Raw genomic sequence first — 243,793 nt, forward strand, 5'->3', positions numbered from 1 at the left:
CAGTGATTCTGCGGTGTCGAAAACCTCCGGACTGCAGTGGCTTAGGAAGTACGCTCGCTTCCGATTGTCCGAGACTCCTTGGAGTTCGTTCGCTTCGAGGAAGCACTCGAAACGAGCCATGTACGACCCCCATTTCTCCTTGGCTGGGTCAAATGGCGCTGGCGGTGTGTAGCTGGACATCGCTGCTTTCCGCCCCTTACTGTCTGGGTTCGTGAATTCCTGGTTAATTCAGCTCTTTCGTGTGATCTCGCTGCCTCGAGATCCCACCTTCGTTGCCAGTGTTAGATTCGGGCAATAACGAGGCAGGAGATCAGATGAGTGACAACAGCTCTTTAGTTTATAGTGAACCCAGCAAACACATGCGGCAAAACCCCTCTTTATATACAGTTCAGGCTGAGGCTTCAACCAATCAGCAACGTGCTATTTCCCGCCCAAGTTTCCCTCCAAATCTTTTAAAGATACATTACACTCAGTGTGTGTATACAGTACATGAGCTGCACCTGTGACATCCAGTCCCCTGAAAAATGCCCAAGAAGAAGTTTCACAGCCTCTTCCAATAAAAAGCCAATCTTGAAGTGCCCTCAAGATATGGATGTGATCTAGTGCTGGGCAGCTCTTCAGATTTGATTCTTAAAAGATGTTTCAGAGCATGGACTGGGGAACGCATGATTTTTCTCGGATACTCTTTAAATCAGCCTAGTCTTTTTCAAGATCACATGGCAGCTTGTTGTGACTCTGGCTCCCAAGTCTGTCCTCATGGAGGAAGATGACTCTGAAAGTGAAGGGGAGGAGCTGAGAAGGCCTCCCTCTCCAGGACCCTCCTTTCTGGCAACACCTCAGGTTCCAGCTGAAGGCCAGGAGGAAGGCATGTCAGAGCACCCACTTATAGGGAGTGATGAAGATCAATCTTGGATTGATTCCAGGCAGTGTCGGAGGGAGAGGCTTGCGCAGCAAAGAAAGAGGTGTGGAAGGGCCAGAGATTGCTGAGTCACTGAGCCATGTCCCACAGGGAATAAAAGTGGGTGGGGTTGCTCTGCAGGCTCTGTGATGGACAAAAACTGCATATCGTGAGCTTGGGATGGGATATTTTTCGGAATTAAGGCTTGGACTTTGTGAATTACTATTCTTTGAACTTTTGGTTGCCCCAGCAACTGACTACAGATACGCAGACTCCTGTTTCTAGAGATGATAAGAAACTTAGCAGGCATTTGGAAAGTAGAACTTCTATCTGCTAAAGGGATTACTGGTAGACGTCGTTTTGCTTGTGTGTCTTCCTATGTGAGGTGGGGGGGACAAAACACAGCTAGAAATAACATTACAGGATGAATCTCCTTGTGTCCTGAGATGTTTGCTCAAAGCAAGCAGTGCATTATCGTACTCATTCCCATGCAAATAACAGGGTGTTCTCCTTAAAGATACGATACGGTTCAAAAGTACATTTCTTACTTAAATAAAACTATTATTCCTCCCCCTTCCTTGAGAATGAAGTTCACTGCAACAGTTGATTCTGCAATTGTGTGCATTTTCATGCCATTTTCAGGATTGGATTTCCAACCTACTTTTCTTCCTCTCATTCTCAAAACCTCAGTCCTCCTCCAGCTGGTCTACTTGGAGATTTCCTAGTTGGTGAAACCCTGCCCAACTTTCTCCAAGCATGCCAATTGATGGTGTCATCCCAAGAACTTGCAACCCCAAGCCGAAGCTTGGTAGACTATCTTTCCCCAGGATGGAGAAGCTGCCATTCACCTTTATTCCTGGACCTGTTTAATACTGCCTGTATAGTTGCAAAGTTATGGTTTTTCTAATGAAAGTAATAAAATTGTTGTTGTTGGATCATAGTTAGAGATTTGTATGTTTCCTATTAAGTTGGTAGAGGAAAGGGGGAAGTTAAGCTCTTAGAACCCCCCCCCAAACCCAGTGGCCACTGATTTATATTAAATGAATTGGATAGAAACTGGATCTTGTCTGTGCAATGCCATGGGAATTCAGCATTCTTAAAACGGGAGTTACTCATCTACTAAAGATTTTCCTACTCATTTACTAAATGATAATAAGGCAGCAGTTTTAGTAAGGCCTCTAAGAATCTTGCAAACAGCTTTGCAGGGACAGCTGGGTGATCATTTCTGGAGCCTTGGCCAAAAAGATGTCCTTTGCGTCTAGATCAATATTTTGTCTAGCATTGGTCAACCTCTTTTTCTCTCCCAAAAAACACACAACCTTACTGCAATCCTGTTGACCAGGTACTGTACAGCCGTGGGTGCTTTCCAGAGGTTTTAATACCTAACCGTTGACCATATAGTCTTAGGTCTGTAGCAACTGTAATTCAAGTCATTTGTTGGGCTTTAAATCAGGGGTGTCAAACTCAAGGCCTGCAAGACACATCTGGCATGAGAGGTGCTTAGATGTGGCCTGTGGGCCTGCCCTGGAAACAGCAAAGGACCAGCCTGTGCTGCCTCTGCCAGTGAAAATGGAGCCTGGGAGGGCTGTGTACGGCCTCCTCGAGCTCTATTTTCACTGGCAGAAGGTTGTCGGAGGCCGTTGAGGCAGAAAACGAAACCTCGATGAGTGACGTGGAGCTGGCCATGCCCACCCTGGCCACAGCCCTCCCCCCGGAGGTTAAACACAACCCTGATGCAGCTCTCAACGATATCAAGTTTGACACCCCTGCTTTAGATTACGCTTGTGAGTAGCCATGTGCACGACACAGCACATTGTGGGTGTAATTGCGTACTGTAATGGAATATAATACTGTGAAACTGGTATGATGGATGTAAATGATCTAATTCAAGTTCTGCTGAAAATTGGACATAATAAATTTGTTTTATATTGCCATTACTTCATCAATTTGTTGTTAAATGTATTCTCACATTTATTTTTGAAAAAGTGGGCCAGGCAACCTTATTACCCACCCCAAGAGAAAGGTCGATCGATGTTTATTGTTGACAAAATTTCACGCGCTATTTTCTCACACAAGAGCCCTCACAGGGGGTAAACACTCATTAGTAAAATGCTTGCTTGATGAGAATTATTTCTATGAACTTGAGTCTCTGCCAGCGTGAACTCATTAATCAAGTATAAACTCTTTCTTTCCTGTGCCAACTTATAGTAGCTCTATAAAGTACTTACAAAATTAATTATCATGAAACTAGGAATAACCTTTTGTTCAACATTGTTGGTAGAAATATTGAGGTATTGTGGCAAGGCTGCAATTATGGATCGACATACTGGGAGAGAGCACGAAAGGTTTGTGCCAAAGTTAAGCCAGGCCCCATAGCCGTTTAGCATAATTTGTGAACTCAATCACTTACCTTCACCACTGACTTGCCATCAAGGAGCAAGTTAGACAAGAAGGTACTTGAAAGCAATGCAGAAACAACGATTTCAAATCAATTTTCTGCTAAGCTGCATTTTGCAGTGTTGGTTCATTTCTGTATAAATTGTGCCCCCATGCCCAGGACTCTGTATTGATAGCATTAGTATTTATTCAAAATTCAGCTTCTAAAGATTTTTTGTATTGATCCCTATAAAATATCAACGATAAGGTATAAATTCAGAGTTTTATCCTTCTGAGGCCATGATGTAAAGGATCTTGGTATAGCTAGCAATGATTTGTAGGCCACCATGTTTGCCTTCTTCAAAGGTGGCTTCTGATAAACCTCCTTTAAAAAATATGTCAAATGAAGGTCTGCATTTGAAAAGGTCAAAAGTTTATTTCTCTCTCTCCATATTCTATGCATGCATAAAGCACTGTGGATCTGAATCGTGTAACCTGTATGTGCCACACAGACGTACATAAAGTGCTATGAACATAATTATTGTACTATACTGTATAACTGATAGTATTGTATTGTACTATAGTATTGTACATGGGTGAAATGTAAAATTTGTTACTACTGTTCTGTGGCCGTGGCTTGGTGGGGGTGGGGATGGTAATGTGACTAGGTGGGCGTGGCCAACTTTTTTTTTTTTTACTTTTAAAAGCATTTTTTTCTATAATCTCTTCGGCCAAAGACGCTGTAAAAAAATTCTTTTAAAAGCCTCTGATGATCATGCAGCTCAGCCGGGATCGCCAGAGGAGCCTTTTAAAAGCATTTTTACAGCCTCTTCAGCCAAAGAGGTTGTAGAAAAATGCTTTTAAAGGGTACTGACGATCCCAGCTGAGCCGCGCGATCAACAGAGGCTTTTTTTTTACTTTTAAAAGCATTTTTTCAGCCGAAGAAAAAAATGCTTTTAAAAGTTTTTTTTAAAAAACCCTCTGATGATCGCACGGCTCAGCTGGGCATGGGGTGAGGGCAGGGATTTTTGCTACCGGTTCTCCGAACCACCCACTGCCATCTCTACTGGATCGGGTGATCTGGTCCAAACTGGGAGCATTTTACCCCTGGTATTGTACTATACTATATAGCTCATATTACAATATTACTTCAAAATACTTTTAAAGGTAAGATTTAAACCAGGGGTGTCAAGCTCAAGGCCCACAGGCCAGATCCAGCCTGCAGGGTGCTTAGATCTGGCCTGTGGGGCTGGCCTGGAAACAGCAAAGGACCCTCCCCCACATGGCCCTCCCGAGCTCCGTTTTTGCTGGCGGAGGGTTGCAGGAAGCTGTAGCAGCCGAAAACTGAGCTCAGGAGCCCATTTTCACTGGCAGAGTGCTCAGGTGTCCCGACACTAGTGATATCAAGCTGGCCATGCCCACCATGGTCCCCCTGTCCCCACCCCTGAGGTCAAACACAATCCTGATGCAGCCCTCAATGAAATCGAATTTGACACCCCTGATTTAAATCATTAATTGAAGATTTCAGCAGAAGGAGAGTTCCATCCTTGGGGGAGAAAAAAAAACCTTTCATATATTGACAATTCTTCTTAGAGACGTTTTTGTCATTTGTGAACAGTACCACAGGATCTAAGATTAGCCAACCTGAAAACACGAAGGGTTTTTTAAAAACCCTCTGATGATCGCACGGCTCAGCTGGGCATGAGGTGAGGGCAGGGATTTTTGCTACCGGTTCTCCGAACCACCCACTGCCATCTCTACTGGATCGGGTGATCTGGTCCAAACTGGGAGCATTTTACCCCTGGTATTGTACTATACTATATAGCTCATATTACAATATTACTTCAAAATACTTTTAAAGGTAAGATTTAAACCAGGGGTGTCAAGCTCAAGGCCCACAGGCCAGATCCAGCCTTCAGGGTGCTTAGATCTGGCCTGTGGGGCTGGCCTGGAAACAGCAAAGGACCCTCCCCCGCATGGCCCTCCCGAGCTCCGTTTTTGCTGGCAGAGGGTTGCAGGATGCTGTCGCAGCTGAAAAAGGAGCTCAGGAGCCCATTTTCACTGGCAGAGTGCTCAGGTGTCCCGACACTAGTGATATCAAGCTGGCCACACCCACCCTGGCCATGGTCCCCCTGTCCCCACCCCTGAGGTCAAACACAATCCTGATGCAGCCCTCAATGAAATCAAATTTGACACCCCTGATTTAAATCATTAATTGAAGATTTCAGCAGAAGGAGAGTTCCATCCTTGGGGGAGAAAAAAAACACCTTTCATATATTGACAATTCTTCTTAGAGACGTTTTTGTCGTTTGTGAACAGTACCATAGGATCTAAGATTAGCCAACTTGAAAATATGAAGTTGGTTTTTTAAAAAAAAACACCCCAATCCACACTATGCAATATTCATTTGCCCGTTCATCAATCACCTATCCACAGAAAGGCTGTTTTCACAGGAGATCTGATTCCTTGGAGATTCCTTGGGTATTTTCATATATACCGAGGCTGCAAGTAGCTGTTTCTTTCAGATGTTCACCCAAGCCTGGGGGGGTGGGGCAAGGGGGGGTTTTACTTGCCTTTACTACCGGTTCACAATGGGATCGCGTGCACGCTTCTGCGCATGCACAGTTAGTCGATGACGATGTCCAGGTGGATGGGCAGAGCCTCCTATCGGTTTTACTACTGGTAAAATAGTAAAATAAAATTAAAATTAAACTGTATCTTTTTGGCTGGCTTAATGGGAAGCCTGAAAAAAGTTGGGTTGCTTTACAAAGTAGTGGAGAAGGGATGTGCTCCCGCTTCTCTCTGATCCAAAGGACTTCTTCCAAATCATCTTCAAATATATCTAAAATTCTATCACGTTGGGAAATAGAAACATTTTTAAATGCCTGATTTTTAGAAGAGCAAAACGTATTTCCATCTTCTCTAGAATCAGTGATGGGACATGCATTCCAACAATACTGCAAATAAAGTTTTTTATTTTTAAAAAAGGTTTATATCCCTAGACCAGAGCCATTTCCTGTATGGAAATTATTTATTAGGTTTCATCTCATCTAGAGGATATGTCACATGGACTGTACAGGTAGTCCTTGACATACGGCCACAATTGGACCCAGAGTTTCCTCTGCTAAGCAAGACACTTGTTACGTGAGTCATCCCCGATTTTATGATTATTTTTTTTTGGCCAGGTTGTTATGTGAATCACTGCAATTGATTGAAAAAAGATCAATGTTAAGGGAATCTGGCTTCCCCTCTTGACTTTACTTGTTGGAAGCTAGGCTAGGAAGGTTGCAAATGGTGATCACATAACTCCAGGATGTGGCAACCATTGTAAATATATTCCAGTTGCCACCATCCAAATTTTGATCATGTGACCGTGAGGATGCTGCGATGGTTATTAAGTGCAAGGACCAGACATTAATCCCATTTTTCAGTGCCGTCATAACTTTTGAACAGTCGCTAAATGAATACTCGCAAGTCAAGGACTCCCTCTAATATTTTCTTCGGTAGTTTTTTTGGCATCACCTCATCCACAAGATTTTCTGCAGCTTTATCACTGTGCTGTGTCTGTCTTCAAATGCCCTCAATTTCATTGAGGGCTGCATCAGGATTGTGTTTGACCTCAGAGGGCTGGGCATGGCGAGCTCAACATCACTCATGTCAGGGGAGGCCTCTGGTGGCTCAACAGGCTAATGCAGTCTGTTATTAACAGCAGCTGCTTGCAATTATTGCAGGTTCAAGTCCCACCAGGCCCAAGGTTGACTCAGCCTTCCATCCTTTATAAAGTAGGTAAAATGAGGACTCAGATTGTTGGGGACAATAAGTTGACTTTGTATATAATATACAAATGGATGAAGACTATTGCTTGACATAGTGTAAGCTGCCCTGAGTCTTTGGAGAAGGGCGGGATATAAATGCAAATTTTAAAAAAAGCGCTCTGCCAGCAAAAACGCTCTCCTGAGCTCCATTTTCACTAGCAGAGGCACCGCAGGCCAGTCCTTTGCTGTTTCCAGGGTGGCCTCACAGGCCAGATCTAAGCACTCCGCATACCGGATCTGGGCCCCGGGCCTTGAGTTTGACAGTCCTGCCCTAGAATGTACACAGGGAGTTTTGTACATAACACACAGAGAGAGTTATTTCCCAAGATCTAATTTCAGAATGAAAAGGCACACAGGAAGAGAGTACATAAAAAAGACCAGTTAGAGATTACTTAATTTAATTCATATATTCTTGAGAGCTGCTTTGGTGTTGCGGTTAAACAGCCCCCCACCCCCGATTAAAAACTGGGAGGCTGTGAATTCTAGTTCCATCTTAGGCGCAAAGCCAGCTGGCTGGCTTTGGATGATCTTGGGCCAGTCATTCTCTCTCAGCCCTCAAACCATTTCTGAAAAAGGCCCCCCACCCCCCAAAAAAATTGCAGGGAGTAGTCCAAGAGCGAAGTCATGTATAACACCCAAAACAACTCTCTGTGAAATCTCTTACTGAAAAAGACCAACATGATAATCACATTGAAGTCATAGTAACCTACAGCATTGCTTAATTAGATGCCATGAAATCTTATGCATAATCCTTTTTGGAAATTTTATAGCAGGGAAATTACATCTCACCTACCAGCATGGGCATAATTTCCATTGAGGCAAATAAGAATAAAACATACAGCTACCTGGAGGCAGGAAACAGGCGGCTAAAGAATTATTACACTCTGGATGCAAAGCAGCTTTCGTTCGGTTCTTCCTTTCACATGCAAAAAAAAAACCAACCCAATAATATTCATTCTAGTGACATCATTTGGGCCGAAGAAATGAAACATTCCAAATAGTTGCCATAAGTTCTGGTGAAGTAAGGAAGGGTATACGTTGCAAATGAAATACTAGGAAGGGAAAAGAAAACCTGCCAAAATGAGAATGTGCACATTATACCTGCTCTGCTCTGACACTCCTAGGTATTAGAAAATCCTTGCATGAGAATAGACTCTATGGAAGTAAAAAAAGTTTCTCCATTGCTGGAAAAGCAAATGCCATTGTAGTGTGAAATCCTTTGGAGGATTTCAAAGCATTTCAGAGCATTCCGTTCTTGTCAATCACATCTCAATTAAACTTCCTCTTTATTTCTATAATATATCAGTACTACAAATTTGGGATGTGGTGATATTTTGCCTTTTATTTTTTAACTTCTATTAAAAGAAAAGACTTAGTCCCACCATATAGCTGTTGATCCAATGAGCCTTCCTTCCTTCCTTCCTTCCTTCCTTCCTTCCTTCCTTCCTTCCTTCCTTCCTTCCTTCCTTCCTTCCTTCCTCAATCTGTGTCCTCAGGGTCACCTGAGTGGTGCAAATGGGTGTGGAGCCTTCTTGGAACTGCTGAAAGGACTGTGTTGTAGACTGGAGATAGATGATGTCTTTGCACTACTCAGGTGACCCTGAGGAAACAGATCAACCTCCAGGTGACCTCAGCGACTTGCTAAAAGAATGCCAATGACCAGCTGTCTGCAAGGAGTATAAGTCTTTCCATTCCCCACCATTCAGTCAGTGCAGAAGAAGCTTCTTGGATGAGAAGAGAAATGTCTTCAAAGAAAAAAAAAACCCAGAAAGTCCAGTTACTTCTTGAAATAGCACCTTTGGGTCACAAAGTAGTTCTAGAAAACAAGATTTTTTTTTAAAAAAAACCAAGTATCATTCCTAAAGGGGAAATTTATACTGACCTCCTACACAGGTCTGCCCTATGGGTCGGAAGCTGTACTACGTAGTGGAGGAATGGTACCAAGAGAGATAGAATAGAATAGAATAGAATAGAATAGAATAGAATTTTATTGGCCAAGTGTGATTGGACACACAAGGAATTTGTCTTGGTGCAGATGCTCTCAGTGTACATAAAAGAAAAGATACGTTCATCAAGGTACAACATTTACAACACAATTGATGATCAATATATCAATATAAATCATAAGGATTGCCAGCAACAAGTTATAGTCATACAGTCATAAGTGGAAAGAGATTGGTGATGGGAACTATGAAACGATTAATAGTAGTGCAGATTCAGTAAATAGTCTGACAGTGTTGAGGGAATTATTTGTTTAGCAGAGTGATGGCCTTCGGGGAAAAACTGCCATTATCTATATGATATACTATATATATCATATATATCTATGATATCTATAGACATATATATCTATGATATCTATACTGCCATTCAGTTATTTAGTTTTAGTGTTTTTTATTGCTTTCTAATGGATCATCTATAAGGGACGCGGTGGCTCAGGGGCTACTAGGATGTTGAGCTTGTCGATCGAAAGGTCGGCAGCTCAGCGGTTCGAATCCCTAGTGCTGCTGTGTAACGGAATGAGCTCGCATTACTTGTCCCAGCTTCTGCCAACCTAGCAGTTTCGAAAACACGTAAAAATGCAAGTACAAAAAATAAGGACCACCTTTGGTGGGAAGGTAACAGTGTTCCGTGCACCTTTGGCGTTGAGTCATGCTGGCCACATGACCACAGAGACATCTTCGGACAGCGCTGGCTCTTCGGCTTTGAAACGGAGATGAGCATCGCCCCCTAGAGTCAGCAACGACTAGCACGTATGTGCGAGGGGAACCTTTACCTTACCTTAATGGATCATCTAGAAGATCATCACAAGATCTTCTAGATAGAACTCGTAAATACTAAAATAAATAAATCAAGTGAGCAAAGAACAAGTGGAAGATAAACCCATATCTAAAGAACAGAACAGAATAATAGAGTTGGAAGGGACCTTGGAGATCTTCTAGTCCAATTCCCTGCACAAGTAGGAGACCTGCTGTTCCAGACAAGTGGCTGTCCAGTCTCTTCTTAAAAGCCTGCAATGATGAAGCACCCACAACTTCTGAAGGCAAACCATTCCACTGATTAATTGTTCTGATTGCTAGGCAATTTCTCCTTAACTCTAGGTTGCTTCTCTCCTTGATTAGTTTCCATTCATTGCTTCTTGTCCGGTCTTCTAGTGCTTTGGAAAATAGGTTGACTCCCTCCAAAAAGAGGGGTGAAATGCTACCAGATCAGACCGGATTGGGCAAGTAGGTAGCGGAGATTGGTTCTAGCAATCGATGGCTGGCCACGCCCCCAAACCACTCCACGGCCCGCAGTCCAACCTTCGCAAGTTGGATACTGGAACACCGGGAAGGCAGCTCGCCACCTGCTCGCCTTTAGGTCAGGGGCCGGGGCCCATTCCCCGAGGCTACGGAGCAACCGCCTGCCCCAACCAGGTCAGGGAATGCACCATTCCCCGACTCTGGCCTTTCCCCGGAGCCGCCGCCTGCTCTTCCTTTGCCCACTTGCTGCCCACTTGCCGCCTGTTCACCCTTCGCCTTTGGTCAGGGCCCAGGGTTACCTCATTCCCCTGAGACCCTGGAACCACCCCCTGCTCGCCGCCTGCCTCAACCGGGTTGGGATGTTGTGGAAAGATGAGACACAAGCCAGCTCTTCTGGGAAGGAAAGGTTTATTTATGCGCAGGTTCAGGGAACAGAACAAAGCTGAGGGTCTGAACAAAGTCAGGGGATTTCCAATGTGGCTTATATACTGTTCTGCCACGTATAAGCTGCGTATACATTGTTTAGCATGTTACATTCCATATATGGCTATAATTCCAAGAATTAGACATTGGGGAACTGATACCAGACATAAGGGAGGAAACACAACATGTTCATAACGATATCAGGATGCTGTTATTGCTTGACAAGAGGATATGGTTATCTAAGCTCAGCATATTTATGGGTGCAGCTTGGCCTTACTATGGTCATATATCAAGCTGAGAAAGCGGTTTCCTTAATATAGCTGACAAGGCACTTCCTTATGCAGGGGAGTATGCTTGACCAAAGATTTTCCCAGGGCTTGAGGCCTGTTATGTGTACTTTTGTTCTGAACGGGTTTTGTAGGCCACCTTATTCCCCCCTTTGTTACTCATCTCAATTCTCGAGAAGAGTAACATATTCAGGTTCCTCGGGTTCTTCGGCGACCATACGTTCCAACTGCCACATAGCCATGACCTGGGCTGTAGCCTTTCTTTCAGCTAATAAGGATATAGTATTAGAAATAGTTCGCACAAAGATGGGCATTACACACGGTATGAGTACACAGCCAGCAGCAATCAGGCCGATGAGAGCCACAATTGCCTGTAAGCCTGGCAGTTTGGGAAACCAGGTACCAAAGACCTCTTGCAGGTTGAAGCCTTTTTTCCATACCTGGTCAGGATTATGCGTGAGCTGCCGGATTTCAGTGGTCAACTGTTTTATCACTTTTCCTGTTTCATCTATTTGCAGACAACAATTAGAAAGGTTAAATTTACCACATACACCACCCTCCCGGGCTAGGATATAGTCGAGGGCAAGTCTGTTTTGATATACTGCAGTTCGCAGCCGGTCAGTAGTATCTGATAGTATGCTTAGGGCATTGCTGATCCTTACACCTGCCATGTCAAGGATTGCTTGCAGCCTTATGAGGCGATTGAGTAAATAGACCGGAGTTCGATACCCCCATGAGCCATCTTCGGCCCAAGTTGCTCTTCCATAGGTACATACAATTCTTTCATTGGTCCACCTTTGTTCTGTGTCTGTGTCAAGTGCTTCATATTCTGCCAGATTTTTACATGGAAAGGTAGAAAATGGTGAAGAGGAATCAGCAGTGTCATACTTAATGGACCTCTTTTGCCTGTGTCCCAATTGTTCATATACTGGTACGCCCAATACCTGCCTTGATTGAATAGGTAAGAGGAAAAAGGAAGGTTTAATCCAGCCCAGGATGCAGGAGCCTGACCAATCATAGGGCAATTGCTCATATGCCAGCCTTCCACAGATCCAATACATGTTTTCTGGGGCTACCCACACCTGGTTGGGATCAGACGCATTGAGATAGGGTAAGAAGGTAACATCAAATTTATCAGGCTGTGAGGTGTTACCTGGTGACTGCCAGATAGTATAGGTTTCATCCCAGGAGCCTAGACATATCAGGTTACCTACTTCGTTGGATCCATTGCGAGCGAAACAGTTGCGTCCTACCAGGTTTGTGGTAAGTGTCCAAATAATGTCTTGCCCTGTTTGTCTAGCCGAGATATTACCCGGCCCCTGACCAAAGGCAATGGGCGAGCAGGTGGCGAGCAGGCAGTGAGTTGGCGGCAGCTCCGGAGAAAGGCCGGAGTTGGGGAATGGTGCATTCCCCATCCCCGTTGAGGCAGGTGGCGGCTCCAGGGCCTAGGTGAAGGGAGAACAGGTGGCGAGGGAAAGGGAAAAGGCAGAATAGAAATTATTTTTTTTCCCTACTGGGTTCTGTGGGCGTGGCTTGGTGAGGGGGTTGTGACTGAGTGGGCATGGCTGTGAGTGACATTGAGTTGGCCACGCCCACTCAGTCACAGGACACACACACCCACCAAGCCACACCAACAGAACAGGTAGCAAAAAATTTTAGATTTCACCCCTGGGGCAGCCCCTCAAATATTAGAACACTGCTGTCATGTCTTCCTATCCTTCTTTTCACTAGAATAGGCAGACTCAATTCCTGCAACCGTTCTTCCTATGTTTTAGACTCCAGCTCCCTAATCATCTTTGTTGCTCTTTTCTGCACTCTTTCCAGAGTACGTAAAGTGTACCTATCTTCTTTTTTGAGCTCTTCTTGAATAAGCTTTCCTTTTCTCCATTTTGCACATACGAAGATTAGCAGCAGCTAAAACCTTGATTGCCACTGTGCATGCGCGAACCTCAACCGAGCGTGTGTTAGCCCTGCATTAACTGAATTTTGGCTTGCATTAAATGTGACCTCCATCAATTTATAATTCACACTAAATAAAACATTGCACTTTCAAACTTGCATTAATCATGACACATCTGTACCAAATTTTAGCTGAAACCAATCCATCCATCTGATACCAAGAAATCTGAAAATAGGCGTGACAGACTAGGAGTAGTGGGATGCAATAGTGTACAAGATTGAAGAATTTTTCTCCCTGTCCTTGAATATTGTTTAATTTTTTTAAAAAAATAGAGTCAAAACTATAGACTACCAGACAGTTGCTTTGAATAAATTTGAGTGGAAACTTCAAATCTGAATACAGTCTCAAGGATAGATGGAATGCTTTGACCAGAAAAGAGAGCAGGTCTATTTGATATAAATCATATAGTTACATTTATTTCTTAATAAGCAAAGGGTGTAATTACTTTTGTAATCCTGGGCCTTTTAAGATTGCAGAAATTAGAAATTAGATAGCAGTTTGGCATGTACTTTGTTTTTAAGACCTCTAATCTACTTTTAAACTCCTTTCCAAAACTTTTCCACCTTCATATTCCGAGATTGAAAAGAGTGGGGATTGAGCTTTTCTTTCCATAAATCTCACATTTAGCCTCAGCCATGCATTAGCACTTCATGCCACATAAATTTCCACCTGGAGAACTCCCACCGCATGATGTCATCTGCAGTGACCTTTGAAGCAACTTTTTGCTTATAGCAAAGGTGAAGATCCAACTGGATAGAAAACATTTGTAAAACCAAACCCTCATCGCAATTCTTCGTTGTGGTGATAGTGCTTTCTCAGGGTCTTTCAGCTGCCCAGATATGTTTACAATGCACACTCTTAACCAGTGGTGGGATTCAAGTAATTTAACAACCGGTTTTCTGCCCTAATTATTTCTTCCAACAACCAGTTTGCCAAACTGCTCAGAAAGCTAACAACCGGTTCTCCCGAAGTGGTGAGAACTGGCTGAATCCCACCACTGCTCTTAACCTCCTTACCATCTGGGATAGTATCTTCCAGCTTTTGAAGATACTTCATGAACAACAGACACAGTCAAATAAATCAGAATCAAATCCCTGGAAGAGACTGAATCAGTGGTGGGATTCGCACCACTTTGGGAGAACCGGTTGTTAACTTTCTGAGCAGTTTGGTGAACTGGTTGCTGGAAGAAATCATTAGGGCAGAGAACCAGTTGTTAAATTATTTGAATCCCACCACTGGACTCAATCTTAGATAATCTGCTTCAAGACTGATCTGTAGATCAAATGATCATATTCTCTAATGCAGTCATTCTTAACCAGTGATCTCTGGGTGAGATGTGATATCTCCTACCTATGCCTCGGGGGTGGGGGGGAGAGAGAGGTGCAACCAGTCTCTAGTTAAGGCCACTGATACAGTTTGTCTTATTAATCAAGCCTTAGAGGGGATACAAGTTCTATATACTTTGAAATAATAAATATATTAAAATTCCCCTCTAGATATATGTATCCTTTGTGCTGCCATTGCCTAGCACACCTGGGTGGAGGGACATAGAGTAGGATTTGGGATTGACAGGTGAGCATGTGTGTTGTGACAAATCTATGCTTGACTTTGTCGGATTCTGTCTTCTTTAATTAAGATAAACCTGTAAACAGCTTGTACAATGTCAACATAAGAAGATATTTTCTTTTCTTTTGACCAAGAGGCTACTCAATGAAATGTAACTACAGATGTCTTTCACTAATGAATTTGAGTTACTATTATCACCATTGTCCTGGTTTTGAGATGAATTTTCTTTGTTGTTTGCGTTTTAGCACTATAGTTACTGTCAATAGTATGACTGCAAATTGTTACAAACTTAAAAAAAAATCCTTACTATAACTGCTTAGTAAAACTAGCAGGAATGTGCTGAAATTTGGATACCCAAATGCTTCAGAACGGGCATGGATGCTCATGCAGGATCAGAAGCCCATGATCAAACCTGAGATATTTCCACTTAGACTATTTCAATCCCAATATGAAGCCAAATTAAATAATACATGCAAGCAAGGATGACCTGACTGAACATAGGGATTTTAGTAGAAGCTAAAGCATGCCATAACTGACACCATCCAATAACAGAGGAAAGAATGCAGGTGGTCCTTGACTTACAACAGTTCATTTAGTGACCGTTCGAAGATACATCACTGGAAAAAAGTGACATGATCCTTTTTCACAGGACCATTACAGCATCTCCATAGTCACATGATCAAAAGTCAGGCGCTTGGCAACTGGCTCATATTTCTGATGGTTGCAGGTCTTGTGATCATCTCTGGTGAGCTTTGGACAAGCCAAGTCAATAGGGAAGCCAAACTCTCTTAACAACTGTGTTACTCACTTACCAACTGCAGGGATTCACATTAACAACTGTGGCAAGAAAACTGAAAATTCATTTAACAAATGCTTCACTTAGAAACAGATATTTTGGGCTCAATTGTGCTCATAAATTAAGGGCTACCTGTATTCCAGACTGAATGCCATTAGATAAAGATTATTCTGATGATAACCTGCAGATCACAACTCAGCCTAAAATCTCTGTTGATGATCTAGCTCTATATTAGGAACATTGATCCCTAGAAACAACAATACTGTAATAACAGAATTGTAATAAAATTACAATTATAATGATAAAATTATAAATAGATGTAAATAATACATGTGAGGTGCGTTGGGTCTGTGAAATCACTGCACATGTTAACACAATGGATGATGATCATGAAGGGCCAGAAGAGAGTTTGAAGTGATCTTTGAGAAAGATAAGTGTGTATGATGGAGAGGGAATTTCACAAATCAGAGATTTAAATTTGTGGGTTCTTTTAAAAAAGAACAATATAAAGGTAGTTCTTGACTTACGACCACAACTGAGTCCAAAATTTCCATTGCTAAGTAAGACGTTAAGTCAATTTTGGTCCATTTTACAACTTTTCTTGCCGCAGTTGTTAAGTGAATCACTGCAGTTGTTAAGTTAGTAACGAAGTTGTTGAGTGAATCAGGTTTCTCCATTGACTTTGCTGGTCAGAAGGTTTCAAAAGGTGATTACATGACCCCGGGACATTGCAACTGTCATAAGTACATGTCAGTTGCCAAGCTTCCGAATTTTGATCACATGACCAGATGGATGCTGCAATGGTAGTAAGTGTGAAAAATGGTCAGAAGTCACTTTTTTCAATGCCACTGGAACTTTGAATGGTCACTAAATGAATGGTTGTAAGTCAAGGACTACCTGTAATAGTTCTTACTAAATTTTCTGGCGGTCCAATCCTAGGCGACATTGGTGGAGGAGAATGTGAGCCGACTGTTGTAGTCTGTCAGCAGCCAACGCAGCTAGCAGCGGAATCGGACAGCGATGTGGCTGAGGTGAGGCCAGAGCCATCGGGAAGTGAGGTGCGGACTCCCGAGCCTCCAGAGACTGATAGTAGTGAGGCAGAGGAACAGGAGGAGCCTGTTCCTAATGCACACATGAGAAGAGCTGCCAGAAGGCAAGAGCAGCTCAAGCAGAGAGGACAACTCGGGAGTAGGGCCAAGAGATGATTGGCCCCTCCCGTAAGGCTTAAAACAGACCAGCACCGGTGTTTCAGCTTTGCCAGAAAACAACACTGTAGCTGTGTCTTCTGCTCTGTCTTCTGCTTCGTGTACATCTTTGTTTTTGTGGCTTCTGGACGTTTGGCAGTTTGCCTAATTGGACTAAGGTTTGTGAGATAACTGAGGAATTTGTGTTGGGAGGCATTTGTTTTACTTTGAGTTGAACGACGCTGGGAATGAAGTAATTCCCAGCTGTTCGAGTAAAGTTTGTTTTTCCACGGACTAAGTTTATTACTACCTACTTGGACCTGGGTCACAACACCAACTAAATGCTGTGTTTCCTCCTTACAACACGTCTCAAACTCAGAAAACTGGTTTCTGTAGAGCTCCAAGGCTATGTATTCAATCTAAAAGGGACTTGTTCCCATGTCAATAAATCTCCATATATTTAACTCCTGTCTTCGCTTTATGATAGTATACATGGGTCTTATCTCACAGGAGAGATAGTAATAATACGTGATCCAAAATAGCCCACAACATTTATAGCAGAATGGGAAACTGGAGCCCAGATCTTGGTTCTAATTACTCCGTGGGGCTCTCTCTATAGGAAATATATTACACGTGATCATATTGTCTCCTGCTGTTGAACGCTGAATAATGGGCACTAAAGGAAAGATGATGTTGTGGCTGCTTTAAGAGCTGAATTCTCTGTCCTGTTCAGAGTGGAACAAAAAATAAAGGGTGGCATTCTGAAATGCCTGTGATAAGCACAGGAACAGCAACGCAGGAACGCTGTGAAGTGACCTTTTAAACTGTATCCTGTAATAACAGAGATTATGTCCTCAGTGCAAATATATCACAACACTGAGAAGCTCCAGAAAGGTGTTTGCCTAGTTGTTACAGGGGAGGTTGTTGGTTTTTTTTAAAGGTTCCTGCTGACACTTAAAAGTTTGAAGCATCTCTGTCTATTAATGTAAAAATTTGGAATATCACGCCCTCATCCACTGAGGTTCCTGCTAGACTACCACCATGGTTTTGCTCTGCCGGAAACTTAAAAAAAACAAAAACAACAGGGGGCAATTGTAAAGGGACACCTTATCTGTAGCTTTCAACATGAACAGATGAGAATTCTTGAGTAGTCGGAAGGATGGTTTGATCTAACAAGGCAGTTCATGGCTGTTTAAGGAACATCAACAGCATGTTTATCCGTCTAGCACAGGGGTCTCCAACCTTGGCAACTTTAAGCCTGGAGGACTTCAACTCCCAGAATGCCCCAGCCAGCTTTGCTTAAAGTTGCGGGGTTGGGCACATGTTTTCCTTATTAGAGCTTTAAGATTGTAAATAGGAGACCACTGGTGTCCTAATCAGTTCCTGATAGGACAAAGAGTTGACCTAAAAACATACTGAATATTTATGGTTGTTAAGTCAGGGGCTCTTCAACTGGGGAGGTCAGGACACCCAGGGGGCCATGAACAGCTTAGAGAGAGAGAGAGAGAGAGAGAGAGACTAACATTTAAAGAGAAAAAAACAGATTGGGAGAAGCGGCAGCACTGTCCAAATTTTAGGGTTTTCAGTGGGAACAGCAGCATCACAAAGACTAAGGAACCCATCATACTTATGGTAAATAAAAGTATCGCCATTAAAATGGTGCATTTATTTGTTTCCCAGTTCAAGCACCAATATGCTCCTTAGCTTTATTTGTTGGAGAGGAGGGTGTGGTAACACAAGTTCATTTAGTGTTTCAGTAGGATGGGCCTCTGCAGAATTTGAAAACTATTTCACTAGATATTTCTAAGCAATGGCCCAAGGGGGCAATTCCTGAATTGTAGGAGAGAGAATTTATAATATTCATTGCTATATGAAGAGGCATACTTAACTCACATGGTATTACATACCCCTTTTGTGGATAGTTTATTAAATTCAAATAGTATTGTGTAGTCTGTGTTTATTTAATATATTTGTTAGACTGTATCACCCAAAAGTTTTCGCCAACAGTTCAAGGTGGTGTAAATGAGAACCACCTCCCATTTTATCCCCACAAGAACAAGTAAATTGGTCTAAGGGAAAGTGATCCAAAATCACCCTGGGTGTTTTCATGGTCGAGTTTTCCGGCTCTGATCATCCCCTGCACCCAGACCTAGTCAGGATATGTTTGGTGTGCCTATGCGATGAAGTTATGCGTAGCTATGGCAAAAAATTATTCTGCATTCTCATTTAACTTGAGGGAAAGATTGATGACCGTCTTCTGTGTTTTATAGCACCATTATCCCTGCCTAAAAAGGCGCAGTGGTTTAGTGGCTTAATGATGCTGGAGATGGTCTTTGCTCCAGCAGTTCGAGTCTTAGCACCGTGTAGCAGGGTGAGCTCCCATTACTCGCCTCAGCTTCTTCCCACCCTTCCCAGCAGTTTGAAAGCATGTTATATGTGAGTAAATAGGTACCGCTTTGTTGGGGAGATGAGCTGCCACTTCGTGCAGATGGTTGGAGTCCTGACAGTGCTGAACTTTCCCCAGTTGCAATGCCTGTTTGTGAGGTGGCTTTGGTGGAAAGAGCGGGCCTCAGATGACGCTGCAGGAAAAGCTGCTTGTCTTTCTTTCTGCTGTGGCACCACCTTGGGAAGTGTGCGAGCATGAACGGAACAGGGCTAGTAAACAGGCAGCCAAGCTACTACTCTGCATTAACACTCTTGGCTAATGTAACATTATCATGTGCTAAATAAATTAATAAATATCCCTGCCTCTGCCTCTTCCATTTTCAGTTAAACCTCAAGAGACTTTCAGACTGAGAAGCAAGAGCCTTCAAGGATACCAAAAGCGACAGAAAAAGGGACAGCAGAAGGCAACACTTCCCCAACCAAAATGCACTAATCAGGAGCTTTGGAAACTTGCAGGAAAATTTTGTCCTGGAGGAAAATTATGTTTTCTTTTTATCTGTTTTTCTTTGATTTGGTGAGTAAGAATTTGCTTTCAGAATTTCTTTCAAAGAAAAAAAAAATAGCAGAATTGTCACCTGGGGCGGGGAGTGAGGAATAAGGCATCAAAAAAATCATGGTGGTGATTGTGAACAAAAGATGAAGTTCCATCTCCTTGTGCAATTAGTCCAGTGGTGGGTTTCAAAAATTTTTACAACTGGTTCTGTGGGTGTGGCTTGGTGGGCGTGGCAAGGGAAGGATACTGTAAAATCTCCATTCCTTCCCCACTCCAGGGGGAGATTACTGCAAAATCCCCATTTCCTCCTGATCAGCTAGGATGGGAGGCAGAGAATAGATGGGGGCGGGGCCAGTCAGAATTTTTACTACCGGTTCTCCGAACAACTCAAAATTTCTGCTACTCGTTCTCCAGAACTGGTCAGAACCTGCTGAAACCAACCTCTGAGGTAGTCATCGACTTACAGCTTTCAAGAGAAGAGGCAATAAGAATCCTTGAAACTTTTTCTCAAATGGGGTGTTTTGCCTGTGTTTACGTTAAATTTTGTGAATTCTTTTCTGTCTTGTCCCCCATTGCTAGTTTATAGTTTTGCATTTCAGGAAAAAGGGAAGAAAGGTTAAAGATCATTTTCCCCACTAAAAATGTTTTCCGATACCCGTGTTCTGTCTTCAGTTCCAGGAGATATTTTCGGCTTAATGTTGGCAAGTTCCATTCCATTTCAACTCATTCCTATGTGTAATTAACAACATATCCAAATCCTTCGTTATCGTCGAGCTCCCTTTTCACTTTTAAGTATTACACTGGGCAAAAACAGAATGATGTCTCATGCAGTGGTTTTCCAGTAATCTGTTATATCAATCATAGCTATCATAGCTATCTACCTTCAGGATATTAAAGGAATAGCATCTTTTGTCTTTTTAATCTTCTTCAAGAGAGGCATGCTTCTCCCACCACAGAGGGCTAGAAGAAACAGCCTGCACCTCTTTGAAACAAGTAGATACAAAAAGAAGTAATTACCTCCAAGGGGGAAATGGCCCATCGGGGATAACAGATACCGTGAAAACTAAAAATACATGATGACATATGGAAAGCAGACTGCAGCATCTGAAACTGACTGTTTAAGCTATCTTAAGCCTTGTTTTTGCTGCAGTAAACTCACAATTTCCCCAATAGAAATTGTACGCCAGTATGGTTCCCTAGATCAAGGCTGGGGGGAAAAAGGCTCCATATCAGCATTCCTTTGGTAGCTCTATTTTACATTCAGGAGGAATGTAAAGCACCATTTTACCCCTTAGCAGTGGGCAAATCAGACATCTCTCTTCCCAAATGGGTACTGAATTTATGTAATCGTTTCAAGTTAGACTAGACTTGGAAACTAATGGTATACAGTATAAATCAGTACTATTTATATTGTAAAGCTATACAGTGGTACATCACTGCTTTGAAACTCATCAAACTTGGTACTCAATGTCCCAAAGGTGCTTTTTCAAGAGATGCTCAATGCATTTTGATGGGGAAATTTTGTCCCAGTACTCATCGTTTGTTTGGTACTCAATGCTAGAACTTGTTGGTGTTGGTTGCCTTGTGACTCACTACATTATTCCTTTTGGGAAAAATTTGGTACTTGTCATTTTTGGTAATCCTCACACACCGCAGAACCAATTAAAGATGCATACCAAGGTACCACTGTATAGTAGTAACAGAATCTTGCAAGGCTGAATGTGGTCCTCCCCTTTTATCTTATCATGAATTAGGGAGGTACTTGACTGAGATGTTTACACCAGGGGTGAAATCTACTTACCTTCCCTACGGCTCTGTAGTCCACACACCTTTCTGTGCATGCACAGAAGGTAAAAACCACATTACTTCCTGGTTAAAACCAGGAAGTAATGACACCCAGGCAGTGGGTGTCGCCATTAGTTTGGCGATTGCTACTGGATCACCAAACCACAGGCCATGATCGCTACCAGATCATGAGATTGGGAGCATTTCACCCCTGGTTTACACGTATTACTTTGTTGGTCCAGACTCTGGGTCCTTTTATCTGACTCTTGTCTAGGTAGCAGCTCTTTCTCCTTTCTCCTTCATGATCCTTCCTTCTGCCCTCTACAACTTATCTACCTTTGTGACATAACCTCCGATTTCCCTCCCCAAATCTGACATAGCTCTGCAGAACCCAAAGGTATTGTGCCTCCCTAGTAGAGATGGATTTGATGAGTTGTTCAAGTTCACTTACCCTGGGGAGGAAAAAAAAAGCTTTTCCATCAGTGGAAACAATTTTCCATTCAGAAATTTATCACTGTTGTTGGAAATATGGCCTTGATACTTATTTTTAATTAATTTAAATTAACTATTTACTCCAATAAGTAAATTACCTCATTTTACATGAAATGCTCCTAAAGCTTTCAGACAAGAGCATCTGATGCATAGCCATGTTTTCCAAGCAACTCTTCTTTACAATAGTACTTTTGCTTAAATCTAGAATCCCGGACAGAGCAAGACATTGGAATTAATGGCCAAATTATCTATGTTCTCCTTTAGAATTCCAAAAATTACTACTAATTCCATTTTCCATGGTTACCCATCTTTTTTTTTTTTGTTTACATTTATATCCCGCCCTTCTCCGAAGACTCAGGGTTGGCTTACAGTGTGTAAGGCAATAGTCTCATTCTATTTGTATATTTACAAAGTCAACTTATCTTCAAAAGTATTTTTCCCTACCATGGATATATAGGTTTGCACAGTGGTGGGTTTAAAATTTTTTTACTACCAGTTGTGTGGGTGTGGCTTGGTGAGCATAGCAGGGGAAGTTTACTGCAAAATCCCCATTTCCTCCCGATCAGCTGGGACTCGGGAGGCAGAGAATAGATGGGGGCGGGGCCAGTCAGAATTTTTACTACTGGTTCTCCGAACTACTCAAAATTTCTGCTACCGGTTCTCCAGAACTGGTCAGAACCTGCTGAAATCCACCTCTGGGTTTGCAGCTTTAAAAGATGTAACTACTGTCTTGGATTACACCAGGATTTGAGTGTTCCACTCAGTTGGTTTATTCAGCAGACAGCTAACAACTTAGATATTTTGCTGTTCGGAAATTTCTCCAGTAAAAAGGAAATAATTGCAATAATCCATATAGTGATCCTGTCTGAATGTAATTACTACACTAATAGACTTAATTTCTACTGAAACTGGAACACTAATTGAAAAATAATTTATCACAGGGTCTTTGAGTTTCACTTCACCTTGATGAGTCCACTGTTATAAATGGATAAAATTGCTTATCGGCAATTACTGTGCCCATATTTAATGAACTTGTTCAGGTAGGACTGTTGAAAATATTTGTTCTAAAAATTCAGTAGTAGGTAAAGCTCTCATCCATATTTTTTATCAATTATGCTAGGAACATTCTTTTTAAAAATATAAGCTTTCATCTTTTAGCAACAAACATGGGGAACATCAAGGAATATTGCAAAGAACAGAGATCTTATTTCAAAGTTTGTTTTATATTGCAGCATTATTCGCCTGGGAAAATGTACGGCGTATGTATGTATGGTGTCAAGAGTAAACATATCATAAATGCATTTACAAATGCACACATGGACATTTTCACAAAATAACAAAGGCTATCCAGATGAATCTTTGCATATAGACAATTTATAGCATGTCAGTGCGATGCTAATTCTCAAGTAGAGCCATCTTAATTTGCTCTTTGAAAATAGGACAAGGAAAATAAATAATTTGGCTATCTGATAAAGATGTATGATTCACAAAGTTCTAATCTATGTTGCATACTTCCTGCTGGTTAGGAGACTTAGTTTGCATTTGGGTTTGATACAAAGCTAAACAATTTGCCCACTAAAAGGTCCATAAAATTGTATCCAGAAGAAACAGGCTGAGTCAATATATCAAGCTAAGTTTGATGTTGGTTTCATATATAAAGTAATCATTGTTTTTGATCAATCATGGTTTATGACTTAGCGAGGTAACTTAATTTACCATGTCTCATGATGAAGACAATGTATCTCTAAAATGACTACTTTTTAAGACTCAAATTAAAATCACAACACTTTCTAGAATCTAGTTGATTCTGTTCAGAGATCCTTTGAAACAACCAGTCTCTTTTGCACAATATATAGCTCTCCCTTTTCAGCTTGTTAGGCTGAATAAGTTGATGTTCCTGAAGATTTGGGCATCAGATATTGGGCTGAGCAAAAACTCTGAAGTTTCAGAAATCAATTTGCGCTCCTTTGGATTTAATTTAGATATGATTCTAAACTGTGGATCAAGAAATATTCAAATAAAGATTGCATAATAGGCAATTTGCTAGTAATGATAATTTGAAATCAATTTAACTAACTGATAGTGAGTTGGAATGAATGACATTGACCTTACAAATCAAAGTTCTAGGAAGGAACATGGAATATTACCTTGTGCTAACTTAAGACCTCAAGTCCATCTAACTTGGCATTTAAATAATGGCTGGTTGTAACTCCACAAGTTTCATGTAAGAGACGGTGACCTTAATCCTGCATGGAGCTGCTACCAACAAACCAGGTTTGTTTTCAACCCAAAGCTGAAATTTTACCTCTAAACGAATTCCTTTCTTTATACTTTCATTTGGCTTAAAACTATGGTTAAACTTCAAGGCTATTGGATCCAGTTGAGACAGCCAAGGGACAGAAAACAAAGGCACACTGCCTACTCTAAGCAACACTTTGCCTGCATTCTTGCTCCTACATGATGGAGAAATTGTACTGAGATATCTTGGGCGGATATCTAGAGTTGGTGGAAAGAGATCAATAACCCTTTGCTTTGGTACTGCTTAACAATTTGAGAAAATTGGTATAAGTTTAGAAAGAGGTAAAATTCAGTATTCAGATGTTATGATTAAAGGAACATTTAACACTGATTTCCAATGAAAAGTTATTAGTTTATTGTGGTACTTATTATGCATAGAACACATTTATAAACTTGATTTCCTGAAGACAGAAAAAAACAAGTTATAAACCCATGGGCACACGGCTTATCATCTAAAAGGCTTACAGTAAACAGTTATTCCAGCCTTCTTTATCTGTTATTATTTGTAGCAATTCTTATTTATTTGTCCATATTCTGTTTCCATGAATTCATGAAATTTCATGAACTTCAGTTTGTTATTTAAAATTGATTCAACACACTGCAGTATAAATCTCAATTGTTTTTTGTACAGTTTCAAGTCTTAACAGAATAGAGTGTTAAACTCCATGATCTTTGAAATCTTTTTCACACATATTGTTTTCCTCACAGACATCTCAAGGGTGATTCACATTAACTTGTCTTGGATCACTTAGGAAACTAGTTTTTGAATGTTGTGCACTTCAAGCAGAGTTGAAAGCCAATTATTCTGTGTTTAATTATGATAACTCTTTTCTGTTCATATTTTTCAGTGTGGAGCAAACCAACCAGTTGTTCTGAACTCTCTACTTCTCCAGATGGTTTGGATAATTCCCCAGTCCTCCAGCATGTGCAACTCACCAGAAAGAGGTAATCCTACCATAGTGATAGTGTTTGGAAATCATGGCCAGCAAGGGCAATATGGAGAAAAGGCACAGTCTTGTTATATAGATATTTGAGATGTGGAGCTAACTGTACAACCTGTTTGAAGAACTCCTAATAATAACTATTTATTCATTGCATCAAGCCAAATTTGCATAGTCAGACACGTGCTGATGTCTCCATTCCCAAAATGGACTATTAAACCTTACCATTTCCATCTCTTTCCCCCTCAATCCGATGATGCTACTACAGTGGCTACCGTAGTATTCAGAATAAAGGACCCCACAGTAGGGACAGCAAAAAGTTGGAACAGCATCAGATATCGGTCAGGACTGCAGGTAGATAGGGACCCCTCAAAACTAGGAAGAATTTTGATATAAAATAATATTGTATCATCACTTCCAAAAACATATTATTTCAGGTGAGAAACGATTTTAATACTTCAAAGTTGTACAGTCATAACCTGCTACAACAATGTGCCAAAGCACAAATTGTTCTATGTTCCACACAAAGAATTCTGATGTTTCTGGTAACTAGTCAAGTTGACATAATATTTGGCCATTGTGCTTGATTTTCTTGGCACCAATATCTGAGAGTGTCTTCATTACCATGACCAGCAGCCTTGAAATACCCAGCAGTGCTTTTATCCATACAATAGTCCCCTTAGAATTCCTTCTTCAACATAGATTGTCTTCATGTAACTCCAGACAACAAATTCCTTCTGCCTGAAGACAGTCATGTCATAACCTGAAAACTATGATGAGTATGACCAGCAAGGAAATGCTAATAGTTTGTCTGCTACCTCCTGATGTCCTCCGGGCATGCAGTACCGCAAAAACAGCATTTGTGTGATTTGTGGGTACATCTACATTGCAGATCATCCCTTCACAGCAGGAAATGCATTCCTGTAAATTGTAATAGATAATGTTATTACATGGAAGCCATAGTGCTTCTTGATTAAAGGAATCAATCAATAAATCTGCATCAATTTGCACATGGAAATTATACCCCTCTTGGAAGAAAAGAGATGCTCTCTTTTTAGAGGCAACACATGCTCCATTTTAAAATACAATCTTCAACTAACAGAAAACATCACCTTATGAAATGCAATATATCTACCGTCCAGGTCTGTGTAAATTATTAATAATGTATTAAATAGCTGCTGCTAGATTTCTTGGGAATCTTTTCAAAGAGTAATACAACTCTTAAAATCTACATAGCAGTTTTGCCAACCAATCGGAATTAAAGCACGTGTTATATGCAGCATATTATATTGTAATAAAACTTTTAAAATCTACATAACAATTTTGCTAATCGACTAGAATTAAAACACAGGTTATATGCAGCATATCCTACTGCTGTATTATCTAACGGCGCCTTTACCACAGAAAAGAAATGTGTATTTAAAGAGATTGCAAGTTTTGAAAGAAAGAGAATTGTCACTCACCTTCACTATTCAAAGAAATAAAGGAGGCAGAAGCTACGAGGACACTTACAACTAAAATATGCAATAAACTGTAAAATCCTTCATATACTGACACTTCAATTTTATTGTGATCCTGATTCTCAGATTGTTAAGTTCGGGAAGTAACGAGGCTGGAGACCAGGGTAGTGACAACAGCTCTTTAATATATGGTGAACCCAGCGGCTAAGCTGGGGAAAAACCTCTCCTTATATACAGTTCTACTGGCGGCTTCGTCCAATCAGCAACGTGCTGATTTCCCGCCCAAATATTTAAAGGTACATACATGAATACATAACACTCCTCCCCTCCCAGAAAACACTTTGCTCCTATTTACATATTATTTACATGTTATTTTTCGACGTAGTCACGCAAATAACCTGGGCGTCTCCTAATTCTTTCAGACCTGCGTGGTTCAGTTCTGGGTGGTGTTTTGAGCTGGTCGGAGGGGCTTTTTTCTCCTCTCAGCTCTTTCTCTAGGCCATCGGGCCCTGGATTACTTTCAGACTCTTTTTCTTGGCCATCCGGCCTTGGATTACTTTTGTACTTTTCCCTGCCGTTTCCCTCGGGAACCTGATGGCGTCGCTGGACCTCCGGGACCTCAGCTAAGTCTTGCGCCTCCCCCGGGTCATGGTCAGCTGTGGGTTCAAATAAGGAGTGGTCATAATCTGTTTCATTTGGCTTGGGTTGTTCAGTTATTCGTTTCCTTATCTGATCTATGTGGCGCCTCCATACTCGGTTGTCTTGTAACTCGACCACGTATGATTTTGGGCCGGTTGCTTTTATGATTTGTCCTGCGAGCCAACTTGGGCCATCCCCATAGTTGCGGGCCCACACTCGGTCGCCTATGCCCAATTCCCGTGTTTTGTCTATTTCCCCCTTGTAACCCTCTGGTGTGTAATGGGGATTCAAACGGTCAAGTGGGCACCGGAGTTTCCGTCCCATCAATAATTCGGCAGGGCTTCTGCCGGTAGCAGTGCTTGGGGTTCTATGCTGAACGGCCAGGAAGAAATCTATCTTTGTTTGCCAGTCACCTGGCTTGAGCCTGGACAATGCCTCCTTAGCGCTCCGGACGGAACGCTCTGCAAGGCCATTCGACGCAGGGTGGAAAGGCGCAGAGAGGGCATGTCGGATGCCCTCCTCTGCCAAGTATTCTTCGAACTGGGCTGCCGTGAATTGCGGGCCGTTGTCGGACACCAGAGTGTCAGGCAACCCGTGGGTTGCGAATAGGTGGCGCAGGGCTGCGATTACTGCCTCGGCCGTGGTGGATTTCATGAGTATGATCTCCAACCATTTAGAGAATGCGTCGACAACCACTAGGAAAGTTTGGCCATGGAAAGGGCCAGCAAAATCAATGTGGATTCTTGACCAGGGCCCTTGGGGTTTTTCCCATTCCCTGACTGGGGCCGTTGGGGGTAGAGGTCTGGACTCTTGGCAAGCCTGGCACTTCCCTACCCTCTCAGCAATCTCTGAGTCCATGAGTGGCCACCACACATAGCTTCTTGCTAGCCCCTTCATCCTTACGATCCCTGGGTGACCCTCGTGGAGGAGGTCCAGTACCTTTCCCCTTAATTTATCCGGAATTACCACACGATCGCCCCATAACAGGCACCCCTTGAGCCGAGAGCTCATCACGCTTTTAACAAATTCCTTAAAGCGTCAGCCGGGCGCAGCGGGCCACCCTCTTTGTACCCAACCGAGTACAGTCCTTAACATAATGTCCCGGTATGATGCCCGAGCCACTTCCTTAGATGTGACTGGGCCAGAGTCCAAAGAGTCAATAAGCAGGATGGGCGTCCCCGGAGTGGGGTCTTCGATCGCCCCTGGTAGTGGGCATCTGCTTAACGCGTCCGCATGCCCCACTTCTTTTCCTGGTCGATGCTGCAGCTTGTAAGAATAAGCGGCTAAGAAAATGGTCCATCGAGTCAAACGTGGCGAAAGTGCCACAGGTGTTGGGCGGTCGCCAGCCAGTATCCCTAACAGCGGTCTGTGGTCAGTCACAATTTCAAAATCTCGCCCAAAAACATATTCGTGGAATTTTTTCACCCCTGAAACAATTGCTAGCGCTTCCTTATCTAATTGGCTATAGTTCCTCTCTGGGGAGGACATCGTTCTAGAGTAGAAGGCTATAGGGGCTTCTGTGCCATTTGGAAGTCTGTGGCTGAGTACAGCACCTACCCCGTAAGGGGAGGCATCGCAAACCAGCACTAGGGGCAATGAGTTATGATATTGGATGAGCAGGCTATCGCTTGAGAGCAGGTTTTTACTGCTCGAAAGCCCTATTTTCCGACTTTCCCCAAGACCAAACAGTATTTTTCCTAAAGCTTATGCAGCGGTTCAGCGACAGTCGCTTTGTTTTTTAAAAAAACCGCGTAAAAATTCACTAGCCCAAGGAATGCCTGTAGCTCTGCTTTGTTTTTGGGCGCTGGAGCCTTTTTTATTGCCTTGACCTTGCTCTCAGTGGGGTGGATTCCCTTCTTGTCTATCCGGTAGCCCAAGAATCGACGGACTCTACCCCTATCTGGCATTTGTTCACTTTAACCTTCAGTCCGGCTGACCGGAAAATGCCCAGAACTTTTCTTAAACGCTCCCCCAATTCCTCTACGTTTTCTGCTGATATTAAGACATCATCGAAGTAGGGAACTACCCCTGGGAGCCCTTGCAGAAGTCGTTCCATTAAGTTTTGGAACAGCCCCGGTGCCACACTCACCCCAAATTGTAATCGGGTGCACTTGAATGCACCCCTGTGAGTTACAATCGTTTGGGCTTCGGCCGTGTTGTCGTCTACGGGCAGTTGTTGGTAGGCTTGGGCCAAGTCTAACTTTGCAAAGACCTGCCCTTGCCCCAAAGAGTGCAGCAAGTGTTGCACTACGGGAACCGGGTAAGCGCTTTTCTGTAAGGCTTTGTTTAGCGTCGCCTTGTAGTCAGCGCAAATTCTAATTGACCCATCTGGTTTTATTGGGGTGACGATTGGCGTCTCCCACTTTGCGTGATCGACTGGCACCAAAATCCCCTGATTTATGAGCTTATCCAGCTCCTTGTCAATTTTCGGTTTCAGGGCAAAAGGGACTCTCCTTGCCTTTAACCTAATGGGGGCTACCTGGGGGTCTAAGTTGAAGGAAATAGGGGTCCCCTTGTACTTGCCCAGGCAGTCCTTGAAGACATCTTCGAACTCGTTCAAGAGAATGTCTTTCAGGTTACAGTCACTTCTGTAGATGCCAGTCACTCCCATGCCCAGGGCACGAAACCAGTCTAGTCCCAACAGACTGGGCAGGGTCCCTTCGACGATCGTGATGGGCAGGGTCTTCTTGTGTGGTCCGTACTCGACTCGGACGGAGGTGGTCCCTCGAACAGGAATGCGATTCCCTTGAGGGGCTTCCGGTTTGGCTCCGCTGTGTTAATGGCGGGCGATTTCAGTCCGCCCGTTCTTTGTGATTCTGTGAGAGCTGTTTAGACAGTGCTAATCTTCTGTCAACAGCTCGTAAATCTCTGCCCTCGGGCAAAGAGGGGGAGATGAGCATTTGAACTGAAGTTTGAGCCCCCAAGAAAAGCCCCAGAATGATTTCTGGTGGTTTGATGGGAACGCTCCTTCGATAGTTCAATAAAAGCTCCAGAGTCCAGAACGCCTCTGCAAAAGCAGAGCAAAATGCAGCGTCCATCTCCGTGACTGAAGAGGATTACTGATAAATTGTCAACACGGAAAGAATCGAAAGCAGGAGGGCTGGCATTTGTTTGTAAGATGATTTTAACTCCCTGACAGAGAAGTTATTTGAAGAGTGGAGATGAAGAAAGATGGCGTTTTGTGTTTTGAAAGTGAAAGCTAAGGAAATGCTGATTACAATTGCTGGTGTGGAACCTCTAAGAAGAAAATAACAAGATTTTTTTCTAAATGGAATTCTTTTTAAAAAAAAAATTCTATTTCTTTTTTTATTATCTTTTTTTTACAGTGTTTAAGAAGAAAAATTTATTGGGTTTTTTTTTCTTTTTATTCCCTCCCCCTTTTTTTTTTTTTTTCTTCTTCTTCTTGATATTACTTAGTTTAAAAATGGCTTTTAAGCAAAGAGATTTAACCACTTCTAAATTATTGGAAATATCTTCACTTCAGGTACGGAAATTGAGAGAGGATATTAAAGAAAGTCTAAGGAATTTTTTACAGGAGCTTATGGAGGCTCATCTTTCAGAAATAGATCAAAATTTAATGAAATGGAGAAAGAAATACTGGATTTTAAAGATTTGGTGGAAGAGCAGAGTAAGGAGATGAAAAATTAAAGGAATCAATTACTCCATTATTGTTATCTAGTACACAGACAGAAGAAAGACTGAATGAATTTAACCAAATTAATTTAGATTTGCAAAGGAAAATAGATGAAGTTCAAATTAATTTGAATTTAGAAAATAAAATAGATGATATTCAGGTTAAGGCTGATAAGGCAGAGGAAGAAAGGGTTATATTACAATATAATTTAATGGAATATGCTATAAGGGTAAGGGTTTAAGAGAATCTAAAGAGGAAAATTTGAAAGAGATTTTTATTCAGGCCTTTGCCCAGATAGAGGAATGGAACCAGAAGATTTTGAAGTTAATATTGAAAAATTTATCGTGTTAATTCCTGGTGGGCAAGGCAGAAGTGTTTACCGAGAGATGTGGTTATTTATTTTACAAATAAGAGGATTAGGTATGGAATTTTGCAAGCATTTTATAAAAATAAATTTCAAATATTAGGACAAGATATAATAATGATGAAGGAAATTCCTCCTAAAATGTTAAGAAAGAGAAAAGAATCTGCCTTTCTGGTGGATGAGCTTAAGAAACATCACATATATTTTAGCTGGGAGGTTCCAGCAGGTTTAACACTGAATTATAAAGGAAGAAAAGTATTTTCTCAATACAATTTGTAAAGCACGAGATTTTTATACTAATGTATTAAAGATTGGGAATTCTTTGTTAACAGATGTTAAGTTGAATGGTGAATAGATGGTTGAAAATGTGTAAGATAGAAGAAGGAGGAGAATGTTTAATTTTATTAAATATGATTATGGTTAATTTTTGTAAATGATTTATTGTGGATATAAATGTGTAATTTTAGGGGTACTATATGATATATTAAAGGTATAAAGGAATAGGAAGATGGAATATTGTTTAATTTTGGAGGATAGATAGTAAAATTTAGGAACTTGGATTAAATATTATATTTAAGAGATGGATGTAATGTTAATTAGAATGTAATTGTTATAATAGATATATTTTGGATGTTATAGGTGTAATTTTAACAATGTTATTTGACATAAGTAAGGTAAAGTGAAGATTTTAATTATTACAATTGACACTTTGGATATTTGTAATATTATTTGTTGTATATATAAATGTTAAAGATGTGAAAAGATGGACTATTGCTTACCCCTGAAGGTTGGACAGAAAAATTAAAGAAACTAAGTTGGAAATATGAACTATTTTGAGAGACTGCTAAGGAAGAAAGACATTTTAGAAGAAACCTTGGTGAATATTGGAAGATGGAACGTTGTTTTGATATTGATTGATGAAGGTTGGATATTAAAAACTACGACTTTATTCAAGAATAAACACTAACTCAATTGGAAACTTTGAGAATTCTAGGAGTGGAATGGTCTGATATATAATGGAGTGGAAGAAAAGTATCTTCTTTGTCTTTGGAAGGAGTGGAGGTTTTAAGGAACGACTATGGATTATGATTTGTGCTAGATTTTAATTTTGTTGTTAGTTTTATACCCTGTACTCGGTTCTCGGAAGTCCTGGGGGTGGGGAGGAAGGGGAAGGGAGGGGGAGGGGGTAGAAAATGGATTGATAGTTAATGTACAAAGATGATTGAAGATGTATAATTAATGTAAGATCGGACCTGCCTGGTTACTACTTTAGAATGAAGGGAAAGAAGGAGTAGAAGAGAGAAGGAGGAAAGAGAAGAGGAGGAGGAGGAAAGGAAGGAAGGAAGAGGGGAAGAGGGAGAAGAAAGGAGTAGGGAGGAAAGAGGAGAGGATGTAGATAAGAGAGGGGGAGGGTGGTTATGGGAAGTAGAAGAAGGAAAAGAAGGAGAGTAAAAGGAAAAGGAAGGGGGTGGTGACCGGGCAAATCCGATTAATTGTATATGAGGGTACATTAAATATGTTATTGGATATGTTATTGGATAAGAATGTCAAAATAAAACTTTTTAAGACAAAAAAAAAGGAATGCGATTCCCTTGGTAGTCGTGGACTCGTAGCCGTTGTGCTTGCAGGTGGCGCTTCGCGACTGACGGCAGTGACTTCGCCAAAGTGTCCCAGGACATGATGGTGATCGCTGATCCCGTGTCTACTTCGAGCCGGCACCGTACTCCGTCTATTTTGGGTTTGGTGAAGATCTTCTTCTCCACTCGGGTTGGTGTGACCTATAACCACAGTCGTTTGGTTTGAATCCGCGCCTTTTTTGTTTGAGCCAATCGCGGGTCGCCTTGCCGATCCCGCACTCTGATTGGCCGATTTGAATTTTCGGCGGGAAGGTTGGGCCGCTCGACAAACTTGAGCCAGGTGCCCTTTCTTTCCGCACCGCCGACATGTTGCGTCCTTAAACTTGCAGCGTTGGCGCTGGTGTTGACCTCCGCAGCTTCCGCATTCATCTCGGTCCTCTTTGTCGCGTTTTTCGGTTCGGCAGACCCCTTCCTCATCTTCCCCGTCGGATTCGGTCTGAACCTCCTCCTGGTGCACTGGGGTTGGCTTTGTGCTCGCCTTTGGTGGGAGAGGCTTTTGCAGTGTCTCCGCCGCTTGGGTGGACATTTCATGTGCTCTGGCTTCGTCCAGAGCGTTGGCCAACGTTAGGTTGCTCTTTGCTAGTAGTCGTCGCCTCAAACGGATGTCACTGACCCCTCGGATGAGTTGCTCGAGGAGCACCTCGTCTAGGTCGCGGTATCCGCAGTCCTTGGACGCTTTCCTTAGGGCGGCCATGTAGTCACCTATGGATTCGCCCTCCATCTGTCTTCGCTCTCCGAATTCAAACCGCCGCACGTATTTGGACGGCGTTGGCGCGAAATGGTTTTTTAGTAAGGTCTGCAGAGTTGGCCATGATACCGACTGTATCGGCGTTGGCTCTGCCAGGGCTTCCGCGATATCAATGACCTCCGGACCACAGTGGCTTAAGAAATAAGCCCTTTTGCGGTTATCTGGAACTCCTTGCAGTTCGTTGGCTTCTAGAAAGCTTTCGAAACGGGTCATATACGTTCCCCATTTCTCTTTAGCCGGGTCAAACGGTGCGGGCGGAGTGTAACTGGCCATCTCCGCTTTTCTGCCCTGTGTTTGCTGGGTTCTGTTCTTTCGTGCTTCAGCCCGGTTCTGGTTCTCCTTAGCCTCGAGATCCCATCCTCGTCGCCAATGTTAAGTTCGGGAAGTAACGAGGCTGGAGACCAGGGTAGTGACAACAGCTCTTTAATATATGGTGAACCCAGCGGCTAAGCTGGGGAAAAACCTCTCCTTATATACAGTTCTACTGGCGGCTTCGTCCAATCAGCAACGTGCTGATTTCCCGCCCAAATATTTAAAGGTACATACATGAATACATAACACAGATCAAGAAAAAAAAATACAGGAGAATAACAGAAAAGATTGGAACACTCACAATTTGGCAAATTGCTATATGTTTGTTATTGCACAAAAATGAATAAGCAACAGTTGTCTGTTGCCAAGAAAAAAAATCTGAAGTGGAAACAAATTTCAATGCCGCAGCCTAACCAACACGATGCAACATAATTCAGTACTACTATTAACATGCTGCATGCTTCCCAGTCATAATACAGAAGTCTGCCTTCCTTTGTGTACAGAAAAAATACCTGCATTTTTGAGCAGCAATGAGGAATGTCCTAGTGCACACATTAATTTTATTAGTTTTACATCAAGAAGATAATGAAAGTAACCATAATTATCATGTTCTGAAAGACAATTTAATCAAGAATGACATTCCAAAAGTGGGCAGTGAGGTCTTTGATCCACTGTTAGAGCAGTGCCTAAACACAGCATCTTCCCAATTATACCGTATACTGCATGGGTGCTGATATTAGCTAGTGCCCTCGCTCGGGAGGAGTCCATAGATTGTACAGTTCAAAACATATTTAGGCATATGTAAATAGTCTCTTAGCAAACTAATCATAGAGCTGCCAGAAACAGCACAAAGACTGAGAATCCGCATTATCAGAGCTGTACTTAAAAAAAAAATCTAAATTCTATATAGATGAAAATCTGAACCTTGAATTATTTATAATTCAGCAAAGCATATATTCAGCGTAATAAATCCTGCTTTTACTGATTATGAAGAACTCATGATAGCCATGTTGAACATTGAAGCCTCATTTTGTGCTATGAATCTTAATAACTGTTATTCATCCCTGCCTTGCTTCTGAGGCTGTTTTAAGCAAAGCCTATATTTCACTATGTGTACCACTGCAAATTTCGGGACTAGAATTGTGAAAGAAAGAGGGGGGGGAAGGAGAAAAGAAAGTAAAGAGCTTCAGGGTATTAAAGTGTACGTTTTTATGTTTGCTTTGCACTTGTATGGAATCATAAAATACAATCTGCCATTCTTCTGCAGGTTGAAGCATAATGAAATTGAGGGAAAACTCTCCTTCCTTCCATCTAAAGTTGTAATTTTGTGTGACATAAAGTAATTCTACATGACAGCCTAAGCTGCTTGTCTACCAGAATGCTCCCAGAGGTTTCTTAAGTCCTTCAACAATGTTAGCCTGAATTGCAGTGGCTTAGTCCTGAGTTGGGCTGAGTCAAGCAAGGCCCCTCAGTGGTCATTTTTCTGCTCTTTGTTCTTATTGGTTGGCTTCCACCTGGACCATCCCACCTGTTGTCTCTTTTAAGGCAGCGATCCCTAAACTTTCCAGCTTGTGGACCAGCAGTGGTGGCGGCAGGAGAGGAAGAGGGGACACTTTAGTGCTTGCCCGCTGCTTGCATGGCCCGGTTCCAAACAGACTATGGCCCAGTACCAGGCCGCAGCCTAGGGCTTCAAGCAGGGGTGAAATCCAGCAGGTTCTGACAGGTTCTGGAGAATCGGTAGTTGAAATTTCTAGTAGTTAGGAGAACCGGCAAATACCACCTCTGGCTGGCCCCAGAGTGGGGAGGGAATGGAGATTTTGCAGTATCCCTCCCCTGGAGTGGGGTAGGAATGGAGATTTTGTAGTATCCTTTTGCTGCCATGCCCACCAAGCACACCACGTCCACCAAACCACGCCCACAGAACCGGTAATAAAAAAATTTGGATTTCACCACTGGGTTGAAGACCCCTGCTTTAAGGGATTATTTCTTGCTCACTGGTCTCCATGCCTTTCCTTGACATTTCCAGAAATCTGTGTCAATAACTACATTCATGTCTCCTTCCCAAATTATTTCCTTTGACACTGAATCAGACCTTTCCTCCCCCCATTTTATGGTACCATTGTGACTCCCATGCTACAATGGTTAAGGCAATAAAGAATAGGTGGTTCTTTGTGATCCTATGTTCTTCTATAGGTCCATAGAAATGTTACATCGAGATAGTTCAGCCTCATGGAAATACAATACAATACAGGTAGTCCTTGGCTTACAACAGTTCATATAGTGACCGTTCAAAATTACAACAGCACTGAAAAAAAGTGACATGACCAATTTTTCACATTTACAACCATTGTGACATCCCCACGGTCACATGATCAAAATTCAGACTCTTAGCAACTGATTAATATTTATGACCGTTGCAATGTCCTGGGGTCATGTGTTCCCTTTTTGCAACCTTCTGACCAGCAAAGTCAATGGGGAAGTCAGATTCACTTAATAATTGTGTTACTAATTTAACAACTGCAGTGATTCACTTAACAAGTATGGCAAGAAAGATAGTAAAATGGCAGAAAACCCACTTAACCAATATCTCACTTAGCAACAGAAACTTTGGGCTCAATTATGGTCATTAAGTCAAGGACTGTCAAAGTATTTCTTAAATATATTTTAAAAGACAAGGAAGGGAAGCTTTGCAGTACAATATGCAGAGGAAAAAATCAAAGATAACGTGCTTCCTCAATGCAACATGAACTCACAATTGAAGGCATACATGAACTTTTAGCAGAGAGGTTAGTTCACTGACATAACTTTCCATCACTGGGTTGCTGCTAGATTATTTAAAAAATGCAGACACCAGAAGTCCAGGAAAGAACTTCATAAGGCAATGATCAGTCATTGGAGAAGCAGGGTGTGTTAGACACTTAAACCATTGGACCTGCTACTAGACCTGCAATAGAGGCCATCCCCTCTGAAGGGCCTAAGACAGAGGTGGGTTTTAGCAGGTTCTGACCAGTTTTGGAAAACCAGTTGCAGAAATTTTGAGTAGTTCGGAGAACCGGTAGCAAAAATTCTGACTGGCCCCACCCCCAACTATTCTCTGCCTCCCGAGTCCCAGCTGATCGGGAGGAAATGTGGATTTTGTAGTAACCTTCCCTTGGATTGGGGAGGGAATGGAGATTTTACAGTATCCTTCCCCTGGAGTGGGATGGGAATGGAGATTTTACAGTATCTTTCCCCTGCCACACCCACCAAGCCACGCCCACCAAGCCATACCCACAGAACTAGAAGTAAAAAATTTGAAACCCACCACTTGCCTAAGATGGTTGCAGTTGGAAAACAGTAGCTCTGAATCAGTGTTGGAAAACACAGGTGTGGGAAGCATTTGCACTGGGCTGTGAGTGGGGCAAGATTGATATTGTCCATTCCTGCTCTTAAAGAGTAGTAGATGGCCTATACTGGGTCAGGAGAGCTGTTTTGGTATGATGGTTAAGGGGTTGATCTAAAAACCAGGAGACTGTGAGTTCTAGATCCACCTAGGCATGAAAAGGCAGCTGGTGACCATGGGCCAGTCACTTTGGCTCAGCCTAACGTACCTCACAGGGATTGTTTTTGCATAGAAAATAGAGTAGGAAAGAGCATTAGGTGTATTTACCATCTTGAGTTATATGTGAAAAAAAGATGGGATACATTTTTTTCCCCAAAAAAGTGTGGACTGTCCAGAGTTTTCAAATTCATACTACTATGAAGCAAGTTGCCTTAGGTAACAATTATTGAAATATTTCTTTTAATGGCTTCTCAACAGATAAATTAAGCAGATAGGGAAAAAAATGGTGGATTTTTTTTTCATATTAACGGGTTGGATTTCATGACTGTGATTGGTATGTGATAGTGCTAAAGCATACGACCTCATTTGAAATAATATTATTGCATATGCTTCTGATAAAGGTAAACATTTCTGCTTCTCATCCATCTCCTAAAACAATATAGGACCCTGGTTTCTGCAAAATATAAATTCAACAAACTTTAAGTTTCCAAAATGGAAATTATATTATTTTGTTCAAGGCAATGATAAAGGGAAAGGGGAGAGTAAGCTATTGATTTTTTTTTCTTAAAACAAATTAAGCAAATCTTTGATTTATGATATTTCTCAGAAAGTGGATAAACATTTTGGACTTATTCATAAATCATTTAAAATTATTTCAAATTAGGTAAGTTCCAATTTCATACCAGAATATGAGATAGACTTCTTTTTACAATGTAAAATTACTACAGCTCACAGAATTAGATTACTAATCTTACCTCACCTTTTTCTCTTCAAGAAATTGTGACTAAAATTAATCTATGACATTAGAGAAGGTTAATGATGGATTCCAGAAAATCTATGCAAAAATATTTACCATATGGCACAATAGTGAGTTCTTTTCTGCTCTATTGGTGGTTTATAGATTTTTATCTACTAGTTTAAATAAAAGTTATTCTACAATATTTCCAACCAGGGGAGGAATCCTTTTATGTTAGAATTGAAAAATAGGGATATAAGATTTTAAGTGAGGGTCAAGGCCTTCAATTGTGTCTATCACATTAAGCTATAGAAAATGGTTTTAAAAAATGGGAATTTCAGATTGTATTAATGAGAAACTTATATACAGGTCAGGAAGCCATAGTATGAACATTAACAGTGTGAAACGGACTGGTTCCTGGTTGGCAAACGAGTGTAATAAGATTGCGTATTCTCCTCTTATTTATTTAAACTATATTAAGGGAAGTTGGAGTGGAAAAAGATGAGCATGGTTTTAAAACCGGAGGAAGAAAAATTAATAACCTGCATGACATACCTTGATAGCTGAAAGTGCAAAGAATCTGCAAGCTGTAGCAGTAAAAGTTAAGGAGCAAAGTGGAAACAATAGGACTAAATGAAGTATAAAGAAGACCAATCTAATGACAACAGGTAGAACAAGCAGCCTTAGAATTGGCAATGAAGATACTGAAGTAGTGAATAGCTTCTGTCTTCTAGGATCAATCTTCGGCCGAATACGTTGTAAAAAAAATGCTTTTAAAAGTAAAAAAAAGGCTCCGACGATCACACAGCTCAGCTGAGATTGTCAGAGCCTCTTTTTTTTACTTTTAAAAGCATTTTTTTAAAAGAAGCGGTAAGCCGGTGACTGGGTGACAGGGCAATTGGGTGGGCATGGGCGGAAGGGGGGGGGTCAGGGATTTTTGCTACTGGTTCTCTGAACCACCTGCTGCCATCGCTACCGGATCAGCCGATCTGGTCCAAACCAGGAGCATCTTACATGTAGCTTGCATCTATCTTCCTTTCTCTTTTTCCTCATTCTACTTTAAATCCTACTGATGTCTAGCCACTCCATTGCACCTGCTAAATGAGCTGCAGTTTATAAAAGCCTATGCCTTTTAATAAATTTGGTAGTGTGAAAAGGTGCTCCCTGACTCCTGAATTTTGGTTGCCATAGTCTAACATGACTTTCTGCACATAATGCCTGCTTATTATATTTTAGGGATTAAAATTTGGTATGTTTCCAGTAATGTTGCTAAGAAAGTTCCCTGTTATCTTCACCATCTACAATACCACAAAATTCTCTTATCTACTGAAATCTTGTTAGCAATTTTACAGTTCTAATGGCATAAGCACTAAGCAAGTGTTCTAAAACCAAAGACAATAAGGGAAAAAAAAGTAGAATTAAGGCATTCTCAATTTGTGTAGTAAATTTAAAATTGAGAGAAACATGCTATAGAGTTGTGATCTGGGAGTTAAATAAAAGCAACTAAATACAAACCAAATTTATTTAAGAAATGACTTCAGAAATGTCTAAGAAATTATACTAATTTTTAAATCTGTATTTAAATAAAAATGCTGCTTCATTTTCTCTATTTTGAACGAAAGCAATTAGTTAAAAATAGAAGAAAAAACTATGATCTATGAGAGAGAGAGAGAGAGAGAGAGAGAGAGAGAGAGAGAGATTGAGTGAGGGAGAGAGAGATGATAGGGAGGGAGAGGGGAGAGAGAGATTGGGAGGGGTTGAATAGGTTGTAAAAAAATGCTTTTAAAACTAAAAAAAAAGTGCATGCCGCAGCTGATCACCCCTCCCCCCCGTGCGCTGTTCTACTTACCCCATGTCTCCTTTTGGCGTGCACTGCACTGCGTGTAAATGCACATCGCATTTGGTGCGTGGTGTGCACTGCGCATGAGCACGCAAAACATGCATGTGCAGCCAGTGCACTAGTAGTAAACCGGTTCAGATTTCACCACTGACATGTACCATATAAAATTTAACGATCTGTAATATGTTAAAAACCCATCATGTTTGCTGACACCTTGAGCCATTCTGAATACTTTTGATGTATATGAATTCAGCTATGACTTGCTCAATTCAGCTAGTATAGTTTGTTCGTTTTTCCAAATTGGTTACTTTGCAATCTATAATGGAGGATCACAGGAGATTGAAATGCTCTGACATTATTAGTTTTGAGTTCCGATATCATATCTGTGTCCATTAATTTTTCTGTGCAAAGCTTATCCCCATTGTCTTACACTGAATCCTGAGGGACATTGCTGGTAGATCAAGGCATATGTCACATTAGAAGTACACTTCTAATCTTGTGTGTGAAGTTGTTGGTGCCTGAGGTGGTGCTATTGATGTAAATGTGGTAGCAAAATAGGTATCTGAATTTATTACAAGATCTGGTTCCCATGTTAGCATCATTGTTCTGTCATTTCTTATTCCTCATGAAAATCTGCTTCAGTTTGGATTCTTATGCAAGTAGGGGCCTGCCACCCAGTGCTGGAAAAGTGCCGTTTCATCAGGTATCAGCTAAGGGAGGGTAAGTTTTGTGCCTTCATGTTAGTCTTGACTCCTGGCAAATCCCTGGACAAGTTCTTGTCATTTTCTTGGTAACAGTTTTTTAAAAAATAATTTGCTATTGCTTTCTGTTTGGGATTGAGAAGTAGTTACTGGCCCAAAAGACACCGAACTGGCTTTGAGCCTTAGTTGGGATTAGAACACACATCTCTCACTGATGATGTTATCTAGTTGGGTAATGAAATGTCTGCAAGAAAACAACCAAGCTCAGAGAACAGCAAAGACATCACATCTCCAGGTTTCTAACTTGGTACCTTAACCAAACTGGCTCTCAATATGGATAGTACCTCGTTAATAATGCATTAGAGTGGTTTTTGTTGAGTAGTTTTAATTTATAATATGTATTTCTGGGCTTTTCCTTCCCTCTCTTAAGACTTTTGATACCATATTACATTATTATCACATTTCTAAGTATACATATATTTTGTTGGTCTGTTTGAGATAAACAATGTTATGTATCTACGTACTGAAAGGAAGGCACAATGTTCATCCTGATGGCTAATATTTCACCCTAATAATTTACTCAATGAGTAAAATGCCTTTAGTTTAAACAGTCATCTTTGAACTACATGAGAACCAATATTCTAAATGAATACCGGTTCTTGGTTTCTTCATTTCAAGAAACCAAGAAATGAAGCAGCTTTAATTCCATATGTGGAAAGCGATCCATTCCTAGCCCCTCTTACACTAAGAGCTATTTTGTGGCAGATAAAAACTCCCGAGACTGTTCTTGGAGAGAGAGAGAGAGAGAAAGATAAATGCAGGAAGAAACCCCAGACTCATCTGGATCCATCATGAGTCTCAGGCAGAAACTCAACCTTGTCTTTTGCCGCCTGTCAATATTACCGAGTATTCCATGGGGAGATTCCATCTACAGCACAGAGAGGGCTCTCTTTGTTCTAAGGGTTAGCTTTATATCAAAATGTAATGCTTACTGTATGACTAGTTTCTCTGTGGTGATGGCAGCCAACAAAATGGCATTCTTCCCTGGCAGCACATTTCTTGGTGACAGAGAGGCTCCTTCCATGACTAGTGAAGTGATGGACCGTTAAACAGTACTGAGTGTCTAAACAAGAGGGGGGGGGCAAAAAAGAACATCAGCATTCTTTTACAATTATATTTTATAAGCTCAGACATGCTGACTTAGCTTTTTCACTAAAAATCGAAAGCCTACTAACTCTGAGTACGTGCCCTAAAATTATTGACACATAAACCAAGTTTTTTTTCTTGACTGGAACATTTCATATATTATTTTCCTGTATTCCCTAACCTCGGGGTATACATTTCCTGATCCTTTTCCTTTTTGAAAATGATGACTGTCCACACATCAACATATGGCCTGACTTTCCATTGGCTGCAGATTTTTTTCCAAATTGTGGAAATTATGTGCAACCACCCACCGTATTACTGATGGGGATTCTACCACATGAAGGCCCCAAGGGATTTTTTCCCTAATGGTTGGAAAATATGTATCATCCTTCCTTCCTACATTCTCTTAGCAAAAATCTTTCCCACCCAGAAGGAAAAGCAGCTGTGTTGCAGCTCCATACAGTGGGCAGATGGTGGAGAAGAAACCAATAGTCCTAATACCTGGGAATTCCGGAATTGAACTTCTTAAGTCTGTTGGGCTTCAGGTTGGGAAGTTTATATTATATCAGTGTCAGAATTCATATATTAAATTTATATCCTGCTGACAGGATGGGCAGCACATCAATCAATCAATTTCTAGGGGTCCTTGATGTTCTCTGAGCTTGGTTGTTTTCTTGCAGACATTTCATTATCCAAGCAGATAACATCATCAGTGCTAGTAAGGAGTAGTGTTTGCTCTCAGCTTATATTCTAGTGGCCTGCCCTGTCAGTATTGATGGGAGTGGTTTTGAAGGTTCTTTGGTTGGGCTGTTTCCTGTTAGCTAAATTGGCAGTTCCTTGGTTGGGATATTGTTTATTTGACTGCTTGTCTGATGTTCATCTTCGAGTTAATCTATGTTCATCTGGGTGCCAATTGCTGGTGGGGAAATGTTTTGGTCCTCACCCCCACCGACAGGGCAAGCCACTAGAACACAGGTATCAAACTTGCCATCACATGATGTATTGCTATGTTTTTTTTCCCTTTGCAGAGCTGGGGTGGGCATGGCCTGCGCGTGACGCATCCGGTCCACGGCCCACCAGTTTGACACCCCTGCACTAGAATATAAACTGAGAGCAAATCCCAGTCCTTACTAGCACTGATGATGTTACCTAGTTTGGATAATGAAATATCTGCAAGAAAACAACCTAGCAAGAAAACAATCAAGAGCACCAAGAATCTCTCATTTCAATCCTGAGCTACAAATATTCTTTATTGGTAAATACATTTCTGTTTAATATTGGCTTGCTCTGGATCGTATGAGAAAGGATTCTCGTCTTGTTTGTTCAATCCCTGTGCAACTGAAAAAAACAAGAGGAGAAAGGGAACAGTCATATGAGATAGATGCTGGCTGTTAAACTTTATATTGACACCTCAAAAGGCTACTATAGATAAGCATACAGTCAGCTATAAATCTGACAGGTGGAAGTACACATAGACTTCACCTTTATTGTTAATCTCATGTAATATTGTCGTGAATCCAGGAAAGCAGCTATAGATTCCAGAAGTCATTAGTTCTCTGAACTGCTAAATCCTGCTAACCACCTGATGCCCTTAATATGACTGAGTTAATTGGAAAAGTTAAAATAAATGCTTTCCATATACTTACTCTGAGGACACCACTTATCTTCAGCCCATCTGTTACAGTTGAAATTGTCAATAACATTGTCACATGTAAAGCACTTGAAGCTGCTTGGAAATGGAGTAGCTTTAAAATTAAATGAAAGGAGGGAAATGTTAAATACTTTATTCTGATGACTCTAAATTCTCCTATTCCCCTCAATTAGTCCCCAAACAGGAGGGAATTATTTTACAATATACTATCTTCAATTAACATTTTTTTTCCTAACACAAGGATAAGCATATTAGAGCTAAACCCCATTAAGTTCACTTGGATTTACTCCCCAGGTGATTAAGCAAAAAATAGTCTTTTAAAAGGTGCAAAATCTGCTTCGCTCGATTTTAACTTTACATCGTATTAGAAGACTGGTTCAAATGAACCTAGAACAGATCCACAACATTAATGTCGTCCAGATGTGTGAACTTCAATTCCCAGAATTCCTGATAGGAAAGCCACAACTGAACGTTCTGGGATGTGAAGACTGCACCTCTGGAGAGTATCCAAACTGGGAAAGGTTGACCTAGGAATGTCTATGGAGATTCTCAATCATCCAGGTCATGGTTATCCCAAAGATGCTTTTCCAAAAGGCAACTGGACTTGCTTTTTTCCCTTGGAAAAAGGGAAAAAACTAAGAAAGTCCAGTTGCCTTTTGGAAAAGCCTCTTTGGGTTGACCTAAAAGTAAATATGTGCCATGCCCAAATGTTCTATTGATATACAACATTAACAAGCTCCAAGCATCTGATGCAAGGGGAGAGCAGCTAAGTCCAATATTTGCTTAGTCCAGGGGTCTCCAACCTTGGCAACTTTAAGCCTGGCGGACTTCAACTCCCAGCAAAGCTGGCTGGGGGATTCTGGGAGTTGAAGTCCTCCAGGCTTAAAGTTGCCAAGGTTGGAGACCTCTGGCTTAGTCCAGGGGGCCCTTTAAGGGAAACTTTAAGATGTATGGACTTCAACTCCCAGAATTCTCCAGCCATCTTGGTGTCTTAAAGTTGCCAATATTGGGAAGGCTATCATTGGGCTATCCTGGCTTACTCCATTGTGGGACATCTTCATTCCCTTTGACAGTAAATTATGAGATATGTTGCTCTTCGCAACTTCCTATATAGCACTGGTTAAATCTAGTTATGGTTATGGTTCCAGGGTCCATAGGCCAAGGAAACTCACCTTGTAACTTCAATCCAATTGCTCGCTCTCTGCTCAACCTACCTTTCAACTCTGTTATTGGGGGAGGGAGGGGGAATAGATCTGGCTCTCCACCTAAACACTGATTCATACCAAATAAAAATACTAACACTGCTGCCACATTTGCCAGTAAACAGATCAGATGCCTGAACACTTCACTGAAGTAGCATGCACTGGGCTTTTTTGATGTGCCTTCCATAAAACAGGACAAACAACATCAAAAACTGCAGTGCTGAAGAATTGCTGCAGAACCTTTGCAAACTGTGCACACAGCAAAAGTATTAGAAGCACATAGGGAAGGCAATAAAAAGGTATTATAACTTAATCAGATAAACACCCAGGTGCACATTTTAGGCTGTTAATCAGGCATTCCACCTAATAATTAACTATCACCGAAGACAGTCAAATGAGTGTTTTGCTTTTAGGCCCATGCACAATTGCAATATAAATTAACCTTTTAAAAAGGTGTGAAGGGCTTAACATAAAATGGCTGGAAATGTTTGGAAAGGAGTTATTTACCGATGCCAAAGAACTGGAACGGTCTACTTACGGTCCACTGGAAGTCTCACGTTATAGAAGTTGATGTTCTTGGCTAAAATCCAGTTGCCTGAAACTAGGAGGATCTGAACAAAAGCTACGGCCAGCATATGACAGAATAATGGCATACCGTCAATGTACCTCAGAGCTTAATGCTCTCATACCTATAAGGGAGGGGAGGGGTGGGGAGGGGAAGGGGAGTGAGAAAAGGAGAAAAATGCCACTTGGTTATAAAAAGAGCAAGAGAACCAAGTCTATTTAGCAAAATCTCTATAATATTAGCCTCATAACACTAATGATGGAATGAAGATTATTAGGGGGAAAAATCAGCACTGCAAAGTTAAGCTGTTCCTGCCTCCTGCAGGAGACGTTTGGGCTATACAGGAGAGCAACATAACCCTGGCAGGAGAGGCAACAGAGGAAATAAAAAATAAAAAAAAAGACCCACCACCTGGGTTCTAAGCTTGAATGGATCAAATTAAGAGATTTAGAAAGTACGAGACAGAGTTCACAGGCAATTTATCCGTCATTAGGTAATGTCTCTAAATTAAGTAACAGTCTTGACATGTTTATGAACAGGTAATTGTCCCAAAATGAATACTTGGATCATCGTTGTGAATAGTAGATATTATCACCATTTTCCCCATAGATGTTGCTTCTGGGCTTCTGATGAAATTGAAAGCTTAGAACACATCTCACTGAGATGTAGATTTTAAAAGCAACTACACCGTCAACTAATTCAGCCCCTGAACTGGCTGTCTAACCAGGCCAATGGTATTTAGAATTTTTTCTTAAAAAGAAACAATCTGAAACCATCTATAGGATAGCTAAATCCCAGAAGTAATGAAATAATGAGATTGTATTCTATTCTCAGGGGACGCAGTGGCTCAGTGGCTAAGACACTCAGCTTTTCGATCGAAAGGTCGGGAGTTCAGCAATTCGAATCCCTAGTGCTGCGTAATGGGGTGAGATCCCATTACTTGTCCCAGCTTCTGCCAACCTAGCAGTTTGAAAGCACGTAAAAAATGCAAGTAGAGAAACAGGGACCACCTTTGGTGGGAAGGTAACAGCGTTCCATGTGGTTTTGGTGTTTAGTCATGCCGGCCACATGACCACGGAGACGTCTTTGGACAGCACTGGCTCTTCAGCTTTGAAATGGAGATGAACACATGTTTCCAACATTATTGGTTCTTGAATATTCTGTGCCCATTTTATCATACAATCCTTTATTAAATCTCTTTCAGAATCTATTTCTATCAACACAGTATACAATCTCTTTATATGCCCTTGGGTTTGATTTCTAATTTGTTTAACCAAATTTTCTTCATTTTGAATAATACCAATTTTCTGATCTTCTTTCCATCTAGCCTTTAACTGTCCATATTGAAACCAAGTATAATTCCTCCCTTCTTCTTTTAATGTATCCAAAGATTTTAGTTGTAGATTTCCCCTCTCATTATATAAAAGATCTTTATAAGTAATCATTTCTTGTTCCTGTTCTATATTTATATTCTCTACTGCATGCCGAGGACTTGCCCATATAGGAATTTTATAATTTAACTTATAATAATATTTTTTCCAGACACGCAGAAGAGAAATTCTCAACACATGATTCTTAAAAGCTTTATCTACTTTCTTATCATACAATAAATATGCATGCCAACCATATAATAAATCATAACCTTCTATATTCAAAATCCTTTCCTCCGTCAAATTAAACCAATCACTTATTACCGAAAGAACAACTGCTTCATAATACAGTTTTAAATTAGGCATTTTAATCCTCCTCTTTCCGTGTATCTTGCATTATTTTCATTTTGACTCTCGCTTTTTCCTTCCCATATAAATTTATTAATTCCAATCTGCCATTCATCCAAATTTTGTCTTTCTTAATTATTGGTATCATCTGAAACAAGAACAAGAATTTAGGCAAAACATTCATTTTATAGCTGCTATTCTCCTAACAAAGATAATTGTAATTTTTCCAAGTATTCATTTCCTTCTGAATTTTTTCCATAACACATCATAATTATTCTTATACAATTTCCATTTGATGAAGTAAGAAAGACTCCTAAATATTTAACCTTTTTTACAATTTCAAATCCTGTTATTTCCTCTAGTTTTTCTTTCTGGTTCTTAATCATATTTTTGGTTAACACTTTTGTTTTATTTTGATTCACTTTAAACCCTGAGACCCTTCCATATTGATTAATTACTTCCAACAAATATACACTGAATTTATAGGCTGAGTCAACATAACAACCAAATCATCTGCGAATGCTCTGACTTTATATTCATATCTTCTAATTCTAATACCCTCTATCTCCCTTAACTCTCTTATCTTATCCAATAAAGGTTCCAAAGATAAAATAAACAATAAAGGTGATAAAGGACACCCCTGCCTTGTTCCTTTCGCAATTTTAAAACTATCTGTCAAACTACCATTAATTATTATCTGAGCTGTTTGCTCTCCATAAATTGCCCTAAGTATTCTTATAAAACCATTTCCAAATTGCATTTTGTCTGTTAATTTAAATAAAAATTCCCAATGCAAACGATCAAAAGCTTTCTCTGCATCCAAAAATATAAACGCTGCCGGAATCTGATTTTTCTTTTCCAAATATTCCAATAAATTCACTATCTGCCTAACATTATTCCTCATTTGTCTCCCTTTTATAAAACCAGACTGGTCAGTATGAATCCTTTGTTGTACAATTTCCATTAACCTATTTGCCATTATTTTTGCAAAATCTTATAATCATTATTCAAGAGTGAAATCGGTCTATAATTCCCAGGCTTAGTACAATCCTGATCCTCTTTTGGTATCAATGAAATAAAAGTAGTCCTCCATGATGGTGGTACTCCTCCTCCCATCAATATCTGATTAAATAACTCCATAAGTGGACCAACTATCTCATCCTGTAACTTTTTATAATATATTGCTGTAAGTCCATCTGTGCCCGGGGATTTCCCTATTTTTAATTGCTTTATTACCAAAATAATTTCCTCAGAAGTTATAGGCCGATTCAACTCTTCCCTTTGTTCATTAGTTAAACCTTTAACCTTATATTCTTTCAAATATTTATCAATATCCATATTCAATATTGTATCTCTGGCATATAAATTTGTATAATATTCCAAGAAAGCTTTTTTAATTTTATCCTGTTGAAATCTCACTTTACCCTTATATTCAATTCTTTCAATAGTACGTGCTTTCTGTCTTTTCCTTAACATATAAGCCAACCACCTCCCTGATTTATTGGCATTACAAAAAGTATTATGTTTAGCATATTGTATATTGGTTGCCACCTGATCTGCCATTAACATATTAAATTGACTCTGTAATATCTTTATCGCCTCATTAATTTTTAAATCATGTGGATTATATACCAGTAATTGTTGTTTCCTCTGAATTTCCTCTTCTAAATCCCTACACTGTTTTTGTAATTTTCTCCTCTGTCTACTAATAATATATATCAAATTACCTCTCATAAAGGCCTTGCTAGCGTCCCACACCATTTCTATCGAAGTTCCCATATTCAAATTATAATCAAAAAATTCTTTCATTTGTTTTTTACATTGATTTACATTATCCTCATATCTAAACAAATTTTCATTCATTCTCCATGATCTTCTTCCACCTTCATATTGCAACTCCATCCATTTGGGTTAGAAATGTTAAATTTATGCAAGTGCAGAATTTAAGGGAAAATTTTTATAAGATGTTTTATAGATGGCATTTAGATCCTAAGAAATTATCATGTATGTATCCAGATATGCAAGCGAAATGTTGGAGATGTAATTGTGATGATGCTACATATTTTCATATATGGTGGACTTGTAAGAAAATTAAGTCTTTCTGGATAAGAATTTGATGGATTATGCAGAATGTTCTGAAGAAGAAGATAAAGTTCCTACCACAATTTTTCCTTTTGGGAATAACAACGGACTGTACAGTGATTGAGACTAAGTTGATTTTGAACTTAATAACAGCAGCAAGACTGTTGATTGGACAATATTGGAAGAAAAAGAAATTACCCACAATAGAAGAATGGATATTGAAAGTTTCCAATTTGGCTGAGATGGCTAAAATCTCAGCCTTCTTGAAAGACAATACTCAAGAAAAATATTTAAAAGAATGGAAGAATTGAATTGATTATATCAGGGGTGTCCAAAGTTTTTTTGGTGAGGGCCAAATACAGAAAAATAAGCAAAGGCCCGGGCCACACCATTGAACGGGGGGGGGAGGGCTAATTTTTTTCGTACCAGTTCTGTGGGCGTGGCTTATTTTGGGGTGTGGCTGAGGAACTCTGGGAATTGAAGTCCACAAGTCTTAAAGAGACCAAGTTTGGACACCCCTGATCTTGGCTTTTGTTTTGTATTTGGTATGAACTTGAAACTCCCTTCATTATTCCCTGCCCAAGGGGTGGAGGCGCGAGGAGCCTCGCCAGGTGGCCCGAGGAAGGCGAGGGTAGAACTGCTGGGGTCGGGCACGGCCAGCAGCCTCTTTCCCACTCGCCGCCGCCTCCTCCGCCCCCTCCCTTCATTATTCCCTGCCCAAGGGGTGGAGGCGCGAGGAGCCTCGCCAGGCGGCCCGAGGAAGGTGAGGGTAGAACTGCTGGGGTCGGGCACGGCCAGCAGCCTCTTTCCCGCTCGCCGCCTCCTCACCTGTTTCTCGATGGCTGTCACTGCCGCCACGCGTGTCCGACATGGGGAGGCGCGAGGAGCCTCGCCAGGCGGCCCGAGGAAGGCGAGGGTAGAACTGCTGGGGTCGGGCACGGCCAGCAGCCTCTTTCCCACTCGCCGCCGCCTCCTCCGCCCCCTCCCTTCATTATTCCCTGCCCAAGGGGTGGAGGCGCGAGGAGCCTCGCCAGGCGGCCCGAGGAAGGCGAGGGTAGAACTGCTGGGGTCGGGCACGGCCAGCAGCCTCTTTCCCGCTCGCCGCCTCACCTGTTTCTCGATGGCTGTCACTGCCGCCACGCGTGTCCGACATGGGGAGGCGCGAGGAGCCTCGCCAGGCGGCCCGAGGAAGGCGAGGGTAGAACTGCTGGGGTCGGGCACGGCCAGCAGCCTCTTTCCCGCTCGCCGCCTCCTCACCTGTTTCTCGATGGCTGTCACTGCCACCACGCGTGTCCGACATGAGGAGGTGCGAGGAGCCTCGCCAGGCGGCCTGAGGAAGGCAAGGGTAGAACTGCTGGGGTCAGGCACGGCCAGCAGCCTCTTTCCCGCTCGCCGCCTCCTCCGCCCCCTCCCTTCATTATTCCCCGCCCATGGGGAGGAGCCGCGAGCCTCGCAGCGAACCACCGGGCAAGTACCGGGAGGCGGCCGAAAAGGGCCATATTCAATTATACTTTCAGAATTTGCTGCGGGCCAATAAAAACTGACCCGCGGGCCGCAGTTGGCCCGCGGGCCGTAGTTTGGACACCCCTGGATTATATTCAAATTAGATATCAGATTAAGAAATTTCAGATTGCCTTTGAATGAAGGATGTTGTTTTTGATTTTAATGGAAGAAGTCAGGTTATGTGAGAGAGAAGGATTATAATTGTGTTAGATTTTAAAAATTTAATGTATGACTGTTTGTTTATTGAACTATACCTTGTGTTTGCTCCGGGAAGTCGGGGGGGGAGGGGGGTTTTGGAGGGAGGGGGGAAGGAGGGGGAGGGGGGAGGGGAGGGGAAAATTTAATTATTGTTGTAAAACTTTTTCAATAAAAAAAAAAAAAGCAATGGAGATGTACATCACCCCCTAGAGTCAGGAATGACTAGCACATATATGCGAAGGGAACCTTTACCTTTACCTTATTCTATTCTCAAACTGTATTTAGTTGTTCTAAGTTTTATGTTCTGATCTAGGACTCTAGGAAGTTGTTCATTCCTACTCAAGTCAACTCCTTTTACCCTTCATTAATTTGTCTAAAATAGTAGGATACTGTGGTATTTAACTTCCACCAGTCAGAATAATAGAGTTGGAAGTGACCTTGGAACAGCAGTAAAATCCACTTACCTTCACTACCGGTTCGGGAACGGGAGCATGCAGAAGCGCACATGTGCTATGCATGTCTCTTCTGTGCATGCGCAGAGCCTTCTGCGGATTCGCAGAGGGTAAAAAATGGGACGTAATGATGTCCCGGCGGATGGACAGAGCCTCCCGCCGCCAGTGCTACCAGTTCACACAAGCCAGATAGATCCAGCCGGATTTCACCGCTGCCTTGGAGGTCTTCTAGCCCAACCCCTTGCTCAAACAGGAAACTCTATACCATTTCAGACAAAAGGTTGTCCAATCTCTTCACAAAATCCTCCAGTGTTAGAGCATCCACAACTTCTGAAGGCAAACTGTTCCACTAATTAATTGTTCTCACCGTCAGGAAATCACATGTCACTGAGTCATGTGATCAACTTTAGAGACCTTTTGACAAGCAAAGTCAACGGGGAAGCCAGATTCTCTTAACAACCGTACTACTACCTTAACAACTGCAGGGATTCAAATTGAATTAAAACATTTCCAGGAAATGTCGATCTAGCTTCTCCGTATCACATCCAGCTACCAGGGAACATGAGCATTCTTCTTAGGGAAAATTCTCCTCCAATTTTGGCTGCTACAAAGCAACCTCCTACATCTCCAAAGACCCTTGGTGCTAAAAGGAAAACCAATCATTTTGTGAAACTGTATTATTCTGTGGCACCTGCCACCAGAATTCAGAAGATATGGCTGAGAATTTCCACCAGGCACACTTCTGGCACAGCTGCATCATTAAAGGTCCTTGTATATAAATAGTAGTTTCATGGGAAGAGTACTGTTTCTAGAATACAACGCTGCCATCTTAAAGCTCTTTTTGTATCTGTTTTGTCACCAAGCAGATAGGGATTGGCTGGGGTTTTTTTTTCTGCTTTGCTGTGCTGAGATTCTTTTGCTTCCAAGTTAGCACAAGGCTGTTTGAAAGAGGCACAAGGCAATTAAATACTTCACAGAGATTTTTGCCTGCAGAACACTGTCAATTATTTCAGTTTAGTAATGTTTGGATGGCTAAGCAATAAACTCAGATGGGAACAGTAGGTTGCCTATGCTGCTAAAAATCCCTGCATTTCCCCCCCAGTTTTGTCTTAAACTGTATCACATTGTATGGTATTCTTCAAGCATCCCATTAGCTAAAGAGTTCACAATCTAATGTAACTCATACATGTTTCAACTTCTGTTTACTTTGTGAGCATTCATTGTTTGTCCACCACAGGAACACAACTTCCATTTATTGTATATCAAACATGAACGGGTGCCTCTAATAGCCTATTATACACAGCAAAAACACAAAACTGCACCTGTACCACATAAGTTTCTTTCTAAATGTTAATGCTTAAATATGAATTGCTTGAGACAAAGCAAGAACACATTACACTAGTAATATAATATAGCATGCCAACCAGTCAAAATATGAATTCAGAACTTTTGCAGTCCTCCCTGTCATTTCCTGCTGATCTGATCTATGATGCCAGAATACTTCAAAACCAAAATTAAACTCCAGACCATGTGCAAGACTCAAACATGATGCTTCCTGAGTTAATTTGAGGCTTCTTGGCCCATATTAAAACAATAGATCAGTTTGGATCTCTGGATGGTAAGAAATCTGTACTTTTTTCTGCAACTTGAAAGACAATGAAAGGGACAAATGAAAGGGGGGAAAAGGGGGGGGAGGAGATGGCCTTGGGCAATGCCAATCTGTGAATTTCAGTTCCTCATTTTTTTACAAGAATATCAAATTTGGTTCTTTGAATTTGTTTTCTTTTTCAAGTTTCCATTGGAATTTGTACATATTCATAATTATTTTGATGTATAATTCTCAAAATATTTTCCATTACTGCATTTAAATGTTGTATCTTTGATAAATGTATTTTTTTCTTTTCTTTTATGTACACTGAGAGCATATGCACCAAAACAAATTCCTTGTGTGTCCAATCACACTTGGCCAATAAAATTCTATTCTATTCTATTCTATTCTATTCTATTCTATTCTATTCTATTCTATTCTATTCTATTCTATTCTTAATGTACACAGATGTTTTTGTGATATAATGCAGAGATTTGTATGTGTGTATTACTTTTAAGAATTATGCACTACTGTACAAACTTCCATGAACACCCACCCACCCACCCACCAACACACACAAATATCCAGTGGTGGGATTCAAGTAATTTAACAACCGGTTCTCTGCCCTAATAATTTCTTCCAACAACCAGTTTTCCAAAATGCTCAGAAAGTTAACAACCGGTTCTCCCGAAGTGGTGCGAACTGGCTGAATCCCATCACTGCAAATATCTATATATTTAAGCTGCATTGCAGAATCTGGAGGACTCTGTATAGTGTATTGTTTTATGTGTTGTTTTGAAAATGAAAAATCAGATCAATCCACACTCAAATCGAAACTAAAGTATTTGAGTCCCCCCTCGTTTAATTCTGACCACAAATTACACCAGAGAGAATGTGACCTGTGAATTTATGCTTAACAAATCAGATCAGGTATGTATCATAAACCAGTTTCCTTAACTAGAACTGTGATAATTGTTTAATCTCATCCTGATTGTGATCAGTCAAAGCCAGAGAGATTCCCTCAAGGCACAAATTCCCTTTCTCTCGTTGAACTGAAAATGCTAACCTTAGGGGTGCAAATAGGAAGCTGATAGGTTATCTGCTTGTTACTGTAGTTAGGGAGCAGAAAAGTTATCCTGGAGAAGACGAGATGAATTTCTTTTCTTCCTCTCAAGAAGGGCATAATACAGGAAGGAAAGTGTTAACTCTATGGTATGCAGCTCTGCAAGGGCAGCCCCCCTCTCCAGGATACTTATTAAGAGCAATTAGAGACTGAGTAGGCCATTTCCTCTTTGCTGCCCTTCCTCACATCTGAGTAACATCCCTCCTACTGATACCTAAACATGCTACACGTCCTAAATTCTCAAAAGGACTTGCTAGATCATTTGTCTACTTGTAGGCTATTTTAAAAGGACCAACTTATAGACTTCAGCCCATATATAATATGCCCACAGAGACAGTCATCCCGTGAGCACATGTCCAATCACTGTCATAATGGCCTATAGTGGTTCTCACTACAGCTGTTTGAGAACATCCAGAGCCAACCAATTAGGGAGCAAGGAAACTGGCCCCCAGCAAAAGTCCCCCCCCCATCTTGCTAGGCTAAATTGCGTGAAGGAGGAAAAAAAATAGAAAACCAGTCTGACTGGCTGGGGGGGCGGGGGACACCTCAGAAACCAGAACAAGCAAGCAGGGAAGTATACTTTACAGTTGGAAGTGAGACTAGCCAAGAAGCCAGTGACAGTTTGGGTGGGACTCCCTATCAATGGGAAAGCTGTCAATCCCTAGTCCCTGCAAGGTTAGCATTTCAGTTTGCATGTGAAAAGAAAATTGTGGAGCTCTTGGTGCTCTCTTGAGTTTGGTTGTTTTCTTGCAAACATTTCATTATCTGTACAGTGGACTGTAACAGTCACTATGTAGGTCAAACCAACAGAAGACTAGCAGAGGGCACCCATAAACTCCAACCAGCAGTCAGAATACTACTTTATTGCAGAAGGCATGGCCGTAGTCATAGTTTTAACTGGGAGATTGAGCATCCTTAGACCAAGCTAAGTCCAAAAGCATTAGAGAATTGCTGGAGGCCTGGTACTCGGATAAATCATCAGGCACACAGAGGTAAACAACATTTGCACACCATTCAAAAGAGACAATCAAAAAAATAAAAAATAAACAAAAAGACCAAAAGATCTCCTTACCAGTAATTAATTCCCAGATAAGTAGTGATTAACACCAGGATCAATACCAGACCAAAAATCAAGCAATAACAATACCCCAATAAAGGAATTACCTGTTTAGACAAACAATCAAATAGTAAATAATCTATTCAAGGGACTATCAAGAAAAAATTCCTCTTCCCAACACTGACAGGGCAAGCCACAATATATAAACAGCAAACCCCCAATACTTTCTAGCACTGAAGCTGTTACCTTGTTGGGTAATGAAACATCTGCAAAAAAGTACCAAACTCAAAGAGCAGCAAGGACTACACAATTGACCCTATAGTTAACCTTGAACTACAAATATTATCTTCTATTAAAAAGAAAATTGGTTTAGCTGCCCCAGGAGAAGAATGTTATGTGATTGTTGGGGCATGGGGTTGATTTGGGAATGGTACCTAAGCCCTTTATTGAAAGCCCTTAATGAATCCTTGGAATATGTAAAAATGGTAGAGGGTTGTTTTTTTAGTAAACCAGTTTAAACACTTGTCCACCTGAGTTTGTGGTGATAACAATGATGATGATGAAAACTCCATGACCTATATGCAGTTTCTTGATCTTCAAGTTTTAAAAATGACATGGTTGCTTGCTTATGTACATATACCACACCCAGACAATTTTCTAGGGACTTCTTTCAAAACTGTATGCTTTTGCTCATTATAAAGTTTTTGTTAAATACCAGAATGTGAACAGCTATTTATCCTTGTCACACAGAGTTCTCCATTTAACATCTTCCAGCCCCAGGTTATATATTAAAAGAGAGATAGGTTAATAAATTCTATGGGCAAATAATGCTTCTGCATTTCAAATATTTACCTTGCAAATATTGAAAAGTGAACCAGTCTGGATGTTTCTAAAGATTTTTACTCAACATTCATAGCTTTATTAATTACTTTTTGTATGATGAATTGTGTCCAACAACCTGTGAAATAATTCTACAAGAAAATCACTTAAACGAATGTACTGTTAGTTTTTTAAATTATTTCTGAAATCTAGCATTTATTTGAAACCAAAAATTGAAACATTTCAATTAGTTCCATCTGCTAAATGAAATTTTAAAAAGAAAAGTCAGTAGAGCGACTAACTGTGAAATATACCTTTTTTTTTTCATGAAGAGAATATACAGTAAAGAAACTAATTGAATGTGTTTTTAGTTATTGCTCGTGATATTTTATTACAATAATCCAAATTATATCCTGGTGGGGGGGAAATCAATAACACTATATTACCCCAGTGATTAATTTATTCTGGCATGACACTTTATGAGCAAAAGTAGTATCAAATATATGAAAAGAGAACTGAACTGGAATCAGCATTCATATACAGAAAACCATTCAATCTGTAACTCTTTGTGTTGTTTTTCTATCTACTGCTTTGGATTGCAATGTTTTATAGGTCACCTGCAGAGTTCTTGGAATGCAGGAGGCAGGTAACATCAGCTAAATTAATAATAATGATGATGATGATGATGATGATGATGATGAAGAAGAAGAAGAAGAAGAAGAAGAAGAAGAGGAGGAGGAGGAGGAGGAGGAGGAGGAGGAGGAGGAGGAGGAGGAGGAGGAGGAGGAGGAGGAGGAGGAGGAGGAGGAGGAGGAAGAAGAAGAAGAAGAAGAAGAAGAAGAAGAAGAAGAAGAAGAAGAAGAAGAAGAAGAAGAAGAAGAAGAAGAAGAAGAAGAAGAAGAAGAAGAAACTGTTTCAGATTTAATATGTGAGTGTAGCAAAATTGCACAAACTGATTACAAAACTAGACATGATTGAGTTGCTAAATTAATCCACTGGTCATTATGTAAAAAATACAACTTACCTGTATCCAAAAAATCATGGGAACATAAAGTGGAAAAAGTTGTCGGAAATGAAAAGGTGAAGATCTTGTGGGACTTTCGAATACAGACAGATCGTCATTTGGAACACAACACACCAAATATCACAGTTGTCGAAAACCGCAACGTACAATTTATTGATATTGAGTTGAAGAAAAGGAACTGGAAAAAATCATGAAATATCGTGACCTGCAAGAAAGCTTTTGACCCAAGGCATCATTCAAACACACTATCCGCCTCTTCTTCCTCCTCCCCCTCTTTCTGAAGGAGAATGCTCCATCTTGGGTGGGGGGGAGAGGGGGAATGCAAACCCAAAAAACTAATTCTCTCACAACTCTCACAATATTACAGAATTACTACAAATATCTTAAATGTTTCAAGTCTTCATAAAACTGAAGCTATCTGCAAACATGGTAATGTTTTTCTTGCGAAGTAATGTAAATTAAAGTATAGAGAAAGATTTCCATAAGCAATCATTGATGCAAAACCTATGGTTCAGGTCCAGATACATCCTACCGCTATCCTTTTCTTCCCTCCCCCCGCCCCCCCCTCCCGACTCTTTCAGAGGCTGAAGCCATAAATGTTGACCTTTTGTGCATTTGGGACCATGTAAGGAACATACTATACCATATCATACCTTTACTTCAATCTTGCGCTAGATAGACAGATAGACAAATAAATAGAGACAAACAGACAGAGCAATAGCAATAGCACTACGACTTATATACTGCTTCCAGTACTTTACAGCCCTTGCTAAGCAGTTTGCAGAGTCAGCACATTGCCACCAAAATCTGAGTCCTCATAGATTAGAAGGGCAAGCAGGCAGGCAGGCAGTCTATGATAGATAGACTGATTTTACAGGTAGGCCTGTTCAAAGCTATGATGACACTGAAAAAGTAACGTTACAAGTGTTCCTCACGCTTACAACCATCACAGCAACCCGCAGTCATGTGACTAGCATTTGTGTGCTTTTCAGCCATCTTCTGATAATCAGAGTCCCCAAAGAAGGCACCAGTAAAATTGCACGCCATGTTCACATGACATCTTGCTTAACAACCGCATTGTTTAGTGACAGAATAGTTGGTCCCTACTGTGGTCATTTAAGTGAGGATTCCTTCTGACTCCACAGTCTCAAACTGCTGTGTATTTATACCCATCCTACATAATATTAATGTATTCTCATAGTTTGTTTTATGGAATGAATGCCCAACGGATGAATAAAGCACAGAATGCAAAGACATCTTGGCCAACCCAAACGTTTTTCCAATCTATCCTACGTACACTGTACTATGATGCCACTGATTAACAGAAGGTCATAAGATCAACAGGTAAAATTCTCCAACAGGTCTCCCTGCATGGGAACACAAAGTGAAAACAAATGTCTCTCCCCCTGTTTGCTATTCCATTGGAGGTGACTGGAAAAGCAAGCACCTGCTCTTCAGAAAGCCTCCTTTGTTCTCGCTGCTTTGCAGCCTCCTCTCTCAAGCATTTCTTTCTTCAAGGTAGATTTATTTTTCATGGTTTTCCTCAGCCCCAGCCTTTTATTCCTCCTCCCTTACTTATTTACTGATTATTCTCCTTCACGGTGGTGGAAAACTGCATTATGCTTTGACAGCTGTGGTCATAATACTATGGTATAAATAATACCAATATCCCCCTTTCTAACATGACACCCATTTCTGAATGGAACTCAACCTTGACATTTCATTAATGGCTTCTTTTGCGGTGATGGGGAAAGTCTCCTCTCATGGGTGATGTTCATCATCTCTCAGGGAAATCCAAGTCAACAGCTACAGGTCAAATACATTTCTCCCCCTCCCTTTCTCTCAAGATTTACCACTTATCTGGGACCACAGAAGCAACTGCTCCAATACAGGAAGGCACAGAGAAAGAATCACAAGTGCCACCAAAAGCTTCCACCAACCAGCAATGCCACAATTTGATGGAAACTCCATTCCAGAGTCACTGTTCCCCCATTTTTTATGCTTTCTTTCCAATGACCCCTGCCTACTAAAGACCCCCCACCCACAGCTTCCCATCAGGAAACCAGGACAACTGGAAAACATAGTAGGTGCTTATATAAATGAATGGGTTGCCTCCCAATGTGGAATTTTATTCCCACCATTCCTTTTACTGAGCTATAAATCAGGAAAAAGAAGGAAGGAAGGAAGGAAGGAAGGAAGGAAGGAAGGAAGGAAGGAAGGAAGGAAGGAAGGAAGGAAGGAAATGAGAAAGGAAGGGAGGGAGGGAGGAAGGAAGGGAAAAAAAAGAAAGAAAGAAAGAAAGAAAGAAAGAAAGGAAGGAAGGAAGGAAGGAAGAAAGGAAGGAAGGAAGGAAGGAGAGCAAGCAAGCCGGGAGAATTTTACTGTGTCTGAAAGCAATTAATTTCCATATTGTTCTGTTCACAGTATAATTAATGTCCCAACTGGAGTGACTGTTACCTGCAGCAATCATCCAACCTTGGATTTAAAAGGAGTTGGCAAATTAATGTCTAAAGATAAACTGGCAGAAAAGACACTACAATCAGTAGCAATCTTGATTGACCTTACTGGTTTATTCATTGCAGGAATCTGTGTTTCTGTATTTTTGTTCTAGCCTTTGGCTAATATGGAATAAGCTAGATAAGATAACATCATCCCAATATATCATGATGCTGGGTTACGACCTTTGGTATTTTTGTGCCTTCCAGTCAGTCTCAATTCCTGATGACTACAGGGGCAAGTCCATGCAGTTTGCTTGGCAACATTTTTGGAATCACTCTTCAATTCTGGATGCCAAGAGTTTCTGCTGAGTTGTTTTCCTTGATATTCTGCACTATTAAAAAAATACAGGTGGTCCTTGGCTTACAATCACAACTGAACCCAAAATTTCTGTTGCTAAGCAAGACAGCTGTTAAGTGAGTTCTATCCCATTTCACAACCTTTCTTGCCACAGTTCTTAAGTAAATCACTGCAGTTATTACATTAATAACATGATTGTTAAGTGAATCTGGCTTCCCACATTGACTTTTCTTGTCAGAAGGTCGCAAAAGGGGACCACATGACCCTGGGACATTGCAACCATTGTATAAATACATGCCAGTTGCCACGTGTCTGAATTTTGATCGCCTGACCATGGGGATGCTGCAACGGTTTTAAGGGTGAAAAACAGTCATAAGTCATTTTTTTCAGTGTCATTGTAACTTTGAACAGTCACTGAACAAATAGTTGTAAGTCGAGGACTACCTGTAAATGCCATGGAATATTGATGTTTTACAGGAAGGAGATTTTGCTTTTCTGCTCCTAGCTTTTTCCTTTGGATAACTTCCCCCCTGTGTTCTTCCTCCACCATCACTGAGCAATACCAAACAAGTCCTAAAATTCTTGCCACGCAATCTTTTGACTCTTCCGTGGCTTTTGAAGAGAGTTTCAGTGCCCCCTGGAACCAATGAATTAAACAATATTTGTAAAAATCTCTGGTTCTCAAAAGATCACTATTATTTGTAATAATCTTACATACATGTCGACCAATATGTTTACATTGCCTCCAAACAAATTTAATTAATTTCCTGATTTGATTCACATCCTGCCTCCCTTTCAGGAGCATTTTCCATTTTCTTCTTCCCATTTTTTCCAAGACAAAGATTCTGTTAGGTAGGTCGGGCTCCATGAGAGTAACTAGGCCCAAGTCATTCACCCTATAAACTTCTGTGGCTGAAGGCAATTTTAACCTGGTTCTCCCTGATAGCCATCCAATATTTTAACTGCTATACACATTAATCTAAATTCTTTGCACACATGTGACATGACAGATATTTTCTGGCATCTACAATTGGCTTTTTGAGATATAGGTGCAGCAGTAGGGCCATAAAATCATAACTCTAAAATTGGAACATACTCTGCTGATTACCATCTGCTTCTGAACGCATTTAAGGGAAACTGATTATTCAGATAAAATTTTATTTGCCCTGTTTTACACCAAGTGTTAAAAATTAAGAGCTTCCCTCTTCTAAGTTGCTTCCTATTATTCTGGAAGAAAAATACTATATTATAACAACTCCACATCTTCTTCTCTTTCTATAGCAGTCACCTTTTATCCCAGAAATAAATCCCAGAAATATTTGTGTTATGTATCTTTAAATATTTAGGCGGGAAACAAGCACGTTGCTGATTGGTTAAAGCCGCCGGTAGAACTGTATATAAGGAGAGGTTTTTCCCCAGCCTGGTTGCTGGGTTCACCATATATTAAAGAGCTGTTGTCACTACCCTGGTCTCCAGCCTCGTTACTTCCCGAACTTAACACTGGCGACGAGGGTGGGATCTCGAGGCTAAGGAGAACCAGAACCGAGCTGAAGCACGGAAGAACCGAACCCAGCAAACACAGGGCAGAAACGCGGAGATGGCCAATTACACTCCGCCCGCGCCGTTTGACCCAGCTAGAGAGAAATGGGGAACGTACATGACCCGTTTCGAAAGCTTTCTAGAAGCAAACGAACTGCAAGGAGTTCCAGACAACCGCAAAAGGGCATACTTCTTGAGCCACTGCGGTCCCGAGGTCATCGACATCGCGGAAGCCCTGGCAGAGCCAACGCCGGTACAATCGGTATCGTGGCAAACTCTGCAAACCCTGCTAAAAAACCATTTCGCGCCAACGCCGTCCAAATACGTGCGGCGTTTTGAATTTGGAGAGCGCCGACAGCTAGAGGGCGAATCCATCGGCGACTACATGGCCGCCCTGCGGAAAGCCTCCAAAGACTGTGGGTACCGAGACCTGGACGAGGCGCTGCTGGAGCAACTCATCCGGGGGGTCAGAGACATGCGTTTGCGGAGGCGGCTGCTATCAAAAAGCAATCTAACGCTGGCAAACGCCCTGGACGAAGCCAGAGCGCATGAAATGTCCACCCAAGCGGCGGAGACCCTGCAAAAGCCACTCACACCGAAGGCGAGCACAAAGTCAACCCCGGTGCACCAAGAAGAGATCCAAACCGAATCCGACGGTGAGGATGAGGAAGGGGTTTGTCGAACCGAGAAACGCGGCAAAGAAGACCGGGACGAATGCGGAAGTTGCGGAGGTCAACACCAGCGTCAACACTGCAAGTTCAAGGACGCTACATGTCGGCGGTGCGAGAAGAAGGGGCACCTAGCTCAAGTCTGTCGAGCTCCCCAACCTTCCCGCCGAAAATTCAAATCGGCCAATCAGAGCGCGGGATCGGCAAGGCGACCCGTGATTGGCTCAAACAAAAAAGGCGCGAACTCGAATCAAACGACGGTGATCATAGGCCGCGCCACAACCCGGGTGGAGAAGAAAATCTTCACCAAGCCCAAAATAGAAGGAGTGCCGTGCCGACTAGAAGTGGACACCGGGTCAGCGATCACCATCATGTCCTGGGACACTTTGGCGAAGGCGTTGCCATCGGTCGCGAAGCGCCACCTGCAAACACAACGACTACGAGTCCACGACTACCAAGGGAATCACATCCCTGTTCGAGGGACCACATCTGTCCGAGTCGAGTACGGACCACACAAGAAGACCCTGCCCATCACGATCGTCGAAAGGACCCTGCCTAGTTTGTTGGGACTAGACTGGTTTCGTGCACTGGGCATGGGAGTGACTGGCATCTACAGAAGTGACTGTAACCTGAAAGACACACTCATGAACGAGTTCGAAGATGTCTTCAAGGACTGCCTGGGCAAGTACAAGGGGACCCCTATTTCCTTCAACTTAGACCCCCAGGTAGCCCCCATTAGGTTAAAGGCAAGGAGAGTCCCTTTTGCCCTGAAACCTAAGATTGACAAGGAGCTAGATAAGCTCATAAATCAGGGGATTCTGGTGCCAGTTGATCACGCAAAGTGGGAGACACCAATCGTCACCCCAGTCAAACCAGATGGGTCAGTTAGAATCTGCGCTGACTACAAGGCGACATTAAACAAAGCCTTACAGAAAAGCGCTTACCCGGTTCCCGTGGTGCAACACTTGCTGCACTCGTTGGGGCAAGGGCAAGTCTTTGCAAAGTTAGACTTGGCTCAAGCCTATCAACAACTGCCCGTGAGACGCCAACACAGCGAAGCCCAAACGATTGTAACACACAGAGGTGCTTTCAAGTGTACCCGATTACAATTTGGGGTGAGTGTGGCACCGGGCTGTTCCAAAATTTAATGGAACGACTTCTGCAAGGGCTCCCAGGGTAGTCCCTACTTGATGATGTATTGATATCAGCCGAAAATTTAGAGGAATTGGGGAGCGTTTGAGAAAAGTTCTGGGCATTTTCGGTCAGCGGACTAAAGGTTAAAGTGAACAAATGCCAGATAGGGGTAGAATCCGAGTTCTTGGGCTACCGAATAGACAAGAAAGGAATTCACCCCACTGAGAGCAAGGTCAAGGCAATCAGAAAGGCTCCAGCGCCCAAAAACAAAACAGAGCTACAGGCATTCCTGGGGCTAGTGAATTTTACGGTCTTTTAAAAACAAAGCGACCGTTGCTGAACCGCTGCATAAGCTTCTGGGAAAAATACTGTTTGGTCTTGGGGAAAGTCGGAAGCTAGGGCTTTCAAGCAGTAAAAACCTACTCTCAGCGATAGCCTGCTCATCCAGTATCATAGCTCATTGCCATTAGTACTGGTTTGCGATGCCTCCCTTACGGGTGGGGCTGTGCTCAGCCACAGACTTCCAAACGGCACAGAAGCCCCTATAGCCTTCTACTCCAGAACGATGTCCTCCCAGAGAGGAACTATAGCCAGTTGGATAAGGAAGCGCTAGCAATTGTGTCAGGGTAAAAAGTTTCACGAATATGTTTTGGGAGAGACTTTGAAATTGTGACTGACCACAGACCGCTGTTAGATACTGGCTGGCGATCACCAACGCCTGTGGCACTTTCGCCACGATTGACCCGATGGACTATCTTCTTAGCCGCTTATTCCTACAAGCTGCAGCATCGACCAGGAAAAGAAGTGGGGCATGCGGACGCTTAAGCAGATGCCCACTACCAGGGCGATCAAGACCCCACTCCGGGACGCCCATCCTGCTAATTGACTCTTGACTCTGGCCCAGTCACATCTAAGGAAGTGGCTCGGCATCATACCGACATTACTTTGAGGACTGTACTCGGTTGGGTACAAAGAGGGTGGCCCGCTGCGCCGGGCGAGCGTTTTAAGGAATTTGTAAAAAAACGGGGGGAACTCTCGGCTCAAGGGGGGTGCCTGCTATGGGGCGATCGAGTGGTGATTCCAGAGAAATTGAGGGAAAGGGTATTGGACCTCCTCCACGAGGGTCACCCAGGGATCGTAAGGATGAAGGGGCTAGCAAGAAGCTATGTTTGGTGGCCGCTCATGGACTCAGAAATTGCTGAGAGGGTAGGAAAATGCCAGGCTTGCCAAGAGTCCAGACCTCTACCCCCAACGGCCCCAGTCAGGGAATGGGAAAAACCCCAAGGGCCCTGGTCAAGAATCCACATTGATTTTGCTGGCCCTTTCCACGGCCAAACCTTCCTAGTGGTTGTCGACGCGTTCTCTAAATGGTTGGAGATCATTCTCATGAAATCCATGACAGCCGAGGCAGTAATCGCAGCCCTGCGCCACCTATTCGCAACCCACGGGTTGCCTGACACGCTAGTATCCGACAACGGCCCGCAATTCACGGCAACCCAGTTTGAGGAATACTTGGCAGAGGAGGGCATCCGACATGCCTCTCTGCGCCTTTCCACCCTGCGTCGAATGGCCTTGCAGAGCGTTCCGTCCGGAGCGCTAAGGAGGCATTGTCCAGACTCAAGCCAGGCGACTGGCAAACAAAGATAGATTTCTTTCTGGCCGTTCAGCATAGAACCCCCAGCACTGCTACAGGCAGAAGCCCAGCCGAATTATTGATGGGACGGAAGCTCCGGTGCCCACTTGACCGTTTGAATCCCCATTACACACCAGAGGGTTACAAGGGGGAACTGGAAAAAACTAGAGAAATGGGCATAGGCGACCGAGTGTGGGCCCGCAACTATGGGGACGGCCCAAGTTGGCTAGCAGGGCAAATCATAAAAGCAACCGGCCCAAAATCATACTTAGTTGAGTTAAAAGACAACCGAGTATGGAGGCGCCACATAGATCAGATAAGGAAACGAATAGCCGAACAACCCGAGCTAAGTGAGACAGATCTTGACCACTCATTATTTGAACCCACAGCTGACCATAACCCGGGGGAGGCGCAAGACTTAGCTGAGTTCCCGGAGGTCCAGCGACGCCATCAGGTTCCCGATGGAAACAGCAGGGAAAACTCTGCAAGTAATCCAAGGCCGGAGGGCCTAGAAAAAGAGTCTGCAAGTAATCCAGGGCCGGATGGCCTAGAGAAAGAGCTGGGAGGAGCAAACAGCCCCTCCGACCAGCTCAACCCACTCCCAAGGACTGAACCGCGCAGGTCCGAAAGAATCAGGAGACGCCCAGGTTATTTGCGTGACTACGTCGAAAAATAACATGTAAATAATATGTAAATAGAGGTAAAGTGTTTTCTGGGAGGGGAGGAGTGTTATGTATCTTTAAATATTTAGGCGGGAAACAAGCACGTTGCTGATTGGTTAAAGCCGCCGGTAGAACTGTATATAAGGAGAGGTTTTTCCCCAGCCTGGTTGCTGGGTTCACCATATATTAAAGAGCTGTTGTCACTACCCTGGTCTCCAGCCTCGTTACTTCCCGAACTTAACAATTTGTGTATTCATTTATTTTATTTTTTTTAATTATTTTTGTCCCACGGGAACCAATCTAAAAAAGGAAAGAACATAAAGAATTCTACAACCACCACTAATAAAAACGGGATAAAGCAATAAATAATAAGTCTAACATAAAACAAGGCAATATAAGTGCAATAACTGAAAAATAAATTTTTAAAGGTTTAATCAGTGGTTATTCTGGTTAAAGAAGCATTTCTTCAATCCATTTATTATTAAAGAGAGAGGCAGTTTTGTCTAGTGGTTAAGGCACCAGGCTAGAAAGTGAGAGACTATGAATTCTAGTTCTGCCTTAGCCATGAAAGCCGACTGGGTGATTTTAGGAGAGTCAGTGTCTCTCAAGCTCTACAAACTCACCTCACAGAGTTTTTGTTGTGGGGAAAATAGGATGAGGAAGGTATGTTGGATATGTTTACCACCTTAAATAAAATTAAAATTCTCATGTCTGTAATTTTTAGCTGGGTGAACAGTATATAGGACAACAATTTTTGAATCAAGGTTCCACAAATGGGATTACAAAATACATCCAAAATCTAGGAGCTATGACTCTCATGAGATTGAAATTTGGGAAATTTGTGGATGCACCCAAAGGTTCAGTAGATGGGTCCCACTCTAGCCCTCCAGAGACCTGCTCCCTTCTCTCTCCCTCTCCCTCCCACCTTTTCCCCCCTCTCTTTGTGATTCTGTTTTTCTACTTATGTAAGGAGATATCTCTGAAACAATGACCCAACAGGTCACAGATTATCCAGTTGTCATTTAAAATTAAATAATTGGAAGGCCAATAGAGGCAGTTTGGTGTAGAAGTTAAGACATTAAGTTAGAAACCAGGAGACTGTGAGTTCTAGTTCTGAATTAAGCAAAAAGCCAGCTGGGTGACCTTGGGCCTGTCACTCTCTCTCAGCCCTAGGAAGCAGGCAAAGGCAAATCACTTCTGAAATTTTGCAATGAAAATTGTAGGGACTAATCCAGACAGTTACCAGGAGTCACCACTGATTTGAAGATGTGCAAACACATACACACACACCAACCAAATTTCCCTCAGAATATTAAACAAGATAATCCTGCACTGCCTTAATATGTTATTATAGGCAGAAAATCTTTGGCTTGTATTAATGTGCATTTTTGTACTTTTCTGTAGCTTTTGACTCACAGACACCCAAAACAGTAAAATATAATTTCGTCATAGATCTAAGGTTTATTATTTCACTTGTTTAAAACTCAGTTTGTTGATATTTCAATATTGCACAATTCTCTGATTGCTGCTTAGAGAAATTGGGATAATTTAGGTTTGTATACGAGATGACATAACATGACTACTATGTACCAATATAATCATACTCCAGATTCTCCCATGCTCGTAAAATCTTTTATTCCAAGAGTTAGCCTGAAGCAAACTTTTATGGGTGAGTTATAGCATTCACTCTTCAAAACAAGGAGGGGTATATAATGGGTCTCCCTACTGACAAACTATCTTAATTACTACTGTATTTTTTTTAAAAAAAGACTTAGTCAGAAAAGCTTTACATTCAACCTTTAAAAGATTAAATCAGCAAGAATTCCTTAGGTATGAAACTATAGCACAAATATTCAAAGAGAAGTCTGCACTGTGGCTATAAATCAGATCCCTTTGATCCTTGCCTAACCATAATTATTCAGTGGCTCTAGTTCTTACACTATTGTAAACTGGAATAATTTGGTAAAGGTAGGCTGTTGACTTGTGGCAAACAAGAGCCTAGTATTCCTTCTAAGTATAAAACCTCCTTACAACTTAAAAAAAAAATTCTCCCAATAATCAATGAAAGAAATTATGATATTCAAATTCAATCAAGAAAAAATAACTGTATTTAAATAGCATTTTTCAGCAAACAGAATAATCAGGGTTCATGGGAAGGTATTCTCTGCCCACTGTAATCATGATCAAATAATTTCTATTACATTTTTCTAAGAACTGAAGAGCTACCGTACTTAACAGAAAAAATATGTCTGAGAAGTAGCATATAACAAATGTCAAATGTTGGATGTATACACTTTTTTCAAGAACAAGGTAATAGTCCTTTCCTTTCCTTTCCTTTCCTTTCCTTTCCTTTCCTTCCCTTCCCTTCCCTTCCCTTCCCTTCCCTTTCTTTTCCTTCCCCTTCCCCTTCCCTTTCCTAGGCTATTACCATACTCACTTTGGGAGTGGCACCAATCAGGGATGACTTTGATTAAACTGTATTTCTGATTACTAAAATAAAGAAGTGAAAACATTGCTCTGAAATCTCTTAAGCTGCCATCCTTTGCCTCCCAGGACGGCATATCTAGTGCTACAAATGTCTCTGAACTTGTGCTGCAAAAGAATATTTAGTTGTCGTTGTTATGGTTATTTTGTTATGACTTACATATATTGAAAGATGGCTTTGGCCATGCAATTGATTTCAAACTAATCAAAACTAATGCTACTTGAGGCACAACTTCTTATAACTCAATCTACCTAAAGGTGTGTTGGATTCAACCATGTATTTACTTAAGAATTACCATACTCACTTTGGGAGTGGCACCAATCAGGGATGACTTTGATTAAACTGTATTTAAATAGCATTTTCAGCAAACAGAATAATCAGGGTTCATGGAAGGTATTCTCTGCCCACTGTAATCATGATCAAATAATTTCTATTACATTTTCTAAGAACTGAAGAGCTACCGTACTTAACAGAAAAATATGTCTGAGAAGTAGCATATAACAAATGTCAAATGTTGGATGTATACACTTTTTCAAGAACAAGGTAATAGTCCTTTCCTTTCCTTCCTTCCTTCCTTTCCTAGGCTATTACCATACTCACTTTGGGAGTGGCACCAATCAGGGATGACTTTGATTAAACTGTATTTAAATAGCATTTTCAGCAAACAGAATAATCAGGGTTCATGGGAAGGTATTCTCTGCCCACTGTAATCATGATCAAATAATTTCTATTACATTTTCTAAGAACTGAAGAGCTACCGTACTTAACAGAAAAATATGTCTGAGAAGTAGCATATAACAAATGTCAAATGTTGGATGTATACACTTTTTCAAGAACAAGGTAATAGTCCTTTCCTTTCCTTCCTTCCTTCCTTCCTTCCTTCCTTCCTTCCTTCCTTCCTTCCCTTCCCTTCCCTTCCCTTCCCTTTCTTTCCTTTCCCTCCCTTCCCTTCCCTAACCTTCCTTTCCTTTCCTTTCCTTTCCTTTCCTTCCCTTCCCTTCCCTTTCCTAGGCTATTACCATACTAAATCCTTGCTGGCTTGCACAAAAGAGTAAGCAAAGTGACTAGCACTTAAAGAGACTGAGCTTTTAATTCTTGGTTATTAGGCACGTATAATTTCCTGCAATTTAGACACTGCTGCTAGTTGTTGCTTTGATGTTGCATAGTTTTGAAGCTGAGAAAGGACTACCACTAGAAGTGGTATGTCAAAAAATATCAGGTTTTTTGGGGGGTATTTCTACTTGTTCGCTCACTTCCCTGAAGAGTGTGTATGTGTGTGCCTGTATGTGTGTAATACCTCACAAGGTATACTTGTGAGCAATTTTTAAATGTAAGGAAATAAATGTCGCAACATTTATTTCCTTACATTTAAAAATTGCTCACAAGTATACCTTTAACCAGTTTGTTCAGCAAATCAGTGGCCATTCACATCATGCCATCCTTTGGCTCCCAGGACGGCATATCTAGTGCTACAAATGTCTCTGAACTTGTGCTGCAAAAGAATATTTAGTTGTCGTTGTTATGGTTATTTTGTTATGACTTACATATATTGAAAGATGGCTTTGGCCATGCAATTGATTTCAAACTAATCAAAACTAATGCTACTTGAGGCACAACTTCTTATAACTCAATCTACCTAAAGGTGTGTTGGATTCAACCATGTATTTACTTAAGAATTACCATACTCACTTTGGGAGTGGCACCAATCAGGGATGACTTTGATTAAACTGTATTTAAATAGCATTTTCAGCAAACAGAATAATCAGGGTTCATGGAAGGTATTCTCTGCCCACTGTAATCATGATCAAATAATTTCTATTACATTTTTCTAAGAACTGAAGAGCTACCGTACTTAACAGAAAAATATGTCTGAGAAGTAGCATATAACAAATGTCAAATGTTGGATGTATACACTTTTTCAAGAACAAGGTAATAGTCCTTTCCTTTCCTTCCTTCCTTCCTTTCCTAGGCTATTACCATACTCACTTTGGGAGTGGCACCAATCAGGGATGACTTTGATTAAACTGTATTTAAATAGCATTTTTCAGCAAACAGAATAATCAGGGTTCATGGGAAGGTATTCTCTGCCCACTGTAATCATGATCAAATAATTTCTATTACATTTTTCTAAGAACTGAAGAGCTACCGTACTTAACAGAAAAAATATGTCTGAGAAGTAGCATATAACAAATGTCAAATGTTGGATGTATACACTTTTTTCAAGAACAAGGTAATAGTCCTTTCCTTTCCTTTCCTTCCTTCCTTCCTTCCTTCCTTCCCTTTCTTTCCTTCCCTTCCCTTTCCTTTCCTTTCCTTTCCTTTCCTTTCCTTTCCTTCCCTTCCCTTCCCTTCCCTTCCCTTCCCTTTCTTTTCCTTCCCCTTCCCCTTCCCTTTCCTAGGCTATTACCATACTAAATCCTTGCTGGCTTGCACAAAAGAGTAAGCAAAGTGACTAGCACTTAAAGAGACTGAGCTTTTAATTCTTGGTTATTAGGCACGTATAATTTCCTGCAATTTAGACACTGCTGCTAGTTGTTGCTTTGATGTTGCATAGTTTTGAAGCTGAGAAAGGACTACCACTAGAAGTGGTATGTCAAAAAATATCAGGTTTTTTGGGGGGTATTTCTACTTGTTCGCTCACTTCCCTGAAGAGTGTGTATGTGTGTGCCTGTATGTGTGTAACACCTCACAAGGTATACTTGTGAGCAATTTTTAAATGTAAGGAAATAAATGTCGCAAAATTTATTTCCTTACATTTAAAAATTGCTCACAAGTATACCTTTAACCAGTTTGTTCAGCAAATCAGTGGCCATTCACATCATGCCACCCTTTGGCTCCCAGGACGGCATATCTAGTGCTACAAATGTCTCTGAACTTGTGCTGCAAAAGAATATTTAGTTGTCGTTGTTATGGTTATTTTGTTATGACTTACATATATTGAAAGATGGCTTTGGCCATGCAATTGATTTCAAACTAATCAAAACTAATGCTACTTGAGGCACAACTTCTTATAACTCAATCTACCTAAAGGTGTGTTGGATTCAACCATGTATTTACTTAAGAATTACCATACTCACTTTGGGAGTGGCACCAATCAGGGATGACTTTGATTAAACTGTATTTCTGATTACTAAAAATAAAGAAGTGAAAACATTGCTCTGAAATCTCTTAAGCTGCCATCCCTTTGTGTCCATTATTCAAAATTGGCATTCTCCGTTTGCTTCTGATTAAATGTCATTAAATATGCAATCGTTTTCTGGTTTTCTATATGTGTTGCATAAATAGTAATAAAGATTAAAAATCACACAAACTTACATTATTATCGCTCTCTCTAGATTTGGCAGAAAATAATAATAGTATTTTAATACTATTAATTATATTATATTATTTATTATTAATAATAATAGGGATGCGGTGGCTCAGTGGCTAAGATGCTGAGCTTGTCGATCAAAAGGTCGGCAGTTCAGTGGTTCGAATCCCTAGTGCTGCGTAACGGGCTGAGCTCCCGTTACTTGTCCCAGCTTCTGCCAACCTAGCAGTTCGAAAGCACATAAAAATAGGGACCACCTTTGGTGGGAAGGTAACAGCATTCTGTGAGCCTTTGGTGTTTAGTCATGCCGGCCACATGACCATGGAGAAGTTTTGGACAGCGCTGGCTCTTCAGCTTTGAAATGGAGATGAGCACCGCCCCCTAGAGTCGGGAATGATTAGCACATATGTGCGAAGGGAACTTCTCCCTTTCCCTTTAATAATAATAGTAACAATTTGGAGACAGCAGAACAAAAGAGAAAGAACTGGAGAAAATTGCAAGATATAGAAAGCTGCAGATAGAAGTAGAATGACTACGGCAAAAGAAAAAAAAAGTAGGACCAATAATAATAGGTGCCTTGGGTGGCAATTCCAAAATATTTGGAGCACTACTTTAATACCACTGGCGTTAACAAAATTACTGTCAGTCAATTGCAAAAGGCAGGTTCACTTGGAACAGTTTATAACACTCTATAATGCCTTGGTAAGGCCAAACTTGGAATACTGCATTCAGTTTTGGTTGCCACAATGTAAAAAAGATGCTGAGTGCAGAGAAGAGCAACAAAGATGATTAGAGGACTGGAGGCTAAAACATATGAAGAACGGTTGCAGGAAATGGGTATGTCTAGCTTAATAAAAAGAAGGACTAGGGGAGACATGATAGCAGTGTTCCAATATCTCAGGGGTTGCCACAAAGAAGAGGGAGTCTGGCTGTTCTCCAAAGCACCTGAGGGTAGAACAAGAAGCAATCGGTGGAAACTGATCAAGGAAAGAAGCCACTTAGAACTAAGGAGAAATTTCCTGACATTTAGAACAATTAATAAGTGGAATGACTTGCCTGCGGAAGTTGTAAATGCCCTAACACTGGAAATTTTTAAGAAGATGTTGGATAACCATCTGTCTGAGAAGGTGTAGGGTTTCCTGCCTGGGCAGGGGGTTGGACTAGAAGGCCTCCAAGGTCCCTTCCAACTCTGTTGTTGTTGTTGTTGTTGTTATTATTAGATTGTGCGATATTACTAAACAACAACATCTGCCTATCCCAGATTCTTGGGAAGATGGCAATAGGTGGACAAAAATGACAAATCCTATCTAAATATCAGGCTAACTGTGCCCCCAATTATAATAATCTAAATCATGTAATTTGGGTGAAGGCCTAGCTGCTACTTCTTTCTGGTGTTAAATAAACTTAAAGAACTTGCTTTTTTATTTGTTCAGATCCAAATATATTATCTTGTCTTTAAACAGGCCAATAGATTAATAGTAACATGAGACATGGGCAGACTTACAATAACAGTAAACTGCATAACAAAAGAAATTAATAACCAATGACAGGAAAATTAATGTAATTAAGACTATACAAATGCATGATGACACATCATTTTACTTTGCTTGGTTTCATTGTTTTCAAGAAATGCACTGCAAATTGGCAGGAAAATCAGATGATGACTAGATGGGCCACCCAGGTTTTAGTTTGGCAGCTTTATGATACCAAATTCACAGGTACATTGGCAACAAAAAAAAAGATTGCTCTTATGTTTAGCAACATAAAAATGTATTTTAAATTTAAATTAATGTACTTAATTAATATGCATTAATTGTTCCAATCATGCCAATTCTGAAAAACTAGAAGAATTGCTTTATCTAAATGCAAAATTTACAATTATTGTTCCAATATAGTATAATTTCTTTAAAACTTTATTGTCACTACCATAGAAGGAGTTTAAATGAGTCAATTAGTTACAGAAAAAATGGAGTAAGAAAATTCTTATTAAAGCAGTATATCTTCTCAATTGCCATATATTTTGATTCTGTAATATTCAGAACCACTCCAATTGAACTGTGCTCCCAATGTGATTATAGGAGATAAGCAAGCTGAGGGTGAGGGGGGGATAAAATGAATCATCAGTTTGGAGTCACTGGATTCCCACAAGAGACCCAAGTCCAGCCCCTCCCCCATTAATTCCGTTGACTCTTATCTAGCGCCAGCTTGGCTTGACCATTAGTAGATCAGCTACTTGTGTATAGATCGCATATAATAAACTTTTAGTGCTTTGAACTCAACTCCTGTTCCTAGTTACTGGTGCCTGACAATGATGGTGGGAAGGAATATTCCTGCGAGTGTTTAGTGAAGAATCTTGGGAGTGTATATACCTACCAGGGCCACCCAAGGCATGAAAGTTATCCTAACTGCCCATTTAAAGCAAACAGGTCCTTATTGTAAGCCACTCAGACATGACGAGATGTGTGGTGAACAAAATTAATAAATAAAATAAATACCAGGCAACAGCGATATAGAAAGATGGAGGAGGTAGGTGATCACTTAAGTGACAACTTCAGAGGCATCAATTCAAATTGCATAGGAGAAACAATGCTAAACCAATCATGCCTTTTATGAAAGAAACCACATGGGCATAAAATATAAAGTGATTGACGATATGGTGACAGGTGATGGGGCATTCATCTTAGATGCCGCTTAATAATCTACAGAAGAAAATATGACAATCTTTCATAGTGCTAATAAAGTTTATAACATGGTTTGATTAGCACTTTTGGGACATCTATCTGCTGATGTTCCCATGCAGGAAAAGAAAACCCCAAAGCTACAAAAGCAGAATTACAATGGGAATAGGGAATGTAAGAAGCACAACAACAAAAGATGAAATGAATTGATGCTGCAATGACATCCTAGATATCAATCAACTAAACTGAACTAGAATTGGATGCTTTCAGTCAGAAGTGTAATACGTAAAGTATATGTAAGTAAAATACTTTTTACTATTCAGGACATGAAAAACAAAACGTTCAAACAACTGCTTTTATAACCAGTAAGGATATATTAAAGACACTACTTGGGTACAATGTAGTCACTGATTTAATAAGATCAATTGTGCTTTGTAGATTTTCTTTAATACGATGGTTTTTCAAGTTTATGTTTTTCTGACCACTGATGATGATGATGCAGAAGAAGAGGAGAAGAAGCAGGGGTTGTTTTATAGTCAAGTCCATTCTGAAATCAATAGAACATGTAAGCAAGATAAGCTTTTCTCCTCCGCTTCAAGGTTTTGGTAACTATCTTTAAAGCGCTCCATGGCATTGGGCCGGGATACTTACGGGACCGTCTACTGCCACCGATTGCCTCCCACCGACCCTACGCTCTCACAGGGAGGGACTCCTCAGGGTGCCGTCAGCCAGGCAGTGCCGGCTGGCGACGCCCAGGGGAAGGGCCTTTTCTGTGGGGGATCCCACCCTCTGGAACGAACTTCCCCCAGGACTTTGCCAACTTCCTGACCTTCGAACTTTTCGCCGCGAGCTTAAGACACATCTTTTTATCTGCGCAGGACTGGACTAGAATTTTAAATTTGGTTTTAATGGGGTTTTACTATTTTATTGTGGTTTTTAATATTCAGCCGTATTTAATAAGTTTTTTAAATTGGGATTTTAACTTGTGTTTATGTTTATGTTTTACTTGGCTGTAAACCGCCCTGAGTCCCTTGGGAGATAGGGCGGTATAAAAATATGATTAAATAAATAAATAAATAAATCCTTGGAAAGTGGAATACTAAGTTTGGAAATTACGAATAAATTGTATAGACCATTGATGGCGAACCTTTTTGACATAGCGTGCCAAAAGTCTATGTGCACGTGCTGTTGCGCTCCTGCATGCTGGCACCCCATAATTTAATGCGCCCCCCCATTTGCACATGCACAAATGACCCCCCTCTTGCTTCCCCCTGGCCCCTTATTGCGCATGCGCACCCCCCAAAAATGCCCCTTTTTCCAAGAGGGCTGGTGTACCTCTTACCGGAGGACAACTAGGCACCGGCCCATTCTCTGGCATGACAGCCGTTCCCTGGCCAGCGCATGGCACTGCCGAGATGTCAGGGCCGAGAGCGCTGCCAGGGAAGTATAAACGTGCGCCTTGCCTGGGCTCCTCCCTGCTGGGAGCCGCAGGCTGAATAGGTGCAGCTGGCGGGGCTTTGACGGACCAGCAGCCAGTGAACTCCGAACGTATGGCTTGCCTGGGCTCCTTCCCCACTGGAAACCATCGTTCCCTGGCTCGGCATGGCACCCCCACCTGACCCCCACCACTACACTGCCTGCAGTTGGGCCCATCACCCGACCCCCGCCACACCCGCTGCTGCGCTGTCGGCACGCATGCCATAGGTACGCATGCCATAGGTTCGCATGCCATAGGTTCGCATGCCATAGGTTTGCCAACATAGGTATAGACTCTATGACATAATAAAAGAAACAAAGCAGGAGAATGCCTTATAATTTTCTATCAATCCCATTATTTCTTCATTATTAACACATCCATCAAAATAATACCAGGCCATATGATGGTGGTGAGATGGGCAGCAAACAAATTTAATAAATAATAATAACTTATGAATGCTATCAAATGGAATATACAGAAATTAGTAGAATGAGAAGGTGATAGGAGGAAAGGAAGAGCTCAGTTTCAACAGCAAAAACGTGACCAGGAAGTGATTGTGGAACAGAGCAAGAACTCCTAGTGTGTATGTTCCACATCAAGCTAAAGTGAATAAACAAAGCCAATAAGTGAAATGAAATCGAAGAAGTTGTTAAGGATGAATGTGAAAAGAGACTGCCAATGATAAAAAAGGAAGCAAACTAAACGTCAGAACAAACAGTAGAAGCTGCCAACAAGAGAAGTCAAGGACAAAGGTCTTGGGAAAGCACTTAAAGAATTTCAGAGAGCTGTTAGGAGAAACAAGAAGAAACATAACAACCTCTGAAATGACATCAAAGGTGGAAACAGACACAAAAAAACAAGGACAGTCTTCTAAAAGATTTCTTAACTAAGAAGGAAATTCCAACCTCAAATTGGTATGCTAAAAGACGCCAATGAACAGACAGTAACTGATTCAAAGAAGATCAAACCAAGTTGATCTTTGAAGAAGTACACTGAAACACTGAACAGTAGAGTTGTCAACATCCAAGATGTTGTGAAGATTATACAAGAATGCTAGAGCTAGAAGTTAGATCAGTACTCTTTGTCATTTGGAGTTGGAACGCTTGAGGAAATGGTGGAATATCCAAGAAATATGGCAAGCAACAGAAGGAGAAGCAGTAAAGATTCTAACCAAGTTATGCCACCAAGTCTGGAGAACAACACAGTGGCCAACAGATTGGAAGAATAAACAGAATAACAGAGTTGGAATGGACCTTGGAGGTCTTCCAGTCCAGCCCTGTGCTCCAGCAAGTCAGTCCACATACCAATACCAGACAAGAGAGTCTTAACAGAAGTGCAAACTATCACTCAGTATTAGCAAAATAATGCTTACGAACATCCAACATATATTACAGCCCTACTTTAGAAAGGGTGATGCAAGATGTTCAAGTTGAATTTAGAAAAGTCCAAAACAAAAAACAAAACCCAGGCCATCATGTTTTTATCTATGTCTTTAAGTATGCTGGTCAGTCTGCTTCAATTATATTGTTTTAATTGATATTGCTTTTGCTTGTTTGTTAATTGCCTTCAGTGCTGTCTGTTAATACAAAGGCTAGACATGAATCTTATTAAAAAATTATGGAAATACTCTTGACGTTATTATGAGGTTTATGAGAGTTCAGTCCAAAAGTAATTTTTAAAAGACAAACAGACTGCAGATTTATTCTTAATGCCTTCTTTGTTTGTTATAATCAGAATTTAATGACATAGGAAAAGATAGGAATAACAGCCAACTAAAATGACAGTGCCGTTGTGGAATTGCTAGGAGTGACAATATTCGGGAGCAAGATAGGGAAGAGGTAGTGCTATAAGACTAACTTAATCTAGTTTATTGACAACTATTCCCATTGCTGGTTTGCTACTTAGACAGTTCCAAGACAACAAAGATGCCAGGAAACAAGAGATTTCAAAAGACTGCAATTGAACGATACAGCAGTCTAAAAGGAACGGGAGATTAAATCAAAGTACTTCCAGTATTTTTTAATTCCCCATTTATAATAATTGTCATACGTGATATGAAATGATGAAAGTGATCTGGCTAGGGCACTTGTCACCCTATTGATCTCCAGGGTTGACAAAATTGTATAAGATAGTATCAACATCCTGTTGGTAAAGAATAAAAATCTAATCAATAAAAAATGAATCTCCCTAGGTAGCATTCTCCATCTTCTTTCTCTAGTGTTTTGTAGTCCCATTATTATGTATCTCTTTTGCATATTTATAAGCTCAACACTTCTTTCTTAGAACATTTTTCTTTTGTTCTACCGGAGGGGTACTTTGCACCAGATTAGAATGTATTGGTACGTAGTGCAGATTTTAATTGAAATGGCTTTTTTGATCTTTTCATTTGAATTGTGTTTTTTATCCATACTGCATGATTCAGCTGTACTGAGTGCTATTAATGGACAAAAAGCAAGATGTAATTGTAATCCATAAAAAGTACACTTGTCAGTGATGAAACATTGATGGTAGTTTCCCAGGCATTAAGTATACACTTCATGACAAATCTGGAATTATTGCTCTGCAATGTATTAAAAAAAATCTAAATCTAACAAGAAGCTTTATTATTTGCTGGTACAATTCTCTTTTCTCTTTGTCAGAATGGTGGCGGAAATGTTAAACTTGTGCTGGTTGTGCTAGTTTCCTCACTCAAAATGATAAATTTGAATTTGTAAGCTTTAAACACAGAAAGTGATCATAACAAGATGACAGTTGGATAGGTTAAACAGTCAATACACCTTGGCATCAAACGGTGGCTTGTTATAACAAAGACATGGGTTCCTTCATGAGATGAGTTCTCCTCATCACACTACAGGTAATCTTCAACTTACAACCACAAATAGGGCCAGAATTTCCATAGCTAAGTAAGGTGGTTAAGTTAATTGCACCTGTTTTTACAACATATATTTTTGCCATGGTTATTAAGCGAATCACTGCAGCTGTTAAGAGAAACCAGTTTCCTCCATTGACTTTGCTTGTTAGAAGGTGGCTGGGAAGAGTGCAAATGATGATCACGTGACCCCAGAATGCTTAAAACATTGTGAATATATGCCGGTTGGGTCTATGACAATTCACCATGGCCAACTTGCCATGGCCAATTCACTGTGGGACAACTTGCTGCGGGACAAGAGTAATGTCAAAGAAATAGTGGGATAGAATCATTAAAGAAAAGATGAAAAAGGAAGGAGAGAATGAAATGAGAATTGCAAAAAATAAATATTTTTTATTTATTTTAAATAATTAAATAGAATTGTTAAATTGTCCCACAGTAAATTGTCCCGTGGCGAGTTGGCCATCGCAAGTTGTCCCATTCTGATGCCCGTTCCCATGCACCCTTATGCGACTGTAAGGAATACAGCAGCAATAGTCATAAGTGCAAGAACTAGTCACAAGTCATCTTTTTTCCGTACCATTGTACACTCAGAAGGTGGATAAACAAATCTTTGTAAGTTGAGGACTATATGTAAGTCAAAAACTAATATATTACTTAAGAGACATATCAGTACATGAAAACCTGTATTTTCAAACTGAATTTCTATTAAAAGGTTAAAATTGTTATTCTAATTCTTTTCTCCACTAAAACGTAAATCACTGATTGCTGTGTGCAATGCTGTGTAAATTTTAGTCAGCCTTTCTGAAGAGAATGGTTTCAGACTAGTGAAAAAGCTGCAGTCACATTTTTCTTGCTTAACTTTGCAGATATTTAGAAGCGACTGACCTCCTGCCATCTATATACGAAAACCAACATGGCAAAGGTAAATGTGCCACATTCAGGCACTGTTTGCATTTCCATTTATTTCTCCTATTGCCTGCAGCAATAGCTAGTTCAAACATCCCCATGTGATTATTGAAACGATACAGCTGTGGTGGTGGTGGGGGGGGAAACCAGTCATAAACTAAATGAACTGTCACCAGCTCATTGTTCAAACTCTTGAAGATACTCAAAATCAGTTGTAAAAGAGAAGCTGTATCTTATAGGTTGGGCATAAAATACAGGATTTGATTGATCATGGTTAGAGAAGAAAAACAAGAGCTTTTAACAACGATTCCATAGTCAGAAAGAGAAATGGGTGCATTTAGGTCCAGATCCTATTGTCTTTACGTGAAAATCTTTTTTCCAAATCAGTATTGAATTAGCAGCCCCTTGCTCATTTTTATCTTATATATCTTTTTCCAAGTGCATATGCGTTGTGCAAGCATCTGCAAAATATTCCATGTGGTACCTAGCACTGCAGTACAGCTAACACTTGAGGCAAGTAATTTGAACTTTACGCAAAAATCTGAAAACCTGTTTTTCTCCCCCAAGCTCTGGAATGAGTCAGGATGTGCTCACCTAGGGCCTAGGGTATGTTTCATTTAGAATATATTCCTTCCTTCCTTCCTTCCTTCCTTCCTTCCTTCCTTCCTTCCTTCCTTCCTTCCTTCCTTCCTTCCTTCCTTCCTTTTTGTTTTGCTTTATAAACTGTATCTGTTTTTAATCTGTACAGAGCTCAGAGTCAGTGTTGAGAAGGACATGCTTATACATCAGAGATAGAGGAAAGTTCTGATCTGCTTGGATCATACTTATTTTCTCAAATAAAAAAGAAACCAAGATATGACTCCAGAAGTCAAGTTGGTGTAAAGATAGTTGATATATCTGGCTTCAACAGCAGAAAAATCAGATCAGAACCCATAAGGTTTAACTTTACTCTATATCACAGAAGGGATCTTGGAGTTCATCTTGTCCAATGTCGTCTGTGCAGAATCCTCTACCACAATATCCCTGACAGATCGTCAGTCAGCCTGTTGTTCTCACTGTTTTCTCCAGTGGGGAAAAATATCACTATCTCCCAAGGCAGCTTTTTGTTCCTTTCTTGAACAGCTACTACCATACTATTAGAGCTTTTCTTCTTTGGTGCCCAGAATATCACTGAATCAGAAACCCTCCCCCCCACAAATGCATATATTCCTTCTATTCTTCTCCAAAAGTGACCAGAAAAGACATAATTAGGTAGAAGTTTGCTTTCATTTTTCAAAGTTCTTTGCATATATCTAATTCAATCTAACTGAAATATAATTTCAATCGCTTTACTTTTCCTTTTTTTTTTTTTTTTTTTAACTTTAATTTTTTTATTATTTTTTTTGCAACAAACAAACAAAAAGAAAATACATTATTACACCCTTGTGCTATACATAAAAGGAAGATTTGGGTCTTCGGATATATCCTCATGATTGCCAAAATCCACGTTCTCGAGGTACAGGTACTGAAGCATCCAATGTTCCAAGCGCAAAGTCCACAAATGGTTTCCAAGTCTTCCAGAAAATATCTTCTTTATACACACCACTTCTAATTTTAATATCACATGTCATTTTATCATTTAAAGCTAATTTCCACATTTCAGAATTCCACTCTTCTATTCTAAAAATCACATCTAGTTTCCAATATCTAGCTATTATAATTCTACCTATTATAATCATAATTCTAATCAATTCTTTTTCATATTTTGTTAATTCTATTTCCTTAATTACCAACAATAATATAGTTTCCACTCTCAATGTTATTACTTTCCCCATCATTTCAAATATCATTTTCTCCAATTGTTGCCAAAACTTTTTAACCTTATCACAATTATACCACATATGTTCATAAGTCCCCAATTCCATCTCACATCTCCAACATTTTTTACTAGTTTTTTTATCCATTTGTGACAATCTTACTGGAGTCAAATACCATTTCCAAACAACTTTATAATTGTGCTCTTTAATCCTTATAGATAAAGTTCTCATAATTCTACTCTTCCAATTCACATTCAATCGCTTTACTTTTCCAAAGAGCTGGCGAATCTACACTTCTCCTGAAGTTGGTCTACTCTAAAGGTTTGCTTAACAAGGAGTATTAAAAAGTTCACAAGGCATTTCAGAGATAACAGAAAACTCAACAGACAGTATGTGTACTTTAGTCATATCTTTATTGACAAAAGCATGACTATTGGCAGCTAGTCTACTTTAAGCAAAGTACTTCGTTTTTTTAAAAAAATGCTGAACACAGGTTTTGAGAGCTTTGCTATCTTAACAAAATTCCTCAGCAGCTAGGAAACCGCTGTGCAGCAATGGTCCTTTTATATAACCAGGAATCAATTCCTCATTATGCTGTCAACAGACCCACCTCTTCCTTTCTCCAAGCGATACCACTCCAGTACAATTATTCTTTCCATATCTCCTAGGAACTTTTCCAAGTTGGCACCAAAGTGATTCAATCAATGTTTGCGTGGTACCTTTAATGCAATCCATTAAAGGCACCTAAGGAAAGTAGCCAGTGGTGGGATTCAAATAATTTAGCAACCGGTTCTCTGCCCTAATGATTTCTTCCAGCAACCAGTTCACCAAACTGCTCAGAAAGTTAACAACCGGTTCTCCCGAAGTGGTGCGAACTGGCTGAATCCCACCACTGGCTCTAGGCAATCCTTCAACTATCCAGGCTCTGGGCATCAAAAACTTTATACCTAATCCCAGTGGTGAGATTCAAATAATTTAACAACCGGTTCTCTGCCCTAATGATTTCTTCCAACAACCAGTTCACCAAACTGCTCAGAAAGTTAACAACCGGTTCTCCCGAAGTGCTGCGAGCTGGCTGAATCCCACCACTGAAAGTAGCTTATTTTTGTATTTGTATACACAGACACAGACACAGACACAGACACAGACACAGACACAGACACACACACACACACACACACACACACTTGCTTTATTTCTAAAAAGACATGCTGATGCAAATGGCTACATCTGTTACTTAGATTCCCTTCCCCAAATCCCAGAGGTGTACAGGCTTCTTCTATGGAGAGCAGCTGAATGTGATAAGAACATCCACTGAAGTTGCTGGAAAAAGAATGAGTTATCACAAGCACAAAGCTTCAAGAGAGATTACAGGTTGTCCTTGATTTACAACCACAATTGAGTGCAAAATTTCTGTTGCTAATCGAGACAGTTATTAAATGAGTTTTGCCCCATTTTACGACCTTTTTTGCCATAGTTGTTAAGTGAATCACTGCATTACTACATAAGGTAGTAATGTGGTTGTTAAGTGAATCTGGCTTCCCCATTGACTGCTTGTCAGAAGGTTGCAAAAGGTTCCCAATATACTGCAACTATCATAACACTGGAAATTTTAAAGAAAATGTTGGATAGCCATTTGTCTGAAATGGTGTAGGGTTTCCTACCTGGGCAGGGGGTTGGACTAGAAGACCTCCAAGGCCCTTCCAACTCTGATATTATTATTATAAATGTGAGTCGGTTGCCAAGTGTCTGAATTTTAATCATGTGACCACACAGGCATACTGCAATGGTCATTAGTGTGAAGAATGACCAAAAGTCACTTTTTTCAGTGACACTGTAACTTCAAACGGTCACTAAATGAACTGTTGTAAATTGAGGAGTACCTGTACAAGCCATGCAGAATCCAGCGACTGCATTTTTACTACTATCCTGAGTCTTCCTGGCACAGAGGTAGATGCACTTCAAAGATTCAACATCTGTTCACCTACATCAGAATTTCTCCTGATCTCAGGCTGCCTATTCAACCTTTCAGCAGGAGTCAGTGGTTAGTTATTCTCACCCCCTGGCAACATGAATCTCCTCTGCATGATAACTCACTCTTTCTTGCACACATAGACATTCAATACTTCTATACTATCTACTTGTCAGCTCTTGGTGGTGTGTTGCCTGGTTGGTTCCCTGTAGTATGAAAGCAGCTGCAAAAGATAGAAAAGTCTCCTTGAACTAATGAACGAGGGCTGTTGCCACGCCTACTATGGGAGAAATAATGGGCTGCAAATGTTATATTCATTGGCTCATGCTGAGGGCTGAAGTTGGGGAGAGGGGGCAATGGGTGCATGCTGTTACACCTAACTTGGCACTTTCGTGACAAGACCCAGAGAATGTGTTTGCATAGCATCTCTAAACATTCCTCTAACATGATTACCAGTAGGGGTAAAAATCAGGTCAACCTTAATGAAATGGTACTTTCTTCGGCGGCCTATGAAAAGTCTAAACCGGCCCACATTGCTAGCTTAAAATTCCAACTGACGCTTTGTGTGCACTTGAAAGAAAATGAGACACCTGCATTCTAGCTTTAATAGGCCCCAATAGAAAATGATAAAAGATCAGTGCTTCTCTTTCTTTAGAAAATTTTGTCTTTGCCAACTTAGAGTCATCCAAAGCCATTACGGTGACTGCGCTTTTCAAAATCTCATCATTTTAAAGTCATTTCCAACCTTAGGGAAGGAGAAGGGGAAGCTTAGAACTTGCTAAACTGAGTGGAAAATGGTGTGGTGTGCCTCAAATAGAGTTAATTAAACTGGGATTGGCTCAATTTTATCAATTTATAAGCATTTCAGAGGGTTGTAGCTATGCTGGTCTCCCAAAAGAACACATGGCACATCGTTATTTTTGACATAGTGGTTACTACAAATAGTAAGGTTGAATAAACACTCATTTACATTTAAATTATATTGTTTGCTAATAAGTATGTGACATTCAATCAGTCCTCTTTCATTACAAATGTCGCATGAGATTGCTACCCTTACACAGGCTAAGCCATCACCACTACCATCCCTTGTTCTTCTGTCCTCCCTGATCTTCCTTTTACAGCAAACAAAGGAATGAAAAAGGAAGGCAAAACCAGCAGCCCTATAAAGTTGCATACACTAATCCCACATTTTTTGTTTGGCGGGGTCCAGAGTGATCTCTGAGCTTGGTTAGTCTAGCACTGATGATGTTGCCCAGTTTGAATAATGAAACGTCTGCAAGAAAACAACCAAGCTTAAAGAGCACCAAGGATTCCTCATTTCAACCCTGAGCTACAAATATTCTCCTTTATTTTTTTTGTTTCATCTGCCTCATTGCTGATCCCATCACTGATTCCTAATCTAGAAGAACAACACACCCTAAATGTGAACGCTTAATAGAATCTTAGGTACACCTACTCTATCAAAAAATTGATGCTTACAGGCCAAATTCACCATTGCAAGATATCAACTAGAATAGAACCACTGGACAGCCACAGACCTGCATATCAGGGGTGAAATGCTACTGGTTTGTACTGGTTCGGGAGAACCGGTAGTAATGAATGCTACCAGTTCATCCGAATCGGTATTTCTGACAATCAACTGTGCAGTGCGATTTATATTCGCAGGAAATCCTGCTTTCTAGCGAATCTAAATCGCATGGCACAGCTCTTCCCTCCCCTTGCTTCCCTCTCCTTGCTGTGCACACATGTGCACAGCGTGCATTTGGTGCACACAGTGCATGCGCACACAGCGAACCAATGGCAAACCTCGGAGGATTTCACCACTGCTGCAGATATATACCTTAACGGTTTGAATTAAAACTTTATAAACTGCCTTTTCATACTTTATCCAAGAAATACATCCGGTATCCATAATACGTCAACACATATTTTGTCCTCAAAAAAGTTTGCAGGAAAGAGGAGCCCCATCCACCAGAATAGCATAAATCCAAATATAAAAAGCAACTTCATGAGGCTGAGCATGCTCTGTCAACCAGGAGGGCATTAAGTTAAACGTGATGCAGAAAAGCTGGACAAAAATATTCTGTTGGAAATTCCACTTATTTAGGCTGCTTTTTCAGCTGCAGAGGGAAAATACTGAAGGATCTATACTGCAATAATAAGCATATATAAAATGCATATTGAAAAGGGCTTTTATGTTTAATCTGTTCATGTAGGAGATGACCAAATTGAGTCAAAGGGCAGGGTCAAATGTGTGATTAATGTCAGGTGCAAGAAATCAGGAACCAGGCTAGAGTTCAAAAGTACTACAAGTATTATATGCTACATATACACAAGAATCTGATCTAGCAATGGTCAAGGCACATTGGCGCTAGATTAAGAGTCAACAGAATTCACAAGGGGCTGGGCTTAGATCTCCTGTGGGAACATAGTGATTTCAAACTGATGATGCATTTGACCCCATGCTCAGGCTCAGCCTGCTCATCGCCTATACTTCAATGAAATTGGATTAGCTTTTATGTTACACATTTGCTTTTAATTTAAATTTATGCCAGTTTTTATAATCCCGTTGAAATGTGTGGCCCTGTTTTAATTTGGTGTGCGCATGAGTTGTTATTGTTTTTGGCTGATCAGTGGCATCAAGCCAAAAATCTGCAACAGAAATAAATCTGAAAATAATTGACATGTTAATTGATCTTTTTCTGGGAAACAGCAAGCCTAGTTTTGCCATTTCGTTTTAATATGCAAGATTATCCACTTGGAAAAAGAGCTCAGCATATGTTTATCTATGCATATGCAAATAGAACTATATATTATCCTTACATTTGTGTTCCAATTATTTGTAAATACTTCATGGCATTCTAGTCATGAATTCTACAATCTACTATTACATGTCACAAAATGAGCAAGAAAGCAGTACGTCGATTTGAACAACTAGACTTTTATTTATAAATCATTGGTATACAAATATCTGAATTACAACAGCAGGAATCCTAGGTACACTTATCTGTAAAGACTTCTCGTTTAACAAAAACAGCTTTATTCTGAGCAGAAGTCTTCAGATAACAACAACTGTTAATAACAACTGTTAATAGAATTCAGCATGCATGAAAAATGACTTCATGCTGTGTGCTTCTTGTTCTCCAAACAAAAGGAAAGAAAAAAGTGATAACTGAAATCGAATTATAGGTAGTCAGTGACTTACAACCACAACAATTGAGCCCAAAATTTCTGTTGCTAAGCAAGACAAATTTCTGTTATTAAGCAACTAAATGTTGACCCATTTTATGATCTTTCTTACTACAGTTAAGTGAATCACTGCAGTTGTTAAGTTGGTAACGTGGTTGTTAAGTGAATTGGACTTCCCCATTGCCTTTGTATATCAGAAGGTCCCAAAAGATGATCATATGACCCTCGGACACTGCAACACTCATAAATATGAGTCAATTGTCAAGTGTCTGAATTTTAATCACTTGACCATGGGGATGCTGCAACACTCATAAGTGTGAAAAATGGTAATAAGTCACTTTTTTCAGTGCTGCTGTACCTTTGAACAATCATTAAAGGAACTGTTGTAAGTCGAGGACTAACTGCATATTTACGATCTTATCCAATTTTAAAAAAACTGTGCATCAAAGAAGGTGAAAGATATTCATCTGACTTAATTCGGCATCTTAAAAACTAGTTGTGATTTGTTATTAGAAGGAATGAAACGCAGAATGTCAATCAAGCTTAGCTTGCTTCTAGATCAGGGATGTCAAACTTGATTTCATTGAGGGCTGCATCAGGGTTGCGTTTGACCTCGGGGGGATGGAGTGGGCGTGGCCAGAGTGGATGAGACCAGCTTGCCATTACTCATGCCAGGGGCGCCTATGGCGGCCCAAGTGCTCTGCCAGAGAAAATGGACTCTTGGGCTCCGTTTTCAGCTGCAACAGCCTCCTGCAACCGTCTGCCAGTGAAAATGGAGTCTGGGAGGGTGGCCTTCCTGAGCTCCATTTTTGCTGGCAGACACACCGTGGGCCAGTCCTTCACTGTTTCCAGTGAGATCCCGCAGGCCAGATCTAAGCACCCCGCCGAATCCAGCCCCCGGGCCTTGAGTTTGACACCCCTAAAGCATTCTAGATGAATGCTTTAAAACTCTAATAGTCCCACAATTTGTGTTCAGAATATTTGCTGAAGCTTTGACCATTCCATTTCATTTATGATTAATTACTCCTTCAATAGCGAGCGCAGTTCCAAAAGGTGTGAGAAAGAATTTAAAAACACAAGTTTAGGACAAGTGGCTGGAAAGAAGGCCATTTTTACAGAAAACTCACTGATGGTAACATAATGATGGAGGCATCACATGTAGGAATGTTTGCTGAGGAAGGAAGGAAACAAACCTTTTAAGGAATGGAACGGTTGAGAGGTCTAGGTTAAAAGAATTCTGAATTCTGCAAGCAACATTTTTTGGTAGAAATGCCACATGCTTTTCACTATTTGCTATCAACTGAGGAAAGGGTGCAAGACTTCAGTACTCTAATTAGTATTGTATACATTCAGACACCATTATTGTAGTAATATTAAAAATGAGCCATTAAAAGGGATTTTCCTTCTGTGTCAACACATTCAAATACCATATTTCCTTTAGAGAAGATGGTTTAAGTCCTACTTATTTCTGAGAAATTCACACCCAACATCGAGTCACACTTACGTCCTTTTTTGCATCCCCATGATCATGTGATCAAAATTCAGATGCTTGGCAACTGGTTCATACTTATGACCGTTGCTGTCATGTATCACCTTTTGCAACCTTTTGACAAGCAAAATCAATGGGGAAGCCAGATTTACTTAGCAACCGTGTTACTAACTTATCAACTGCAGTGTGGCAAAAAAGGTTGTAAAATGTGGCAAAACTCACTTAATAACTGTCTCAGTACCATGTTAAAAGAAAAGTTAAAGATTATTTCTCACTTGAAAAAAATGATATCATAAGATTATATATTTAGGAAATCGAAAATTATTTCCTAGGTATCAACACATATTAGGGCATTATATTTCTAACAACAGTGAATCCTCAATAGCACAATTTAAAAGCTAGGAGTAAATGTCTCTTTGGAGAATCTTTTTCAAACATTTTTTGATTTCTAGAGACCTATTATTAGTATCCATTCTAGTACAAGAGATATCTAATGCAATTAAACTCTTAATAAAGTCTTTATCATGACTTTATTAATACAAAGATCGCAGAGACTCCAAAAAGTGAAATTACACTGCCCTCAAAAGTAGACCTTAACCAAATAGTGGTCAAGCCGAAATAATACATCGAATATTTTTGAAAAATTGGATTGTTTTACTAATTATTGGACTACTTTTGCGGGTGTTTAAGCCTTAATGAATCTATTTTTATTTTTATTTTTCTATAGGTATGCTTGAAAAATATTCCAGCCTATTCCAATTCAAGCATTTCTAAAAAGAATCACAAGATAGGACGGTGTCATTATATTGCAAAACTGCAAAGTGATTGTCTCAGGTTTGGTTTTTTAGAGCTAACCAAATATATTCATTTGGTTCTGTATCAGAAATATTATGGATCCATTACAAACCTTGTGCTTCTATACCTTATTCTTACATTAGTCCTAGGCCTTGCTGGCTCCTGAGCTTGCAGTGTGACTCAGTCTGGTACTACTTACTCATCTATCTTCTCTTCTGGATTCAAGGAATTGCCTGCTGCTTCCTTATGTACTGTACGGTCCATTCCCTCTGCCTCCCTGCTACCTATTAATATAAGGATCTTGGGTAACTTTCAGTGGGACGCTTCAGAAATCTGCAGACATGAAGCTCAGGGGGGAATTTGGTAACTAGAAGCCTCTCTCAACAAAGCAGCACTTTAGCTGGAGGCAGAATAGAGACTTGGATTCAGTTACAGAAATCAAGCTATAAAAAGTAGCAACAAAAACAGTATTCATGTTTCTTTGAAAAAAGCATGCTGGAGTTGCTTTCACAGATGGAAGAGAAAAACATTGCAAGGAGCTGCATGGCGCAACTTTAGTCTGTTGCAACTGGAGGAGGAATGCTAGATCCAAACTAAATTATGAAGCACTCGTGTTCCATCATAAAATGCTCTGCAAGGCAAGGACGTGGGCTGGGGATATGCAGAATTTAAATAAAACAGAAAACTAACCTTTCTGAATCTGGACAGAGTGACAAATGCTGGACATCATCAGATGCAGTGATTTTTTTTAAAGAGAATCTTGCTGTGCACACAGTATATAATAAATCGTATGTGGGAAATGAATTATTGAAAACGGTGAATTTTCTGTAAATGCCTAAGAAATTTATATCAGAATTTGGAAATATGCATGAGATTGCTTCTTGTTTTATATACAAAGGGGACAAATAAAAACTGACATAAAATTAAAAAAGTGTATCTCCTCTAATTCAGTTAGGGAAATTAATTTCAACATTAAGTATCTTGTGAATCTTGTAAATTGCTTTTTGTTTTATTAAAATAATCTTCATAATGGATTTTTAAAAAATTGTGCCCTGCATGCACAGAACAATTACAGCTCTTGTCTCACCCCGATTGTTCTCATTACTCTCTTTCTTATTTATTTATTTATTTATTTTGTCACAACATTATATACAAGCACATATATTGAAAGGAAACAAGGTTTGTTAGAGGGGTTTTTTTTAGGATTGTTGCCCAAGCATGCCATTCCACAAAGCCTCCTATGCCCTTTTCTCACTAGATCTGATCACTCCGTTCCTGCCCTAGTTGAATTACTGGTGGGTAGTGGAAATAGAAGAGCCAGTTTGGTGAAGTGGTTAGAAGCACCAGGCTACAAACTAGTTCTAGTCAAAAGAGTTCTAGTCCCATTTTAGGCATGTCATCAGTAGGGTGATCTTGGGTCACTCACTTTCTTCCAGCCTTAGGAAGGAAACGATGGCAAACCACTTCCAAAACCTTTCCAAGAAAACTTTAGGAACTAATCATCAGGAGTCAAAAAGTGACTTGAAGGCACCAAAAAAAGGGAGGGGGGAGGGAGTAAGTTCATTTCATTTATTTCTTCCTTTTCCTTACAAAAGCTGGGAAATAAGTTACTGCTTACTAGATATATTTCCTGATACATAATTAGTAACCAGCACTTAGTTTTCAAATGTTTGTGGCCATCCAAAAAGCATTTTAGAGTTCTATGTAATTCAGTCACATAGTTCTCCTGCTGGACTAGGATCAAAAAACATCAATCAAATTCGCCACCAACCATACTTCTGATGAAGTAGGATCACTCAGCCCAATCTTTCTCACCAGGCAGGGAGTAAAATTGGAGAGGTATGTACCTAATTCCAATTTTAAAAGCAAAAGCAATAAATCAGGATTATGAAGAAATACACATAAAAGCAACACTAGTCACAAGTAGCAGCACATATTTCACGCATGCAGGTTGAAGTATCTAGAGGCATCAAGCTTATCTACTCACATGTGTTGCAATGTTTCTGCTATGTACTAAGATGCATTCCCTTTTATTGCCAGTAAAACAAAAACAAAAAAAATGTATTTTCACAGTTATGAGCCCACGGAGATTTAAGGCATTTCAATATTTCAGACTTTCAATATTTTAGATTTTATGAAAAAGAATATGAACTGTGTACTGACTTTAATGCTGATTAAAGGAATATGTCTGGAGAATAGAAATCAGGGCTAATCTATGATCATCTTAATTACTACAATGGCTAAAGCCAGAACCCAACAGATACAGGTAATTCTCAACTTACAATTATAATGGAAGCCACTCATTATGATCATGTCATGACAATCATAAACTGGGGGGGCGGGGTGTCACCCACATGACTGACCTGATTTTACAACCTCTTCTTGTGGTAGTCATTAAGTTAAGTCTGTGGTCATTAAGCAAACCCACTGCTTGCTATAGGAAGTTTTTGCAGAAAACCAAAAGTAAACACTGATTTTCAGTGAAAAGTCATAAATTAAAGTCAGGTGACCATGGATGTTGCAAATGCGGGCTCATTGCTGAGCACCTGAAATGTAGTCACATGGTCACTGGGAGTGTGTGTGGCTGTTGGAATTCCAGAAATGGGTTGTAAATACCTTGGGGGGTAGGTATGTCATAAGTAGAAGACTATCTGTCCACTTGCTGCCATTCTTCTTTCCAATAGCACCAAATGCCAATTCCTGCCACTATTTCCTTCTCCCTAGATTTACATCCATTTTCTCTATATCATCTCAAACTGCATCGTCAATTTTTTATTTATCATGTTCTTTAATGCTGATCGATACAAATATATAATCAGCAACATTAGAAGAAACACTGTACTCTCACAATTCCATTTTTTTCAAGAGTACAAGTAGCCTTCCTAGCTACTCAATTGTTAGTTCCCATGAACCGTATTGGATGATAGCTTAAATAACTTTTACTATGATTACAATAATGGCTGTCAATATACATGAAATTTGTAATATATCATATTACAAATTTCATGTATATTGGCAGCCATATGCATATTAGAATAGAATAGAATAGAATAGAATAGAATAGAATAGAATAGAATAGAATAGAATAGAATAGAATAGAATAGAATAGAATGAAAATGTTCCAATAACTTAATTTGGATGATTTTCAAATCATCATGTGCATTGCAAGTTTATATTGTTAGCTTATATTGTTATATTGTTTTAGTAATTAGACTGTTGCAAAGACAACAAGTACCCTATTCAGTTCTGTTTAACTGAAGTCAGGTTATTGCTTCTAGGCTTGTTTGATGGCACACAGCCCAAACCCTAAGGACAATGCTATGGATTAGCTTTCATTCTTAGGTTCTGCCATTGTTTTGTCAATGTATTTAGAGCGCAAAAAGCTGGGTGAGGTTGGAAGAGGCACAGTAATTATTGATAAGGCTGAAAGATCTGCGTGTATCCATGACAAATAGGCAGCCCCTTTAAAACTAAGAATGCCCTGGAATTCTCCTCCATGTATTCTTCATTCCTTCTCATTCCTTCTTTTTTGGGATGCAGGAGTTCTCTTGAGATTTGATTTTTTCATTTTCAGTGTTTAATTAGGCACCTTGAAAACATATTGCCATTATTTTTTGGGTGGATAAGAATTCCTAGAAATTATTTTTTTATTTTGGTAATTTGATCCCCTCAAATGTACTGTGGATTAATTTATGTGCATTTTCTGCTTTTTTTTGTTGTTGTTATGACAAATGTATCATCCATGTCATGAATCCATATTTTGACTTGTATTAATGGAAAGATTACCGTTTCTAATATTCGCATTACTATTTCTATTATTAATCTTGAAATGAAGTTCCCATGGAATTAATTGATAGATGCACCCATTGGATTGAAAGTTTGTGGTAGACATAAGTCAATGAGTTCCATTAGCTTTGATATTTCAATTGTTTAATCAGATAGATTTGATATACTGTATAAAATTGCTGCAACTGATGTGAAGGATGAGATGGCATCAAATAATACAATGATTTCATTTTCCTCTGTTATAAGATTATTATGATTATTATTTTTGTTTTCTTGTGGCAAAGTACTAGTGAACTAACAATACTGGCACACATCAACTAGGTGTATGACTTATGTTTTTACAAATTGTACTTTTATTTATTTATTATTATTTATTTATTATTTAAATTTGTATACCGCCCTTCTCCCGGAGGACTCAGGGCGGTTCACAGCCAAGTAAAAATACAATACTATAAATACAAATTAAAATACAATTAAAAAACTTATTAAAATTGGCCAGAATTAAAATTTAGAGCTAAAACCCATTAAAACCCATTAAAACACTAACCCAGTCCAGCGCAGATGAATAAGTAAGTTTTAAGCTCGTGGCGAAAGGTTCGGAGGTCCGGAAGTTGACGAAGTCCTGGGGGGAGTTCGTTCCAGAGGGTGGGAGCCCCCACAGAGAAGGCCCTTCCCCTGGGTGTCGCCAGACGGCACTGTCGCGCCGATGGCACCCTGAGGAGCCCCTCTCTGTGAGAGCATTTATATTTATATTAGTACATTTATATCTCATCTTTTTCCATTAGTGAAATCAAGACAGTGTGTATATAATTTCCAGCAGACTCTCTTCCAAACAGACCTGTTTGTCATCATCACGGTTGTTACATCCATGAATGTTAATAGCTAAGGGTTCAATAAATACATGATAAACCCAGATTTAATTCCTTATTCAAGGCTCATTGAACAACTTCGGGCCAATCAGCATTTTTCAGTTCATGGGGTTGCAGTAGGAATATACATTTAGAGGAAAAAATACTATACACTCTGCCTCAAACGTTTGAAGGAAAGCTCCAGGTCATGACTCTTATAAACAAATAACAACCCCTCCCCCCTAGTCTATGGTACAATGTAATATGACTCTTCATAGTTTCCTAAGATTTTTCCCCCAGTCTTTGTCATATTATCTTGTGTTCACTGTTTAGTCTACTATCCCATTTCCAAATTACCTGACTTAATGTTTTAAAAATATAAATGAGAGTCACATTCCAATATAATTTAAATATCTATTTATGAATGTGTTTTATTTCAATCAAACCATCCATTTCCAAGTGTTTCTCAATATTATTTATTCATTAAATTTACATGCTGCCCATCTCACCATCAAGTGACTCTGGGCCAAGAACACTATCAAAAATTCACAGCAATGTTAAATCCACAAAATTCAAAGCAATATTGTATCTGAAAGTTCATTAATGCATATATATACCGGGCTGCAGATAATCTTAACCTGCAGAGGTGGCACTTTTTTCATTCAAAGAAGTAATGCTGATTAAACTGTTGTAGTTTCTCTCCCAAGGACCTGTAGCAGTATATATTTGATAAGAAAGAAGGAAGGAATGTATACACCAAAATTGGTCCATGTTTATAGAGCACATAGTTACCGTCTTACCCGGATATAGTAAATTCTGTTTATGGAGATAAATGCACTGGTTGTTATGGGTGGGTAGGCTGGAAGAAAGAAAAGAGAAAGCATGGAAATGAGCATGAAATAGCGTGAAACATAATCAGATGATTTACTTTTGTCTGAAGTATTCCATGCTGAGATCAAAATGCAGGAAAACCACATTAGTAAGCGGTGTGGCATATACATCTTGGGGCAAAGGGAAGATTTATTTGCTCTGTGCAAGTGTTTAAAATGCCATTATAACTACTGCCTCAAGGAACTGCCCTTGCATGTCAGATACATAGTTAGCCTTTGTGTTACAGGAAATGAATACCCTGCAGGAAATGAGTATCCTGCCAAAGCCACTTCTGTTAAACCCTCTCTTGGAAATCCAGGGGATTCTCTAAGCTAGTGATCATGGTGCCATGACAGGACAAGCTTCCCTGGAAGATTTACCATGAGGAAAGGATGCTGGGCCATCACAAATGCAGGGCGCATAGGGAAAATTAAGCAGGCTTTAGGGGAGGACTGTCATATGTTAATTACATTCTTAACTTTTATTGAGTATACATAAACTTTTTTCCCAGGAGCCACAACTTTTTCCTACCCTGTTGTAATAAGTCAAACACCAGCTTGGACACATAATTTTAAAACAGAGATCACAGAATAGTTATGATAGCAAAATGAGGGAACTTGACATACAGAATCGGGATTGCATCATCTGTCTGGGCCTCATTCATTCCAACTGACTTCCCCAATCATCCGTCCAAATTTCTCCCTCACCCCCTGCTTCCTTCCACCCATTTTTATTCCATCCGGCAGCTTCTAGAACAGGAGTGGGAAATGATGGTCCTTTTATGACTTGTGGACTTCAACTCTCAGAGTTTCTGAACCACCCAGGAATTGGCTCAGGAATTCTGGGAGTCCACAAGTCATAAAGGGGCCATGGTTCCCCACCTCTGTTCTAGAAGAAAACGATCTGCCCACCCTGGGCTATAGAGCAGGATGAAAAGAAAACCCCACTGAAAAAGAAAAGGATAGACTGAGAAGAAAGGGGTAAGGCAGAGGAAGCTATGTGGATAAACAATATCAAAGATTTTTTTTCTCTAGCTGGAAAAAAACCACCTGTATAAGGAGGTTCATAGATAGTCTAAGTTCTATTGTTCCCATGCTATAGAGACTCCTTGTCCCAAAGGTCAAATATCTAGAGAGATCAATTCTCCATTTTATTAAAAGTCTTTCCTCGTTTAAGTCTCTATTACAATCTGTTCACAAGCAGGTTTCCCATGGCCAAGTTTACTAATCAAATTATTGTATTTTATTAACCTAGACTTTTATGCAGTGTTTGGGCCTCCCTACCTAATCTTGCTGTTGCCCTCATCTCACTTCCTGTTTCTCCCAGCCACTATATTTTTGAAGATACCTCTGCAGACCTGGATGAACTCACAGATACTGTAACATCATATGTCAGCTTCTGTGAAGACCTATGTGTACCGACAAGGTACTTGCGAATATACAGTAACAACAAACCTTGGTTCACAGTTAAACTTAAGCAGCTACGTCATTCCAAAGAGGAAGCCTACAGAAAAGGTGATAAAATGCTATACAATCAGGCCAGAAATGGATTACAAGGGAGATCAGAGCAGCAAAAAGAAGCTACTCTGAAAAGCTAAAGAATCAGTTCTCAACAAATGAACCAGCAAACATGTGGAAAACTCTTAAAAATATCACCGGCTAAAACCTTCTTCCCAGGCTGAAGGAAATCAACAACTGGCAGATGACCTGAACCTGTTTTACTGCAGGTTTGAAAGCAAACTACAGCCATCTATCTCCACAACCCCCATCTCAGACACACCAACAACAGCCAAGCTTCCTACAATTGACCCCATCCCATTGGGTTCACAACCCCTAATGGTCACAGAAAAGGAAGTGCAAGACCTGTTTCACAGACAAAAGCCAGGAAAAGCTCCAGGCCCAGACAAGATAACTCCTTCTTGCTTAAAAGTCTGTGCTGACCAATTGGCCCCCATCTTCACCCATATTTTCAATAAATCACTAGAGATGTGCTATGTTCCTTCTTCCTTCAAATGCTCTACTATCATCCCAGTGCCAAAGAAGCCCACCATCAAGGGATTGAATGACTACAGACCAGTTGCTCTAACATCTATAGTCATGAAAACCTTTGAAAGGCTAGTGCTGTCCCACTTGAAAACCATCACGGATCCGCTGTTAGATCCCTTGCAATTTGCATACTGAGCAAACAGATCAACAGATGATGCTGTTAATATGGTTTTGCACTACATCCTACAACATCTTGAATCTCCAAAGACCTATGCAAGGGTCCTCTTTGTAGACTTAAGTTCAGCATTCAATACCATCATTCCAGACATGCTTCTAACTAAGATAAACCATCTACCAGTACCTGAACAGACTTGTAAGTGGATCACAACCTTCCTAACAAACAGGAAGCAGCAGGTGAAGCTAAGCAGAATCACATCAGATACCTGTACAATTAGCACAGGGGCCCCCCAGGGCTGTGTGTTCGCTCCACTTCTCTTCTCTCTGTATACCAATGACTGCATTTCTAACGATCCATTTGTTAAACTACTGAAGTTCACAGATGACACAACAGTGATCAGTCTCATTCGAGACAATGACGAATCCGCATACAGACAGGAGGTTGAACAACTAGCCTCATGGTGCAACCGGAACAATCTGGAACTGAACACACTCAAAACTGTAGAAATGGTGGTAGATTTAAGGAGAAACCTTAAATCCATCTCTCCACCTCTCACAATACCACAGTATCAACAGTAGAAACCTTCAAATTTCAAATTCAAATTTCTAGGTTCTATCATATTGCAAGATCTAAAATGGACAGCTAACATCAAAAACGTCATCAAAAAAGGACAATAAAGAATGTTCTTTCTGCACCAACTCAGAAAGCTCAAACTGCCCAAGGAGCTGCTAATCCAGTTCTACAGAGGAATTATTGAGTCTGTCATCTGCACCTCTATAACTGTCTGGTTTGGTTCTGCAACCTAATAAAACAGACACAGACTTCAGAGGATAATTAGAACTGCAGAAAAAACAATTGCTACTAACCTGCCTTCCATTGAGGACCTGTATACTGCACGAATCAAAAGAGGGCTATGAAAATATTTACAGATCCCTCACATCCTGGACATAAACTGTTTCAACTCCTACCCTCAAAACGACGCTATAAAACAATGCACACCAGAACAACTAGACACAAGAACAGTTTTTTTCTCTGAACACCATCACTCTGCTAAACAAATAATCCCCTCAACACTGTCAAACTATTTACTAAATCTGCACTACTATTAATCTTCTCATCATTCCTGTCACCCATCTCCTTCCACTTATGACTGTAACTTTGTTGCTTATATCCTTATGATTTATATTGATATTTGTTTCCTGATTGCTTATTTGTAGCCTATGACTATTATTAAGTGTTGTATCATTAAGTGTTAAATTTGTACCCTATGACTATCATTAAGTGTTGTAAGTGTTATACCTTGATGAAGGTATCTTTTCTTTTATGTACACTGAGAGCATATGCACCAAGACAATAAAAATTCTATTCACTACAGGTTATACTTCTGCACTGTATATATATTATAACCTAAATGTTTCTGAAAACCTCCTTAACCCATCTTAAAAAGAATGAGAAAACGGTAAGAATATGGATTAATTGTTCTTCTGCAGGCTCCCAGCTGGTAACTTTTGGAACATCAGGGACTGAAGGAAACAACTAAGATTTTAGCGAATTTTACTCAATTTTACTCATTACTCAATTTTACTCAATTTTACTCATTACTCAATTTTACTCATTATATTCAATGCAGTTACGAGAGGATATAGGAATCCTTTCTGGGACCATTTCTTCAAGGAACATACGATAAAGTTAACTGTATGAGTAGAAGAATGCAGTCACCAGGAATCAAACAATATATTACTTTAATCTAAGAGTTTTGATAGTAATAAGAGAAAAAAAGAGAGAGCAAGAGAAATTAAGAGTAAATCTTCCAGCTGCTGAGACATCCTTTTAGAGATTACAGAATCATAGTCCTGGTATGAAGGGTAAAAAAGTAAAATTTAATAGTATGGAATTTGAGCTATATTTTTACTATCTATTTTTATCATAGACCTTTCATACATTTCTGAAACATTTTTTCTCAAAATTATATTTATATGAAAAACAGACGTGTATTACACTGAGGATGTATGAAATGACATTTCAAAATAGTATATTCCAAATTTAGCCTGGTAGTTTAAAAAACATTTTATTACTGGATTTATAGGATATTTCTTCATTCCTGACTTTTTAACCAATTTCTTCACTTTATTGCCCATGTTGTTACTGTCTGCCATATCTGGTTTTATCCTGTCTCCTGAAATCTTGCCTTAAGAAATTTGGACAAGAATGTTCAAACTCCTCTAAGGGAAATTCATAATTTCCCAAAGAATACCAAAGTTGCCTTCAGGCCCATAGCACATGAAATAAGATTAATTGCCATGAAATTCAGATAGCCATCTTCCAGGATAGCCAAGGAATTTCCTCAAGCAACATTTGCTAGTGGAAAGAACAAGTTATAAATCCCATAAATATGTGTTTAAATAAACAGAGAGATAAATAGAGATGAAAATAAATAGATGACAGCCTCATAAGGAAAAGGCTAGGTAGTTGCTTGAAACCAAGCATTGTATTTCCTGCGTTTTAGATGAACTGATGTTTGTGGATGGCTCAAAATGAATAAGAATATAAACTCAGAAAGTAACAAATAGATGAATAAAGAACTGGAACACCATGTCATCATAAAAACATATTGCAGTCCATGAAAACATAGGCCATAATAAATATGTTAGTTTCTAAACTATCTCAAGATTTATTGGCTCCAACAAAATAGCATAGCTATCTTTAGGAAAGCCTTAAAAGTCAGAAATGATTTGGTTGGAAATGAAATTATTACAAGGCTATCAGGAGTATCAGAATGTCATAGGTCTTAAAACCTTTAAAATTTACAAAAGATCCACACAAAAGCACTTAGAGAAAGATCAGAGTGTTAGTCATTAAGGAATTACAGGGGTTTGTGTTATTTTTTGCTGCAAGATACTCCTCTCTGAAACTTGACTATAATGGAAACTATAATGAAATGTAAACCGCAACTTAGTACCTGATTTGTAGCAAAATACAAAACCCCAAAATGTACAGTTTGAGTAGGGAATAAAAATAATCTTAGTATTATAGACAAGTATAGAAGGATGCTTAAATTAATTACTGTAAATTTAATTTATAGTTGCTAAAAGTAATGTAAAAAGAGAACACAACAGGGGTTGAATATATTCTGCTTTTAAAAAAAACAATAGATTTGCAAAGCACAATCAAGAAATGGTGAAGATCAAGAAATGATGAAGCTACAGTAAAATTATGTTCTAAACCATCAATAACAACATACTGTTTGCGTGGTTCCAGGCAATACAATTTATTATGAATCATACCCTGTCCACATTAACTGGAATAATGTTTTAAATAGATGGATCATAGTTAGCTAGGGACTCACTGAAAATTGAAAGACATCTGGAGACATCCTATTGGTGTAGGATATGTCTTTCAATTTTTATTCACTAGAAACCATGCATGAAAATTTTAAAAAATCACTAAAGACATAAACCAGGGGTGTCCAAACTTGGCCCCTTGAAGAGTGGCAGACTTCAACTCCCAGAATTCCCCAGGCAACAACTTGCTGGCTGGGGAATTCTGGGAGTTGAAGTCCGCCACTCTTCAAGGGGCCAAGTTTGGACATCCCTGACATAAATGAATAGTAAGAAATAAAATGAATAGTAAGAAATGAGTAGTAAGAAATAAAACTGGCATTCATTCAAAACAAAGCACAGAAGCACCTACAAAGAAGAATAAAGTGGAGATACTATTGAAAAGGCAACTAACCACCCTGAATGGCCATGCCTGGGATTTAAAACAAATAAGGTCTCTGCTGATTCTGTCAGTTCCCACGATCTGGAATAAGGTTGTACAGATGCAAGTGAAATAATACTAAAAATCTGGGGGAAGGATTATATAGCATCACAGAAAGCCACCCAATGCTTCATCACTTTGTCAGAGGCTGGTTTTTCCAACCCAGTATTGTCAGAATTTGTTGAAAGTAGATCTTCAAAGAGGCCCTACCACTGAGCTGCAACCTTTCTTTTTTTACCAAAAAGTAAGAATTCTGAGCGCTTTCACTGCCTCTTTGACTTTGCAGATAGACCTCGACTTACAACCACAATTGGCACTGGAATTTCCATCATGAAGAGATGTACTTAATTGTAAAGTGTGACATCACGTGACCTCATTGTTTAGGGACAGCGAATTGTTGTGGCCTGTCAGCTGCCAGCCCGTCCAGCAGCCAAATCAGATGAGGCAGCAGCATGGGAATCAGGGTCAGCGTCATGGCAACCTGGGAGCTCCGAGGGGGAAGAAGGAATGGAGCTGTCAGAGATAGAGACAGAGATGGAGCCTGGGCCATCCATTAGACCTCAGATGGAGAGTCAACAGCCCCCAGGTCTGGAAGTGGCTGATGAGGAAGAGGAGGAACAGCTGGGTCCAGTGCCTAATGCACAGTTGCGAAGAAGGCAGTGGAAACCTATGGGCCAATCCTTGAGACTGAAGAACCACAGCTACTAGCAAAGCCCCACCCTACCTCTGGGGATAAGAGGCAGGGGGTGGAGATGAATAGGTATGGCAGACAACTATTCATCTCCCTGCTGGACAGACTTGTTGGCTTGCTGTGAGAGAGAGAGAGACTTTTTGCCGGGGCTGCTGGGGTTCCTAATATAGGGAACATTTGTTTAACTACAGAGGGTTTGTTGTGTTTGAGAGCCAGGTCAGAACACAAATATGGGTTGCCATCATAACTTCAAATGCGTAGGTCATCAAGTGGAAGGCGAAGGGGTCCCAGGTAAGGAGAGCAAGGCTACCACAGGGGGATTGGGGAAGACCCTGAGAGACTCAGTGCAGATTATGGACAAGGTGGTGGAAACAGGGGTACTGCACTACAGTGGGAGCACAGCAAGGCCAGAGAGAGGGCATGAATTGGCTCAGCACCTTCTTGGCGTATTACAACTGTGGGGCTGCAAGAAACCCCTAAGCCAGGGGTGTCAAACTCGATTTCATTGAGGGTCGCATCAGGAGTGTGTTTGACCTCAGGGGGCAGGGTGGGCGTGGCCAGGATAGGCATAGTCAGCTTGACGTCACTCATGTCGGGAGCGCCTGTGGTGGCTCGAGAGCTCTGCCAGCGAAAACGGAGCTCAGGAGCCCTCCTGAGCTCTGTTTTCGCTGGCAGAAGCACTGTGAGCCAGTCCTTCACAGTTTTCAGAACAATCCCGCAGGTGACACCTAAGCACCCTATGGGCCAGAACCGGCCCTTGGGCCTTGAGTTTGACATCACTGCCCTAAACTATGGTGAAGCTGAAGCAAAGTTGCAGCAACTTCAACACAGCCCAGCAGCACACTGCAAAGAGGCTTCTTTGTGCATTGCAGCTCAGGGATAACAAGAAGCCCCTGTGCCACAAGGCAATGCAGTGTGAAGCCTAGCCCCAGCCCAGCAAGGTGATGCAAAGGAGCTTCTAATGCTCTGAAAAGCCACAAATGGCCCAGTCCAGTCCTAGCCACAACTGCCCGAGGGCCCTACTGACCTGCACTCCATTGCCACAGCTGACCTTGGCTGTCTTCTTGTTCCCATTGTTGATAAGACATGCCTGGCCTGGCCCTTCGTGAAGTAGCTGCTGGCTAAGTGAAGCCATTTTCCCCAGGTCTCACAAGGAAACTGCTGTATATGTGACCCTGGAAAAAAAAGTTTCGTGGGGTCAGCAGCTGCCTCATGAAGGGCCAGTCCAGACATGCTTGGTCAATTGCAGGGGAAAGAAAACACGGAGGTCAGTGCAGGAGGCCAAAAGGACATCAGTGGAAGAGGGAATAAGCAGGTGAGGAAGTCTTAAGTGTGGGCAGGTAGCCAAGCATCCCAAATTTTGATCACATGACCATGGGGTACTACAATCACTATAACTTTGGGGACTGGCTCTCAGTCCATTTCTTCAGTGTTACCATAACTTCAAACAGTCACTGAACAGTCATAAGTTGGGAACTACTGTACTTCAGTTTTAGATATTTTTTTTAGGATTCTTGGAGACAAATAATTTGTCTCTCGGTACTTTCTCTAATTTTATCTTCAGTCAATTGCGGTTTGCATTTGGTTTGAAGGCCTGCTGCCTTCAGCAGGGTTTCATGATTTCGAGTTTGTAACTACATTCACAATAGGCTTTGCTTAGAATTTCTGACCAGAAAGTTAAAGCTTCTTTTTATTTTAGAAGAATTAATAATCAAACACAAAATTAGTAATTGCATGAGCTGACAGGGCATTGCAAGCTTCTGCTGTACAGCAAGATCAAATTCCTGCCCAAACATACACCTAATTTTGCAAGCAGTCAGGTATCAATGCCACATACCAACTCCTTCATTTTGTCAAATTGATGAAGTAGAAAACCTGGCTTTTTTGACATTTCCCCCAATTATCTGGCAGTATAGTAATTATCAGTCACCCAACCTGGCACTTTTATAAAGAAAATTGAAGGTACCCTCATCTTCACCTCCACTGTCAGAATTTCTATATTGTGTCATTCTAAATTCCCAAAGTTTCAATGAACTGAAAATTGCATTATATACTTCACTTTCATCTTTAAAAATAGAAAGGGACATTTAGACTTAATCACTTCAATCTTCTTCTATTAAAATATTTCTATAAATTTAAAGATTGAGGTGCTCCTGATAAAACTCTCTCAACACAGTTTCTGATAAAATCGTAATGGTTCATATTGATAAAAGTACATCAGAAAAAAATATTAAACCAGCAAAAATTAAAACAACACATAATGGCATTCATTAAACAAATATGGCTTGAAATGAGAATAATCTCCACATTTTCAGGAAGCCAATAATATAAAGGGCAAAACTGAATGTCTCTGAATCAATCACTACCTCTCATCCTAGGCAGATCTCAATTTATAACCAGTTGCTTAATAACTGTTTGAATTTACAACGGACCTTCCAAAGGTACTTATAACCATGTTCCAAAGCTCCAATGGTGACACCCCCCCATGGTCACATGATCCCATTTCAAGCACTTGATAACCAGCCCACATTTACAACTGTTTGCAGCTTTCCATGGTCACAGGACCACAATTTACAATGACTTGCTGAAAACCAGTGTTTACGTTCAGTTTTCAGCAAAATCGCCCATAGCAAACAATGGGTTCACTTAACCCCTGCAGATTGAATTAATGATCATGGTGATTCACTTAACAACGACCACAAAAAAGGTTGTAATGACCCCCTTTTCAATCATCACAACTTAAATGTAATAGGCACGAGTCCATTATGCCATATGTTGAGGACTATCTGTAAGTTTGTCAGGAGCATAAATCTAAGAAGAGGAAAACACTGGCACCAAAAAAGTTTTCTATTTTAGAAGCAAACAGAGAAAGATTTTAAGACTTCTTCCAAGCATGCAAGTTTGCACCCTCTACTAAATTAATGGTAAAGCAGTTTTAGTCAAAGGTCCTACATCATGGGAACATGGGGAAGATTACTATTTTATGCTATAGTCCATTTTAAATCAGAATATTCAACAGTATTTTCACTGTTAAAAACCACTCCCCACATTACCAAAATAATAATTACCCTAAACATATAGAGCATAGCTAAATTTGCTTTAATCTAGTGGGTGGAGATAGAAAAAAAGGCTCATCTGTGCCAATTCACAACTGCTTGTAAGCCTTTTGGGTGTTGTTCCCCCTCCATGATCCCCCTTTCTCACTCATGAAAATTATTACAAAATAGTAATAGAATTCTCCTTTAGGCTGAGCGTGCCTCTAATTGAAAATCTTAGGGTGATTTCTTAGGTACAGAGAAGAGGTGGAAAAACACTCCAATCCTCAAGATAAAAGAAGCAAGCATTTATTCTCTCCTATAAAAATGCAGGACACTAATCTGTAAATTAAAATCACACTGGGTCTAGAAATACTGTGCAAGAGTCTCAGCATGGATAACTCTATATTCTAGGCACATGCAATCAATATAATAAGGTTCTGAAATATTGCAGTGGTGTTTATACTCCTACTCAATTTTCCTCTCATCTGCCAAAACCAGGAAGGAAAAGTAATCAACCCCAATCTGGCACTCTCCAGGCTGGTTGCATTGCAGCTCCCTTCACTGCGGCCAGGTTGGGTGACATGCTGGCAAAGAATGCTGGGCCAGAGTTACAACCTAGTGCATTTGGAGATGATCTGTTTGGGAAGCCGGTGTAGGAAAATTAAATTAAGGAGGAAGGAAAAACACAGCTTTTAGGGCATTCAAGGGATGAAAGCAAATGGTTGTAATGGTTAGAGGTAACACTGAGAATTTTCATGCTTAAAAGATGAGAACGCTATTGTTGCTAACTTAGCTGAAACCCATGTTTGTTGAAACCCACATCTGGAATATTATTGAAACTCATATTTGCATAAAGATTTGAAGTTCATATAGAAGGTCCCAGCCAGGTTCAATGCCTTAGCTTCTCCAGCTGTAAAAAATCCCTGGCTGAAACAATAGACTACTATCAATCACTGTCAGCATAGAAATACAGAGGCAGACAAACTCTGTCAAAAAATATGTCTGGAATCCAGATGACAACAATGAACTTCGTAAGACATAACAAAAGTAGCAGCTTTTTTTAAATTTTTAAATAATCCTTTCATTCTTCCCAGCGAAGCTTCATGGCTCATGCTTTATTGATTTCTCCTGGGGAAATTTTCACATTTTTCTTCCTGAGCACAGACCTTTTTACCTGTCACTAAGGGTAGAATTCAGGTGTCCTTCAGAAAGATTAAACTCAGCACATTCAGTTGGCAGATGAATTTAGATAACACTATTTTCCTAAAAGGTGGTGTGCGTTTTTTATGGAGGTGTCAAGATTCCTCTGCTCTTGTCACTCATCCTTTCACAATAAGCATTCAATTCTCAGCTCTCTACTTGATCTTCATTTGAAGAAAAGTCTTCTTAAAGCATCATTAGCATATGTGTATTTATTGTTCTTTTATTAGTAAGTGTTATGTGCACTTAATAGGGCTTGGGGGAGAAACGTATCTTGACTAAAAGTACAGACCTTGTGAAGCTGAAAAATTTAAAAAAAATCAAGGAAGCTAGTAAGAGTATGACCTTCTTGCAGTATCATCCCTTGCTGATAAAAAGATGAGGGGTGAACCTAAGAGTAGTCCATAATAGCAATAAGGGTAGGTAACTCACTAGAGTAGAATGGGACATCCTCACTAGAGTAGATGTTCCCAAATAAAATCTAGAAGAACACATGGCAAATCATGTTTGTATTACAGCTAGCTTATGATTAATGCAAGCCCAAAGAATGTGGTATTTGACGTACTGCCAATTGTACAATGATGCCAGGACTCATTTAATGCAAACCCAAATTTTAAGTTTACATGAGGTTAGTACATGTGCAACTGTGGTTATGGGGTTACTGTTGGGGTTTCAGAGATTGGTACATTAATCTGCACTTGTTTTCTTCACTTATAAAAATGGACAGAAGGAAGATTCCTTATGAATACAAAAAAAAGTGCTCATGATATTACAGTAAAAATAAATATTTTTTTTTAAAAAAAAAGCAAGGACAGTTTTTCCCCGAATGCCATTACTCTGCTTAACAACTAATTCCCACAATACTGTCAAATAATTTACTAAGACTTTATTACTATTATTCTTCTCTTCCTTACTAGTATCTATCTCTTCCCACTTATTAGAATAGAATAGAATAGAATAGAATAGAATTTTTTATTGGCCAAGTGTGATTGGACACACAAGGAATTTGTCTTGGTGCATATGCTCTCAGTGTACATAAAAGAAAAGATACGTTCATCAAGGTACAACATTTACAACACAATTGATGGTCAATATATCAATATAAATCATAAGGATTGCCAGCAACAAGTTATAGTCATACAGTCATAAATGGAAAGAGATTGGTGATGGGAACTATGAGAGGATTAATAGTAGTGCAGATTCAGTAAATAGTTTGACAGTGTTGATGGAATTATTTGTTTAGCAGAGTGATGGCCTTCGGGAAAAAACTGTTCTTGTGTCTAGTTGTTCTAGTGTGCAGTGCTCTATAGCGTCGTTTTGAGGGTAGGAGTTGAAACAGTTTATGTCCAGGATGCGAGGGGTCTGTAAATATTTTCACGGCCCTCTTCTTGATTCGTGCAGCATACAGGTCCTCAATGGAAGGCAGGTTGGTAGCAATTCTTTTTTCTGCAGTTCTAATTATCCTCTGAAGTCTGTTTTTTTCTTGTTGGGTTGCAGAACCGAACCAGACAGTTATAGAGGTGCAAATGACAGACTCAATAATTCCTCTGCAGAACTGAATCAGCAGCTCCTTGGGCAGTTTGAGCTTACTGAATTGGCGCAGAAAGAACATTCTTTGTTGTCCTTTTTTAATGATGTTTTTGATGTTAGCTGTCCATTTTAGATCTTGCGATATGATAGAACCTAGAAATTTGAAGGTTTCTACTGTTGATACAGTGTTGTCTAGTATTGTGAGAGGTGGAAGTATGGAAGGGTTTCTCCTAAAGTCTACCACCATTTCTACGGTTTTGAGTGTGTTCAGTTCCAGATTGTTTTTTATTTATTTAATTTTTATTTATTTAATCATATTTTTATACTGCCCTATCTCCCAAGGGACTCAGGGCGGTTTACAGCCTATTAAAACACCAATACATAACTATAAATACAGAAATAAACACTAATTAAATAAACTTATTAGATAAGGCCGAATTAAAGTTTACAATTAAAATAATAAAATGTTGCTTGTATCTTTCAATTATATTGTTTTTATTTGTTTCCTAGTACGATTTGATAGCTTATTAGTAACCTTGACTATCACTAAGTGTTGTATCTTCTTATTCTTGATGAATGTATTTTGTTCTCCTTATGTACACTGAGAGCATATATACCTAAGGCAAATTCCTCGGGTATCCAATCACACTTGGCCAATAAAGAATTCTATTCTATTCTATTCTATTCTATTCTATTCTATTCTATTCTATTCTATTCTATTCTATTCTATTCTATTCTATTCTATTCTATTCTAAATGTGATGTAATTGAACACAATGAACATGGTCATAGCAACTCTAAAATAGGAGCAAATGTTGGAATGACTGAACCTACAATATGAAATACAGATAGTCCTGAACATATGACAATAATGGAGTCTGAAATTTCCATCATACATCATGATAGCAGTAAGTTGAGGCACCGTTTTTTCCTAGAAGTTGTAAAGTGAACACTGTAGTTGTGAAGCAAATGCTATTGTCATAAAGCGAACACCACAGTCATAAAGTGAGTCCATTCATTCCTATGAATATTTTTTTTTGCTGGAAACCAATAAAACACATCACATAAACAGATATGTGACTGCAGAATGCTGCATTGCTAGCCATAAAAGTAACTTGGTTGCCAAGCAACCAAAATGTGGTCATATGACCATGGAGCTTTTATTTGGTGTGTGTGTGTGTGTGTGTGTGTGTGTGTGTGTGTGTGTGTGTGTGTGTGTGTGAGAGAGAGAGAGAGAGAGAGAGAGAGAGAGAGAGAGAGACCTTTGGAATTAGATCATAAATACCTTTGGGGGGAGGTGTCTGTTGTAACTTCAAACAGTTGCTAAGAGATCAATCATTAACAAAGGACTACCTGTATTTAGAAAACTCTTGTTTTTATTTGTTACCTATAACTAGAACATTGTTAACAATAAATCTAAATTATTAGCAGTTTTTTTTAATCCTTTACTGTAATATTTTATTAATAAACACATAAAAAACATATGTTTAAATTTTTCATTACCTACTTTCACCAAGCTGGAACCAATTACCATATTTTATATATAACTTTAACTTTGAATAGTGAGATTTGAAATAATTGGAATAATGCAACCATGAATGTATCTTTTCTTTTATGTACACTAAGAGCATATGCACCAAGACAAATTCTTTGTGTGTCCAATCACACTTGGCCAATAAAAAAATTCTATTCTATTCTATGATCCAAACATCTGCATGTCTTTTCTGTGGTTACCCTTAATCTCTGGAACAATCTCTCCCACTCCATCCCTGTACCACTACAGGTAGTCCTTGACTTATGATCACAATTGTGCCCAAAATTTCTGTTGAGACATTTGTTAATTGAGTTTTACCCCATTTTACAACATTTACAACATTTACAACATTTCCTGCCACAATTCAGCCTTCCATCCTTTATAAGGTAGGTAAAATGAGGACCTAGATTGTTGGGGGGGCAATAAGTTGACTTTGTAAATATACAAATAGAATGAGACTATTGCCTTACACACTGTAAGCCGTCCTGAGTCTTTGGAGAAGGGTGGGATATAAATGTAAATAAATAAAATAAATAAATAAATAAATTGTAAAGTGAATCACTGCAGTTGTTAAGGTAGCAACTCCGTTGTTAAGTGAATCTGGTTTCTACATTGATTTTGCTTGTCAGAAAGTCGTAAGTCACATGACCCTAGAACACTGCAACTGTCATAAAAATGAACCAGTTGCCAAGCATCTGTGTTTTGATCACATGACCATGGGGATGCTGCAAAAGTTGTATCTGTGAAAAATGTCATAAGTCATTTTTTTCAGTGCTGTTGTAAGTTTGAACAGACACAAAATGAACTGTTGTAAATTGAGGGCTACCTGTATAGGTCAGGCCTCAACTCTGCTTGCCTTTATGAAAGCTAGTAAGTCCTGGCTTATCTCCTAGGCCAGGAATGTCCAACCTTGGCCACCTTAAGGGACCAGTTAGGAGTAGGATTCCCTCTTGATTTTGTTATGGTGGTTGTTCACTGTTTATATTTTGTATTTTATATTCATATATTGTACACATTCTAATGTACATAGGGTTTTATTTGCAGATTTATTGTTTGCTTTCATGCTATACACTGCTCTGGGTCACATTGTTTGAGGTGGGCAGCCTTATAAAATGAATGAATGAATGATGTTTGGATTAGTTTAGATCCCAGTGATGAGGCCACCAGGGTGGCAGCCATTCCTTTAACAATCAGGAAAGGATGCTGAACTTTTGCAAGTAATCTGAGATAATGATATGGTTGGTCTGGTCAGTCTGGCCCCGATAAAAAAATAAAAAAGAGTAGTTTCTCATTTCACGATGTCCTTGTACAATTGGAATATGGAATATGAGAAGACTGACAAAAGAAAAACTTGAAATCAAAGAAGAAATGCGGAGCTTGGAAATGAAATGTGCTAAATGTCCTGTTTCAGAAACAGATGAACTTTAATGGATCAAAATAGTCCACTTTAATTCAGATAATTTCTGTATGTGATATAGTACTCCAAGTGCAAGAGGCTATGAAATGTAATATTCAAAAGGAACCATGCTAAGTAAGCTCTCAGCTATGAACCAATGAATATAATAACATCTATTAGAATTAATGTTTAGAAATAGAGGAAATATGCACCCTTATTGCAGACACAAAGATGAAAGACACCAAGGATTCTACAATAAATTGTAAAAGGTGCTAATTGTAATATTTGAAATATAGTACTAACCAACCTGCAAGAGACAGATTAATAGACTTTTCTTAAAAGTATTCTTTGTTCTTTGTACATTATCCACATCAGCTTTGTTTTAAGAAACATCAACTCAGACCTGAAAGTCCCTGGATGAAGAACATCAGAATAAAATCAATTATATTATAGGAAACACAAGGGAAAGAAGTGTAATCTAATCAGTCAAAACATTTCCAGGCTGAAGCAAATATATGAGTTAGTTAGAATGGAGTTATCAGATATGGATTGCTAGTATGATGATCACTAGATGAAAGCAAAGAGTTAGTGTTTTACAACTTTTTCTTTCTATTTAGTCATGATTCAGTTGTTTGTAACCCAGATCTAGAAGCCCTTAGAAAATAAAAAAAGAGGTGTGTCACTAAGATTTCATCTGAAGAACATCCAATCAGAATAGAGTATGCTGTCCAGTAAAATCAATGGACCTTTAATATAGTACACTCATTCAGGTTAAAAAAAAAAAAGTAAGACCAAGGTTGAAATTTTTGGCCATAATTCAAAAAGTATCTTTGGCGCAAAAACACCACTACACATCACCCAAAATATACCATATCCACAGTGAAGCATGATGGTGACAGCATTATACTTTGGGGCTCTTCAGCTGGAACTGAGGCTTCAGTAAAAGCTGGGGGAGTGATGAACAGTTCCAAATATCGGTCAATTTTGGCAGAAAACCTTCAGGCCTCTGCTAAAATGCTAAAGATGAAGAGGGGTTTCACCTTTCAACACAACTCAAAGCATACCTCCAAATCAGCAAAAGTCTGGTTCAGGCGAACTGGTAGTAAAAAAAAAAAAAAGCTACTGGTTTGGGCAAACCGGTAGTTAAAAAAGCTACCAGTTCCTCCGAACCGGTATTTCCAATGATCAGCTGTGGCGCGGGGTTTAGCATTGCTAGAAAGCAGGAAATCCTGCTTTCTAGCAAAGCTAAACTGCGCTGCACAGCTGATCCCCCCCTGCTGTTCTACTTACCTTTCCAAGCCTCCTTTTAGTGCATGCGCATAGAGCGTGCATTTGGTGCGCACTGCATATGCATGCAGGGCATGTTTGGTGCATGGTTCACATGTGCGGCCAGCAAACCAGTAGCAAACCGGTTCAGATTTCACCACTGATCTGAATCCAATTGAAAATCTGTGGGCTGACCTGAAGAGGCTGTGCACAGGAGATACCCAGATTCGGAGCACTTTTGCAAGGAACAGCAGGCAAAGATTCCCAAGCCAAGATGTGACATGCTAATAGGCTCCTACCCCAAAAGACTGAATGCTGTCAAAACATCAAAAGGTGCTTCAATAAAGTATTAGTTTAAGGGTGTGTATACTTATGCAACCCCATTATCTTAGTTTTTTTATTCTTATTTTCCCCTTTAAAAGATTTCAGTTTGTTTGTCAATTGAATTGTACAGCTTATATGCTATATAAAAGATGGAGAAAATTCGTTGTTTTTTAATTGTATAAGATATGATATGGCCAATACTCTGTTCATAAACTATGTATGTGTGTAGGGGGGGAAATTAAAAAAAAATCAATAAAAACTTGTTTTAAAAAAAGATGGAGAAAATTCTGAAGTGATTTATTTTGGTCTGATTTTTTTACATCTCAAAAACCTGGCATTTTAAAAGGGGTGTGTAGAGTTTCTACATCCACTGTATATGCACTCTCCTGGCCTTCTAAAAATGAATTAAAACACAGCTTTGGTCCCTCATTTTACAATGGAATGGAACGGAACGGAACGGAACGGAACGGAACAGAACAGAACAGAACAGAACAGAACAGACTTTATTGGCCAAGTGTGATTGGACACACAAGGAATTTAAGGACCCAAAGGAGCACACAGTCATGAGTTTACTTTGAGCCCTGAGAGCCCTCCCTTCACCTTTTAAACTAATTTTTAACAGGATTTAAATCAACTTTGCCTCCTTCTAAATTTTTAATTTTTATAAGCTATTCTTATATTTTACCATTTCACTGTACAGTGCCCAGAGTTTCTCTCTGAGGGAGATGGGGAGATGTGAAAAGGAAATAAATGTTTTCTTTTAACATTTCTTTTAAAACTTTGTGAGTTGCTGAGAATTGTTATGGAGTCAGGTGGCTCCAAACTGAATTAATGATACAATAAATACATTCCATGGAAGAAATTATCTAGCTGGCCTTCAGTACAAGCTGTCATGATAATTAGGAAAAGATGGAAGAAGAAAGCCTTGAGCAACTAGAATGAATGACAGCTGAATGGTGATTTCAATATCAAGCAAAAAAGGACAAGGCGGCGATCTGAACACGAAAGTGAAGGATTTTTTTAAAACCATAGAAATCAAAGGAAAATTTACATCTAAAATAGGATTTGTCAACTCTTCTGAAAGAGTTCTGATGGAGGAAAATAAGATTAAGGGGAGAAGGAAAAACATCACTGAATTCTAGTAAAAATGACATCCTGGAATGAAAGAAACATTCATATAGACAAAATACATTCAGGAACAAACTCTACTAAAACAATAAGCCAGTTGTCAACTATAAAAGTACTAAGCATATATGAACACTGGATTGCAGAAGAGAGATAAAATGCTAATAATTCCTTGCCAATATATACAATAACAAGACTTTTTAACCAAGAGATTGGAAAAGGTTGGTATACAAGTAGCCCTTGATTTACACAACCACAATTGAGTCCAAAATTTCTTTGATAAACAAGACAGTTGTTAAGTGAGTTTTGCCCCATTTTATGACCTTTCGCACACAGTTATTAAGTCAATCGTTTAAGTTGTTAAGTTAGTAACACAGATGTTAAATGAAGTTCGCTTCCTCATTGACTTTGCTTGTCAAAAGGTAGCCAAAGGTGAACAACCAAGCTCTGAGAACACCCTGGACTTCACAGTTTAACCCTGAGCTACATAGAGTCTCTTCTCTTGGATACCTATACTGAAAAGGCAAAAAAAATATGCAAATTATTGAAGCACTATACCACTACTCATACAAGTAAAGGATTGTTTGTATTCATACAAAGACTAAAACCACATATAGAAAGGGAAATGCTACAGAAAAGGCAGAGGGAAACCAAATCAGATCAGTAATATAAAATAGAGCAGGAGGATGTAAAAAAGGTTTTACTTTACTTTATGGACTACAGCAAGATCTTTAATTGCATAAATCATGCCAGAACATAGAACATGTTAATGTTAGTTAGGGTTACTAGATCTGGCCTCCAAACTATATAGCCACCCATTTCGCAAAACATGAATCGCGTCCCTTAAAATAGATCTTTTAAAATAAAGTTTCCTAAATAAACCTGCTGGTTGGCCACTTAGAAAAGTGTTGCTGCAGCCACGCTAACACCAGGAAACTTTCCCTTTTGCAGTATAGCGACCCCGCTTCCTATTCAGATGCAAATCTACGAATTGCCTAGGACAGGGGTGTCCAAACTTGGTCCCTTTAAGACTTTTGGACTTCAACTCCCAGAGTTCCTCAGCCAGCTTTGCTGGCTGAGGACTCTGAGTTGAAGTCCAAAAGTCTTAAAAACAGAGAAGATCTCTTTGTTATTCATCAGGTGATTAAATACTGTATTTGTTTCTGTCCATCCTGGAGAGTTTACAAAAGGTTCTACCAAAGAGTGTCAAATGCTTTCTGATCAAGCCTAACATCTAACTTAACAGAACACAGCCACTTCTATGACAAATAGTCTTGTACAGTGTACACACAGGCAAGATTTTGCAAGCCTGAACAGCAGGATGTGATGTGATGTCATGTGAACTAATTCTAGAAGCTGAATATAAATTTCAGGAATGGCATTTCTAAGAAAAAACAAACAGATCCCACACAGCAGGTTGCGTCAGTGTGTTAAAACTCACAGGTAGCCCTCACTTACTGACTGACTCATTTAGCGACATTTCAAAATTACAATGTAAAAATTACAACAAGTGGTCAAAATTGGCAACGCTATATCGAATCCTGTTCCTGTCAAAAGTGGCGTTCCCCAAGGTAGTGTTCTTGGACCAATACTCTTCATACTATACATAAATGATCTCTGTGACTTAATATCAAGTTATTGTGTTCTCTTTGCTGACGATGTCAAACTATTTAATACCACTAATAATACTTCTACCCTTCAAGAAGACCTCGACTTAATTTCTAATTGGTCTAAAACTTGGCAACTCCAAATCTCAACCAGCAAATGCTCAGTCTTACATATTGGAAAAAAGAACCCCAACATCAAGTACAAACTGGATGGACATTACCTAACTGACGACCCCCACCCTGTCAAAGATCTTGGAGTTCTCATATCAAATGACCTTAATGCCAAAGCCCATTGCAACTACATAGCAAAAAAGGCCCTAAGAGTTGTAAACCTAATTTTACGCAGCTTCTTTTCAAAAAACTCTACACTATTAACTAGAGCATACAAAACATTTGCCAGACCTATTCTTGAATGCAGCTCATCTGTCTGGAACCCATACCACATCTCTGACATAAACACAATAGAACGAGTCCAGAAATATTTTACTAGAAGAGTTCTTCACTCCTCCGAAAACAACAAAATACCTTATACCAACAGACTTGAAATCCTGGGATTAGAAAATTACAACAAGTGGTCAAAATTGGCAACGCTATATCGAATCCTGTTCCTGTCAAAAGTGGCGTTCCCCAAGGTAGTGTTCTTGGACCAATACTCTTCATACTATACATAAATGATCTCTGTGACTTAATATCAAGTTATTGTGTTCTCTTTGCTGACGATGTCAAACTATTTAATACCACTAATAATACTTCTACCCTTCAAGAAGACCTCGACTTAATTTCTAATTGGTCTAAAACTTGGCAACTCCAAATCTCAACCTGCAAATGCTCAGTCTTACATATTGGAAAAAAGAACCCCAACATCAAGTACAAACTGGATGGACATTACCTAACTGACGACCCCCACCCTGTCAAAGATCTTGGAGTTCTCATATCAAATGACCTTAATGCCAAAGCCCACTGCAACTACATAGCAAAAAAGGCCCTAAGAGTTGTAAACCTAATTTTACGCAGCTTCTTTTCAAAAAACTCTACACTATTAACTAGAGCATACAAAACATTTGCCAGACCTATTCTTTTTTTTTTTTTTTTTTTTTTCAGGTATGGTAAATTTTCATTTTTCTTATACATTTTATTATTTAAATTGGCCATAATTAAAATTTACAACTCCGTCAACTTCGACATGACCTGTGTTTAACACACAAAATCATCTATTGCAATATCCTTCCTATAAAAGACTACTTCAGCTTCAATCGCAATATTACAAGAGCAAAAAATAGATTCAAGCTAAATGTCAATCGCTTCAAACTTGATTGCAGAAAATATGACTTCTGTAACAGAGTTGTTAATGCTTGGAACTCATTACCTGACTCCATAGTCTCTACTCAAAATCCCAAAATCTTCAACCAAAAGCTGTCTACTATTGACCTCACCCCATTCCTGAGAGGACTATAAGGGGCGTGCATAAGAGCACAAATGTGCCTACCGTTCCTGTCCTATTGTTCCCTTCATTATATCCAATTAATATAGTTGATGCATAATTTTAATTATATATATATATATATATATATAGGTCTTTGGTTGTTCGGGTTTTCTCCCGTGTAAAATTGGAAATGTCTTGGCGACGTTTCGACGAAGTCTCATTCGTCATCTTCAGGCTTCAATCGCAATATTACAAGAGCAAAAATAGATTCAAGCTAAATGTCAATCGCTTCAAACTTGATTGCAGAAAATATGACTTCTGTAACAGAGTTGTTAATGCTTGGAACTCATTACCTGACTCCATAGTCTCTACTCAAAATCCCAAAATCTTCAACTAAAAGCTGTCTACTATTGACCTCACCCCATTCCTGAGGGGACTATAAGGCGTGCATAAGAGCACAAAGGTGCCTACCATTCCTGTCCTATTGTTCCCTTCATTATATCCAATTAATATAGTTGATGCATAATTTTAATTATATATATATATATATATATATATATATATATATATATATATATATATATATATATATATATATACCGTATATACTCGAATATAAGCCGATCCGAGTATAAGCCGAGGTCCCCAATTTTACCCCAAAAACTGGGGTAAACTGGGGACTCGAGTATAAGCCGAGGGTGGGAAATGAGGCACCTACGGTTGAAACCCTCCTCCCCCAGCGGAGAAGGCTGGCGGCTCCCCCGCCCCCCCCCCTCACTGCACCGGCAGGGCTTCCGTCCGGTAAAATGTGAAAAAAAGAAAAAAAAAAAACTCGAGTATAAGCCGTATATACTCGAGTATAAGCCGAGGGGCTTAAAAAAAAAAAAACTCGAGTATAAGCCGTATAGACCCGAGTATAAGCCGAGGGGACGTTTTTCAGCACAAAAAATGTGCTGAAAAACTCGGCTTATACTCGAGTATATACGGTATATATTCTTCAAGATATGCTGTTTTATCTATGACATTTGTTTGTGTATACTGTTGTGACAAAAATAAATAAAACAAACAAACAAACCCCAACCCTGTGAGCAATCCTCACATTTATGACTGTGGCAGCATCCTGCAGACATACGATCAAAATTTAGGCACTTTGCAACTGGCTTGCAACAAGCAGAGTTTGTGGAGAATGTGAAAGGACAATCATATGAATCACTTAATGTCAGTGGTGACTCGCTTAACAACCAAATGGGTAGTGATGTCATAGCCCCACTGGAGTCACATAATTTTCTACTTGGCAACCGCAGCACCTGCCAACGAAGTTGCTGATCCCAATTACGGTTGCTAAGCAAGGACTACCTCAGGTTGTTTTTTTTAAAAATGCATAAATAAATAAATGCATAAAGCTTTGCATTACATGTAGTCCTTGCTTTTCGACGGCAATTGTTCTGTTGTTAACTGAACCCCATGGTCGTTAGGCAATTGCCTGTAGCGTCCTGCAACTGAAATCAAGGGGCAAGCTGGAATTGCATGTGGCAGACTGCAGGCTCCCTGAATGGGAGAGGGAGGGAGGAAGTGGGTGGAGGAGGGTCAGGGAAGGTGTGCAAGAAGTCCAGTATGAGGATGTATGCAAGGGCTGAGAGAGGTTTGGGGAGATATGCAAGTGTGCAAGGGGGTATATCAGAGACATTGGGCAGATCAGGGAGGATGCACAAGAATCTAGGTTGAGGAGGTTGTGAAAGGGTGTTCGAGGATACAAGAAGTGTGTGAAAGGTATTGCACAGGGTGGATATATGTGCCATGCAGGTCCGAAAGGGTGTACTGGGCAGGTTGGGGAGGTTGCACAAGAGTATGCAGAGATGTGGAGGAGGGTGTGGTGAGATACCGTGTGAATTGGGGAAAGTGTGCAAAAGGCGCCTCATAAGTAGGAGAGGGTACGAAGGGAAGGATTTTCATTCTTTTTAGATTACCGTATATACTCGAATATAAGCCGATCCGAGTATAAGCCGAGGTCCCCAATTTTACCCCAAAAACTGGGGTAAACTGGGGACTCGAGTATAAGCCGAGGGTGGGAAATGAGGCACCTACGGTTGAAACCCTCCTCCTCAGCTGAGAAGGCTGGCTCCCCGCCCGCCTCTCACTGCACGGGCAGGGCTTCCGCCCGGTAAAATGTGAAAAAAAGAAAAAAAAAAAACTCGAGTATAAGCCGTATATACTCGAGTATAAGCCGAGGGGCTTTAAAAAAAAACTGAGTATAAGCCGTATAGACCAGTATAAGAGGAAGTTTTCAGCACAAAAGCGTGCTGAAAAACTCTGATAATTAGTAACAAAAAGATAAAAGAGCAAAACACAAAAATAATGATGATGGTGATACATTGTCAAAGAGACGGGATTTTTTAATTAAAAGATGGTTTAACAAAAAAAGTGAAATATGGCAAAGGGTGTGAAAGGGATGTGTGAGAGGTGCCCGTTGGACCAGGGACAATCGGACAGGCTATGCAAGGAGTTGCTATGCACGTCAGTGAGGGTTTAAGAGGTATGGTGTAGGTCAGGAAAGGTGCAAAGAGGTACAGAAGGGTGTGAGAGTGCAAGGAAGTGCACAAATGGCCAACACATTGCATGAGTGGAGAAGGATTGGGGAAGGTGTGTAGGTGGGTGGAGATTTGCCCAAAAAACTTGCAACCCTTCCCTGTCAACTTCTCCACTGACTTAGTGAAGAACAGGCAGGGAAGGTTGCTAATGATGATCCCATGACTGTTGTAACCATCATTCGTTCAGTGCCATCGTAACTTAGAATGATCATCAACTGAATAGTTGCAGGTCGAGGATTACCTGTACATACGATACAGATGAATGATATAGTGAAAGCAACTCCAGGTTTTCCATTACTGTTTAATATGTTTCTAACTGAAACATATTAAACAGTAAATACACATAAACAATGCTAAATACACATAAATGCTAAATACACATAAACAAAACAGAGTCTTAAATTGCATATTCATTGCAATTATTAGGAGAATAAAGCAAGATTTTCAAAGCAGAGGGATATACTAGATGAGAATTGCATATTTGTGTTCTGCTCTAGGATTAATTCATAATGTACAATACTACTATATGCTGTACATGCATACATAGATAATAAAAAGCACACAAAACACAAATGATGCAGTTGCCCATGAAAATTCAAATTACAGATGAATAGGAAAATTGAGTTGGAAAGCTTTGTTAAATAAGTATTGATTCATTACGCTGTTATTTTGTCCAACAAATATTTTTTTTGTGAATGGATTACAAAAATATCTAAAGAGATTTTAAAAATATAAAGAGTACAATAATAAATATCACAAACTATATAAAGATGCCTGGAGAAAAGCCTTATTTTATTTATAATCATAAATGTAGCTGTCTGGGCAACAGGAATGTTTGCCTGAGGGTATCAGTCTATAAATGGTGCCCCACCATTGAGAAAGATCTCTTCCTTGAAGGCACCTGTTTAACTTCGTTTTGTTGCCATGCCTCAAGGAGAACCTTCAAAGAGGTTGAAGTGTTCTGGGAAAATACACAGTAGAACTATGACCTCAGCTGAGAAAACCAGACCAAAAGGGTATCATTATATCAAAAGTTACTAAAGTCTAAAAGAATTTTTTTAAAAAAAAGTGCACTCTTTTTTTTCTCTTTTAGCAAAGATAAAGAAAGAGAGTGCCATTTAAAAAAAATCTTTTAGACTTTAGTAACTTGATATAATTTTAGCAAAGGTCGTCTCAAAGGGTTATCAAGGCAGTTCTGCTTCAAAAACAGGTACAAAGCTCCCAAAAATGAATTGTACCCCCCCAAAAAATGAGGGGTCCTTGGTGCTCTCTGAGCTTTCTTGCAGACATTTCATTACTGAAGCTAGGTAACATCATGATGATGATGAAATGAATGAAACCATTAGCAAGAAAACAACCAAACTCAGAGACCAACCACCAAGGACTCCTCCTTTCAACCCTGAGCTGCAAATAAACTCCTTTAATAGTATCCAAAAGTGCCTAAACTGGTTAGCAACCATTCTTATTCAAGAACATGGTTATTAACAGCGACCTTCTAGTTTCTATTACTTTTGAGTCTAAGTGAAGTTTCTTCAGGACTGGCTTTTTGAAAGAGGTACTTTTTTGGGAAAAAGGAGAGAATAACCCTCATAATCTTTTGAGATGCATGATATAGTATACACTCCATGTAATTTACCAGGAAGATTCTATAATTGTATGCAGGATCCCTTGATGGCATGTTTAAAAACACTTTGTTTTTCTCTCTGCTTCCTCTCTTGTGAATCTATAACCCTGGACCCTAATATTGTGCCTGGTTGTTTCTGGAAATGACAGGTGTGCCACTTAGTCTTTTAATGATTGAGTATACAGCTGGTCCTCAACTTACGGAATTTTTTTAGTGACAATTCAAAATTACAATGGCGCTGAAAAAAAGAGACTACAAGTCCATGCATAAATGACTATCACAGAACCCTCAGGATCACATAATTAAAATTCCGGCATTGGCACTCAGCATATATTTGCAACAGCTGCAGCCTCTGGAATGATATGAAGCCTCTGGGATTTGCAAAGTCAATGGGGAAAGCTGGATTCGCTTAACAAGTACATGATTCACTTAATAATGCAGTGATTTAATTAACAACCATGGCAAAAAAAGTTGTAAAATCAGGGGCAATTTACTGAAGAACAACCATTGCTAGGCAATAGAAATTCTCGTCATAAATGGAAGACTACCAGTTTTAGAAATGTTTTATGGAAGGAGGAAGAGCAGAAACTTGGACTTTCCAATGTCATGTTGAGATTATTTGGATGTTGCCCTTGCGATGGGTCAAACCCAAAATCTTTGTAACTACTCTCACAATCAGGGGTGAAATCCAGCAGGTTCTGGAGAACCAGTAGCAGAAATTTTGAATAGTTCGGAGAACCGGCAAATGCCACCTCTGGCTGATGCCAGAGTGGGGTGGGAATGGAGATTTTGCAGTATCCTTCCCCTGTAGTGGGGTGGGAATGGAGATTTTGCAGTATCCTTCCCCTGCCATGCCCACCAAGCTATGCCCACCAAGTCACACCATGCCCACCAAGCCACGCCCACTGAACCGGTAGTAAAAAAAAATTGGATTTCACCACTGCTCACAATCTGTACACATTTTTCACCTGTGCTCTTTACTTTGGAGATGTTATCCAAGTCTGTTTAATAATAAATGTATTCCAAGAAGCTGATAGGGCAAACGTGTGTAAGTTATGTTGGCATGAAGAATACAGCAGATGTTCTATGGCATGTTGAGGGCCACATTCTGTAAGTGGACAGAGCTGTGACTGAACTTTGTGGGACTCTAAAGGGCTTTACGGGGAAGAAGAGCATGTAGACCAGGGATGTCAAACTCGTGTCATCACGGCGGCATCACATGACATATCAGGACTTTTTCCCCCTTCACTAAGGGAGCGGGGCCAGCATGTGATACATCTGGCCCATGGTCCGCGAGTCTGACACCCCTGACCTAGACTATCTGCAATGTTTAAGGAATTCATTTTGCTCCTTAAATGCCAACAAAATCTTCCCAAAAGGGAGGCTGAACTATTTAATACTATCTATTCTGGAGGCTGCTGAAGGAATACTGGTGGGTTATATGCAATCCTTTAGGTGACATTTTTTGTACCTCTTTTGTATAACGTTTCATTCATGAATTTATTGTCAAAAAGCAAAGTAACATGCAGGTGTTAAACTCTTCTCAGACAGATGTGAACCTAGAAAGATCAAGGAAAGGAGAAACAGGAATTAACAGAAATTGTTTTTTATTTTATTTATTTATTTTGTCACACAGTATATATAAGCATAAGCATGAAATAACTATACAATATATAAGCATATATATAAGTATGTGTATGTAATAACTATATTAATTGGATATAACGAAAGGAAACAATAGGACAGGAACGGTAGGCACCCTTGTGCTCTTATGCACGCCCCTTACAGACCTCTTAGGAATGGGGTGAGGTCAATAGTAGACAGTTTTTGGTTGAAGCTTTGGGGATTTTGGGAAGAGACCACTGAGTCAGGTAGTGAATTCCAAGTATAAATTGCTTACCTACACTCATTTTGTATTCCTTGTGTAACAATAGTAGACAATTTGCTTGATTAGCAATGTTTTAAGTCCCTGGAACATTACAATCCATGTGCCGTTCAAAAGTGACCCAGATGAATTTATAGTGTTAACTGTATTTGAATTATTCTGTCTTATTACTATTTATTACTATTACTATAATAAGTCTCCTTATCAAATCTCTTTATGCCCATCTTTGCCATCAGATTATTAGATTCTCCTTATTTATGAGTGTCAAAATATGCTTAATTTTTTCCGAAGAAAGAGACTAAACCAACTTTAATCAACGTATTTGTATTTTGCCTTGTTTATAAGCCATTACCCCTGTTTATAACCATATATCAGATGGGAACCAGTCATTAAATGAAATGTCCTGATTTCCTGTAGAAAACATAACAGTTGCATTAAAATCGCAGTGCTTCTTGAAATCTGAGATTACTCAACTAATGTATCTCTGTCAAAATGTTATCACTGAGGTTTTGCACAAATTATGATACATTTCAGTTTGTGTACAATCAGATGAACAGTAACATATATCAGGTTTCATTGATATATTTGAGCGGAACTGCAAACTGCCAAAGAAGTAGTCACCCCAATCTTTTTAAAATTTAATACTGACAAGAACTAGACATTTATAGTTATAAATAACTTCAAAATGAAAAGTTGCACCCGAATCACACATACACGGTGCAGACTGTTCAGAAAGGCTTTAGACTGTTCAACACATAGTGGCAGTATGTACAGTGCAAGTAGGAACAGCACAGATTGAATGGCACAGCCAAGTGATTGGCATTGTATGCACAAATATCTGCACAGAATATGCACTAAACTTTCCCATGTCAAATGGGAGATCTCACAGAAAGTCGTGCAGAACAAGAGGGCTAAAATTCTTTGGGACTTCCAGATCCAGATGGAAAGGCAGGTACTGGCCAATCCACCAGACCTTATGGTAGTAGACAAGGATCAGAAAATAGCAGTGGTGATAGATGTAGCAAGTGACAGCAACATCCGGAAGAAGGAGTATAGAAAGCTGGAAACACACCAGGACCTGAAGGAGAAAATAGAGGTGATATAGAAAATCATGGCCAAAGTGGTCCCAGTGGTGATCCCACTTGAGGCTGTGATTCCTAAGCTGGGAGAGTGGCTCCAACAGATCCCAGGAACCACATCAGCACTCTCTGTCCAGAAGAGTCCAGTGCTAGGAAAACCTCAGGAGAAAGTATTGTTCTGGTAATGTATTGAAACAAATACCTGCCAAAATGTAGACTAGACTTAAACATGGTTCAATAATATGATTTATTTATTTTTATTTATTTAATTTTTAAATGAAATCTTACTAAGTTTATTTGACCTCCATTCTCTCAAAATTTGTAAAATCCATAGAAGCATATCTTTCATTATCTTTGTAGCTATTTTATACTTTTTTCCCCAAAAAATTACCCCACCTTTATTATTTTTATAAATGACTCGAAGTGGTAGACACACTTTCCTGCTCCTATTTTTCCCATAACAACAACCCGGTGAGGTGACGTGACTTGAGAAAAAGTGACTGGCCCAAAGTCCCCCAGTGAGCTTTTGTGACAAAAGAAGGACTAGAATTGTTTGGTTTCTAGCTTGCTATCTTAACCACTACACCTAACTGGTCTCATTTTAAACTGTGTTTTTGTTTTTTGTCAGTCATCTTGAAGAGAAAAAGCAGCCTATAAATCAAATTTAAAATATATCAGGCCAGACCCTGTTAAATATATGCTAATTCATTTGATAACCCTAGCCCACATGATAGTATTGCTAATAACTACATAATTATAATTACAATTAAATGTAATTATGGTTGTGCAAAGATGTGATCTCTTTAAAGATTTAATTTCACATGCTAGTAAAATAATGCTCAGGATCATCCAACACAGATTGAAGGCTCCATGGAAAGGGAGATGCCAGATGTTCAAGGTGGTTTTAGAAAAGGCAAAGGAATAAAAGAAAATACTGTTGATGCTTGCTGGATAATCATGAAAGCCAAAGAATACAAAAAAGAAATCTGTACATCAGAGGTGGGTTTCAGCAGGTTCTGACCAGTTCTGGAGAACCAGTAGCAGAATTTTTTAGTAGTTCAGCAAATCAGTAGTAAAAATTCTGAGTGGCCCCACTCCCATCTATTGTCTGCCTCCCAAGTCCCAGCTGATTGGGACAAAATGGGGATTTTGCAGTAACCTTCCCCTGGATTGGAGAGGGAATGGAGATTTTACAGTATCCTTCCCCTGCCACGCCCACCAAGCCATACCACGCCCACCAAGCCATAGTCACAGAACCGGTAGTAAAAAAATTTGAAACCCATCACTGCGGTACATGCTTCATTGATTACAGAAAGGCCTTTGATTCCATTGACCATGACAAGTTGTGGAATATCCTTAGAGAAATGGGAATCTTGGATCATCTCATTGTTCTCATGCAGCACCTACACAAAGGACAGAAAGCCGTAGTCCAACTCTACAGACAGAAGTTAGCAAAGGTGTGAGAGAAGGCTCTATATGCTGTTGTTTGTTCAATTTATATACAGTATTGGTTATTTATTGAGGAAAACTGTTTTGAAAAAAAATCTGGTGTGATTTTAAAATTGGAAGAAGAAATAAAGATAGTCTAGAGCAGTGGTTCTCAAAGTTTATAATGCTGCGACCCCTTTAATACAATTCCCCACGAAGTGGCGACCCCAACCGCAGAAGGGGAAAAAAAGCGGCAAACTGTTTTTTTTAATTTATTGCGCCTGAAGCTGTATTGGCTAGCGATCTGAACTGCTTGCGATTACCTTGAGGACGGAGGCATTAAAGTGGAGACTCCTCCCCTATTAAGTTTATTGCGCCTGAAGGCAGATTAGGCTAGCGATTGGGAGTGATTGCAGCTGGCTTGAGAGGAAGACATCAAAGCAAAGATTTCTCTGTTTTTTAATTCATCGCGCCTAAAGCCGAATTCAGCTAGCGATTTGAAGAGCCTGCAGCTGGCTTGTGGAGTCAACCATTGGAGCGTGATTCTTCGACTCACAAGTATAGTTCCCATATTTCCGATGGTCTTAGGCAACCCCTGGCAAATCGTCATTCGACCCCCAACGGGATCGCGACCCACAGGTTGAGAACCGCTGGTCTAGAGAATGTGGATGACACTAATTTGACGACCAAAGATGCAAGTGATATGGAAGTTCTAGTAATGTAAATCAAGAAGCACAGACTAGGATTAAATATAAATAAAACCAAACAACAGTTTGATAAGTAGTTCAGCAACCAGACCCAGATTGACAATACAGTTACTAAAGTAATAAATAGCTTCTGCCTTTTTAAAATCAGTTATCAATGGTAAAGGAACCAGTCATCAAGAAATATCCTACAGACCAACTCTTCATAGAAGAGCCATGAAGGCCTTGGAAAAGATATTCAGATGCCAAGATGTACCTATACCTACAAAATCCAGAATGATGCAGGCAGGTAGTGGTTTTTTTTCTACTGAAATGAAAGCTGAATTTTGAGGAAACAGGATAGAAAGACTATTGATGTTTTTGAACTTGTGGTGAAGAAAACGAATGAAAATACCATGGATAGCTAAGAAAGCAAACAAATGAACAGGAAAAATCAGTCCAGACTTTTCACTGGAGGCACAGATGACCAGGATGAAGTTATCATATTTGACTATGATGACTCAATTCCCTTGAGAAGTCCATAATGCTGAGAAAGGCAGAAGAAAACATAAGATGATGACCAACAGCAAAGTGGAAGGATTTGATAATAATAGTACTAGTACTAGTACTACTACTACTACTACTAGTAGTAGTAGTAATAATAATAATAATAATAATAATAATAATAATAATAATAATAATAATAATAATAATAATAATAATAATAATAATAATAAAGGTGATATAGCAATGGGCGCCCTATTGGAAGACTTGAAGTGTGAAGGAGAGTTCATCCCAGAGAAGGTGTATTTTGGTGCTTGCTAGGAGTCAACACTGATGTGATGGCACATAATCAAATTAAATATTTGATAGGGCACTACAATCTGATTTAAGCAAATAGACACTTAGTATTTATTCAAGATTCAGTCCAGCCAAGATTCAATAAAACCATTTCTGGGGCACTTACTACATGGCTGCACTTTAGTTGGCATTTCTCTCTTGGTTTGTTTACTTGGTTCTGTGTTTTTTGCTTAATCAACATGCTGCATTGAATTGTTCCTTTGATCTGACATGATAAGGCTCCAAAAAGTGATGCTGTTTCACAAAGACCGAATACTAATTACATACCCAGGTACAAGGTTGACACCCAGGAGATAAACTACGGATGCACTTCTAATGAAGGCTGGGATTCAAATCACTACTTTTGGCACAAAGTTTTTCATGTGCCTTGGGGAAATTTTTAATATTCTTCTTTGACATCATTTTGTCTCTTTTTCAGACACATACCATTTATTTTCCCTATCATAATTTCTAAAACTCCAGTTTCAATGGCAGATTTTCTATGCGACATAAGGGAAGGATGTAAATAGAAATGCATAATATTGGGATCCTGGCCAAAGCATTTTATCAAGTAAACCAAAACAAAGGCATGAGATTGTAAAATGGTATTTCCTTGTGGGAATCAAGAAGGAACTCATTTTCAGAAGGATTGATTTTGAGATAAGTATTTCTCCAGTACTGTATAAAATACTTGCAATGTATCTTCCCGCATCCAGATGTTACTTTGCTCATCTATCATATTTGATTTATAGTTTGCCTTCAGGATTTTTGTTTCAAAATTTAATGATCATCTTAATAAGTGTATGAGTCACTTTCAAATGCAGAGACAATCCACTCCTTCATACAATTCATGAATTTCATGTGTTCAATCCTAAACATCTGATAAAGCTGGTCCCTTCCAGGTTTTCATGCTCCCAGAAGGAATGTTAACATTTCCTTTTCATTAACTAAGAAGATTTACTTCTAATTTGACACTTTGAAGTAACTTGTTTTGATTTATGCAGAGCAGATGCTCCTGTAGAGTCTTTAAAAAAACTGCTGAGCTTGAAAGACTAATGGGTAGACATCTCTAAGGGATCTTATTCAACCAACATACTGTATGTGTCTTAAAGGATGGAGAAAATAACCAAATCAAACACCATAGGTTTCAGAAATCATAGTATAGTCGAGATGTATCATAAATTGGTATGATTTTCTGTTTTCTTTTTCATTATAATGGGCAATTGATTGGGCTTTAATATAAACCATGGCCAGCATGATGCATAAATCAGCCAATTCCAGAAGCTGTGCTCCAGAGGTTTTCTTTCTTGAGCCACCTTTGGCTCTATTTGTTTCTGTTGCTTTTTGTCCACTGAAGTAAAAAACTCACTAACTGGAAGTATGAGGGGATCATCATGAATATATCCAAAGTTTAACTTCTGCCATTATATTTAACTGCATTTTTAAATGATCCAATGGTTATTTCAAATACTGAATTATTATCCAATGGTGCCTTTCTTCAAACATAGGATCAGAGGCAATTGCTTCCTTATAAAAACAAAAAACAAAACCAGCCAGTTTGATCTAAACTATGAGTTCAAGTCCCATCTTAGCCATGAAAGCCAGCTGGCTGATTTGGGGACCAGTCACTCTCATTTGGCCCAACCCACTTCACAGGGTTGTTGTGAGGAAATCTTTGCCACCTTCAGTTACTGGTAAAAATAATAAAGGTGGTATGCAAATTTAATAAATATGAAAACAATGTGAGTCTTTCCAGTATCAGATAAAATTGATAAAAGAAGGCAAAAAGGATAACAGATCTTTGAAGGGATCCACTTAACCTTGCTGTAAATTTCCTCAGAGATTCAGTAGAATATCCAGTACGGTTCGTTAAACATATCAAAAAGTCTCTTTTTTTAGTCATTGGCACTAAAAAAAAGTAATAACCAAGGACAGGTTTTGTGGAAGAATAGGGAAAGTGTCTTTTTGGGGTACATCCTTCAGATCTGAGTTGAACAGAAGTATATTTTACATTATTATTTTTTACTTTATACTTCAAGTAAGCAAATGAAATAGAGTTCTCTTCTTTTGGAGGGGGGGGCTGTTTCCCTAAATAAAATATTAGTGCTAAAATGATAGCTTTAAGTCTAAATTTGCTATAACATCTCAGATCAGTATTTGGTCAAGAGCAGAGGTGCTTTTCAGCCGGTTTGGACCAGTTCACCTGAATCGGAGCGTAAATCGCAGGTGGCCCGCCCCACCCACCCACCTCAACTCTATGCCATCCTATTTAGGCACATTTTTTGAGGCTGGGCGCATGCGCGGAAAGTGCATGCGCCAGCAAAGTGCACTCACATTTGCTAACCAGTAGGGAAAGTAAGTGAATTCCACCCCTGGTCAAGTGACTTAAATAAGATTCTTTACTTAACCAGGGAAATTTCAGAGTCCATTTATGGAAACATTTTCAGGAAAGTTCTGGAGTTACCGCATGCTCTGCCCCAGGCCCATAGTAGAATCATTTATTTAACCAGGGAGAACTCAGAATATAATCTTAGAATATAAGAATATTCTAAGAATATTCTATATAAGAATAAGAATATAATCTTTCAGTTCCATAAAATCACCATCTGTATACAGGACATGAACCTCCTAAAAACACCCAGCCTAGGCATTTTATAATTTAGTTAACTAGCTTTTTGAGAACCAGAATTATTCTCTTGCACCAGAAAATGTATGCTAAACAGTTTCAAAAAGCAGTTCCAGACCAAACCTAAGCTTTTAGGATATGTAGTCCAACCCACCTCAGTGCTGGATTCCATTCAAACAGCACTAAGTACCATTGAACCCTGCATAATCTGGGTGCAAGGCTTCTGACAACATAGGTCAATGTTATCTTGATTTTTTTAGCAGCTATATCATGCTGCTTTGTGCACATTCTGTTGTGATCCATTAACATTCCTAGAATTGGGTTACCCAATATTTATCTCAAAGAAGTAAGTCATGCAGTCAGAATCATCCAGTCTTACGACTCGCAAAGGAGCAAAATGCCTTAGCAATAATCATTCATGCCTCCGTCACATTGTGCTTGGATAAAGGTAGCATGTTCTACTTGGAGCTGCTTCCAAAGAAACTTCAACTGGAATAGACATGTAAAAGTAATTTCTTTTGAGGACTGGTTACCTCTATGAGTCAGGGGACAATGCAAAGTATTGGTTATCACCTCTCAAATATTACATCATCTTCTCCAAATGGAAATTATCTGGTGTATATGGTCAACTCACCAAAACCCTGAATTTCCACTGCCCGTGAGATAAAGAAACTTGCCTTCTCTATGACTACCACAGTATTCCCCCTTCCCTGTATTCAGGAGGGTTTCATTTGCCCATTTAAATGTGACAGGGAACTCTACTCTTCCATTCTATCCTGTGGATATTAGCTATGCTGGCTAGGAATTTTGAGAACTGAAGCCCACACATCATAAAATTGCTGAAGCTAGAAAACACTGCTCTACGCTATTTATAAAGATGATGAATATCACTGAACACTAGCTCTGAATGACTGTCTGTCTGTCTGTCTATCTCAAAACCAAAAGCACTGGCGAATCATATGAGTAGTAATTCTGGTTCAGAATTTTTAACTATAGAAAAGAAAAAAAGAATAAAAGTTCCAGAATGTTATTTTTCAGTGGGTATTTCTAAAACTAAAGGAAATAAAATGTTAGTTTGACATTATGAATCCAATTTCCTTTTTTTTATTTTTTATAAAGTTATATTTACTTGTCTACTATTACATTTGATTAGTGCTTAATAAACATTGTGTTGTCTGGGTTGTTTTGTTTGCTTAACAATACAAATTATATTTCTAAACTTCCCCTTTTTTTTCAGCCACTGATAAAATAATTGTCAATGTTTAGTAGTATTCTGTATCTTCTTTCTGTTTAATCTTCAATGTAAGTCTGTCCCTTTCTGCACAGTCCAATATCTTTTTTTTTTTGTTTACATTTATATCCCGCCCTTCTCCGAAGACTCAGGGCGGCTTACAGTGTATCTTCTTAATTATCTCTTCATCTAGTGGTATTTCTTCATTTTTCCAATGCTGTGCAAATACAATCCTCTTATTTTTCTTTATATTTCTATAATTCCATCGTTTGGTAACATCTAATTTTTAATGGTAGCCCTCAAAGCTAATTCCAGTAAAATCTCAAGTAATAACTGCAACTTCCTCCTCAAGAAGCCCTCCCTGGACCCAGCTATTTTGGGTAATTATCGTCCAGTCTCCAACCTTCACTTTGTTGCGAAGGTTGTAGAGAGTGCTGTGGCGCGACAGCTACCCCAATACCTGGATGAAGCCGTCTATCTAGACCCGTTCCAGTCCGGCTTCCGACCCGGGTACAGCACGGAGACAGCTTTGGTCGCATTGGTGGATGATCTCTGGAGGGCCAGGGACAGGGGCTATTCCTCTGCCCTGGTCCTATTAGATCTCTCAGCGGCTTTTGATACCATCGACCATGGTATCCTGCTGCGCTGGTTGGAGGGGATTGGGAGTGGGAGGCACCGTGTATCGGTGGTTCTCCTCCTATCTCTCTGACGGTGCATGAGCGGTGTTGACAGGGGGCAGAGGTGGGCCGCGAGGGACCTCACTTGTGGGGTCCCGAGGGTCGATTCTCTCGCCCTTCTGTTCAACATCTATATAAACTGTTGGGTGAGATCATCAGTGGCTTTGGGGTGAGATACCAGCTGTGCGCTGATGACACCCAGCTGTACTTCTCCACCCCAGGCCACCCCAATGAAGCTGTTGAAGTGCTGTCCCGGTGTGTGGAAGCCGTGCGGGTCTGGATGGGGAGAAACAGGCTCAAGCTTAATCCTCCAAGACGGAGTGGCTGTGGATGCGGCACCCGATTCAGTCAGCTGCAGCCGCGGCTGACTGTTGGAGGCAGTTATTGGCCCCAAAGGATAGGGTGCGCAACTTAGGTGTCCTCCTGGATGAGCGGCTGTCGTTTGAAGATCATTTGACGGCCGTCTCAGGGGGCCTTCCACCAGGTTCGCCTGGTTGGCAGTTCGCCCCTTCCTTGATCGGGATGCCTTGTGCACGGTCACTCATGCGCTCGTTACCTCTCGCTTGGATTATTGTAATGCTCTCTACATGGGGCTCCCTTGAAGTGCACTCGGAGGCTTCAGTTAGTCAGAATGCAGCTGCGGGTGATAGAAGGAGCTCACGTGGCTCCCATATAACACCGCTCCTGCACAGACTGCACTGGCTACCTGTGGCCTTCGAGTGCACTTTAAGGTGTTGGTTACTACCTTTAAAGCGCTCCATGGCTTAGGGCCTGGGTACTTACGGGACCGCCTGCTGTTACCACATGCCTCCCACCGACCCGTACGCTCTCACAGAGAGGGACTTCTCAGGGTGCCGTCCGCCAAGCAATGTCGGCTGGCGGGCCCAGGAAGGTCCTTCTCTGTGGGGCTCCACCCTCTGGAACGAACTTCCCGGGTTTCGCCAAATACCTGACCTTGGACATTCCGTTGCGAACTGAAGACACATCTTTTTATTCGCGCGGGGCTGGCTTAAATTGATTTTAACAAATTTTTAAATTCTTAGAAATTAATTTTAAATGGGGTTTTTTAGCTTATTATATATTTTACTTCTCAGGCCAATTTTAAAATAAGTTTTTTAACTGCATTTTAAATTTGTATATTGTACCGTCTGTTTTATTCTTGCCTGTACACCGCCCTGAGTCCTTCGGGAGAAGGGCGGTATAGAAATCAAATAAATAAATAAAATAAATAAATAAACTTCCAAACACATTCCATTTTGCCTCCACCGGAAGTTTTTTAATATCACACATTATTGGTGGTCTTGGAGTTGTCCTAGCAGAATTTAGAAATTATTTTGAACTCGAATCCATCCTATTCATATAAGATACTGTTTGAAATATGGTTGCCGTATTAATTAATTGTTATTTGTGCAAGTGTTAAAGGTACTAAGATGCTAAACCAAGCATTCCCTACATTGAACAGTTGTAACCAACATCTGTTCAGTTGCATCTCTTTTTAACAAACCATGAGACAAAAAAGGCAGCTATCACTATTCACATCATTGACTAACACTGTAATTCTGGTTGTGTTCACACAGAGTCATTGTTTAGTTAACCATAGTACATCAAATAATTGGCTGCATTCATACAATATGTTAAGTCAAAACCAAGTATCACATTAAACTTGGTGTTGTTTGAATTTATTTTGTGAATATACAATACTACATTAGATTTCCTCAGCCTGATGTTCTCCAGATGGGCTGGACTAACTTTACAGTTGACGGGAAAATGGAAGACATCTAAGAGGGTGCAGATTGAAGAACCATCTAGATTGAACTAGAGATGAACTTTGCTCAAAACCAACATGAAGACAAGTCTCATGTTATAGAAAAGTAAGCCTTTCCTGCTCCAATAGTCCAGGATAAAGCTACCAGGTGTAGATGCCAGATGAAGAATTAGGAGGAACAAAGGAGGTGAGGATAGACTCACAGTCTAGCTAGTCAAAATAATATTGACGCACCTTCTCCACCCTGAAGATGGAATGCAGTTCAATGGATGCGCGTTAAAAATTATTTTTCCAGCCCACTTTACAAGTCCACACACTTTTCACACGCACTCAGAATGAACCCAGCAGAAGGCCCCAGGGTCTTTTGCAATGACCTACATTCTGCAGGTACCATGTTGGCTTGGGGCAGCCTTTCACAAATTGGCTGCAAAGGGAGATTTGGCAGGTGAGGGGGGGGTCTGAGGCATCTGGAAAGCACCAGGTTAAGGGCAGAACTGTCAAACAGTACCAACTCTACTGATGCTCAAATACTTTGACCACCTAATGAGAAGGAAGGACTCCTTAGGAAAAACCCTGATGTTGGGAAAGATTGAAGGTAAAAGGAGAAGGGGACGGCAAAGGATGAGATGGTTAGATAGCGTCATCAACACAGTGGGCATGAAGTTTGGGCAGACTCAAACTTTCCACAGTGTGGAAAGACTTATCTCCAGAAGTTTTGTTTCATTTTAATCTATGGCGATTAGTGTACATTTAAAGTGACAATAAAGTTATTATGCTGTTATGAGTGTTCCAACACAGGAAATTTTTAAGAAGTGATTGGACAACCTCTTGGTCTTAAATGGTATTTAGGGTTTCCTGCCAGAGCAGGGGGTTGGACTAGAACAGGGGTCTCCAACCTTGGCAACTTTAAGAGTTGTGGACTTCAACTTCCAGAATTCCTCAACCAGCAAACTGGCTGAGGAATTCTGGCAGTTGAAGTCCACAACTCTTAAAGTTGCCAAGGTTGGAGACCCCTGGATTAGAAGACCTCCAAGGTCCCTTCCAACTCTGTTATTCCGTTATAGTGGAGGACAGGGGGACCTGGTCCAGGGGGTTGCGGAGAGTTGGATCCCACTTAGGACTGAATAACCACCACCTTCAACTTTACACCATCGTAAAAGGGAGGCCTGCTCAACTCACATTTCCTGCCCATGGAGACAAAATGCTGAGTGAAAGGCTGACCCAGGCAGCGGTTCCCTCCGGGCTGATCCTCTTCAGCTGGAGATGGCAGAAGACTCAACCTGGCACGTGCCTTCTGCCAAGCAGCTTCCGATCCTTTGAAGGGTTCGGCCTTCATTTACGCGTCGACTCCCGGGAGGGAACTTCATGAAAGTTGCCCGATTCCCGCCCGTTTTCACAAGTTTGCATAAAGATTTCTGCTCCGTTTCCCCCCGCCCCCCATCTCCCCGCCGCCCCGTCAAAGCCAGCGGAGCTGATGTGGGGAAAACCGACCCGCTTCGCGGTCAAGCTCGGGACGCCAAGGAGGGTTCCTTTATCCGGCCACGGAGGAGCCCCGACCACAAACAAGCCGGGCAAGGCAGCTTTCCGTGCGAGTTCGTGCCCACCCGCCACGATCCCCCACTCACCACCGCTGCTTCCGCTCGCTTTCGACGCCTCTCCTCAGTTCGAGAGCAGCGCCTCAGCCGCGGGACGGCAAGCCCTCGGACGACAGGTAAGGGGCGAGGCGGAGGGCCGTCGAAGGCGCTCGCCTCGCGCGCTGCCGGGGCGGGGTTTTACCTGCCCGGGAGGGAAACCTGCAAGGCGGGTCTCCTCCCTGGCGGAGAAATCCGCGCGCTGGAGAAACGGTAGGGGGCACCCCCCCTCTCCCCTCCGCCCCCCTGTTGAGCTCGTCCCGGTCCTAAATTTGAACCGCCTCTTGTAGAATAGAATAGAATAGAATAGAATAGAATAGAATAGAATAGAATTCTTTATTGGCCAAGTGTGATTGGACACACAAGGAATTTGTCTTGGTGCATATGCTCTCAGTGTACCTAAAAGAAAAGATACGTTCATCGAGAATCATAAAGCACCATCATCGTAAGGCGTCTTGTGCTGGCAACGGCAACTTTTGGTCTCCGAACAGCTCTTTGGGGAAGCACGAAGGAGCGCGGCAGGGGCAGTCTGTGTCGCCTGAAAGTCAAGTAGGGTGGAAGGGGCAACCAGCAGCCGCGACCTCGTTTCGCGAGTGAGAGAGGTCAGAAGCTCCGTCTCTCTGCTTAGCTTGAGGGGGTCTACACCAGGGGTCTCCAACCTTGGCAACTTTAAGACTTGTGGACTTCAACTCCCAGAATTCCTCAGCCAGCTTTGCTGGAGGCGGCTGGAAAAGCCGAACCCAAACCAGCTTTAAACTCATAGCAGCAGACGCTGGGAGAGAGAGGAAGAGGAAGGAGAGGGGGAGAGAGAGAGAGGAAAAAAAGATTAAGTACTGGTAGTCCTCGACTTACACAACAGTTCGCTTAGTGACCGTTCAAAGTTACAATGTCACTGAAAAAAGTGACCATTTTTCACACTTATGACCGTTGCAGCATCCCCATGGTCATGTGATTTATGTTTAGATGTTTGATAACTGGTTTACATTAATGACCGTTGCAGTGTCCCAGGGTCACCTTTTGCAACCTTCTGAGGAGCAAAGTCAATGGGGAAGCCAGATTCACTTAACAACCATATTGCTAAATTAATAATTTCAGTGGCAAGGAAAGTGGTAAAATGGGGCAAAACTCAACAAATTTCTGTACATAAATTTGGGGGTCAATTGTGGTTGTAAATTGAGGACTACCTGTAAGTGGGGAGGGAGGGAGGAATTAATTAATTAATTAATTGCTGGCTGTCATTACAAGATAGCAGAAGAGCTAACAGCAAGATTCAAATTTGCTCAGAAAATGGCCATTCCCATAACTCTTTTAAGCTTTCCCTGCAGGAGCTTCTGCCAAACCTAAAAATAATTTGGCAGAAATGGATCAAGTTAGAAGTTGTATCACATCCTTTGCTAGCCAAATGTAGTTTTGTGGTTTAGACTATTTAATCTGCTGCATTCTTAATTTATATCTACTCCTGCTTAACATGTTTTTCTGGGTCCCCCCCCCCATTTTCTAATTTGCCATTACCCGCAACTGAAGACAATTGATAATAAAATAGCAGTATCAATATTTTGTAAAACATGAAACAGAGGAAAGCCTCTTAAATACAGCTCTTCAGTGAGAAACATACAATATATGTACTGGTACACAGAAATCATGTAGGAAAGAAAAATTAAAAGTTGTTTTAGCTATGAAAAATAAAGGCATATTTTAGCATAAGTATATAGTTATAATTGTTCATAAATTTAGTTTTCTTATGGGAGTTTTCCCTAATCTAAAGATTAATCCCAAAACACTTGGATTAAATTGTCAATAGCCTGCCACCTAGTGGAAATGAAACAATCTGTATGGAGCAGTAGAAATTACAGGGCTAATTTGGACTAGTAAGTGTTGAACCTGGGCTAGGAATGATGCTGTAAAAGCTCCTGCTCTTTTTTAAGTATCTCTTTTGCTAACATTCATGTAGAAAATGCCTCTGCTTGAATTTTGGAGAGTAGTATATTTAATCTGGAAGACTTGGATAGGCTTCAATCTCAAAGGTGGTTTAGTGCAGTGGTGAAATCCAATTTTTTTTACTACCAGTTCTGTGGGCATGTCTTGGTGGGCGTGTTGTGTCTTGGTGGGAGCAAAGATACTGCAAAATCTCTATTCCCACCCCACTCTGAGGCCAGCCAGAAATGGTATTTGCTGATTCTCTGAACTACTCAAAATTTCTGCTACTGGTTCTCCGAACTGCTCAAAATTTCTGCTGCCGGTTCTCCAGAACCTGTCGGAACCTGCTGGATTTCACCGATGGTTTAGTGGCTAAGAACCAGGTCAGAAAACAGGAGATTGAGTTGTAGTCTCACCATAGGCATGAAAGCCAGCTGGATGACTTTGAGCCAGTCACCTTCAGTCCAACCTACCTCACAGAGTGGTTATAGGCAAGCCAGTAAGTCGTTTGCTCAGCTAGGGTGAAAAAAACAACTTATATAAAAACTGGCTTGTCAAGGTTATGGCACTCGAGATATCAATGTGTATAGTCAGGAATAAGCAGTATAAAAATATTTAATGCATCTGCTTTGCTGTTCCACTCCTTTGTCAAACCAAAAGATTTCTACAGAAGACAACAAGAATACAGGGCTGAAAGCAAAAATACCAAAAGCAAAAATCATCACTGCTGTTAAACACAGGCCACAAAAGAGTTTACTTCAATTTTATTTCTACTTAAACAGGTTTTGGATGATACATCATGCAGTCTGCGAGTGTATCCATACAGTTTGATAGATAGTATTTAGAACCAAGATCCAAAGACTTAACTATAGAGAAGGAAGGGGAGATTTAGGTTTGCTGTTATAGAGCTTAATTCATTACAGCATCTTTTATGTAATAGTGGAAATTTCCCCAGAGATTGTAACCATCAGAAAAAGGATCCACATTTCATTTTCCCCTAAAACAAGCTATTGTACAGATACATAGGTCCCAGAGAATACACATCTGGAATACACACTACACACGTTACAAACTAGACATGTATACTTCTACAAAATGCCTCAATCCCTATTCTTCCTTCACATCGTCCACTATTAAAAGAAGTTTTTAAAAATGACAGACACAATTATTTAGGTGTAAGACACAAATCTTAGAAATAGTTTTGTATGGGTGCCTAAAAAGACAATTATCCTTTGTGTTCTTGGTTCAAAAAGGCATGATAGGAAACCATAACAGGTTGCTTTCCAATAAGGCATCATCCCACAACTCTGCTGTGAACAGATTATTTCGAAAACATGTTCATATTCTTGCCTCAGACTATGAAGGCTTAGGGGCCAATTTGCCACCAGTAAGCTACAGTTTACACTGCACAACCTGTTTTTCAACACCATCTATGATGAGGGTAGAGAGACCCAGAGAACCCTCTAAAGTTGCAGTAGTCCTTTTATGGAATAAACCTAATAAACAAGATACATATTTGCTATATGAAAGATAAGCTTTGGGGCTGTGTTGTTTTTTAAAGAAAGGAAGTACTTTCATTTATAAATGAAGTAACAAAATACATTGTTGTGTGAGCTTTTGCATTCTTTGACTATGGGAACAGATTTTAAAAAGTCAGCTTTTAGATATTAATACAGTTTACATTATTATGTCAGGCTAATTAATTCAGAATAATCCATTCTTAACATAATTCAGAATGTAGCAAGTGTGATCAGAATCTTTCCATTGTCTCAGTGGCAGAAGGCTAAATTAAAAAGTTAGCCCAAGGGATGTACATAAATAAAAATGATGACTATAACGAAAGTATAATTGAAATTAGAAACAAGCTTCACTTTCAGTCAGAAAATTCTGTGAGTACGTAACATAGTTTTTGAGTTTTCAAGAATTAAACTCAAAACCTTCCTATCATTTAAAGAATGCCAGTCAAACTGTAACTATAAAAGAAGCAAAGGGAAAAAGGACTTTTTAAAGAGTAAATCAAATCTCTGGCATTTTGGAAGCAATACAAATATACTGTAAAATTAGCATCAAAAACTTAAAAGAATGGCTTAGAAATAGCACACAAAACAATTCTAGCAGCAGTGAGTCAATAACATAACAAAAATGTGTGGCTCATTTTCAAAATGCATCCCTAAGCATTGCAATATACTGTGTCTTTGTGTCTCATTTCAGAAGACAGTCTGCCATTTTCGACCCAAAGCAGAAAAATTAGTTCTGAGGCCTCAGTCAAGGAGAGACTTAAGTTAGAAGAACTGACTGGCTGATCAGCAACTAACAGTTCTGGGGCATCAAAGCTAACTTTTCCTTACATCCTAATATAAGCATCACATTAATCTCACAATTTTTAATTTCAAAAGTGCTTAATGCCAAACCACAGTATCTAGTTCTCATTCCTATCAGTGGGGATTGATCAGGCATAGTGCTTGCATTCACAGTATCAAAACATCTTAAACAATATTATTTAAATGCACAAAATGGGATCATTTAAAATATGTTTTAAAATAAAGCCTCATTAACTGCGCATCCTAAGAGCTCATCTGCCTATGACAGTGATGGCTAACCTTTTCAGGACCGAGTGCCCAAAGTATGCACACGTGAACCCCCAAAATGCAATATGCATGCGCCCCCCCTGCATACGCCCCCCCTACTCCCACGCATGCATGGCAGAGAGCTGAAGACCATTTGGCCGGTGGGAGGCGCACGCACATGAGCAGCAGAGCTGAACTGGGGTGCCACAGGTTCAGCATCACGGGCCTATGAAAATAGCTATAGTGAGATTACTTGAAACATCCTCCATGATGCACATTCTAGTTGGAATATTTAGAATATATCCTATTAGGATGTCGTAGCTGAAATTTCCTCAAATATTTTTCCGGGGTTTTTTTAGTAAGTGGGAGCTTTATGAGTGTAAACTTCATGTGTGTGCATGTGACTTGGTGTTCAATGATTTACAACTAAAAAAATGGCCTCATTAATCCCAGAAAACGGACTGAATATGGCAAATTCACACTTCAGGTGGTGGACAGTGTATATACATGTGTAACAATATTTAAAAACACAAACATTTACAAAAAGAAATAACAAAATAGATGCAAAATAAGGTCTTTCATTAAACACGTCACAAAAGTTTCTCCCTTCCCTCACAATTAGTGCAATCCTTAATAAATTAAATAAGATCCAACAATCTTTGCTACAGTCGAGAATGCCTAACCTATATCTTGATAAAATATCTAATAACCATCTTTCTAAAGGCTTTATAAGCAGAATAGCTTTTTAGGTAAAAGTATTCCCTCCCCCCAAAAAATTTGCAGCCCCCAATTTACTGTTAATTTTAGCGAAAGCCACAGCGACAGAATGGAATGAATGTAAATTGAAATTCAGTCATTTTGAACCTCATATTCTTTTGAAAAAGCACATGTTCCTATGCGTGGTTTTCAACGTATATATAAAACATATGCAAAATAAATATAACTGACACATTAAGCTGCAGATGTAACATTTGTTTATCTATCTGTTCTATGGTTATCCATGTCTTCCACTTAAAATACAACTTAATACTTCATGTCTGTCATTAAGTAAGAATACAATGAGGGTGTACTACACCATTTTCTTGGGCAGACTGCCGTAAGGTCAATCTATAACATCTAATGTTATAAATGCTCAGGATTTTGATAACATTATTTCAATCATTCTTCCTTTTTGTTTTTGCTCTGCACTCTAAACATGCATACCTATTCCTAGTCTACCCTTTGGAAAAGGGTTTTTAATCTTATTAGAGCAGAATTTCCCCCACATTTCTGATTTCTACTGTGATCTCTGAAAATCAAGGAGAAATTAGACTTTCACCCACTATTCTAAATTTACTTTTAATATTCATATTAATCAAAATCATTGCTTCTGTATAATCACCTGAATATCCATAAGGGACATTATAGATCAAATCCTAAACTTTGATATTATGATGTACCCACATGATCATTGGATTTTAAGACTAAAACTATGCTAACCGTGTTCTTTTGCATCCTTCTATATCTCTACTGTTATCTGATCTCTACCAAGCAAATGTACTCATAATTTAGCTTTTCCTCTCTACCCTTTTAAAACAAATTCAACATTTCACCAGGGCAATAAAAATGCACTATTTGAGGTACTTTTAATTTTTTTTGAAAGCAGATTGTGGGGGTGGGGAGGCTATTTTCAAACTATATAGCTGCACCCTGTCAATTTCTAAAAATATAAAATGATGCACATATTAAACAGAAAATCAAAAAAAAACTCAGTGATGGAATCCAATCATCTGGTTTGTTGCTATGGTTGTTTGATGGCTACTTCTTGGATGTCACATTTTTGCTGATGCACCAAAGTACTTAAAAGAGAACAAAACAGCATCAGTGCAAGCACAGAATCTTCCACAAGAGTGGCACAGAGGGGTAAAATGCAGTCAGTCAATGACAGGGATTGAGCAGCAGACTCAGGGTATTATTACCCTAGGATAATGTGTTAGATACACTGTACAAGGTTTGGAAAGGGAAAAGTGTTTTGGACACACTTCTGTACATATGGAGATTGGACAAAGCTGAAACATTTGAAACCGGTGCATTGCCAATGGCTATAGAACATGTACAACGAACAGAAATAGAGTTCCAGTTCTCCGTAAAAAAAGTAGTAGTGAATTGATGACAACCTTCCACATGCCAAGAACCATCTGGTCAGTCTGAAGAAAAAAAAATAGACAGACATAAAATGTGTTAGTGCACATCATATTTTTAGGAGAAGAATAGCAGAATACCAGAATAGCTTTTGGGGCATTAATTTGTTCTCAAAAAGTATATATTCATCATATAGAGAAAACCAGTTTGATTTACTGGTGAAGGCACCAGGTTAAAAACCAGGAGACTGTGAGTTCTAGTCCCTCCTTAGCCATGAGTCATTCTCTCTCAGCCCAACTCACCTGTCAGGGTGACTGTTGTGGGGAAAATAGGAGTAGGAAGGAATGTTAGGTATGTTCATTGCTTTGAGTTATTTATAAAAATAAAAAAGGATTTTTTTTTAAAAAAAATCTAAATACTGTATTTTTCGGAGTATAAGATGCACCTTTCCCCCCCCCCCCAAAAGAGGGTGAAAATCTGGGTGCATCTTATACTCCAAATGTAGCCCCGCCCAGCTTCTCAAACGGAGGTTTCAGAGGCTGAAAAAAGCATCAGAAACGAAGCTTCAGAAAAGAAGCCTCCAAACAGAGCTTCAGAGGGTTTTCTTCTCTTTTGGAGGCTTTCAGAGGCAGAAAAAAAAAGCAAAAAAAAGCAAGGCACAGAACTCACAACCAAGGAACCTGTTGCTAAAAATCCTCTGGGAACAGCTGATTGGGAGTATTTCGGGAGGCCAATCCACCTGCCATTTTCCTCCCCAAAAACTAAGGTGCGTCTTATACTCCGGTGCGTCTTATACTCTGAAAAATACAGTAAATGTGGTGCTGCAGAACAGAAACCCTCATACATGATGGGATTGTTGCGGGGGGGGGAACGAGCTTTGGAAATTGTTTTGTGTGTCTTTATTTGTAAAAAGCTTCTAGATCTACAATTCAATCCAGAGTTTTCTATTTTTTTTCTTACAAAATTAACTCAAAATCTGACAATCCAATAGAAATCCAGCCATGAACCAAGACTTAAAATACAACACAAGAATATATTGTGCAATAATAGGTTCAATCAAATGTACTGCAGAGCAAGTCAAGTTTTTGGGAATAGGTGGAAGGGACAATACTAGAAATTGCACCAAGCAGAGTCTGTTCTGTGTAGCTATCAATCAGGTGCCCCAAAAGATGAGGCAAAAGTTCCTTAAATCAGAAGAAGGGAGACAACAGTTCTAGTGTGAGTTTGACCTAAACTGTCTCAAGCTTTATTTGTTTTGGATTGCACTCAAATTGACTATTTATGTCAGAATACTAAAATAAAGATATTGAGTTAGAACTGGCAAAGACTAAACTCAGAAGTCCAGCTATTCAATGGATTGTCTTGGAAAAGTAATTATATTTCAATTTCTTAATTACTCAGCTACTTTTTATTAATCTCCTGGGAAAAACGTGAATAGAAATGGAACAGCTACCGTTGGTTTTCCCTTGTTATTTAAGTATGCTTTGTAGTACTCTTCTCACAGAATGGCAGGTGTTCCAAAAACTGCAGTGAAATTACCAAAGTTATTTTTTCCCCATAATGTGTTTCCCCTTACACCCTGCCATTACATTGACACTATCAAAAATAAAACATTCTGAATTATAGTAAATGTACAGGTAATCATTTAGCAACCCGAATTGGGACCTGGAACTCAGTTGTTAAACAAAGCAGTTGCTAAGTGAAAACACAACTGAGCTTACAATCTTATTTAGTTTCTCTGTGCTTTACAGAGCTGCAAACGTCATAAATGCAAAGACTGGTTGTAAAGTTACTTTTTTATCACCATCATCACCGAACAAGGACTATCCGTAATTAATTTCTTGCTAAGATCAATATTTGAACCATTCAGAGAAATCTTTCGCAGCAGGGGTCAGCAATGTAAGGACATTACTAATAATGTTACACAATGGAGATGTATTTTTGGGCAATGATGAACATTGTGGCTACTTCTGAAACAATATACTTGGATGAATGTATTACTAAGGAGAGTGTTGTTGCAGCACAATAGACTGTTCTACTTTTTTTAAAGGGCAAGTGAAAGACACAGACATTCCAGCATTTCATTGACAGGGTGTGAGAAACTATGCTGTTAAAATAGTCACTACCCTATTGGTAAGATAGTCACTACCCTATTGGTAAATAGCTGTCACAAAACAGTGGCACATTCTTGATTCATGAAAGATGTATTTTAGTTTAACTTACTACATATACTCTGAAAAGTTCCTTTCCATTAGGAACAAAATGGATTTCCCCCCAACATTTCTGAAATATCATCTATAGAAACTGTTTTAGCCTCAAAATCAGAAGCTATTCAATAATTCACGTGAATAAAGGCAGCATAGGTACAACAATTACAGCATTGCCCATTAATGTACTTAAAACAACAAAGTTGATCTAATGGTTTAGAGCAGGGATGGGGAACTATGGCCCTTTAATGACTTATAAACCTCAGCTCCAAGTGGACTCATAAAGGCCATTGTTCCCCATCTCTGGTTTAGAGGGATGTCTACTTGGGCATACAATACATACTAACAAGCATATTCCCAGATCAAGCTGAGTTATTTGCAAGGTTGGACTTCAATCTGGCTGATCTTATCTTAGCAGTCCCTCTTCAAGACCTTCAGGGTTGGTGAAGAGCAGTTTCCTACTGTGACTGAACTATGAAACCTTTCTGAACCTGTATCGGTGGGCTGTAAGTATGTACAGTAACTTACAAATGGCTATGCACTAACCTGTTATTTACTTCATGTTTTGATAATATGCACCACCTCCACGAATGGCATGAATGGCTGTGGGAGAAGATGCTGGATAATGACCAGGGCGAATAGGCTTGGCTGCAAAGAGAAAAAGCAAAGGCAAGGAAAAATTTTGTTTTAAGCCAAGGAGTGGACTATTCTTTTTCGAAACAATCATAACCCAATTTATTTCCTCTGTGGGAAGCCTAAAGTGCTAATGTCACAGATATTCCAAACAATTCATAAATTCCTTCTCATTGAAAAATACCATATATTCCTTTGTTTTTGTTCTCAAATTGACTTTGTCTTTTTATCTGCCTTCAAAAGTTTGGTATTCCCCTCTCTTGGCTTCTGGAGTTGGAGGAATCACCAGTTACTTTAAAATTAATTATTTCTCCCACAAGTATTTTAATATGGAAAGGAACAATCAGTTGTATGAATCCCCCACTACCATTTCAAGTACTATAGCAAAACTAAAAGTGTAATAACCAATAGTGTAAATTAAGCTTTTGACAGAGCTATTAAATATCATCAAGATGACAGAACACAGTAAATTAATAGATGGTAGGAATAATCAATTTCAAGTATCCCACAGAAACTACTTTGTTAGATATATCTGGACAAATTATATGAAAACTGCATTTTGGGCTCAGGGTAAGCACAGAGGCATTAAAGGTGTTGTGTTTGATGGTTAATGCTGCAACAACAGAATGAATAGGAGATAATGGGTATGTCTCTCTATGAATAAAAAACTAAAGAAATCTACTGAAGCGAGGTCTTCTGTTGCTCTTTTTTATTTATAAAGTGAAGACATGACCACTAGTTGAGGGACGTGCAAAGTATTTGAATATAATCCTTCACAATAGGTGGGACTGAGAACCAAACATCTCTCTATGAATCACTTAACACAACCACATCTTTCTGCAAGTCTCAATGAGCAGCTTCAAAACATTGTTGCATTTTTGTACAGTGGTATCTCAGTACTCATCGTTGATTGGTTTCGGGAGGTACGATGAGTACCAAAAACAAGGAGTATCAAATAGTTTTTCCCCATAAGGAATAATGTAATGAGTCACAAGGCAGCTGACAATGAAAAGTTCTAGCTTGTGTGTTGAGTAGCAAACAAATAATGAGTACCGGGGCAAACTTTTTGTGTCAAAATGCATTGAGTGCTAAGCAAAACAACTGAGAACACAGTACTTTGCAACATGAGGATGAAAGTACAGTGCTACTTTGGTACTCTCAACAGCTTTGAAACTCATCAGATTTAGTTCAAGTTAATACTCACAAAGTAATAAAACTCCTGAAGTCACCGTTCAGGAATGCTCTTCTAAAACCCATAGTCATTTATACCTAAAAATAGAAGTACTTTCCACAAGAAAAAAATCTATGAACCCATGGTATTTGCTGAATTTATTGTGAGCTTAGAGTATTTTATAAGTAATCCTTGACTTACAACCATTTGTTTAGTGGTTGTTTGAAGTTACAGTGGCACTGAAAGAAGTGACTTATAACCACTTAAAATTGTTGTAGCATCCCCAAGTCACATGAACAAAATTTCATGGGTGTTTGGCAACTGGAGAACGTTTATACTAGTTGCAGCATCCTAAAGTCACACAATCATCATTTGTACCTTTTTTAACCACCTTCTGTCGAGCAAATTTCAGTGGGGGGAGCTGAGTTTGTTTAATAACCATGTGATTCACTTAACAACCATGGCAAAAATGGTTGTAAAATCAGACATGAATCATTTAACAACTGCCCTGCTTATCAGCAAAAATTTTGGACGCAATTGTCCAGAATTGTCACAGATTGTCCTTTTGTCACGGACTCCTCTCCATACCAATTTGAGCGGAATGTGCTCGTCTTGCCATGTTCTTGGCTCTGACAGCCTCTTTAATGCGGTCCACTTCTTGCTGGTACCGTTTCCTATCCCGCATTGCATTCTCCTTGGCCTCCTTCAGAGCACTTTCCAAGGCCTTCACTCTCTCCGCTGTAGCTCGAAGTCGTTTTTCCAGCTTTGGAAGTTCACAACGAAGATCCGCGTTGTCACGTACCAACTACAAAAGATGGAAAAACTTTTTTTTTACAATATCACACACATAAGATTTTTACAATATCATACACATAAGAAACTAAAAAATTAAAATACTTATTTTCAATAAGTAAATAATATTTTAAAAGATATAGAGCCTATTTGATTAGTGTTTCTTGGGGAAATGTTCCAAATTTAATGTACATTTTGCAATTTTCCTCAGTTTAAAGTGTGTTGGAAAACACAGCCAAGTGTTTGATAAATGATACATACTGATAAATGATACATAAATGTCACATCCCACTTTTTGCTATTTTTAGCACTGTCTGTCTCGATTTTGCTTGTGAACTGTTTTATTCAGTCCTGTAATTTCAACGGGGGGAAGAAAAACACTAATTTGCCAGCTAGATATAGGGCTTCCGTAAGACAAAAAGAGCAGTGATATTTGGTGCAATAAATTGCTCCATAATAAGGACAGGTAAAACTTCTAGGTTTAAGTCTAGAGTACAGTTCCCAGAGTCCTTTGCCACTTGCTGTGCTTCCAGGACTAATGGGAGACCATCTCTGAAACTTCAGGAAAGCTTAGTTGATAGCTCCATTGCTCATGCTCATTATCATGTCTATGATAAACAAATTTCTGCTTACTACTGAAACCTCCATCACATAGAACCTTTTTAGTAATCCTTATGCAAAGGATATAACACTGACACTGTAAAGTCAGTGATACAAGCTAACCAGCACTCTGCTTTTCACATTGACCATTGTTCATTAGTGCATACCCCATCAAAGTCACTCAAATTCTTGAAGGCTGAAATGGAATAAGGGACTTGGGGCTCTCCAGATGTTGGTAACATTCAATTCCCAAAAGCCTCAGCTAATATGATTGACAGTTAGGGATGCTGAGAACTGCAGTTCAACAACATCGGAAGTACCACACTCTAGTCCAGGGGTCTCCAACCTTGGTCCCTTTAAGATTTGTGCTCTAGTCCATTGTCTGTGTCCTCCAAGGTAGAAACCCTGCTAAAAATCCAATTTGAATTAAAAGAAAGTTGAAGATCTCTATTGTAAAAAACTGAGGATTCAACATAATACGCAACTAGGGTTTTTTTCCCCCTCTTACCTGATTTCCAGGTGCTGCCTTTTGGCTCATCTGGCAAAGCTCTTATAAACGGATTGAAAATCCCATTTTTACTTTAAACAAGTGTGCTCAAATGTCTTTTTGAAAGAGCTGTAACTCAACTATTATACACAATTATTTAAGGTTTGTTTTTCCAGTCTCTTTATTCTACAGCTGTTGGATTTAGACAAATTAGGAAAACCACAGGGTAGCAATGACTGATGTAATGAGAATCCTACCTGTTTGTGAACTTTTGTAAGTTGTTCCAGGTTGTTTTCCAAGAAGGAGATTTTCTGCTTCTGGGCAGCACTTCCACCTCCATCATCACTGTCCAATTCAACACTCTATGCCGAGCAAACAAATTACAATACAGAAATTAAATGATGGCTGAGAACAGCAACAAAAAACTTACCTTGCATAAAAATACATTACAGCTTATGAAATTAAACTTGGAATAACACTAAGCATGAGGCATTCAACTAGATGTTAATTCTTAGATTTCTGAACATAATTTACACTGATGCTGTTGTAATGTGCATGGTTCAAAGCAACGGGGAAATCTTTAAGAAAGATTACACAGTTCCAAGTTAAGCCTTTAAAATGATTCAATATATCTACATACATACTACTAAGACTCTTGTTCCTTAACCTTTAATCGTTTCATAGTTCCCATCGCCAATCTCTTTCCACTTATGACTGTATGACTATAACTTGTTGCTGGCAATCCTTATGATTTATATTGATATATTGATCATCAATTGTGTTGTAAATGTTGTACCTTGATGAACGTATCTTTTCTTTTATGTACACTGAGAGCATATGCACCAAGACAAATTCCTTGTGTGTCCAATCACACTTGGCCAATAAAATTCTATTCTATTCTATTTAACTGGATGAAACAATGCAACAATTTTTAAACCAAGGTACCTCAAATGGGCTAACTTACAGAAAGGTCCAAAATCCTAGACCCATGACTCCCCTAGTATTGAAATTTAGCTAGTTTTATAAAATGTTTTATGACATAGAAGTTATCCTAAAATACTTTATGACATAATACAAAATGTCACAAGACATTTCTTTTTCTTGGGCTGATGTTATGTGATGCAACATGGGCCATTTTCAAGGTAGATACATCTCTGGATAAATCCCAATTTTTCCAGTGAAGCCGGGAAACCAGACATTCTGTCATTGTAAAAGACTTTGAGGAATCTGGTAAGGAAATATCTCTGAAATGGTGGTCACAGTTTGTCTAGTAATTTTTAAACGTTTCACATTCATCAGTCCTCCTCTGCTTTCTATTCTAACAGAACTGCTGACTGAATAAGAATACTTGCTTGAGACATGAGAAGAGATTTGGGGAGTTAATTTTAATGTCAAATAAATAGAGATTATGAAATGTTTCCAGACTAATGTAATAATGATACACCAGACTGGCAAATCGATGGCTACTTTTTTAAAAAAATATTTATGGAAATAATGCTTTTAACTAATTTCAAAATTCCTCGGCCATAAAAGTTTGTCTCTTTTAAAGGAAAGTTTTAAAAAGGTAGTGAAAGCATTGCAAATAAATTCGGAACAAAGTGGAAACATTCATGCAGAGACTATTTTATAATGAAGATTGTAAGTTTTAAAAAAATTTTAAATTGGTTTCACTTCATGAAGTGAATACTTGAAGTATTGTATCAGAGATTTTAATATGAACCACCTTTAATATGAACCATCCTTCTTGCTCTACTCTTTCATAACCATAAAACTATAGTGCAAAATATAACTACAAGTTATACTGATTGAAAGTAAAAAAATATTCTAGGGAGGAGGAGTTAGATTTTCTTCATCCTCTGAATTAATTTTAGTTTATTCAGTGGAGGCAAAAACATAAAATTTTGTTCACAGTCATCATAATTTTCCCTGAAATACACCTTTAACACTTTTATTATTTTCATTTAAGTATCAAAATATAAATGTACACTATACCTGGACTTAAGACTGCCCTTAATGAATAAATTACAACAATATGCCTATGTGTAAACACTTCCTCTAGTCATGTTTATAATCCAAACTTTTAAAATTACTTGATAATGATTTTTAGTCTGTTTGTGCATGCTATTATTCTCAGATATTCCAGTGCAAGTCAGATATATTAGCAAGCAATTATATTTCAACAGAGCATTAGATAGCTTGACAAACATTTTACCAAAGCAAAATGGTGTTTTTAGCAAAATTCAAATCTTTCAGCCAAAGATTTTATCTTACTTTTTTTACTCTGGTGGTGAGGTCTTGAACAAAGAGTTTACGTAAATTGTGAAGAGTTTGAAGTTCTCGAGCCTGTAAATAGACATATACATAAATTTGAAGAAAAAAAAACCTCAGAACTCTCTACAGAATCTTAGCATTTTTTCAGAATGATGTAATGATTGTGACAATTTCTGTCCTTTATGTGCATCTGTGCAATGTCACAATGTATGTTCAAGAGTAGTGAAGCTTGTGTCACAATGCATGATGTTATTTTTTTATTTGCCCCTCCTTGACTCCCATTCTGGATGCCTCTACTTAATACAGACTATTTTAAACAGAAATGCAAAGGCAAAGTTATCCAAGCAACCAATAACAGCAATTTAACTACAGGTAAATCATAGTACAAGTGCACTGCAGAAACAGTTTGGTTTAGTAGTTAAGGCAACAGGCTAGAAAGTGGGAGACTGTGAGTTCAAGTCCTGCCTTAGTCATGAAAGTCACCTGGGTGATGTTGGGCTTGTCAGTCTCTCTCAGCCCAACTCACTTCACAGGTCTGTTGTTGTGAGGAAAATAGGAGGAGGAGAAAGGTGTATTGGATATGTTCTCCATCTTGAGATATTTGTAAAAATACTAAAGGCGTAATATAAATAAATAAAATAAACTACTGTGGTATTACAGCAGCTAAAGTGAAGCAAAAAAGGGGGGGGTTATCCCTCAATTGGTTAACAATTATCTGTGAACAACCATTTTCACAGATAATTGTTCACAGATCACTGTTAACCAATTGAGAGATAACCATTTTTAATGGTTATTGAGGGATAGCCATTTTTAAAGTTTTAAAAATATATTAATTGCACTTTCCTGCACACTGTATAGCATACATATACGCTTTAGCTACTTTCTAGGAGATGACAAAGGGGGTAATTATCTGGATTTTGGTGGGTACAGCTTGTTTTACAGGGTTGGAGCAGCAATGGAGAACTGTTTCCTTGGCTTCCACCACTTCTGGAACCCCTAACCCTCATAGGTAATTGAGGGAGATACCACAATTTGTGGTATCAGAATCAGCTGAGAGTTCTAACAGAAAAGAGTGCCTCCCACCTGCAATTTCTCTTCGACATAGCTTCTCCTTCAAGGGCTTCCTCACATAGGTAAAAAGCCACATAGGGTGTTCTAAGTCAAACCAAGCAATTTGAAGTAAATTTAGAAACGTATTGTTAACCACTGCAGGACCCACAAGATATGTATAATACGATTTTAGTGACTATTGCAATGAGTTGTTAAATTTTGGACCATCTGTAGCAATCTGAATCAGTTGTTACAAGATACAAACAAAGTATAGGAAACATGCAAAAAGTGAATGTCCCCACCATACCATGATCATCTATCAGGATGATTGGCAATGGGAATTTCCTAAGGTATTTCTGACACAATGCCTTCCTCCTTCAAATTATCTCTTTTCTGGAAAGTTATTTCAGCAATACAACTATGATTTGGTTAATACATACCACAGTTTCTTCCAGTCCTTTTAGATCCTCCCTTGCTTGTTCCCTCTTATCATTAAGTAATCTAGATTTTAAAACAAAACAAAACAAGGGTACAACTCAGAAAATACAAATATATAATTGAGAGTCCTAAGAGTGCAAAACATTAAGCCAGATTATCTTCTAATGTCTAAACCACAGGTGTACAATCTTGTGGCTTGCCTGCGCCACATTGAGTGAACAGGAATTGTTTTGGGCTGCATATAATATATATTATATAATGTATATAAATGTCATAATAATGTTAAAAGCTGTCCAGAGCTGCATGCAGCCCACCATGGTGGATTGGACACGCTTGGTCTAAAGGATTTTTTTAACATTGGCAATTAAACAGTTTGACAAAGTCATCCAGTGCTTCACGATCATAGGAAATTCATGAATGAATTCAGTTTATACTGTAACAAAAAAACTCAATAAAACATTTAAAAATGTTTCTAAAAATTAGTTTACATAAATTTTAACAAGAAACAAAACTATCTTAAGAGGTACATCAGCTTGCTTATAGTCACACTCAACTAAAAAGAAAATTACTTTTTAGCTATCCTAAGCATATATACTGCCAAATTATGTAATGAAGATAATATAAAACAAATCCAGTTTTCTCCCATTTACACAGAATTAGGTATGTAAAATACTAATGGAATAGCAGAACTTAAAATATGATATAGTTTCCTGTATTTTGGAGATATAAACTACCGTATATACTCGAGTATAAGCCGAGTTTTTCAGCACATTTTTTGTGCTGAAAAACGTCCCCTCAGCTTATACTCGGGTCTATACGGCTTATACTCGAGTTTTTTTTTTTTAAGCCCCTCGGCTTATACTCGAGTATATACGGCTTATACTCGAGTTTTTTTTCTTTTTCACATTTTACGGACTGAAGCCCTGCGGTGCAGTGAGAGGCGGGCGGGGAGCCGCCAGCCTTCTCAGCTGAGGGAGGAGGTTTCAACCGGTAGGTGACTCATTTCCCACCCTCGGCTTATACTCGAGTCCCCAGTTTACCCCAGTTTTTGGGGTAAAATTGGGGACCTCGGCTTATACTCGGATCGGCTTATATTCGAGTATATACGGTATTTCTATTTCCCAAGACAATGAATGTGTTAACTACAGATTTCTGTAATATTCTCAGCCATAACCCTGTAGTTATTTAGGGAAGTAATTCTTTATTTGGGTTGTTGGAATGAAGGCTAGGATCCAAATGAGGAAAGTACTATTTTCATTTATGAATAGCATGTTGACTTTTCAAATGAAGAAGAGGTCACTCCTAAACATCATTTTGGCACAATGGAAAATCCAACATCTAATTTTTTCAACCTATATACTGAATATTTCTTCAACCTATATACTGAATATTTCTTCAACCTATATACTGAATATTGAGGGATGATGGATTATAAGATGAGCAAATTTCTAAAAGGAGGGTGAAATATGAATGATCACTATGCTGATATCTTCTTCTGAGAGCTGAAAATACAAATTATTTGTAAGTAATGGAAGTCAAGAAGCAAAATAAGAAAAATGGTGTTAAATTTAAATATAATATAATATAAATATAAAGCAAACCAAAGTAATTAATAACTGGGACAGCAATCAGCCATAAAACTGACAGTGAAAATAACTGAAGTAGTCGACCGTTTTTGACTTTTAGGACTTTTAGGTTTTGACTACTAAAGAAACCAGCAGTCAAGACTTACAACATAGACTAGTATTTGGTAGGATAACAATGAAGATCTTGCAAAAGATATTCAGATGCCATGATGCATCTGTGAGATCAGACTTGTGCAAGCAACGATTTTATCTTTAACACCCTACAGAAGCAAAAGTTAGAATTTGAAAGCAGCAGGATAGGTAAGAGTATGGACTCTTGCAATTTGCTGTTGCTGAAGAGTCCTGAGAATACCATGAATACCAAGAAAATGAACAACCAAATCATAATTCATGTGAGGCACATGAATAACCAGCCTCACATTATCCTATTTTGCACACATTATGCAAAGACCTAGGACCTTGGGAACTGTATACTATTGGAAAAATGGAAGGAAAAAAAAGACAATTAAGCCCAAAATTTCCATTGCTATGCAAGATGGTTCTTAAGTGAGTTGCACTCCATTTTATGACCTTTTTTACTGCAGTTGTTAAGGAAATCACTGCAGTTAAGCAAATCCAGCAGTTGTTGCAAATCTGGCTTCCCCCACTGACTTTGCTTGTCGGAAGCTGGCTGGGAAGGGTACAAATGATGATTACATGATCCCAGCACTGTGCAACTGTCATAAATACATGCCAGTTGCCAAGCCCTTGAATTTTGATCATATGACCATGGGGATGCTGCAATGGTCGTTAGTGTGAAAGTCATAAGTTACTTTTCTCAGTGCCATTGTAACTTTGAACTGTTACTAAACAAATGGATGTAAGTTGGGGACTATCTGTACTAACAAGAGCAACAGTTTGGGGTCTTAAAGTGGATTGGTAAGAGTTCTGAGTTTAATTCGAATCTCCAAAATCGTAAATCTATATGTTGATGAGGATAGTTAAAATCCTGCTCTACTGAACTTCCAAACTTGACACTAGGGTACTAATAAAATCCTGACAATGTACCCATGTTTTTAGAAGAATGTATAAAATTCTCTCTTCACCATATTGGCTTAAGACCTGCTGATTTTCTTTTAGGCAGTTTAAATATTAATTTTAAGTAGATTATGGCTATCCAGTTGTAGGTGTCATCGTTGGAATGATTGTTAAGTGGATATACACTTACTATTCACATATACATTGGGCCACTCAATTAAGACCAGATGTTTTAACAACAGTCCTGTCCTGGCAATTATTAAGAACTATCTATAAAATTGGAATAGGGTAGGATAGGGTATAATCAGGACCATGGTCTTATAGGTCTTTTAATTCTTTTCTGTTCTAGGGTTGAGTCTCTAGGATGAGAAATTAAACCTCTATAAAGTTTGTAGCTAAACTTCAATCTAAATATATTTTACCAGCTTTAGATTATCCTTTTGGGAAGGATGACTAGTGAAAATAATCACATGACTTTTTGATAACATCAGAAAGAATGGAGAATTCTTCAGCTCATAAAATATTAATAATATGCAAATGTTGAGAAATGCTAATTCTTGTGAGTTATAGCACTGTACATGCCAATAGAGTCTGACAGAGATTACATTCCAATAACATCTGGATAGCCAGAGGTTACTGTCCTTGGTCAGGATGGCATCCTGCATACATTATTTTAGGAATGTTCATTCATAACAAAAAAGACAATCCAGCTAACTTACATAAGTTTTTCCAATTTGTTTTCCCGTTCTTGGTCTTCTATTTTTAATTTTTCATAGTCTGAAGTCAGTTTTTCTTGTTCCAGCTGCAACTTCTGATTCATACTGCAGAAAATAAAATAACTTAGATTAAAAGTGGTACTGCAGAGAGAGAAATACAAGCCATTATACATTTGTCTTAAGATCATTTAAGACAAATCACTTAAGAACACATTTGTCTTAAGAGCAATATACTTTCATTTCAAACTTTTAGAGAATTTTCTCATAATCATCTTAAATCTCAAATCAGTGTTGCTTCTGACACAGCTGTTACTCCATTCTATGTAATATTGAAGAGAAATGGGATATTATCCCCACTCCATTTCAAGCACTGGATTTTACTTCTTCAAGAGAACTTGAAAACTGTTTCCAATAAGCAGTACTGATCTCTTGTTATCATTCTACTCTTTATCTGTAGTAACTACTGGAACACTTTGCCACAAATAGTGCTCTAAATACATCCCAAGGTATTGATTATTAGTTACTTTATTTAATACAGGGGTGAAATGCTCCTGGTCCGGACCGGTTCACCCGATCTGGTAGCGATGGCGGTGGGTGGTTCGGAGAACCGGTAGCAAAAATCCCTGGCCCCACCCCCTGCCTCTGCTGAGCCGTGCCATCATCAGAGAGGTTTTTTTATTTTTAAAAGCAGTTTTTCTTCAGTCGAAAAAATGCCTTTAAAAGTAAAAAAAAAAAAAGCCATTGATGATCCCGTGGCTCAGCTGGGATCGTCAGAACCCTTTAAACTCTTTTTTTTAACAATCTCTTTGGCCGAAGAGGTTGTAAAAAAACAAAAAGTTTAAAAAGGCTCTCTGGCGATCCCAGCTGAGTTCCTCATCACCAAGAACCTTAAAAAACATGTTTTCTACAAGCTGAAGAGCTTGTAGAAAACCTCCTTTTAAGAGGTTCTGGGCTGTGATAAGGCACTTACCTAATTAACTGCTCCTTTCAGGCTGGGAAAGCCATGCTTTACATCAGTTGCATCAGGTAGCAACTGAATCTGCCTCCCTGTAATCCATTTCCTCAGTCAGCAACTGAATCTGCCTGCTTTGCTGGCTGAGGAACTCTGGGAATTGAAGTCCACAAACCTTAAAGTAACTAAGGTTGGAGACCCCAATCTAAAAAATATAAATAAAATAAAATAATAAAATGAAATATTTGTGCAGCTTTCTGAGATTTGGTGCGTTTCTGTGTGTTTCACTCTAACTATACAAACACACAAAATCTCACAAAGCTCTAAGTGGCATTTTGTGTGTGTGTGTGTGTGTGTGTGTGTGTGTGTTCTGTTGTGTTGTGTGTGTGTAAAGTGTGAAAGTTGGTTTTTGAGCTTTTTGTGGCTGTGTGAGGTTCCTGCTTGTTGCAGGGGCCATTTTGGGTGAAATGCATCTGCTTTTACATTGTGTGTGAGTCAGTTGTGTTGTGTTGTGTGTGTGTGTGTAAAGTGTGAAAGTTGGTTTTTGGTACCTCTTATTGTTTTGTATACTTTGATTATTATTTTTATTATTTATTGTTATTGGCCACGCCCACCCAGTCATCTGACCACCAAGCCATGACCACCAATTAAGCAGGCCCACAGAACCAGTAGGGAAAATTTTTAGATTTCACCCCTGGTTTAATACCATATTATATTTCTGATATTATTACAGGTTTTAAAATTATAGAATTATAGAATTATATGTATGCTTGGGACATAAACATGATACTTTGCTGTATTTATTATTATTATTATAAAGCAGGAACACATTATAGATTGTTCTTTGTTCTTTCTGCATTTATTTTTGTTCAAATCACCACAAGAAGATTCTAGAAAAACACATCTGCAGCAGTACTCATCTGGTTTTCTTGAGGGCTTTGCCAATGAATATAAGCAATACATCATCAAATATAAATCAAATAGGCCATCAGCAATAGTCTGTGTATGGATGTATATACACCTGCAAAATTATTCAAAAACTATACTGGGGAATGTGAAAGTGAACATACTCTCTGATATCATCGATAATTTTCTGTTTCTCCTCAATCTCATCTCGTAATCGAGAAAGCTGCTTCTGATGAGCTTCCCTATGGCTCTCCATCTGTTGCTCCAGGGTCTTCTGTTCATAGAAGAGATTAATAAATTACAATAATTTCATATTTTACTCATGGTTTTTCCTCTTACATCAAATACAACCTGCATATCTTACAATTGCTGAGATTCATTCAAAACTAAGCTCAGAAAATTAATATCAGTTTTCCCAGTCATGTCCCAACAATTCTGCCTTCGGAACTAACCCATATATATGTGCTATGTGCCTCTCATAAATCAAAAGGATATACAAAAGAAATTACTGATCTTGTGTTGGAGTACATAAGGAGTTCAGTGAAATCTGGATTGTGTTTTGTAGATGACCAGGCTGAGCTTGAGGGCAGAGTTCAAACACACAATCAGTCTGGAGTCCCTATATGCCCACAAAAGAGACCTAAGTCCAGCCCCCCCTTGGAGTCCATTGACTCTTATCTGCTGCCAATTTGCCTTGACTGTTAGTAGATTGGATTCTTGTATAGGCTGTATAGATTCTTATACAGATTGTTAATAGATCAGATTCTTCTTGAAGAAACTTGCAATGCTTTTATCCTGTGGTTTCTTGCACCTGAGTTTCTTGTGGCACTAATACAGAACAGAGAACCATGCTACAAAGTTAGCAATTCAAAACGTAAGGTCCAATTTTCTCTTTTCTAGCAGGATATTACTCTATCTCAGAACTCAAATTAAAGGGACTAAATGTCATAGTACCTATTCAATAATTCCTGCAACCTGATGACCTCCGTTCCATTCCTACTCCACCAGAACATGATGTAACTTTAAAAGCGGTTGTTGTATTTTCCACTGAATGCTATGTCAGCTCTTGATACATAATCAGTATATGTATATACACCTACATATACTCACTCATTCTCTCTCTCACACACACCTTATGTAACATTCCAGCAATATATCATTAATCTAGTTATAAAACAAAATAATTCTTAATAAAGCAATTCCCTTATGCTGCAAATCTATTTTATTTGTTATATGAACATGGGAATTATAGATGGTTTAGCTTAGTATCAAATGTTTTAGAAATGTATTTTTACAAATACATGTAATATTTTTAACACACCAAGCAATCCCTGAATTTAGTTTATAATTATAGAAAAATGTTAGATTTGACTTGGGAGACATAATTTGACCTTGAGTATCCCTTTGAAAAATATTTGTGGTGAGAAACTGACATCATAAATGCCAACGTATAGGTAAGATTAAATATGTGGAATAAAAAAGCTGGAAGTTATCTTTGGGGTCATCTAAAATTACCTTCATTTCCTCTGCATCTTGTAACAAAGTCAGATGTTCCTTCTCTTTATCTTTGAAACTGACTTCATGCATTTTTTCTGTTCAAATGAAGAAGACAGTTGAGCAACCTTTTAATGGGATATAGTTTAAGAAGTATTAATCAAGCTCTGAAAAAAGCCTTCCTTATGCAGAAGATGACTTTCTACTTTTATTACCCTGCAGGGACAAAGAAACATTAACAGGTGTTTCGGCAGAACAATTTGTGTCAAGCTACTTTTAGCCCCTGGTTTTTAAGAAATACTTTCTTCCAACAAAAGCCAATTCCATTTGTGCTCCTAAAAATATCACATTCCTTGTGTTGCATACGGTTCCCTCCATCTGTTGTCATGCCAGCTGTAATCTTTAAAGCCCATCCCTGTGACCAATTCAGAAGATCAGATGCTTCGGTTAAGTGGATTTGTAGCATATGAACAACAATTGCCCTTGTACAACAAAATATGCCAATCAGCATGAGTTGAGTTTTGATCCATGCCATATTGCAGCTAGTAAAGTATGCGTACACAGGTAGTCCTTGACTTCCAACAGTTCATTTAGTGACCATTCGAAGTTACAACGGCACTGAAAAAAGTGACTTACAACCATTTTTCACACTTACAACCTTTGCCGCATCTCCATGGTCATATGATCCAAATTCAAATGCTTGACAACTGACTCATATTTATGACGGCTGCAGTTCCTGCGATCATGTGCTCACCTTTTGCAAACTTCTGACAAGCAAAGTCAATGAGGAAGCCAGATTCACTTAACAATTGGGTTACTAAATTAACAACTGCAGTGATTCACTTAACAACTGTGGTAAGAAAGGTCGTAAAATGGGGGAAAACTCACTTAACAAATGTCTCACCTAGTAACAGAAATGTTGGGGTCAATTGTGGCCCTACCTGTAAAACAGTTATTTTCCTGTGTGAAATTGATAGATTCCACTGACATAATAAATGTCACCAAAGAAATATTAGTTCTCCCAATTTAGACAACATTAACCAGTTTGAAAGAACTTTGTGAATCCTTATCTCAGAAAGGAAGGTGACAGTGGAAAGGAACTAGCAGACAAAAATCAACATATTAGAAAAATAAAATTCAAGGCAGCTATTGAGGGTCTGGAACAGGGGATTTGTAAAGTCTTTAAAAGAAAGAACACAATGGCTCAGCGGCTAAGACGCTGAGCTTGTCGATCGAAAGGTCGGCAATTCAGTGGTTCGAAACCCTAATGCCGTGTAATGGGGTGAGCTCCCGTTACTTGTCCCAGCTCCTGCCAAATTAGCAATTCGAAAGCTCATAAAAAATGTAAGTAGAAAAATAGGGACCACCTTTGGTGGGAAGGTAACAGCATTCCGTGCGCCTCTGGCATTTAGTCATGCTGGCCACATGACCACAGAGGTGTCTTTGGACAGCGCTGGCTCTTCGGCTTTGAAACAGAGATGAGCACCGCCCCCTAGAGTCAGGAACAACTAGCAAATATGTGTGAGGGGAACCTTTACCTTTTCAAAGTCCCTAACTCCTGAATTTATAGTACCTTGTGCCCGCAATTTGGCCAGCTCTTCATTAAGAGAATCCTGCAATTCTTCCAACTGCCTTCGCTTCTGCTCCATATTCTGCATATAATCTGTAAGAGACTTGATCTTTGCTTCATGCTTTGGAAGTTGAAAAGAAAGCAAGCAGAAAATGGCGTGTTTAATGTATATCAAAAACTATGAGAAACTCAATTTTTAAAAAAATTACAAAGAAACAGCTTAATCACCTGAGAGATGAGGAGCTGACAGGCAGCAAGTTCTCGCTCGTTGGCATTCATTTTTCTATTAGAATCTATCTGGGCGCTCTCCAGCTGTTTGCTGCGATTCACCAGAGATTTCACTTCAGACTTCATCTTGCTGATGTACAGTCGTGCCATGGTAAACTCTTCTTCAATCACACCATTCACGTCAGCTAACTGAACACACACACAAAAACCTGCGTTATTCATCTTTTATGGCCAAATTTTCATTTTTCACTATCTGAACAGAGATGTAGACTTCTGTACTTGTTACTGAAACTGGCATGATATATACTGTTCTTCCCTAACATCTCTGACACTTATGGATCCCCATCCTCCCTATTTACCTGTGGGTAGAAATAGGTATTAAATTGCTTGCACAGGTTTTTGAATCTGAGTAACAGTTTTTAGCGTTCCTTATAGCTTTACATCCCTTGCTGTCTACACTGCGATGCCATAATTCTACACCTTCATTATATCATGAGTTCTGGGCAGTGGTGAAATTCAAATTTTTTTACTACTGGTTCTGTGGGCATGGCTTGGTGGGTGTGGTGTGGCTTGGTGGGTGGGGCAGGGGAAAGATACTGCAAAATCCCCATTCCCTCCCCACTTCTGAGAGACAGATATTGCAAAATCTCCATTCCCACCCCACTCTGGGGCCAGCCAGAGGTGATATTTGCTGGTTCTCAAAATTTCCACTACCGGTTCTCCAGAACCTGCTAGAATTTCACCCCTGGTTCTGGGGCCCACTGGCTCAGTCAGTGGCTTAATGGCACTGGAAATGGTCTCAGCTCCAGCAGTTCAAGCCCTACCATTGCAAAGCAGGATGAGCTCCTGTCACTCGCCTCAGCCTCTGTCCACCTGTAACAGTTCGAAAGCATGTTCTATGCAAGTAGATAGGTACAACTTTGGTGGGGAGACGAGCTGGTGCTCTGTACCAGAGGTCAGATTCCTGACGGCTTTGTACTTTCCTGTTTGTGAGACAGCTTCAGGAAGGAAGGGGGCCTTGAGTAATGCTGCAGGAAGAGCTGCCTGTCTTTCTCTCTGATGGGAAGCCAGCTCACCCTCCTGTGGCACACTTTGGGAAGCCCACAAGCGTTTGTGGTACTGGTACTTTGGCAAGCCAAACTATAACTCTGCAGTAGTACTGCGGTCTCCTGACTACTGTAAGAATGCCAGATGATGATGATGATGATGATGATGATGTTATCAAAAATATCATGAGTTCTCAAGACCTGTCCATCATATAGTAAAAGTATTTTTATTTTTATTCACTACATAAAAATATGGAACTTCTTTATTCAGCTGTGACTATTGGTTCTACCATATACAATTCCATTATTTTTCTCTCTCCCTACAACTCTTTGGCTCTAATCTCATAAACGCTTACCCTGAAATAAACCTACCAGCCTTCGCTGCCAAAAGTGCCTATTTCCAATAAAGAGGGTTATTTAGGAAGATAATGCAATAGTAAAAAAATAAAAAGCATTGCACTGACTAAATACTGGCTGTATCAATCAAATGCAGTCCATATAACCTGCTTATCCCTCACTGGGATTAAATTTGATAGCTTTATACTTAGATCTGATTTAGTTGTAAGGACTAAGTTCTGCATGCTCTGCATATAGTCTTCTCTAGTCTTTGCATTTTTCTGATATGTGAACTTCCCAGAATTTTCAATCAGCATAGCCACAGCTGAATATTTGCAAAGCCGAGATATATCACTACCTGGTTTACTATCCTCAAGGATTATTTTTAATTTAGTCATTATTTTTAAAGTTGAAATATTTCTGTCTTGCTATATTGTTTCCTGCAACAACGGCAACTTACTGTTTTCACATCATTAGTACCAATGATTCCGCCAATCTCTCCTAGGTCCTTAAGCAATAAATTCAATATTTCAGTAGCTCTCTTTTTCTGATGATTACTAAGTTCTTGCAACTGTCCCAGCTCTCTTTGCGTACTTGACAGAGCAGACTGCAAAATAATAAGAATAATAATAGTTTACATTGTGAATTATGATGAAAAGCAATTGTATGTCAACTTAAAAAAAATGTTTTTTGGTGCCTTCATTCATTTTGTTACATTCATTCATATTTGCTCTCATTAAATTAAGAATAACTCCAGAATTCCAGATCAGATAGGTGGTTTTATATTTAAGCTCAAGTATTTATTTATATTTATTTCATGCCTTATAGAAGTTTGGCAGAGATGAAGTATCCAGAACTATGCCCTTACTCTATACGTCCCAGTTTAAGGTAGGCATTAAAAAGAATTAGGCATTAAATGAAAAAAGACCATAACCTAGCTATTATGTGGCAGAGAAATAATTCCCAGCAACACCTTCTGGAAACTCAAGGTAGAATCAGTGGAAGGTAGAAATAGCTTCCATTTTAAAACTTGCATAGAGGTACACATATAGAAATTGTTAGTCTGCTAGTAGCTAAAGCAGATCAAGCCACTGGAAGAAAACAGAATGACATTTCTGCGACCAAATTCACGTCAAGTATGCAATGGGAAACAAGGTAATAATAGTGATCTTCTCCTATATTTTCCAGCAGAAAATTATTATACTGCCTTTTAAAGATTTCAGCATTCACAATTTTAGGATTCACTGCAACAACAATATGGCAAATAACATGCTATCAATTTTTGCAAAACTGGTTCTTCAGCAGTTTGCTAAAGAAAATTCTTTTTTTATTTTAATGAAATTAAAACAGCTTCAAACAGCTGAATTTCTCTGGAGTGTTGCAAGTGTAAGAGAACACGAATAGCAGAACTGGTATATATATGTGGTAAAGGAGAAGTCGAAGATATCTCACATGTTTTATTGTACTGTTACCTTATGCCTCCCACCGACCTGTATGCTCACACAGAGAGGGTCTTCTCAGGGTGCCGTCCGCCAAACAATGTCGGCTGGCGGCCCCCAGGGGCAGGGCCTTCTCTGTTAGAGCTCCTACACTCTGGAACGAACTTCCCCCTGGCCTACGCCAAGTGCCTGATCTTCGGACCTTTCGCCGTGAGCTAAAAACACACTTATTTATTCAAGCGGGACTGGCTTAATAGTTTTATTAAATTTTAATTGGGGTTTTATTATTATTTTAGGGTTTTTAAATTTTAAATTTTTATATGTCGGCCATTTTGTAATATGCTTTGTTTTAAATTTTTTGTTTTAATTGTATATACATTGGGTTTTTATCTTTTGGCTGTACACCGCCCTGAGTCCTTCGGGAGAAGGGCGATATAAAAATCTAATAAATAAATAAATAAATAAATAAATAAATAAATAAATAAATAAATAAATAAATAAATAAATAAATAAACAAACAAACTGTGAGTTATACAGAGTTTATAGGTCAGTGTATATTCTCCCCTTATTAGAGATATTACCAGGGAGGACAGACAATTTTTATGCAGACTTTCTCCTTCAGGACTCAAACTCAGCTATCACACGTACAATGGCAAAATTCAGTGTTGCTGCAATGTCCACAAGAAAAAAAAATTGGTTACAGAATTATAGCTGTCAACTTGTCCCAATTTTGTGGAGATATCTCTAACAATTTTTGGAAAATTGTATTTACTCACATTACTGGCTCTTCACTCACGTAAACTAGGGAGTGACCCTGTTTGAGAACATGTATTTTCTTAACAGGGATGTTATTACCCACTATTAATGTCAATATTTTTTTTTAATATATTGTAAACAGTGATGTCTATTGCTGGTCTATGATCGTAATAAAATTATATTCTATTCTTCTGTTCTCTGGAGTGTTTAATGAGGTCTTAGTTGGGATTCCTAGAAGGCATCTACAAATTAATATAATGTATCTTGGAATGAAGATTAATAAGGATTGTTCCTACTGTTTTCAGTGCAAGTTCATCTGTCAGCTGTTCATTAGCTCTCATCTTGTCCTCCACTTCTTGTGATTTCTGGTCATAATTAACAGCGAGTTCCTCCAAAGCCTGGAGAACTTCTTTAACTTCTTCTTTTGCAGCTTCATTTTCAAGTTGAAGACGAGTGAGTTCCTCTTGTATTTTCTCATAATCTCTCCTGGTAGAAGCCAAGAGCTGAAACAGAGCAAATGAGATTAAGTAGCAAAAATGATGGAGAAAAATAAAATAATTCAAAAGAATTATATTCAATTTTATTCCAAATCAGAAAAGATAAAAATACTAAATACTAAAAATACTAAATACCAGGAGAAATTTATGACAGAACAATTAATCAGTGAAACAGCTTGCCTTCAAAAATTGTGGGTGTTCCATCACTGGAAGTTTTTAAGACGAGATTGGACAACAATTTGTCTGAAATAGTATGGGGTTTCCTCCCTGAGCAGCAGGAGGTTGGTGTAGAAATCTCCAAAGTCTCTTCCAACTCTGTTATTCTGTTAAACCTAACTTGATCAAGCATTATAAAGGTTGCCAAGTTTCTAGCAATAATTGTGGTTTGTTGAAGTCAATACTTTCTTCTTATTATTAATCTTTTCATGTGTTTTTGGCTTTGTTTTGTCTTTTAAATTTTGTATATTTTTTTTTGTATTAGTCTAAGGGAATGCATAAATAAATAAATAAACTTACTTCATCTTGATCCAACATCTGTTGTTTTAGTTTCTCAGCCAATTGACTCTGCTGGTTAATTTCATCATCCTGCAGTGGACAAAAAAAGGGTTGCTTTTTCAATTTCTACTATTTTTATGCCTTGAAATCAGCTAGACTTATTACACTAGGCATGGCAATAAATCTTGACTTTCTAGATACTTCACTCCTCATTCAGGAATTTGCTTCTAAGCAGAAGCTCACGGACCAAACTCAGCTAATTTAATTGCTTTATTGCAGTAAACAGAAAAGCCATAAATATGCAGAACACAGAAGCCAAACTATTTCTTTTCATCTACCCCACCCCTCCCACTCTCTCTTTCCTCCAGGGGACTAAATTCTAGGCCTTTTTTCATGTCAATGGAAATTTGGCCATTCTTTTCCTAACATTAAGACCAAGGCAAATATCTTCAGTATTTACATAACAGTTATGTTCATCCTGAGAATTTCTGATTCCTGTCTCACTAACTCATATATCAATATAAAAGCGGATGCAGTATTTCCTCCAATGTAAAATACTATGGAAACCGAATGTACCATTGTTGCATCGCGGGGGGGGGGAACCCCATCAGACATAATTTGCAGACTATAGAACTTTGTTCCAACCTTTATCACTAAAACATATCATACTAACAGATACAAGCAAGTAGAATCATAAATCAATCTTATCTAGTCTCCAGTATAAAACTGATTCTACAGAACACAGAAATATCTTTCGGAGTTTGACATAACAATGGATTCATCTGGTTTTTATTGTATCATCTGCATCATTCTACTAGTTAATAGTATTTTAAATCAGCAGCTGGTTTCAAAGGCACCTCAATTCTATCTTTTTATCTTACAAAATCATACATTTGACATATAAATGCAATAGGTTTGATTATTAAGAATTCCTTATTTTGTTTGTGAAACTTCATATAATGGAACCTTTGGTGGTGTAAAACTGTATCATTCTTCAATATGAAGGCATAAATTTGTCATGTTTCTTTATTGTACTATTTGTTGCAAGATCAAAATGCTCCTACCTTAAAAAATTATAGTCATTGCCTACAAAGGCCACTGCAAAACTACAGAATGTTCCAGAATGCATCAGCTTGAATAACAACTTGGTTTGGCCATATAATACTGCTAGTTAGAGTTACTGGTTGGTTTATGGGCGTTGAATGAACAGATTAAGACCTGGATATTTATGAGACTAGTTATTTCTAACTAGAACTCTGATAAGAAACTAATATTCTACAGATTTCTGATATGAAGTATGATTTAGTTACACATTCTAGATCAGGAGTGTCAAACTCAATTTCATTGAGGGCCACATCAGGGTTGTGTTTGACCTTGGGGGGCCGGGGTGGGCATGGCCAGGGTGGGTGTGGCCAGTTCAATATCACTCATGTCGGAGGCACCTGTGGCAGCCTGAGTGCACTGCCAGCTAAACGGGCTCCCGAGCTCCAATTTTGCCTGCAATGGCCTCTTGCAACCCTCTGCCAGCGAAAATGGAGCTTCAGAGGGCTGCCCGCACCCTCACAAGCTCAATTTTCAGCTGGGATGGCGTCCTGCAACCCTCTGCCAGAGAAAACAGAGCTCGGGAGTGGGAGGCTCTGTTTTCAGTGGCAAAGGCACTGTGGGCCAGTCCTTTGCTTTTTCCAGGGTGCCCCCCCACAGGCCAGATCTAAGCACCCCAAGGGCCGGATCCAGCCCCTGGGCCTTGAGTTTGATACCCCTGTTTTAGATGTAATTTTATTACATTAGGAAAAAAAAACCAAAATCTCAGATCTATAACCAACTAAATTGCTGGATTTCTGCATATATTACTGCAACCTTGTGCAAGTTGTGTAGCTTTTAGTATTATCTATCACTTTCTTTGTTTTCAGTAAGAAATTATTTGATCATTTGACTGATTACTTGGGATTAAAAAGAAACAATTTTAATTTGTCAGTTTCGGCAGAACTGAATACCGAGCTTGTGACAATGAAAATACTGGTAGTGCTTTATATATAATAATATAGTATATACTATGTTTGTAGAGTTTGAGGCACACACTGATTTTAGTTATGAATAAATATTAATAATGTATGACCAACAAACAATTGAAAGGAAATTATGAATGGACCTTATCATCCAACTGTCTGTAGAGACTAGTAACCTCTTCTTCATATTTCCGCTTCTCCTCAGATGAGATGCTGGCAACAACGGGGACGATGTTATCAATGATAGGTGTATTGTCACATGGTTCCAAGTTCTTCTGGTCTTTTGCACTGATCTGCTCTTCCTCTGGTACTGCCTCTCCTGAAGACACATCAGATCCCAAGAGAGTAAGCCTCAATCTTTACCTTTACTTAAACACTCCTGTTGGTACTTATAGATAATTTTTAAGGAATTTAATTGTGCCATCAGGACAGCCAGACAACTGGAACTATAAATAAATACAGCTGGATTATTCAAAGACATCATTTGTCCCCCTACAGTGTTTCAAAACAGAATACATTTTTTTTTGTTGCTAGATCTAATTTGAGTCTTTGGATTGGATGAGAAATATGATGCAGCCTCTTGCCTGAGTTAGGGATGATTTTTGTAAACTCTCTGCAGACACAAATTCACTTCTAATATTCTGAACAGCTACCAAATTGTTCAGCAATTGGATAACATTAATTACAAGAAAGGGTTAGCTTTCTCAAGGGTGTGCTCTTGCAAGGACTTTCCCCATGCCAAATGATCTCTTCCATTGGAAATGAGATCCCTGGACCAACTTTTTCCTCTTACAATGCATGGTAAAATTGTAAGCATTTCTTGCTAGGACTCCATATGGAGGGGACTTTGGAGGGTCTTCTAGTCCAACTCTCTTATTCTATTCTATTCTATTCTATTCTATTCTATTCTATTCTATTCTATTCTATTCTATTCTATTCTATTCTACTCTACTCTACTCTACTCTACCCTACTCAACCCTACTTCTCTTCTCTTCTCTTCTCTTCTCTTCTCTTCTGATCTGTTCTATTCTATTCTATTCTATTCTATTCTATTCTATTCTATTCTATTCTATTCTGTGTCATGAGTTCTCGGCTTATCTTACTAATATTCTTATTGTGGTTTCCCTTAAATGATTGGCCAGCATGGACTAGAAAGGAGTAAGACTCCAGTGGTGACAATAGATTTAGAGATAGTTATTGGGAGTCAGCTGTATCCAACCAACTTAAGAGGAGAAAATACTTAGAAAAAGAAAGGCAATGTCTGTAGTTTCCTGGGTCTTCCTCCTTTCCTTTATTAAAGATAAAAATGACATTAGGAAAATAATCTGATTTAATATTCCAAATTACTTGTGTACTATATTCAAGTTCATATGTATATTTTTTAAAGTTTTTGTTATTATTGAATATCAAACACACAAATGACTTCAGAAGCAAGATTACAAATGAAAAAAAAAGTATGGGATAAAGTAGGAAAAGAATTTGGCAGAAGTCCATTTTTTTGTTTCTAAAAGCCAACTTCAAAGACTAGTGATAAATCACAGACACACTATAACTAAGCTTGAAGAGTCTGCTACAATAATGACTAAAATGGATTTAACTAGGCTACATGTGAAGTACATGTTTATATATTTATATAATATATACATATATACTTTGTATATAATATACAAATGGATGAAGACTATTGCTTAAAACAGTGTAAGCCGCCCTGAGTCTTCGGAGAAGGGCAGGATATAAATTCCAAAAAAAAAAAAATCTTCATTTGGCATTAAGCCCTACTCAATATGGAGTCCATATGGGGAAAAGTACACTATAAACACCACTAACTCCATGAATAGCTCTAGAAACATACTATAGGTGATCTTTAAGAGATGCATAAGAATGTATATTTCAACATATATGGAAAATGTCAATTAATAGTTGAATATGAGCTCAACATTTTTATTCAGTATTTTTAAAATCCTGGCCCGTTTTTGCTTCTAAATGGAAATCTTATGATGGTTCCAGCACTTAATAAAGCCTGACATACTTCAGTCTTACTGTGGGAAATTAAATTTTAGATCTCATGACAAATTGAAACTTTGGAATTATTCTTATTTTAAAATAGCAGGAAAGGGGAAAATAGAAATTGGGGGCTGAAAAGAAAATGATTATTTTTAACCAGAGAATATTAAAGACGTCATTAAAACTTCTATTTTTAAAAAAAGAATATAATTTATCCCAAACTCGCTGAATTGCAATTTATTTATTGTAGATTTTGAATGCCCCTTTATTATTCTTTTATAAAAACCGCAGGCAGTGAACATACCTAATTCTTTTGAGGGATGACTCAAACTCAGCCAGCAAGCTATTTGTCTTGTAAGATGGGACCAAAATTCCCTGCTTTCTAGCCTGGTGCCTTAATCGTAGTCATGTACCCGTATGTGTATACTTTAAAGTAACAACATTCACCATGTTCCTTGTTTGATTCTTGTATTTTAAGAAGCCATTCAAATTCCAGAAACTTAAACTACAAGGGTAACATTTTTACTAAGGGTGAACTATTCAATAATATTAGGGGGAAAATATGCATATGAATTTGAATAGGACACAAGTAATTTAGAATACTAAATCAGAGTATCGTCCAAATGTTATCTTTAACAAAGGAAAGGAGGAAGACCCAGGAAACTACAGACATGGCAGCTTTACATCTATCCTGAGCAAAGTCCTTGAACAGATCATTAAACAGCATGCCTGTGAGTACTCAGATAACCATGCTACAATTAACAGAAGCCAACAGCACTTTTTCCCAAACCATCCACGCTAAACTGACTTTATCTTCTTCTTTGACAGACTGAATACCTTAGCTGATCAGTTCGTATTTTCTTTCTGGGTTTTGCATTCTATATCTCTACAGTAACACAAATTTTCTTGCAATATAGCTAAATTCTGTGCTACCATCCATTCCACACCTAGCATGTCATCAAGGACAAACCAATAGCCAATAGAAGGATGATGGAGTAGCAGGTACTTAAGACTGTGGGAGTACTTTAGGGAAGGAAAAGCTCTACAGTGTTTAGCTTATAAGCTACAGCTTTATTAATCATGAAATTGTGTTTCCTGAACATATATTTATAACTTGTATTCTTCTTATCTATCATGATAAAATAAAGGATGTAACCTTCTTGATTAAATTATGGTTTACAAACCAAGAAACAGCAATCAGATTTTACTATCATGCAATGCATTTAATATGGAGAATGCCTTCATCTAAATCTTCAGTCCTACACTATTTTTGCTTTTAAGTTCATGACAAATTAAAATATAACTCCTGCCTTACAATTTATTAACTTTATTAACAAAGTCTTTTCTGTGTCTCTTGTTTAATCCAAGAGATTGCACTGAATCCAAGAGATTTAATCCAAGAGATTGCACTGAAACCGTCACACAAAAAAGGGATTGTGCAGATCCAATGTTTGTTCTACCTTTTCTACTTAACGAAGAAAATAGCACCACAACAGAACTGCCTAGGAATGAGCTCTATTGATACATTTTAGAGATACAAAGAGAAAACTTTTATCACTGCAAATATTTGGCTTACTTTTCAACAAAGGTTCTAAATCAGGGGTGTCCAAAGTTTTTTGAGTGAGGGCCAAATACAGAAAAATAAGCAAAGGCCCGGCCACGGGGGCTAAAATTTTGTACCAGTTCTGTGGGCGTGGCTTATTTTGGGGTGTGGCTTGGTGGTCATGTGACTGGTGGGCGTGGCTAACTCCTCATGTGACTGAGTGGATGTGGCTATGGGCATAGAAACCTAAATACATAGAGACCTAAATACTGACAGCGGCTACCAGTAATCCTCGGCTTGCAACCACTCATTTAGCGACCAATACAACAGCACTGAAAAAGTGACTTACCACCAGTCTTTGCATTTATGACCTTCAGCATCCCCAGTTACATCAAAAGTCAAGCTTTTGGCAACCAGCATGTATTTACTGGGATTTTCCGTCCGTCGCGAACTCTCTTCCCACTGAGGGAGACACAGCAGCCAATGGAGGGACTCCGGGGAGGCCCAGGCGAGGCCCGCAACGCTTCCTCGCAGCCACTCAGGTGTGCCACGCGGCTCCCACTCAGGCCAGAAAGGGACAGGGCTAACTAGGGGCGAGTGGGCGGGCACCGCCCTCCTCCGAACGCCGAGTGGCGGCGCGCGCGGAGCGGCAGGCGCCGGCGGCCAGTGGGAGGGGCCGACCGCGGCCGCGCCACGGGCCGGCACACGGGCCCGCGGCTGAGGTAAAGCGGAGCGTGTGGCGGGGCGCCGCGGCGGCTGCTTCGGCGGCACATGGAGGCGATGCCTTGCTGCGACCGGCGCGTGGTGGGCCCGGCAGGGGCAGAGGCTGGGATGCCGGCGGGCGGCAGGCGGGCCTCGCAGCTGCGCCGCCAAACTTGGCAGCGTTAAGACTTGTGGACTTCAACTCCCAGAATTCTCCAGCCAGCTATGCTGGGAGTTGAAGTCCACAAGTCTTAAAGCTGCCAAGTTTGAAGACCTCTGTTCTCAATAGTGAACTCACCATTCCGCCACCTATTCAGTTCCATCTCCAGATGCTGGATAACATTTTTTAATGTCTTGTTTTTCTCCTTCTCTTTTTCATATTTCTTTTTCCATTCCTCAGCAGTCAACTCAAGATTCACAGAAACTGTATTCTTAATCGTTTTCGCTCTGTCCAAAACAAACAAACCGAACACAGTTTTAGCTAATGCACTCTGTTTAATAAGTGAATATTCAGATATAAAACATTGTTGCGAATACAGTACAAATTTGTCCTCAGGTTCAGTAATGTGTACAGTGGTTTCACATTTTATCATTTCTTTTATATAATTTATCAATTTATCTCCTAGTGCAGAGTTCCCCAACCTTTCTGGATTGGCAGCCTGGAGGTGAGGGCAGGTGCCTTTACCTGCACACACAAATGGGGCTGCACCCATGGCACCCACAGCAATGCTACCACCCGCAGTGACACTAACACAAGTGGGGGTTGTGCGCACTTGCACACACACACATTGGCCAGCCACTCATGCAGCCCAGTGGCCAACAGGCAACGGCTCAGTAGTGGGCTGCAGCCCAAGTTTGGGACCCGTGTCCTAGTGCTTAATGTTTTGATTACCCATAAGACTACTAGAGGTGTTGAAATTAGAACAATTAATCAGTGGAATAACTTGCCTGCAGAAGTTGTGAATGCTCCAACATTGGAAGCTTTTAAGATGATGTTGGATAACCATTTGTCTGAAGTGGTTTAGGGTTTCCTGCCTAAGCAGGGGGTTGGACTAGAAGACCTCCAAGGTCCCTTCCAACTCTGATATTCTATTCTAAATATAGCAATTGCATATCAGCCTTCATCTCTCCTTCCTTCCGTGAACAAGGCTCACAGAAAACACTGCCCAGGTCACTTCTGTTGGCTGAAATATTCAAGTTGCTGTAAGGAGCCCTATATGTGCTTGCCTGACAGTGATGTGACATCTAATTTGAGAGGTTTCCAGACTGTTGATGTGTTATTTCTTCCCCCAAAGTGCTGCCAAGAAGGAAGCTTAGCTTAGCCCTGAACAGGTAGGGCACAATAAAAGAAACAACAGGTAGGAAGAGATGGCTAGGTGACAATAAGAGGGAATTAGGGGAGGAAATGTGAAACTGATCGAAGGCACCTGGCACCTTCCCTCATCATCAGAACTTCTATACAGTACATGAGGATTAGACTCTTTTATGAACTACAGAATAGGCTCAAGTTTATGTATACTATCAATTCCATACCTCACACCTCCCTCCCTCCCTCCTTCCCTCTCTCTCTCACACACACACACTTATGAAAGCTCAAAGTTTGGCAATCAATTAAATTTAAAAGGAAAAGAACTACAGCTAGTTCTTGACTTATGACCGGTTGCTTGACAACAGTTTGAAGTTGCAACAGACCATAAAAAGCTACTTATGACCCAGATTTTAAATTCCTCTGTTGGAGGGGGGAGGCAGAGTCACATGACTTTGGATGTTCGGCAACCAGCCCACATTTATGGCCATTTTCAGCTCCCTGCAGTCATGTGATTTATTATGGTTTTGCTGGAAAATCCACATTTACACCAGATTTCCAACAAAAACAAATGACCGATAGCAAATAATAGTTTTGCTTAACAGCTACGGTGTTTACTTAACAACTAATGCATTCACCCAACCATCACCACAAAACTGGTCATAAAATTGAGTCTGGTCACATAGTGAGCCATTTTACAACCATCATGACTTATGACTATAATTACCAGGCTCAATTATGCTTGTAAAGTTAAGGACTAACTATGCATTCATACATTTAAAAAACAGAGACTGGATAATCATCTATCAGGGATGGTAAAATAAATCCTGCAATGAGTAGGGAGTTGGACTTGATGACGTCTTAGGTATCTTGCACTCTATGATTCTATGACAAACAAACACAAATTGCAAAACGAGCAAATCCAAGAATGTGCAAAAGCAAAGGTTGTTAATCTCTCTGATTCTCAAATGAAGTTTATATTAAAATATTCAAATTCCAAAGGTATCCTGAAATAAAAACTAAATATATCCCTGCAGAATTGAATAGCTGCTAAGATGCTAAAAACAGAAGGCAAATTTAACTCGTTTGAGAATCGACAGTATCTATGAATGGGAAATTTGCTTATTTCCTTTTTGTTGATTTTTGGCTCATTTTTCTTCAAAGTCCCCACAGGTAAAAAGATCCACTTCTTACAGTATCTTCTTTATTTCCGTGTGTGAATAAACAAGTCAGTCTTCTGCACCAAGGAATGAGACACATTTTCAAAAAATGGCTCCATGACAATTAGTTTATAAATTATATGTTATCTCTCCACTACCAAAGCAATGGACTAAAATGATTTAACCAGAATTTGAAATGTCATTGATTGCTCACTTTATTACATCAGCAGACATATTCACTTTACAGCCCTCTGTGTGTGTGTGTGTGTGTGTGTGTGTGTGTGTGTGTGTGTGTGTGTATGTGTGTGTGTATCCCCCGAGAAGTAAGGTCAAAGAAATCTATTTTGTTTTCTCCATTTCTTATTTTTCCAGTTTTAAAAATTTCTACTTCTGTTTCATATTAAATCTTATACATACTATCATATTCATAATATACATATCCCCCATAATGCATATTTTACAACAATTTCAATCGATTTAATGTATTTTGTTATTTTTTTAACAATAAATAGAATTGTGATTGACATTTTTCTCTATTATGCTAATCACGATGCATTTTATTGCAGAACTATATTTCATTTTATTTACTGGATTTATAATCTGTTATATGTCAGATCTTTACTCTCTGCTCCACCAAAGCCACTGAAAGAAATTTTACTAAGTTCTAACAGTGGTTTGATGCTGCCTGGAAGATTAGCCATCTGTATGTTTTTACAGGTCTTAGAAAATGTTAGTGACACTCACCTATCTAATTTATGGCAGAAATAGCTATTCACATCAACATAATTGCTAGAAAATCAATACAGTCCCATCAGCCCCTGAACCAGTAAAGCGTTGATGCATAAAAATAAATCACAATGAAAATTCTTTTGCTGCATGCGCAATTTTATTCTTGACTACTTTCTCAAAATTATTAGAATATCATTGCTGCTTGTTAGTGAAAATTTTCAGGCCCATCAATATTTTTATATTCAGCTTTAATTGGTGAATGTAATTTCTGCAGTGAAATCTTGCTGCAACCTTCTTTCATACTTCTCAGCACATTTTACTAAATAACATAGCACATTAAATGGCAATTAATTTTTAAATTATTGTCTTTATTATAAGAAAGTGTCTGCCTGCCTGCCTGCCTGTTGGTCTCTCTCTTGTTTGCATAGATACTAATTTGACTTTTTTTCTTAAGACCTAAATCACAATTCCTTTGTGTTTGTATTCATAGAACATATGGCATCTCTCTACTAAAGTTTGTACTTAAAATAATCTGTTTCAGTTACCTTGATTTTAACCTGTTTCAATAACAAAGTAAAGATGAGTAAAGATAAAGGCAGATTTTTTTTCAAAAGACATTTATGCTTGCTCACCTTTGTCCAAACATTAGAGTAGACTTGCTTTCTGCTTCATTGAAAATGGATGGGGAACAACATATGACAATGGTGGTTCTACAGTTACCACCTAAGGAGTCTTGGAGAATTCGGGTCATTTTGCTATCTCGATACGGGACATGAGTTTTCTAATTAAGAAAGATAAGAGGTTGAAATACATGCACTCACACACAAGCATTCAAAGGCTGTTGCTGAGATTTGTTGGCCATATTATAATTTGGATTTCTTTTTTAAAAAAACTTTATTAGTTCATCACAATACAAAATACAAATAAAATGAAAATAATGGGAAACTAGGGGAAGAAAGGAGGAAAAGAAGAAAATATAAGGTAGAAGTGGGAAAAGGGGAAAAAAGTCACTGACGTCTGACTCTTTTTAACACAGTAGAAGATAACATTACAGCCTCAACTTTTTGCTTTTACACAATATATACTAGCCATACTATAATTTGGATTTCTGTACATAAATGCCTTCCAAAATATAAATTATGTATCTTGATACATATATGGGAGACGAGTGCAATATATTTTCAGGGTATTTTTAATTGCTACAATAATAATTTTAAAAACACATAACATATTTAATTGCTCAATGTTATTTTCATTCAATATTTTGTTTGAGGAAAAAAGGGCTTTCATGTTTTCTGCTTTTTCTCCCCATGTTTTCTTCTCTCTTCAGCTGTAAGTTCTACTTGCTCAAATGTTTTATTTGTACAACCTGATGGGAGTCTACATACCCATGCATAAATAATTCTACAAAAGCCATTTGCTTAGGCTAGCTATCCTAGTGGCATCAACTATAACAATGTGATGCAAATATCTGCATGTGAGAACTTAATATTTATTCATGAATGTATTTATCAATGGGATCTAACATACTTTCATCACAGACAATGCTGGGCTGGTTGCTTTTGAATACAATGCTGGTTAATTCCTCTATTTATTTTAAGCTTAAATTGCAAGAAGAAGGGTAGGACGGAGGGGGGAAGGAGGGAAGAAGGGAGGGAGGGAAGGACTTACAGTTCCTTCTGCCAATGCCGAAATCACATTACCCAGTGCAGACAAAGACTTGTTAATATTTTTAGCTTCATCTAGAACAGATCCCTCAGCTCCAGTTTTGCTGACCTATTAGGAAAAAAAACATGTTACTGAAAATGAACTGAGTTTATACTCTCTAAAGAGAAGTAAAAACAGTGATGAGGTTATATTTAGAAGAAACACATAATACTGTCTGTCACATCAGAAAAATCTACAATACTTTCAGTTCATCCAAAACCGCATTAAGTAAATGGCATTTCACTCACATTTCATTAATTTCACTTACATTTCCAATATCCATCAAAGCAGCTTAGAAGGCCAAATCTATCTGACTGAGGCTAAATGCTGGCATGCATTCTCAGATCATTCTCATATTTTAACAGATTCTTATACAATAAAACCTCAATTTTCCAGACTTCCATTCAATAACTTTTGCTTCAGGCTTTACTCCCAATTGTGCCCATTGTTTCTGGGATAGTTTGGACAATTAATGTAAAATATGTTATTTGCATCAGTTTACATCATTACTTTTAATGTGTAATTGTTTTCATTTCATGTAAATCTATTGCACCAATTTACATTATTTGTAAATAACACAAATAGAGCAAATGAAGTAAAATGTAAATTATGTGAATTCAGTTAAATTGAAGTTTCACTGTGTACAATAGTACCAATAATAACTTTATATATCTGAAGATAAAATTGAAAATCTCATCTGAAATATTTTCATCTCTTTTTAGGGGGATTTGGAGTTTATATATACTAGGACATGCACACAAATACACTAATGTGTCAACAAAAAAATTTTACTAGACAAGTGAATCTGGAGGGAAAAAAAGTTTTTAAAAAAGCAAGGAATAACGATGCAGAAAAAAAATGGCATTTATAATTTAAAGATCATCCAACACATTTGGAGGCTACCTTATTCAAAAACATTCAGAAACTGAAATGATTTTAAGAAAAATAAATTTAAAGCCACAATTTAAAGATATGTTTCAGTTTATCCTGACAGAAAAGATTTATAAAATAAATAATTTTGCAGCAATATCTGAAGTTTGGCCTGTCACCTTTTTGTTAGATATTACTGCATTTATTTAAGACAATAGATAAGGTATTTAGGAACGGCTTATCTCCTATCTCAACACATGAAACATTGTTTTGAATTGGCACACATTATATCCAATATATTATTTGCCTGGAGGGCAATCATGTAGCCCCTCCTTGAGGGAGATGGGAGATTTAGAAATAGGAAATATAAGGAAATAAGAAAAATCCAAAGCCTTTATACATTTGAAGTGTGATTTATTATATTAAGTCATGAATTCCAAAAGGTCCTACTTTGTAATCAAGAATTTTAAGTATAGCAGTAACAGGATCATTACCTTTTCACTCCCAGCAAGATCTACCAGATAGAGTTTCCCACTGAGTTTTTTTTCAGTTTCCACATTCTCTTGTTTGATATTAATTAGGAAGATACTGTGACTTCTAGAGCTGTGTTCATTCATGTCTAGGAAGATAAAATGCAATAAGCTAATCATGCTCTTTAAGGGTTTTTTTAATCTATGTCTTCTAAATTCCATTAAATCATCATCCTCATTTGATTTCCTTGGTTTTTATCAGCGAAGACTAAATTTGGACCTTACCTGCGATTGCAGTTTTTCAGAATTCATTTCCAAGTTTGCATGGGTGCCAACCCCTATGTATCCTTCTGAGAATTTACTGAGTTGTCTGCCAGGAGCATTGCTCCCCACACAATCAAGCCCATATTCGCACAGCAAAATTATTCCCATCTATGTTGACAGGACCAGCACAGAATGTAGTATCCAGTTGGTACACAATAACATCCACAGTAAGATCTGTAGATGACCACTTTACTGAAACTGAGAAGATCTTAATAAAACCTAAGTAGTCCTGTGGATGGAACCCTGGCCCCTTGAACTCTGAACAAGAGGAGGATACTGCAATGGGCTTCTGGGAGATGTAGTCTCCAGCAGAGACAATGGAACAGAACTACACAGCCCAACCGCTGTGGAGAAAGGAGGGAGAATTGCTGCTGTGTCCCAGGATGGGGACAGCACTCCTGCTGCCAAAAGAGGGATGAAGATCCTAATCAAAAGTGACTGTGTTTCTAATCCAGGTGCAGTTTTGGGATTCATCATCTGGCGCTAAAGAGATGGACCTCAAAAGCCTCTTGCCACATCTGCAGAGGGTGCCCTCAGCAGGAAATCAGCAGAATTGGGCTGTTATCTTAATTAAAGCCTCACAAATCCCACAGGGATATGTAAATAAATATGTGGAATATTTGTACTATTTATAACAACCCCAGAAGCAGCAGACAAAAAAAAATCCATATTCAGAAGTACTGAGAAAGGATACAAACTACTTAACACTTTGATTAAATTTGCTGTTTTGAAGCTATACTCCTTTTTAAATTCCTGAACCTGCTTTGGTGTGAATCAGTTGAAACTGTCGCATTCAAAGCAGAGTTTGGCATATCATAGTAAACACACATCTTTCTCCAAGTTTTTAATTCTTAAAATTAAAAACTGTATTCCTATTTTTTCATTAAAATGAACAAGAATCTAGTTTTTTTTTTAAAAAATAATTGCTAACCATGAGATACAACTCAAAGAAATTTATATATAATAAGGTTATAAAAATTAAACTATACAGCAGTTAAAATGGTATCTGTTCTACTGTTGATGCATGATGCAATCCACTCCGCCTATATCCATTCCCAATAGGAATATTACCAGTTTACTCTGGGCTCCCTGCTTTTTTAAAAAATCAACTGCCAATCCATTAGATCAGCTGTCCCCAACCTTTCCAACTTGGTAGCCCAGCCTGGTATGGAGGGGGCGTGTAAGTGACAGGTGCAAGAGCATGTGCACATCTCTATTTGTGTGAACAGCACATGTGCGCACCTTCCATTCGTGCAAATGGAACATTGTGTGCAAGTGGAGGATGCTTGCACATGCACATGAAACTCCAGTCACACAAGTGGTAGGTACCTGCACTCGCGCACGAAGTTCCATTTGTGCGAATGGAGCTTCCGCGTGAGCACAAGCATGCTCCATTCGCACAAGTGGAGCTTCGCTCACATGAACAGAGCTTCACATGCCCACACTTGCCCATTTTTTTCCACGGTCCAGTTTCGAACAGGCTGCAGCCTGGTAGTGGGCCCCAGCCTAGAGGTTGGGGCCCCCTGCATTATATCACCTGTCCTTTTAATCAGGGACAGCTCTGCTTGCTCACTATATTAAGAGGCATTGTGAAAAGCATTTTGAAAATCCAAGTAGAGGTGGTTCTCAACTTATAGCCATTCGTTTAGTGACTTTTTGAAGTTACAATAGCACTGAAAAAAGTGATTTACAACTGGTCTTTGCCATTGCAGTATCCCCATAGTCAGATGATCCAAATCTAAGCACATGGCAACTGGCATGAATTTATGATGTTTGCAGCCTCAAAGTGTCATGTGATCACCATTTGCAACCTTCCCAGCTGGCTTCCAACAAACGAATTCAAGCTGGATCCACTTAACGACCACATGATTTACTTAACAAGTTTGCTGAACAACTGTGGCAAAAAAGGTCATAAAATCAGGGACAACTTTCTTAATAACTAACTTGCTTAGCAATGGTATTCTGGTCCCAACTGTGGTGGGAAGCCAAGCACAACCTTTATAGTGGGGGAACTGAAATAACCTGTTGGGTTCAGGGCAAGAAGAGGGCATGTTTTGGGAGGGGGGTTAGTTTATGAGGTGATTGGACTCCTGGATAAGAATAACTTTGGCACAGATAAAAATAAGTTGTTTTTTTGTTTTCAAATTCAGAAAGACACTTGAATACAGGAATAAAGCACAGAACCCAGGTCCATCTAGAGCAGCGGTCACCAACTGGTGGTCCGTGAGAAAATTTTGGTGGTCTGTAGAAAAATTATTTGCATTTTTTATATTGCACTAAATCAGGGCTCCTCAAACTACAGTCCCTGGGCTGGATACGTGCAATGAACAGTTGTATTGTTACAGAGAGTCTCCCCCTTTGGGGTCTTTTTGTCGGAGGGGGGCAGAAATTCCAACTTGGGGTCTGCTTCAGCCTCTTGGTGTGGGGCTTTGGGCAAAGGCTGCTGGTGGCGAAGAGCTGGAGGCCCTTGTTCCAGTGAGACAACATCATGGCCTGGAATTTGCTGTGCATCTCAGCCTGCTGAGCCTCCAGGCGTCAGTACCTGGCCTTGCACTCCTGCAGGTCTTCCCTCTGCTTGGAAAGCCTATGCTCCTAGTTCTCAGTGAGGTGCTTCTGCTGAATCTCCTTCTCGGACAGATCCAATTTGAACTGATCTGTTTTGCCAACTGTTTCTCATGGTGGCTGCTTAGATCCCACAACTGCTTCCTATTGGGGCCCTAAGGAGCCTGGGTGGGGAGGCGAGGAGTGGCTGGGAGGGGTGAGTAGAGGCTGGCAAGACGCCCCTTGACGTGAGTGACACTGAGTTGGCCACGCCCACCGGTCACATGACCACCTAGCCACGCCCACCAAGCCGGTCATTAGCCAGATCATATTAGTGGTCCATGGGATTTAAAATTATGAATTTAGTGGTCCCTGTGGTCTGAAAGGTTGGTGATCCCTGATCTAGAGCACGGGTGTCAAACTCAATCGCGTCACGTGTGGTATCATGATGATTTATGCCTTTGTGGAGCCGGGGTGTGTGTGGCCTGTGTGTGACACATCCGGCCTCTGGACCACTAGTTTCACAGGCCTGATCTGGAGTACAAGGTTAGAATTGTATTAGGAGGATCTCTCTCTTTTTGTATTGTATTTTGTATCCTTTTTTGTATTGAGTGTGTGCAACCTAATCTTCCTTTGTTATCTTTCATTATGTTGAACTTATTTTGAATGAATCCTGGAGTAGACTGGTTGTCTTCTAACACCTGATTCATGGATGACTTAGCACGGCTAAGCCATCAACTCCCTAAGTGTTGTTTCTCTCTTTCTTTAGTTAGCCAGTGCCAGGGAAGGATGCAAATTTCCCTTTCAATCTTGTACTGGTTCTTCCAGAGATCTGGTGTGGAAATGAAAAACTGGTTTATAATGGAGACCTGGTGGCAATAAGGGAATCTAATTTTCCACTCCCTGTCCACCTCCGCACATGGGGTATATCTGAATCAAAGTACCCAAAGGGAGGCCTGGTTCCACTTGTCAATCAGTCATGTACAACCTTTGGCCCCTGTATGGATCAGTATTCTCCATGGCCCTTTGCCTTGCACTGCCTCTTTTAAATCCACCATGGTCATCCCAGTGTCGTCCTTTATAAAAGCTAGCCAACAGGTACTAGTGAGGCCCCTTCAAGCCCATCGTGCCTTATTATACATTTATATCTTTCGAGTTTACAACTTCCCCCAAAAAAATCTAGAATGTTTTATCATTGTTTTAAATTATAAAACATTATAATGATTTATAATCAAGTGCACTTATACAGTTGTATCCACTAACCATCGCATGAAATACTTTTGCCAATACAACTCTGGAATATTGCTTACTTAACTGTTCAGAAAATAACGGCCATGCATTTTTAAATATTTGACCTTGAAAACATTAACTCGGGTTTAATGCTCCTGGTTGCTCAGCAATAAAGGCTACATCGCATGAAATGTTTATTTTGAAAGAAATTGCTGATCTCCATTTGAAGCAAGGAACTGCAGAGCATTTGTTTAATATGTATTTTAAAATCCAAAGACCAAAAATCTTAAACCTCAAAATGTCAGTCATCATTTTTTTTTAAATTTCAAATCACATATCTAGGAATCTATTTAATTGTTATGTAACAGGGATAACTTGAAGGCACTAATGGATTTGATGAGCAAAATGTTTATTTTCTTGACTATTGTAAAATTATTGTAATTTCAGCACAACAGTAATTGAAATTATTTATTTATTTATTTATTTCGATTTTTATACCGCCCTTCTCCCGAAGGACTCAGGGCGGTGTACAGCCAAGTAAAAATACACTGTATACAAATTAAAAGAAATTTAAAAGGAAACATATTATGATGTGGCCGAAAAATTTAAAACAATTTAAAATCTAAAAATATAAATAACCCCAATAAAATTTTAATCCAGTCCCGCTTGAATAAATAGGTGCGTTTTCAGCTCACGGCGAAAAATCCGAAGATCAGGCACTTGACGTAAACCAGGGGGAAGTTCATTCCAAAGCGTAGGAGCTCCAACAGAGAAGGCCCTTCCCCTGGGGGCCGCCAACCGACATTGCTTGGCGGACGGCACCCTGAGAAGGCCCTCTCTGTGTGAGCGTACGGGTCGGTGGGATGCAAAAGGTAACAGCAGGCGGTCCCGTAAGTACCCGGGTCCTAAGCCATGGAGCGCTTTAAAGGTGGTAACCAAAACCTTTAAAGGTGGTAACCAAAATCTTAAAATTATGATTTTAGAATGTAATTGCAGACTTAGAAATGTATGAATGCTTACTGGTAACAGCTACATGACGGTTTGTTTTCCCTTCATCAATGACATCCATAACTTCTTCAGGACTAGATACAAATCTCTCTGTGCAGCCCTAGAAATATGAAATTCAACATTTTTTAAGGCAAAACATTGACTGGAAACAAACTTAAACCAGTAACTGCAGCTTCTCAAAAATCAGAGACAAAACTCAATTTATACGCCTATATTAACAGAACTAAAAACTTCAGATAACCAAGAAGCAAATACAGAAATATATAAGATGACCATGTACAGTGTATGACCAATACCGTCACTGGTCATAACTAACCTACAACCAATCTGAAAAATCTACATGATTGCTCACATAGATTTGTACAGGCAGGGACCTTGGTAAATAATTCCTAGCTGTGTGGATAATTGATTCTGCATCCAAGGATTCTTCTGCAGATCTATTTTAAAGCATACTTTAGGCTCTCAGCATTCAAGAGAATGAATACCATTTCATCATATGATTGGGAAACTCTTTTAAATATCCAATTTATACATAGATTGTGCATCTCTAGTTTGCTTTGGGTATTTATGCATGGTTCCAAAATATGTTGAAGCTTATAGTAATAATAAACAGGAAAAAATTTCTATATTTGCATTCATATTTATTATGCATTAATGGAACCAATTAATTTCAAAGGAAGGATTAACAAAATGAAACTATTAAAAAAAAGGAAGTTTTGGGGAAAGGAAGTGTTATCTACACAATTTTGATGAGAATATTATGGACGAAAAATGAAGAAAATCTCTCACACATTTAGTCAAAAGCGAATACAGGTATTTCTTCCATAAATGCATTCAGATTGGATTGACTTGGGGGGATTTTTAATACCATTCACATGTAGATTTTTCTTCCACAACTGTAATTCTAAAGGAATTCATTTATCCAAAATGTGATTGGGGTTCAGTCTCATGGGCTTGCAATCTATCTTCATATCTAAGCATATAATTTTGGTTGCATCTTTTTTAAATCATTCTTAAGCTTAGCCAGATCTTCCTGAAAATTGGGGAAAAGATGGTGACCTGGAAAAATTGGATGAAAGCAGGAATGCTGAATTTGGACCAATAGATAGATGATTGGGATGGATTTGTAGCATATGATGCATTAAGAGGCAAATATCTATCAGAGTTGAAGTCCAGCAACATTCTCAGCATCCCAGACAGAACAATTGCCTAGTTTTTTTAAAAACTAAAAATCTCTGATTAGTTTCTAAAGTTATTTGTTATCTATAAATCAATTTGATAGGCACATGGGAAGCAATGAGTGGCATAAGAACTTAGAGGTTTCTATATTTCTAACACAATAATCTTCTATAGCAAGAGTGTCAATGGATCTTAAGTTACAACTTATAAAAACAAAATATTTAGAATCTACTGGACTCCATAATGTCCATATAAAAAGGATGGACTACTATAGCATTTACTTGAAAATGTAGGAAATACTTTTTTTTAACATATATTTTTACAATGTCCTATACTTACTATGTTTTGGGAGAAAATAGTGAACTAATAGATGTGGTTGTGTGATGTATGTTAAAATTTTCAAAAGACAATATTGTTTTGAATTACATACATTGTACATGGAATTTGACAACTGGACAACAAAAATTAATTCTCCAGACCCTTACTATAGGTGAAAGACTGATATTACAACATACAAAAAATAAATGTATGATTAGTAGTGTAATCTTACCGGAGAAGAAGCTACGCAAGATTAGGTTTCCGGCCCGGTTACAGCACTGAGACGCGTTGGTGGATGATCTCTGGAGGGCCAGGGATAGGGGTTGTTCCTCTGCCCTGGTCCTATTAGACCTCTCAGCGGCTTTTGATACCATCGACCATGGTATCTTGCTGCGCCGGTTGGAGGGATTGGGAGTGAGAGGCACCGTTTATCGGTGGTTCTCCTCCTATCTCTCGACCTCTTAGGAATGGGGTGAGGTCAACAGTAGACAGTCTTAGGTTAAAGTTTTGGGGATTTAGGATAAGACCACAGAGTCTGGTAGTGCATCCAGGCATTAACAACTCTGTTACTGAAGTCATATTTTTTGCAATCGAGATTGGAGCGGTTCACTTTAAGTTTGAATCTATTGTGTGCTTGTGTATTGTTGTGGTTGAAGCTCAAGCAGTCGTTGACAGGAAGGACATTGCAGCAGATAATTTTATGAGCTATGCTCAGGTCATACTGAAGGTGGCGTAGTTCTAAATTTTCTAAACCCAGAATTTCAAGTCTAGTGGCATAAGGTATTACGTTGCGAGCAGAGGAGTGGAGGATTCTTCTTGTGAAATATTTCTGGATGCGCTCGATTGTATTGATGTCCAATATGCAGTGTGGGTTCTAGACAGATGATAGATTCACAAAATGTCTGCATTAGGTAATTATATATATAGAATTTTTTATTTATTTATTTTATCAAATACATATTAACTAATATATATATAAGTATAAGCATGAATTGAATACATAAAATGAATACAATTAAAGGGAACATTAGGGCAGGGATGGTAGGCACACTAGTCCTCTTATGCACACCCCTTACAGACCTCTTAGGAATGGGGTGAGGTCAACAGTAGACAGTCTTAGGTTAAAGTTTTGGGGATTTAGGATAAGACCACAGAGTCTGGTAGTGCATCCAGGCATTAACAACTCTGTTACTGAAGTCATATTTTTTGCAATCGAGATTGGAGCGGTTCACTTTAAGTTTGAATCTATTGTGTGCTTGTGTATTGTTGTGGTTGAAGCTGAAGTAGTCTTGACAGGAAGGACATTGCAGCAGATAATTTTATGAGCTATGCTCAGGTCATACTGAAGGTGGCGTAGTTCTAAATTTTCTAAACCCAGAATTTCAAGTCTAGTGGCATAAGGTATTACGTTGCGAGCAGAGGAGTGGAGGATTCTTCTTGTGAAATATTTCTGGATGCGCTCGATTGTATTGATGTCCAATATGCAGTGTGGGTTCTAGACCGATAAGCTGAATTCGAGAATTGGTCTAGCAAATGTTTTGTATGCTCTGGTTAGTAGTGTAATCTTACCGAAGAAGAAGCTACGCAAGATTAGGTTTACAACTCTTAATGCCTTTTTGACGATGTTGTTGCAGTGGGCTTTGGCACTTAGATCATTTGATATGATCCAAGGTCCTTAACAGAGTGAGGGTCATCTACAAGGTAATGTCCACCTAGCTTGTATTTTGTGTTCTGATTCTTTTTGCCAATGTGTAAGACAGAGCATTTGTTGCTTGAGATTTGGAGTTGCCAATTTTTTGACCATTCCGACACAAAGTCAAGGTCTTTTTGAAGGGTAGCAGTATTGTTGGTAGTGTTAAATAGTTTAACATCATCGGTGACGAGAACACAGTTATTTATAATATGATTACATATGATCACATATGTATAATATGAAGAGTATTAGTCCTAGAATGCTGCCTTGGGGGACACTGCTATTAACAGGAGCAGAATTTGATAGGGCGCTGCCTATTTTGACCACTTGTTGCCTGTTTAACAGGAACGGAGTTATCCAATTATGGAGGGGTCCGGAGATGCCATAGGATTTTAGTTTTAGAAGTAGTTTGACATGTACTACTGAATCAAAGGCTTTACAGAAGTTTATGTAAATTGCATCTATTGCTTTGCCCTGATCAAGATTTGTAGTCCATATGTTTTTGCAGTGGAGAAGTTGTAGATTACAGGGTAATTTTTTTCTGAAACCAAATTGTTTATTAGAGAGTAGGTTGTCTGTTTCTAGGTGGAGGATAATGGATTGGTTGATGATTGATTCCATTACTTTGCAGGTGATGCAGCATAAAGAGATTGGTCTGTAATTTTCAACTAGGCTGGGGTCTCTCTTTTTGAAGATAGGGATGACCGTGGCTAGTGAGCATAGATTGGGAAGGGAGCTTGTGCTGACATATTTTCAAAGATTATGCTTAGGGGTTCTGCTATAACAATGGAAAGCTTTTTTAAGAAGTATGCACATAGTCCATCAGGTCCAATAGATAGTGATTGTTTCAGTCTATGTAGTTTCTTTTCAACATTATCTTCTGTGAAATCTATTTGTGTTAAATAGTTGTAGTCATTATTGGTACGACTAGGGTATGTTGGGCATGAACCATTGCTCATTGTAACTGTTTATTGTTGCAACAACACATGTAGTTTGGGTTTTTTCACTTTTTAAGTAATTGTTATGTACATTTTTAATAATATTTTTATCTCCATGTTTTGTTCTTTTTTTTTACTTTTTTTCTATTATTTTAAAAACAATAAAATTTATTTTAAATAACATCAAGGTAATCCTTGATTTACATTGATAAATCTGATAGGTTGGGGATAGTGCAAAAGAGTGCTTGAGAGGAATGATGCAGGTTGGGGAAGGTGCACAAGGGAGGCCAAGGAGGTGTGGCAAGGATTAGGAAGGAGGTGTGTGTATGTGTGAGGGGTTTGTGTGGTGCAAACCTTCTTCACGTTAGATAGGCAAACTTCTCAAGAGTGATAGAAATGTTAAATAAGACACTACATGTCTTGGAGTATGATTTTACCTATCAAACTCTCTCTCAGGAGTATAGATGGAGATGTTTTGGTATTAAAATACTTTATGATTCGGGAGATAAGTTGTTATTTCAGGTTATCTGATCTTAATTATCTGTCAAATACAAGATATGAGCAAACCGGTAAACGTGAATTAGGTAAAGAATAAAAGGACCTATTGCAATTTTCCAAAGTAGGCAGTTCAGATTCTTCTTATTTATTGGCAATTCAAATAGTCCTGCTAAACACTTTACTTTGCAAACCTCATTGTACAATGAATGGATTATTCTTGAATGATAAGCCAGGCTAAACTAACTTAATAATCTTTTGATATGATTTTATCATTTTAACTTCTAATAGAATTGTTTTAATTAAAAAAATACTTTTTGTTTTGGAAAATGCTAAGATAAAGCACAGGGAACTATGGATCCTGAAAAATTAATCTCAAAGGACATTTGGCAACATGCTGAAAAAAGGAAGGAAGGAAGGAAGGAAGGAAGGAAGGAAGGAAGGAAGGAAGGAAGGAAGGAAGGAAGGAAGGAAGGAAGGAAGGAAGGAAGGAAGGAAGGAAGGAAGGAAGGAAGGAAGGAAGGAAGGAAGCTTAATTATATCCAATAACTCTTTAAGTAATAATTTTGATAAAACAATTAAAGCAACCTGATTTGCTTCAATGAAGAAGTCAACAAGCTGAGCTCAGCTGAAAGGCTTAGGGCTGGGTGGCTTTAGAATCAGAAGGTGACTGGCATGAAAGCAGCTTTTCCACACTGATGGCTTTTCACAACCACTGACCTACTAGTGAGTTATTGTGACAGCGCAGCAATGTGAGAGGAGTTTTTCTGCACTGCTGGTCTCTTTTATCAACTGGTCAACAAAGGGGAGAATGCCAGAAGCACAAAAGGGCAAGTCATATCACATCACCGTCTTCTTTCAATTGCTTGCTAACACTTGGAGATAGTTCAACGTGGAGATACTCTGAGGTTTGGGATTGGCCACCTCCAGTGTGTGCAGTAGGATAATCCCTATCAGAGGTGACTAACCTAGAAATCCTCTTGGTAGAAGGGTGGAAAAACACTTTCCCCTGCCCTTTTCCAAGGGTGAGTTCTGTAGGAGTATGCTGAAAGGTCTACGAAGCAGACTCAGGAAGAAATATGACAAAGGCTTTTGTAGAAATTCAATAAAGTATATACACTGTATAAAATGTTTTACAGGTGGCATATCCCACCCACAAGATTAGCAAAGATTAGTAAAAAATATTCTCCAACTTGTTGGAAATGTGAAATGGAATTAGGAACATATTACCATATGTGGTGGGAATGCGAAAAAACAAAAAAAAATTGGCAGTAAATAAGCTGGTTAGAGGAAATGTTAATGATCAAAATTGAGCTCAAACCAGATTTTTTCTTATTGGGTATGATGGACGACAAGCAAGATAAAAGTGTTACTTATTTAATATTGCACATACTAACCGCGGCAAGACTAACATTTGCTTAAAAGTGGAAGTGCAAAGATGTACCCTTGGAAGAAGACATAATAAATAAAATTTATAACTGTGCAGAAATTTACCACTGCGCAGAGATGTAAATAAATAAAATTTACAACTGTGCATTTATCTTTAAGTTCTTACCCTAGAACTTAAAGATAAATGAGAATCAAGGTATTACGAGGTCTGGAATAAATTTTATGACTGGCTTGAGAGGAGGAAGAATGCCAGAATGTAGGGATAAGGAGTGTCTGGAAATGTATATATCAATTTTATATTGTATTTATGAGGGTAGAATAGTTTTATTAAATATGTATAGAGTTGTAATAGTAGTAATAACATAGTATATACTTGATATAAATGGAATCAGGATATATGTAAACCTATATATAAACTGAGAACACATGACATAGTAAATTAGATTTGACATAGATGTTAAAAACCAGAGACATGGAGCAAAGTCCACTGTTTTTGTTTTGTTTTTTTAAATTCAATAAAAATTAAAACAAATTAAAGTGTATAAAGGTAAAGGTAAAAGTTCCCCTCGCACATATGTGCTAGTCATTGCCGACTCTAGGGGGTGGTACTCATCTCCGTTTCAAAGCCAAAGAGCCAGCGCTGTCCAAAGACGTCTCCGTGGTCATGTGGCCGGCATGACTCAACGCCAAAGGCGCACGGAACGCTGTTACCTTCCCACCAAAGGTGGTCCCTATTTTTTCTACTTGCATTTTTACGTGCTTTCGAAACTGCTAGGTTGGCAGAAGCTGGGACAAGTAATGGGAGCTCACCTCGTTACACGGCAGCACTAGAGATTCGAACCGCTGAGCTGCCGACCTTTCGATCGACAAGCTCAACGTCCTAGCCCCTGAGCCACCGCATCCCTATTAAAAGTGTATACAGAGACTTAAAAAATCTTCTGTAGAAATTCAGTAAAATATGCACTGAAGAAATATGGCAAACCATGTTGCTTCAGGAAGCAGTTTCAAGGAAGTACTTCATTTGAAGCTACAATACAGAGTACTTGTTCATGGTCCATTAATACCACAGACAAACAACTGTTTAAACAAAAGGAATAATGGAATCTAGGAAGGAGGATTGTGGTTTGCAAAACATTACAGGGCTGTAATATCTGTCCTTTCCTCCCATCCCAGGGTAGAAAGTAACAATCTTCATGCTGCTTTCAAAAATGGTCAGCAATAAGATCAAAGAATCCTTGCTCTAACAAACTTATGGATAAATAGGATGCTACAATAAAGTAAATAATTCCAAGGATTCTGTAGCCTAACATCCTTTTCTGTTTACATTAATCTACTGGAGCTAATAAGATCTTGAAAATCTAGCATGCTTTTGTGAGCTGTTAGGGGATTAACAGAATTATTATTAAAGTACAGATTTTCCAGTTGATTAAAATCAAACTACTACTTCCCTTCATCCGGAATCAGTATGACATATTGATGCAGTGTTAGAGACATTCAGAGAAACAGAAATATTCTACTGGTAAAAAATTATACTTAACCTTTAAGAGATAGACATAAGAGATAGAAATTTAATTAGTATGCTTTTTTATTTACACTATTGTGTATAATACTGTGACTTCTGCTTTGTCAATTTTATCATGGAATTATTCATTTTATGGCTTTGACTTCTATTATTCAGGATCTCTTAATCTATTCGACCTTGAGCATATTTTACAATTTGTTTTCAATGACTACCTTGAGTTCTTAGTGTTAAGTCACCTTGGTTGTATTTGCAGAAAGGTGAATTAAATAATTAAAATGTGTTTTTTTCCATTATAGGTAGAAGTGCTTTTACCTTGACATATGGTACTCTGTTCTTGTCTTCATGTACTGCAAGATTCGTTTTTGAAACTGTAAAAAACATAAAGGAACATCAATTAAGGATATATATAAATTGAAAGACTGGCAAGAAAGTCTGAATGAATTTCCAAACAAAAAAATCAGTGATAGAGTTTTCATTTAGGATTTGCATATTTCAAACCAAATGGGCTTTACATTATTAGTTGGTTTAGGTACAAAATAACAACTGGAATGATTTAATAAGTAATGTTTTGCATATTCTCAATAAGGAATACGGAAACACTCAGGAACATGAAATACAAACAAAGTAACGTAAGTGTAAAATGTCCACAAGTTTTATTTGAGATGACCCATATAGAATTGTGTATCACATATAAGGCAAAAACAAGGTGTAGATCAGTTCCACTAGTGATTGGAATCATGCCAGGATACTATATATGGGGTTACAGCACAGGCACTGTGCAAGTAAAGCTAGTGTTGTGGACTTTTTTTGGATTAAGGGTGCCTACTAGAACCCATTCAGATGTTTCATTCACAACCCAAACATCTCCACTTATATGTCTGTCCTCTGAGAAATCTTCCAATATGTTAAACCAAAGTTTGCTACATCAGGCAAATAGAAAATATGGATGAAATAATGATTTCTAGAAAATAGTTAAGTCAAGCGTTTCCAAATGGATGCCCTGGGAAGCAATCTTTTTTTTAAAAAAATCATAAAGCAGAATGCAAAACTGGAAATTAAAAGAACAGAGAAACACAGCATTTTGCTATTCATGTCTGAGATCAGGAATCTTGAACAAAGAACTGGGATTTAAAATAGGGGGGAAACAGATTTCTTCAACTATGCCATTTTATTCTTTTTGAATGGCTGCTACAACTCCTGGATGATAATTATATAAAGCTATAAAATGCTTCTGATCCATTTAAAGCAAAATGATTACAGAGATTACTCTCAATAGTGAAGTAGAAATATATAGAAAAGAAAAGTTTAAAGATCCTAGTTTCCACTGCAAACTGCAAAACTGGAATCTAGCTGAACCATTCTGACAAAGTAGCCCAAAACTGACTATTTGTTAAATAGGAATATTTATTATTAAATAGGAATATGAAACATGTTAAGGATTTCATTAAGGTTGGTAACTTTGTCCATATATTCTCTATCTTACCAAAAAATGACCAAAGTCAAACAATGGGGCAGAGGTCAATCTCTATTGATCTATTGGGAGCCAAGTAGCGCATATGGAAGATTGCAATTTGGAGGGGGTCTTCTAATAAGGGACTTCATAATCAAGCTTGATCATTGATCATCTCCCTCCATTGGAACAGATAATTCCCCTGATATTCAGACTATCTAGTGCATTGTGAATTACTCAATCTGCAAAAATGTATGGAAGGAAGAAAGTAAATATATGCATGAATGCTTGTTAAAAAAAAGCCTCCGTTAAAAATGTTTTGAAGGAAATGAATCACAGATATAAAATTGTAAAATTAAGAGAAAGTGAAAGGACACAATACCCTTGTATAAAACTAATCTGACCTTGTGATGTGGCTTTGATAAAACATGGAAGCGGAGATCTGAGTTTAATTATGAATGAAAAGGCTAAAATATGTGATAGATAGAAAATAAGAATTGTTGACATCCACTGTGGATGACAGTAAAAATCCATGGATTGAGATATTTCTCCATCACTAAAGTGTTTATCCAGATGGGTCTCCCAATCATGTGCGATATTTGCTTTTTAAATTATTTGTTATGTTTTTATTTGTTCTCATGGATCCAAATGATTTCTAAAGGGCACTTGGGGAATTTCACAGCTTTCTGGCAGGCAACAGGGTGCTAAACACTATTTTTCCATGTCTAGGCTATCTCCTGTCAAACCAGAGCTTGGTTTTGTTTTGTTTTTTGCTTTATCATATTCTATGGAAGCTGCTGAGATTCATAAATTACAACAAGATGTAAATAAAAAATAAGTAAATAAATGCATGTAATACTCCAGGAAATTATAAAGTAAGAATCAAATATGAATGTGTAGGAAAACACTACTACACTCTGAATAAAAATGGTCAATAGGAAGAAGTTATTCTGCTAGATGACATGAATGGATGGATGAGAAGGAGATAAAACAGTACATTCTTGGACCATTTGGAGATTGGGATGATTGGTGACTAAAAATGGCTTATCTCTTTCAAATACATGATTCAAATGTAAGTCTATTTATATGTATATGAAGGATAAAAATATGACAGACAGACAGACTTTAGATAGACAAATATTTTTGTTGATTATCATGAATGATTGAGATAATTAGTGAAATTACAAGTTGATCACGAATTCTGAATTTGAGATAGAATATTGTTGGTGGCACTGAGTGATCTTAGGGAAAGTGGACAGAAAAGGAAACAAAAGTAGAGTGACAGCAGGAACAGAAAGGGTTTAGAAAAAGAAGGAATACTGAAACTGCTTCAAGTAGAATAGAATTAATTACATTACAGAGCATTGCAAAAGCCTGTGGAATTACACTAAACGGAAGTATGAAAAGGATGACTGGGAGAATGCCAGAATGACAAACACTATGGATGAGAAAAATATCCTTGAGAATGACTCCTGCAAAAGAATCAGAAAGACATGGAAGTTAACACCTGCACTTGACAAGGGAAAGAATGTTATTTCTCTTTAACATTAAAGGGGGAAGGTAGAATTTTAGGAGAATAATTAGATTAGATGCGCCTAGCACAGAATTCCTAATGAGAAGTTCAAGAGATAACAATGAGCAAAACTTGGGATGTGTAATAGAGCTCTATCACAGATTGTTCTTTTTTAGCCAAGTCATAGAAATATATGTGTTGAGGGGAGGGAGTCATTGTACATTTATTGGTTTGAGAAAGTATGATAAAGTGCTTACAGAAGAATTGTGGAGAAGGACGAGTACTCATGATCCGCCCTTTGTTTAAGGAATACATGTATAAGGAAGCTCATGGGATGTTAGTTGACTGAGGATATGAATATACACTACGTGTAATTTTGTATTAACTATAACATTAAGGATTGGATATTAATTCTAGATACAAATGTTATCCATCTCTTTTTCCTTGTTTCTAAGAATTCTTTCTTTTTCAGTAATAGATACTAATGGTCCCATGAAGGGCACAAACATCCAAGCAACCCTGTTTTCTGGATTCTGACAGAACATTTTAAGGAGGGTCTTCAGACTTCATTGATTAAAATAATCCTTAAAATGTTCAGTATGGGAGAAATGGCAATTTTTGTGTGAATATACAAGGGTTAAGGTTTAATACAGGGGTGAGTACTGATTTTAGAAAACAAAACAAAATAAATTATCACAGACAACTTAATGGATGCATTAAAAATAATAATACAATCCTGCTTTACTTACCATCCAGTAAGTCCCTTATTTTGTCCAAGTAAATCTCAAAATAGGAAACCTAATTATGAAAGCATACAAATATTACACATACATTTGAAAAAGAAAGAGAAAAACAATCCAATACAGTAGACTCTTAAAGTTCTTTGAAAACATAGGGGACATGTTTATTCAGCAGTTTCACTCAAACTAAGAGAAAACATTGAGGAAATATTTGAACTGATTGCTTCTGGGCATTAGCGTCTATGGAGATTCTCAGTCATCCAAGGTCATGGCTGTCCCAAAGGTGCTTTTTCAAGACTGGACTTTCTTGTTTTTCTTTGAAACCATTATGCTTCTCATCCAAGAAGCTTTTTCAGCTTTGAAGAAGCTGAAGAAGCTTCTTGGATGAGAAGCAAAACATCTTCAAAGAAAAACCAGAAAGTCCAGTTGCTTCTTGAAAAAGCACCTTTGGGACGTTCTTGGCATTAGGAAATGCCATCTCCATAGACCAAAATGTTTCTTTAATGGGCCTTAATAAAAGAGGCGCCATCTTATGTCCTGCTTTCCATCTCTTTTCCTTGTTTCTAAGAATTCTTTCTTTTCAGTAATAGATACTAATGGTCCCATGAAGGGCACAAACATCCAAGCAACCCTGTTTTCTGATTCTGACAGAACATTTTAAGGAGGGTCTTCAGACTTCATTGATTAAAATAATAGCTTCAATGGGGTGTGTATGTAGGTAGTGGGAAAGAATTATGAGATAAAATTAAAGCTTCAGAAAGGAGTAGCTGGTGAAATTATTATTTTTAAAGGAGATTGCAGATCTTAATGGAATTGACTTGGTAAGAGTTCAAACCATGCATTTTTATTTATTTATCTATCTATCTATCTATCTATCCAATTTTGTAACTGCCCATCTCACCAAAGGCAACTCTGGGCAGCACCCAACAATATGCAAGCTAAATGCATCATTAAGTACATATTCCTCTTATAAAATTCACTACATAGAAGAGGGGATAAAAAGCATAATAAGACCTCATACTTTTCCCTGTCAATGAGCAAAACTTGGGATGTGTAATAGAGCTCTATCACAGATTGTTCTTTTTTAGCCAAGTCATAGAAATATATGTGTTGAGGGGAGGGAGTCATTGTACATTTATTGGTTTGAGAAAGTATGATAAAGTGCTTACAGAAGAATTGTGGAGAAGGACAGTACTCATGATCCGCCCTTTGTTTAAGGAATACATGTATAAGGAAGCTCATGGGATGTTAGTTGACTGAGGATATGAATATACACTACATGTAATTTTGTATTAACTATAACATTAAGGATTGGATATTAATTCTAGATACAAATGTTATCCATCTTTTTTTCTGCTGTTATGGACATTAAAAGATTAAGGCTGTAACAACTACCGTAAAAGCCACTATCCATGCTGATTAATCACAATACTGTTTCCAATAGCTCTGGAAAGCTTGGTGTCCTTTGGACATAGCCTGATATAATTATAGTTAGTATAAAGTCTCTGCTTTTGTCTGCCTATTTACCTACTTTTGCCAGTATAATCATCAAGCCAAAATGAATGGTGAATATGTTTACTGTGACCAGGATAAGGATTGAGTGGGAGCCTGCTGGGCACAAACTAATTTGGACATTACCCACCGTAAGTTTCCAAATCCATGAAAAACTAAAAGAATGGAATTATCCCCCCACCCCAAGAGCCAAAATAATCAGTGGAACTTTGTTTGGGAGTCACCCAGAGCTGGTTAAAAGATCGGTGGCTATATAAATGTTTTAAATAAATAAAATAAAATAAAATGGAAGAATTGAATTTGACACACAACCGCTATCAATACCCCTTCACTGGTTCCTTTCTGAAAGACGGGAGCTGATCTATTCACAAACAGTAAATTTATATCATAATGTTTTTTCATATGCTCCAAGATTGGATATACTCATTACATTTTGATCTGTATTTGATTAAGGGTAAAATTGAAATGGAAGGTTTTTTTTAAAGCATTATCCTAGTTGGCTACATAAAGAATTCAATAAATTATTTGTAGCATTGCCAAAGTTTTGTTCTCCTTTTAAAATAATAGCTTCAATGGGGTGTGTATGTAGGTAGTGGGAAAGAATTATGAGATAAAATTAAAGCTTCAGAAAGGAGTAGCTGGTGAAATTATTATTTTTAAAGGAGATTGCAGATCTTAATGGAATTGACTTGGTAAGAGTTCAAACCATGCATTTTTATTTATTTATCTATCTATCCAATTTTTGTAACTGCCCATCTCACCAAAAGCAACTCTGGGCAGCACCCAACAATATGCAAGCTAAATGCATCATTAAGTACATATTCCTCTTATAAAATTCACTACATAGAAGAGGGGATAAAAAGCATAATAAGACCTCATACTTTTCCTCTCAATGAGCAAAACTTGGGATGTGTAATAGAGCTCTATCACAGATTGTTCTTTTTTAGCCAAGTCATAGAAATATATGTGTTGAGGGGAGGGAGTCATTGTACATTTATTGGTTTGAGAAAGTATGATAAAGTGCTTACAGAAGAATTGTGGAGAAGGACGAGTACTCATGATCCGCCCTTTGTTTAAGGAATACATGTATAAGGAAGCTCATGGGATGTTAGTTGACTGAGGATATGAATATACACTACATGTAATTTTGTATTAACTATAACATTAAGGATTGGATATTAATTCTAGATACAAATGTTATCCATCTCTTTTTTTCTGCTGTTATGGACATTAAAAGATTAAGGCTGTAACAACTACCGTAAAAGCCACTATCCATGCTGATTAATCACAATACTGTTTCCAATAGCTCTGGAAAGCTTGGTGTCCTTTGGACATAGCCTGATATAATTATAGTTAGTATAAAGTCTCTGCTTTTGTCTGCCTATTTACCTACTTTTGCCAGTATAATCATCAAGCCAAAATGAATGGTGAATATGTTTACTGTGACCAGGTTATAAGGATTGAGTGGGAGCCTGCTGGGCACAAACTAATTTGGACATTACCCACCGTAAGTTTCCAAATCCATGAAAAACTAAAAGAATGGAATTATCCCCCCACCCCAAGAGCCAAAATAATCAGTGGAACTTTGTTTGGGAGTCACCCAGAGCTGGTTAAAAGATCGGTGGCTATATAAATGTTTTAAATAAATAAATAAATAAATAGATGAATAAATAAATAAATAAATAAAATAAAATAAAATAAAATAAAATAAAATAAAATAAAATAAAATAAAATAAAATAAAATAAAATAAAATAAATAAAATAAAATAAAATGGAAGAATTGAATTTGACACACAACCGCTATCAATACCCCTTCACTGGTTCCTTTCTGAAAGACGGGAGCTGATCTATTCACAAACAGTAAATTTATATCATAATGTTTTTTCATATGCTCCAAGATTGGATATACTCATTACATTTTGATCTGTATTTGATTAAGGGTAAAATTGAAATGGAAGGTTTTTTTTAAAGCATTATCCTAGTTGGCTACATAAAGAATTCAATAAATTATTTGTAGCATTGCCAAAGTTTTGTTCTCCTTTTAAAATAATAGCTTCAATGGGGTGTGTATGTAGGTAGTGGGAAAGAATTATGAGATAAAATTAAAGCTTCAGAAAGGAGTAGCTGGTGAAATTATTATTTTTAAAGGAGATTGCAGATCTTAATGGAATTGACTTGGTAAGAGTTCAAACCATGCATTTTTATTTATTTATCTATCTATCTATCTATCCAATTTTTGTAACTGCCCATCTCACCAAAAGCAACTCTGGGCAGCACCCAACAATATGCAAGCTAAATGCATCATTAAGTACATATTCCTCTTATAAAATTCACTACATAGAAGAGGGGATAAAAAGCATAATAAGACCTCATACTTTTCCCTCTCAATGAGCAAACAAGGACATGTATAGTCTATGGAGATTATTTGGAGCTATATTGCATACACAGTGGGTGGCAATTATAGCAAAGGCTAAAAGCACAAGTACTTTTTTTTAATGGGCTTGGGAAAAGATCACATCCCATATATTCCTTTACTTTATGCATGTGTCAAAAGGTACATGATGTCCTACCAGAAGAAAACGTTCATTGTCCTAAGACTGGATCAATATCCATCGGGACTTTACCGTATTAAATAGTTCCTTCTGCTGTAGGACTCAGGACTACAGCATAAAAAGACACAGGAATACAAAGGGTGTTTTTAAACATGTGTACAATGTGTTCCCCATAGTTCAACAGCAAGTTCCCCAATGTAACCGGAGTTAGGTACAATCAAGAGGGAAGACGTGAGCCATAGCACCTGTTAACTTTGAGCTGTAAGAACATTTGGGATCAAGAGAGGATTATTACAGACTGCTTTGCTTATCAAATGAAAGAATTCTAAGAAGATGGCAATTAAAGGCTACAGAGTTGTGAGGACAGCAGTAAGAGGGGGTCTAGGATAACTCACCACAGCCACCTCACCATGGGGCAAAAGTTACATAATATTGAAGAAATGGTGAAATAGAATCATTAAAGAAAGGATGCAAAAGGAGGGACAAAATGAAATATAAATGACAAGTATTAAAATATTTTAAAAAATTATTTTAAATAATTAAATAAAATTGTTGAATTGTACTGTGGCAAGTTGTTCCACAGCAAATTGTCCAATGGCAAGTTGGCCATGGCAAGTTGTCCCATTCCAGTAAGAGGAGGATCAACCATGAGAAAGGCCACAGTGTCCCACAACAATAACATTTAGAACAGGGGTCCCCAACCTTTCGGACCTCAGGGACCACCAAATTCATAATTTTAAATCCCGCAGACCACTAATATGATCTACCTAATGACCGGCTGGTGGTTGTGTGGCTAGGTGATCATGTGACTGGGTGGGTGTGGCCAACTCAATGTCACTCACGTCAAGGGGGCACCTCACCGGCCTCTACTTGCCCTTCCCCTCCCAGTCCCTCCTTGCCTCCCCGCCCAGGCTCCTTAGAGCCCCAATAGGAAGAAGTTGTTGGAGCTAAGCAGCCACCATGAGAAAGAGTTGGCAAAACAGCTGGCTCAGTTCAAATTGGATCTGACCGAGAAGAACACTCAGCAGAAGCACCTCACTGAGGACTAGGAGCATAGGCTTTCCAAGCAGAGGGAAGACCTGCAGGAGGCCAAGGCCAGGTACCGGCATCTGGAGGCTCAGCAGGCTGAGATGACAGCCAGTTCCAGGCCATGAGGCAGTCCCACTGGAACAAGGGGCTCTTCACCATTAGCGGCACTTCCCTCCAGCCTTCACCCAAAGCCCCGCACCAGGAGGCTGAAGCAGACCCCAAGTCTGAATTTCTGCCCCCCTCTGACCCGCACAAAAAGTCCCCGAAGGGGGAGACTCTCTGCAGCAACACAAGCGTTCGTTGCATGTATCCGTCCCAGGTGCCGTAGTTTGAGGACGCCTGACTTAGTGCAAGATAAAAAATGCAAATAATTTTTCTGTGGACCACCAAAATTTTCTCGCAGACCACCAGTTGGTGACTGCTGATTTAGAATACTACCAAATGAGATAAATATAATTCAATACTTCAATATAGAAAGATCTGCAAGAATGAAAGTGTAAAAGGGGGGGAACGCACCCCAAAATTGGAAATAAAACATTATTTTTATATTTCAAAGAAGGCCTACGTCCATGATAAATACTTTTGAAGAACTATTTAAGAGGTCTTCCAATATGCAAACTCAATAAAACAACCCAACCTACTAAAAATTAATCCCCCAGCAAATAAAAATAGTCAATCTTTCAAAAACAATCTCCCCAAAGACTGTGCCACTGCATTGAGAATTCCTGCCAAAGATCACAACTGTCATTTAAAATTTTCTTTCCAACTTAGAAAATATAATTTGCAACCAGTACAAAGCAAACTGAGAAAGATTTTGCAGAATGAAGGAGGAATTATATAAGAATTACTCCATGGTTTGTTGAAAATAAATTTATTGTATTTAGTGAAGCTTCCTCATAAGTAAACTTGCACATAATTGTACTTTGAGTGTCTGGCTCAGTTGCCTTTATTTAAAAACGAAATGGAATGAGTCAAATGCTCATAAATTTTATCAGATCAAGAAAAAAACTGTTGGCATAAGACTGGAAAACAATCTCACTGCATTCTTTAAAAACATTTTCTGTATAAATTATTAACAAGCATGAATAATTATTGATTCCTAGTCTAACTTGGAATTTCTCCAAAGTGCTTCCATTTTTAATTTTGCTTATAAGTCTAGTATCATCACTTTTACTTCACTTTTGGGTTTCTGCCAGTGGTGTATTGCCATCAGGAATTCATAACTAGCAAGCTAATGTAATCGTTTTGTCTAAAACCTCCATCCCTTTCCTCCAGCGTGAAACTATGTGAATAGCATAACTTTTTCTACATATGTAATTCTCCAATTTTTTGACAACTACATGGACAAAATACTGATTTAGTGTTTAAGTGTTGATATCAATATGGAAACCCCATAGCTTTTCTAAGACAGCATTCACACCACAGAATCTGATTTAATTAAGGTTTCTTTTCCAGGTATTTAAGGAAGAGCTGATTCATTTTTTATAAGGCCGTGGTAGCTCAGGCTGGTAAGAAGCCTGTTATTAGAACACAGCAGCCTGCAATTACTGCAGGTTCAAGCCCGGCCCAAGGTTGACTCAGCCTTCCATCCTTTATAAGGTAGGTAAAATGAGGACCCAGATTGTTGGGGGGGCAATAAGTTGACTTTGTAAATATACAAATAGAATGAGACTATTGCCTTATACACTGTAAGCCGCCCTGAGTCTTCGGAGAAGGGCGGGATATAAATGTAAATAAAAAAAAAATAAGTATGATCTCTCCCTTATGAGTATTGTAAGAAATACATTATCAGTATGCATGTATAAAAATGACAAGAAATCATATGAATAGTTTATGAAAACTGAATTTAGAGTTTTCTCAAAATTTTAAGTCCATCATTTTTAAAAGTTATTGTTTAAAAAGCTTGAGATAAAAACTAAATCTGTCACTTATCTTTGAGAACAACAGGAAGATAAGATGATGCTTGGGCAATAGAAATGAAACTGGAAGGAATTTTTAATTTTTGACATAATAGAATATACTCTGTGTGCGCATGTGTGCATGTGTGCGCATGTGTGCATGTGTTCATGAAGGCTCTGCGCATGCGCAAGATGGCGGCTTAACAGGGGAGTGGAGCCGACGACGGGCGATTGAGGAGGGGATGGCGGCGCCCAGGTGGCTTGCCGAGCGGTCTGCGCCCCCCGGTCAGGCGTATCATCTCTCTGGCAGCCGTGGGAGGGGTCTGTGGACTCACGGCTGCCGAGAACGAGACCGGGGAGGGCGAGCTGCGGACGGCGGCCATCTTACCATCTTACCGGGCGTGAGGCGAGGCCGCAGCTTGTATTTGGCTGCTGGAAGGCCGCGGCTTGTTTCTTCTCCCAGTTTGGACATCTGGCGTTTCTGAATTATTTCTGGACTGTTCCGGCTCTTCCTGGTCTTCCCAGGTCTTCTCCCAGGTTTTCTTTTGGATCCGGTGGATTGGCTTGGGGTGAAGGGCTGTGAAGGGTCCCCCTTGTGGCCCCTGCCTGAGACTTTCTGCATGGATGATCTATTCTGCTCCTCGCCGTGGTGATATCCACGGCCTGTTACATCATGCCGGCCCATTGGAGGGGTCTGGTTGGTTCTTCGGTTAGGCCTGGCCCGGTGGAGTGGGCAGACCTTGGATAGGACCTGGAGCTCTAGGTGGAAAGGAGTGGGGAGGGGGCTGAGGTGTCCTGGCCTAGTTTGGCCTGGTTTGGCCTAGCTGGGCCTGCTTCTTCCCGGGACTATAATGTTACATTGTCAACTGTAACATTTGTCATCTGCATTTTGTCATCATGCACTTTACATGGCCGGTTGAGACTCTTGGGTCATGGCCATTCTTGGAACTTTTGGGGAAGATGATTGGAGACTGATTGGTGATCTACTGGGGGCCCTACTTTGAAACATCTATTTGGAAACATCTGTGACGCCGCTGACGGGGAGAGAAGTACCACCTCTTTCAGGTTATGGATTTTAGGACTGAGCTTTGGGCAGAGTAGTAATAATTTTATCACCAGACTATATCTGCCTATTATTCCATCTTTTACCAGCTTTAAGCCAGCCACCATTTGAAGATTTATCGGAGGATGGGTATCCATTTGGACTTGGCATTACATTCTGCCATCCTAGACATTATTACCTCTCGTCGGCCTCTATCTCCTGTTTATGCTTTTAGTTATTTATATGCGATATTCTGCATTGGAACTCTTGCGCCTGCGAGATGCCCCCGCCTCGCAGGAATGGCCCGCTTCATTATCAAGGGCCGGCCTCAATGACGGGTCTTGGGATCCACAGAGGTGGCATGCGAAGAAAAAGAGCCTCTGGGGTTTTTTAGATAGGGCGTTTTTAAGGGGTGGGAGGGTTAGGGCGGGTGTTGGGGGTAGCCCGTCGGGTGGGGAGCCAGTTCCTGCGTGTGCTCGCGGCGATTTAATAGGTTCGGAGGTTATGGGGGGGAGTGTGTTCCTTCTAGTGAGGGTGGTCCTATTTGTACGGTAAGTGGGAGGGGCAGATATGGCGGAAGTGGGGGATCATATCGTTTTGTGGGGGCGCGCGCTCGATGTTTACAGGCGATTGTCTGCCCCGATCCCTCCGACTTGTCCCGTTCCCCGGATGGTCAAGACCCTCAGAGCCTGGGCCTTCGGCTTATGTTATGCAACGCACGGTCCGTGGTCAATAAGGCCCCCCTAATACACGATCTTATTCAGGGGGGCGCCGCGGATTTTATAGGCGTTACGGAAACCTGGTTGGGCACTGAAGGGGGCGTGCCCCTTGTTGAAATGTGCCCACCGGGTTTCCATGCATTTCATCAGCCGAGGGCTCAGGGTAGGGGTGGGGGGTTGGCGGTTGTTATTAGAGAAGGTCTAGAGCCGAGGGAGACCACTGTACCTCAGATTGCCGGGTGTGAATCCCTCTTTGTGAGATGGGATCATAGGTGTCAGATGGGCATGTTTGTCACGTACCTGGCTCCTTGCTACATGACAGCTGCCCTGCCCGAGCTCCTGGAGGTGCTTGCTGGAGTGGCGGTGGAGACTCCCAGACTTATAGTCATGGGGGATTTCAACTTGCCATCATCCGGCACGTCATCGACAGCAGCTCGGGAGTTCACGGCTTCCATGACGGCCTTGGACCTGACTCAAGTAGTTGATGGCCCTACTCACATTGGGGGTGGCACACTGGACTTGATTTTTATCTCTGGTCAGTGGTTGAAGGATCTGGACTTGAAGGAAATAGTCACTGAACCTTTGTCATGGTCAGATCACTCTCTCCTTCGCCTGGACTTTCTGACCATCACTCAACACCGCAGGGAGACGGAGCCAATACGTTGGTTCCGTCCCAGGCACCTGATGGACCCGGAGAGGTTCCGGACGGAGCTTGGGCCATTTCCTGAGGGTCTGGCTCACGGCACGGCTGAGGAACTAGTCGCGGCCTGGGAACGGGCCGCGGCGGGGGCTTTAGACCGTGTCGTGCCTTTGCGGCCTCTGACCCGGCGCAGGTCCCAACCGGCTCCTTGGTTTTCCGAGGAGCTGAGGGGGATGAAACGCCGGAGAAGACGCCTAGAGAGTTCTTGGAGGTCCAGTCGTTCGGAGGCTGATCGGACACTAGTTAGGTCCTATAGTAGGACCTACCTAGTGGCACTGAGGGAAGCGAGACGTTGCTACGTCTCCTCCCTCATTGCGTCGGCAGATAACCGCCCGGCCGCCCTGTTTCGGGTGACTCGTTCCCTCCTTCAACAGGGGGAGCGGGATGACCCGTTGCAGGGACGAGCTGAGGAGTTTAGTGGTTATCTATACGATAAAATCGTTCAGCTTCAGGACGGTCTGGACCAAAATTGGGTAGATTCAGGTGAGACGTTGGAGAGCGGTCTTGGTGAGATTGTTTGGGATGAGTTTGACCCTGTGGCTCCTGAGGACATAGACAGGTTGCTGGGTAGGTTGAACGCCACCACGTGTTTACTGGACCCGTGCCCCTCCTGGTTGGTACTGGCCACTCAGGAGGTGACACGAGGCTGGCTCCAGGAGATTACGAATGCTTCTTTGATGGAGAGAGTCTTTCCGGCCGCCTTGAAAAAGGCGGTGGTGAGGCCCCTCCTCAAGAAGCCTTCCCTGGACCCAGCTGTTTTAGGTAATTATCGTCCAGTCTCCAACCTTCGTTTCGCGGCGAAGGTTGTAGAGAGTGTGGTGGCATGTCAATTACCCCAGTACCTGGATGAAACTGTCTATCTAGACCCGTTCCAGTCCGGCTTCCGGCCCGGATACAGCACTGAGACGGCTTTGGTCGCGTTGGTGGATGATCTCTGGAGGGCCAGGGATAGGGGTTATTCCTCTGCCTTGGTCCTATTAGACCTCTCAGCGGCTTTTGATACCATCGACCATGGTATCCTGCTGCACCGGTTGGAGGGATTGGGGGTGGGAGGCACCGTTTTTCGGTGGTTCTCCTCCTATCTCTCTGATCGGTTACAGACGGTGTTGACAGGGGGGCAGAGGTCGACCCCGAGGCGCCTCACTTGTGGGGTGCCGCAGGGGTCGATTCTCTCGCCCCTTCTGTTCAACATCTATATGAAGCCGCTGGGTGAGATCATCAGTGGTTTCGGTGTGAGGTACCAGCTGTACGCTGATGACACCCAGCTGTACTTTTCCACACCGGACCACCCCAACGGCTATCAAGTGTTGTCCCGGTGTCTGGAGGCCGACGGGTCTGGATGGGGAGAAACAGGCTCAAGCTCAATCCCTCCAAGACAGAGTGGCTGTGGATGCCGGCATCCCGGTACAGTCAGCTGCAGCCGCGGCTGACTGTTGGGGGCGAGTCATTGGCCCCGATGGAGAGGGTGCGCAACTTAGGCGTCCTCCTGGATGAACGGCTGTCCTTGGAAGATCATTTGGCGGCTGTCTCCAGGAGGGCTTTTTACCAGGTTCGCCTGGTTCGCCAGTTGCGCCCCTTTCTAGACCGGGATGCCCTATGCACAGTCACTCACGCTCTCGTGACGTCTCGTCTGGACTACTGCAATGCTCTCTACATGGGGCTCCCCTTGAGGAGCACCCGGAGGCTCCAGTTAGTTCAGAATGCGGCTGCGCGGGTGATAGAGGGAGCCCCTCGTGGCTCCCATGTGACACCTCTCCTGCGCAGACTGCACTGGCTACCTGTGGTCTTCCGGGTGCGCTTCAAGGTTTTGGTGACTATCTTCAAAGCGCTCCATGGCATAGGGCCGGGATATTTACGGGACCGCCTGCTGCTACCGGATACCTCTCACCGACCCGTGCGCTCTCACAGAGAGGGACTCCTCAGGGTGCCGTCGGCCAAACAGTGCCGGCTGGCGACACCCAGGGGAAGGGCCTTCTCTGTGGGGGCTCCCACCCTCTGGAACGAGCTTCCCCCAGGACTTCGCCAACTTCCTGACCTCCGAACCTTTCGCCGCGAGCTTAAGACACATCTATTTATTTGCGCAGGACTGGACTAGATTTTAAATTCGAATTGGTTTTAATGGGGATTTTATTATTTTATTATCATCATTTTAATTATTCGGCCAATTATAATAAGTTTTTTAATGGATGTTTTTATTTGTATTTATATGTATATTTTTATCTGGTTGTTAACCGTCCTGAGTCCCTAGGGAGATAGGGCGGTATAAAAATACGAAAAATAAAATAAATAAAATAAATAAATAAAATAAATAATAAATTTCACATACAACTTATTTAAAATTAGACTGTTTGCCTTTCCCATTTTTTAATTATATAAGGATATCTATGTGTCTGAATAAGTTCTTATTCATTTATTTTCATTTAAAGAGCAATGTCTCAACAGTGACATTTTACCCAGAAAAGCATACATTGTATAAACATTTGTTTCAGAGTCAAAACATATTTGTTTTCAAATGACACTTCTCTTGTATATTCAGATTGCCCAGTTACTGACTACGGTTCATTTATATATGCTGTCCCAGCAATATGAAGCTAAGTCAATTTTATTATATGACCTCACTTAGGATAAATTTAAGAACTGATTAGAAAGCCTAGTTAGAGAACCTAATTAGAAATACATTTTTATTCTTTTTGCATTTAAGAGATTGAAACATAGTCTAGTATTTTGTTTAACATCCAGAGAGTCTAAATTGTATATATTGTATATTGTATATAAAACATTATTAGAGTCAGTGACTAGGTTACAAAAACTTTTGTTTCTTTAAATCCAAAATCTAGTGGCACCAATCCATCAAGGACTATGTATGTAACGAAATCTCTGTTATACTTGTGAAAATCATAAATAGGATCAGCTGTGAGGTGGCTTTTTAGAGGCTTGCTAAGAATAAATTATGCAGCACTGGAGAGGCAATGGTGTAAAAGATATTTGCAAATATTAAAGTCAGAATTGTGCAAACAACAACTAGCAATAGCAATAACACTTAGACTTTTATAAGGATGGAAAGCTTGAGTCAATCTTGAGCCCGTGAGGATCAAACTCGTGGCCGTGAGCAGTGAGTTAGCCTGCAATACTGCATTCTAACCACTGTGCCACCACAACTTACGCAAAAAAACGCTTCAATTTAAATCCAATGGCCTGGTAGATTACTCATCTAAGCACAATTTAAACTGAGTTGCTAGAGGTATTATGTCCACATATTGCACTGATTGAGGGTTGTTGTTTTTTAATCTCACTACTTGGTTTAAATTTCTTGGAGTTACATTTGAGAAAATTAAATCACTTAATATCCATTTTTGGTACCAACATGCAGATACAAAAGGTCACTGTCCAAAAAATGGATGGATGGGAAGGCAGAATTTTTTCTTAGCAACTGTGTGGTAAGAAATCATAAAAAAAGATTTGTTTTCCAAGGAACAAAAATGTATAATAGGAAATGTCAAGGAAAGAGGATACCACATTCAAAGTGGGTTCCCCTCCCCCCAGTTTGATCATTATTTGATGTTACCTTTATATGGAATTCTAGATTTTCATCCATCGAATAAATGTGATCAAATATGTCATGTGCGATTCTTGGAATTATTCCCATCAGCTGTGGGTCATGCAGTTTCCCCTAAAAGGGCAAAAAGACAACGAAATTAATCATATCATGTTCTGGAAATTAAAGAGCAGGTAGTCCTTGACTTACAACAGTTCGTTTAGTGTCTGTTTGCAGTTACAATGTCACTGAAAAAAAGTGACTTAGGAGCATTTTTCACATTTATGACCATTACATTACATTACATTATGACCATTTATGACCCCATGGTCATGTGATCAAAATTCAGCCTGGCAACTGACTCATATTTATGACAGTTGCAGTGTCCCAGGGTCATGTGATCACCTTTTGTGACAATTCAATGAGGAAACCAGATTCATTTAACAACCATATTACTAACTTAACAGCTGCAGTGATTTCCCAGTGGTGGGAAGAAACAAAGTGAAGAAAAGGGGAGGAAAAAAATAATATAAGAAATATTAGATAGGAGTAAACAGGATTTGAATAGATATGAAGGGAATATGTATGTAACTGGAGTGTGACTGAATGTATAAAAAGTACATATGGAATATGCATGACGTTATATTGTAATCTACACGAAAGAAAAAGTGTTAGAAAAGTATGTACCAGACAAGTCGCATCATGTCTAATGTTTTTAAATTGTATATTTAATAAAATTTATTTTTAAAAAAACCAAAAGTTGTGGGAAGAAAGTTAATAAAATGGGGCAAAATTCACTTAACAAAAGTTTGGGCCATTAACTCAAGGACTACCTGTACTCATCTGCTACTTAGTCAAGGAAAACCATAAATAAAATAGTTAATTTATACTGATGTAAATATACAAGTATTAAACAGTGCCACAGAATTTCTACGAAGGACCCCGATATCAATCTACAATTCACCTCCAGCTCTAGCAAAGCCAAAACCAAATCGTTATTTTTAACGTAGAGTAATAATGTCAACCATGCTATTAAAAACAAATAAAAGGGAGACTTCCATGTTAAATACTAAAACTGAATTACCAACTAGTAAGAAATTAATGAGAAATGGAAGAAGGGAAAATGGAAGTGTAATAAATCTGCTGATCGTTTGGTCAAGCATAGTGCCAGCAACGTCTGCCTCACTAGCAGTAAAGCCTGCATGATCAGCTTCCTTTGCTTTACTTTAGCTCTTTAAAGAAAAAAAAGATAAAAATATTCTTCCTGACTGCATGCCTTTTTTCACTTTTCCTCAGAAGTAGAAATTAGCCAGGGATACGATAACGAAACTGTGCTTGGCATCAATAACAGAAGCGTAACAAAAGCATGTAATATGAAAATAAGAAATGGAAAATGTGGTTTCTCCTCTTACACTGATTTTAAGATCATGGTCATTCTGACTGAAATACTGGGCTCTTCATCTGAATACATCATCCAGGGGTACAGGTAGATAAACACAATGATTTCAAGAACAAAGGACATCATACAAATCCTCCCCGCAAAATGAAAAATGGTGCAAACATCTGAACCTAATATTTTTCCATTAAGTACGTGGAATTTAAAACTGGAAAGATGTAAAAATCCATTGATTATTATTCTGCAGATCTACAAAAAGATATTCACACATGCTTTGGCAGCACAGAGACCCAAATACGTGTGCTGAGTAATAAAGAATATAAGAGAAATTGAATGGAGACAAATTGTGGGATATAATCATTTCAGGGTATAAAGTGCATAAGACTCAGAGGATTAATGTCAGATTTCAAAAGAAGCGGATTGATGCAAACCAATTTTCAGACATTTCTCTCTCAATTGCTCACATTATAGTCCAATGTGAGGAATTCAATATACATTTATTCGGTTTCAGAATTAAGAATATGAAACATAAAATTGATTGAACTGTTTTCTGACATGGAGGTCAGAAAAGCTGAAAAAAATCACGATACGAAATGAAATATCTGGATAACTTGTAATTTCATGAAATTCTAAGGTGGCATTAGTTTTCCACTAAAAAAAAATAAGCTTTTTTATTATAACCTGTGAACAATAGAACCTATTGTTTTTCATGTGCCCAGAAATTTCCAAAAATTTTGCCTAAGATTCAAAATTACATTCAAACTGAATTACCTTTTGTTAAACCTAATTATTCAGCTTGCATATGTTAAAATAAAAATGGAAGAATAGCAGGGCAATTTCTTATCGTATGTTTAAGTGCCTCCTTTCTTATTTTATAGTTCCAGAATAATGAAGCTGACAACTCTATTAAAATATTATCTAAGATAGTGCAAAAACATGAAAAAATGTAGTTAGTCACATTTTGAGAGTTTAAGATACACATTTAATCTTAAGCGCCATTGATTTGTTAATATGGGATAACCCTTTTTTATTCAGAAGTTATTGCAAATAATTGATATCCATCCTGACAATATAATGTATAATTGGTTATTTAAAAAGTTGTAGATTTAAAACACAATTTAACACTGACTATAATCTAGGTGTTTTTGATGCTATTCATGTATCTGCATCAAATTGTAAATCAAAATATGTTTTAATTGGAAATTCTGCAGTTTTAGAGAATCTAGATTCCTTTTGCCATGGCTTAAACAATGTAAAAACTTCTCTGACAGCGACTTGATCTAAAACATCAATATTCTTAATAGCCACTCAGGTTTACAGCATTTATAACACTGTCTTACTTTTTATAAAGTAAAAATCTGCATATCACTAGTAAGACTTACTGTAAATCAAAGGCCAGTTCAAAGAGGGCAGAGCATTAAATCAGCTTGGGCTAATTGTAGGGGTGCCAACTTATGAATATGACCTTCTGCTTTCTTTTCTTGTACACTTGTATCGCTTTTATAATTTTGATATAATCATGTGACTAAATCAGTAAAGTTTCCATTCTACTCACTTATAACATGCATATATTTCAATTTTTAACCCTCCATTTATATCTTTATTAGAAAACATTTTTAAAATGATTATTCTATAAAAAAAGATTAATTTGGAATATGGATTCCAAAGTATTTAAAATTATTCAAGCACCAAAGAAGCTCCAAATAGGTCTCTGTGGGACTCTATGCTATAACTACTATATATTTGGAATATTGGAAAATATGCAGAGCTGGTAAAGATGAAAGACCCCTCAGTTTAAATAATCAAAGGGCAGAAGTTACACCATCCAGAACACGTTAACCTTGGAGCTGAACATCAGGCAAGCCAGATAAAGCAGTACTGATCATTATAAATGTATTTGGGGAGGTAAAATTAGGAACGGAGTTAGGTGGACTCCAATTTTCTTATTCTCTAGATTAACTCTAGAATGGCTGCTGCCACCAAAAATGCATCTAGTTATTATTCTGAACTACTTGTGAGACTCTTTGATCCAATTCATTGCTTTACATGGAGAAGCATGCCAATACCCAAACAATATAATATTCATAGCTCCTTGCACCATTTCACAAAAAAATCTAGCACATCAATCCCTTTCATAGTTCTCATCTGCCGCTCTTTTTTTTTTTTTTTTGCACTGATGGCCAAGGAATTTCAACCTAAACAATTAAGAAAATAAAATATGAACTATGGAATATGGCAGTGGTGACGAACCTATGGTATGCAGAGCCCTCTCTATGGGCATGCAAGCTGTCACCCCAGTTCAGCTCTGCCATGCATACACATGCACCTCCCGCCGGCCAGCTGGTCTTCAGGTCTCTGCTGCGCATGCGGGGTCGCATGCAGAGGGCGTGCATATGTGCAGGGGCGGGGTGTGTGCATGGGGGAGCTTGCACATTGCATTTTGAGGGGGGCGCACGTGCTTTGGGCACTCAGTCCGGAAAAGGTTAGCCATCACTGAAATATGGACTAGCTGTCTCACTCTGGCATTGTCCTCTAATTTATCTGAACTGTCTCTGCAAGTAACATATGGGAAGCAAACATTTTTAAATAAAAAGATATTCCAGTAATAGACAGCATTCCTCTAACAAGATATAGGACTGTGATGACACTAGATATAACACTGCAATAAATATTTTGTTAGGAAGAAATGATTTAACTACTATTTATTAAGTGCGTTTAGACTAAATGGCTGATTGTTGACTACAGCCATTTGAGAATTTCTAAAAAGGGCCCAATTCAGAATAGGCGTGCATAATTTAAAATGAAAGTCATTTTATAATACTTCAACCTTCAGAGGCAGGAAAATGCAGATTGTCAGATTTACTTTTATGTTATTATAGTCCTTTTGGAGGACGTGGCAAACAAAATCCCCATATGCTATTTATTGCTTGAAAGTCTTGAAGGATTAACATTTGAAATATGAAGTCTTTCATAATAAAGGTTTTAACTTGAGGAATTAATAATTCCCCATCCTTACAGAGACTTCCCCCCTGAAAAGGATGCTTTACATTACATAAGAAGGATTGAATTAAAAAGGGGATTTAAAAGCATCTACCATACGATAGATTTAAATCCTTGTAATGAGACACATATAAAAAGAGGCTACTGAGGCCTTTCTCCTTTTTTTCCTTATTGCAATCTGAGGCTGTCGCTGCCAACATGAATTTGGCAGATCTATGTGTCATTTCCCTATAGAGAACTTGAAGACGGTCCCTTTGTCTGATGCTACTTCCAAACCTGAACAAGGAAAGGTGTTAAGTAAGAAATGTAGATATTCTATGGAGGAAATCAACTGCTTTATTAAGAAAACCCCCAAAGGATTGATTTCCCTTTTATGGCAGGCAGAAGGTCTATATATTCATGTGACTTTATTTCACTCATTTTCAGATAATTAGAGGGAATGCTTCTTTCTTAACGATGTAAAATATAAACAAATCATCAAAACATAGTTTTAAAACGGGTAGGTACTTTGTAGCCTCAGGACTAAAGGAAACTCACTCACATCCTAAAATGGTGCAATTTGGTGGCAAAATGGCCCTTTTTGGACAGCACAGAAGCAGAGGTAACATTTCCTGGAAATCCAGAAAAAAGACACAACCACCCTACTATAACCCAATTATTTTGATACTGAAAGACTGCCTAATTTCAGTCGTTTTGATGGAGACAAAGGTAAGCATAGAAATTTTTTCGTCTCCCGGGGCCTCCTACCTTTACTTTCCTCCTTTACACCTCCCAAAACTGTGTAAGAAATACTGCACATTTTACTCATCCTTCTGGCGATATCACCATGGCCTCCTGCAGCTATCCAGATGGTTAGGAGACAGGTTTGCTGCCTGGCAACTTTGGAAAATCCTTATTTCTACCCAAGTCTCAATTTGGAAGAGATTTGATATCTAGGACATTCCATTTTAGGTAGTTCATAGAAAACCAAACCAGTGCATCTACTGCATCTCTTTAAAGTAACTGCATCTCTTCCTGGGAAAAACACAATGGCAATGAAAAGCAGCTTTAAATTTTAAATCGACTTTAAATTTTTACCTCCATAGTATGTGTTTTTCCTGAAGACGTTTGACCATATGCAAAAATAGTTCCATTGTAGCCTTCAAGAACATCTGTTTTTAAAAAAAAACACAATAAAATATCTTATTATGAAGTACTACAAATCATCAAAGTAAAAAAAGGCATTATATGTATTAGTCATTACGGTATTTAGTAGGAGAAGAGGAAAGAATTAAAAAACGTTACAGACTGTTTGTCTAATAGAAAGTGTAACCCGTTGCCAAGGAAGGTAAACACAAATAAATATTTCTTAACATCCAGATCTAATATAGTCAGTAACATCCTTTATGCTTCTCTAAATAACGATCCTTTCAAAAATGTCCAGATTTCACCTTTACTTACAGAACTTTTCCCCATTTTCTCCAGGATTTCTGAACATATTTTAATTTTACTGGAAACAAGCCTAAGAGACGGATCCCAAGCTTAAACACAGCAAGTGGAGAATTGTAATGTGCATATCTAAAAACACAGAGGAAGCAATGTCTATTCTAAACAGAAAAGGTTAAGCAATGGCCCCAGTTAGAACTTGGGTGAGAAACTATTAGGGCTGCAAGTTAAGATTGGAAAACTGAAAAAAGTTCCCAATGGAAAAAAGCAATGACACACTACATCATGGCTGTCTTCATAGTTCTATCCCTAAAAATGATCTGAAAAAAAAAAGGACAAGATTGAGGAAAGATTGTTAGAATAAAGCTGTTGATCAAGGAAGAGACTTTACTAGAGCTTCGTTTCCAGGGAGAATGGAAGCAAACCTGGATCACATAGCAGGTATCTTAGCACCTATTTTTTCCTCCATCCATGAAATATATTTCTAAAATGTCTATTTTTTCCCCATTAAAATATCTTAATTATATCCTGGAAGATGAAAAAAAGATTTACATGAAATGGAATTTGGACCAAATATATGGCTTTAGTTTATTAAGTCTATCCTTGAGGACAATCGATGATGGGGGGGGGGAAGGAATAACAGGAAAATGAGAATGATAATTTACATTGTAACATACTATGACTTTTGGTGAAGACAAAAGTTCATACCCCAGTCACACCTATACCTTATACTGCAGGAGTATCAAACTCAAGGCCTGGGGGCCCGGATCCAGCCCATGGAGTGCTTAGATCTGGCCCGTGGGGCCGCCCTAGAAAAGGCAAAGGACCAATCCAAAGTGCCTCTGCCAGAGAAAATGGAGCTTGGGTAGGCTGCGTGTGATGTACTGGCAGAGGGTTACAGGAAGCCTTCACAGCCAAAAATGGAGCTCAGGATCCTGTTTTCTCTGGCAGAGCGCTTGGGCCACCACAGGTGCTCCCGACACAAGTGACGTCGAGCTGGCCATGCCCACCCCAGCCATGCCCACCCTGGCCCCCCAAAGTCAAACATAACCCGGCCCTCAATGAAATTGAGTTTGACACCCCTGTCATAATGTGTACTGTCTTTCCAATATTATCAAAAAAAGAACCCTCCACTTCCCATATTTAAGATTGTTTTGTCAGCTTAATGTCAATAACATCGTAGATAGAGGATAAAAAGCAGTTACATGATTAGAATAAAATGTCATAATCTGAATGTCCTGTAACATTTTGTTGTTAAGTTATCACCTACAATTAAGAATAACACAAATGTCACTATTTTGGCTACACACTATTTGGTGTAAGTCAATTTAATTTTTAAAACACATGCAGGTTTATGGGAAGGGATTTCATCAGCCAAGTAACTGGAGAGGAAAGCAATTTCACACTTTTCTCTGCAATGCACAGGGAACAAGAACTGACATAACTTTCCAAAGAAATCAAAATAACACTGAAGGGCAACTACATTCTAGACATTTGTGCTTTAAATAAGCCTGCCCTTTTTAAATACTGATCTACAATTCATATGTCTATGTCAGTGAAGGTTAACCTTTTTGGTGCCGAGTGCCAAAAGTGTGCGCATGTGCGCGCGAATGCACACGCACATGCCCCAGTCCCCAAAATGCAATGCAAGCACCCCCGTGTGTTTGCATTGCCCTGCCCCCGTGCATGCACCCTGCCCTGAGCATATGCATGTGTTCCCTGTGCATGTGCCCCGGCCCCCCAGCCCCCGTTTTGGCTTCTAGGTTGGTGCAGAAGGCTTTCCACGTCCAGACCAGGGTGCGGGGGAGGGGGCCTCGTGTGGCAACCCTACACCCCATTTTGGCTTTTCCAATCTCCACGGTCCCCCCCCAGCGCACCCTAGCTTTCTCTGCATATCTGCCGCTGGTGCCTTCCCCAATCTCCGCAGTTTCTCCCCCTAGCGCGCCCTAGTTTTTTCCGGCATTTCTGCTACCCACCTGAGCCTTCCCCAATCTCCTCAGTTTCTCCCCCCAGTGTGCCCTAGTTTTCTCCTGCGTATCTGCCACGGAAAGGCACCTGCAGAGGGTGGAACCTGCAGAGACCAGGGAAGGCATGGGCGGCAGATATGCTGGAGAAAGCTACAGCACGCTGGGGGGAGAAACTGCGGAGATCGGGAAAGCCCCGCCCCCTGTGCATATGCAGCAGAGACCCAAAGATCAGCTGGCTGGTGTGAGGCGCGCACGCATGCACAGTGGAGTTGGGCTGGGATGATGGCTGGTGTGACCGCAGAGAGGGCTCTGTGTGCCACCTGTGGCACGTATGCTATAGGTTTGCCATCATGAGTCTATGCTAAGTTTTACATTTAACCTTCTGCCGAATATGTTTGATTATAAATAATAAAATAACATCCCAAATAATTCTAATTTATTTTTGAACAGACAATAAGTCTAATAGTAAAGTAAACTGCTGTGCATGTAAATTTCGAAGAAGTGCAATCCAGCATCATGTTCATTAGATCCAAACACCTTAGGAGATTTTAAAATCAAAATATAAATAAACAAAAATGTGTTGTAGGCATATTAAACAGTTTTACTAACCTGCTAGATACTTTGATTTCACAAGCTGTTGATGTATTTACTGAAATGAAATATGTTCACTATTCCAATTTCCGCATAAATTGACTAACGTGTGTTTTAGTAAACCAGGAAGAGGTTGGCGATAAATATAGCTCCAAATAATAATGATTTAAATCAGGGGTCTCCAACCTTGGTCCCTTTAAGACTTGTGGACTTCAATTCCTAGAGCTTTGCTGGCTGAGGGACTCTGGGAGCTGAAGTCCACAAGTCTTAAAGGGACCAAGGTTGGAGACCCCTGATTTAAAGCTCTTAAAGGTAGGGGTTTTTTTTCCCTATTCATGGAGCTGTCCAAAGAAATGGTGCTGACTCTCCCAAGCTAAAATGCATTGAAGAGATTATTTCAACATTTTCACCAGGATTTCTTATAAAATGTAATTGTAATTGCTCTAAGCACTATCTCATGATGTCACAAGAAGAAAGAAAATGTGCAAGAGGGAACAGGATGAAATAGAACCTATAGTGTTACCTTGGCTGAGTAGTGCAAAATCTGGACATAGCAAAAATATTTTCTACTCATCTTAGGGCCATGGATTTTCACACAAAAAGAATAGCAAAAGTTTGTGCAGACTTTTCATATTCTAGGATAAGATCTTCAAAACTCTTTACAACTGAAATGTTGAATGCGACAAAGAAATAAAATTACCAAATATTTGGAAATTAATGCCATTCATTGAGATAAAGTAATATCATTTCAGTTTAATTAATTAGGTCTGTGTTCTGGTTTCATCCATTGTTCCTGATCCTATCCCCCTAATGGATTACAGCTCTTGCATTCTTTTCAGCCATATACGGCCCTTAAACCCCAAAAGATTAGGTATTCAGAGTAAGAGAAATATAGGTGGTAATATTGAAAAGAAACTGGTCACCTTTCTGAAGTTTTCTAATCAATTGCTCTCTCTTTTTTCAATAGCCATCACAATCTTCTTTTCAGGACCAGGCCAACTTTTAAAAACCAGAGTATGTTGCTTCATCTATCTATAGAGCACTGCAGATTTAGTTTAAGCAATTTGGAAACTCAATGAAGCAACAGATTTAAATTCCCCCACTCACAAAAAACCACAGCCCTGGATTAATAGGTCTCAGAGTTACCTAAAATTGTGAGATGGGCAACAAATACATTTAATAATGAAAAATTGCAGCTGCATATTGTGAAATATTTAAAGCCATGAATTCAAAATTCATACCTTTTAACCTGAGCGAAACGTTAAAGATGTATTTAGAAAAATGGATAGACATCATAGATAGGAAAATCATCAAGCACTAAAATCCTGCTTAGGAATCATCCAAACAGACTGTTTTACTCCTGCATACAATCTAGTTGATTCTATCTACTCACTGGTTAATATACAGTTGCAACAGCCTCCTCTGAAGCAATTAATTATAATTGTTTAAAAGTTCTATAAAAGATTATATTTTAACACGGGGAGATATAGCTAGTGAGAAGACATTTTTTAATGAAATAAATCTAGAAATTTTTGATGTTCAGTCAGCCGAGTTGTTTCAGAAAAAAATATGCCATCATGTTGATATGATGAAATCTGCATCAGATGAAATAACCATAGTATTAAAAAAATCAGAGTGAAATATTTCCTATAGTTTCAAATATATTTCAGGTTTATTATGAAAATACCACCTTCATACTTCAAAGCTTACATCATCATGATGTTGAAGTCTGGTAATGATCTTACAAGTCTATCTGCTATTGACCAATGTCTCTCTTAATTATTGATGCTAAGATTTTTACAGCTACATTGAGGAAAAGTTTACATAAGGTATATTGTCTTTAATGTACATAGAATATTGACATATTGTATTTCAGTCTATTAAGAACTCAAAATGGGATTGTTGGAAAAAAGATGATTATGTTTTCATGGAAGAACATATATATTCGTAAGTTATTTTACATTACACCCATTTAAAGAACAGGAAAAAATAGTTCGAGCTATGAAAATTATGTAAACTTTCTTCAATTTGAAAATTATAGTTGCAATGTATGGCTGTGAAGGTTGGACCATAAGAAAGGCTGAGCGCCAAAGAATTGAGGCCTTTGAACTCTGGTGCTAGAGAAGACTCCTGCGAGTTCTTGGACTGCAAGGCGAACAAACAAGTCAGTTCTAGAGGAGATCAACCCTGACTGCTCTTTAGAAGGCCAGATCCTGAAGATGAAACTGAAATACTTTGGCCACCTAATGAGAAAGAAGGACTCACTGGAGAAGAGCCTAATGCTGGGAAAGATTGAGGGCAAAAGAAGAAGGAGAGGACAGAGAATGAGGTGGCTGGATGGAGTCACTGAAGTTTAAATGGACATGAGTTTAAATGGACTCCAGAGGATGGTAGAGGACAGGAAGGCCTGAAGGAACGTTGTCCATGGGGTCGCAATGGGTCGGACACGACTTCGCAACTAACAACAAAAAGTGTAAATCAAATTGTTATTATCATTGCTGCATGAAGAAAGGTAAACTGGATCTATCTCAGTGGGACAAACTTAGGAAACATAGCTGCACATTGTAGGGGAACTGGGCTAAAATAATTTAAAATACAATTAAAATGGCTTTGAATAATTTGAATGCTGCTGAGATGTATTTAACATCTCTTGTCCTTAAGAAATTGAGAATAGCACTGGAGTTTCTCTGCATAATATTCTATTAAGTAGGCTTAACAAAATTCATCAATTACTGGCTTCTGAATTTGCTTTGTATCAAGGAGGAAGGGACACTGACCAATATGATCCTGTACTAATTTATTATTTCAATATTGCATTATAATGTTGAAGAAAATTAAATAATTTTAATAACCTGATATTTATATGATGGGTTTACATATGGCTATATATAGTAACTAATATCTGTCATGTACAAACAACCAGACCCACATGTGAAGTGTTCAGTTATGTTTTGTTATTCAACCATATAAACAGGAAACTTCTCAGACTAATCGTTTGCAAGTGGGAGAGACTAGATAAGGTTCAATGGTGTTCAAGGGAAGTTGGACTTCATGTTCTTGTGCGCCCACGTAGGGATTCCCAACTAATTCCCTGTTTGACTCCTCTCCCTAATTTAGCGAGTCTTTCTCCTACATATCTATGACAAAATAAAATAAACGTTGACTTTAAGCTTAATTTCTCTCACAATACAACAGGTAGCTATGCAAATAAATTATTTGGGCTATTAATATTTTATACACTGAGATTGAGAAGAATCCAGTAAATAATTACCACTGTAAATTTGTTTAAAAGACTATTTTTTAAAAAAAAATCAAGATTGCAAGTAGTTCAAATTCTAGATTTACTTCAGATTCATGAGTGTATGTGAAAATGGAAATTGAACATATTTACATGATCTGTAAAGAGCTATAACAAAAAGAGAAAACACCATCAGCCTATGTGTATTGGTGGTTTCTTATTTCTACGAATTTCAATCATAATGTTAATTCTATTCCATAACTAGAATTCAGCAGGTAGGACAGCCATTTTCCTGCACAGAAAATGGGTTATTCTCTAAACAGTCTGAGAGAAAGAAGAAAAAAAGAAGGCAGGGACATCTGTAGGAGATGCATCTTTGAAGCCTCATTAGCAAAGATGGAAGCTTCCAGACAATTCTAAGCTCTGTCATCCATATCTTTCTTTCTACAAATGTACTTTTGTACATCTGTCAATCGGATTATATTACAAATATTCATTGACTTATATCCATTCATTTAGTGAATGTTCAGAATTGCAATGGCACTGAAAAAAAGTGACTTATGACTGTTTTTCGCACTTACGGAAGCATCCCTGTGGTCATATGATCAAAATTTGGATGCTTGGAGGCTGGCTCATATTTATGATGCTTGCAGTATCCCAGGGTCATGTGATCACTTTTTGCGACCTTCTGACAAGCAAAGTCAATTGGGCATGCAGACTTTCTTAACAATTGTGTTACTAACTTAGCAGCTGCAGTGATTCACTTAACAACTGTGGCAAGAATGGTCATAAAATGGGGCAAAACTCACTTAACAATGGAAATTTTTGCATCTGTGGTTGTACATCAAGAAATCCTTGTACTGCCATAACTTTAAATAATCAATACAATTACTGAACAAAATGACAGCCTGTATAATGAGCATAACTTTTAAGTGTTACCGGATTCACACCAATTACAAGAATGGACTCAAGTCCAGATTCTCTGAGAATATGAGAAAATTTTAAATTATTCATGAGGGGAAAAAAGAAAAGCTATTAACCTAATTGTCTCATGTTTTCAAGCAGTTCTGAAAAATTGTAGATGTAAATCTTGTATCTGAACAAACCAAACCTTGCAATGATACTAAATGCTTGCAGCATTTAATAATAATTAATAGTTACTAATGTTTCATCTTACCAGAACTTTTAAAAGTCGCTCTTGGACACATGTCAGAATCAAAGTCATTACACAAATAGTAGTGCTTATTTGAAATCATGTAGTAAGAGAAATTATCCTGCAAAGAACCGTACTTTGTACCTTGAGAGAATAGGAATACTTTCTTCTTAGTGAACTGGCTTGATAGAGCTCACTAATGTGGTGCTAATTACGATGAATGGCAATTAGAATCAAGTGAATATTTTTAATCCTTCAATTTAATAAACCGTTCATATCAAATAGCATAGATGGCTATCTAATAAAGGGTGGTCTAAATCAGAGGTGTCAAACTTGTGGCCCACGGGCCAGATGCATCACGTGCTGGCCATGCCCACCCCTGGTTTAGCGAAGAGGGGGAAAATTGTGATACGTCACTTGATGACAACGTGTCGTCGTGAGTTTGACATCCCTGGTCTAAATCCCTGGGCTATACATCCATAATTCCTTGTTTCTTAACTTTATATTAATTACTTGATGAATGACAATTAGAATCAAATGAGTATTTTTAATCATTCAATTTAATAAATCATTCACATCAAATAGCATAGATGGCTAACTAATAAACTAATAAACTAATAGATGGCTAACTAATAAACTAATAAAGACTAAATTATGGGCTATTCCTTGTTTCCTAACTTTATATTACTCACTGAATTGAATTCCAATTCACAAAGGGAGAGTAAGCTGCTGTATGTAAACAATGAGCAAACCCAAACTCACTCACACTGATGATGTTACGTAGGTAGGTAATGAAAGTCTACAAACAAACAACCAATTTAGAGAGCACCAAGATTCTACACTTCAACTCTGAGCTACACATAGTCTCTTCTTTTGGAGCTATGAAAATGTTTCACATCTGCAGTATAAGGGATGTGGGGATCCACATAACAGATAAACCATAATCATGTCAATGGCATAATGGAGAAGTTACAGTAAATCACTTTAAATGAAGAACTTTAACCAATTATCTCAATATTGGTTAATCTGCAAGTTCATGCACAATATACTGCTTCAATTAGTGTCTGTTCACTATCATACAAAATATTCTTGTTAATTATACTATATAAATTAAGAAATATGACTAAAAAGGTAACACTTGTAACAGAATGCTCGGGGACTTCCTGTAACATTAAGATTGTAATAATACATTTAAGATATTCAGCCATGAAACTCCATGGTCATAAGCACTACTATAATCTCACAGGAGGATCAACATGAGTGAATCCTGGTTTATATAAATCAGACTTCTCCAGAACATGGCCCTTACTTGAGATCTTATCCCAGAGTAGATAATAGCAAAGAAAAAAAAATGATAGTTTGTTGACTTGATTTTTTTTTTAAGAGAACACATCCTGATGAAAACCAGCATGCTCATCTGTTTATTCTGTGAAAATAGTCACACTGCCAGCTCCTGAATTTTCTTGAACTGGACATGCTCATGGACTGGACATGATGTCAAAAAGAGTGTCATTATTCTAATTATATGCATGATTTTTCATATCTTCTACCACATAAAAAGAGGAGGCTCGTCAACGCTTGTTAACATCCATGAGCTTCCAGAGGACTCTAAATTTTATTTTATACACTCACACATCAATAGAAAAACTCATCCACCCACCCCTAAAAACCAGCAGGCCATTTACTGTACACAATCTGCCCATCCTTTTTACATGAGCTTTCTACACATTTCCTACTTCTTCTCAGCACTAACTTCTCTAGCACAGAAGTAGTTTAAAAAAAACTCTTACCTTTAACGATTTGTTTGGCACAGGCATTATAAACTTGTTCCTGGGATGTATTGGGAGGCAATACTCTATCAAAAACATAGGGTTTCCCTTGCTGGAAAAAAAAAAGGCATTTTCAGAAAAAAAAACCAAAAATATGATTAAAAACACAACAGACATTATTATGAAACAAGCACATACTCAGTATGGATTACAAATTACTAAGAAATATACTAAATGTGGTTAACATTACACATCATTTTTATGAAACATCTTATATTTAGCAGCTATTCCAGAGACTTATCAGACTCAAACTGTATGCAAGAAACATCAGGCAGCAGAAAGAGGAAACATCGATACTATTTTTCAAATCACCTTGTTCCTCCTTTTAAAACCTAAATTTGAAGAAGTGATTTGATTAAAATATTAAAAATCTCTTTTCTACAGTTCTAAATTTCCATTCATCTATCTATCTTTTAAGGTACTTCTCAAGAGTTGATGCACAGTGGTAAGAAATGTAAGAGGGTTTTTTTTCCTCTTCCTTATCATTCTTTCACTATATTAATTTTGGTAGTTTAAATTTGAATTTGATTTGGAACCGTTAAAGGAAAATGGATAGCTAGAATGGATTGTTCCTTTTCTTCATCAAGGTAATTCCTGAAACAAGTATTAATATCAGTACACAGCTAGGAATTATATCTAGGGAAAAAATAAGACTGTGTATATGAAATTTATCTTCACTGTCCTTGCCTAATTTTTTCTTCCTTTGTTCTTTTCCATCCCCGTAAGTTATTCTGAAGGCCCACACATGACCTTACCATAGAAGAAGAAACATAATAAGTAAGTACAGATTCATCATAAGAAAATGAGGGGCGTGCATAAGGGGCATGCATAAGAGAACAAAAGTGCCTACTGTTCCTGTCCTATTGTTCCCTTCATTATATCAAATTAACATAGCTGTTGCATACTTTTACTTATATATATATATATTTCTTTCATGATGTGTTGTTTTTATTTATGACGATGTTTGTGTATACTGTTGTGACAAAATAAAAAAAAATGTTCAGACAGCCAGAATAGTGGTCTTTTAAGAGCACTTGAATTTTTGAATTGTGAGATGGTAGAGTTTGGACAACTAAACTTATTGTGTGTCAGGAATATGGAAATCTATCTTACACTTGATAGACCATTGGTCCTTGTGCTAGGATTCCAATAGGAATTGAACTTCGGATTCTTTCCTTGGAATGTAGAAGCAGTCACTGGAGGCGAGTATTGTGCTAAGGCTAAAATGGCAATGGCACACACTTTCAATATTGTTGCGGATAAAATTATAAGGACATATATCCACTAATTCATCAGCTGTCTTCAGCTCACCTTTATAGTTCGTTTTAATCAAAATTTGCTTAATTAGCTGCAATGGCCACATTCATGTATTGTACTAACGCATCCAAAATGGCCAACCAGATCAGATTCAGAGCATATTAAGCCAAAAAAAAAAAAAGAAACCACCACATTATGTTTTTTTAGAGTGTATAAATTCAGAAAGTAGGAATAAACCAAAATCCTTATTAGTCATTCCTTTTAAAGTAAATGTTGGCCTGGTTAAAGAAGCTAGTCATGACTTCAGCTTTGTATTATGGATGAATTCTGCTATAATTCTTAAGCTATAGTTTATGGCTTTTAGTTCTATGTGAACCAAGCCTACTAACAAACTTTGAATTTGCTTATCACAGGAACACAGTTCTTAGCCTAATCTGTTTCACCAGACTGCTTTTGAGAATATGAAAATACGGAGAAATGTCTACTATGTGCCTTATGAGCAGCAGCAGCAGAAAGATGAAATATAATATGCTAATTAAGAAACTTAGTAAAACTCTAAACTAGATTAAGGATTGCTTCCTGAATTAAATAGGTCAGTTGCTCCAAGGAAAGATGTCACGTTAACCTTTCATGCTATTCAAGATGATTGATGCAGCAAAGATAAAACATAATTCCTCAAGCAGTTTTCACCAGGTTAATGGCATCAACAAGCCACACTCCAATCTCCTTCTGGGTTTTGATATGTTCGGTTGTCATTAAAACTGTGCCACCTCTTAGACACAACTCTTTCCCTGGAGGCTGTGATGAGCTGGGAAAAAATCCATTTAATGGATGCTCACTCACACACTCCTTTGCAGATGCAAATTATGAGAATTTCATAATCGTAAATTGTTATCTACCACGCCTTATTTCTTTTCCTTGAGGCTAAAATAAAGGATTAAAAATCAAATACATTAAACAAAGAACCATATTATAACCAGCTTTAGTTGCTATCATCTACCTTTTACTGTTATTTATCATTAGTGTAAAGAATTAATACTAGAAACAATACAGTAAGGACTGCTGTACAGGAGGTGGAACAAGATTTTTTTTATTTCGGTAATATTTTTTTAAGGCAAGCCTTTTAAATGTTTCTTTATTGTAACAGACAAAATCTGACAGATACATTTTCATACATCTTTGTCAAAAAGTTGTTTCTTGAGATGTTATTCTCCAGCACCAGTGAAGGATAAGAACTTTTGTTATCTACTGTATATGTCATAACATCCTTGCCAGGCATCCGATGTAGAAACAATTTAATTCCAAATCTTGTGGAAAAGTCAATTGTAATAAATGTATCTGCTTTCTTTCTCTTTCAATTTTCACTGGCAAGGTAAGAAATCCTTTTAAAAAAAAAAAAATTAGCATTCAGTAGGGGGAACAATTTTTTAAATTTAATTTATAGGATGTCGAACTGCCAAATGACTCTATAGAAAAGACTTTTCACCAACACCATAAACATTTGTATAATGACACAAAAGTAAACTGGCGTGTAGACTTAGAAACCAGGAGATTGTGAGTTCTAGTCTCACTTTAGGCATGAAAGCCAGTTGGGTGACCAAGGGCCAGGTACTCTCTCTCAACACAGGGTTTTTGTGGATAAAATAGGGAGGAGGAAGGTTTATTAAGGCATGTTCGTTGCCTTGAGTGATTTATAAAGTAACGAAGGTGGGATAAAAATCTAACAGATAAATAAAATGTACCCTCCAACACAAGAACAACGGGTGAGCAAGCACTCCGTATCTAGCCTGACAAACATGGAATAATTCTCATCACATGTATTTGGGAGAACAGAATCATCTACAGCAGCAGCTCCTAACAGTGGTGGGTTTCAAAAAATTTTATTACCAGTTTTGTGGGTGTGGCTTGGTGGGCATGGCAGGGGAAGGATACTGTAAAATCTCCATTCCCTCTCCTCTTCAGTGGAAGGTTACTCCAAAATCTCCATTTCCTCCCAATCAGCTGGGACTCAGGAGGCAGAGAATAGATGGGGGCGGGGCCAGTCAGAATTTTTACTACCAGTTTTCTGAACTACTCAAAATTTCTACTATTGGTTCTCCAGAACTGGTCAGAACCTGCTGAAACCCACCTCTGGCTCCCAACCTTTTTGGGTGCCACGGACAGTGGTTTTTCCGTAGCCCAGGAGGGCATGGTTTCATGCACTGCCTGCATCTCAGATGGGTTTTGCTTTCTTACATGGCCCAAATTTCTGGTAGGCTGCAGCCTGGTGCTGGTCTGCAGCCCAGGGGTTGGGGACCCCTGATCTATAGGGATAGCAAGGTTGAATTTGCATAAGATAACAGATGCAAGGTGCCAGAAAGCCATGATATAGGTCAGGGGTCTCCAACCTTGGCAACTTTAAGACTTGTGGACTTCATTCCTCTGGGAGTTGAAGTCCACAAGTCTTAAAGTTACTAAAGTTGGAGACCCCTGATATAGATGGAGCTTGGGATGGTGTACAGAAAAAGAACTTTCAGAAGATCCTGAATTACTGAATCACAACACACCTTAAGCTGCTTAAAACATGATCTATAGCTATCTAAAATAATATTTTGTTGTTGCTGATTATTTAGATGTATTTCTAGTTTTGACACCGTTCTGATTGTGTTAGGGGAAGCACAACCAAAACTATGTTATGTGCAGCATCACCACATCCATGTTCCTATTTCGGATTCAGATATGTTATTAGTTATGTTATGCAAAAATATTAGAATTCTCTGTATCAAGCAATCAAGTAGCAGAATTAAAGCAAGGGGTTTAAAATTTTCTAATGTATATTGGAATCTAATGATTGACCAATCCTGGCCATGGCTACTTTAGATCAAAATAACTATGAGATAGGATAACAGTTTAGACAAAATTCGCCATGCAATTTATTTAACTATAGATACCACAATTTCTCCATTTAATAGGGAATGTTGTGTAGTTCTCAAAACATGTATCAGAGGCTGCTGGGAACAAGAAAGCTTCTCAGCCACCTTTGACAGGGTATTATTTCTGTTTTTTTCTCACAATGATAAGAAATAATTATTTCATTTCACACTTCTGTGGATGTTTCTCTTGCTATTTTTTATCATACCCAAGCCTAAGTGCAACTTTCACTGTGAGAAGAGGAATTTTCCTGGAAACAATGGTCAGATTAATACAGTGATGTATGCATAGAATAAGTGCATTTTTTTAACCTAAATAGAGAATTTAGTAAATAGTAGAAGATACAAACACACATACGCACCCACTCAGCCCTGCTCTAGACTTATCTGTCCCAAAATGTGGGTCAACGTATATGAATATTTATTTGTTTTAGGAAATTTATATTGACGCCTATTTGCACATGGCGATTCAAGTCAGCTTGAATATAGGAATACATTCAACCTTCAATACATTCAAAGCAATAAAATTAATAAAAGGGAATAAATTAATAAAATAATATAATAAAATAACCCCCCACCCCCGATCCCAGCGACAACACATCACACAAGCCATTTAATGGACTCCCTCTGCGTTCCCCGGGGCCTGCTGGCAGAATAGTTGGGGAATGCTCTTCGATACACCTAGCTTTCATGTAACCAACTCTTGTTTATGATTTTAGATCAAAGACGTTCTTACATTTTGATCTTGCACCGAATAAACTCAATCCTTTTAGTGCATAGGACATAAGAGTAGCAGAACTGCAGCCTGCAGCATTTTGCAACCAGCATAAATTAGGGGAGAAAGGCATTGCCAGGACAGAGCGTTTGCAGTTTTATGTCTTTCTATACTGATAACAGGAAGATCAGAATTGACTTCACGTCCTCTGTTCTTCAATAATCAATCACAGAAAGCTTAGGTTTAGGAGCATGACTGAGTCTTTCATGAATAATGTAGACGTCTTCTTTCTATAATCTATGGTTATGCAATTTCATTTATGTAGGGCCTTTTTTCTCCCTAACTGTAGCAAGCGCTGTCGATTACATATATTTTTTTTGCTTACAAGAATTATTTTTCTTTTCTGCTTCCCTCCTATTGTGCTTGGACGTCATGTTCTTTTTTTCAAGACCCCCATCAACTATGGTTTCTACTCATTGATCCCTTTTGCTATTTCTTCCCTTTTTATTCTAAGCCCAACCACTGGGATTCATTCTTCTTTCCTGCTATGTCATTTTCAGCCTTCAGTCAGTTCTCTCATTTAGGAGACTGGGGGGGAATCAATATTGTAAATAAGGAGGAAGCAGCAGCAACCCAGCTGAGAATCATAAAGCACTGTGGACAATGGCTAAATACTGAAGCAGGTCATTGAAACAAAAAAATTAAAAATTCAACACACACAGACACACCGCCAAACACCCAAATCAATTGGCTACTCGCTTTGAAAGAGAAAGCAATCATCATCCATTTATAAACCAGAACTAGAAAACCTCCAAATTCATTTTAAAATGTAAATTTGGAACAAATCAAAGCTATAATTTGCTGTTCATTCACATCACATCACTTTATGTTATGAATATGCCCTATGCAAAGACCAGGGATATGAGTCTTAAAAATGATTTTAAAATTCCTCCCCTTTTCCCATGGGGTGTTTTCTATTACCAGTTTTGATAAAAGCCAACTGAATTTTGTCATCTATGGTTTAAAATAGTTGCACCTATACAAACAATTTGTGAACAGATCTGATTTTTCTTCTTGGCTTATTACAATGAACACTTCCCAAGATCTATTTGTATACTAAAAACATTTTCTGTAACTAAATAAGTAGAAGTTAATTTTTGTTTTATTAAGGATGAAAGGCAATGCTTCCTGCTTAATGTTTATTTACACTGTTTTCTTTACTACTTCCCAAACTAATCACTTGTATAGTCAACCGTCTCATAACAATTACACCAGGTGGCAGACAAGAACTAAAGCAAGCTATAATTAGAACAATCCAAGGTTAATTCTAAAATCCTACATTGTCAAACTGCCTTTTTAATTGTTTAAGTTTAGGAAGATAAGGTAAGAGTTTTCTCATTTGGAGAGAGCTTTTTTTAATTGTAGTATAACATTGGCCCTTCTTCTTTTAAAGAGAAGCTGATTTTTATTGTACTCAAGTTTATTCTACAATTGCTGTCCAGTTATAGGAACCTTCTAATGGTGTTTAATTCTAAAACTGCATTTCTGTAATTTTTCAGAGAAGACGCTTTTTAAAAGACTTCAAAAAGTCTTAGAATTCAAGCTGCTATATTTGGTAGTCTCAGCATAACTTGTATAACTAGCCACAGATTCTCTCATGCTTGCTTGTTATACAGCAAGTAACAATGACCTCTTTATCCATCAGTTACTACCAAATGTTACAAGTTGACTAATGTATCATGAAGAGGAAATACTATTTACATTTAAGATGGACAATCTTTTTGGCATGGAGGACAACAGGGAGTATCAGACTGTTGACCAAAAGGCTGCACATGTGACTATACACATGCAGTAAAAAAGATGATGCACAAAGCAATGGACTTTCTTAATTAGGCCAGACACTTTGTCACCAAAACTATTCTGTTGCCATTACAAGTATACATAGGTTATTTTTAGAAGATAATGGTTACAGCATCAGGCTACAAACCAGAAGGCTGTATGTTCTAGTCAGGGGTGAAATGCTCCTGGTTCGGACCGGATCGCCTGATCCGGTAGCATTAGCAGCGGGTGGTTTGGAGAACCAGTAGCAAATATCCCTGCCCCCCACATGCCCAGCTAAGCCGCGTGATCATCAGAGGTTTTTTTTAATTTTCAAAAGCATTTTTTCTTCGGGCGAAAAAATGCTTTTAAAAATTAAAAAAAAAGCCTCTGATGATTGTGTGGCTCACCTGGGATCATCAGAACCCTTCAGAAGCATTTTTTCTACAGCCTCTTCGGCCGAAGAGGTTATAGAAAAAATGCTTTTAAAAGTAAAAAAAAAAAAGTTGGCCATGCCCACCCAGTCACATTACCCCCCCCCACCAAGCCACGCCCACAGAACCAGCAGCAACAAATTTTACATTTCATCCCTGGTTCTAGTCCTGCATTAGCACAAAGTCAGTCACTCTTTCTCAGCCCTAGGAAGAAGGAAATGGCACACCACTGTAGAATAGAATAACAGAATTGGAAGGGATTGCCAAAAACCTTGCCAAGGAAACTATAAGAATTAATCCAGGCAGTCTTGAGGAATCAAAAACTAACCAGAAGGCTCACATGCACCCTTAAAAGAAAAAGAAAATAATTATTCCTAAGGAACTGTGGTATTCCATCTTTCCTTGTAACCATAGGAGGTACATGCTATGTCTGCTGCACAGAAGCAGCTTCAAAGTATAGAATGCTGTCTGTGAAAAAAGAAATTTTAAAAACATGTTTCACTAATGACATTAACTTACATGGCCAGATAATGATAGGCCCTGTAAGTCCAAATCTAAAATTGCTTAGCTATACTGTACCATTGCTTATTACCAGCAAGTGTTCTGATTTGGCTTCTATTTTCTCATGCATACAAAAGACTTGCCACAATGCCACAGTGATACAAGACCCCAGGACTGCAATTTTTTTTTCATAGTGTTTACACTTGCTCTACTAACAGCAACTCTAGGACTGAAGAGAACTGAAAAGTGTATACTATAGTTCTTAACCTACCACAGTGGTATATTTTATCTCTTGGTTGTGTACAGAGGTGGGTTTCAGCAAGTTCTGACCAGTTCTGGAGAACAGGTAGTGAAAATTCTGAGTAGTTCGGAGAACCGGTAGTAAAAATTCTGACTGGCCCCGCCCATCTATTCTCTGCCTCCCAAGTCCCAGCTGATCGGGAGGGAATGAAAATTTTACAGTATCCTTCCCCTGCCATGCCCACCACCCCCCACAGAACCAGTAGTAAAATATTTTGAAACCCACCACTGGTTGTGTACCAATCTCAGCACTCTGCAGAGGGATAATATACTAAGGAAATCTACTGTAAAGACCTTTCTTAAAAACACTGGCCAAATTTTCCACTTTCCTTTTGGTCTGAAGGCGATTATGCGATTAGGAAAAACTGCTGCCTCAATTACAGGACCAGCACACTGTGGCACAGCACTAGACAAAAGCAGACTTGTAATTGTAGATCTATAACCTCCCTGTACGTACGTCTGGGAGAGGGGGGGAGAACAGAAGTTATTGTCTGCTGTGCTAACAAGGGAATCTTTAGGTAGATAATTGGTAAAATAATTACAATAGTAGAGATGTAAAGTATATACTATTGTAAGTATGACAAGGCCATTTCATATAAATTTTGCAAAAGAAAATACTTAACTTGCCTATAAAAATAAAATGCTGAAGGAAGAAAAAATGTAATGCAGTATTCATACATACAGTATATAGCATTAAGAGAAAATTTAAACTGAACTCCAACATATCTGGAGGATACTAGATTGGATAAATAGATATCTTTAGTCTATAAATAGTCAACATCAATTAGATGCATCACAGAGTTCCAAAATACAGGTGATCCTCGCTTAAAGGCCACTTGTTCAGGGACAAAACTTATGATGGAACCCAACAAGTGGTACTTATGACCGGTCCTCTATGTTCTGGCCATTGCAGTGTCCTTGCAGTCATGTGATTGTAATCTGGGCACTTGGTGACTAACTCAAAAATTACATTACAGCATCCTGCGATCACCATTTCTGACTTTCACTGCTGGTTTCTGACAAATAAAGGCAATGGGGAAGATGGCAGGAGGTCATGAATGGGAACCATATCATGTTGTGCTTAACAACAGGATAGAATTGCTTAAAATGGCAACTAGAAGTGCCAGAACTGTCAATGCTAAGCAACCCAATCATCTGACATCAACATTTATGACCACATCATTTAGCAAAGGAAATTCCAGTCCCAAATGTGTTGTTAATCAAACACTATCTATATATATCTTAGTTTTCAGTCTTCTTGTTGAGATATATTACCCAAAGGCATTCATTCTACAGGCTCCTGTTAAATTCTGAGAATCTCACACACGTACTCAAAACCACTTCTGGCCTTCATTAAATGTGCTGTGTTTTTGGTTAAATGAAGTTTTAATAATTGCAAAACAAATCTAAAAATATAAAGCTCATAATTTTCTATTACTTAAGAATCACAGTATGGTTGCAAGGGAGGACCTAGAAAAACTCCTAGGAAAATCAGTGCAGGAATCCATTACTGCAGAAATAATATTACCTCTTACTTAATTATTAGAGATCATTGGCTTCTTAGTTGGGTAAATTAATATCAAGTCATTGCTGATGCTTGGACAAATGGAGATCAAGATGATACGAGAACAATAAAAAGATATCACTTTCAATGCAAGGAAATGAGATTACTTTTCTGATCTTTACATACTCAACTATTTAAATGCACAATTTCCAAATGAAAGTCTTGTAGCATCTTAGCAATGAATAAATATATCAATTCACTGGCATCTATACAATATGGTTTGTGACTATCTCCTATCTACAGGTAGCTCTTGCTCAGAGTCAGTTCATATATAGTCAGGGGAAAACAGTCATTGCCCATTGCCAAAAAAGAGAGGAATGAAAACGACCCCATCCATTCACACTCTACTGCATGGATCAAGCAGGATAAAGAGATACAGAAATGTTAATTTTGATTTCACTATAAATAGAACTTGCTTCTGATGCAGAAAAAAATTCCAGGGATTGCTGTGTAATGGCCTCTTTGCTTTTCTACCATAAATTATTTAACAGGAGTTCCTGGATTATTATGTACTTGCTTACTTGATTACAGCCCAGCTGTGCCAAGAAAGACTGAAGCTATGACTATCTCCAAGAGTTATATTGCATTTCCTCAGGCCACTTTTTTATTCTCCTCTGTCCAAAGAAACTGCATTTATTTATTTATTTTTACCCCGCCTTTATTACTTTCACAAATAACTCATTTGTCCTAATTTACAAATCAATGTACAAGTGTATAAATCAACATTTAAGGAAATAGCGGGTGCACTGTAAGATACTTGTTATTTTTTAATGTGTTTGCATTAATGGATGTGTTTTTAAAGCTTGGGTTTCATATTATAAAATGTATTTCTTACCAATTCAAAAGATGTTCCCTCTCTCCAAAATTGCTTCCAAAGACCATTTTTAAAAATCAATGATGTAAAATATTTCAACAAAGTTTTACATTTCCGTTTTGCCAGGCTATCCTTTCAAAGCTTATATTATAAAACTCAGAACTGTAGTAAAAATATGGTAAAATCTCCAAAATTCCAAACCATGCCAACAGTAAGACTAAATCAGACCAAGCATTCAGTTAGGTGTATTATATATTCCAAACAATATATACTGCTATCCAGTGGTGGGATTCAAATTTTTTTTACTACCGGTTCTGTGGGTGTGGCTTGGTGGGCATGGCAGGGGAAGGATACTGTAAAATCTCCATTCCCACCCCACTCCAGGGGAAGGTTACTTCAAAATCCCCATTTCAGTTCAGACTCGGGAGGCAGAGAATAGATGGGGGAGGGGCCAGTCAGAAGTGGTATTTACTGGTTCTCCAAACTACTCAAAATTCCTGCTACCGGTTCTCCAGAACTGGTCATAACCTGCTGAATACTACCTCTGCTGCTATCACTCATTCATATAAATCAATCCTATATGTGTTTATTTGAATTACCATGAGATACTCCACTATAATGCAACTGTATTCAGAAGATTCACTAGATTCAGCGAGAGTTCTCCTTGTATCACAATGGTTAGTTTGCAATATTGGATGTTCCAATATAATTAGTGGGTACCAAGAAAGCAGTATTATTGGGAATTCTTTTTTGCATCCTCTGGAAAACAAAAGTTACAAAAAAAGAGGGATTTGAAAGCATAGATTGCATCTGGAGTGTTTACATTTATTTTTTTTAGGTTCATAATAATGACTACTCTCAAAAGAGGTATCTTCGTGTACTTTCCTTTATCATGTTAAAATGCAATATGTTGACAAATCTATTTAGTTGGATGTTTAATGAGAAAGTACAACGGCTCCTGTGATCAGTTTCTCTAGTGAAACAGCTGTTAAAAATCACAACACATTTCAAAATGTTAGTATTCCTAAAAAGCGGGTGTCAACCTCGCAGCCCCCGGGCTGGATACATCATGCGCTGGCCGTGCCCATGCCTAGTTTAGCAAAGGGGGGAAAGAGTCCTGATATGTCACTTGATGCTGCTGTGACGATGTGAGTTTGACATCCCTGTCCTAAAATAACTGTATTCTAAGGCAAAATCAAATGCAATTTAAAAAGTAAAGACTTCCTCAGGTTAAGTTGAACTCAGGATGCTCCTTTCAAACATCCAGGGTGGGGAGGTTGAGGCAGTTCTTGGCAACAATCTTAAAGTGCTTTTACTTTCTTCCAGAATACTTTTAAGATTTTCCAGTCTAGCTCACAGACAACCAAGTATGAACCTGCTTACTTTTTTACTGTTGACTAATGTTGGCTAGATAATGCAGAGTAACATGGTGTCAGACTAGTTTCATAACTGGTGGACATACAACAATATGTACAATGAAAACTGTTTCTAATAAGGCAGCTGATCAATTCACAATTACTCACAAACTTGAGTAAAAAAAAAAGAGCAATCTATGCAAGCTTATTTCATTCATGGCTTATTAGCACAGACTCTTAGAATCTAACAATCATTAATAACAGAACACCCTGTTTCCCCCAAAATAAGACATGCCCTGATAATAAGCCCAATCAGGCTTTTGAGCGCATGACAATAAGGCCAAGCGTTTATTTCAGGATATGAAAAAAAAATAAGATAAGGTCTTATTTTCGGGGAAACACGATATTATAAAGATCTATCTCTGTTTTAATGCTGCTGCTAAGCATGGAATAATCTAGTATGTTTACTGTTAAGGTCAGTATTGAAGAAACTTTCTAGATTTCATTTTTCTCCTAGACAGTTTATAGACTATTTCAGCCAGTATTCCAATGAATATTTATTACAGAACATAAATAAAATAGAGCCTCAACCCAAGATGGTTCAAATAACCACAGGAAATTTACCTTTAGCAAGTGAAACAATCTTTTTTTTTTTTAAAAAAAATAGACCATTTACTGGAACTGACCAGAAGTTTTTAACTTCTACCACCGAGCACCTAATTCACTCCAATACACACATTAACCACAAAATAATGGTATGAAATAGAACCATCTCTGATGTAACCAGAATTCAAAATAATTGTACAGCTCCAAAAGAAAAAATATATAATTATATATAAACAGGAAATAGATTAAGAAGCAACAGCATAATTACATCTTAAAGCTGCACATGAAAGTTAATGCCAAAGACAGAAGAGACAGTAGTGAATGTTAGATAAGGAAGCAGGGATGATAACTGGGTCAGAAAAAGGAGCCAAATATAAATGACATGTTCCTAAACACAGCATGACAAGCCTTGCTTGTAAAGCTAGAAGTGGGACGGTGGCTAAAACAAACAATGCAAAAGAAAATCCAAACATTATTATCTACTCCATGAAGAGGAATAAATTCTTTTATCCCAGAGAAGTTGAACCTAAGAGAGGTAAAATGAGGACTGAAATCAGCTCTGTAAAAAACGGAGATGACAGCAGTTCTTTTGAACCACTTTGGATAAAGAGAGGATAGGAGATCACCCACATGCGCTCCAAACAGATGTTCTTTACAAGTAAACTGCAAGACAGCAATCCCGAGCAGGTTTCAACTGGGAGATGGGAATAGCCATCTTACTCACGACTGTGGTTGGCACTTTCTCAAGGACACTAAATTCACAAACTTCTAATTACATTTATAAATCGTTTGTTAACTACTACTTTTAAGCTATTAGAGCGCTTTGGCTCAAAAAGTCTAAAACTGGATACGTTTTACTTCAATCCTTAATGGAAAAAAATTGTAATAATAATTTTTAAAAATTAAATAAAGAGCAAAAAGCCAAATAACATTTTGATCCTAGAAAGTTACAAATTAAGGATCCAGATAAATTAGGAATAAAATTTTGGAATTAACCATAAAGAGCTCTTCTCATGGGAAAAAGATTTGTTTGGATATTTCCAAAAGAAAACGAAAGTAAGCAATTTTAAAAATTGGTCAGTAGAAGGAAGAGTTTAGTTAAAGAAGAAAAAATATACAATACAATAATTGTGATATATAAAATGATATATAAAATGATACCAAGTATTATAACTTTGAAAATACTGAATGATACTTTTGAAAAATGGAATTAGAACTTAGTATAAACAATGTGAATAGTGATGTTTTCTTCTATGGATAGACTGTGTCCAAAAGACATAATGAAAGAAAAAGTAGATGAAGATCAAATTTTATTTGTTAAGGCAGAGATGGCATCAAAAGCAGATCTACAAATGATAGGGTATAAAAATGACGTGGAAAAGGATGTCATACTAAGTATAAAGAAGAAACCAGTTAATTTTTTCAAAATCAAAATAGAAAATGCAATAGTAAACTAAGAGACTGGCCTGAATTTTTTTATATAATGGATTAAGAAAAGAGGCTTGTTAAAGCTTTGAAGAATCTTGTGAGGAAGGACAAAAAAAAGAAAATAAAATTCTGTGATGTTTTTTGAACAGACTAAAGGTTAAAACTGTTAAGAAGTAAAAAGGATTATAAAGTTGATTTATTTGATTAAGGTTAAAATATATTTTTCTTTCTGGTAACCCATAATGGACTCTCTGCTAATGTAGGACTGAATTATGAATTTGTCTGTAGATAACAGATGGGATGAAAAGATCATTAGTTGTAAACTAAAAGAGGGTGAACTGTTACTAAAAATGTTTATACTAGTTGAGATGAGTAAATGTTTAGTAGAAAGAACAGAAATCAACCTCTTTATTAGATAGCTAGAATATAAAATAAAATAAAACAAAACAAATACCAGTTTGAGGGAACACAAACCCCACCTGAACTGGACACATGGTTTAAAAGGAGCCCCTCAATGGGATAGGAATTAGGTAATCATAAGCTTAAGGAAAAATGCTTTGAGGGATCCTTGGTACTCTCTGAACTTGGTTGTTTTCTTGCAGACATTTCATTATCCAAACTAGGTAACATCATCCATGCACTTCAACAAAACAACCAAGCTCACAGAGCACCAAGGACCTCTCATATCAAGCCTGAGCTACAAATATTGCCTTTTATTGGCAAAAAAAACTTTATTGCACACATTATTCACTGACTCATGGCACCCATGCCTCAGTAGGACTATCCAACAGGCCATTTAAATGTACCAACCTTGGGTTATCTAGGCATGGCAGTGAGAGATTAAGAGTGCATGAAGCGAGAGATGGGTTGGGTCAAAAGCCTATTTAGTTTAGGTCAGAAGCAAGCCAGTTCAGTCTCTGTCTCAGGGGCTCATGAATGGATGAAAAAATGATAAATCCTCCTTCACAGATAAACTCTAACAACTGTTATTTAAGGCATGCAAGCTATCAAAATAACCAGTGACAGATAAATTTATCTTCCATTCATTTCTTTTGATGGGCTGTATGCTAAAATAAAGCCAGGTAATGACACACACTTGAAAGTAAATCAGGAAGCCTATAATTGTGGAGTGTGTCTGGCAAGAACAAAGAATGTTTATCTACAGGAAATATGCATGTGTAAATCTTGTAACAATTCTGGGTAGTTAGAAAGCTGATAAAAGTCACAACAGTTAGACAACTTCAAGGCCTCAGCTAAAAATTAGGATTACAGATGGCCTGCAGCCAATTAAATGTGTATTAGATAACTCCTGGGGCATTCATTAGTCAAGGTTTAGGAATAGGGACAGCTAGAGAGCAATAGAATAAATTGTAGAATTATTACTAAAATGTTTATTAGATGATATTTCTTATTATCTCGCCTTGTTCCACCTTCTCTTTTAGTGAAAATGTATAAAGCTTTCTTAAATTCTCTGTTCATGGTTTTTGGCATTTTGGCCAGGAGCCCTTTTTCTTGGAGTACTCCAATAAAAAGTAATCAGAAAACCTGCATCTTGTGTCTCGCGTCCATCATTGACTTCAGCACCAGGCTCAGACCCGAATTGGGAACAATACTTTAGTTCGTTAAAACTGCCTAATTGGCAGCTGTTGGTGACATGTAAAGACAGTTTAATTATATTTTGTATAAAAAATATACAAAGTTAGTTCAAAGTCTCCCCAAATTTATAGCAGTCTCTTGGATCCTACTTTGGGAGAAAAGGACTTTTCCCCCCCCCTTCCCTTTAAATTAGCCCTGGGTTTTTGCGCCAAGGGTTACAAAACTCAAAGTGTGATAGGCACAGCATTTACTTTTCATACTTTATACTTTTGATGCCCGAATGTACATTTTAAAACCATCCCTCACAATGCTGACCAAAGTAGCTCCACTGTGAGATGGGTGGCAAATAAATTTAAAAATGAACAAAAGTAAATAAGCACCATTGTGGCTTATTGTAAGTCTACAGAGTTCCTTTGAAATGAGAGGTTAAATGTTGGCTACAAATTCTAAATTACTAGATGCAAACTGAATCCAGGTTAAAATGAAGTTGTGAAACCAATATAAAGATTATCTAGCATAAACTGCAACACATTAAGAGAGCAGTCATTTTCTTATGCACAAAAGAAGAAGAAAGAAAACAAGCAAGTTTTCAAAAAGTAGTCTTTCCATTACTAACCCTCATTCATGAGGGGAAACTTAAAGTTGTTATTAATTTCTGGTAGCAGATTAAGCCATTCATACAGCAAGCCTATTATTTACCTATTGGGAGCCAATTCTAACAAATCAAATAAAAAATCAAAATTACATTCCTCTAACATATTTCAGACAAATTAATATTTTTCACCAAGGCTGGTATTAATTCAAATCATGTGAGCTGATAAAAAGTAAAACTTTCTTAAGAGAAGATGATTTTCCACTGAAAGAAATGATAAAGAAATGAACACAGAAGACAGCTAAAGACTGTCACTGGGGAGGGTATATATATATATACACATCCCGCTTCTATCTGCAGAGACTGCAGCTTGGCAGGCTTTTAACTGAAGTTAGTGCTGATCCAACACAAGCCACCAGATCAAGCTGAAATGGCAGAAGGATAGATATGAAGGTGAGAAGGAGGGAATTATTCTACTCTCTTCTAATTTGCTTAGTAATTTCTCGCCACCTGCCAATCCATCAAATACGTCAGGGTGCAAGCAAATGAGCATGCCCAGTGATCCAGATGACATCAGCTTGATCAATGCTTAGGATTGGAAGACTGCAGTAGCAATGAGGGAAGGCAGATGAAAGAGTCAATCGAGGCTGACTCCATTCAGTTCCCCACCATTGCTTTTGCTGCAGTTACCGAAAGCAGGAAATTCAACTCTGGAGCAATTTTGCAAGGAAAATTCCCCTCTGCAGAAACCATCCAAGTCAGGCAGGTATAGAATGCACTTCTGCCCATATGTTAGCCTTCACCCTGCTGTCTTACCAATGCAATCCAAGCTGAGTCTATATCTATAAATATGCCTGGTAGACTTCAGTGGAACTCATTCTGGCCTTTACTGAAACATTAAACAATTCAATAAAATATGCTAAGGAAATTAACATTAAAAACATGCATTTCATGCAGCACATCTCCCCCCCCCTCACTGATATCCATCTCCATCAACCAAGAATACTTTGCGCGTCTCCCAGTGTGGTTGCTAGACGACAACACTTGGGCCACACACAAAAAAAGATTATTCTCCACACTGCAGGACTCTTTGTGTCTCTTGACCCATGCTCACACCAAAACAAGGAAACTTCGCTCCCATCCGAAAACACCTAAGTGATCTCCCATTGAAACACCTAAATGATTTCCCATTTGAAAAGTCTAAGCGATTTCCCATTACACCACAAATGGATTTATTTGGTTTGAGATCCCCTGTGATAGATAGATAGATAGATAGATAGATAGATAGATAGATAGATAGATAGATAGATAGATAGATAGATAGATAGATAGATAGATAGATCTATACACCTCTTCTTATCCAAAGCTTTTCATTCCTGCTGTGGAAAAGAGCAAGAGTTCTTGTCCTTTGTGAGTTTAACCCAATTTCCAAGTTTGGGGTGGGGTGGGGTAGAGAGAAACAGGCAGTACAGAGAATCCCCCCCACACACCCCAATCTCCATTTCCCAACCCTTCCTTTAGCTAAATTTGGCGCTCAAGGTGAAAGAAGCCTTGGAGAACTTCTAACCAACATATAGACACACACACACACACACACACACACACACACACAGGAGCAGCTAATGTTGGGAACAATGGACGGAGAAAGGAGTACAATGCGGTGCAGCGGCACGCCATTCAGGGGGCCCCCCGGAGTAACACTAAAGGGGCTGGGGTGCGGAGAGGGGGGGAGAAATTCGTCTAGTCTCTCCTCCGTCACGTTCCCGAAAGAAGAAGAGTTCGGAGCCGAGCGAAGAGAAGCCAAAGCGCAACTCTCCTCGGCTGCAGAAAAAGCCCCAAACCCCACCCCCATCCCCGGGAAAGACTTACCCCGACGACGACCGTGTCCTCGCCTTTAAATTTCGGGATGAATTTGTCCCCGCGCAGGATCTCCGCCTCGTTGAGGGGACGGAACCGGCACATCACTTTGATGCTGCATTCGGCGGGGTCCGCCATCTCGACGGACAGCGGAGGCGGATTCGGCGGTCGGCGGACCGAAGGGTGCGCGCGGCTGGTTTGAGGCGAGGCGAGGAGGCGGCGGCGGCTTCCTTGCTTCCCACCTCCAGGAGGGTTAAAAAATAAAAATAACAAACATATATACACCTTTAGAAGGAGGAGGAGGAGGAGGAGGAAGAGGAGGGGGGCGGCTGGTTATTTTAGCGGCGGGGATGGCATGGGCCGAAAGAAGAGAGCCGAAGCCCGGTCAGAGAAGAAAGCAGCAGCGGCGACGGCGCCGAGGCATCCCCGGCTCTTCACGACCTCCAGGCTCCGGACCGGGGCGAAAAGAATGGGGAGAGGCCGCGGCCCCGGCGCTTCGGCTGCCTCGCCCAGAGACCTGCCGTTGCTTCGAAGCTTTGCGGGAGATGGGGGGAGGGAAGGAGGTTGCTAAACGAAGCCAGGTTTTATTTATCTACACCCCCTTCCCTCTCACGCCTCTCCCCAGCGCCGCGGTAGCGTGGCCGGCGCTCCTGCTCTTGCCGCCACCATCCTGCATCTTCTCTCTCTCCCCCCCCCCCACCACCTTTCCCCCATCCCCGAGGGCTTTGTGACTTCACCGCATTACATCAACTCTTCCCCCAGCTCACTGGCTTGTGGGGGAGAAAATCACCGGCGCATCCTGGGAGCTGTAGTTCGGTAAGCAGCCAGGTAGGTAGGGGCATTGGAGGGGGGGAAAGAGGGCGGGGCGACGAGGCCAGGGAGGCTGGCCGTTACGACGGCGTCTCGTCGGGTGCTGGAGGTGGTTGTCGACGGGGATGCTGAACTTTGGGGGAAGGGCTTTAAAAATAAGTAGTGGAAAGGCGGGGTGAGGGTTGAGTAGCCGATAGTTTTTGTTCAGGGCAGGGGTCTGCAACCTTAAATACTCAAAGAGCCATTTGACCCCGTTTCCCAGAGAAAACAGTTTTTTCCCAAAGGCCATCACTCTGCTAAACAAATAATTCCATCAACACTGTCAGACTATTTACTGAATCTGCACTACTATTAATCTTTTCATTGTTCCCATCACCAATCTCTTTCCATTTATGACTGTATGACTATAACTTGTTGCTGGCAATCCTTATGATTTATATTGATATATTGACCATCAATTGTGTTGTAAATGTTGTACCTTGATGAACGTATCTTTTCTTTTATGTACACTGAGAGCATAGGCACCAAGACAAATTCCTTGTGTGTCCAATCACACTTGGCCAATAAAAATTCTATTCTATTCTAAAAGAAAATACCGGGAGCCATAAAATATGGGTGGGCGTGGCCAACTCGATGTCACTCACTTCCACCAGTCACATGCTCCCTCCTAGCCACACCTACCCAGCCGGTCATTAGGGCAGAGAACTAGTTGTAAAAAAACACTGGGAACCACAAAATACTTTTGACTTATCTCTCTCTTCCCACCCCACCCCCACCCTTTCTCCCTCTCTCTCTCTATCATTCTATGTCTCTCACCCCCTCTCTCTGTATCTCTCTGCCCTGGACTTTTCTCCATTCCCTGCCATCGCCCTTACCTTCTCAGACCAGGCGAGGAGTGACTGGGAGGAAAGGGTGAGGGGCTGGGCCCGCCAGTGGTGCGATCACCTGACAGGGAGCCACAGCAGAGGGCCCAAAGAGCCGCATGTGGCTCCGGAGTCGCAGGTTGCTGACCCCTGGTCTAGGGTGTGGCACCCTGGGGACAGAGTTCCAGGTAACTTCTTAGAAGCTACTGCTGTCTTTGTTTTTTAATAGTTTTTATTTAAAAAAAATTAGTAATGAATCAAAAGTAGGTGTGCTGCATTGCAAAATCACTAGCCTCTTAACTTTTTTAATTTATTAAAATGTGCCTGCCTGGCCATTTCAGAGATGTTCATTGGGAGAAAAAGTAGTATGTGACCATGCTCCAATGCATGGTTTGGAAATGGGCTCCCCACTACACATAATATTATATAGACTTAATGGGGACCATGGTTTTATGTCTTGCTACACTTACTACAGCAGCCGTTTTTTAAAATGGTGCCTTCAAGTTGGGATTGACTTTGGACATGGTTTTCTTACTTTTCACCTATAATGTGGATTGCAGGGTATATATAGCGTGCTGGGCAAACCTAACAATTTGTAATGTATTCTGTTAACTATGATCAAACAAACCAGGATTTGGAAGCTTAAGTCAGATGCCCACAACCTAATAAGGCAGGACATTGGCCATTTTTGTGGATAAATGAAATGAAGTGTGTTGATGACACACCTTATTTCCAAATTTGCCACTGGGCTACTTAACTTTCTCTGGAAGATATGTTTAATCTGAATCCAGAAGAGGATTACTTTGAGATTAATCTCCCTTGTAGCCTGTGGAATAGATGAGATGAGAATGTCATGTTTCTCAAGATGAGAAACTGGATCAGATATGAAATAAAGTCATCCAGTTTACCACATTTTGTTTTTTCCTTTTATAACATTCCACCATATGGAAAAAAAACGAGAGCAAGGTTTACTCTAACCTCCCACCACATTGGCTCCAGTTTCTGAAAAGACGTATGTATGTATGTATGTATGTATGTATGTATGTATGTATGTATGCATGTATGCATGCATGCCTTAACCACTAGACCAAACTGGCTCTCCTTGTTCCTTCTTGCTTATTCCTTCTCCTTGTTCCTTCTTGCTTTTCCAATTAACTTAAAAATCCACCCCCAAATAAAAACAAAAGAGACAAAGTTTATTAATTTGGACTAAAATAAGTGATATTGCTTCAATCGATTTGAGAGATTTCTGGTACCCTTTTCCTTGAAAAATATTCCATTCATTGGCTTCCTAACATGCAAATGCTTGGTTTTATTTCTGAGGATTTTATGACCCAATCCTGCATCATCTCTATTTTTGGTATTTCAGGTCGTTCAGGGAGGTTGACAAGTGGTTTGGGTTAGGACTTACTTCCCCTGAGACTTTATGTCTTGGGGCTTTTCCATCATATCTAGAGTATGGAATGAGCATCCTAAGGCTGTTTGGACAACTATCAATTATCATATTTTAAATAAAAATGTATTTCAATCAGAATACAGCAGAAGGAGACCACAGATAGGATGATATTGTAAAATCTGAAATCTAAACTTTAACAATTTTATTGTTCATGGATTTTTTATTATTCAGATTGTACAGCTGTTTGCTAGGGTATGAGATTCCATGTATCATTAATTTTAATACTAAATATTTTCTAACTGGTTATTATAGATTTGTAGTTTATTATGTGATTATTTGCAATGATTGGTTGTCTTTCCAGTTTTAATCTTTTAATTATCTCTTGAATTGTTATGCATCATGTTCAAATATGTAAAGTATTACTTTTTACCCTGAGGCTGGATTCATTCAGCATGATAAGTCATAAGGTGGTTTCTTTGTGTCTCAGCATAAGAACAAAGTCATTAATGGCTTGTAAACTATGTTTTATGATTTAGTATGCTATATGAACTGTCAATTATTTTATAAATCATGGTTAAATAAACAATGGTTTATTACAATATATAGATATAGCATTTAAATAGGTAAGCAAGATAGAGATTGGGGGGTCTACTAATCACTAGAAACAATATATCTTTTTGCAGTCTGATATTCAATCAAGCCTACTGAGTTGGAACAACAGTTTAGGCTGGCTAATTTATGGTTTCTTAAATTGTGGGAACCCAAGCAATTTGATTAATCCAGCTAACTAAGAATTAATGTTTTTTTTTAATATAGTTCACTAATAGTCTATCTAGGAGTAAGCTTCATTTGAACACAGGAAGATTTGTCTTCAAGGAAGTTTATACATATTGGATTGTAACGGGATTCAAGAGATTCTTAATTTCAGAATTGTCCATCCTCATCCAAACCAAACCAAACCAAATTTAAGAGGAGGAAATTTAATTGTTTTTAAAGTGTCTGCAGTTAAAAGCTGAGCAAAACACCCAGCCAGGGAAATTAAAATGCCAGAATTTTACATCCTATTTAAAAACAAACTCTATGGGGTTCAACAGAGCTAGCTCATAGTTAAATAAGCTTAGGACTGCATACCTGAACTATAGACTACTAAACTAGTGTCAGAAGGAAGAAATGGCATGAGAGATACAGGATCAGATTTTCCTTTTACCATGCACGTGATCACAGTATCTTCTATGATACTTAAAACACAAGAAGACAATGATATTGAAACATAGAGCATTGAAAAAAGTGACTTATGACCATTTTTCACACTTATGGTTGTTACAGCATCCTTGTGATCACTTGATCAAAATTCAGATACTTGGCAACTGGTTCATATTTATGACGGTCGCGGTGTCCTGGGGTTGTGTGTTCACCTTTTGCGATCTTCTGACAAGCAAAGTCAATTGGGCAGGCCAGATTCACTTAACAACCACAGGGATTCATTTAAAAACTGTGTCAAAAAAGGTCATAAAGTGGGGGGAAATTAACTTATTTCAATTAGTAACAGAAATTTTGGGATCACTTGTGGTCATAAGCTGAGGACTATTTGTATGATCATATAACCTCTTGCCTTGAAAGAAGAAAAAACTATTGAGAATTGTTTAATAAACAAACTCATGCTTTGTATGGCTTCATACAATAAAGTCAAGATAAACCAGAATGATTCCCTACATAAAATGGTCTATTAGTATTATACATACGTTTCTGCATCAGTTTGCTTTTATCAGATTATTTTAAGGGTGCAAATAAGATTGTGTTTAAGAATTTGGTTTGTTTTGGGCCAAATCTAAAAGGCAAATAGCCAAGCTCTTACATTTTGCATTGCCAAATTTTCCCATGATCATTTATAACTGCTAAAGAACAAAACACTTTGTTCTGATCACATTATAAAAGTTGTTTTTTGGAATTTGGTGACATTTGTACATTTCTTAATTAATTCTCAGAATATTGCACTGCTTCATGATTGGCTATTACTGTATTCATCCCTCAATTATTTGCTAAGAGATGACCTTCAACACTATTCAAAACTGTCAGCTGCTTACTGCATTAAATTTGAGATGGAAAGAACTGTTGCAAGTTTCACATTCACAATATTTCCTATTGTAATCATTTGAGGCCAATGCAAAATAAGATTTTCCAAAAATAATAGTTTTTACTTAGAGATTTCCTAGGTTTTTAACTTATAGGATGTTTCTAAATTGCAAGCCATGTTGAAGTATTTTTTTAAAGCGAGGCAAGATATTTTTAGATTAAGTAAAGGTGTTTATTATTTATTAATGGATTATTTATTAATTATTGAAACTATATTAATTTCTATTAATCAACTAAAATTTTGGAAACACGTCTTCCAGGTTCGTAAAAGCAGATTTTTTATTGCAGTGATCCTTTATAGGATTGTGATACTGCTGTATAAAAGCAGCTATGCTAAAATGATTAATTCTAAAAATAAATGATTGTGTTTGGAAAGATTTAGAAAAGCAGAAGATGAAAAATATGGTTTTTCCAAATGTGGAAGAACTCTGTGCTATTAAGTCAGGACAAGTTGATAAGCATATGTCCACACAATCACCAGGAATTAAATCCGATTTGCTGATTAAACTAAAATATTTCTTGCAAGGTATTTGTGTATTCTTTTTTGTGTGTGTCTCAGATGTCAGAAAGACATTAGCATTAGATACTCAGCATGCTGACACAAAAGCTGGAAGATATGTAGCAAATGCATGATTCCATCCATTCAGTCTTCTTGTGTTGAGCTTTAAGATACAAAGAATACTTTACTTGGATCCATGCTAATGAAAGTAGAAGTTTTATTTGACCAGAAACTCTGCCTAATCTGGGCTTCTAACCATGACCTGAATTCCACTTCAGATTTCCTTGCTCGAGATGGATAAGCCATCTTCCTCCAAAGTATTGCAGTACATTTTATTCAGTTCTTAGCTGCAAAATTACAGAATAAACAAATCTGGATGGGTCAGCAGGCAGGCTGACTTAGGGACCAGAAAAATCAGTACCAATAGTTCTATTTTATAAGTAAATTTTATAATATTACTAAATTACAGATTTTAGGTCCAATTCACAAGAATCTTTATTATTGATAGTAGCTTCACATTCTTCACATCCCTGTCCTGATTACATTGTCCTAGTCTAATCCTCAGGCAATTGAGATATTTTATCTCTTAAAATGTCTATAGTACCAAAACTCCATAATTATGTTTTTTTGGCTTTAGATAGATAATGAAATGATACCAAACAAAACCACTGGTTCACCTGAACCAATTCTTTGTCTAAATGACTGTCTTTCAGAAATGATCAGCAATTAACTGAGATGTCAAGAATTTAACTAAATCTAAATATGTTATATTTATGATTTGAATAATATTTGTATTAGACAAGTATATATAGAATTGTAACTGTTTATTATAATGGCATAAGATTCTTTTTTGTCATATTTTTTCACTTTTTTCTTACAGCACTTTAGTATTTTCTCTCTATGTGTGTGTGTTCTTGTTATTAAATAAAAAATAAAAAATAATTGAACTAAAATTTTAGTGTACGTTAACTATAGTCCTTCATTAGTGCCCTCATAATCAGCGACTACCATTGTATATTGGCTGACCTGAAGAATACTGATTATAGCTGTTCGAAAATGAGATTTTTGCATAGGAGAAGAGAGGATATTATGTATTCTTTTCTGGGACTCAGTAGGTATGTTTGCACAAATAGTTTCACTAACTGACAAGATACTTAATACATCAAATTCTCTCCAGTTTATCAATTATAGAGATTACTTAAATTATATTTTGCTTTTTTCTACTCTTGGTATGTCAGGCTTGAATTTGGCAGTCATAGCGTGACAGAAGTTTCCCAGAGACATCACCTACATAGTGATGAAAGCATTATTTCTTTTCCTGCACTTATTACATCCATGAAGTCCCAACAGGCAGCCCTGTTCAGAATGACCTGGACCCATTTAGCAAGAGTGAGATAAAACACTGCTGGTGTGCCAAATTATTTTAAAAGTTGATTAATAATGTAGCTGATACCCTCTCTGGGCTAGATGCCAGTGGACAGAATCCACTGTGGTGAGCAAAGCAAGATCTTTTGTTGTTAGCTGGGATTTGTTTGAGCTTGGGAATAGCTCGGGTCCTCTGTGGTGCAAACTCTGCCACCTGTGCACCTTAAACCAGGGGTCTCCAACCTTGGCAAATTTAAGCCTGGTGGACTTCAACTCCCAGAATTGAATTGAGTTGAAGTCCGCCAGGCTTAAAGTTGCCAAGGTTGGAGACCCCTGCCTTAAACCATGTCCTCAGTGCCTTCCTTGGACAGCCAGGCAGAGTAGAGTGCAAGTGATTGGATTAGGAAAATTTCAAATGTTTGAAAGAATCATGCCAAGAAGAGGTTGTATATCTTCTCTGAAAGAAGCCCTTTGCGGAACAGCTGTTTTTAACCATTTTTGCTTGGTG

The 243,793-nt window shown here is 39.0% G+C and overlaps 2 protein-coding genes and 1 pseudogene across 8 annotated transcripts; 1 reads left to right on the forward strand and 2 right to left on the reverse strand.

Annotated features, from left to right (window-relative positions):
• Positions 1 to 24,424: 24,424 nt before the first annotated feature.
• LYPD6B (LY6/PLAUR domain containing 6B) lies at positions 24,425 to 132,908 on the reverse strand. Of its 7 annotated transcripts, XM_058193180.1 has the most exons (7): positions 132,753 to 132,899; positions 101,287 to 101,434; positions 93,577 to 93,635; positions 45,151 to 45,301; positions 43,406 to 43,504; positions 41,606 to 41,736; positions 24,425 to 25,922 (listed from the first exon to the last, which is right to left on the reverse strand). In XM_058193180.1, exons 4-7 carry the CDS (start codon positions 45,263 to 45,265, stop codon positions 25,758 to 25,760), a joined length of 510 nt encoding a protein of 169 aa, XP_058049163.1. In that variant the 5' UTR covers positions 45,266 to 45,301; positions 93,577 to 93,635; positions 101,287 to 101,434; positions 132,753 to 132,899; the 3' UTR covers positions 24,425 to 25,757. The 7 variants fall into 7 exon arrangements, with proteins under 7 accessions (XP_058049163.1, XP_058049154.1, XP_058049172.1 ...); XM_058193171.1 differs by lacking the exon at positions 93,577 to 93,635; XM_058193189.1 differs by lacking the exon at positions 101,287 to 101,434 and having other exon boundaries at positions 132,753 to 132,898.
• On the forward strand, positions 63,932 to 65,383 carry LOC131203194 (uncharacterized protein K02A2.6-like; annotated as a pseudogene).
• Positions 132,909 to 135,521: 2,613 nt separating the features above from the next.
• On the reverse strand, positions 135,522 to 236,877 carry KIF5C (kinesin family member 5C). Its single transcript, XM_058193133.1, has 26 exons — positions 236,232 to 236,877; positions 218,435 to 218,525; positions 209,348 to 209,421; positions 203,905 to 204,009; positions 190,897 to 190,945; positions 187,497 to 187,552; positions 179,663 to 179,750; positions 174,572 to 174,696; positions 173,172 to 173,276; positions 172,133 to 172,281; positions 168,604 to 168,752; positions 164,200 to 164,375; positions 162,072 to 162,140; positions 161,355 to 161,561; positions 159,324 to 159,470; positions 157,482 to 157,670; positions 157,257 to 157,374; positions 155,705 to 155,781; positions 154,354 to 154,463; positions 152,335 to 152,436; positions 149,015 to 149,075; positions 147,525 to 147,596; positions 145,511 to 145,615; positions 143,963 to 144,179; positions 142,117 to 142,218; positions 135,522 to 139,428 (listed from the first exon to the last, which is right to left on the reverse strand). The coding sequence occupies exons 1-25, from the start codon at positions 236,355 to 236,357 to the stop codon at positions 142,124 to 142,126; spliced, it is 2,862 nt and encodes a 953-aa protein (XP_058049116.1). The 5' UTR covers positions 236,358 to 236,877; the 3' UTR covers positions 135,522 to 139,428; positions 142,117 to 142,123.
• Between the last annotated feature and the right edge of the window lie 6,916 nt (positions 236,878 to 243,793).

The sequence above is a fragment of the Ahaetulla prasina genome, chromosome 1, assembly GCF_028640845.1.
Source record: "Ahaetulla prasina isolate Xishuangbanna chromosome 1, ASM2864084v1, whole genome shotgun sequence".
Lineage (NCBI taxonomy): Eukaryota > Metazoa > Chordata > Lepidosauria > Squamata > Colubridae > Ahaetulla > Ahaetulla prasina.

What these genes read in the sequence shown, in the direction of transcription:
- LYPD6B (XM_058193163.1), bottom strand. Translation starts at nt 45,265, where the DNA reads ATGCCATTATTCTGTCATATGCTGGCCGTAGCTTTTGTTCAGATCCTC. An exon ending in CGTGAGACTTCCAGTGGACC is followed by an intron (nt 43,505 to 45,150) that starts GTAAGTAGACCG and finishes TTAATTTTAAAG; the next exon opens with CTACTCCATTTCCAAGCAGC. An exon ending in ACAGAGAAACTAGTCATACA is followed by an intron (nt 25,923 to 41,605) that starts GTAAGCATTACA and finishes TACAATTTACAG; the next exon opens with GAATGCATTTCCTGCTGTGA.
- KIF5C (XM_058193133.1), bottom strand. Translation starts at nt 236,357, where the DNA reads ATGGCGGACCCCGCCGAATGCAGCATCAAAGTGATGTGCCGGTTCCGT. An exon ending in AATAAGGGACTTACTGGATG is followed by an intron (nt 187,553 to 190,896) that starts GTAAGTAAAGCA and finishes TGTTTTTTACAG; the next exon opens with TTTCAAAAACGAATCTTGCA. An exon ending in ATCTTGCTGGGAGTGAAAAG is followed by an intron (nt 173,277 to 174,571) that starts GTAATGATCCTG and finishes TTTTCCTAATAG; the next exon opens with GTCAGCAAAACTGGAGCTGA.